Source organism: Felis catus, chromosome B2, assembly GCF_018350175.1.
Source record: "Felis catus isolate Fca126 chromosome B2, F.catus_Fca126_mat1.0, whole genome shotgun sequence".
NCBI lineage: Eukaryota > Metazoa > Chordata > Mammalia > Carnivora > Felidae > Felis > Felis catus.
Window position 1 is genome coordinate 143,157,754 of NC_058372.1, and position 284,890 is coordinate 143,442,643.

General features: G+C 43.8%; 1 protein-coding gene and 3 long non-coding RNA genes across 8 annotated transcripts; 2 read left to right on the forward strand and 2 right to left on the reverse strand.

The window, feature by feature from the left end:
- The first annotated feature begins 30,847 nt into the window (after positions 1 to 30,847).
- On the forward strand, positions 30,848 to 32,685 carry LOC123385728. Its single transcript, XR_006598692.1, has 3 exons — positions 30,848 to 31,437; positions 31,909 to 32,019; positions 32,172 to 32,685. It is a non-coding gene; the product is annotated as an uncharacterized LOC123385728 (long non-coding RNA).
- Positions 32,686 to 44,283: 11,598 nt separating this feature from the next.
- Positions 44,284 to 226,183, reverse strand: LOC102901343. Of its 5 annotated transcripts, none has more exons than XR_002742543.2 (4): positions 225,769 to 226,182; positions 209,802 to 209,921; positions 46,402 to 46,969; positions 44,284 to 44,339 (listed from the first exon to the last, which is right to left on the reverse strand). It is a non-coding gene; the product is annotated as an uncharacterized LOC102901343 (long non-coding RNA). The 5 variants fall into 5 exon arrangements; XR_006598462.1 differs by lacking the exon at positions 44,284 to 44,339 and adding an exon at positions 121,039 to 121,165 and having other exon boundaries at positions 46,379 to 46,969; positions 225,769 to 226,183; XR_006598463.1 differs by lacking the exons at positions 44,284 to 44,339; positions 46,402 to 46,969 and adding exons at positions 71,182 to 71,301; positions 121,039 to 121,165 and having other exon boundaries at positions 225,769 to 226,183.
- Positions 89,719 to 96,247, forward strand: LOC111560547. Its single transcript, XR_006598461.1, has 2 exons — positions 89,719 to 90,303; positions 96,078 to 96,247. It is a non-coding gene; the product is annotated as an uncharacterized LOC111560547 (long non-coding RNA).
- Positions 226,184 to 255,872: 29,689 nt separating the features above from the next.
- SOD2 (superoxide dismutase 2) lies at positions 255,873 to 268,722 on the reverse strand. The gene is made up of 5 exons (XM_023254547.2): positions 268,568 to 268,722; positions 268,019 to 268,221; positions 263,210 to 263,326; positions 261,305 to 261,484; positions 255,873 to 258,785 (listed from the first exon to the last, which is right to left on the reverse strand). Exons 1-5 carry the CDS (start codon positions 268,588 to 268,590, stop codon positions 258,640 to 258,642), a joined length of 669 nt encoding a protein of 222 aa, XP_023110315.1. The 5' UTR covers positions 268,591 to 268,722; the 3' UTR covers positions 255,873 to 258,639.
- Between the last annotated feature and the right edge of the window lie 16,168 nt (positions 268,723 to 284,890).

A 284,890-nucleotide genomic window follows, 5' to 3' on the forward strand; every position in this document is an offset into this window, starting at 1 on the left:
AAAAAAAATTTTTTTTAATATATATATATGACAAAAAAATATACTATCCTTAAGCCCTTCAGGGGACAAAAACTAATTCATGCTATTTAGTTACAGATAAATGTATTTACTTAGATGTACTTACATATGGACCCTATACCAACTATATGGACAGAGAATCACCGTCTCAAAACACTCTGCATCTGCCATTTGGGTTCAACGGTGCTTTCCCTTGTGTTCCCAAAAAGTGATTCTTGGATTAAGTTGATTTGATTTTTTCAAAGAGTTTTCTAAGCTCAGGCTCACAAGACTAGAAGCTTGATTGTTAAACGTTCATGCAACCTAAGGAGAAATTAACTACTGGGCATCTTTTTCCTACTTCTCTTTGTTTCTGTCTCGGATCTCCTTTTTCTTCTGTCTTCCCTTCTTCCCTCCTCCTCCTGTTTCCCATATAGGTGTCTTTCACCATCTGTGTAATATACATAAACTTTGAATTCTAACTACAGCCATCATGGGACATCTGAAGATGACATCTTTTATGATCAAGCTCCATTGTTCAGGACGCTGTTCCCATTTCTCCAGAGACATCTCAGACTCTGGTACTGAGATTACTTGTGTAACAGACACGAGCCTCAGCCACAGTAAGCATGAAAGATAATATATAAAAGCATATGCGTGAATACGTAAGTGTGCTTTTATGCTTGTCACTTTGTCTTAGCTCAATCCTGGTGATTAGAGTCCAAGAAATCCCATTTCCCGTGGTGAGTACGCATGCTGTATTTCCAGAGTGGCTAGCGTGTGGCCCGTGTGGAGGATTCGTGATGAATTATGGACCTTGGAAATATGAGACGGTTCTCTGGGAGAGGTAAGTAAATAAATGCAGGTACTAAACTCTGTCACGTACAGGAGATTTGGGTCCGACTCGAGGTTTCCCGGGACACACTGTCTTGCATGAGAAGCCCTGTTTAGCTTTCCTCCTGTTGCTTCTGTGCAGCTGAGTCCACAACCCTACCCCTGGTCCCTTTTGTCTGTGGGAGGCAGAACATTGTCCCCTTGATTAAAAAAAATAATAATTTCTAGAGAGAGGTAGTCCCCCACGAAATACTAACTAGCCTTGTAGGGCTTCTTATGAATATCTTCCTTTCCGGGGCATGTACGGTTGCCAGGTGAAATAAAGGATGTCCAGTTATATAGGAATTTTGGATGAACAACAGACAATTTTTTAGTATAAGTATCTCCCAAATATTGCATGGGATATACTTATACTAAAAAAATTACTAACTGTTTATCTAAAATTCAAATTCAACTGGGTATCCTTTTTGGGTTTTGCTTGTTGGTTTGTTTTTGCTAAGTCTGGCATCCTATGGAGCATGTCATTTAGCAGAACACACTTTGGGCATTATTGAGGTTTTACTACTCTCCTATTTGTGTTTCTATAGCAAACTTACCCAGAGCATGAAGGGTATGAAAGGTTGATTGCGTCCCACCAGGGTAACTGGCGCAGTAACACTGTCTGGAAGAAATGAAAATGGTGCAGCACTTAGGAGGTTGTGGGTCTGGAGGCCCCAGGAAGACGAGTCCTGGAGTGTGCAGACATGATAGGAAGCTCCAAGGAAGCAGTGACCACACCGGGGAGGGGAATCGAGCAAGACCCCATGTTTCCTGTTTGGGGTCTCCTCCTCTTAGACGGGGCAACAGGATACTGGCAGAAGTATCTGTGTTGTCTGTTTCGTTGGGATGTTTCTGCTTTGGCAAAAATACTCGAGTATCTGAGTCAGCAAAAAGGATGCATCGCTCCTGGGAAAAGGTAGTTTCGGGGGAATACCCTCAAGCTGGTGTTGGGGAGGGAATAAATCCTAGGTGAGGATAAATACAGTCTTCAGCAGAAGGCTGTGGCCCCAGTCTGAAATGGGGATATCAGAAGTCTATTTTCCTTTTCCCTCTGGCAGAACCACATGGTTATTGGCAGAAAAGGCTGTAAAGTTTGGAGCAAATTAATTTTTTTTCATATAAGAGAAGGAAGAATTAACTTGCTGACGAGTTCTATTTATTTAAGAAACACATAGTTACTGTTTGCCAGGCATTACTCTAAGTGCTTTGGAAGTTTCAACTCATTAAATTTTTAAATAAACCCAGAGGGCAGATGTTACCATTCACACCATTTTACAGGAGAATCTGAGGCACAGAGAGGTTAAGTTCCTTGCCTGAGGCCACACAGCTAGGAGGTGGCTGAGTCAGCAATCATTCCATACAATCTTTCAACATCAAAGAGGGCATGTGCCAGGGTTATATCAGGCAGCCAACCTTTGGTGTGATGATGATGTTTAAGAAGATGAAGAAAATGAAGACGCACTTACCAGGCACAAAGCTAGCTCAGAAAAGAGACACATGACAGGTAGCTAGCTGCCACATCATAAGCACCCAAAAAATCGTGGTTATTGTTCTTGCGCCAACAAACCTTAATCGTGCATGCCAGGCCCAGTACAAGCTTCTGGGGACACATACAAGAAGCAGGCTGATCTCTGCCACAGAAGGTGACAGCTACAAATGGCGCCTTCCGCCCACATGGGACAAGAAGGTAAGAGTGATCTCATTAGCTAGGGCAAGCAACTCGTTTAATAGTCCTTGAAAAGTTCAGAGAAGACCAGACCACCAGGGATCAAGCTTACCAGCCAGTCTCCTCTCCACACTGCTCGCTTGGCTGTTTATCTGTATTTCCTGAAGATGTGCCTGTTAACTGCACTGTATACCCAAATATTCATGTATGGCATCTGTCCAGCAATGTTGGCCAAATTAACGGAATAAATCACAGTATTGTGTATCCCTGGAATTTTTTTTTAAAAAAAGTATTATTGCTAAATGGTGGTGTATTTCCCAACATCTTGATAGGAGAGATTTATGGGACCAGATATACTAGTATTTGGGGTATGCAAATTTGGACATTTTACTGAAATTTATAAAGTCAGGGAATCTCGGGGTTGGCCGGTACCTTCAAGTTGTTCTGGTTCAACAGTCGTCCAGGGGTCTGGATGTCCCCTACCTTGTTCCCGCTAAGTTCTAGAGAGCCTTGCTCTTAGTAAAGCTACAAGTACTGTTTTCCGTATCAGCCACTTATTACTGCTGCTGTGAACTTCAGCTGTACATCCTGTGCTCTATCTTATCTAGAAAACTGGGAAGCTGCAGGAGATGACTCCAGGCTACAAAGTGAACATTGATCACATTCTCTTAAGATATGTATACTTTTCTAGCTAAAGTTTGTCAGTTTCGTTAATCTTTTCAAAGAACCACTTTGGTTTTATTGATTTTCTTCATTGTTTTTCTGTTCTCCATTTTATGTATTTCCACTCTAACCTTTATTATTTCCTTCTTTCTGCCTGCTTTAGGTTTAGATTGCTGTTCTTTTTTCGGTGCCTCAAGCTGGGGGGTTAGGCTGTTAATTTGAGATCTTTCTTCTTATATTATGTTTGGCATTTACGGCTATGCATTTATCTCTAAGCACGGCTTTAGCTGCATTCCATACATTTTGGTATGTTGTGTGATTTCCTCATGACTCATTGCTTATTAAGGAGTATGTTGTTTGATTTCCACATAGTTTTTAATTTCCCAAATTTCTTTGTGTTATTGATTCCTAATTGTATTCCACTGTGGTGGTCAGAAAGCAGACATTGTATTACTTCAATCATTTTAACGGAACGAAGATCTAGTGTATGGTTAATATTTGAGAAGGTCTTTTCTATATTCTGAAAAAAAATGCATATTCTTCTCTTGTTGGGTGGAACGTTCTACAGATGTCTATTAATTCTGGCAGTTTTTACTTCATGTGTTTTGGGGCTCTGTTTGCTCAGTGCTTATATTTATAATCGTTGTATCCTCCAGATGGACTGATCCTTTTATTGTTATAAAATCTTCCTCTTTATCTTTAATAACGTGTTTTTTTCAATTTATTTATTTTGAGACAAAAGAAAGAGAGAGAGAGAGTTCTGCATGTACAGGGGAAGGGCAGAGAGAGGGGGGTGGCGGAGAGAGAATCCCAAGCAGGCTCCGTGCTCAGCACAGAGCCTGATGTGGGGCTTGATCCCACCAAACGTGAGATCACGACCTAAGCCAAAATCCTAAGTGGGACACTTTACTGACTGAGCCACCCAGGTGCCCTTGGTTTTTGTTTTAAAGTATTTTTTGTCCGACAGGAGCAACGCTTCTGCAGTTCTCTTACGGTTACTGTTTGCATGGCACATCTCTCCCCATCCTTCTACTTGCAGCCTATTTGTATCTTGGAATCTACGGTTTTTCTCCTAGAGACAAATGTGCTTGGAGCTTGTATTTTCATCCAGCACAGTGATGTGTCCCTTGAATGAATTGTTGTCCAATGAAGATCCACTTGCATTTAATGTTATCATAGAGATAATTGTATTATGTGACAATTTGCTTTTGTCTATATGCCTCATGTGCTTTTTGGTCCCCTGTTCCTCCTTCCTGCTTTCCTTTTGCAGTAAGTGAATATCAACTAGTATAACATTTGCACTCCTTCAATGATTTTTCACTATATTTTTTGAGTTGGTTTCTTAGTGGTTACTTTATTATTTTTTTGAATGTATGAAAACAAGTTTACTTATGACTATAGGTGGAAATTCTAGTAATATCCAGAAAATTGACCGTGAAATGGGACAGAAATACACCATGTCTTTCTGACTTCAGAGCCCATAATGCCTTCACCCCACTGGTTATGCAGAAGTGGGTAGTAAGAGTATCACACACGCAGACACACACACACACACACACACACACACACACTCACACATACTTTGCCTTAGACCCATCCTGTTGTGACACTGATTAACATAGATCCATAAATACATTTCTCTAGTGCAAATGACATGAACGTGCAGGGGAAAAAACAAGACTCTTAACACATTATCTCCAGCAAGTTCCCTAAGAAATTATTTAGATGGCGCATACCCACATTGAATTACATAGGACTCGATCTCCATTCAGCTCCTTTTCAATCCTTGTGATATTATCAAAGCAAAAGCCAGTTTAGTGCTATGAGTCTTTAACACCCTCTAACACTTGTTATAATCTCCCTTTAACAAAGACATAAGCTTGGAGCTTTGAAAGACATCTACCTGGACTTTTAAGCATTGTTTTGTTTTCCTTTCAATTATTTTGACAGTTACCTTGTATTTGTGATCAACAACACTGGTCTTAGTGGTTACTTTAGAGTTTAGGTGCCTTATCAGTATCTTCTTCAGATTTATACCAACTTACTTCCAGTGAGATATAGACACATGACTCCTGAATAGTTTTATTACTTTCCTTCCTTTTTTGATCTGTAGTTATCACACATACTACATATAGACATAGGTTAAAAATTCAATATTACAGGTGCACCTGGGTGGCTCAGTTTGTTAAACATCAGACTTCAGCTCAGCTCATGATCTCGCAGTTCATGAGTTGGAGACCCACGTCAAGCTCTGTGTTGACAACTCAGAGCCTAGAGCCTGCTTCAGATTCTGTGTCTCCCTCTCTCTCTTCCCCTTCTCCCCTCACACTCTGTCTCTCTCTATATATATTAAAAATAAATAAACATTAAAAAAATTTTTAAAGGAATTCAATATTACATGGCAAAATTACTGCTTTATAGGATTTCATGTTTTTTGAAGGAGCTGAGAGAAGTTGTGGTTCAAATGCCACAAACACTATTCTTACAGATTTTTTTAATTAAAGCTTATTTATTAGAGAGACAGCATGAGTGGGGGAGGGACAGAGAGAGAGAGGGAGAGACAGAGAGTAGTCCAAGCAGGTTCCACGCTGTCAGCGCAAATCCTGACCCCACACTCCATCCCACCAACTGTGAGATCATGACCTGAGCCGAAATCAAAAGTCAGATGCTTAACCGACTGAGCCACCCAGGCGCCCCGGTTCTTACAGATTTTTGATGGATTTTCTTGATTAAATTTTCTTCATTTGCTGCATGCCCTTGGAAGTATTTCAGAGATTTTAAATGGCTTGTGTTGTTCTTTATCCTTTTTTCCAGGTGTCCTTGTTCTGCAGAGGAACGAGCCCATGCAGCTCCTCTGTGGCTGGCCTTGATGTGGAATGCTGAAGTCTATATGCTTTAATTTTTCATTTCTTTTTAAGGTATGCTTTCTATACACAAAGGACATCTTTCACGAGTGTTTAAATGGCCTGTGGCAGGGGGGAAAGACTTTTCTTTATATTCACGGTGTCGCTGAACACATGTGGAATGTGCATTTTGAGTTTGTTTGGTTGGTTAAGTGCTTGTATACAGCCTCCCCCTACCTCAGGCAGGATCGGAGAGGATTCAACTGCTGCTTACGCTATGGCAAGAAAGGTACAAATTAACCAAGGGGAGCAAGGCAAAGGGAAAGTAAGAACTGCTCAGAGGTACTTCCAATAATGGGATGAATTTTGTTAAGTGTTTCTACTTTCTTGACCGCTCTCCAGCGTAACGAGAAGCAGATACAAGTTTTTGAAGTGCCTGGTATCCATATGGGGACAAAACCTTATCCCCATGCCTGAGACTCACAACCTGAGGAGCACTTGGGTTCTCTGGGCTGTATTTCCCTGCAGCACTTAACCTATGGGATGAGCCATTCATTAGAGCAGTTTTTCAAGCCCTTTGTTTCTACGCAAATGTTCCTCCTGTCCTGTGCCAATATGTAGAAGTCTCCACACTTACAAATTCATGACCTATCTTGTTCTCAGAAATGTGGCACTAAAATTTATCATTGCATTATCCTGTGAGGATAATAACCAAAGTTGAAAATGTATGAGTAATTCATTTGGATTAATTTGGAAGAGCTTGTTCATGGCTGTGAACATATAGAAATATTTGATAGACCACTGAATCGCCTTCAGTCTAAATATTGTTGGTCCATAACACCAATCCTATGTCTTTTACTCTTGTTTTAAATTCTGTTGGGGCGCCTGGGTGGCTCCGTCGGTTAAGCGTCCAGCTTCGGCTCAGGTCATGATCTCACGGTCCGTAGGTTCGAGCACCGGATCGGGCTCTGTGCTGACAGCTCAGAGCCTGGAGCCTGCTTCAGATTCTGTGTCTCCCTCTCTCTCTGCCCCTCCCCTGTTCACACTCTGTCTCTCAAAGATAAATAAACATTAAATTTTTTTTAAATAAGTAAATAAATTCTGTTGTTAAGAAAAAAAAATATTAAATTCCCTCGCAAGGATCAGCTCTTTGGGACAGAGAGTTTACTTGTAGCCAAGTAAAGGTGATTACATCTCCAATGGAATTAAAAACCTTAGAGCTGCATTGTTCAGTTGTGGTAAAAGCTTCCGTCTACCAATATTTATTTCCGGCCCTCCCCTTGCTAACAAAACTATGATTTTATTCAGGGTGGCAATTTGACCAGCGCCAGACAATGATTCATGATTGGTTTAGGCCAATTATGACAATCATTCATCTCTCCCACGTACCCTTTTTCCCAGACTCTTTTGCAACTATTTGACCCAGGTCTGGCCACGAGATGGTAGAGGGAAGGTACGGGAGGGCCCTTTAGGAAAGATTTTCCTCTGCTGTAAATGGAAATCCCTTTTTTCCTCAGGCTTCTTTTTCTTCCTATATCAAATGAAACTTTGACAGTTATTTTGCAACACTGAGGCATAAGCCTAAGGACAAAAAGCCGGCACCGCGAGGATTGGAAAGACAAGAGTCTGCATCCTTGATGACATTTTTTGAGCTTCTGTGCTAAACCTGGACCTTTATCTTTGCACTTATTATGTGGGCTGATTAAACCATTTTAGGGTTTAAGCCCCTTTTAGTCAGGTATTCTGTTGCTTGGAGCTTATAGCGTTCCGAAGAAATACAGTGGTCCTACCAAGTGGTTACTAAAGTTTTGTGGTATACAGACAATTTTGCAAAGAAGTCAGAAGAATTAGAACCTAACCCCAATGTAGAATAGAATTAAAATAAAATGCTTGAGTGATTTAATCAGATAGCTGTGTCACTAGTACTTTTCAGAATACAAGAACTGCATTGATGTTTCATTGAAACTCCAAATGCAGCTGTGCCATTGGGTTTCCCCCCCTTGTTTGCATCTAAATAGATGTGGCTGGGGCTCTGCAGGAGACCCCTGTCAGATTTGCTAGACACCTGCAAGAACCCCCATCCTGAGTGGATGTCACCAAATATTGATTGCTTTTAGAATTTGTAGCCTGCAATGCCTACTTAAAGCTCATCGGGAAGCATTTTCAGGCTCTTTCCTATCTCATTTTTGGAAGCAGTGGTCTACCTTGTACCCCACTAAAACCTTTCACCCTGCATTTCCAGCCTTTCCTGGGCTCTGGGCTAGTCCACAGCAAAGTAGTAAGAACCTGTGTGTGGACCTTGTGCCACCAGGGTTGTGTTGGTACACGCTTCACTTCTGTTTCTACCATAACAACCCATTAGGGGAGGCTAACCCAATGTATCTTTGTTACTATTTATAAACTAGTGGGTCTGTTCTCCATTTCCTTTTCTTAAATTCATCCGCTCACTCTTCTGCTCTTATTTAAATATAAGAGCAGAGCCCTCCAGAAGTTATTGGGCTCCTGTCTCCTATCAGGCTGACACCAAACCCTTATTAAGTAAGACACGTGGTTGTCTATTTTTATCCTATATGGTAACTGCGTTTCATTAGCATAGCACGTATTATATTGGTATATGGCTTAGAGTTTACCAGATGCTTTTATAATAAACTTTTTGTCATTTAGTGTCCTCGCAACTTTATGTGTTGGGTATTTTATTTTATTCCTCTGTTTAAAAACAGGGAAGTTGAGATCACGAGAGATTAAGTGACTTGGGTCACATGGTGATTCACAAAGAGACGTTCTCCAGGGAGGCTGAGTGGGATCAGGGAGGGAGCTATTCTGAAGACCAGAAGCAAATAGCAGCCAAGAAAGAACAGTATCGAATCCTGAGTTTCCACAGCCAGTGCACGATGGCAAAGGGACAGGGCAAGAGGCTGAGTGCCAAGGGGAGCAGGACAAGGCTGGGAAGCAAGATAACAGAGGGTAAAATAACATGATCTAGCTCTTGATGTGAACTGTAACTACAGAAAAGCATCTTGAGTGGTTCTGCATTCATCTATCTTGGGTTTTCAGTTCTGGAAGACAGAACTTTTGGGGTTTTTGATGCAAAAAGTTTCCAGAAATGAATATCACGTCTCACGTGGATTTTAGTCCCTTGGGTAGATTGCAAAAGCAAGAATGTTCCATGAAGGAAATCAAAGATGATTCTAAATAAACCCTGGAACTATAGTCATTCTTTTAGCAATGTTGATACAGATGTAGTACAGGAAAACTATTTTGACCCCCACGTTTCAGACTAAGAAATCTAGACTCAGTTGACTAAGATTTTGCCTAAGTTCGTATGCCTTCTAATAGATACCTGGGTCAAATCCCAGACCTATGCTTTCCTATTGTTCCATATGGAAGTGTATCTCAGTGATGGGGAATCTCTAGTGGCTTCCTTCCCTGCCCTACGCTGTCCTTGGTACACGGATGGTTTGGTAGATGCAAATATGTGTAAACCCTAATCCCACCATTCATCAGCTGCCTGACTTGAGCAAATTATTTAACCACTCCGAGTCACAATTGGCCATTTAAAAAATGAGCATGTGAATCCTTGTCTTGCAAGGCTGTTGTGAGATTTCATAAGACAATGTGCAAAAAGAGCCTTGGGTAGTCTTTGGCACATGGGAATTGCTCAATAAATGCAACTTTAAGGTAGTGAACCCACATAAGATAACACTCTAAGGGTAAACTTCTTTTCTGTAAAAACTGTCATTGTCATTTATCGAATTAACGTGTGCTAGGTAGTGAAGCAATTTGACCCATCAACCCCACTCATAAGTGTTCGTTAAATCTCTGCTCTGTCTGGGGCTGTGTGTGTGTGTGTGTGCACATGCCTGGGTGGGTGGGGATGTGTGTGTACATGAGGGGATTGCAATATACAGCAGGTTTTAAGTAAATGATAACCATTCAAGGAGTTTCCAGCCTTGCTGAAGAGATAAAATTTGGACCTAAAAATTAGCAACAACAGGATCAGATGTTTTTTAAATGAAAGATAGAAAGAATGAGAGTTGTAGGGGTGGGAGTGGGGGGTCAGCCCCAACTAAAGTGGTCCAGAAAAGCTTAACTGAAGATGTGGATTTGCACTCACTCTGGAAAGGAGGAAACTCAATAGGCAGAGAAGGGACAGAGAGTTACAGTCATACCCTTTCAAAAAAGAGAAAAGGAATCCTAGATATCATTTTTCCTGCTGACTTTGGCAATCACTAATCCAGAAGCCAGGAAGTAAGGAGTGCCCCTGTCAGAGAGCTCGGGGGCCTGTGTCAGCTCCACACTCTGCTGGCGGCTCTGTCCCCCCAGGCAAGAAAAGGATAGAGTCACAAGCAGCGGGGACCAGGGTGGAGGTTCTGCTGCCAGAGGCACCAGGTTGGCTGTGGCTCTGGGGCCAGTGACCCCATCAGTTGATGGCTGGCAGGCACCTTTCATAACGTGGACACCCAGGAAGCCTTAAAGGGCCTCCCTTCCGCAGAGAGCTGCGCCGCAGTGGGCGCCCTGGCCTCAATGCAGAAAGAGTTTCTAGCAGAAAGAGGGCTTGCCGCTGCCTCTCCGTCAGAGCTCCTCTTGCCCCACGGTGTGAATGGCACGTGTGAGGGAGCAAACAAGAGGCAGATCTCCACACTCCCACAGTCTGGCTTCACAGTGATAACAACCCGTTGATGACATTATCCTTCTAGCCCTCAATCATCCTTATTGTATACTTTCAGTGCTCTAGAATTTGGAAGTTTTACTAAAATTTCAACACAGGAAAATGACATTTATTCCAACTTTGAGAAACGGTGTTAATAACGTTACCCCACACACGCATCTCTTTCCGTGGGCTCCCGCGGGCTCTCGGCAGAGCTCAGCCAAGCGTGGTGTTAGGAGCCAAGCTCCTAGGCCCTATGGAATGAGAGTTGGCGCAAAGAACCACACGGCACTCCGACTTCGGCAGAGAGTCTTTACTGGTGCACCAGGGCTCCCCAGTGTTAGAAAGCGGGAGAGCCCCGATATACGGGGTTACAGGTCTTTTATACCATTTTGAGTTACATTTGCATACAGGCTGGTGGTAGGCTCTCTGCTCGGTGGTGGTTAGGGTTGGGGGTAATTTCGTCCTGGGAAAGCTTGGGAAATGGAGTTTCTCTCGGCAGATGCAACTTGGAGCCCAGGTGCGAAGCGGCAGGGGACCTCCGGTTTGGGAGCGTAAGCAGGTTTACAGAAGCGAGATGAAAGCGGTCATCGTTATTTATGTGACAACCTGTTCCTGTCTTGCGTAGGGAAAGGTGGGGGTACAGCTCTCCCAGGGTACGGATGTCTAACTGCAGATATCCTGTTTGTCAACTGGTGGAAGTGCAAGCCCTGCAAGTGAGGCGTTACGGAACTGAAGATAGGGTGGGGGTGTGTTATTAAGCTAAGCAGGGGTCTTTCAGTGGCTGTGGGGACCTGATTCCCTTGGGAATTCGAGAGTTCTGGAAGGCTTTTGAGACACATACAAGGTGTGAGGGGCGCCTGGGTGGCTCAGTCGGCTGAGCGTCCGACTTCGGCTCAGGTCACGATCTCACGGTTCATGGGTTCAAGCCCCGCGTCGGGCTCCAGAGACCGGAGCCTGGAGCCTGCTTCGGATTCTGTGTCTCCCTCTCTGTCTCCCCCTCCCCTGCTTGTGCTCTCTCTCTCTCTCTCTCAAAAATAAGTAAACATTTAAAAAAAATTTTAAAAAGTAAAAGAAACAGATACAAGGTGTGATGGTTAATTTTATGGGTCAACTTGGCTAGTCTACGGTGCCCAGTTGTTTGATCAAACACTAGTCTAGATGTCGCTGAGAAGGTATTTTGTAGATGTGGTCTAGATCTATAATCGGTTGAGTTTAAGTAAAGATGACCCTCAATGGTGTGGATGGGGCTCATCCAATCAGTTAAAGGCCTTAAGAACAAAAACGGACATTTTCCTAAAATGAAGGAATTCTGCCTCAAGGCTGCAAACTAAAACCTCTGCTTGCATTTCCAATCTGCTGCTCTACTCTACAGATTTTGGACTTGCTGGTCCCATAATCACCATTACCTAAAATATCATATATATGTATATGTGTATGCAGGTTCTGTTTCTCCAGAGTACCCTGACTTGTGACCTGGTAAATAATCTCCTGGGACCCAGGGAAAGGATAACCAGGAACGATGAAAGGAGTCTGTGAGGAGGGGTGGCTGAGTCAGGTAAGAGAACTTCTGTTCTGCTCAGAGCACCTGGGCCTGGTGGTCCCTGAGCGCCCACAGCAAGAGAGGCTGAGACACGTCTACAAATGTTACACATTTGTGATCTTTTTACAAAAGATCGTTGATTTCTCATTTAATTGAGTTTTCCACTTTACGATATGACCGCCGTGTCTATTTATTGTACCGAGTAGTAGGTAATGAAACGTTTCTTAGTTTCCATTCTACTCAACTGGATACTCAAAACCATCATGGAAGTAGGTCCCTTCCCAAATTCTTACAGCTGATTCTTCCACTTTGACAGGAACTGAGCTGCTAATCTGTCCCATGGGTTTCAGGCTGCCTCTCAATTTGAATATAATCTCCTAGATCCAACTCAGGACCAACTCTTTCTTCTCCTTCCTCCAACCTGCTGCGTGATTAATGAAAGGTCTTTATCTTTCTAATTCCAACTAATGGCTCACTGCTTATTTCTGTAGCGTTAGCCAAAAGAAACTACTGGTTGTGAAGGCTGCTCTGATATGCATCATCAGCCATTTCTCTTACATTTGAAATGTCTTCATTCCTGTAACAGTTTTGTGGCTGTAGCAACTGTTGGACATTTTCTAGTGTTTGCAGAGCTTTGCAGCTGTGGAAAAATCTCCACTGAAGGTTCTACAGTTTAGTTTAATGCAGATGTCTGGACCTGGTGTGGTTAGTATAAAAATTCAATAGCAGAAGTAATTATTTTTTATTATTGCAATATACGGGAAGAAGATCCTGGCTTCCAAATTGGAAAGTCCCACAGTGAACCAATAAAGTTTCTACCTCTGACCTCCTCAAAGGCTGGGACAGGAAGGCTTGTGGTTTGGGGCCAAGGTCTGGGGGACTCAGAGTGCATGGTCTTGTCAAGGTAAAGGCCCTGAAACCCCATGACCTGGGCTGGGAGAGGGAAGGGGAGCAGAGCTGAGGTCACCGTTGGCCTCCTCGTTCATGACTCCTGCGTGTCATCTGGGGCTGGCAACGGAGCCTCACACACAGCCCCGGCAGAGATGGTTATGCTTTTTCCTTTGTTTTCCCAGCCCCAACAAAAACATCTTCTGATCGAGACACTTGAGAGAGCTCCTTCACTTAGGAAATTTGTGACATCACACAGAGATTCATGTCTTGACCTCTTAAAAGGAATTAAAAATGTCCCAGGGTATTTTCACTAAATTGGCCTGGTTCAGGGACTTCGCATGCATCGGCCATTGGGGTGAACGGTGAGGGATGCCCAAGTCAGTGCTGCCTTTCCTCCGGCCTCTCAGAGTTTTTCCGCAACAAATTGATAGGCTCTCACTGCCATGACTGGATGGCTCCATCACCTTTCACTCCCTGAGTGATGCAATCATGTGAAATGAGTTTTGACAGACAAGGTGTTGTCTCTGCCCCCAAGCTCACCTTTCCTCAGGTCTCCAGGTCAATAAGAGGTTGCCTTGAAATTTTCTTTTTTCTACTTTCTAAAATACTCTATGAAAAGCACAATTTTGTGTATATGACACCACGTGATAGTTAAACATTTTCTCGTCTTGCAACCACGACTCAGGGTGTGAAATGGCGATAGACTGAGGAACATGGTGGACACTCAATGGGTCCCAGTAAATACTTGGTGACTGAAGGGTGGTTTTAGATATAAAGTCAAGGGCATCATGACATCGTATCATAGCAAAATGTGTCCTCACACCCAGGGGAAGAATGGGGTAGGGTCAAGGGAACCTGTGACCTGATGATCTGAGGACCCAACCTGAGGGAGTAACCAGACACTTAAGAGAAGAGATGACTGAGAGCATTTAGACCTTATACAACTTTCACGACAATTCCTCCAAGGAGTGACCACAGTGTTGCTTTTTCATAGAAACACCAAATTTGGAAAACAAACAAACGAAAAACCCTGTTGGGTTTTATGTGGTATCTCAGTATTCTCCTTTCTTGTTTTTCTGTGAGACCAGTGAGAAGGAGGGACCTGGATTCTCCAGGCCTGAACAGCCAGTGTGTGGCCACACTCAGCCTCTCCCACCATTCCTCCCCCCTGAAGGGTTCCCTGGGTGCTTGGGACTAGAGACCACACGGCATACCCTTTGAGAAGCATGACACTGTCTTCACACACCCACTAAGATTGGGTGGGCAGCACTTGTCCTCCGCCTCGGGTTCCTGGTGAACGGCAGCTTCCTTACCCAGAGGAGTCCAGGCAGCTGCAGGGGACTGTTCAGTGGCTCCCTGTTCCCCACCAGTCCTGTGGTGATATCACACTGAGGGACATCAGTGTGGCTGGGAGTCGTGGCCAGTGTGGGGTTGAGAAGCAGGAGGAGACGGAAGAGGAAACGGCATCTTTCTGCTGGACTTTTCCTCTTCGCCTCTCTATTTCTCCTGGACCCTGAATGGCCTCTTCCTGGCTCAGGCCCTCAGCCCATGGATGCAGCCCCACAGAGGTCACCCATGCTGAAGCCCACAGTGCAGAGGGCCAGTTATAGATTCTAGGGCCTAGAATTCTTCTTCAAAGCTTGTGCTTCCCCATCATCCCCTGTTAGGCTGAATATGGGGTGCAATTTGAGGGACCCTAAAAAGTTACCACCACCACCCAAGCTCCCTCTATAAATCACTGTACCTGTCTGAGGAAAGATAGTCATTACTTTGGAATAAGGCTTCTCTGTGGGTCCTCCCCTTTAAAATAGGAATACATTTTGTGAGGCAGGGCAGATAATTCATTGAACTACTTATACTTCATTTACCACAGATGAGCTGCTTAGAAACCTCGCAAAATGCCGAGAGGGGGCCTAAGGACAACAAAATTTTGGAAAGGGGAGTAAAGAGGAATAGTTCACAGTATGGAGGATGGGTGCAGGGAAATGCCAAAACCAGAGTGATCCCAGGGAAGTGAGATGATTGGTTGCCTTGAAGGAAGGAGAATGAAGTAGGAGCAAGGATGTCTTTCAAGAAGGAGGGAGCATAGAAGAAGCCAAAACAAACACCCCATCACACTTGTCCAGCACAGACCCCTTGGGAAAACTGACAATGGATAAAAACAATTCTGACCAGTCTACTTTCTTTGGGTCACTGTTAATGACCTTCGAGTCAACCCCCCTGAGGCCAACCCCTTCCCTTTCTTCACTGCCCTGAAAAGTCAGCCAGCAGATACAATTACTTTTGTTGAGTTTATATGAACAAAATAATTAAACAGACAGTTGATAAATGACTAATAAAAGTCATTGTCCCTGGATTTTATGTTTATTCATGCAGACAAATTCCAATCATTAAAACCAGCCTTTCCAACATCCCACTTTCCAGAAAGCATCCTTTGAGCTAGTAGACCACTAAAACAATTGACCAGGGTGGTCCCTTCTCCAGCCTAACAAAGCTTTGCCCACCCAATACAATTCCAGGATGAATCAACTGTGCTTTGCCCTTATCCAAGAGAGTGTGTGCAAATATCTGGTTAATGTCACGACATAAACATTTTGAAATAGCATTGACAGACCCTAGCTAGTTACTGGATGAATGTGAGGTTCCCCAGTTACTGTGGAGAACAAAGATCTTCTGAAGGCACAGGGGTGGGGGAGAAACAGAGAAAGAGAGAGAGAATACTTGTTCGTATCTAACCTATGATCCACTAGCATGTCAACACAATGCAGAAACCACAGCACTTGGCTTTATCTTGTTAGTAATGTGAAGACTTACAGAGAAACCATGGGACACACATGTTCATAATGACCTCTACCATCTACTGAGCATTGTTATCTTCAAGATCTATGCTCAGGAGCTTACAAACACAATCTCGTTGAAGCATTGCTTGGATTCTGAACAGCCAATGCAATTATGACCAACGTTCTACAGATGAGGAAACTCCTTTCAGAGAGGCCAAGTTAATTTGCCCAGTCAGAGTCAGGATTGTAATTTGGGTGGGTCTGATTCCAAAACCTCAGCCTCCACCACCACCTCACACAACCTTTAACAATCTTTGTCAGTCACACATTCTCCCACATCCACCCTTGCCTTAGGGTAGCCCTAATAAGTCTCCAGCCCAAGTTAGGGTCTGCCTTTCCTAGTTACCAAGTAGCCCTCAGGGTTCGTTGCTTTAACACATCCTGTCTGTACCAAAAGTCTTAGGTGATTTTAATAGAAAACAATAATTTAGACACTGAAAATTTACCTGCAATTGAATTAAACATAGAGAGATGACATTTCCTTTCATTTATGTCAAGGATCAGACTTTCTTAAGTGTACTTGGCGACATAAGCACATCTTTTTTATTAGTCCTTTAAATCTGAACTCATTTAAAGTTTTAAAGTTTCATTGCATTTATTAGGTTTTAGCTTGAAATGTTGCTGGCCCATTAAGCTGTCCCTAGAGTCCAGGTTTGACCACTGAAGCAAAAAGAACATTTAATAAAGAGCTTCCTGGAGGGCTTATGTGTGACTCACAGTGGTTGGATGATGGTTGTATAGTATTCTGGGATGTCAGTCACACTTTTGCCCCCATACCGTTTGAGCTGCTAAATAAATGCTGTCTCCTCTTTGAATCACACTTCATTTAGTATCTAAAATGTAACAGCAGCTTCATCTTATGTCTGTACCTTAAACTCTCATTCTATTTAAGTAATATCTCTTCAAATCATTATTAATTTTATGGTAGTCCAGCTTCTCGGGTCTGGCCAACCTATGATCTAGTGTTAGGACTAAAGGAAACATTCACCTCATCCTTGGAAACTCTATCAATGGGAAAATGAGGTCCTTCAGCTCATGCTAAAATCTTCACGGGAGCTGTTAGCAACACAAGGACTTTCTTGCCTGCCACACCCAAGTACAAAAACCCTGATAGATACATTTTATATCTATATCATGTTTAAAATCAACATTTACATGTCTGTACATACTTGCAGAGTGTTTTCAACTCAGATTGGCTTTAAACTAATAGAGTTGCTTTAAAAGGACTACTTCTTGATTTTTTTTTATTACATGCATTTCAAACATACACATAGAGGAACTTCTGTTTCTGGTCACACGGGAGTAAATGGTGCCAGACTTACCCTTTCACCATAAACAGTCATAATGCTGGACCAATATATGAGGACATTGATTTTAGGCACTGGACGGCCCGTACTGCAGAACTGGGATCCTGAGAGAAGGAAAATACATGAGGTGAGCCCTACATTCATCACAGCTCTTTGAGGACAATTTCTTGACTTAAGTATCAGAAGGTAGAACTCAAACAGAGTAGGGCAGTCCTGCTGAGCTGAGAAAGCATAGTTTTGAGTGCAGGGCTCAGGATATCAAAGAGTAGGGGATTGCACTGAAGGAGGGGACAGATAGAAGCAGCAAGGGACAGAAGATTTGTGATGCTTCTCTGTGGGTCCTTAGTCAAAGGCTCACTGCACTTTTCTTCAAAGAGCTTAGTAGAGAGATCTGCTACAGGTTTGAGAAAGGAACAGAGATACTAAAGATGTGCAGTTCTGGAAGACAGTGAAATTCTAGCCCAGGCAGTATAGACAATCCTCACTGATATCCCAGGTATTCAGTTGAGGCACCAGAGAGCCCATTCCTTAGGTGTAAGTATAACTCCAGAAATTAAAGGCCCCCTGTGCTGTATCACCCAAAATGTCCAGCATATTAACAAAAATTTTAAATATGTGAGAAGCAGAAAACTTTGACCCATAATCAAGAACAAAAATAGTAAAGAGAAACAGGCCCTGAAAAGACCCAGATGTTAGAATTAGTATAGAAGAACTTTACAACAGGCATTAGAAATATGTTCAAAGTCTTCAAGGAAAATACAGTCTTAATGAGAAAGCAAATAGGGATTCTCAGCAGAGAAATTAAAGCTGTAAGAAAAAAACAAATGGAAATCCCAGAAATAAAAAACACAAAATCTAAAGTGAAAAAATTAATTCGATGATCGGATTAGATATGGCAGAAGAAATGGTGAATGAACTCAAAAACAGATCTGTATAAATGATCCAATCTGAAAAACAGAGAAATGAGATCTAACCAAAACAAATGTTTTGGGACATTTGTCCCATCAAATGTGGGACATCGAGTAACAGTTCCTTGTTATGTGTTACTTGTATATAGTCAAGTCTCAGAAGAAGAGAAGAATGAAAATGGGAGCAGGAAAAGCATATTTGAAGAAAGTGTGATCAAGAAAGTTCCCCAGATTGGGCAAAAATACACCAACCTATGGAACTACCAAGTCCCAAAAACCAAACCATGGCAGATCATAGTCAAAATTCTGAAAGTCAGGAGCTCCTAGGTGGCTCAGTTGGTTAAGCGTCCGACTTCAGCTCAGGTCATGATCTCACAGCTCATTAGTTACATCCCTGCATCCAGTTCTCTGCTCTCAGCATACAGCCCACTTTGAACCCTCTGTCACCCCTCTCTCTGCCCCTCCCCACTATCTCTCAAAAATAAATAAACATTTTTTTAAATTCTGAAAATCAAAGATAAAGAGAAAATTTTTAAGTGGAGGGAAAAATAAAAGTGGAGCAAGAAAAAACGATCTATTGTATTCAGAGGAACAATAATTCAAATGATGGCTGCCTCATCATCAGAAATAATGAAGGCCAGAAGACCATGTGATCAAATCTTTAGATTTCTGAAACTTAGAAGAAGGAGGAGGAGGAGGGAGAGGAGAAGGAGGGGGAGGGGAAGAGGAAGGAGGAGGAGGAAGCATTTTCAAGTAAATGAAAGCTGAGAAAATGTATTACCAGCAGACCTTCGTTACAATAAATAGCAAAAGGAGTTATTTAGTGTGATGGGAATAGTACCAGATGGAAACTCAGATCTACAAAAAATGGCTGAAGAACACAAGAAAGTTAAATACATGGATGAATACAAAAGATGGTTTTCTTAAGTTTTGTAACAGATAAATAACTGTTAAAGTACTAGCATTGTAGGATGGGATTTATAACATATGTAAAGTAAAATATATGACTTAAACCCAATCGTATCAATAGTTACATCGAGTAAAAAGGACTAGACACTCCAATCAAAAGGCAGAAACTATACAGTGAAACCCAGCTATCTTCTATTTGTAAGAGACGCATTTTATTTATTTTTTACATTTATTTATTTATTTTGAGAGAGACAGAGAGAGTGCGAGCAGGGGAGGGGCAGAAAAAAGAGGAACAATCTCTGTGCTGACAGCGCAGGGCCATGTAGGGCCTCAAACTCATGAAACCGTAAGATCATGACCTGAGCCAAAATCAAGAGTTGGACGTTTAACTGACTGAGCCACCCAGGTGCCCCAAGACACATTTTTAATATAAAGGCACAAAAGATGGAAAGGTAGACCAAGCAAATGGTAAGCACACAAAAAATTAGTATGGCTGTATTAATATTAGACAAAACGGACCTTAAGACAAGGAATATTAGCAAAAATAAAGAGTGACATTTCATGAAAATAAGAGTCTATTCAAAAGGAAGACACGCAAATACACACGTAAGCTATCTGTGCGTATATATGCATGTTTTCCCTTTTCACTCCTAATTCCTTCTCCATTCAACCCTGCTTCAGAACCCTCATCTGCACTCCAGAGTGTGGAGATCTACAGTCTACATTTCTCAGACGCTCTTGCATCCAGGGTCCTTGCGGTGACCAAGGATTAGAACAATCTGATGTTCCTGAGTGACATTTGGAAGGCAGAAGTGAGGCTGAAGCTGTACGTCAGTTGATACTGATAGTGAACTGCTAGTCAAAGAGGCACTTGGGTTTTTTAACACCCAAGTCACTAGACGTCGTAGTGTCTAGTGATTATCTTGAGTGTCCCCTGAAAAGGAATGAGACATCCCCTTTGCTACCGTGGATCCTAACAAGTACCAGAGGCAGTATACACATCACGTTTTCTGATTATGGTGGCCTCCTCCTCACGGTGGCTCTTTATTGTGGAGCCCCTGGCTTCCTAATCATTGAAAAGTCAGTGCTGCGTTATGCCTTTGGGACACGTGCCTAAAAACTGAACATAAAATCTGTTTCTTTGGCACTCCCAGTGATTCTCTAAGCCAGCTGCGGACCAGTAATAAGTTCGGTCCCATGTAAATCAACTAGCGAGGGGGTCTATGTTCAGCATCCCAACCCTGACAGATACAGGTATGACCTTCTGGCCATGGTTATTGTGTTCATTCACTAAAATATTAGGGTTTGTTTGTTGCCACAGCATGCCCTATCTTTCTTATCCTGATAAATGCAGTGACTAAGCTGGCCTTTTAACCCATATCTGTCTAACGCTGAAGGTCTGCTCTTAACTACCCTTTAATGCTTATGGTTCTCTTGGAAGGACAGGATGTATAGTCATGAGAGATCGGATCACCATGCAAGATGGGAAGGAAGGGCTCAGATGGATGGTATGGACAGGGAGGCTATAGAAACACGCACAAGCCACTCACAAGGAGTGGGGATGGTGAGGAGGGGCAAAGCACAGGACTGGGGCTTCACACATCACGCAGAGAGGAGAGAAGCTAGAGCTCTGTGGTTCTGATGGAGTCCGATTTCCTGATCCGCCCCCACCATCTCCCTGTGTGACAGTGACAAAAGGCAAGCTGCATTCTACCAGAGCCACCGTTTGCAGCAGAAATCCAGGGACTGCTTGGCTCCTGCAGACCAATAAGTGGGTTATTTTTTTTTTTCAACGTTTATTTATTTTTGGGACAGAGAGAGACAGAGCATGAACGGGGGAGGGGCAGAGAGAGAGGGAGACACAGAATCGGAAACAGGCTCCAGGCTCTGAGCCATCAGCCCAGAGCCCGAGGCGGGGCTCGAACTCACGAACTGCGAGATCGTGACCTGGCTGAAGTCGGACGCTTAACCAACTGCGCCACCCAGGCGCCCCAATAAGTGGGTTATTGAGGGAAGATTGGGTGGGTGATCTCTGTGCACACCCACGGATGTGGTACACGGTTGCTGGAGCAGTTTTGTCTGGGGTCTCTTCTGACAAATGAGTGTTAGCACATGTTACCCGCCTGTGCCCCTCTGTTCCTTGAAGCTGCTTAGTCAGACCCATTAATGTACTAAATGATGGAGCCTCTGAGAAGAAATTATTTGGAAATACCAGTGTTTAGATGGAAGGAGAATATTCGTTCAAAAGTATGCCTCTAGCGTTTTGTAGAATTGCTGCTCTTGTGAATTTCACTGTCATTAATTACTATCACTGGTGTGTTTCAGATGCTTGGAATAGAATCATCTTTTATTTTTAAAAAATCACGATAGGGGTGCCTAGGTGGCTCAGCCGGTTCAGCCTCTGACTTCAGTTCAGGTCATGATCTCATGGTCCGTGAGTTCGAGCCCCGCATCAGGCTCTGTGCTGATAGCTCAGAGCCTGGAGCCCGCTTCGGATTCTGTGTCTCCCTCTCTGCCCCACCTCTGCTCGTGCTCTCTGTCTCTCAAAAATAAATAAACGTTTAAAAAAAATTTTTTTTTAATCACAGTATATCATTGTTTGAAATAAATTATCAGTTTGCTGGTTCCTAGCTACTTATATTGAACAGTCATATAAGCTATAAAAGATTCTGTTTCCTCAACGAGGGCATGGGAACAATATCTGATGATCAAGCCAGTTTATTTCTTCTATCTACATTCATTGAGGATCTACTCAATATTGTGAGACCTAGGAAATGTAAACACTGGTCCAAAGCAAATATTTGGCATTTTGCTTAGTGATCATAAACACCTGCTCTAACCCAAGGTAACCGTATCTATGATGGCCATTCCCAGTGGTGAGAAGGGTGAAGCCCATCCCTGGGCTGCTCCATGAACCAGGAGCCCGGGGGCAGAAATAACTTCTCAGGAGCTCATCCCTTTCAGGGGAGAGAGGGATTCAGATCCTCAGAGGGGATAAATCCTCCGTTTTTCAAGCTCTGTGCCTTACTCTTGCTCCATTTCAAAGGTTCGGATGGAAATCATGGGTAGTTTCAAGCAACTGGGCTTCAAGTCCTGCCAAAGGCAAAGCATATTTACCCAGGAGAGGAAATAGGGGAGAAGTACAAGGAGCCAGCAAGATCAAATAAATCCCTCCTCTGCCCCTCATTTGTTTTGTGATCTTAAACAATCTCACTCAGCTTCAGCTTCCCCACCCATCAATTGAGCCTGATAAGAATTCTCGCCTCTGGGGAGTTTTTATGAGGCTTTGTGATAAAACATGTCGAAGTGCCTAGGGAGTTGCTAGTATGCAGCAAGTGCTCAATAAATCATTATTATTTTCATCATAAACTTTCATATAATTACCCACATTTCACAGGTCCCTCCCATCTCGGCAAATTGCTATATTTCTGTGCATGCTTCCTCATGCATATGCTGTTTCACTTTCCTTTAACCCCATAGATGGATTGTTCTCTGATGGGTCATGTGCTGTGGAGGACCCTGACATGGGCTTTCCGGAAGCGGTGCTGATTGCTCCTACCCCCCCTCACCCAGAGGCTTCTCCAGTGATCCCATAGCCACACACCAGCCCTCCTCTTGTGACTTGCCGTCCCCGGCATCTCCAGCAACCTCCCACTGGCAATTTCAACACCAAGGGGTCCAGGACCACCTGGGCATCTCCACAGACTTCCCAAAGAGCCAGGGCTCCAGAAATGGAAGCTGCTCCTGGATGGCCATGGATGTTGCCAGAAGTTCAAGTGACTTACAGAGAAGCTACATCCTTCAGCCTGCTTGCCCTCCAAGAATGATCATGATGAGTCAAAATGGGAGTGTAGGAGTCAGAGGACTGAGGCCACAGACACACCGTGCGCCGATAGACAAGGGTTTGCCTTGGTTGAGCATCACACCTTTACCTGTACAGTGAAGGGCTGAACCTTTTGACTTGTAACTCATGGCCTAAAGTCAGCAACTTAGCCTCGGTCTGTCTATCTCTGTCTCTCCATGTTGCTTTGTCTCTCTCTTTTTCCCTCTCTCTGTTCTTTTTCCCATCTCTCTCTCTCTCTCTCTCTCTCTGCCTCCACCTCCCTCTTTCTTTCTGTATCAAAGTTCCTATAATTGTCAGGCCGTTGGGTGAAGACTGAAGTGGAGGCCTTGCCTACTTCTCAGGGTTAATCTGGAGTATTCCAGGCTCAGGGCAGTGGAGACAGAACAACTACTCAAGTATTTTGGCCTCTTGTCATTGAACCTCCAGACAAACATTTTGAAACTGCTCTGACCCATCCGATCTTACTGCCATTCTGCCTACTTGAATGTGTTCATCTCCAGGGAACTGAGTTACAGAGTGGGGACTGTGACCGTGGAAATCTCTTTGCTGCCAATGGAGAGGCTTCTGTTTGGAAAATCTTACTTATTCAACAGGAGATCTAGTTCAAAGTCAAGGGTATGAGAAAACACTCTGCAGGCAGGAGCGACTTCCTGGGAAGTCATAGGCTTTCAACCCTCCTCCTCCAGGTATCCAAGGCTGAGTGAGGGTTGGGGGGATAGCTAGGGGATCACCCTTGGCTCATACCTGGCCCCTATCACATGCACTCCCTATGTTGCTTCTCTCCAGGAAAAGAGGGCACAAGGCACCCCAAGGTAGCTTTGAGAGAAAGAAAGGTAACACCGTTGGTGGGGCTGCATGGGGGGGACACGTGCACAGAGTGAAGATGGTCATGTGACTTGGGCTATTTCAGAGTCACACAGAACCACCAACCCCACGTACTCCAGGTGTCTCCAACATCAGAGCTCAGACCCAGCTGCAGAACGCACCCGTGAAATGTGGAGTGGCCCCCTTCACGGCCTCCCAGGGCTAGACCATGGGCAGGATGACCCGTGGCCCTGCTGCAGGAACCTGCACAGCCTTGGGGAGATGTGTATTTCCTCCTTTATGCAGTTGGCTGAGCACACGGAGAGGCTAGGATGCAGGATGGGGTGCCACTCACTACCCCAAGGTGCACCCATGCCAATGCGTCCCTGGGGTTGTGCTTTTCCTGGTTGAAGAATTCTTTCCTCTCGATCAGTGCTCACGGAAGATGCTCACGGCTTACAACAAAGGACAGTTCCTCTATAACTTCTCCTGCACAGATCAAGAGAGAGAAACTTAGAAAAAAGAACACAGTTCTGAACTAACTGGACTGAGACATCGCCAAGACAGAGAATGAATGCTGACCAGCCCAGGCCCAACTGAAAAACAACCTTGAGTCCTACGTGTCTGCCCTCATGCTGTATGTGAGATTCGAATGGAAATTATTGAGAATCTATGCAATCAATTGATCCTTGAATTTATGATTAAGACAAAACTGATAAAGGGGCGCCTGGATGGCTCAGTTGGTTAAGCGTCCAACTTTGGCTCAGTTCGTGAGTTCCAGCCCCATGTCAGGCTCTGCACTGACAGCTCGGAGCCTGGAGCCTATTTTGGCTTCTGTGTCTCCCTCTCTCTCTGCCCCTCCCCTGCTCATGCTCTGTCTCAAAAATAAATATTAAAAAAAAAATTAAAAAAAGTTTTTTTAAAAAAGACAAAATTGATCGATATCAAAGAGAAGAAATACAGGGAAGTTCAAGAGCTCAGAATTTGGAGGCAGTACGGTACACCGGGACCTGTCCTCCTGCCCCCGGCCGCTGGGCTGGGGAGTGCAGCCTGGGGTAGATCTCTGCTCTGCATCTTTGTTGTGTGGATGTAAGAACATTACCTAACCTCACAGAGGCTGTGCATGGGACACAGCTCTCTAAAAATGTGCCAAGTCACAGTGAAAGCATTTGTAAAAACTGATACTTCACCAGATAATGTGGGGATAGTTTTGTCTTTATAACCACTAATTCCTTGAAGATATGTTTTTATAAGTTTTATGGATGAGCTTAAGCAATGTTTATAAGTTATAGCAACAAACTTCCAAGGCAACCATGGTAAAATAAAATAATCCCATAAACTGCTATTTGCCATCATCTATCAGCTAAAATAATGGAATTTACAGCTGTCCTGAGTCTAACTACAGACTGTCCTGAGTCTAACTACAGGCACTGGGTCCCCGTGCCTTTGTGAGAGAAAACACGGAAGTGGCCAGGACAGAACCCGAGCTGGGTCTCAGCAGCACTGGGTAGGGTGGCCAATGGGCATCTGCATGGAGGTGTTCCACAGCCCAACGACTGCAAGTATCCGCTGGCCAGGATGAAGCACCCAACGTGTGCCAGGCCCTGTGCCGACTCTTTTGTCCTGAATTCTTACACTCTCCTTAGAAGCCAACACTATTATTATGTTCATTTTACAGAGGAGAACACTGAAGCCCAGAAAGAATACGGGCCTTTCCCAAAGTCAGAGAACCCAGAGAAATGTTCCTGGCTGACCGCAGCCCGTGTTCCCAACCACGTCACCCGATACTCACAGGCCATGAGTGGAACTGAGATGCACCCAGACATTAGCATGAGAAACTGAGAGACGAGATGAAGACTCAGCCCATGGCTAGATCACCCACTCCCCTGCCTCTGGCCCGGACTTGACCATGGCCCCTTGTCAGCCCCCTCACTCCATCTGTATCATTGACCCCAAACCATCTTCTTAGTGCATTGAACTCAATGCTCCCCGTCCGAGTTGTCTCCATGGACAGAGAGGGTTCATTTAATTAAGTCATGTTCTTGATTAGTTGGTCTCAGAACCCAGTCATGAACTTCAGCATTCACCAGTTGCTGAGTTATTCAGTTGGAAGTTGGAAGTTGGAAGTTGCCCACACCTTCACCAGCAGCCTTTGAAGGAGCACTGAGTCCCACCTGCTTTGTTTGAAAAGCACTCACACAGTATTAACTGCTGTCCTAACCAGCAGCTGGGAAAGACCCTGATGCTAATTTTGCCAGTGACTGTGATGGATGGTGGCCTCAGCTCTCTCGATGGCAGGTGTCAAAATGACCCAATCCCGGCATGGCGGTGGGGTCGCTGGCCATGAAATCTTTCTGCTGTCCATCCCTATGTTCTTCTGTATATATTTCTGACTTACATTTCCAGTGGGTTTCATTAAGTATGTATCTCAGTGGCCTCGCAGAGTCTGCTAATAATGATCACAGAAGTCATTTAAGGAAAGAAAAATGGAGGCAGAGAGAGAAAGCGAGTCCACAAAGCTGACGAGGGGCAGAGGCGAGAGGGCAGGCAGGCCCCCCACACCAGCCCGGCCAGGGCTTTTGGTTCAGATGAGCCCCGTGAAGCCCACCCACACTCCTACAAAAGGGTGTGGGGATCACTCCAACCATGGAGCATTGTGACAGTCATCCTTCTGAGAAAGAAGGATAATGCCATAGGGGTGACAGGAGAGTCTCTTAAGGAGACATCTGTTCATACAATGTTTCTCCCAACAGTCAGCAGGGCCTTGGATTTGGGGGAGGCTGGGCAGAAAGAAGGGGTGTTGAATGGAGGGAATGGTGGATACTTTCCAACCAAAAGAGTTCACAGAGTCACAATGGCCTGGCGCATGATCTGCCTGGTGACCGTCCAGATGCTGAGAAGTCCCACAGGAAATAAGAATGGAAACATGAAGATAAATGCAAGCGGAAAATGAGGTCTAAAACTTGGAATATGACCAACAAGTGACTGGATGATTTGGGACTGTGTCCTAAATTCAGTGGGTTTTCTGGGAAGTGGATTAAGCAAAGGTGTGGAGATGTGGGCCGGCTCCAAGATGGCCCAGTGATCCCCCAACCCCCCCCCCCACCTCCCATGATATTCACACCCTGGCTCAATCCCGTCCCTTTGAGTGTGGGCTGGATTTAGTGAGTTCCTTCTAATGAATAGACTACAGCAAAAGTAATAGGAGGTCATTTCTGAGGTTAGGGTATAAAAAGACTGCGGTTTCCATGTCAGTTTCTCTGTCTCTCTTCTCTCCCTCCCTGAGAGAAAAGGAATAAGTTGCCATGCTGTAAACTGCCCTACGGAGAGACCCACATGGTAAGGACTGATGTGTTCCGCCTCGGATGACTGTGGCCTCAGGAGAGACCCAGAACCAGAATCACCTAGCTAAGCCGCTTCAGGATTTCTGACCCTCAGAAGCTATGAAATAATACACGTTTATTGTTTTCAACTGCTAGATTTGGGGGTCATTTGTTATGCGTCAGTAGAAAATACATGTCTATTACTTGTATGTTAAAAAAATGGCCCCGGCACGCTGTAACAAATGGAAACCGCTGAGATGGTCACCTGGATGTGGCACGTGATGGTTAGCGTAGTAAGAAGGAGAGGCACCTGGGTGGCTCAGTCGGTTAAGCATCCGACTCTTACCTTCAGCTCAGGTCATGATCTCATGGTTGTAGGATAGAGCCCTGCTGTCCACGCAGAGCCTACTTGAGATTCTTTCCCCACCCTCCCATCGCTCTCTGCTCCTCCCCCGCTCTCTCTTTCTTTTTCAAAACAAATAATTAAAAACTTTCTTTTTAAAATTTTTTTTAAAGTTTATTTTTGAGAGAGAGAGACACACACACACAGAGCAGGGGAGGGGCAGAGAGACGGGGGTGGGGGGGAGACACAGAATCCGAAGCAGGCTCCAGGCTCTGAGCTGTCAGCACAGAGCCCCATGAGGGGCTCAAACCCATGAACCGTGAGACCATGACTTGAGCGGAAGTCGGACGCCCAACCAAGTCACTCAGGTGCCCCTTTTGTTTTGTTTTTAATTTTTTTTAATGTTTAATAAATAAAAACTTTTTTAAAAAATTAATGCTTGAAAAAAAAGCATCGCAAGAAGGAGGCATTCTAGAATAGTTAGGAGGAAGGGCAAAGCACGCAGTGAGTTGCTTGCATGTGAGGAGTGAGGTAGGGAGAGGAGGCAGAGGTGGTGCCCTGGTTTCTGGCTTGAGCAACCCCCGTGGGCAGAGAGACCACTCACTGAGGCAGGGGCCCCGGCCAACCAGCAGGAGTGGGGCCGGGGGGCAGATGATGCACTCTGGCTGGGAAAGGTGGATTTGAAGATGCCTTAGGACATCCAGGTGGAGACACCGCAGAGGCAGCTGGAGATGGAAGCCAGTTATCCCAAAGGGATAACGGATACCTGGAGCGGTGGCCTTTGCCGTCGATGGCGTTTCGGCAGGAAGGGGGAGAGGGCCAGAGTACGGGCTCCGCGAAAGTTACTTCCTGTGCCTCCGATCCCCAGTCTGAAAACAACAAATTTGTTGAGCGTGTAAGTTGGCTACCCTGTAAGGCACCTAGAACAGCACCAGGCATGTCATAAATATGCAAGAATGGCTATTGTCAACGGACATCCTTGGAGAAGAGCGAATGGCAGGATGGCCCAGGAACTGAACATAAGTCAGTTTCAGGCACATTCATTTTGTATTCGGTTTTCTCTCCTACAACATAGCTGTCCAGCTGTCAAGGGAAATCTGTGTCAGAAAACCTCAGATCTGTCTATGAAAGGACAATGTGAATGAACGATGCTAGAGCTTAGGCTTCAGGATCTAAGAGGAATTCAATTCATTAGGAAAAAAAAAATCTCATCATGCTTTCCCTTCCAGAATGAAAAGTGCATTTTTTAAGGAGCTGTGAGTGAAGACCTGGGGGGGGGGGGGGCGGGGAGAGTTAACTGCCCTTGAGGCTTTCAGAGCAGCGCGTTCGGGAACCTGAGATAAGACATTTTGACACAGTCAGGCCGAGACCAGGAAATTGCCTCACACACACCAAGTCCCAGAATGGAGCCTGCCTGCCTTCTTTTCTTCCTAATTAAGATGTGTCCAACGAGAGGCGGAGGGGCACGAATCCTGTCTCCAGCCATTCCTGAATAGTACAAGCTGACACCAAACAAAATCTCAGTTGTGTTACCCAATTGTAATATCCTTTCTGCTTGCCTGTTGATCAGATCACCATCCCCGTAAGGGGCTCTTGGCCAAGCTGACGGATAACACAACAGCTTAATTACTCAACGTGGGGTTCCTTCAGAAACGTCTGCTTTGGGGCGCCTGGGTGGCTTAGTCGGGTAAGCATCGGACTACAACTCAGGTCATGATCTCACGGTTCAGGAGTTCAAGCCCCGCGTCGGACTCTGCACTGACAGCTCAGAGCCTGGAGCCTGCCTCCGATTCTGTTTCTCCCCCTCTCTTTGCCCCTCCCATGCTCATGCTCTGTCTCTCTCTGTCTCTCAATCATAAACGTTACAAAAAATTAAAAAAAAGAAAAAAGAACCGTGTGCTTTGCTAAGCAGTAATGATGTCTTAAGGCTAGGAGTGGCACGAGCGAATGAATAAAGGAATAAAAGAAGTATTGTTGACCACGAAGGACGAAGCTGCCACAAGCCATCAGGACCATCCCCGAGGATCCCAAAGCGGACACACGGCGGCAGTCACTTTGAGATCATGCTGCTCGCTTGTCAGCATTCTTCTTTCGCATTCAGCAGATAACGCCCCAGCCCATCTGTCCGTGGGGGCACACAGAGTGCCTCCTTCAGGTTGGGTCCTGAGTTAGGGCCACAGAGACAAAGCAGAGCGTGACCGCCTCTACCCTCACGGAGCTCAGCTCCCACTTGCCGGTGGATTATTCAAATAACAGAGAAGAGGGAAACTGAAATGAAATATTATCATGAGGTAAAAGGAGCACATTAAGTTAAGCAGAAGTGGACGTGAGTGAGTGTTGTGGCCACACGGAGAAAGTTCTCCATTTGGAAGAGTGTGGGTTCTCCAGAAACAAAGCCAAGAGGATGTATATACGCATACTACAGATTCATTTTATTTATTTATTTTTACATTTTTTAAATACTCATTTCTTTTTGAGGGCGAGGGGTGGGGCAGAGAGAGAGGGAGACACAGAATCCAAAGCAGGCTCCAGGCTCCAAGCTGTCAGCACAGAGCCTGATGTGGGGCTTGAACCCACAAACCATGAGATCATGACCTGAGCTGAAATCGGCTGCTTAACCCACTGAGCCACCCAGGTGCCCAGTACAGATTCATTTTAAGGAACTGGCCTACATACTCATGGGGCGGGTGGCAAGTCTGAAGTCAGCAGAATGGGCTGGCGGGCTAGAAATTCAGGCAGGGTTTCTGTGTTCCAGTCTTGAGACAGAATTGCTCCTTCTGGGCCCTCAGTCTTCACTCTTAAGGCCTTCAACTTGTTGGACAAGGCCCACCACGTTAGGGAAGGTAATTGGCTTACTAGAAGTCTGTTGATTACAAAATTTTAATCGCATCTAAGAAATAAATACCTTTGCGGCAATAGCAAAGATGTTTGACCAACATCTGGGCACTGTGGCCCGGCCACATACTATTCGACCTCCACAGTCGGGGAAGGCTTCCCAGAGAAGGCGCTTCTTCATCTTTGGGTGGGTGGCTTTGAGAGGGGATCCCAGGAAACACAGAGGAGGGAGGGAGAAGGCTCTTGAGGAAAGGGACAAGAGGCAATCAGGTGTGGTTGGTGAGCAGGCTGTCGCTGTGGGCAACTGGCTTGCAGTCCTGCTCGGGACCTTCCGTGGCTTCGGCCCCTGGAATTACAGCAAACTGGCAAGAGAGCTTGCGTAGCAAGACTCGGGGCCTCATCCTAAGCCTGAGCTCTGAGACAGGACTCCCAGGTGTCCACTGGAAGGACATGTGGGGATGACGTTCCTGCCGAAGCATGTAAGTTCAACCTGGTGACATCCCCAGACCGCAGCTCCATAACTGTCCCGATCTGCCTGGCCTGCCCCGTGTGTGGGCAGAGCAAGGCCCCAGCGGGACTGGAGGAAGGGCCGGGCAGGGAGGCGGGAAGAGCCCACATTCACGGGGGGGGGGAGCCCAGCAGCCCCCACAAGTGGGCCAAAGAGGTGGGCAAAGCTCTGGCATCACCAGCCAGCCACGCCCAGCTCTGCCATTGTGACCTTGGCAAACTAACCAACCTCTCTGAGCCTCGCTTTCTTTGTTCGTACGTGGGTGGGTTTGAAAAATTAAGGAGCTCACGCATTTCAAGGGCTCAGAACACGGCTGAGCTTCCAGCTGACCTTTGCTCTCCCACCGGCCCCGGCCACGCTGAGCAGTCTGGATTTGCTCCGTTTCCAAGGCAGGGACGCTCTGCTTTCTTTTCGCAGGCTGTTAAGTGATCCAGCAGAGGAAGGAGGTCTGCACCGAGAGGTCGCGGCGACACAGCTGTGGGTCGCCAGAGCTGCCTCCCGCTCATGACTCACTTTCTCAAAAAAGACACGCCAGGGATGCCGACACTAAGGGGGAGGGTTTCTTCAATTCTCTAGAGTCAAGTGTTCTTGATGTAAATGTCTCCTAGCCCATTTCCCACATGATCAACCCACACAGTCTTATCTTCGAATGACTCAGGCCGTGGGTCCAGGAGCTGGCAGGCGTTTTTACAGTAACCTTCTCATGACCCCCGTGTCCACTCTGTTGTCCGGGGACCGTACAGCTGCGTCTGGGTGCAGGAGGCGCCTCCGTCCGTCCGCAGCGACCACTGAGTCCTGCGCTCCGTCCCCCCCCCCCCAGCCACGGCTTGCACACCGATCGTGCCCATCACAGGGCTCACACTGTCCCCAGGTTTGGCCTCTTCAGGGAATGCCCTGGCCAGCTGCCCCGCTCTGGAGCCATTAGCACACTTTTCTAGGAACTGCCCTCCTTCCTCGGTCTAGGTGGTGGCAGGGATCTTCTACGAGTTGTAGTAATAATTTTAGCTAATATTTACTGAGAACTTACTCTGTGCCAGTCACAGTATATTCAGTAGCCCATCTAATCCCAGAAACTCTATGGGGTAGGTGCTATTCTTAGCCCCACCCGGCAGATGAGGAAACTGAGGCAGGATGGGTTTCGTAACGTGGTAATGTATCATCAGGACGTGTTGGGCTCAGGGTCGGAGCCCGGGAAGTCTCTCGTATCTGCCTCGCTATCTTTCCTCCTCTGTGTCTGCACATCCTGAACTCTCTCCAGCTGAAGTTCATTAAAGGTCAGTGGTGGGTCTGACCCAGCAGGGAAGGACGCCTCTGTCTGCATATTTAGAATTAAAACAAAGTGTGGGGTGGGAGGCAGAGACACCACCTGGCAGAATCGTGCTGTGCAGACAGGGACACGCATCTTCTCTCACTCCCCGCTGAGCAGCTGAGGAAGTCTGCCTACCGGACAGTCGTGCAGACATGCGACCCCCACGGGGAAGAGCCCACATGGGAAGGCCAGTGGTGCTGGCTGCCGCCCTCCCTGGCCCAGCTGCACTGCCAGTCTCAGTCCCACGGGAGCCCCAGGATCGGGGCCACACGAACACCTTGACGGGCCCGAACCGGAGAAGACTGAGTACTCCCTGACTCTGCACTTAAGACACGAATAGTGCTCAAGTACTGGGGCGCCTGGGTGGCTCGGTCATTTAAGAGTCCAACTCGTGGTTTTGGCTCAGGCCATGATCTCACGGTTCATGAGTTCAAGCCCCACTTCGGGCTTTGTGCTGATGGTGTTGAGCCTGCTTGGGATTCTCACTCTCTCCCTCTCTCTCTCTCTGCCCCTCCCCTGCTCTCCTTCTCTCAAAATAAATAAACTTAAAAAGAAAAAAAAAAAAAGAATACTCCTCAACTATAAACCAAGCACAAAGAAGTCCTGCAAAGTCATTATCCCGCTAACTACTCTACCTTTTTTTTTTTTTTTAATGTTTTCTTCTATTTATTTTGAGAGAGGGCGTGAGTGGGAGACGGGCGGAGAGAGGAGAGAGAGAATCCCAAGCAGGCTCCGTGCTGTCAGTGTGGAGCCTGACGTGGGGTTCCATCTCAGGAACCCTGGGATCATGACCTGGGCCGAAATCAAGAGTCAGACGCTTAAGGGACTGAGCCACCCGGGCACCCCACTACTTTACTTCTAAAAAATTGCATGTTAGATTTTTTTTTTTTTTTAATTCTGTCTCTGCTTTGCTCATGCTGTAAGCACCTTCTTGCTCTTGGGCAGTTTTTCTCTGCTTGTATATTTTATAACAAATTCCGCTGCTTCCCTTAACGCAGCCCTCACTGCTTTCGGCCTCTTGTCTGAACTTCACGGGAGCCGCTCAGCTACCGCAGAAGGAGCGGACAGGCTGCTGTGTAGGCCCCCGTGCCGAGCTGGCTTTATGCCCAGGATTCGTGATCCCCAAAGACCACCAGGGAGCCGAGTCCGATGCAAAAGCAAAGAGCCTCTATTCGAGCTAGCTAGAGCTCAATCCCCTACCTGCACCGACGCAGCGGTGAGATGCCGGGGAGAGAGAGCGAGTTTCAAAAGCACAAAGGTTTTATAGGGGTCTAGGGGCAGTTGGTGAGGTAATGGCTGTGGCCTCAGCCTGGTTGGCTGGGGAAGGATCAGAGTCCTGTTACGCAGGTTGCCAGGCATGTTTTGATCGGAAATTTGAACGGGTGAGCGGGAGGTTACTCAAGGGGAGGAGGCGTGGTCTGAGGTTTCTGCGATTTTCCCAGAAAGGGGGCATGTTGGGGACATAGTCACTCAAGGTGGAGGACACAGAACAAGATGGAGTCGGCCGGCGTAGGTCCGCTCTTTCACTGGCAAACACAGCAGCCATTTGCCAGGGTTATAAACGCATTTTGGGCTATGTCTTGGTCCATTACGGTGAGTCTCATTCTTTTCAGATGAACGTAGATCTTTTAAAAATGTGTTTTCCTTGGGACGCCTGGGTGGCTCAGTCGGTTGACTGTCAGACTTCCGGCTCGGGTCATGATCTCGTGGTTCATGAGTTCAAGCCCAGCATCAGGCTCGGTGCTGACAGCTCAGAGCCTGGAGTCTGCTCCGGATTCTCTCTCTCTCTCTCTCAAAAATAAATAAACATTAAAAAAAGTTTCAAAAATGTGTTTTCCTTAAGACCTATTCAATGGGAGTTTTTCATTATATTCGCATAGAAACTGGGAAAGAGAATGTAAACAGGAAGACGTTGTAAAGCAGAAACACCGTCTATGCACATGTATGCGATTTCTCACAGATACACTGAGGAAAGAGCAGGAAATGTCATGGACATCCTTGCCTCCCGAGCAAATTTGCTGGTGCTACCAAAGGGACCAGTGAAGATTTTCTGCGGGGGCAGGACGGTGTGCCCATGTCACTTGACATGCACAGAGCATGGGGCTAGCCCTGTTTCAAAGGGATGAACTCAACCAGCGTCTCTGCATTCCTCTCCTGGGACCACTGTAACAAAGTGCCACAGCCTGGCTGGCAGACACAACAGAAATGTGTTCTCTCACCGGCCTGGAGGCCACAAGTGTGGCATCAAGGTGAGCTCAGGGCCATGCTCTCTTGAAATCTCCAGGGGAGAATCTGTCCCGTGCCTCTCTCTTGGCCTCTAGTGTTACCAGCAATCTTTGGTGGCCTTGGCTTGTAGACACATTGCTGCAACCGGTCATCATATTGTATTCACCCCTGTGTGTCCTCACGGTCTTCCTTCTGTGCATGTCTGTCTCTGTGTCTCTTCTCTTCTTATAAGGACATCAGTCACGTTGGATGAGAGCCCTTGCTAATGATCTCGTCTTAACGTAATCGCTTCTGCAAATCAGGTCACTTCACAGGTACAGGGGATTAGGACCTCAGTGTATCTCTTGGGGGGACAAAATTTAATTCATAGTAGTGTCCAAACAGCCCTCACCTTGTCGCCCAACTCCTACTGGAGCCCCAAGCCCCTCCTGTCCTGTTCCTGCATGGCTGTTCCCTCTGCCCGCACTCACCCGGCTGAACCAGTTAATGCCCAGGTTCTGTGGTCCCAGGCTCTGTCCTTTGAGCTTCTACCCATCCCAGACTCCACCCACTAGCCTTCAAGATGCTATGAGGGATTCTGGAAATCTCTTAAGGCTCAGTCTCACCGCTGGGTCATGCACTACCACTTTCCATACTTAATTTTTGTTGGTAAAGGTGGTCGGTGAGGGAGCCCCCACAGCCTTTTTTGTTGGTGAAGGTGGTCGGTGAGCAAGCCCCCACATCCTGTGCGAGGCAGACCTCTTTGTTGGGGAGCATCTTCCCCAGGTGCAGACCCACTGTGCGTTCTTTCGTCCTGCACGGGTGTGAGCGCCAGCGGCCCCAGGCACGCCCCGGTTTTCTGTATTTCAGACAGACCCACAGGGGAGGTGTTGGGTCCTCAGCACGAGCACGTGTGCACAGACCACGGACCCACGTCGGCTGAGGTTGGGTCTGCAATGTCTCAGCATCGTCCATCCAGGTCCTGCGTGAGCTGTGCCTTTCTCAGCCACCCCGAACCACAGAGGGGGTTGACATCTGTGACCCCTGCTCCTGGCAGAGTAGACGCCTCCCCTGGAGGTTCCAGTGGCTGTCACTCGGTTGACAATGTTCTTGTCTGGCCTCTGAACCTTGAAGCGCATCAAAGGTACGGGATCTTTAACGGGACCTCGCAAAAGGTGCACAAGGACATATGTAGGTCCTGAAGTGTTTACTGGATCAATGAACAAGTGAATTGTTTCTCTGGGTGACATATCAAACAATTTGATTTAATGCTCTCACTCAGTGAACTATTTGGGCATCTTAGAGCCCATGGGTCTAGACTTCATTTTGCAAAAGGATTCCCTCAGGATTCATTGAACTTAGATTTCCGGGTCTCACGTCGGAGATTCTGGAGAAGCAGGGAGGGGGAGCCCAGGAAATGCCTTTAACAAGCTTCTGCACCTCCCCCCCCAACACCGCTCCCCCTCCCCCCTCCCCCCTCCCCCCTCCCAGGCAACAGTGACGGACACAGGCTCCTCCTAACATTCAGAGGCAGCCGTGCCGGCACAGCCTGGGGAAGGTGAGCACATTTTGAACGTGTGACTTTACACACACACACGCACACACACCACATGACACACACTTATACACATATATACACACCACACACATGCACACACACAACGCTCATACATATACACATACACACACAACACACACACACACACACACACACACACACACACCTCCTCTGTCAGTTTTGACAAAGTTGATTGACCCCTTCTTCTTTGAACGTGTTCTGGCGTGTGTTACAATAATGGTTACTCTGTCCAAGTGTCCCAACGTGTCGGGGTGCTCGCAGTATTGAGACGTGCACATCATCACCAGTTCTGGAAGCTTGGCCTTACGACCACGGGGAGCTCAGCTGCTTGGCTTTGGAGCAAGAAGAGAAAGCCAGGACGCCGAGGAAACGGCGCAGGGAAGATGAGCCTTGAAGATCTGCCCTGGAGGGGGCGTCTAGCCTCCCACACGGTGTCCACAGGCAGGTGGTGGTGCCAGCCTGGCCTCCACAGGTGGATGGTGACCGAGGAAAGGACAGCCACACGCCTTAGCATGAGTCACAGCACCGCGGCCACCAGGCCCAGAACTGCACGAGTCAAGATAGCACCACAGTCCATTTGAACGGCCCCCGAGGCCAGACAGTTGCTGGCCACACACACCTGCTTGTTCCTCTTCCCTTCACACTGACCAGACCCTGAGACTTGCTCTGCTCACTGAGTTCTTCTTGGTGGGCATCACTTTGGGGTAAAAATATATCCAGGAGCCCCCTGCAGTCTTCCCTGCAGTGAGTCCTGAAGACGACTGATGCCCTGGGCGCTGGGCGGGGGCCAGGCCACGGTGAAAGGAGCCACGCCTGCGTGTATATGGTGCATCCACACACACGTACACATATCCAGATAGCACAGCTGTGAGATCAAATTTTCACAAGGGGAGCAGTTAGGAAGGAAAAATATCCCATGGTGAAAATAAGGTTGGAAATACTCTATTAAATTCAGGTGATTCTCACAGCACCTCTATAAAGAGGGTACCGTTTGAACCTTCATCTGATAAATAAGAAAGCATCAGCACAGAGGAGTTAAGAACCTCACCGAGAGCCCGGCGAAACATCCCAGGTACAGACGCAGCCTGTGGGCCCCTGTGCGTCTCACCATGCTGGTGAGCGGTGGAGGGAACAGCAGGGACACTGGAAGGCCCCCCGTGCTGCTCCAGCATCCGGGGGCCTAGTGTGCCTCTTTCTGATTTTATTCTTCCTTCACTCTGACACTCAGCAGATGCTGGGGCGTTTGGGGGGCTCAGTCCGTTAAGCGTCCGACTCTTGATTTCAGCTCAGGTGATGATCTCACGGTCCGTGGGTTTGAGCCCCACACGGGGCTCTGTGCTAACAGCTTGGAGCCTGCTTGGGATTCTCTCTGTCTCCCTCCCTCTCTTCCCTTACCCCGCTCACACTCTCTGTCTCTCAAAATAAATACATACACATTTTGAAAAAAAGCCCGCATCACTTAGCATGAAGCTTTCTGCTCAGCACACCATTGCCTCCATCTGAGCTGCAGTGAACTTTTCCATTTTTGAACTACTGTCTCCAGTTTTGTCCCTGGTATGGGGAGCGAGGGTATTATAATTGGAATTGCTACCAAACTCTGTTTCTTTTTTTCCCTTCTGGGAAGGTTTCCTGCATAAATGATGTCTCAGAAAGTTCGTTTCCAGGGGCTTGTTTTCTTTAAAAAAAAAAAAAAGCCTAGAGATTTTTCTGTGCAGACTTAACGTCTGAAACACACCCAGTCCCCTCTCCCGAATAGTTTCCTCTGTACGTTTCTCCATGTGGGTTTTATTTCCAGTGGAGCCAGTGTTGCCACAGGCCAGACGGGGCCCCTTCGGAGCCCATCCTAGAGGCCAGCGGTGTTTCTACAGGTTACAGACGCAGAGAGAAAGCACGTTCCCCACCCCAACCCTCGCTAGAGCTTTCTCCTTTCTCAGACAAGTGAGGTTTTTACAGGTTCCCCCTCTTGCAAAAGACTTCTTGGATTCTCTGCTGCACACATGGAAGCTTCTGCACACAGCATGCATTTGCATCAGATCAAGCCCTGGGTCCCATGGAGCACAGCCACTGCGCGCCCACTGCTCTCCACTGACCTCCCTTCCCTGGGCTTCTTACCCGGCAGAAGAACCAGGTATGCTGTGTCAGCAAGAAAATGAACCTGGAATACGGGATGTAGAAAGCTTAATACGGGAGGCTGGAAGGAACGAGCACTTTATTTGCTTAAGGCAGCTTAGTTGCACCTGATATTAATAAATGAAATCAGGGCTGAACAGTATTTAAAACAACCATACAAATTGGAACATATTCATCTAGTCAACAGAACACGAAGAAAATCCAGAAGTCGGCCGTAAATACACTAGTAAACTCGGGCGGTTATTTCAATTCTCTTTTTGTAAGATATTCATGAAAATCAGATTTTTGGAGCATCTCCATGAGGTTTTACTTCTCGCATAGAACTTGAATTCCTTCTTCTGCGTCGTATCAGAAAATGACAGAAGGGCGGACCTCTCAAACAGAATTGGGTCTAAATTTTGCTTCCTGCTAAAAACTCTCGAGACTCCCAAAATGTATGCAAAGACCTCATTTACTAAAATAACAATAACTAACATTGTTTGAGTACGGGCCAGGCACTGGGCTAAGTGTTTAACGTAAATTATCTCATCTAACCCTCACTTTATATTCTATCATCATATGTTATGATTTCCATTTTATGTGTGGGAAAACTGAGACCTGGAGAGGCCCCAGAACTTGCCAGGGTCACTCACGTGGTAGCTGGTGACACAGTTCAGCCTCAGCCTGGCAGTTGACTCCACAGCCTGTGATCCTATTTGCTAAGATAATCGGGTAACCCTCAGTTATCCAGGGGCTGATCATCTGGTGTCATCTTTTCTTTTTGTTCCGGATTTATTGATATGTAATTGACACACAACAGTGTCAGTTCAAGGCATACAACCTGTTGGTTGACACACTTACATGTTGTAAAATGATTCCCACTATAATATTAGCCCCACGGACATCACTTCACATAATCACCATTTCTTTTGTATATTGAGAACACGGAAGACAACTTTCAGCTGGTATTAACTGTATTATTAACAGTATTATTAACTATAGTTACCGTGGTGTACGTTAGAGACCCAGAACTTATTCCTCTCACAAATGGAACTTTGTACTCTTTGACCAACATCTCATTTCCCCACCTCCCAGCTCCTGGAAACTACTGCCCTCCTCTCCGTTTCTGTGAATTCAACTTGTTCAGATTCCACGTAAAAATGATGTCATACAGGGGCGCCTGGGTGGCTTAGTCGGTTAAGTGTCTGACTTAGGCTCAGGTCATGATCTCGCGGTCTGTGAGGTCAAGCCCCACGTTGGGCGCTGTGCTGACAGCTCAGAGCCTGGAGCCTGCTTCGGGTTCTCTGTCTCCCTCTTTCTCTGCCCCTCCCCTGCTCACACGCTGTGTCTATCGCTCAATAATAAATAAACATTAAAACAAAAGTGATGTCATACAGCATGGCATCCATGTTGTCACAAGTGGCATGATTTTCTTCTTTTTGGTGGCTTAATACTCTTCCATTGTCTATATTTATATCTATATCCATATCTATATCTATACACACACACAGTATACTTCTTCATTCACTCATCTGTCGACAGACACTTAGGTCATTTCCAAGTCTTATTGTGAATAATGTTCCACTGAACATGATGGTACAACTATTTCTTTGCGCCCCTGGTTTCATTTCCTTTGCATCTGTGCCTGGTATTATCACTTATTATATGAGAAGCGCATGCCAACAGTTTACACAAAGCAGAGACCGTAAAATCAGCTGTGTTACAATTTCCTGTGAAAGGCACAGAAGTCATGTAGCATGAGGTCGTGGCCTCTCAGAAATCTTTAATCAGTTTGTATACAGTCAAGGCAGACAATTAATTAAACCGAGTTACAATTCAAAGTAGTGGATAATCTTCGTTGAAATCATGGCGTATTTTATCAAAGCTCAGAATTTTATCATAAAAGGACCACCATGAGTAATCACCATCTCAACACCCCCAAATCTCTTGTGTGATGAAGTCGTGCGGCTATTGCATGGAAGCTTCTATTTGAGCGTCTCGGGATCTTTGGAATTCTAGAGGAAAGGTGGGGACTAGTGGAGGGCAGAGGGAAGGTGGACAGGGGCAGGAGGGGTCAAAGGTCAGGGAAGAAACATAAAGAGCCCCTGGCTGGTCCCAGCTTCCTCTGATCATGCCCCTCATCTGTGAACACCTTTACCACCCTTATTTTTTTTATTTTTTTATTTTTTTGCTTATTGAGGAAGGAGAGGTGGGAGAGGAGAAACTAGAAGGAAGTGAAAAAAGTATTAAGGAATAGATGAAGGGGAATTGACGGGAAGAGAAAAGGATTTAAATGGCCTTTGGCTCTCTGAAGGTGAGAAAGTGAAATAAAAACCACCGAAGAAGCCCCCTTCACTCTTAGCAATTTCAGGCAATGGCTTTATGACATTTGCTTCTGTGGAACAGAGAAAACAGGCAGAAGGAAATGAATAGATATTCCAAGGAATGCGATACGATGACCTCATATAATGAGGGCTGTGTGCTTTCCGACAATATGACACGTGCAAGATTAATCCATTTGGCCTCCCATTATTCCCATCAGGGATTCTCAGCACGGGATGTGCAGACCTCAGATGGATCCAGAAACCTGAAAATTTTGCAAATTATTAAGTTGCTGTGATTTTTCTGGGGAATGGTTCTGGCTTTTCCTTCAGCCGCTCAAGAGACTTCCCAACCCTGCCGATGAAGGCAGATTAAGAACTACAGATTCCAGCAGATCCATTTTAAAAGCTTGAGCTTTAAAGTTCTCACTTGGCAGGCGGTTGTGATTCTGTCCTCAGGGTGCTTTGTCTATTAGAATAAAATGGTGATTTTATCCAACTTTCCAGAAGCCCCGATAAGGTATAGAGTCTTTTCCAGGCAAACATCCACACTCTTTAACGATCTCTCTTACGATAAGGTTTCAAGCTTTGTCACCATTCCCCGGTTGCTTCTGTATAGGCACTGGTCTGTCATACACATGGCGCCCACAAAGCGAGCATTGTATTCTAGGACAAGTCTGACAAGCATAGGAAAGAGGATTACCAGCCTGATTTTGGAAGCTGTGCTTCTGCTGATGCAACCTAAGATCACACAAACTTTTTCCATAGGTGTACAACGCTTTGTCTTGCATCAAGTCTCTTTCACAAGTAAAACTTCTCTCTCTTTCCACGTGCAACCTCCGGACTCAATCACTTTCATGTCTCTTGGATTCACACAGCTGATTTTGAGAAGACTAAAGGGCAGGATGTTGTGTTTATCTCTTTTAAAATGTATCTTCTTGTATTCAGTGATTGTTTAGAATATCAATATACTTCAGGATAATGATTTCTCATCCAGGGTATGGAGCTGTCCCTCCCAGCTTCATGCCCCTCGTGGGCTTGTTTGTCACAATCTCAGTGGCCTGTCCAAGTTCCTGGTTTCATATAAACCCAGAGAAGGAGACCAGGGACTAGCAGCAACTCCTATCCGATGCTGATTTAGTTTGATCAGTGAATCAGGGCTCTTTAGGTAGAACATGTTCAACCAGTCGGCAATCCAGCTGACCATTAAAGCATCCTTCCTGCCCACATCTCTTCATCCTGGCAATTGGAATATCATAAAATCCTTTCCTAAGGATGTTGCTGGGTGCAGAGAGGGGGAATGGAGAAAGATGTCAAAAGATACAAAGCACCAGTTGTAATACAAATAAGCACTAGGGATGTCAATTACAACAAGATGACCACAGCTAATAGTGTTGTGTGATGATGTATGGGAGTTTTGAGAGAGTGACTCCCGAGAGTTCTCATCACAAGGAAAAACTTTTTTTTTCTTTTTCTTCTTATGTGAGATGATGGATGTTCACTAAGCTCATTGTGATCATCATTTCACAATATGTGTAAGTCCAACCATTATGCTGCACACTGGAAGCTTATACAGTGATGTATGTCAATTATATCTCAATAAAACTAGAAAAATAAAAATTGAAAACGGAACTTACTGAGCCTTGCTTACTCTTCTAATGTAACAGCATTCTTAGATGCTCTGGTTTGCCTCGTGAAAACTGTTACACGAGACAGACTCGGCTCAACAGGTAAAGCTGCTTGCTGGTGGAATGGAGGCTCCAGGGGTGGTGATCTCTCTGCCATTGGAGGGTTTTTAACGTCTGACTGATCATGGATCAGGAATAAAACAGGAAAGATTCAGGTCTCACACAGGGATCTCATTCTGTAATCTGAGTTTTTTTAAGTCTATTTATTTATTTTGAGAAAGAGCGATTGGGGGAGAGGCAGAGAGAGAGGGAAAGAGAATCTCAAGTGGGCTCTGTGCTGACAGTGTGGGGCTCTATCCCATGATCCATGAGATCGTGACCTGAGCTGAAATCAAGAGTCAGATGCTTAACTGACTGAGCCACCCAGGCGCCCCTAATTCTGTAAGCTGTATAGTAACTTGCAATTCTGAAATTTGTTACTGTAGACGATTTCTAGGGATGATTTCCAGCTTCAGGTGCAGCTGGCTTCAGGGCCCAGTGATGTCATTATGAGCTGTCTGCTTGTTTTGTGTGTTGGTCTCACGCTCGGCCCGTCTCTCCTTGCTATCATCAGAGGGCTATACCATCTGACCGAGCCTGTGTGCTCATACCCGCCAGCCCAGAGGAGAAGAAAACGTCTGTGTTCCATCATTGCTAGCAAACAGCTTAACGCTTACACTGATTACACTGGACTGGGTCACATGTCCATCCCACAACATTCACTATGACCAAAGAGACGAGATATACTGTTCTGGTTATCTATTGTTATAGAACAAATCACTCCAAGCTTTGGGAACTAAAACAATTATCTCACTATTCTCATGATTTCAGTGGGTTAGGAATTTGGGTAAGCACAGCTGGGTGACTCTGGCTTGGGGTCGCTGGTGGACTTGTAGTTGGATGTGCTAGAAGCTAGAACAGTGAGAGGAGGGGGCAGGGGTTCTGGGAGTTAGCTGGGCATGCATCTCTCTTCACGTGGTCTTGGAGCCTCTCTCCTGGGCCAGTTGGGCTTCCCCACATCATGGAGGTCTCAGGACTGTCTGACTGCTTACGCATCAATGTCCCAGGAAAATAATATGTATTTTCCCTTTCTATGGCCCAGCCTCAGAAATCACATAGTGTCACTTCACCCTCCACTGGTTGAAACACAAAAACCCTCCCAGGTTTAAGAGAAGGGTACAACCTCTTGATGGAAGGATGGCAAGGTTCCAGAACATCTAGAAGAACAGCCATCTCTGGGAAATAAAATTTGCCACATATACGGACAAGCTTAATCCAATCAAAACCCAGTCTTGAGCCGAGAACCCCATGGGTTTTGTTTTTGTTTTTGTTTTGAGTAGCTACAAAGACTTTATCAGACTATTTAAAATGTTGATATTTACACATCCGCATGTATAGATAAAATCGTTACATGGAATCCTCAGGTCATAGGGTGCTAACATGGTCCACACATAAGCCTGGCAGGGCAACAAACGAGACCAGGCTTGGAGCCCTGGTGCTTTAAGGAACTGGATGTCCTCCTAAGGGCCTGAGAGGAGGAGTAGGGCAAAGAGGAAAGGGTCACCTCAGGGGTTTGGTTTAACCCCACCCTCTCAGATCTCTAACTGAATCTCCTTTCCCACTCTCAGGGGAAACAGACCCATTTCCAGACCATATCCCTACTACATAATAGGCCCCCTCCCTAAAATCAATGTGGCAAACATACCCAATAATCTGCTGGAATAAGTCCTTATAAATATATTCATATCAGAGAAAACAAGGCACGTTGAGGGCATGGTAGCCCACTCTCCCACATGGACATCGTTCTAGACAGAAAGTAAAAATTGGCTAATTTCTCAAGTGAGTTAACTGAGCCACGTTAATGACATGGTCAGCAGTCGCCAAAGTAAACCTGGGTGTTATTGATAGAAAAGAGGGACATGGACAGTGGCGAGGGACAGAAGAATCCCTCCCTTCTCAGTGACTGGGTGCTAAATAAAGGACAGGTAAGGAAGGGAGGAGGTCACCGTTGTCTGCCTCCTTAATGTTCTCATGTATATATTTCTATAATTACTCTCTCATATGACTTAAATTTTGCAGAAAACATATTTTTAGCCAAAACTAAACACAAAAAGCTTACTTGTAAAAGGAAGACCTACACGTAATTAACTACAGCCACTCATTTAGCAGCAGTCCAACACATTAGGCTGAATTTCCTTTGTGCTGATTATAAAACAGATCAACAGTGGGGCGCCTGGGTGGCTCAGTCAGTTAAGCATCCGACTTCAGCTCAGGTCATGATCTCCCAGTTTGGTCCGTGAGTTCGAGCCCCGCATTGGACTCTGTGCTGACAGCTCGGAGCCTGGAGCCTGCTTCAGATTCTGTGTCTCCTTCTCTCTCTGCGCCTCCTCAGCTCATCCTCTGTCTCTCTCCCAAAAATAAATACACATTAAAAATAAATAAAAATAAATAAAAATAAATAAAAAATAAATAAAACAGATCAACAGTGTTAACAGAGGTGAAAGCCAATTATCTATTTTTAGGGACATACACAAACAGTTTTAATGTTGTTGAGGGGCGAGGTGCTAATTACGAAGATCTCTGAGAATCTGTTCAGTTGGCACTTTTGAGATTATAAAAGTTCTTTCCTCATCTTGTTGTAATATTATTAAATTCAAGTAAGGATTTAGTACATACATGAAAAATGTGTAGAAAATAAAGCCTTATTTCTCTTAAAATAGTCAATAACTCAGTATTTTTATGCTTTTGCCAAGGAGACATTGACCCTCTCCTATTAGAGCCAGGTTTTATATTGGTTCTAGTTGGGGAAACATCTACCAAAACAATATGAAATTTATTACTATAAATTCACAACGGAAAGGTAAAAAAAAAAACAAAACCAAAACTACTGTGTGTATATACAATTGTTGGTTTAAAGATTTCCTTTCATCCCACCCAGATTGGCGGAGGCCTTAATTAGAGCATTTCTGCTGTGAACCTCTCTTCTCTTTCTGAATAAATGCATTGAAAGCTTATTAAAATGAATTTCCCCCACCCTCTGACTCTGAGGGATGGCCAACTTCAGATAATCACCTGTTGATGGCTACGGAATGTACAAGTCGGTGTTTCTCCCCTACATCTGCAGCCTGCCAGGACCAGCGATGGGGCTGAGCCCCTAAAAGGGGAGGATGCTCCTGCCCCTCCCCCCACCCCACCCCCGTCTGCACTCCCTGCACCCACCCCCTCGCTTTCAAAGGCACCGTGCTCAGCTATCTGAAGGATCTGCCCCCACCGTTCTGCTGTTGACGGCTCTGTGAGATTTCTGAGCAGCTCTCCTCACTCAGGCCCACGCCAAGCCAACAACCCAACAAAGGAACGAGTTAAAAAGTTCAGTGTTCAGACAGTGATCCATTGTTTGGTCTGTTTGAATTCAAACAGCAGGCTTGCCTAATTCCCTTTTTTTTTTTTTTTTTCCTAACTCATTGACCAAATTGGTCTATTATTTTAACATTGGATAGAATTTTTTAAGTCACCAAAACCTACTCCCGTTTTTAATTTTTTACTAGATACACTCATTCTTTGCCTATGAGCAGTATTTTACCAGCTTTCGATAACAGGCTTGTGCCCCGTTACCTGCAAAGGACGAGGGGAATATAGGAGCCTTGAGGACTGGCCCTGGCTCTCCTGCTCCCTCCCTTCTCCAACATCATGAGAGGGGCCAGCTTGGCCCGTTGCACCTCCCCCCACTCCCCGTGCTCCATTGACCCGGGGAAACCTCACCCTGGCAAGCTTCCCTTCTCTCTCACCTTTTCTGACCTCTCCAGCTACCTGGGGGTTCCCAGTCCCTCCACTTCCCCCAAGTAATACACATACACATACATCCGGGTGACCGCCCGACACAACTATCACCTGCGCACCAGAGAGCTTTTCAAGGAAGCTGGGGGCAGCTCAGTCCTGGGCTCCCCTCCCTGTACCTGGCCACTCTAACCCTTCGTTGCAGACCAGGCGCGGCTGCTTACAAAAGACTGTCGTATTGATGGCCGTGCTTGGACTTCACGGCGACCTTGTGAGATTGGCACGGCCAGAACCACTCTTCCATTTTACAGGACCAAAAATTGAGCCTCGTCAAGATTAAGTGATTTGCCCCAAGGCGACCTACTGGGAAACGGCACAGGCCAGCCTCAAACCCAGGTCTTTCCATTAGGGCAAAGCTGTTCTGAAGGTGTGAGTAGCTCATGGCGTTTCACAAACCCGACCGTAAAGACCACCTCTGCTCCTCTGGTAGGAGATAGGGTCCCATAAACCTTAACCCCAGAGCAATTTCAAAGTTTAATCAAATGAAATATCACTGAGGCCATGTGCGTAAGGGATGGAACGCTGTGTCTGGAACGAACTGAGCTGACCTCTGCTTTGAGCTTTGCCGCAGATTAGCTGTGTGAGCTTGGCCGATCATTCACTCATTCATTCAACAAACACTTTTTTAATACCTTCCATGTGCCAGGCACAGTGCCAGGCTCGGAGGAAACAGGCGTCACATGTGATCAGGTGGACCCCAGTCTAGCACAAGGAACAGACGGATGCCATGCAACGTGGCAAGAGGATCCCTAAATCTTTTTCAAATGCAGGAGCTGGGTTCGCTGGGCTCCAGGTATCTTTCTGCCCTCATCATTCTTCAGTTCTGTAATCACCCAGCCCAGCAAAACTTTCACGATTCTGAGGGGGTGAACGACACAGAAGATCGACCTTCATAAATAACCTAGATATTTCCCCTAAACCTCTCAATTAAAATACCATGATTGAGCAATTTACATTCCCTCTTTTATCTGCCCATTCAGTACTCTGGAGAAGGCTGATAAAGAACAGAAAAGTGACTCAAAGTCAGGTGACAGAAAGGCAACTAGACAGCATTTGGGGCCCAAGTGGCAAGCCGTAAGCATAGCCCTCGCAGCTTGGGAGGCTGTGACTTGATGGGAACCGCGCTTGGGCTCAGGGCCGCCTCCCAGCCATGCTCTCCCCTCGTGTTGTTGGCCTCGTCGTCAGCTCTGCTGTGTCTCCCTAGAAAGAAAAAGTCATAATTTCTGATTAGGCTCTAGATCCGCCCCCCACCTCATGCCCAAACATGCACACACACTAAGTTGAAAGGAATCACTGGCATGGGAACTGGCCCCATCTGTCCCTAAACCTTGACATTCAGTGGAGAGAGCAGGAAGGTGTCAGAAGCCAGGGATCAGCAGGTGGCTTGCTGCTGGGATGCAGGGCTGCGGGGCGGGGCCCTAACTCGGGGGGACCACACGAGCTTCTCCCATCACACGGCACCCCTCCGCCAGAGCAGCAGTGAGTGGGGCAGAGGCTGGAGTAGCGGCCAGGGGCCGCTCTGTGGGGAATGTACGAGGGAGTTTCACAGTCTCACTTGGGTCCCATGAGGTTGGCGTTTGTTCAAGGCCTCCAAGTCTGGATTCCCCAAATAGCTGGGAATATGCCGATTGACAGTTCACACGGGACGCCCTGAGTCCCCTCGCGGGTGCTGAGGTTTACATCACTGGGGTAAGACACTCACGTTCACCTGATAGGTGCCCCCCACCCCCACCCCCACGGTACCAACCCCCCAGTCTGCTCCTCCCAGCCTATTCCTAGAAACAGTCTATTCCTGCACCTCGCCTGTGAATGCACCTGTCATATGCAAACTAACCAGTCCAGAACGTACCCTCACCTCACGTCCTCTGGCAGGTCTCACCTCCAGGGCCACTGTACCCCTGTTCTAATCACCCCAGGGCCAGGTATCAGACAGCTAGGGAGAGCTCTGACACTCCAGAGCCCACTGGAGTTATGGAGTTATTTATTTTACTTTTCTTTTTATTAACTTTATTTTTTTTTTTAATTCAAGCCAGTTAACACACCATGCAGTATTGGTTTCAGGAGTAGAACCCAGTGATTCATCACTTACATACAATACCCAGTGCTCAGCCCAAGTGCCCGCCTCAGTGCCCATCACCCATTTAGCTCATCCCCCCACTCCCCACCCCCATCAACCCTCAGTTTGTTCTCTATATTTAAGAGTCTCTTATGGTTTGCCTCCCTCTCTGTTTTTAATTTTCTTTCCCTTCAATTATGTTCATCTGTTTACTTTCTTAAATTCCACATATGAGTGAAATCATATGATATTTGTCTTTCTCTGACTTATTTCACTTAGCATCATACAGTCTACTTCCATCCATGTTCTTGCAAATGGCAAGATTTCATTCTTTTTGATCGCCAAGTTGTATCCCATTGTGTGTGTGTGTATGTGTATATGTGTGTGTGTGTGTTTGTGTATACACACACACATATATATACCACATCTTCTTTATCCATTCATCAGTCGATGGACATCGGCTCTTTCCATAATTTGGCTATTGTTGATAGCACTGCTATAAACATTGGGGCGCATGTGCCCCTTTGAATCAGCATTTTTGTATCCTTTGGATAAATACCTAGTAGTGCAATTGCTGGGTCATAGGGTAGCTCTATTTTTAGTTTTTGGAGGAACCTCCATACCGTTTTCCAGAGTGGCTGCACCAGTTTGCATTCCCACCAGCAGTGCAAAAGTGTTCCCCTTTCTTTCCCACTGGAATTACTTAAACTGGCCAATCCTAAGCCTGCTTGCCCTACCTCACCCATTCGTTCCCACAGAAACCGCAATAAAGTCTCCTGTCTGTGATTCCTTCACCCACTCTGCCTCCCGGCCGCCCCCCGGTGTTTCCCTGTGTGGCCCTCAGTAGCACAGCAAGCCTCTTGGGGACTATGAGCATAATGAACTATCTTGTTGGTGACAATCGTCTCCTTATCCGTGGCCTGACCATTCCCAGATAACAATAAAACCTACATGTTAAAATACCCTTTCTCATGGATAATCTCCGCCAGCAAAATCTTTCCTGATCTTTCCCCTAGCCAGCTTGTATGTTTCTGTATCACAGCCGTTACGCTCACAGTCATCAACTCGCCCTGTCTGTGCAAAGGAGACAATAACAGAATGTGCTAGCACACGGTGGTGGTTACGCAGATACACGCTGCAGGCCCTGGGCCCAGGGTTTGGCACGTGGTGAGCGTTCAGCGCATCTTAGGTCTGGTTGTCATTGTGATGAATGCGGCTTCCGTCTAAGTGACAGGCCACTTCTTACTCCAACCCCCACTAAATTTTCTGCCTCTGCTTTGAGCAATCCTCGCTTCTGGGAATCCTCAGGCCTAAAGACAGGTGGGGAAGGAGCTGGCAGGGTCTAGTTTCCTGGGAGCTCAGGGAGCCTCAGGAGAAAGGACTCATCCTTCCTGGAGGAAGGCACAGAAGACAAGCCCGTCCAGTAGCCGTATCTTGGCTGCTGAAGAGAAAAGGTGATTCTTTCCCTTTGCTTTGTCTCTGGCCCAACGTCCCATGGACTTACATCTGAATCCTGAGGAGAGAGGCTGTGGTGAAACCAAAATGAGCTGCCTTCTCTTAAAACTTCATACAACATCAGCACCCAGGGCAGCGAGCCTGACAGCTTACAGACAGTCGTAAACAGACATTGAACTCCAGCTGACGGTGCGCAGAGGGAGAAAGGGCGCTGATGTTTGCAGCTGACTTTGAAATGCAAAGAGCCAGGTGGACTGGTGAACAGGTAGATGGAAAGAGAGGGAGAAAATGGTGAGGCCGAGTGGCACTGGGTGGACGTGCTTCTGAACTCCCTGGAGACCTGCCCCCTGCCTCATTTGGGGGACTTGGCAGATGTCCTGAATCTGCATTAAGAGGGCCACTGGGGGGCGCCTGGGGGGCTCAGTGGGTTAAACGCCTGACTTCGGCTGAGGTCATGATCTCACGGTTCATGAGTTTGAGCCCCGCGTCAGGCTCTGTGCTGACAGCTCACAGCCTGGAGCCTGTTCTGGATTCTGTCTCCCTTTCTCTCTGCCCCTTCCCCGCTCACGCTCTGTCTCTCTCAAAAATAAATAAATATTTTTTAAAAATTTTGTTTTTTAAAAGAGAGAGCCACTGGGGGGCGCCTGGGGGGCTCAGTCAGTTAAGCATCTGACTCATGACTTCAGCTCAGGTCATGATCTCATTGTTTGTGAGATCAAACCCCATGTCAGGCTACGTGCTTACACTGCAGAACCTGCTTGGGATTCTCTCTCTCTCTCTCTCTCTCTCCTTCTCTCTCTGCCCCTCCCCTGCTCATGCTCTCCTCTCAAAATAAATAATAATAATAAATAATAAACAAACAAACAAAAAAAGAGAGAGAGAACCAATGGAACACTAGGTACAGCTGGAGATGCATGTAATTTTTAGACTATTATACAGATTTGTTTTGATCAGGAAATTTCAGATCCTGAACTATAATTACACGTGCAATTTTTCAAGATTATTCTCCCTTTTGTAAATTATTGCTTCCTCTGAGATAGCAGGGCTCGATAGTCTTCCTTTTTTTTAAGTTTATTCATTTATTTTGAGAGAGAGAGAGTAGGGGAGGGGCAGAGACAAAGACAGAGAATCCCAAGCAGGCTCCACACTACCAGCACAGAGCCAAACGTGGGGCTTGAATTCATGAACCATGAGATCACGATTTGAGCCAAAACCAAGAGCGGAACCCTTAACTGACTGAGCCCCTCAGGTGTCGCAGGGCTCGTATTGTTTAACAAACATTTAGCAAAGGCAGAAAACACTGTAAGTTAAATGTTATCAAAGTTCTCTCCCAAACCAATAGCTATGATCTCCTCCATGTTTTCAGTGATGAATGGGTTCCTACCCCAGGTAGCCCAACAATCTACGAAACTCCCCCAAACCGGGCCTTAGTCACTACACAACCGAGAAGCCACGTTTTAAACATGAAAGTGAGAACGACAGGGTGTGTTTTGCCAAATTACTGCCACGTAATCCCAGTTTTGCCTCCTAGTGGAAGCCAAGGAGTATGAAGTGGACCCCAAGAAGTCTGCTCACCCTACTCCCCATCCACGAGCAAAACCGCTCTGACAGTTTATGGAACCATCAGAATGTTTTCCAGATATTAAGTCTTCTTCTAACTTCTTTTTTCAAATCCAGGTGTGAAACAGTCAGGAACATTAATGGAATCATCCCCACCCAGAACCACGCTTTAAATCGACATGAAAAAAATGTACGACTGGTCAACCTGTAAAAATTACCGGCAAAGACAGGGAACACTCATTTGCTCACCTCTGTCGCAGACGGGATACTGACACCTTAATGATTCTGCTCATTTGCAATAGGTCTCCTCAACTTGCCAACAGCCAACCCTACATCACAAGTCCCGCTAGAGATCGCTGGGGCTGGGTGGCATTCACAGAGACACACAGGCCCTTCCCAGCCAGGCTCACGGACCCGACAGGTACAGGTTCTGCCTCAGCCCCGCCCCTGACATAGCTCCCTGCAGAGGTTTCCGGCTCGTAGTGGAGACAGACACGTGGGGGAGAGGAGATGAAAGGGAGAAGCAGGCACGTGGGACAGCATCCTGTGCACCTGACAATGGAAAGCACCGCATGGTAGGAACGGGGGCTCCCAGAGGTGGGAACATGGTTAAGGGAACACGGCAAGGTCACAGACTTCACCCCCCCCCCCACCACCACCATATTTCAGCTCATTGAACACAGTGCAGGTTCTCAGTGTTTGCTGGTGAGTTCGGGAGCAGGCTTCCCCAGAAGGTAGAGCCAGTGGTCAGTGCGTGTGATAAGAGAAGAGGCTCTAGTGGTGAGACCTGTCACCCTCACCCCAGCCCCTCTTGAGTCCAACAACATCAATTTGCCACTGATGATCAACATTCTACACTTAGAGATTTATTCTTCTGACTTCAAGATTTATTCCCCTATTGTCATACCCATGATTGGAACATCAGTAATGATAGTTTATGGTTCAGTAGAAATGGATTCCCAAAAGCCTTTCTTGAGAACACCTTATGATACAGGGGGAAAAGTAAAGACCATAAACACGTTCAGAACCTGGTGTGGAGCCAATAGGCAGATGTGCTACAGGGTCTGGGAAAGGGGTGAAGACCTGGGAGATAGGATTCACCCAGCCTCGATGTCTCATCTAACGTCTTTACTGAAAATCTCACTTGAATTAAGGACAGAACTAATGAGCTCATGTTCATACAGAACACAAGAGTTCCTTTCCAGAGCATTCCCCCCTTTTTCCCCTTAACCCTGGCCAGAAACACATAAAAAGAAGATTTTGGCAAGAAATTAATGACTCTGCAAAGCTAATCTTCTCCCCCAGAGAGAAGCCAAAGGAAGGTGCCTGCTGAGGGGTGTCTGGGTCTCTACTTCAAAGCCAAGATGCACCAAATGTGAGGGGCTGTCCAAGTCCCCCCAGGGCGGGCAGCAGGGGAAAACAGTCTTCAGGGGGCACTGCCTGGAAGGCAGGTCACTGAACCCAGTGGCCATGGATGAACATGAAAGCAGACTTGAATTTTGAAGGAGGGAAAAGATATACATGAATGTTGGGTTCAGAAAACGGAACAAGCAGTAAGAAGAGAGGCCAGGCCACCCCAGTGCTCCCAGAAGAAATGGAAGCAGCCAGTGGTGAGCCACCTGCCAAGTGCTTTAGGTGTGTCCTTGATCTTAATTCTCTAGCGACTCCGCGAGTCAGGGAAAACTGCCCCCTGATTTCACAGGTAAGAAGGCCGAGGCTCAGAGGTTCAGTGATTTGCCCGAGGCCACGCTGCTAAGGGTTTCACACAAATGAGGATGCACAATTTATTGCTCTTAGGAAAATATTATCCAAGGATTATGATTCCTTATTTTCCAGAGGTTGAGAATTCTTGCTCTGCAGCCAACCTATTAAGCATCTCATCTGAGCCTGCAAATCTGGAAAATCCTATTCTGGGTGATCTATTCACAGGAAGCACCAGGAACCAGAGCTACTTACACATGGACCTCGCTCCCCCTTCCTCAGCGCGGAGCCCCGGGGGGCAGGGGATTTATTCCACAGCAGGGGCAGCCACAACACCCCTCCCGCCCACCCCTCGCTCCCCTGGGCTGCAGCCTCAAGAGAGAAACCCCTCGTGCCTCCACGTGAAGTTTAGAAAGAGCTTACTGTCAGCCCTGGGACTCAGAGGACCGGGTTAATGCGGATCACACCTCATGAAAAGGCAACATACGGGGCGCCTGGGCGGCTCAGTCGGTTAAGCGCCCTACTTCAGCTCAGGTCACGATCTCATGGTCAGTGAGTTCGAGCCCCGCGTCGGGCTCTGTGCTGACAGCCAGAACCTGGAGGTTCAGATTCTGTGTCTCCCTCTCTCTTTCTGCCCCTCCTCCATTTGCACTCTGTCTCTCTCTTAAAAGTAAATAAACATTTAAAAAAAAAAAAAAAAAGAAAAGGCAGCACAGAGATTTTGATAGAAAAGTAGATGGATGTTCCCTCCGTCCAGGACTTAAAAAAAAGAGAACCGCGATTCTACCTTAAAGATTCGAACATTATTAATACATCGTGACCATGTGCTGAACACCCTCTGTGTGTCTGGAGTTTATATACATTTACACGCGCGGTCAGGGCTGGCTCGGTGGGAGGCAACAGACGCCCACGCAGCACGCAAGCCCGAGGATAGCGGTCGCAGGGGACTCAGGGCTCTGAAGACAAGAGACTGAGCCCGCCGAGGGGAATGGGAGGGCCGGTTCTGCACACCTGCCCTGTGGCCGAGCCTCCGCTGCCTGCCAGGAGCTCAAGCCCCTTCTTAGCTTCAGCTCAAACGTGACTGGCGCCTTGCACTCTGACCCTGGCCTTGACCTTCTGTTAACTGCAAACTCCAGCTTCCGGGGTTTCTGGGTTCCTCATCTGCAGAGAGAAAAGGAACAGCCTCACTGGAGCCTGTGGGATGGAAGAGGATGGCAACAACACGTCGTGGTGCATTCGTGGCCACCCAGGACCAACCCTGTACCTGGCTTGTGGGCAAGTCCAGATGAGGCAGTGTTGGTGGCAAGGTGCTCCAGAGCACATGTGCTAGCTGTTTTACCGGGCAGGCATTATTATTTTCATTTTGTGTATGAGGGGAAAGGCTGAAAACCACATGCCCACAGTCACACAGTTAGAAAGTGCAGAACTGAAATTAGAATTTAGGTCAGTTTATACGTTATCTATTGTTGCATGACAACCTAGCCCCAAACTTCGTGGCTTAAAACAAAAACCGTTTTGTTTGCCCACAGTCCCTGGGCTAGACAGGCGGGGCTCGGCTGGAATGCTTGTCCCTATCCCCCAGGACACTGCATGGCTTCTGCAGGTGGCTTCAGGTTTGTGATGAGTGAGATCCAAGATGGCCTCACTCATAGGTCTGCCCTCAGCCTGGCCCTTTCTGCTCGAGGACCTTCATTCTCAATGGTCTCTCTTCTCTCATGGACTCTCATTCTCATGGACCCTCTTCTCCAGGATCTCTCTGCCTCATGTGGTTTCTCCAACAGGATAGAGGGACTTTCTGTGGCACCTCAGGGCTCCAAGAGAGCAAAAATGGAAACCAAAGGTAGACTAAAGCCTCACGAGCTTTGAATGTGAAAACACTTCACATTCACTTCTTCAACTTCTGTTGGTCAGAGCAGAACGAGGGGCCATCCGAGGCCCCAGGGGAGGGGCCTTGGACTCCACCTTTGGAGGAGAGGAGAAACAAAGTCACATGTCAACAAGGTCTAAGGACTGGCCAGGATTTTGATGGCCACCATGGAAACAACCTTCCACAGAACCCCAAGCCTGTGTACTTTGTATCATGCCAAGCACCCCAGGGTCTTTATGGCTGCCAATGCCCTCCTGATGTCATCCGAATCTCCTCCAGAGACAGCCTCTACCCGAGCCAGTGACACAGGGCTGACGGTGGCACCTTGTTATTTAACAAGCTTGGTGTCCTCAGTGAGCCTGGTGCTCAGCTAGACGACAAGAAGGTACAAGCGAATCAGACCAGGCCCCTGCCTTTCCAGAATTGTTGTCTCCTGAGAGGAGAAGGCCTCGTCCTCTGAGGAACTGAGCAATGTCCTGTCCCCTCTGGAGAACAATGAGAATGTCTGAAAGCAGAAAGCTCATGGGCTGCCAATTAACCGAGGTCTATTAAGTACCTTATTTTTCTAGGCATTCTGTCAGACTGGGGTACTCAGAGGCCTTAGAAAATAAAATGTTAAACTGGGAAGTTATTAAATTCATATTTTTTTTAATGTGAAGTGATTAAAAGAAAAATCCCCTCCAGCTTTCAAGTTGGAAACATCCAGAAAGAGAGACGAGCAGCCGCAGCAGGAGAGCTTAGGGCGCTCCACGTTTGTCAACGGCAGACGCCAAAACCCAAACACAAAGAAACTCAGGAGGAATCCAGGCCGCCTTGGGAGCGGCAGGTGGTGGGAGCCCATCCAGAGATTGCGAAGCTCCCCGGGGCCCTCACTCTGAGGAACCTAAATGTAGCCACTGACGTGAGGGCAGCGCCGAGATGGCCGTGGCTCACACCTTGGCAGGCGGGGCGCTTCCCCATCTTCCGCCCCTAGTCTAAGACCATGAGAGCATCTGGTCCCCCTGAAGCCCTCGGTCTCCAGGACAAACCATGTCCATGAAAACCCCGTGCTTTCCTCAGCCTTCCTGCTGCTTTACCAGGGCGAATCCTCCACCACCCCCAAGGTGGCTCTACTCACACCCCCAACCATTACTGAGGCCCTAACTTGTGCCATCCGGGTGTGGCACAGCTCAGGGCCGTCCCAGCAATGCAGAAATACAGAGGTGTTGCTCTTGGGGAACTCACAGCCCAGCTCAAGACAGAAATACCAATTTCTCTGCAGGCACTGAAAAGCATCTAGAAGTTCACCATTTAGTGAACCAGTAGTTTCTAGTTCCTTTTAACTTTTGGAACCTGCTGCTTTCTTGCGTGTGCATGAACGCACTGTGCTCTTGGGGGTTTTTTGTAGGTGGTAAATCGTACCCTGAGGGCCAGGCCTTCGTTGTCTGTGGCTTGTAAAGGTGCCTGCAGGGCTGTGTGCTGCAGCCAAAAATACAATCAATAAATAATTTGCACCTCCAGCTGTGTGGAAACCAGGCTTGAGGAGCAAAGATGGGGATCTCATCGACCCTGGGGTCTGAAGATCTTATCTGATGCTGATGGCCTTTCCCAGAAGATGCCTTCCCATCCGGGCACCCTTCACCCGCGGGTCTCCTCCCAGCCCCTACTCCACCTCCCCTTACCTCCCTTCGCCCCACTCACCTTCAAATTTTCATCACCCGCCCCTCTTTCAGCTTGGATCTCCCTGAAGATATAAATGAACTCTCTCTAGGATAACAGTGGAAGGCCTTTCTTCATGACACTTCAAGCCTCAAGCCCAGTGGGCCTTTATTTAAAGCTCCAGAAGCTGATAAGGGCCTCCTGAGTCCTGAAAGCAGCTTGAGCACAGCCCAGAATCGTCTTCCTAGGATATTTTCCAGCCCCAAGTCAGATGCCTCTCCTGAGAGATTCGAGTTGCGCGGGTGAGTAATAAGCAAAGACTCCATCCTAAGTCATGCTGCTCTCATGAGGACATTCCTGGACCCAACCTTCTAACAGTAAAATGCTTTTCCAATGGCAAACGCCTCCGACCAGACAGCCAAACGAAGCTGGTAAATCTTAGGGAGCTGAAAAATTATTTGAGTCAAAAAACCCAAATCAAACCAAACCAAAACAAAAGACGCTACCCAAAATAGCTTCAGTGTTTTCTTCTTTAGTTCTTTAGCAGCCCTGATCCCGCACAGATGATAAAATTTGTCTCTAATGCGTGTGAAGTGGTGTTCACGGAGGTGAAGTCAGCCGATGATGCACTCCACAGGCATGCAGAGTAGAAACTGCAAAGCTCCATGGTGCTTCAGATACAAGGTCAAACACATAAGCTTCCTCCAGGGCCATAGGTCAGGTGTGGGACTTTGAGCACAGATGCCCTTCTCCAGCCAAGTCCAATCCTCAGGGACGGGGGAGGGGCATCAGAACTAAAGCCAGCTGACTGGGGTAGTGCATGGAGTCTGCTTTTCAACCCCGCCCCCGGGAGAGGCCCTAAGAGGATCGTGTCCCTGAATCGGAGTACTCATGGGAAATGTTGACCTCTAGGGACCAGACTTCTGTAGGAAGTCTTGAATGAAAATGCTTACAGTTGTCAGGTTGATGGGCTTGGAGGTCTGAGCTTGTGCTCAGAGGTCAAGGTAAGCACCTGTACCCAGACCCCGGGGGAAGCCCCAGAGGTGGCTCTGTCACCTGACTCACCTGGAGCCACCCCCCCCCCCCCCCCCCGCTTCTCTCCCCGGGAGTGGAAGAAACAGAGAAGCTCAGAACTCATGGTTGATGCCCCGGAGGTTAATTTTTTTTTTTTTTTTTTTTTTTTTATCTCCAGGGGTGCCTGGGTGGCTCAGTCAGTTAAGCACCTGACTTCCGCTCAGGTCATGATCTCGCAGTTTGTGAGCTTGGGGCCCACATCGGGCTCTGTGCTCACAGCTCAGAGCCTGGCACCTGCTTTGGATTCTGTGTCCCCCTCTCTCTCTGCCCCTCCCCTGCTTGCACTCTGTCTCTCTCTCTCTCTCTCTCAAAAATAAATAAACATTAAAAAAAATTTTTTTTTAAGTAAAAGAAAAATCTCCATTTGCCTTCTCTGGGCACGAAACTTTCTCATTTTTTTCCTACCTGTGCACCTGCCTTGTCTTCCATACTGAGGGAGATTCTCCATTTAGGTGGGACCTGCGGCCTCAAATGCTTTGATGTTCTTCCCCCAGAAGGTGAGGCCTCTCTTCCTGGGGCTTGTGGCAGCTCTGTGGCCACGCTGACTGATGGAAGGTGGTAGAAGGGGTGGAAGGGCCTCCAAGGCTGGGTGTAGAAGGTCTCATTTACCAGAACACACACTCTTTGAGCCCTGATTCCAAGTCACAGGTCTGGGCACCTGGAGCCACCGTGCTTGGAGAAGCTCTGGTGAGGTCTGGTGAGGACCCCACTAAGCCCAGTCTTCGTGGCACCCCAGCCCCAGCTCAGACTCCAGACGTGTGTGTGGAGAAGCCTCCAAATGACCCCCAGTGGAGTTACTTGGGTCCCTTCAGACATGCTGGTCTTCCCAGCTGAGGCTCAGACGCTGTGGAGCAGAGACAAGTCTCCTTAATGTGCCACCTTTAAATCTCAGCCATAAAGAACCATAAGCATAATAAAATGCTTCTTGTTCTCTGGCACGAGGCCATGGGGCGCTTTGTTACGCAGCGCTAGATAACCGGAGCGTGATCTAAGCTGCTTTTCTCACCCCAGCTCTCACACAGACTCATTAGGCTTCTATGGTTCAACCCACAGCATGCGTCTTTCACGTGCAGAGTGCTGTCATGTGAGGGGTTGCTGGAAAGGGGGTTAAAGCCCCGGTCCCGGCACCCAAGGGACATCCAATGGGTTGGAGAGACACTCCTCCACTCTTCCTGCATGTAAACAAGTAGAGGCTAAGCGGAGAGAGGTCTCTCCCGCCTCTGATCACAGGACAGCAGGGGACGCTAATCGCCCCATGTCCTGGGCAGGTGCACTACGAGGGGGCAAAATTCCCCCTGGGGTACAACGTGTGTCTCCTGAAGTTTGAAAGCTCTGTCCCTGGCAAGTGCCACAAAGGGCCTGGGGTCTTCCGAAAGCCCTCAAGAAATAATCCTGACCGCTCAGTGGAAAGTACACAGCCCCTTCCCAGGTAGCAAAGACTGACTAATGGTGAGAAGAGGGGAAGACAGTGCTTGAAAGAGGCAGGAAAGAACACCATTGTGGGTGCCCCCTCGCAACACATGAAACATACGAAGATCGTATTTATGAATCACGACACCACAGCAGAGAACTCTGCCAGTCCCTCCTCGTGTCGTCTGGTCTACCCATGGTCCTGTCTCCCGGCACCTGCCTGCTTGGAGACGAACCCTGGGGGCACCGAGGACACAAGGAATCCAGACAACAGACACTCACGCAGGAGTTAAAGACCAAATTCCAGGGGCTGGAGTTCTCTGGCCAACAATGACTTCACATTCTTGGGAATAAACTATTGACCAGATGCATGAAGAGAAGATTCGTGTGCAAAAACAAGCACAGGCACAAAGCTAGTGTTCTGAACCAGAACGTCTTTCACAGACACGTCCACCCCGTGGGGCTAGGTTCCCAAGCAGGTTCCCCCAAAGCCCACTGAAGATCAGGACCGCACCTGCCTAATGGCTGTCGGGGGGAGCTTTGGATTCAGCCCAAAGACAGTGTATCTTCAGCAGATAACTTCCAGGAAGATAATACCTTTGGGTTCCACTCATTTGGAAGTCCATCTCAAATATGATCACTGTCTGGAAAACTAGTTCCCCCCCCCCCCAACCCTGGCAAATGTCCTTTCTATCTGTTTTAAATTTAAAAGAAAGAAATGTCCTAGAATATTTAGAAAGTATAACCCCCTACTCCCTTCCATGGGAAACAAACCTGAAACATTTTGATTCTACATCTTGCATTGGCGGCTGTTGGCTACAGAAAAAGAAACCGAGGCAGCACTGAGGGGAGAAGCTGGATGAAAGCTGAGATGTTTACAGGTAAAGGTTGGGGTTTCCAGCAGTGAGCTTCTTGGGGGCAGAAGTGTGTCCTGTCCCCTTGTATCAATAGCATCATGTCGCCCAGCCCTGAGCAGGGATCCCAATAAGGACACGATGAGTGAATGAACTAATGAATGGATAGATAAAAAGCAAATGAATAGGGTGGCTCAGTTGGTTGAGCGTCCAACTTCGGCTCAGGTCATGATCTCACAGTTTGTGAGTTCGAGCCCCACGTCAGGCTCTGTGCTGACAGTTCAGAGCCTGGAGCCTGCTTGGGATTCTGTGTCTCCCTCTCTCTCTCTCTGCTCCTTCCCCATTCTCTCTCTCTCTCTCTCTCTCTCTCAAAAATAAACATTAAAAAAATAAAAATAATAATAATTATTATTACCCAGTGAAAAATCTTAGACTCCCCTCTGCCTCCTCCTCCCACCCCAAACCTCCACATCTAGTCAGATACTCAGGTCTCTTGATTTTTTTTTTTTTTCCAAACCATCTCCTGTTCTGTCCCCTCCTTTCCACACCTCTGTCACGATCCTGTCTCTGGCATTAACACCTCACATGTGCGCCACTGCCCTACACAGAGCTCTGCAGCTGGGATCCCATCCCCAGTGGCTTCCACTCCTGTTCGTTACCCATTCAATGTTCTTCAAATTCCTGTGCTCACTTATCTTTCTGATCAACCTGTTTGTCCTGACCCTGTCCTTGCAAATTTGCCCACTGCCCCAATCCCCTGTAAGTGGCACGATTTCCCTCCCCTGTCTTTTGACGTGAAATCCACACTTCAACACTTAGCTCAGTCCCCGCCTCCCTTGTGGAGCCTTTTGACTGGTACTGTGGAAGAAGTCACTCCCCTGAGGAACCTGATCCCCGAATACCTTTCCTTCCAGGATGGGTATGGTGCTCCCCACTGGCGGTCTTACGCTTCACCTCTTCTTTGAGCTTTTGGCCCTTTGTGTTCACTGTGATGATGTTGGTTAGTCAGTCCTAGCTCAGGTCTTCTCTCCCTCAGATGCTGGCACCAGCCATGGTCATTGGCATCTCCTCTTCAACTGGTTAATGACTTATGACTCACATTCCTCAGGGGTGTGCCCTTTATTAGATTACGTACCACATTGCATTAAAATGATCTGTTTCTGTTCGCCAATTTGATTAGAAGCTTCTAGATTACAATGATTCTTATTCATCTTTTTTAAAATGTTTACTTCATCCGAAGTCGGATGTTTAACCGACTGAGCCACCCAGGTGCCCCTGTCTTATTCATCTTTTTATCACCAGAACCTAGCACGTGAGCCAATAATATTTGTGAATTAATAACCACAGTGATGATGATAGCTACCCTTTGTCATTTACCCATTATGTACCACACTCCAGGCAGACAAGGTGCCCACTAATCGTCACAACCCATTGAGAATCAGGTGTCATTCTCTCCATGTTATAGATGAGAGACGCTGAGAGCTTAAATATGCGCCAAGTGCAGGTGGGGTTCCAATCCAGGCTGTTCAAGGTTACACCCATACTCTGTTTTCCTCCGCCCTACTTGTTCTTTCCATGCACAAAGCACCCCAGCATATTGCACTCAAGCAGAGGCACAGAGACCTGTAAGTGCTGATCACACCTGCCAACATACTTGATTTGCAGGACACAGGAAAGAAATGGTTCGGTGCCACTGTCCTACAGACTTGTGCGTTTGAAGTGACAAAAGGTCTTACCCTATGAAGGGTGATATTGTTGGTTAGCTAATACATAGGCAGGATATTTGATGTCTTTTACATTCATTGCCACCAGGTGATAAAAAAAAAAAATCACAATGATAGGGATAAATTTCACCTCCTTTAAAATCGACCCAAAGGTTAAACTTACACCCAGACAGCTTCCTAATCCAGAGACATGTCCATTTTCAATTAGAATCTTAGCTTCTTTGTTGATACATAAATCTTTAGGGAAAATACTTAGCTGGCTCAGTTATATCTGGTTTAGTTTCATGTTCCTATCACCGAAGAGTAGTAAGAAACAAAGTCAAGGCCAGAAAATACAGAGAAAAATTAACATAAAAATAAATGTGAAGAAAATCTTTAAACAGCCAGTTTTGATGTACATTTTCAGACAAACGTATATTTCAAAACAGCTGAACAGTTTCTTAACCAATAGCATAAGAGAAAGAAAGAAAGAAAGAAAGAAAGAAAGAAAGAAAGAAAGAAAGAGGTTATTGAATAATTTAGTATGTGTATACATTTTTGTCCTCTTCATATTCTAAAATACACTTAAGAAAAATGTGGTTTATTTTACTGGATTAACTTATCAGATAAGTGATTTAATAATGTTTATAAAACATATGCTTAAAGACCTGTCTGTTTCCATCAGCCTTTAAGCATACTGTATCCCTATTGCCAAGAATTATGTGTAAGTTTCTAATTTATTCAGCCAGAAGTGACAGAAACCATTACTTGTTTTATATGCAAGGAATAGAACCTTAAAGGCTCTTGCCTATGTAGGGAAATAATGAAATAAACGTAGGGAAGAACGGAATCATTCTGTACGTATGGTGATAGATCACGAAAATATATTAGATGCACAAATCAGGGGCAAAATATTGAAAGTTTCCCTTTATGCTGTGGTCTAGGCTAAATTCGGACAGCCTGGCCCCTACACCTGCCACCTGAATTGGGGTCAAGATCCACCTGCACCCAGCGTAGGTACTTGCAGATAAGTACCACTGTTCAGCTCTAGAAGATGTTCAAATCACGACACTCTTCAAAACTTAATTACCTGATTCTGCTTGATGCACGGAGAGATGTGAGCACTGGCTAAAGTACTCGAATAAATACTCCCTAAGTTTCCTCCTAACCTGGCAGTGCTATGATTTATGCAGCCGAAACTCCCAACCCGCAAACAAGAATAAACTATGCATTTATGCCTTTGCCATGAACAGGGGGTCTGTGGCAAGTGTTGATATAAATACTGTATGCTTGTGTACACGCTCGCGTGTTTTTGAGGGCCTCCCGGACACGTCATTCCTAGAAACAAATGGCCGTGCGCTGAGATGGAGGTCACTTGTGTCCGTGTCAGCGGGGCCTGTCTGGTCTGGGCCCTGCAGCCAGAGATCCAGTAATTCGGGAAAAACTCTAGAGAGAACAAAAGGGACCCCGGGTTCCAAAGCAGGAAAGGAAAAAAGACAGAAGGGAGACTTTTCGGCAGCCTTACCTTAAGGAATAAATTCTAAGAGTCAGAAGAAAACCAAGGAGATTTTTCTCCTGGTTCAGAAGAGCGTGAAGGAAAGAAGCCCAGACCCAGAAGGCCTGAGAGAGCTTCCGCCTGAGTGGCGAGGGTGTCCCCCCGGGAAAACTGCTTTCTGCTGGAACAGGGGTTCTCTTCCCACAGGCACAGGACCTGCCCTCTCTCTGCTCCCACTGAGCCAGCCCCTGACTCACACAGAGCTGACAAAGACCACCAGAGCTGAACGTTTACGCGGCTTGTAAAACGTGGGCCGCCAGGCAAACTGAACCACGCGGTAATTTTTCAAATTATGTTAATTGCAAAAAAAAAAAAAAAAAGAGGAAACAGCTCTCTGGCAGAGGAGAGGCCTCCGCCTTCCTGGGCTGCCTGCACAGACTTGGGCCCGTGGAACCTTCTCTCAGAACTGTAAACTGTAGTCCTGTCTGCCGTCCGCCAGGTGCCCCGTTAGGTCAAGACAGTGGGTGTCCTGTTCGTTGTTCCCAAGTGTGAGGCTCTGCCTGGAAGTTCAAGGAGTTGACGTGTCGATGCTATTGTGCAATCAAATCAATACAGACTTTTAGAGAGAAAAAATACATTTTTAGGACGGAAAAGTTTGAATGTAGACAAGAATAGAGAGAATATGTTAGTGATGTCTCATTTATCCATGATCCGGTTTTAATAATTATCCCAGTTATTTTGCTGATCTTCCTTTGTTTTTCCTCACACCTCTCTGTGTCTCTGTCTCTGTCTCACACACACACACACACACACACACACACACACACACACACACACACACACCTTCTTCTGGACTATGTTAAATTGTGTCTCAGATATCATGTCATTTTGCTATAAATACTTGAGAAGGCATCTCTGATAACCTTGGTTTTCCACATGACCGTAAGACCTCTCAAAATTAACAAAGATGCCTTATAATCAGTTAGTGGCCGCTCGATGTTCAAATTCCCTCAATTGTCCGACAAATGTCTCTTGACAGTCAGTATGCAGGAATGAGGATCCAAACCAGGCCCCGGGTTGCTACGGTTGCTAAGTCTCCTCCAGAAACTTCTTCCAGTTGCTCTTTCCCTGCGAGTTCTCGAAGTCCCAGTGTTGAAACCAGGGGGCAAAGCAGCAGAGAGGGAGCTAAGGCTGCTGGTCAGCTGTGCCTGCCAAGGGCTGCTGCTCCCCGCTCCCCGAGAGAGCAATTTCTGTCCGCATTTCCTGTTGTCACCACTGACATCACAGAGATAGAGCTGAGGAAAGTTGCTTTCTCTGGAGGCAGCATTTGTCCCCGGGCCCAGATGACCCTCTAGGCCTCTGAGCTATTTCTCCAAACAAGAAACAGAGGAAACCTCACCCGACAAAGGCCAAGAAGAGAGTTCTTTGTATGTGGGGACGTTCAAGGCATCTCTCCAGCTCCTTTAAAATTTTATTTTCCCTTCACATCCAGATCCAGCCCAGGAAATAATTTATTCTGAAGTTGTTTAAAAGTTTCCAATTAAAAAATCTTGGAAAGTAGCTGACCTATATTTACTGTAACCATATTTTCCAAATAAAATTCCAGACACATGCTCTGATAAGTATGTATGCACTTACCACACTATTTAAAAATAAAGGCCATTGCTTTTTTTTTTCCTGCTTAAAAAAAAAATAATCCATGTTAATTTTAGAGATGAAAGAAAGGTCAAAGAAGAAACCAAGTATCTGCAATCCTACCACCCAGAAATAACCACTATTAATCTTTTAATTCATTTTTCTCTTCGGTTTTTGTCAATAGCAGAAGATAACTTGTTACCAAGTTGAGTAATATACCTATTATATATTATACATATATATGTGAAATTATATATATATAAATTATACACATATAACTGTATGTACAATATATATACATATAGGTATGAATTTACCAATTAAAGCTATGTCACAAGGATTCTCTCACATCATTGAAGATTCTGTATAAATCTTATTTTTAATAGCTGTAGAAGAGTCTATCTTTGCAAATGCCATAATTATTTTTACCCACTACACATATCATTGTAAATTTAAATTGCCCCAAGTTCTTCGCTAATGTTAAATATTTTGTTAAAAAATACTGATACGCATTCATATGTATGTTTGTTCACACTTCTGAAAATTTCATAGCATAGCCAAGAAGCAGAAATACTGCATAGTGTGATAAAAACTTAAAATCTCTCCATAAACACCATCAACTTTTTTTAAGGAAACATTGTATACTTAACACCTGTTTCTGAAGGTTTCTGAAGGTACCCATGAGAAAATGTTTTAAATTAGTACTGTTCCAGAAAATGTGGAAGATTTTAAAAATATATTCATCAAGCACTTGTGTTAGAGATGCTGCTCTAAGTGCTATGTATCTGCTATCATTTAGTCTTTACAAAACCGCCATGAGAAAGGACAAGACACTGTTAGGATTCCCATTTTTCACACACAGAAAACTTAGGTGACCAGCCCAACTTACATAGACAATTCCTCATAAAGCTAAAAGTGCCTGGTAAGGGGCGCCTGGGTGGCTCAGCCGGTTAAGTATCTGACTCTTGATTTCAGCTCAGGCCTGGATCTCAGGGTTCGTGGTATCGAGCCACAAGTCGGGCTCTGCACTGACAGCATGGAGCCTGCTTGGGATTCTCTCTCCCCATCTCTTTCTCTCTGCCCCTCCCCTGCTCGCTCTGTCCCTCATTCAAAATAAATAAATAAACGTTTTAAAAAGTGCGTGGTCAGAGTCAATGTAGCATGGTTTATTTTTTATTCTAACCGTTATGCCACTCCAGAGGCTTCTACAGCAAGGGTCCCAGCTGAGAGTTTGTAAGAGGAACACTAACCCACAGGAGAGGACCCATACCAACAAGTGCAGCCTTAGGACAGTCAGCTAACGCTGGCTCAGATCCCTGTGTGAGAGGCCAAGAACACTCCCCGGCCAATGCCATGCTCTACGCAATACTGGTAAGCTTGGGAATGACAAAGAGGAAGGACACTGTGGTGAGCCTGAAGGACGGACATGGTCATTCCTGAGTACATGTGAGACTCCAGGAGCCCCTCATGCAGAAGAATGGGATCTCGTGGAAGGAGAACAAAGTACTATGGTCTCAGAAGCTTTACTAGTGGGCTCTAAGGACATGGTAATCCTGTTGAACCAAACATCACAATGTAGAGAAAGATGATTCTCATCTTTTCTTCTCACATTAGTTGATGTAGGGCTCCTCAGCATATTTTGCTGGCTCTTCAACGCCAAGGGCATTGTTCACGGCCCAAGAGATATATGGGGCCAAAACCCAGTCTGAGCTCCACTAGCTAATGAGGGCATCTGTGAGCTGTATCTGCCTCCCATTGTGTCTGTGACCTCATATGCTACTCCTCCTCCCCACCTGCTTTCACAGCTCGGGCAACACTGCCCCCTCGCTGCCCCTCCAAGGACAGCACTCCAGCCTCAGGACTTTTGCTCTGGGTGCTCTCTCTGCTTGGAAAGCTTTGCCCCATCTCTCTCTTCACATCTTTCCCCAAATGTCATCTCCTCAATGACCGCCCTGTGAACAATTACAATTCCCAATACTCCCCAACCCCTCACCCAATGCTCTCTAGGGGGACGGTGATTTTTGTTTGTTTTGTTTGCTGATCTCTTCCAAGTGCCTAGAACATTCCTGGCAAATAGCTCTCAATAAATATTTGTTGAATTGAATGAAATCACTAAATGGATGAACCGTGGAGATGACAGTCTTGCTTTGGATATTTTCACAGTGAGAACACTAAAAGCCTGAGAGGGAAAGTGACTTTATCCAAGCCACTGGTAGGGGTTCTTTCTCCAAAGTGCCCTCACTTCCATAACTGGCCCTGGAGTCATCCAACTCAGCTCAAATAAAACCCTCCTCCAATGAGGCCAATCCAGAGAGGCCCAGATCCAGTGAAAGCAATTGACAAAAGGTATGAATGATGACGAAGCATCACCCTTCCAGGGAGTAGGCTTCACATGAATCCCCAGTTGAGGGAAAACTTCTTTCTGGGCAGCAAGTAGACTACATACCTTCCCCTTTCCAGCCCTCTCAAGAGCAGCTGTCTAATAACAACAAAGCCACCAGGAAGCCAAGTCCCCAGAACCCACTTCATCTAATAGCTCAAGTCCATCCATGACCCATCCCTTCTTCTCTTTTCCAAGTAGCTGGACACTGCAAGAGATCATTCCCGGCAATGAGACAAAGTGAACTGCTCTAGGGGATATTCAAACTACAGCTCATTACAAATGCCCGGTATCATAAACACTTCTCTGAAATATCTCCCTCTTCCCTCGCAAGCATGTGCAGAGAGCAAACACAGACAATACATAATTTTGGAGCAGATTTATTTTTTCCATGATCTCTGCTCTCTTTTAACGAGCAATTGTTGTATATGTTAGCTTGAAATAAAATAAAATAAAATCCTGGCGGTGATGATCAAAATCAAGAACCCCAAATGTAAAAGTTATCTCTTAATAAGTGTGTATTCTGGGCTTTCAGATACAAGGTCCACAGGCCCTCAAAAGATCATTACATGAAATTCTGTGAGCCTCCTAAGGTTATATATGCACTTTTGTGGATATATGAAGATACATGCGTTTATTGGTGATCTCTCATAAGATTCTCAAAGGGATGTTCCCCCAAATTGCTGAGAACCATTGATTTTGACACAGTCAGAAGTGTTACCGCTCAAATGGGTGATGATCAAACTTGACTCCATGATGTGTGATGCAAAATTTGTGATTCCTAATTGTATTTGCAGCATTAATGCTTTCTTTTTTGGGGTGAGTACCATTATCAAGACACAATAACCTAGCTAAATAAACTCTCAGTTTGGAAACATAAACTGAGTGTAATAAATTAATTTCCTAAGTATTATTCCTTGCTGGTGAGAAGATTCTCACTCTGGTCTTTAACCACGTCTCCCTCTTTCTCTCTCACGTTTAACCTTGTGCAAAACACACTTTGCAAAGTAACTATTTTGAGCCACATTTTTCAGAGAGAGACCCTGAGACTCAGAGAGGTAAGCAGCTTTAAGGCCTCTTGGCTGGGAAATAGAGGAACCAGGACCTTAGCACAGACCCACTGGATCCTGAAGCTTGTGGGTTTTCCAACAAGGCAAACCACTATCTTGAAATTTATATTTTGTTTCCTGACATCAGGATTTTTGGATCTAGCTTTTCCTTTAATGCTGGGTGGTTACACCAGAATATTTTATACCAGCAATTACACTCACCAACGGTATCCGTGAAAGATTTTTAAATATTGGTAGCTCTGACATGGTGAAAGTCATCAAAACGTGTTTTCTCTGATTTTGGCTCTGAGTACTGAGTCAGCGGCAGTCTAAAATGCTGCAGGGACTCAGTGCAGAACTTCCCAAGAACTCTCCCCTTGCAGCCAAATGAAGCACCTTAATGTACACACGAGAACTTCCCTGAGTCCCGAGCAGCAAACTCTGTGCTACTCACTGCTTTGCTGAGAGAACAAAGGGGTGGCGATGTGTGGACACAAGGATTAGGGCCTCCCTCTCCTCCGTGGCAAATGGCATTTAAAGCAAATACACGAATATACACGTGTGTCACAATATGAAGGTGCCCTAGAAGAAAATTATTGGGGAAGGAAAGGAGACAGTATTTATAGCTTGAAAACAGAGAGTGTTCAAAATGGGAAAATAAAGTACTTCTCTCATCACTACTGATGTGTTTTTTGGTGTCTGTCTTTAGCATACGTCTACGGGTCTTTGTGAGGCCCCATGGTAATCCCTCAATGATTCATGAACTACAAGTCCCCATCACAATTTCCAAGTCATTGGGAAGCATTTAATCCCCAGAAGTAGCGATTTTCTCATTTAGCAGGAGAGTGGAAGGAAGAGGGAAAGTTTGGCTGAGTGCAGAAGTCTAAGAATGCCCCAGCACACACAGGCTCCGGAGAAGGCTGCTTGATGGAGACATTGGAAAGCATGGCTCCCTCTCCCTCAGCCAATCAGTTTCCAACATAGCTTCCAAAAATCTATCTTGTGTGTTTTCTGGCAGCTCCACTTCTAAGTTATTGGATTCTAGCACAGTCAGGTCAAATATCAGCGTGTGTCCTTACAAATGAGTCACCACCTCACAGACTGCCAACATCTCGAGTCCCCTCTTACTGTGTCATTGTGTCCCCACACACGTGCGAGTCCACACAAGGGCTGCCCTCCCTTAGCATGTCCACCCACCCCCATAGGGAACTTGCTTCTTCACACACATACAGGACTGTAGACATATCCTTGCCAATGACAACTCTTAGCCATGTTGATTTATGCTGGAGAAGTGTCATCTCTAAGTCGTCATCAAGTCTAACCAATAGTTCTCGGTGGAGGGACACCACCCCCTAGGGAGCATTTTGGAAATCTGCGGGACCTTTTGATAATTACGAATCTTGGGTGTCACTGCATTAGTTGGTGGAGGCCAGGGAGGTATGAGCCAATTTTGTACCATTTTTCAATGTCCTACCAGATAGTTTTATAGGTGAAACATTTGTTTATAGCTTTCTGAGCCTGGAACCCCAATTTCACTTCTACATATAGTAGAAAGTGTGTTTGTAGTTTTAGCAGACACTGAATTTTCCAAGAATGCAACCGTTATATGATTCAAAGAGAAAATTGTACGTTCTGTATTTGAAATTTTACCAAGGGTTATTCATCATTTTTGAAAAATCACAGTTCATCGCATGGCTGTCACTGATTCAACACTCCTGCGTAAGTGTGATAAGCACTAGTAACTCCTTATATGGGGTTGTGCCTGGTATTGTCCTACGAAGAGCAATGTCATTATGAGTTCCTGATATTGAACCATATTCAACCAGTCAGCATAAGAATAATGTGGGAGTTTTTAAAAATTACCCATATCCGGGCCACAATATCTAACCAATGAAATCAAAATCCAAAAATTAGGGCGCCTGGGTGGCTCAGTCTGTTAAACATCTGACTCTTGATCTCATAATCTCATGGTTTGTGAGATCGAGCCCTGGGTCGGGCTCTGGGCTGACAGCACAGAGCCCGCTTGGGATTCTCTCTCTCTCCCTCTCTCTCTGCTCCTACCCCGCTTACGTGCACTTGGGCGCGCTCTCTCTCTCTCAAAATAAATAAACTTAAAAAATATTTAAAACTTCTACTTTTGTCAAGATGGCAAACTGTCACCATTCAAATTTCCACTTCTTTTACTAGCACTCTTGATCTAGTCAAAATCGGACTTCCTTAGGTCAAGTCCTCTGTATCTCCTCTGCTCTAAATTGCTTGCCACATCTCGGTGCCCAGGTTAGAGGCTGGAGTCAACCCCCTAAACAGCCTGGAAGAAGAAAGTATCCTTAGTCCTTTTAGAGGAAGCATCGATATTCTCAAGCATATCTTTCAATTTTCAGTATTTTTTGAGAGCATGTTGCAAGGTAAAGTGAAGTATAAGCAAAAAAACCTTAAATCTTTAGTCCAACAGAGACATTAAAAAAGATAAGGTACCACAGGGAGCTGAGGACTCAGGGACTCCGGATTGACTTTGGGAGGAGAGAGTTTCTGCAGAGCTCAGATGGTGGACAGCACGAAGGAAATCCGCTTGTGCAGCTGTCCAGCTAGCTCGTGCGTGCACAGACACTGTGGTAGTATTTTCCTGGCACTCCGCAATTCATTCCCCAGATCTGAGAACATCATCTGAGTCCTAATTGATGCTGTAGCTGCACTTAACCGGGAGACAAAGATGAGACAAGGTCCCCGACGCGTTTGAATCACATAGCATAATTGGAACAATACTTCGCATTCTTTTCTTCGCTTTTTCTGATTTATTTCCCAACAGTATGAGAGACAGAGACAGACAGAAAGACGCAGAGAGACAGAGACTATGATTTTTAGAGTCTGAGACATCTGCACCTTCTAAGACCTGAGGAAGGACATACTGTCCGCTTTCTGCCTGGGGGGTAAGCAACACTCCTCACATAAAGAAGTGGCTTGCTACCCTGTCCCCCCAGCACCCTCATCCGCTCTGGGGGTGACATAGCTGCTATCTTCTGCATGGGTCCCTTTCCTTATAGCATGCCAATTTCTTCTACGATAGGTGTTGGCAAACTTTTCCTATAAAGGTCAAGATCGTAAGTATTGTAGATTTGTGGGCTGTCTCTTTCTTGTATTCTTTCTTTCATATATATATATATATTCATATATATATTTCTTTCATATATATATATTTCTTTCATATATATATTTCTTTCATATATATATATATATATATATATATATATATATATATATACACACACACACACACAACCTTTTAAAAATCTAAAACTCATTCCTAGCTCCAGAGATGCACAAAACAGACTGCAAGGGGGACTTGGCTGGGGACCCCAGCTCTTGATAAATGGATCTCAGGCAGGAGCTCACACTCCGTTAGTCTCAGGTCTATGTTCCCAGCTGAGGGGAATATGGAGGAGGGTAAGAAGAAGGCAGAGTAGGGAAGGACGGCCAGCAGAGCAGGGACAACATCTGGGGCCTTAACCTGGGCGGAGGGGTGGGGGGGGGCACTTATGTCTCACTTTTACACTTGACAGCTGCTTTAGTCTTTATTTGGATTTCCAGAGGGCAAGAGAAAGGTGTGCTGGGGGGAGAATCTCCATGCCTATCGGTCTCAGAGGCTGGGTAAGTTCTCCTATGAAAGAAGCAAGCAGGAAAAAGATTTAGGTTCTCTCCACACAGGAATCCTTTCCTGTAATGCAAGCCACCACATGCACAGGGGTCATCGGGCCCTCTTCACCTTGTCCTCCAGAAGTGGGGCTCGGCGCCAGTACCAAAAAATGCTGCTTGTCTCACGGCACCTGCTATGAGTAATAAAGTCCTAGGTCTTGCACCTCGCTAGGACCGTGCCCTGAACAGACGAGCCTGCAGGAAAAGGTATCCGCTAAAGCATGCTGGGACATCTCGGGATAGTTTCACACCGATGAAAGCAATTTTATATATTTCTCAGGCCGTCTTCGTGGAAAGATTTGGAAGACTGGGAGACACTGAAAAGCAGGGTCTATACTTGGCTCACCTTTGTGTCTGACGCAGAGCCTAGAACAACGGCTGGTACATGATGGATATTTAGTAAATGTGGAGGGGTGGAAGGAAGGAAGGAGGAAAGGAGGGCAGGAGGAATCGCCTTTTAAGAGGTTTCAGATTTTCTGCTTTTGGTTTTCTGTGACTACTCAATGTTCCCCAAAACAGAGAGAAATCAGACATTTCTGTCACTTCAAAATAGAGAATGAACTGCTCCATGGCTCTCCTTACCCACAGCTTGAAGAGAAAATCCAGGACCGAACCAAAGCAATAAATAAAGACTGAAGGGGGGGAGGGGTGGGGAAATATGTAGTATTTCAATATAGAGTCCAAAAACGTGTACATGATTTGAGAAGAAATATCTAAGGAGCCAAACTGAACTGTTTAATGTGGGTTGTGTTATTAAAAGGGCTGATAAAGGCTCTCTTTGTAGTCCCCCAAATGAGTTGTTTTGAGTGAGTCGCCATGGCGGTAGGCTCTGTGTGCATGACTAACGATAGAAAAAAGTAAACGGGGCCCCAGATGAAGTGTCAGTTATGAGGATGCTAACAGTAAAAGCCTGCCCCAGAGCAATGACACGTGCTTTGAAAACACTCCGGGAGCAAAAGGCACGCTTAGGGAACACGGGCTCCAAAGGAAGACCATTGGCGGCAGCATCGTGGACTTATTTTCCCAGCAATTTGCAACAATCTATCACAGCCTGGAGGAAGGTCTCCAGTGTCATTGCTCACACAGGTAAATTTGGTGAAAGGGGAAACAGGTGGACCTTGAACAGGCAAGTGTGGAGCATGGAGACCGAAACTTCATGGTAGTCACGGGACCAAATAAGATGGCAGCAGGCCACCGCCACCTTCTCCACTTCAAGGCACGTAGAGCAGAAATGCAGCATGTGTGGCTCTCGACTTCCAGGACATGCGACCAGACCGATGGCTATCTGTCTGGTCATGGCGGCTAAGCTTCCTCCTCTGCACCTTCCTCATCAGTAAGTGGGATGGGCATGATAGATAACCCAGCTGGTCAGATAGAGCTCCGTCCTTGATCTCAGAGAGGTGGTCTATTGTCCACAGTATTTTCCAAACACTAATTCACAGTTCAGTGCTGAGCAAACTCCGTGCCAATGTCCTGGGGTGCTCTTATAATTGTAAAAGTTAAAAATCCAGGTTTCTGACTCAGGCATGGCATTCAGGGATAGGTTGTTGTTGTTTTTGTTTTGTTTTGTTTTTAATTTTCCTAGTGATTCGTAGATGATCAAGTTTAAAAGTCACCGGTATAAACTTTCCACTTTGGAATTTAATTAGATTATCTTGCTATTCTTTTACATTATTACTGAATCTACTGCTACGTTGCAGCTACTCATGTAAAACTTGAGGGCTGTATTCCCCCACCTGCCTCAAACACTGACCAAATGAGTGAATGAGGATACATCCAGACTCAGAGGATCAAGAGGAAGGATATTTTTAACATGGTCTCCATATTACTGGGAAAAGAAACACAAATCCTCCTTTTGGGGAAAGGAGGGAGGGAGGGGGCAAGGGAGGAGAAAGAAGAAGGAAGAAAAGAGGTGGGGGAGGGAGAGGAAGGGAGGAAGGAAGGAAGAAATTACATAGACATTGACATAAAATGCCTGTGCTTCCGGGGAGCCATGTGATACATCTCTGACGAGCACCTCCTGGTCTAACAAAGGCCTGTGAGCTCTCAGCATGAGGTTTACTGTGTGGATCCTGCCTCCTCTTGAACACACTGAACCTTTGACCCTATTAGGCATCTTTCCCCCCCCAAATTTCCCTATTTGCGGGTTCTGCCGCCACTTCTCTTGGCAAACACACCCAAGGGAGGGCAGGACATCCTGGGTCCAGCCTCGTGCCCTTCCCTCCTCAGGCCCTACCACATTCACCCTCTCTACCCGCCATGTCCTCTCACTCTCCAAGAACGCACCATCTCAGATCTCTCCTTGTCTTGACACAGATTCCAGCTCCTTCCTGGTTCTCTCTTTGTACTTTCCTGTTTCCCTGCAAGTGTCAACAGGTGTCATGACAACTGGGATTGGGGGGAAGTTCTGGCCAAATAAGTGGCAAACGCCAGGTTAAGGAAAGTTAGACAAGTTCCTTTCCTTCGGGATTTCTCAGAGCTTTAAATTTGCTAACGTGATGTGAACATTCCCTAAAGAGAAAAGCATTACTGGAGCTTGCCCCAAACACACTTGGCAATGACACCTATTATATGATGCATCTTCTTGGAGCACTCTTGTGCTTCTATCAACAAGTGTGTTTTGAGGACTTACTGTGTGTGCTCGGTGTACTCAGACATTGTAGTGAGCACTGAGCAAGACCCACATAATCTCTGCCCCATGGCACTTACTCACTGGGCACGTTTGGGGAGCACTCATCTGAAGGTCTTCCTCTTAGGTCTGCCTCCGGGTCCCTGTCCTTTTCCTCTTCTTACCTTCAGTTCTGCATCTGCTCTCGGCCTTTGAAGTCCTATGAGAAGCAGGGTCTTTTCCTGGCTGGGCTCCATTCTGTTCCCACACATTGAACTACTGGAAGAACCTTGGCCTCGGCCGCCATTCAGCTTGCCACTTGAAGTAGCGGCACTTGGGCTCCACTGCGGGGTGTTTCCAACTAATCGTTTTTCTGGTCCTTCGCCACTTTCTCAGCCTCTTTGAGACAAGCTTCCCTTTCCATCAGCATACTCTGCCTCCTCAATTACAGCTGTCTTCTTTTCTTTTTACATCCTCTTGAGTTTGTGTGGGAAATGCTTCTGGCGAGCTGGGTGCACAGCTCTTCTACTCGGCCCATGTATCAGCTCCACTGAGAAGCATTCCTAGCCTCCCATCCCTGGCCTGCCCCATCCCTAGCCCATCCAGCTCGGCCTGGAATCCCTCCCCTGGCAGAGTCACTATATTCCCTGTTCAAAAGTTATATTTAGCTTCATGGTGAAAGTACTATTTCTTGCTCAGGAATATCCCTCCTAGTCGTCTATAAGAAAAGAAACAAAACTTAATGCTCATGCCCATCCACAGGCCATTTCCTTATATCCACCCTCTGCCTGAGTCACCCACCCACTGCAGGCGGAGTCCACACCCTTGCCAGGACGCAACCCTGTTCTGGGAGCATGACTCCAGCCCACCTTCTTCATCCAGAGCAGCTCTGCTCCCCAGTCACAGTACGTTAGCCCAGGAGTTAGGATCTGAGCAGAAAGCAGTCACCTGGGCTGGACACATGGGCAGTGAAGCACCTTTGACATACTTGTTTCCAGCTTTTTGCCTCAATTTTTGTTCTATACTGAGAGCAGCAAGATGAACTGAAAGAGGAGATAATCTATCAGTTTTGGTTGGTGGGGGGGGATGAGAAATAGGAAAGTGTCGAGAGCATGTGAAAAGATGCTCAACATCGCTCATCATCAGGGAAATGCAAACCAAAACCACAGTGAAACACTGCTTCACACCTGTCAGAATGGCTAACGTCAACAACACAAGAAACAAGTGTTGGTGAGGATGTGGAGAAAGGGGAACCCCCTCGTACTGTTGGTGGAAATGCAAACTGGCACAGCCACTGTGGAAAACAGAATGAAGGTTCCTCAAAAATTAACAATAGAACTACCATCTAATCCAGTAATTCCACTCCTGGGTAATTACCCAAAGAAAACAAAAAACATGAACTCAAAAAGATATATTTACCCCTATGTGTTTTGTAGTGTTATTTACAGCAGCCAAGATAGGGAAGCAGCCCAAGTGTCCATTGATAGATGAAAGGATAAGGAAGATGTGGTCTCTCTCTCTCTCTCTCTCTCTCTCTCTCTCTCTCTCACACACACACACACACACACACACACACACACACACACACGCACAGGAAAATTACACAGCCATAAAAAGGATGAAATCTTGCCATTTGCAACAACTGGGATGGAGCCAAACGGTATTGTGCTAAGTGAAATAAGTCAGACAGAGAGAGACAAATGCCACATGATTTCACTCATACGTGGAATCTGAAAGACAAAACAAATGAATAAACAAACAAAAAACAGAATCAGACCTATAAATATAGAGAACAAACTGAGGGTTGCCAGAGAGAGGAAGGGGGGGAAGATGGGCAAAATGGATGAAGGGGAGTGGGAGACCCAGGCTTGCAGTTATTAAATGAGTAAGTCGTGGGAGAAAAGGCACAGCATAGGAAATACAGTCGATGATGTAATAGTAGCATATGGTGGCAGATGGTAGCTATAGTTGTCGTGAACACAGCATAACATATGGAGAAGTTGAATCACTGTGTTGTACACCTGAAACTAATATAACATTGTGTGTCAACTACACTCGAATAGAAAATCATTATAAAATAAAAAGAGAAAGAAAAGTGTTAACAGGAGGAGGCAGGGCCTTGAAGGGCCAGGGTCAACGGCAGAGCAGCAGAAGTGGATCAAGAGTCAAGCTTTTTTTTTTTTTTGGCTTTTGAATTGTGTGTTTTGCTGAGAGGCAGCCCCTCCCCATTCAGTCTCCCTAACGACAGCACTGGTAAAGTCTGCTAGGCCCGCATATACTTTGTGCGAGTGGTTATGTACTGGTTTTGTTTGCCTTGCTTTGTTACAACACAAAGGTGGTAGGTTTTATTAATTAATTAATTTATTTATTTATTTATTTTGAGAGACAGAGAAAGAGAGAGAGGGAAAGGGGAAGAGAGAGGGAGAGAGAGAATCCCAAGCAAGCTCCACGCCGCCACCATGGACACAGAGCTCAAACTCACAAACCTGTGAGGTCATGACCTGAGCCAAAACTAAGAGTTGAATGCTTAACCGGTAGAGCCCACCCAGGAGCCCCAAAGGTGGTAGTTTTTATGCCAGGATCAACTCTGTGTAGTGCAGAGATTTTGTGAGAGGCACCTGAACCCCCTCAGGGATTCATAACAAGCTTCAGAACCAGGAGAATTGGGGCTCCAGTCATTTGTTCCAAGATTTCCAGGAGGTGTGAGACCAGAGATGACATTTATATTTGTGTACACTTATTAATTTACTCAACAAACTCTACAACGAGCAAAAGCTGGAAGTCTGTCTGGATAAGGTAGGGTTACTTGAAAATATTTTTGCAGAAGGTGAGCTTTGTAGGAAAAAAGAAGTTAGGACTGCTTTCCAAAGATCAGGGATATTTCAAGATGGTGGACAAATGCTATCTATGAAATTCGGAGACAGAAACAAGCAGGCTGCATGAAGGCTGGTGACTTGTGTGGTAGGAATGGAAGCACTGAAGGAAGACTCTTCTCGCTGCTTTGAGTGACAGGCACCTATTGTTTGTCAGACAAGTGCCTTCTTTCTTCTGGGAACTATTTTCCACCACCCCACTCTCATCCACATATTTCCATAGCAATAATGTTTTCCGTAACCCACCTCTCCCCTGGTGTTGCAGCTGTTAGATGTGGAGCTCGGTCACTGGATGACTGTGGCTCCTACCATGTGGGTGCCAGTGCTCTGGCTTGCTGAGCAGAGGAGAATGTTGCATGATGGACAGGAAGGAGGGAGAGAGATTCTTGGTGGTTTCTAAGTCTCTGGGTTCTAGTTAATCCTGAGACCAAGCTATTTCCCTGTCCTTTGGCTTTGGACATCTCATCTTCCTAATTTAGGTAGTCAACATTTTCAGTATTCTATCTAGAATAAAGAAGTTCTGTCTAGCACAACCCATAAGAGCCCCTAGAGAAAAAAGCAGAAGAGCCTAGTGACAGCAGGAAGGCTGGCTGGGCAGCTTGTACAAATACTCCAAACTTGATGAGACAGAGATCTAGTCCATGGCTGTCACAATGGGAATGAGCAGATGCAAATGGCATTCCAGGTGACTGAGCTGCGGGAAGTGATGATAGAATACAGAGCTTCCCAGCATTTGGAGTGCTTGTCATAGTAACATTTTCCTGTGACACCTTTGTTGGCTACCGTGCTTTTATGGCAATAATGGGTATAACAGCTTCAATACTAGCCCAGTAGCTCCTAGGACAGGACGCGACCACAAAACATGTCAGAAAGCCAAGGGCATTAATGGAGACTCAGGGGAGCTATAACTTAACCCAAAGAAGAGACTTGATCCAGCCTTTCCAGAAAGGAAATTAAGCACTTCAGCTACCAACTCACCAGCAAGTCCTACTCTCCCCCAAATTAAAGGGCAGCTGCAACTCTACAGGAAGCACCAGGATCTGTTCCCCGGAGGCCCTCAGCTGGAGCTGAAGCATCTGGTCTCCAGGGAAGGCTGAAACTGAGAGGAAAGTCCTGGAGGAGCGCCAGGACAACAGGAGCCAAAAATGTGTCCAAATCCAGAGAAGCGCCACCACTCACTAGACTATAGCCTGTGTTTTCTAAGCACCTATACAAATATTTGTGGATCCCTCCCCTATGATCTAGACTGATGATAAGCTTTGGGGGAAATTTATAAGTTGTGATCTCACAAACTTTCCTTGAACCTATGTTTCCTTTAACTAAGACCCCTGACATTCATGATTACAAATGTAAGAGGGAGTCTCTTGGAACGACGATTCCTTCTGGGTCTTTTTTTAGAATAAAGGAAAGTTTATACAGAATGCTATCATTCCATGGCATATAATCTCACTATCCATCAGTAGCTCCAGGACCTCCAGAGAAAATGTGAATGCCTGACAGAAAGAATTCAATCTTCAAGCAGAAGTAAGTTAGTTCTTTGACCTCCCAGCAATCAATTTCAAAGTATAGACATTTTAGTTCCCGCACTGTGAAGGATGGGGAGCAACCTGAGTCAGTCAGGATAGGCTAGATGTTATACTGCAGTGACAAAAGACACCAAAACCTTAAAAAACAGCTTAAACAAAGGTTCACTTCTTATTCGTGCTCCGTGTCTAACACAGACCAGGGTGGGGATCCCTGTGCTGCACACAGCCACCATCTCCCACTGCTGATGTAGAGCCAGAGACGTATGGAGACTATCTCAGAGTCTCTTCATGCTTCCGCCCAGAAGTACCCAGCTTCCTGTCAAGAGGGTTCAGTTCTGAATCCAGCTCTGCTGCTGATTTACTATCTGGTGTGACTATAAAGTAATTAAACAAAAAAAGAAACAGAGCGCAAACATTCAAATGACTCAGAGTAGTCAATGTGGGAAACTTTATTCCTCTGTGTACTTAGGGTAGCAAGTCTGGAATCATCCAAGAGCCCAACTGTGGCATTATTCCCAATACTGTGACACTGTCCCCACGACGTGGGCTGAAGGGAAACAGGGAGCTGAGGTCCCAGCTAATCCCCTCACCATGTATCCAGAAGGGAAGAGTGGAAAGGCAGCCACACTGTTGGGTCCCCAGACCCACATTGTTGGGTTACCGTGGTGAACACAAGCTTGTTCTGCTCTTGTTCTGCTTTGTTTTGCTTCTTTCATTGTCTCTTTAAAGAGTGGTACAAGTTCTGTTTTCTCCTAACTTTCTTTTTTTTTTTTTTCAATATATGAAATTTATTGTCAAATTGGTTTCCATACAACACCCAGTGCTCATCCCAAAAGGTGCCCTCCTCAATACCCATCACCCACCCTCCCCTCCCTCCCACCCCCCATCAACCCTCAGTTTGTTCTCAGTTTTTAACAGTCTCTTATGCTTTGGCTCTCTCCCACTCTAACCTTTTTTTTTTTCCTTTCCCTCCCCCATGGGTTTCTGTTAAGTTTCTCAAGATCCACATAAGAGTGAAACCATATGGTATCTGTCTTTCTCTGTATGGCTTATTTCACTTAGCATCACACTCTCCAGTTCCATCCACGTTGCTACAAAAGGCCACATTTCATTCTTTCTCATTGCCACGTAGTATTCCATTGTGTATATAAACCACAATTTCTTTATCCATTCATCAGTTGATGGACATTTAGGCTCTTTCCACAATTTGGCTATTGTTGAGAGTGCTGCTATAAACATTGGGGTACAAGTGCCCCTATGCATCAGTACTCCTGTATCCCTTGGGTAAATTCCTAGCAGTGCTATTGCTGGGTCATAGGGTAGGTCTTCGTCTTAACTTTCAAAGGCAATTTCCCCCTGAGTTTTTTCTCTCTCTCTCTCTCTAAAAGATTATCTGCTTTCCTGCAATTCTGAGACTTAACAAAGCTGTGTCTAGGTGTGAGCCTTATTTCTTTCATTATGTTGGGCACTCATATACCTTTAATCTGGACAGTTGTGTTCTTCAGTTCTGGACATCTTTTCTTGATATTTTTTATTTATTTAATTTATTTCTTCCTTCCATTTAATCTGCTCACTCTTTCTGAAATGGCCATCATTTGGATCTTCTGACCCAATCCTCTATTTTTTTTCTCTTTTTCACTGCTCACTTTTCCTTTCCTTGTCTTTCTGTTTTATTTTTTGGATATTTGTCAGCTTTATCATCTGATTTTTTGTTTTATGCTACCATATGTTTAAGTGTCTAAATCCCTTTTCATATTGTGTCTGATTCTTTTCTATAGAATTTTATTCTTGCTCCATGTTCTGAAGTCATTTGTTACATTTGTTTTGTTTTGTTCAGTGGCATATCGTCTGTCGTTTCCGTTTCAATCTGTGTTGCTCAGTTAAAGGTTTTATATAAATTCTTGGTTATTCTTCACTGTTTATAGTTACAGATGAGACTCTAAAAGACATTCATTATGGAAGATTGGCTGGTTCACTGGATCCCTAAATGCCAGTATTTAAAATACAGTTGACCCTTGAACAACATGGGGGTTATGGGCACTGACTCCTCACCCAGTCAGAAATCCACATATAAATTTGACTCCTCAAAACTGAACTAACAACCTACTGTTGAAGGGAAGCCTTACGAATAATATAAAGAGTCAGCTAATACAATATTGTATGTTAAATGTATTACATACTACATTCTTAAAGTAAGCTGGAGAAAAGAAAACGTTATTTTAAAAATCATAAGGAAGAGAAAATATATTTACAGTACTCCACTATATTTTTTGAAAGCAAAAACAAAAACAAAACATGTAGCTCAAACCATGTTGTTCAAAGGTCAACTGTATTTCATATTGGACCAGTGTCCTTACAGAGAGTCCTCAGAGCTACTGTGTAAGTGTATAAGCCTGACTGTCAGTTCTGGGGACTGAAGGGGATTGGGAGTTCTATAAACTCAGTATGTTCATTTTTATTTCATCCTTTTTGAAAAAATATATAATTTCATACCCTCATCCCTCAGCTATCCTCAGTGTCCCCAAATCTAGAGGCTATCTAGCTCAATATCCCCATAGAGTAAACCTCCCACCTTCTCCTGGAATCATGGGCAAACCCATGATTGCCTTGTGATACGGGGTGAACGAAACCATCTGAAGCCCTAATTCTCCTTTAGCTTTCCATCACTACTCCTGTTTTCAGCCAAAACTGCATCCCGACCTAATGCTCTAATTCCTGGGTTTTTCCAGGATTCTGTGACAAGAGAAATCTTGCTTTTTTTTCACTTTCCATCCAGAGACTTAAGTAGTAGCCATCTCTGGGATTCAAACCATTTATTTGTCTCCATTCTTCTTTCCAGTTTACAAAGTGCTAACTTCTAGACACAATCTCCCCTCCTTTTCTTTCAATTCTTGTGTATCTACAACATGTTATTCCTTTACTACCACTTTGGTGGGATTTCAGAAGGCAGAAAAGATAAGCAAAATGTTCAAATTTCTTTGTTTAACTGGAAGTCTGTTACAATCTATTTTTTTTTTGTTATATTGCTGGATATTATGTAACTTAAATTATATCTGGGGGTGCCTGGGTGGCTGAATTGGTTGAGTGTCTGACTTTATCTCAGGTCATGATTTCACAGTTCATGAGTTCAAGCCCCTCATCAGGCCCTGTGCTGACAGCTTGGAGCCTGGAGCCTGCTTTGGATTCTTTGTCTCTCTCTCTCTCTCTCTCTCTCTCTCTCTCTCTCTCTCTCTCTGCTCCTTCCCTACTTGTGAGCTCTCTCTCTCTCCCTCCCTCTCTTTCTCTCTCAAAAATAAATAAATAAACATTTTTTAAAAACTATATCTGAAACAAAATGAGAGGGAGAAAGGGCAATAGAGAAACAAAGGAAGAGGGAAAATAGGAGAGAATGAGAGAAAGGAGGGGAAGAGGAAAAATAGAGACAGGAGTGGATACAGGTTTGACCCAGGCTGCATTCATGCACCTTGCAGAAAAAGATGTTCAGGGTCACTCATGTGCAAGGAGGCATCATGGACCTAAGAAGGGTATTTGGTCCAGAGTAGATGTTCAACTGGCACATAGTGATACAGGGATAAAAAGTGAAAAGAGCCAGCCCAGCATTAGGTGCCATGTTAGTCTAGGTTCTCTGAAAAGCATATACTAAGATGGGATTAAACTTGCAAAAATTTTACTAAGGGACTGTGTGAAAAGGAGCAAGAAAGGAGCAGGGAAGGCTGAGAGCCACCACACCACAGCTACACTTGACCCCAAGTGAAGGAGGGAAGCAAGGAAGTTTCAGTGCGGGTGTCCAAGGACACTTTGCAAAGTCATCAGGGAGTCTTTGAGTCAAGGGCAGGTGATAAAGGAGTCCACACCTCCCAGAAAAAAATCTGCCTTAGCATCCCTACTGCAGTCACTGGGACAACCTAAGAGAAATAAGGCCTTGGCATAACCACAGCATTGGAGCCCAAATACAGTAGCGAGGCTCTCGACCCTGATGCTCTCTGTAGTAGTACATCTGCCAGGAACATTCTCACGGCCACCACAGATGCCGGTAAGGAAGGCTGGAATGCAAGGGTCCAGCCAGGGAAGCCACATGACCATCGTCATAACAATGATGGCCACCATTGACTAGGCACAGCCTGGGTGCCTGCACTTGTGTTAGGCACATTCCATACATGAATAATGTCTGTGGCCGATGACCCCATCGTCTGCTAAGAAGGGCAGATCCCAGAAGGATCTTTTTACAGGCAGAATGGCAGGTGCAAAGATTCAAGATCGAAGAAGTCAAGAAACCCGAGTTACTCTGAGTCATAAAAGGGAAAAATGTGGAGACAACAAGAGGAATCCAGGGGGTAGCAAAGGCCAAGCCCAGCAAGGTTGCACAGACAGGTGTGGACAGAACTGAGAGGAAGGTGAGGCCATGGGAAGCCAGAGAAAAGCTGGAGAAAGAGGTGGGAAGCAAATACCCAATTTGGGACTTTGGTGGCTTGGTGGCATTACACACACTAAAGCTCTCTTTGATCTTCTTAAAATCTTTTCATAAAGGGGCACCTGGGTGGCTCAGTCGGTGAAGCGTCCGACTTTGGTTCGGGTCATGATCTCACCACTCAAGCCCCACATCAGGCTCTGTGCTGACAGCTCAGAGTCTGGAGCCTGCTTCAGATTCTGTGTCTCCCTCTCTCTCTGTGCCTCCCCAACTCATGCTCTGTCTCTTTCTCTCAAAAATAAATACACGTTAAAATAAATAAATAAATAAATAAATAAATAAATAAATAAATAAAAATATTTTCGTAAAATATGCACACTTGGACTTCCAGTTTGGGCAATACTTTCAACATAACACCTGAAACTTTTTTGTGTGATAAAATAATTTACATCATTCACAAATGGTTTATGGAACGGAATCTGATTTGGGAGATATGACAAAATGCTGGGTCCCATAATTCTAAGGACTGAATAAGAAGTTGAAAAAGAAACCCAGTCTTACAGACTTGGGCAACACCATAGGCACTTGGGAAATGCTATGGTTGGGTGGGTAGATATACAGGTACGTGTAGCTCATGACAGCCACATCCGATACCAGAAAGATTAATTCTAAGGACCCTCTTTACCCTAACCCTCCCCTGCTTATAGGTCAGAACCTAATGATTTGGAGCTGACTTTTTCCTCAAATGGCTCAAAAACTATGTAAAACTAATCTGCCAGTTCTCAACCATGAGAGGACATGGAGAAGGTGGGGCTGGTATTTCCCGTCCTGCGTGACAACAGAGATATTCTCACAGAAACAGTGTCCGCTAGGAGTTAGGAATCATTTTTTGTTTGTTTGTTTTTGATGGGCATGCAGGCCAGTCAGAAAAACACAAAAGTGCTTACACATTTTTTTACAAAATGAACATATCGAGTGTAATTATAGATGTCTATAAATACATATCTACCCTTGTGATGTAGAAGACTTACTTTATTGTATAGAAATATATTTAAGGGCAAATATTCCTCAGTTATTAAAGCCTTAACATCTGAGGTATCTTTTAGAAGTAGTAATGAGACACAGCCCTGTCACTATTCACCCTGGAAACTCCATCAGAGGCCACAGCAGGAAGTTAGTGGACAGAACGAGACCGTGAGCTTTGGGAGTCACTTGTCACCAGACAGGATATTCATTTAACACTAATGGATAGCACACAGGAGCCTTCAATGGACATGAATGCACTGGCAGTGGCTGCTGAGCTCCACTTGGCTCTACCCTGGGGATCCAAGGAGGTTTAAGGATATAGGCTCCCTGGCCCCTCTGGGAGTGGGTCAGAGTGCCATGGAAGAGGGAGACAGCCAAGTGAGCATGTACCAGCACTGTGACGCATGACATACTAAAGAGCAAGTCCAATTTTTTTGTTGGATAAAACAGCAAAATAATTCTTATTTTGGAAGGCTAATGTACATCAGATACTTATGCAATGAGCATACTGAGACCATTATCTAATTATCCTTAGAGCCTTCCGATCTAAGGACGGCGCCTCTGATACTTCTTGTTCCAGGCAAATGCTTGTGTAACTGAGACTTGTGTTTATTAAAGTTTCAAGCTGAGAACAATCATTGTGTAGAGGAACTTGGAAGACCCTTAACAACAACAACAACAAAAAATGCTATGGTTGTGCTAAAAATCACAACCCCTTCCACATGTTACCTTGGCTTGGCTTGGCTTTTGCTTTTTCATTGGGTTTTATTAACACCAGGCATGGCAACTTAATAATCTGGTTTGCCCTCCTTGTTCTTAACACTTCAGAGAGGCAAACAAAAGGTTGAGAAAGAAATTAACTACTTTTCTTGCAATGTCTTAATAAGTAGACTGGTCACATCTCACTCACTGCTTTTATGCTTACATGGGACTTCTCTTGCTAGACTAGTGAGTTGGAAATCTAATTCTCAATGTTGACTTTCTATAATCAGTTCCAACACAAAATACTTTAGAGGTTAAAAAGAATATTGGCCTCAAGACAGTCTAAAAACTGCCCTAGAAGGAAGCAGGCACAGAATGAACCAGGCAATACATACTATTTCTGTGTTCAGCTGTTTGAAAACTCTTCAAGTCTTACTCTGTGACATTTACAGACAGTTTCAAGAATGCTTAATAAAATAGGCTTTGAAAGTGTCTTTTCTTAATCTACAGTATCCATTTGTGCATCATCAGTGTATAATTATAGAGCAGCGCTGATGCTAAAAATATAGCAAAGGAGGTAAACTTCCTCTGTGGGCTCAATCAAGCTGGGTTATCCAGGGAAACAGTCCTGGAGAGACGGGGCTCTACCAACAGTGCTCAGACCCCTCCCTCTACAGAGCTGGATCCCAGATAAATGGGATTTATGCTTTTTTTTTTTTTTATGGCTGGGTTCTGGAAAGCAAGGGAAATCTCCAAGGACAGATTTTTTTTTCAGTCTTTGAGCTGAAATCAGAGCAGAGAGCCATGAGCTTCAAACAAATATATTAGGAATGGTCGACATGAGAGCCAATGGTAACATAACTCTACACTAAAAACCTGAACGGTGCACCTGTTGCTTAGGGAAAAGATGAACTTGGGAATCCCTGCAAGTCTGAAAACCTGAAGACGCAACACTGCCCTGGATCCTGGAAGAAGCAAATGCAAGTCACTAGAGGAACATCCCCAATGTGGGCTCTCAGGAGTCTCCGACATGAAAATCAAACCAATCCAGGCTCATAACAAAAGATCAAATTCACAAAGGAAAAGTCCTCATGAATGTGAGTTAACAGAAACAAAACCAGCATATTCAGGCTTACACCCAAGGACTTTAGATACTAAAATCATCACACATAGATAAATTCCATATCAAGTGTCTGAAGGAATAAAATACAGAATCACAAAAATGAAAGAGCAGCAGAAGATGATTAATAATGACCAGACATTTTAGATATTTTAAAAATGAAAAATACGCTGTTGTAAAGAATAAATTGTGGTAGTCCTCACAAAGGTAACCATGAAAACCCGTTCAAACAAGCAAACGGGGTTCATGCCTATTCTTGCCAAGTAAGGGAGAGGGTGCTAAGAATAGGGTCTCAGCCATGTCTTGAGAAGTGAAGTCACAGAGGAATTTTATGGCACTGGCCTGTGTTAGGGTGAGAATGCAGCTGAATTGGGGTGAGCTTTCAAAAGCACCCAAGTAAGTAGTGAAATAGTCAAGGTTAGTCACTTTCGGTCAGTGGGGGGCACAGAGAAGGGTTTTCCCCAGGAGTTGTGTAGTGGGGCATGCTACAGTTGTAGCTTTCCAGAGCGGATCGTGGCCACTCTGCGTGCCTTCTGCTAGGGAAGGTTTTCATCCCTACATCCCTCCTCTATGTCCCTACAGTACTTTAAAAACAACTCTTTCACAGGATCTTTGACATTACCGTCAGGTTGCTCTATTTTTTGTACACGGCATGTAACTTTGAAGATCGTAAGGCTTCAAAACATGCTTACAACAGAAAGAAAAGAATAAGGGAGGGAGGCAAAGAGTGAATACTGCACATACCTTATTCGTTGGGCTATCAGACCCCCAGGTCTGGTCTTGCAAGTCTTAGAAAGACTTGCACATTCCATGAACACAAGGACTAGTAGAAATTCCAGGAGCTTACTTACTGTTCCTCATATGTAGTCAACATTTCTTCTTCGTCTTTTTTTTTTATAAATGTTTAATTTATTTTTGAGAGAGAGCACAAGCAGGGAAGGAGCAGAGAGAACAGTGAACAGAGGATCTGAGGCAGTCCCTGCCCCGACAGCAGTGAACTCAATGTGGGGCTCAAACCCGCAAACCATGAGATCATGACCTGAGCCACCTAGGTGTCCCTGTAGTCAACATTTCTGACTACCCATCCATGAAACAAGAGTCTTGGGCACTATCAGATAATAGTTTCCCCAGAGTCTCCCTTCCTGGTCTCTCATCTGAAAAAAGGCTGCCTCTGAAAGATGGTCAGCTGGGTAGAAAGAGAAAAAGCAAATGGACTCAATTATCACTTTGCCGGCCATGTTTCTGTCACAGAGCCCTAAGGAATGATGGTGGATCTTCACATAGAAAGCCAGAAAGGACCACAGTGAACTTCTAAGAATAATGGCCATTGCTTCACGCCTGCCTTCCATATCTCATGCAAATCTCCTTTGGCCAAATCTAACCCAGGAAAGGGAGTTCAAGGAACCGTAGCTCCCAGCTTGACCAAGTTGGCCTGGAACACTCTAGCACAGCCAGCAATGGAGAACAGTTTCTGAATGAAAAAGTTCCTGGCTTGAATAAGACAGAGGAGAGGAAGCAGAGTTCATGGAAAGCTCATGGAGGAGGTGCAGTGTTCACTGAGGCTCAAAAGAAGAATATGATTTAGATATGGGGAAAAGAGAATGAGCAAATACTTCCTGTTTAAACACCTCCTTTATTCTGGTGTTGGCCCAGAGCATGTACCACTTTCATGGAACATGGACAAGGAACCACAGGACGCTGGAGGTAGGATGTGGCCTAGAAACAGACAGAGGAAGAGCCTCATCCTAGCCTTGACTCCGTCCTTGGGAAGGACTGGGCCAGGATCCTGCTGCCAAACCCATCAACTCACCCAAAGTGGTATAATAGGTCTACACAACAGCCTCAGCTTTGCATTCCACTGTTCCCATGTCTGCTCAAAGACCATTTGGCATGTCTCCTCCAGAACAGGAGCCTGCTTTGAAAAGAATGAATTCTGTCTGGTTGCTTTTTAAGGGCAAATTTTAAAATCAAGACAGCTCTGAAAACAAGTAGAGTTTTGTTCTTCGCTGACCTCAATGAGATGCTTGTTGGCTCCAGTGCCCAGCAGCCTGGCTTAGAGTTCTGTTGAGCCAGTGGCAACTCGCATGGAGTGAGCACTGCAGGAAGGGGTGCAATGCTGGTGAGTTTCTGCTGCAGTAGAGGAAAGGGTGCCCCATTGGAAGTGTTCCACCAGGGTAATGGCTTTGGTGCTGGCCCAGGGACTTATGATGGGGGGGGGGGGGGTGGAGAAGGGGAGGGAACCTGTGGAAAACACTCACGGTGTTCAGAGGGGAAGCAGTTCAGAAAAGGAGGAGGTGGTAGCCAATGAAGAAATGGGCTCCCCAAGATGAGCTCCAATCCTCAACAAAAGAAGTCACCCCTACTGCAATGGAGGCCAAATCTCAGGAGCCTGCAGGGTGGGAAGCTCTTTCAGATAGTTCTTTTGCTCCTGGCATCCTCTAAACCACATGTTCACTCACAGGAGGACTGAAAGGAAGGGTTTCTCCATGGGCTTGCACAAAAACAGGATAAGAATTCCTTTAAGCTGTTCTCAGTATTCAACGTTTCGATAACTTGCTTCAGCTCTGGGACACAAAACTGAAAGAAGACTCTTCACCTTGCTGATCCCACATGTACATTGACTGTGCACATGACAGAATATTGTAGCTATATTGCTACCTGGGGATTTTCGTGTTGACGTGCTTTTTAAATGGTGCCAAAGAATATCTAGGTGTTTCCCGTCCTGTTAGACCAGTAAGATCTGATTCATTTCCACTTCACAAAGGGCTCACTCTATCACAGGCTTGAGCAATCTATCTTTCCTCCCCACATCAAGGATATTGGATCAGCTTTTTCCTTCTCTTCTTTCGCTAAGGAAAATTGGGTTTTCATCAAATGGTTTTCCCATTTCTTTTTAAACAAGCAGGGTAAATGGACTCCCAGGTTGGCCAGTGCATGGCCCTTCTGAGACACACGTGATCCAGGGAAACCTGACCCCACAGCATTCCGCACCTTGCTATTGGAATGTTGAATGCTGTTGACAGGAAAGATACTCTTTCTTTCTACTCACCAAGAGGCTTTGATGTCCAAATCCCCATCACTCAGTCCTGGAGACTATCAGGCATGTGTGAGAGCACCAGACACAAATCTCTGAGGTCAGGGTCTTGTTTGCATTCAAGTACATGTGTCCCGTGGTCCCCCTGATGACAAGCATGTCCCTCTCTGCATGTGGGACCATCCTTGGCCTGCAGCCCCTGCTATGTTCCGGACTCACCTCACACACAGCTGGAGCACAAATGAGGAAGTCAACGCAATTTGGTATTTGGAGGCATGAGAAGGCGCCAATTTACATTTTCTGTTTGCATTTGCTCAGTGAGTTCATTCCTTCACCCACCGTTGGAGTGAAGAAAAACAATTCTTGGAGAAATCATTTGCCCAAAGTCTTCATTGTATTCCATGAGGTGCTCCCTCTTCTCAAGAGCAGAATGGCATTATGGAGGGAGGAATACAGTGGAGACAGGGAGCCAAGGCCCCTGTAGATGGTGGTCCTTAGCCCTCTGACGGGGCAGTTTCACCCCCCACCCTGCCCTGTTTCATGTTGTTTCCCGCATCCCACTATGCTTAACAAGTCCTGGTCCTCTTTCCAAGCTGCCTGAATTATATTTTTTAAATACAAGTGGAATTATGTCACTCTCCTGCTTAAGACCACCCTCTAGATTCCACTGTCCTTGGTTTAAAGAAGAGCTTTTTCTTGGGCCCCCAGCCACCACCACCAGCTGTCTCTTTCCCCAGCCTCCCTCCCTCACCTATCACATGAACTTTCTTTGGTTCTCACATCCTATCATGGCCTTTCTCCCCTCTCAGCCTCACATATGCTACCCTCCTGCTGGGCTGTTGTCCCTTCTTTCTCCTCTTGTCAAACTGACAAATGCATTTGTCTAGAGAGGCCTTCACTGACTTCTCACCCTTCTAACCTCTAATGGCCCCCGCCATTACCAATGGTCCCTTTGCTATTCTGTCCCATAGGATTTTATGCCTGTCTTTCATGGAATTTATGACAACATTCAATGACATAGCTCATCTGCCTACTCAACACCTCCCAATAGCAGTGGAAGCTTTAAGTGGCTAGAGATGGTGTCTATATTGTCCACCATAGTCTACCTAGTGCCTAGTACAATGCCCACCACTGTGAAGGGACTCCATAATTATTTGCTGAGGGAATGAACACAGGCATGGACAAATAATGAAGTCTGGATTTCAATACCCTGCAGGTGCCCTCTGGGCACCACACCTGGCCTTTTCTTCCCAGATTCAGTCATGGTGTTTGTGGTTATGTGAGCCCTGTCCACTCAGCCAGAAAATCTGGCCCTATCTTCCACCAGCAGCAAAAAGTACGGGAAATCTCTGTATTTAGGAGCAAGGAACTCCAACTTCTCAACCAGACGCCTGAGTTACAGTTAATGTAACCAATGTTAACCCTAGAAGGCACCTTGACAACCATCTCTCCATCTCTCCTGCCCTCATTTACTGATGAGCAGAAAAACCATGGCGATAACAAAGGACATTATTGGATAACACTCTGGGGTCCAGACCCCAGGAAGTTTATACTGCAAATGAGCTGCTCAGTACCTCCCCCATGGCCAGTGCTGTCTCCTTCCCATCCTTGCAGTCAGCGTTCAGGACCCCCAGAGAAGGCTATTCTTATTTTCCAAGCCATTGTTCATGGTAAGCTCTGACCTTAGAATGACTTTGAGATATAGCAATTTAAGATGTAAAGCAATATTGATAGAGTCCAGTTAGACAGTGGTTTTTCTAACCCTCTTTGTGAAAACAATGTTTCCACTATTTCCATTCTAAATATTTCATTTTTGGAACGTCGGTCCAACAAGAAAACACAAGGCTTGTTGTGTTAATAGGTGCGCCTGAACACACACTTGGGCAATCTGAGCATCTCTTGTGAGGAACTCCATGGGTCAGTGGGATATAATTTGGTTGAGGAAAAGAGAATCTCAGTGCCACAGCAAATGAATAAATAATTTGACGACCACAAAAGGAATGATTAGAATTTTCACCACAAGGCAAAAGAATTAATTGTTAAAACGTGCACAGGAAGGTGAGAGGATCCATTTTTAATAATAATGCTGTTCAGAAACAAATTTAATCTAACTACGCAACCTGAAATATTTTCATATGCAATAACAAAAATGAAGATTATTGGCTCCTCTTGGTCCTTAGGGATTATTTGTCTGTGAGCAGCATATGAAGAAAACTTTGGAACTGAATCCATATAACAGAAAACATCTGTTTGGGTATCTTTCAATTACAATATGTTACAGGGAGGAAATGGGATTGAGAAATACCAGTCTGACATGTAAACTGGCCATTTCTGACTTAAACATTTCATAGACTCCCTTGGCAGAAACACCTCTGGTGATCCTTTAAATTGATCTCTCTGCCTTTTGAAATTCTTAAAAGCGTTGGTCTCCCCATCTTCTTATGTGGTAAATAAAGTAACCAGACATACACACAAAGAATAATTGTGAGGGTAGGTTCAAAAACATTTCCCCATTAATATGTAAAAAGAGGGAGGAAATGGAAAGCCTGGATTGATAGCTGGAAAATCTTTGTCATAGAATGTGAGTCATTGATTTCAATGTTTCAGGTGGAGACTACACGGAGTGAAAGAAGGAAAGCTCACGTCTCCCATCTTTTAAAAACTCTGTGAGCTCACACTGCCTTCAGGCACTGTGCTCTCTCCTTGCCATCATGGCTCGACAAGCTCCCGGCCACACTTCCCCTGCTCCAGGCATCGGGCTCCACTTACTCAGGATCCACAGAAACTAGACTCTTCTCTGAAGTCTCCTACCACTACCAGTGGTGTCCTGATGGCCAATAGGGTGCACATGATGTGCAATGCCCTTCTTTTTGGAAGTTGTTTCTCTTCCACTCCACCCCACTTGTAGATTCATGATTAGCCCTTCACTCCTTAAATAGTGTTTCCTCTGTCCTCGGCTTGGAAGCTATTAACACAAGTCTCACCCCACCCCTTGCATCTGCCCCTCCCCCTCCTGCTCCATTAGTCCAGGCCTTCATCTTTTCTGCCTGGACTCCCCGCCCACCTTGCACTCCCACCCCCCCCCCCCACACTCCACCCTATCTCCTGATCTTGCCCCAGGTTGCTGCCAGCCATCACCCTACAGGGAAAATCTGTTGTGTCACTTCTCCCCTGCCTTAAAATCCTCCAGTGGCTCCCCATAGCTCCCAGTTTACCCTGCCCAGTCAAGACCCTCCTGGCCAGGCCTGCCCCTGATCCTGCCCTTCCGGAAGGCCACCCTCTCTCCCGGTGCTCCTCACCAAAAGCAGCGGTGGCCTCAGCGACTGCCATTGGTCCAGCCTCTCCTCACTGCCTGGCATGCCCCTTCCCCTTCATCACTTCCCTCTTAGTCTTTAAACCTTGGCCTCCATGCCACCTTTCTCATCATCTCCAGTAGTGGCCCTTTGTGACTTCTCTCCATTTTGAATTGATCAGCCTTGCCCATGGTTTATCAATTTTACCCATCTTTTCAAAAAACACAATTTTGGTTTTGGCTCTTCTGCCTGGCTTTTATTTCAGCATTTTCTGCCCTTGTTTTTATTGTTTTCTTTCTTCTCCTCTCTTTGCATTTGTTTTGTTTTTCTCTTTCTAATTTCTGGAGACAAACACTTAGTTCCTGGAATGCTTTTCAGGCTCTATCTTTTCCTAGTACAACATTCTAAGGTGAACATTTCTCTTCAAGCATTGCTTTCACTACATTCCACATGTGTTTGAAAAATATGTTTTTTAAAAAACCTATTTTGGTTGAGGTTCTTTTTGACTTGTGGATTATTAGATATTTTTCTTAATTTTTAAACATATGGTGATCTTCTAGTGACCTTTTTGCTTTTGAACTGTGGTCACATTACACCCTCTGTAATTCTCACCTTTTGAAGTTGTTGATTCTTGCTTTGTGGCCTCCTATGGGCTGAGTTTTTGTAATTCAATATATACTTGAAACTAGGTATATTCTCTCACCTCTCTTGGTGTGTCAGGTTTTTAACCGTGTTTTTTAAATTTCTCCTAGACTTATAGATTTTTTGCCTGCTTGATCTATCAGTTCTGAGAGAGATCTGTTACAAAATTCCAGTATGACTGTGGATTTACCCAAACCTCCATCGAGTTCTTCTGGTCACTTTTTTTTCAAATATTTAAGGCCATATAATTAGATGCTTATAAATGCTAAGTTATTTTACATTCTTGATGGGTTGAATCCCTAATCAGTAAGAAGTAACTCTTAATCTCCAGTAATTCTTTTTCTTTCCTTTTTTATCTTTTTCTTTTTAACTTGCTTTAAGTTCAAGTTTGTCCGATATTAATACAGATTTACCAGCTTTCCTTTGGCCACTATTTACAGAGTTTAATGGGTTCCACTCTTTTATTTTCAAACTGTGTTTATTCTTATGCTTTAATTTGTGCCTTGAAAACAGAATATAATTTGACTTCAATTTGTAATCAAGCCAGAAAATCTTTGTCTTTTAACTGAAGTAATTAGTCTACCTTTATTGAATATAATTACAATATATTTGACTTTAAATCTACTATCTTACAATATGCTTTCTATTTGTCCCACTCACTCCATGCTCTTTTCCTCTCTTTTCTTGCCTTCTTTTGGATTGACTATTTTTTATCATTCCATTTTCTCAGTCTCTTTATTTAAAAGTTTTATACTTTTTAGTATGCTTTTAATGGTTACCTTGGAAATGACAACATGAGTTTTGGACAAAACAAAGTGTTTTGATAATTGGTACTTTTACCTCCTCTAGGGTAGTATCAGGACCTTAGAACCCTTAGAATCCTTTTAATCCCTTCCAAACTTAAAGCTTTTCATATCCTACATAGAAATAGATGATAGATAGATAGATAGATAGATAGATACATAGATAGATAGATAGATAGATAGATAGATAGATAGATAGATAGATGATAGATGGATGATAGATAGATAATAACATACACACATATATATGGATCCCACAAATATTATTATTGTTTTATAAAATCCATGTCATTCGGATTTGCTCATATATTTATTTATTTATTTATTCTCTTGCATCTCTAACCTTCCATCAAGGATTACTTTTTGCCTAATAAAGAACTCTCCTTAATGTTTCCTTCATTGACAATCTGTTGGTAACAACTCTTTCTGTTTCTGTCTGAGAATGTCTTAATTTCATCTTCATACTTGAAAGATATTTTTACTGACAGTCTACATTGGCAGTTTGATCTTTGTGTTTGGTTTTTCAGTACATTGAAGATATTCCACTATCTTTTTTGACTTCCATCGTTGCTCCTGATAACTCAATTATCAGTGTATTTACTGTACCTTTTAAAATAATCTTTTGGGGTCCCTGGGTGGCTCAGTCAGTTAAGCGTCCAACTCTTGATCTCAGCTCAGGTCTTGGTCTCAGGGTCATGAGTTCAAGCCCCACACTGGGCTCCTTGTGAAGCCTACATAAAAAAAAAAAAAAGTAACCTTTTTCTCTCTGGCAGTTTTAAGGATTTGTCTACAACAACACCATGATAGATCCTTTATATTTATCCTGACTAAGATTCCTTGGGATTTTTTACATATATATTAATGTCTCTTGGGAAAATTGTCAGCAATTATTTTCATCAATTATTATTGATAAATATTATAATTTTGAGCAGTTATTTTATTCTTGAGGCTCTTGCTGCTACTCCTTCCAAAATTCCAACTGGACATGTGTTGGACTTTCTAATTATACCCTCTCTTTGTATTATGTCTTCTTATTACCTTCTGCCTTTGTGTGCTTCATTTTGCGTATTTTCCTCTAACCTTACAGTTTACTAATTTTCTCTTCAACTCTATCTAATATGTCATTAAATCTACATGTTGAGTTTTAACTAAGTTACTGGATTTTTAAGTTCTAGAGTTTATTTTGTTTTCATTTAAATCTGCTTTGCACTTTTTGTGGGTTCCGATAATCTGCCAAATTTTTCAAACTTATCCTTTCTCTTCTTAAAAATAGTAAATACAGTTGCTATAAAGTCTCTCACTGATCACTCCCGTATCTGATATTCTTACAGGGGTGCGTGTTATTTCTCGTTTTCACTGTTCTTTCACACGGTTCTTTCTCAGGCGACTGTGTACCTTCCGTGCCTAGTTTTTCGTTTTGTTGTGTTTTTTTTTTTTTACTGTACGCTTGACGTTGTACTTTTTTAATTATTAGTAGAAATATTTTGGAGCCAGAATTGTTACTTTTTAGATTTAATTTTTATTTGCCTCTGCCATGGCTTGAGGTGCTATCATTTCCTTATCCTTTATTCCAATTTCAGGACCTAAGATTTCTTGGTCCCCCAGATGACCCCGAACTGGGCCATAGTTCATGAGAGGGCTGTTTTACTTCTGTTTGACCCTCATCTCTAGGATGAACAGTGCTGCTGAGACTGAGACCAAAGAATGGCAGGTTTTTTTCCTGTGGGCTTGGGGCTCCGAACTCATGCCCCATCATCTCACAGGACTGGAAAGGTGCTGCTCACTCTCTTAACCATATTTCAGATTTTCATCTGTCCCTTGGTCAAAAGCAGGGGCAACATCACTTCTCGGATTTTCGTCTTCTCAATCTTGACCCACTAACTCCTCATTATCTCATTCGCTCTTTAATGCTTTTGAGGAACGTTTTAAATGTCATTTAATTGTCTGGTGGTTATTTTCAGTGAGATGATTGGTATGAATTACCCCACCCCTGTCACCAACAGAATCTCTTTTGCCGTTTCAAGCAATGTTATTCATCTTTCCACCCTTGCGATGCGCTACAGTATCGGGTGAAAGTGCTGGTCTGGCATACGATGAGGGTGTGGCCCCCTGAGGGTTAGAGGCAACTGTGGTCCAATACTGGACAAAAGTCTAGTGAAGAAGAAACTTGCAGCTTCTTCCACCCAACTTGCACTCCTTCCCCGGGCCCCACTCCTTCTGTGTGCCACTTGTCCCTCAGCACTTTCCCTTGGCTCTCCCCTGCTCTCCCTTGTTCTTCCTGCCTCCTAAAACCAGTTCATCTACAAATGGCCCTTGAGCCCATTCTCACTGTTTCATCGTTTCCATCTTAAAAAAAATCAAAAGTGATTCTTTTCCTATATGGACTCAAACGACTCTTTATTTCTTTTTCTAGAAAAGAAAGGTCCAATTGCATTAAACCAAGAGAGACTCTGAGAAACAATGTTAAAGGAGTGATTCATCATGCTGACATTAACTGGGAGGATGTCCAAAGCACACAGAAGAGTAAATACACTTAGAAAGATGATTTTTCATGTTTAAAATCATAATAATCATGTTTCCCATGTCCTCTTTGTTGAGGCTTAAAGTGTCAGGCTAAACGTAATTAAGCTTTACACTCAGTACAAAAATGTATTCAGAAACTGTCATGTCTCAACTTTGTCTTTATTTTTATGTCTTTATAACCAGGACTGGCCTGTCATAAGACATGACGCTTCATTGCAAACATCTCCACTCCTCACCTCCTCATGTGCTCAGCAACCTTCTCAGTGGAGTAACTGTAAACTCCATTCTCATAAAAACCCCAAGGATGTAAACCCCGCAGCATTGAGTTTATTAAAGTAAAACCCGAAACAAAATCCCTACATTCTTCTCTTTTAGATCTATTCAAAAGAACCAATGGCCTTCACTCCCACAAACTGCCACAGTATTTCCATTCCAACGAAAACAAACAAGCTTTAACTGAAAAACCGACAGTCCGTGGCAAACAACAAGTCAGGTAATTTCCTTCAATAGGGACACAGACTTGTAAATAAAGAGGCAAAGCAGTACATTTCGAGGGACATTCTTCCCTCCTGTAACTTCCATCAGCTTTTCCCTCCATGTCCACCGACCCACATCATATCACCTCCTCCAGTCAGTAAACAACCTCAGTAAAGTGAGCTGCTGGCCATGGGCTTGTGTGTGTGTATCGATAGAGGAGCAGAAAGAGACAGAGACAGAGAGATACAGAGATGAGACGGGGGAAGGGAAAGCAGTAAAGCGCGTACAGTGAAGTGTTAAGTCGGGGAATCTGGCTCATCCATGGAAGTTTTGTACTGTTCTTGCGACTTCTCTGTACATCGGAAACCATTTCAAGAAAGAAAGCAAGAACAAAAGCAACAACAAAAGATTCTGAGGCTTTGCTTTCAATTTGTGAGCTGGACAAACCCAATCTCCGCTCTCTAGCTCCTTTTTAAATAAGTCACCGCAAACAGCATCACGTCCTCAGGCAAGTTACAAAACAGTTGCCTGTGTCACAGGCTTCCTTTACTTCATCATCATCATTGTCCCTCCTGAAGTCTTCTCCTGGCCCCATGATCAAACATGGATGTTTTTCAAGCGTCTGTCAGTGGGAGGTGAACAAATCATCTTTCCAGGTAGGGAGCTTCTGTGCCTGCTCCAAATACAGAGCAAAAGAAGTTGAGAATTGACAGTGATCTTGTAAAAGAAAAACCAAATGTCCTGAGAGCTCACCAGAAGACAAGGCATGTATTAGCCTCGCATTAATGTTCGACGGATACATGTCAAGGGATGAAAAAAACATGAAATATGCGTATATGCCCCAAATGTCACAAAGCACACAGATGTGTCCACACTGTGGCTTGGATCCTGTCCCCTCTGGCCTGATCTTGCTCGAGGTTGAGATCTTTTACCAGCTTCACTTCCTGATTCTGTTCTGTCCCGAGGCCACATTCATGTCCATGCTGGTCTGCTCCCTTTAGACCATGGGAACTTCAGGCACCTATCCTAACTCCAGAGAGAGTTCGACTTCCTTCCTTGCAAATTCTCACATTTTAGTCTTTAATGCACAAAAACCTCTTAGCCTCAACTACAGACACTTCATAAACTTATTTTTGCCCCAGTTCTTTCTACTGCACAAATTCATCAACTACAAGACTTAACTGAGGTGGAATTGTCTCCAAGTCAAACACACTCAACGAAATGCAAGATGCTTGCTAAGCCCTCTCGAAGTGGGTGGAAGAGTTATAGACCCTCCTGGGTTCAGAAAGGAAAAACCAGGGGCACCTGGGTGGCTCAGTCGGTGAAGCTTCCGACTTTGGCTCAGGTCACGATCTCACGGTTCATGGGTTCGGGCCCCGCATCGGGCTCTGTGCGGACAGCTCAGAGCCTGGAGCCTGCTTCGGATCTGTGTTTGCCTCTCTCTCTGCCCTTCCCCTATTCACTCTCTGTCTCTCAAAAATAAATAAATTAATGTAAAAAAAATTTTTTTTAAAGAAAGGAAAAACCACATCCTCCATGCTGAAGGCTCTTTGCAAGATTATTCCTTATTTTTCACATTTATTCTTTGCTTGCTTTCTGTCTTTCCTATGGCTGTGGTTAAAACCCAGCCACTCACTAAATATTTGCCTTACTGGACCTTTGAGGTTTCATATTTTATTTACTTACATATGTGCGTTATAGTCATTCAACAAAATGTTTCAAATGTCTGCAATACGGCTGGCATGAGGGGTGAAAATACAGGGGGATCAACCCCCGACAAGATATAGTTCCAGCTGACCACAGCATGTCTGGTCTTGGAAGTCAGTGCTTCAGGGAGTATTTGGTGGCCTATCGTGCATTAGCATATGATAAGTATCAGCTCAAATAATGCTAATTAACCCTCTATGCCCACTGAACACAAGGTAGCTTTTTACATAATGAACAAAAAATGTAATGATCACCTACAAAGTGAAGGTCATTGTACCAACGACGCACAGAAGTAGGGGAGTTCAAACCATCTTGGAGGAGATAAGACGTTAACGTGTAAAAAAGTAATGAACAATTTATGGACACCTATGATCCAGGAGCATCCACTTCTTTGAGACGAGCAAGCTGTGAAGACAAGGCAGGTCTATGGGCAGAATTCCCGACACTGTCACCCCAACGTGGGAAAGGTTTTCAGCCAAATTTCCTCGTGTTCTTCAAATCACAGCACACAGGCACGTTCTTCCCAAAGACACAGTGCACGGTGCTGGGCCCGCTCAAAATGGGCCGGACTCCTTTAGTAGGTCGGGAGGGATGTAGGAGCCCGTGCAGTGCAGCGAGGGACGGGGGGCTCTGAACTCCTGGAACAGCCCAGGGAGGCCCCTCGCAGGTCCACCGCCATCTGTGTGCCATGCTTTCCGGCCGCTGGGTGGGGCAGTTGAAGGAAGGGTCGCTCATGGCCTCCCAGAGAGGTAGAGTCTCCAGATAAGGTGCCACACGCACTGTTGTGTTTTCTTCGCTCTTGTCCCCACCGAAAGAAGCACCTGATGCCAGCCCGAGGCACTGCTTATTGCCACTAGTGTCCCCACGGTGCCATGTTACCTGGCTTCTGGCCCGATGGCCCTACCCAGGCTTCCATGCCCACGATGGGCACATCCTCAGGCCTAGACCCCTGGCCAGACCACAGGGCACCGCGAGTAGCACGCCAGGCTGTGGCCGGTACAGTCCGTCCCTCTGGAGGAGCTGCTGTCACCAAGTCACTCCCTCCTCTCTTAGGATGAGTCTCTGCTGAGGACTTTTCCTGGTCCCCCAGTAAGCTCTCCTTGCTGGGCTCCAGACCTATCCAAACATTGACTCCTGAGTGGAGACAGCTAAGGCTCCAAAAGGACCCTCTGCCTCACAGGCATTGGTAACGGCTCGTGACCCGGCCCTTGACCAGAAACCGCCGAGAGCCCAGCTGTGAGCATCAGGCACGCCAACGCCGGGCACATGTCGGGGAGGGCTGGGCCAAAGACAGGCCTCGAGGAGCTCAGGTCCCCGTTCCTGTTGAAGAACCTCCTAGCCCAGATGATTTCCTGGACAAAGGGGTTCCGGGCCAAAACTTGACAGCAAGCTGATGAAACTTCCCGCCGTGTCGAGACCTGGGCATGAGCTCCCCGAACCACGAGCCAGGCCGGGACTCTGGGAAGGAGAGAATGGAGCAAATAAACAAAGACTCGAGGTGCTTCCACCCTGTCAGGGAGGGCGCCTCCTGGGCCCTGCCACGGCCCAGGCGGGCGGGACATCGGAGCACGCGCAGGTGTAGAGGTCCGGATCTGCTGACCCAGGCTCAGGATCTGCCCCGGGAAGTGCCAGCGAGGCAGCTGCTGAGTGTGCATTTATGAGGCTGCCTGCCCAGCCTCAGACCGTCTCTTTGGGGGCCTTCTTGGCCCCAGGCTGGAGCAGAAGGCAGGGAGCCAGTGCTCCCAGTCAGAGTAAGCCCGCTAAAGACCTTCGGGAGGGCGCCAGACTCCTTTGCGTGGTTCTTTTTCCTTTAGGAAAGCAGACTCTCTTGGAATAACTAAGCCAACGTGAGCTCCTGCTCCACCCTCCCGAGTCTGGCCAGGCATCCCAAGCCCCATGCCCACAGCTCTCTCCTTGACCATGACCTCATCCCCAAACACTGTGAGCCAGGCCTCCTGAGCAAGCGTGGCAGGATCGGAAAGGCGAGGCAAAGTTTCTGGAATGGGGAAAAGACTTCACGTGACAAGGGCACTCTCCTCCCTCGCGGGCCCCTCCAGGACACCTTGCCCTGCAGCATGAGGACCCTCACACCCCTCCTCTCGGGCAACAGCACAGCTGTACTGAGACGCCACAACAGGGAGCCCCAGCCTGGGTGCACCACCGTGGCACGGGGGAGCATGTTCATAACACAGATGCTCGAACATCCTACCCGCTGCCTGACCTACTTCATCGTAATCTCCCGCTGGGGGCTTGGGGCAGCGAAGAAGGCACACGCCGGTTTCAGAAGCCCCTCGAGTGACTTTTAGAAGCTCCCATATCGCCCCGGGGAAAGGCCTCTGAGCTGTGGCGTATAAAGTCTGCAGAATGTGAATAGACGCACCACACCTGCCCTCACGGAACTCTCGAGCCCTCCCCTGACTCCTGCCTGCACCACCTCACACAGAATGAGGCTTCTGAGAAGACGAGAAAGGTGGGGGGGGGGGGGGCACGGGGCTTCACCCAGCTGCGGGCCCACGAATGGCACAGGACAGGCGTGGTCTGGAGGCGACGGCCAAGGAGGTAGAGCCACGGGGCCAGAGTTGCAGTGAGTGGCGAGGCTTCTTTCGGGTGGGAAGAGGGCCCCAGGAAGCTTCTGAGGTTGAGGACTCTCGCTGGGAGAAAGGCACCAGCCATACATGCTGCCCCGGGCCAGGCTGGGCCAGACTTCATCTTGAATGACACACTCTCCCAGGCACACAGCATGGGGACCCTGGAGTCCCAAGATTCACCCGCTCAGCCCAGCCCAGACCCACCCCTCCCTGCTCACCCATCCCCACCCCCACCCCCACCAGGACCAGGCGCCGAGGCCGCCACCCCACCGCAGGCGGGTTGCCTTTCACGGTCGGCCACACTCCATCTGAGCTGCTGAGCCTCGTGGGGTCCTGAGAGGAAACGAGGGACCGCTGGGGCCAGCCTGTCCTGAAGCCCTCTTTCTGCTCCGTCTAGCCATTACTAACGGACTAATCCTGAATCTTCTGCTTCTTCTGGGGCCATGACTGCTCCTCCCCTGCACTAAGAGGTAAAACCAATCATAGTCTGAAGGGGGACAGTCTTATTCTGGACACATAGACAGACAAGTCTGATAATTCAGAGTCTGTGTCCGATCCCACAGAGACTCAAATCATGGCTTTTTCTTGCAGGCGTTTGTGTGTACTAACCCCCTGAAGACTCACAGTGACACTCACGGTGGACACAACCGTCACTCTATCCATAGAGAAGGAGAGGAGGGCTCGAGACTCAGCTGTTACAGGGTCCATGAAATGCCACCTCATAATATTGTTTGGAAAGTAGACGAGATGGGGAGAGGGATGAACAGGTGCAGCACAGGGAATTTTAAGAGCAGAGAAACTAGGACACCTGGGCGTCTGGCTCTTGGTTTAAGCTCAGGTCATGATCTCATAGTTCATGGGTTCGAGCCCCATGCTGGGCTCTGTACTGACAGCATGGAGACTGCTTGGGACTCTCTCTCTCTCTCTCTCTCTCTCTCTCTCTCAATAAATTAAAAAATAATAATAACAGAGAAACTATTCTATAAGATACTGTGGTAGGGGCACCTGGGTGGCTCAGTTGGTTAAGTGTCCAACTTCAGTTCAGGTCATGATCTCACAGTTCGAGTTCGAGCCCCACATCGGGCTCTGTGCTGACAGCTCAGAGCCTGGAGCCTGCTTCAAATTCTGTGTCTTCCTTTCTCTCTCCTCCACTCATGCTCTGCCTCTCTCTCTCTCTCAAAAATAAATCAACATTAAAAAAAATTTTTTTTAAGAAGAAAGAAAAAAGATACTGTGGTATATAGATTTGTCCAAACCCAAGGAACTTTAGGACATGGAGAGTGAACCCTAATGTAAACTCGGGACTTTAGTTGATAATAATGTATCAATATGGGCTCATCACTTGTAGCAGACTGACCACACACTAATGCAAGATGTTAATAATACAGGAAACTGTGGGGGGCGGGGTGACACATGGAGAACTCGTACTTCGTGCTGTCTTTCTATAAACTTAAAAATGTTCTAAAAAAAAAAAAAGCCTAGTTTTTTAAGTCAAATGAGATAACATGCATTTAAAGCACTTGCAAAGTGGCTGACATATTATCTGCTACAGTAATCACCATTTTCTGTCCTGGAACCCAGGCGGATCAGAAAAGCACCCTTCCCCCCAAAAATCTAAAAATTAAAATAAACAAATAAACAGCAACAGCAAAAACAGAAACAGACTCATAAACACAGAGGGCAAACTGGTGGTTGCCAGACGGGAGGGGGCTGGGGAGCTGGGCAAAATAGATAAAGAGGATTGAGGGGTACAAACTTCTAGTTATAAAGTAATAAGTCACGGGGATGAAAAGTTTGGCGTAGTATATAGTAACAGTATCGTAACAACTGCTGACAGGTGGTAGTTACACTTACTGTGGTGAGCAATGTGCAATGTATATAATCGTGGGATTGCCATGCTGTGCACCTGAGGCTATATAACATTATATGCCAACCCTACTTCAATTAAAATAAAACATAAATAAAAAAACAGAATAAAAATAAGTTACATATTTAATTTGAGAAAAAAAGAACAGTCCCACTCAGATTTTGTAGGTGATAAGAATGTTTCCTTGGGTCTATCATCTTTGGGAGAAGCCCTCCCTTTAGATACCGCTGAAATTATGTGTCTGTGGCAGACGAATTTATAAAATTGCTAAGAATTCGCCAGACCCCCCTGTGTTTCTTGCCTACCAGCCATGTTGCTTGGTGAGAATGGGACATCCGAGCCCCAGCCACGCAAAAGATTTGCTCAGATTCACTGTATCACTGTCCAAACTGAAATGCCCTCTCCTGACTTTATATCCTTGTGTTTTTAAATTTTTTTTTTTTTTACATTTTATTTTTGATAGAGAGAGACAGAGCACAAGCGGGGGAGGGGCAGAGAGAGAGAGGGAGACACAGAACCCGAAGCAGGCTCCAGGCTCCGAGCTGTCAGCACAGAGCCCGACGCGGGGCTCGAACTCACGGACCGTGAGATCATGACCTGAGCCGAAGTCGGACGCCCAACCGACTGAGCCACCCAGGCGCTCCTAAGCTATATTATAAAGACCTCTTCTCTGCTAAACCAGCTACCTCTCTTCTTCAGCCACTTCTTCAGAAGTTTAAATCTCCTGCCGCTGTCTTCTCCTCTCTGACATCCTCCGTACCTAAAGATTTGCAGATTTTTCCTATCTTTTTACAAGGGCTTCATTGAAAAGAGGGGTACATTCCTGTAGCTCATCTGCCATAAAATATCACATCGATATGTTGTGCCTGTTTCTGATTCCGTGGTCTAGGTTTGGCTATTGCGTGGACTTTCAGGGAATTTCTGCTGGTGGGAGTGAGAGTGATCGCGGGAAATACTGCATAACCGAGACAGGAACCATCCCATCCGCATTCTCTCGGCCGGGAGAAGATGTCTCCGGAAAATGCCAGTCTCTAATGACATAGTCAAGAGGGCCTTACCTCCGTAGCAAGAAGGCAGTGCTGCAGGACTTAGAGCCCACTGACCCTGCCACTCAGCAAAACACCTCTTCCACGCATTCCTGCCTGATGCCCTTAGTCCGCCATCACTGATGCAGACAAGCACTTTCCCCTGGAACCTCTTTTCCTCACTTCCTGGTTGTTCCATTGACTCGGTTAATTTTTGCCAAGCACGTCCTACATGCTGCGAATTGTGCTATGGATCGTGGGTACAAAAATGAATAAGATAGGATATTTGCTACCGTAGAATAAACATCGTAGCTGGGAAGACAGACAAATCAGCACATAATGTGGTCCTTGTGGGAGCACAGTGGTTGGAAAGTTCTACCTGGAGTGGCTGAGGAAGACTTCAAAGAGAAATGTCCTTGAAGAATGAGTCAGACTGAACCAGGCAGGCAAAGCAAAGTAATAGTGAACAGAGACGGGGTTAGAGAAAGCCAAAGACCCTTGAGAGACGCTCATATCACTGTGGTGTGAATTACAGTGCATAGTTTAATAGGAAATCTCCAGTAAGCAACAGAGTGCTGGGGGCTTCAGAAGTAGAAAGTTACATGTCAATAAACATGATGGGTAGAAACAGAAAACCATAAACTCCACATTCTCGCATTCAGCTTTGGTTATGAATATAGTCCAAAGCAAAGGCCACAAATTTCAACAGAACTTGAGAGAATGACAGAGCTGTTGTCACAGGTGTTTTGAAAATACGAAGCACTGAACTTGCCACCGCATCTTATGATAAAGTTACCCCAGAAGGTGAAGAACATTCACAAGTCAAACACTTCGAAGACACTCCAGGAAATAAACGCTAACCAGTTGGACAATTTCTTATTCTGCAGAGTGTCAAGCTGAATCGAGGCTGATTTGTTTGCTGGAAATTCTCCCGTGACAATCCGTTTGTAAATTCTAAAAGCCTTATCATCATCTCTTCTGGAATGTAACCCTTAAGCTCTAGGCTATGCTTGCCTTGCATAGTTCTTATGGAGAGCTGATTTTCCTTGCTATTTTATTTGTTTAGCAAATTGTATTCATCATAAGATATTTGTTGTAGAGCATAAAATAATTTACTCATCTAAATTACAATGTACACATCAGTGCTGTGGTAATTAGATCACTCTCATGACCTCACTAATTTTATTCTGGAAAGCTCATCTGTATATAACTGGCTTGACTTTACTTATGCATCAGAAATTATTAGGAATCTATGTTGGCTTTCATTCTACAGGCTTGTTTGAGAAATACACTGGGCTCTGATCAGGGTCATTCCTTTGAAAACAATGCAAAGTGAGTTTTGCACAACACAACTATGTAAAAAGTTAAGATGAGGAGGGTCAGAGGCTAATTTAGCAAGCAACTCTGAATTACATAGGCTTCTTCCTAGCTGACACCTTCTTCTTATACACTGTTTGGCTCTGTCCAACACTCTTGACAGGTGCTTGCTCAGGACTTAGCTGCATGAGGATTAACCTTACTGTGGGAAGGGGGTTGTTTCTGAAGGTCTGTCCTTTGCCAACTCTGGCTGCTCAACCAGAGAAAAGAAGGTGGAAGTTCTTTGCGTCACAAGGCAATACACCCATCTTGTTACTGCTAGATTCCCAACACCGGTAGCAGTGGCTGGCACAACGGAAGGTGTGCAATAAATATTTGTCGGTTGAATAAACCTGAATGAATGAACTAATTCCAACCTTCATTTTTCCTGTGGCATGTATCAAACTGTAGAAAATGTCTTGATTTCTTTTTATTCTGTGACACACACAACCCCTGCCTGCCATGTTGAAAGAGCACTGTATAATGGAATTACCACCTCATTGGAAGAAGTGGAAACTTATAACTTACATAATCAAAAAATACCACCGTTATAACCAGTCATCTCCCTCATTTTACTGATAATGATAAACAACCCCAGAGAGAAGACACGGTTGCCTATGGCTTTCTTTTTCTCCATTCATGGAACATTTGCTGTGAGCCAGACACTAGGTCAAGTGCCAGGCCTGGCACAGAGGACAGACAAAGCCCCACCTTCACAGAGCTCACTGTCCAGTAAGGACAGAGGTTTTCAAGCAGTGATCCTCAAACCAGGCCAGGCAAAGCACACCAGGATCCCCTGGAAGCCTTATTAAAAGTAGAGAGTGGGGGGGCGCCTGGGTGGCTCAGTCGGTTAAGCGTCCGACTTCGGCTCAGGTCACAATCTTGCGGTATGTGATTTCGAGCCCCGCGTCGGGCTCTGTGCTGACTGCTCAGAGCCTGGAGCCTGTTTCAGATTCTGTGTCTCCCTCTCTCTCTGACCCTCCCCCGTTCATGCTCTGTCTCTCTCTGTCTCAAAAATAAATAAACGTTAAAAAAAAAATTAAAAAAAAAAATAAAAGTAGAGAGTGGGGGTGCCTGGGAGGCTCAGTTAGTTGAGGATCTGACTCTTGATTTCAGCTCAGATTGTGATCCCAGGGCCATGGGAGCTGAACGTGGAGCCTACTTAAGATTCTCTCTCTCTCTCTCTCTCTCTCTCTCTCTCTCTCTCTCTCTCTTTCTCCCTCTTCCCCTCTCCTGGGCTTGTACTCACTCGCTGTCTCTAAAATAAAATTTTAAAAGAAAGTAGACAGTGCCCATCAATGAATGCCAAAGGTAGTGGGAGATGGTGCTCAAGACTATAGGAACTAATACTGTCTCAATCTCTCAATCTCTCTCTCTCTCTCTCTCTCTCTCTCTCTCTCCAAGATACTTATTAGTTACAAAGGGTTAAATCACTTTACAGTTGAGAAACCTGGCAGGGACCACCTTACCCAATAACCAATGTTGCCAATGCCAGGGATGGAGCTAATCAATTGCAGGGGCCTCTAGACTTGATACATAGAGAAAGACACATCATCACTCTTGTGGTATGATGGATGGCCCAGAGAGCATAACCCAAATCCAGTCATGAGGAATCATCAGACACACCCAGACTGAGGGACATGTTGCAAAATCACTGACCTGTACTCTTTAAAAATACCAATATTGTGAAAAGTAAACAAAGCCTCAGGAACTGTTCCAGGTTAAGAGAGGCTAACGTGATATGGCAATGGAATGCAGAACCGTGGATTTACTTTCTCTATAAAGAATATTGTTGGACCATTGGGCAAATCTGAATAAAGTTTTAAATTAAACAATAGTGTATTGATGTTAATTTTCTGGTTTTGATTATTATATTGTATATTTATGAGGTAAGTCTTAGATTTTAGGAAACGGATATTTAAGGGTAATGAGGCATCATGTCTCATGTCTGTAACTTTCTCTTAAATGGTTCAGAAAAGACTTAAACATGCATAAGCATATATGTGTGCACGTGTGTGTGTGTGTGTGTGTGTGTGTGTGTGTGTGTGTGTTGAGAGAATGCAAACACTTAGGTCACCTAGGTGAGGTTATTCAGGAATTCTTCATATGATTCTTACATTTTTTCCATGACTTTTAAATTATTGTCAATTTTTTAAATTTAAATAGAGATACTTGGGCTCTCCCCTAGGAAATTTTGATTCAGTAGACTTGGGATGAGTGTAGGTGTTTTTATTTTTAATAAGCACTCAGGTAATTCTGATGCAGCTTACCTTAAGAAAGGGATTTGGGAAACAGCATGCACTGAGAGTTGCCTAGAACCACATAGCTATTCAGGGACAAAGCCAAGACCAGACTATATCTTCCCTTCCCATCCAGGCTTCCTTCCACCATATTGTACTTCCTTAAATTAACACTAGGCACACATTTAAGATTATTTCAGCCAATAGGCATCAACAACACATTGCTCTCTCAAGGCTATCTCCTTGAAAATGGCTCCGGCTGTGGGAATGGTGGGCAGTGAGGACGCTCCAAAGGCAGAAGAGGAGGTGAGGAGCTTCTGACTGCCTGGGTCCAGCTCACAGGTCAACCAACAGTCATGTCCTCATAATGACCTTCTCCAACAGGAGGTCAGAGCTCATACCTGCAGACGGCTACTTACTCACTGCAGTGAAAAATAGACACCAAACCAGGGGCGTCCATGAGGCCACACTAGCCTGAAACAGCAGTTATTTTCCCAGTGATCTGTGAGGTAAAGTCTGTCTGCGTGTGTGTGTGTGTGTGTGTGTGTGTGTGTGTGTGTGTACCAGAAATTCTTGAATTCAGAAACATCACTATGTACTAGGCCTGTACAAAGAAAAAGCAGCCTACCAAACACCTTGTCTTGGAACCCAAATTCTCAGGTTCATATTTCACTGAAAAAAAAAAAAAGAAAAAGAAAAAGAAACGATTGGAGTCTCGTCAACTCCAGGAGGACTCTGCCTCCGTCTGTATAAAATATGATTCAAAGATCACTAGAATCTTCAATTCTTAGATTGGAAGGCTCTTTCTAAAAGAACCTGGTTCCAAATATCACCCATTTTTATAAACAGATAGAACTGTTCTGGGAATTAACTTCTCAGTCTTGGGGTTGAGTAGAAGACAAGAGTTCTAACATCAACCCTGCCCAGTATGATCTCAAATGCAACTTCCTGGAAAGAAACATAAAGTAGCCATTGACAAACTAATAGGATATTTTCTTCATCCTAAAAAAACAAAACAAAACAAAACAAAAAGAGTATGGTTGTTTTTGAATCTGGATATCCTAACCAGTCCAGGGTGAGTGATTCAAATGCTGTGAAATCTATTTATGGTCAGTGATGACAAGCGAAGAAGACAATGGTTATTTGAAGAAGTAGAGAAAAAACAAGTAATTTCTCTTGGGAGCAAGGGAACAGGATGACATGGTGGGGATTTGTTATTTCCCCCATGAGCAGGCACTTTCCTTTTAAAGACCAGAGGAGGGAGAAGAGCATCTTCCCATGGCCTCATCCATAGGAATGGGAGGCACCTGCCATTGGTCTGGGAGGTCAAGAAATGGGTGCTTCTGGTGTAGGAGGGAGACAGTGCAGCCACCGGCATGCATCCCCTGCCTCATTCCACTCCTCCTCTGATCCAAATAACCTCCGATGCAGGGAAAGAGCAAAGGAACAGGCCCAGAAACTTGCTGAAGTGACTGAGTTATAACTTTAGTTGAGAAGAACCTCAGCTCATCATGCATGCATTACAGAAAGTGCAGGAACTAAGGCCTTGGCAAGAGCCAATGCACAAGCACAGCAATGACCCCAGAACAACCGGGGGAAAGCACCCCAGTCTGGAGTGACCTCCCACTGCACCCAGTGAGGACTGGGGACCCTGCATGGACAGCTGACCTGACCTTCAGGATCTTGTAGACATTAGTGCAGAGATGGCCACTCTTAGACACACACCCTAAATCCCTGCATGAAATCATCACTCTTATTCTTGTTTTCAAAGGGAAAATTCCCTGAGTGGGAATCTTTGCCAAATTGCTTAGTTACCAAGTATGTGTTTGCAGTTGTATTTACAAACTAGGTCCTTCCCTTCCCTTCCCTGTTTTCATCACCAGAAACCCTATTGGTCTACTTCCCTGGGCCTGGCTTTGAGATCAGGCTGCCAGAGGCACTCCTAGGTAAGAGCCGCACCAGGAGAGCTTTTCTTCTCTCACAGGCCACTGTCTCGTTCGGCAGGAGAGTTAACTTCTCTCAAACTGGGCTCCATCTCACCAACAGACTCATATTGATCACCTACTATGTGTTGGACACTCTGCTATGCATTTAGGGGATACCTAGACAACATGCAGCCAGTCCTTGCTACATGTGAGGCTCGGTTCCAGTGACTTGATGTATCTTCATTTATTCAATCCTCACAATTATCCTATGGAGGAAATATTAATGCTTCCATTTTACAGAAGAGCAAACAGAGGCACAGAGCACTTTAGTGACATGAGCAATGTCACACTGTACTAAGTGTTGGAGGCAAGACTTGACCCTCAGAGCTCACACTCCCAACCACTGCGCTGTAATGAGACCTCACAGTCCAGTAGTGGAACATGCCTGTAGGTCACCAGTGCAGGGCAGTGTGCCAGGTGCCATCCTAGAGATGGACTCAGGGAACCATGAGCCACAGGGTCCAACTTTACCCGCAATCCTCTGCATTGAAGAAACCATGTTTCCAGTTTGTGTCACTGGCCCTGAAGCCCCAGAACCAACATGGCGGCATCCCAGATGTGCCCCAGGGCTCCAGACCAGCTTATGGAATAAAGCGGTGAGTGAGTGAGAAATGGCCTCCGCTCTGGATGCTGTGTGGACATCAGCATTCATCTGGCCACTGCTTGTGTGGGTTGCTGCAGCAGGGGCCACGCCATCTAGCAGAGATGCCTTGAAGGACACAGCCCCAGACACCCCATTGCCCCCGAGGAGATTTTTGGCTCCCTGTTAAGTGGCTCTGTGGGGTCCTGGGAGTCAGAGAGGGGAGCAGCAGGAGAGTCTGGTGGGGATACTCAGGGTGGCAGCCCTCCCCCCAGCCCCCACAAACAAACCAACAAACAAAAACAAAAGGTGGAGAACAGGGGCATCTATGTGGCTCAGTTGGTTAAGCATCTGACTTTGGCTCAGGTCATGATCTCACAGTTCATGAGTTTGGGCCCTGCATTGGGCTCTGTGTTGACAGCAGGGAGCCTGGGGCCTGCTTCTGATTCTGGGTCTCCCTCTCTCTCTGCCCCTCCCCCTCTCACATTCTGTCTGTCTGTCTCTCTTTCTCACAAAAATAAACAGACATTAAAAATTTTTTTAAAGGTGGAGAGCAAATCAAATTAAATTAAAATAAATTCTTAATTTAGTTAAAGGTCAGCCACATCTGTAGTCATCTGAGACTCTTGTAATTTTGTTAGCTTGTCTTGTTTTAATCTCATTCATTTATTTTCAGACTGCCTTCTGGGGGCTGTGTAAATTCTATCTCCAGCGACAGAAATCACAGAATTTCCAAGTTAGAAGGGATATTTGAGCATTTGGTACAATTCTCCCATTTTACAGATGATGACACGAAGGCCCAGGGAGGTTTGGTGACAAATTCAAGGTCACTTCTATCAAAATAGGGGAGGAATTAAAATACCTCTGCTGTCTTGCAGTTTAAACAAACCTGTATTTCCCAAACACTCAGGAATCTAGTACCTAACGTCATGGCTATTTTTGTAGTAAACATAATATGCCCAGAGACAAATTTCTGAAAATTCTATACTCGGTTCAGTAGTTTTAATCAAAATGTCCCATTCTCTTCTGCCTTCCTAGTAATCGTTTCTTTATTTGCTTCTGTGACTCTTTCACACTCAGGTATTTTTTACTGCCTTTTATTATCATAAAAGAGTCCCATCCAATTCTAAATGCATCTACTGTCATTGTCAGGGTCTACTGCTAACCATCCTATGACTGGAAGGTCTCACAGCGCCACCTCTGGACTGTAGCATGTGTATCAAGAGGGCATGAGGCACCAACTTTTTTTTTTTTTAACTTGTTTTTTTTATTTTTTTTAAATTTACATCCAAATTAGTTAGCGTATAGTGCAACAGTGATTTCAGGAGTAGATTCCTTAGTGCCCCTTACGCATTTAGCCCATCCCCCCTCTCACAACTCCTCCAGTAACCCTCAGTTTGTTCTCCATATTTATGAGTCTCTTCTGTTTTGTCCCCCTCCCTGTTTTTATATTATTTTTATTTCCCTTCCCTTATGTTCATCTGTTTTGTCTCTTAAAGTCTTCATATGAGTGAATTCATATGATTTTTGTCTTTCTCTGACTAATTTTGCTTAGCATAATACCCTCCAGTTCCATCCACATAGTTGCAAATGGCAAGATTCCATTCTTTTTGACTGCCAAGTAATACTCCATTGTATATGTATACCACATCTTCTTTATCAATTCATCCATCGATGGACATTTGGGCTCTTTCCATACTTTGGCTATTGTCAATACGGCTGCTATAAACATGGGGGTGCATGTGTCCCTTCAAAACAGCACACCTGTATCCCTTGGATAAATGTGTGGCACCAACTTTTATAGTGATTTGGATAAAAAGCTGAACTGGCAGAAGAGTAAATATGATTACACATTCTTCATTAGCCTTCCTTGTTCATTGCTAAGAATAATGTTGAAATAAAGTTGTTTAGGTTAGGAAGTTGTTTGTGAATGAATGCTCGGCATCTCCCTTTTGAAGTTTCCTCTCCCAGCATTCACAGATGGTGTGTGATCTTCCACCTTGCTGACTAATCATGAGTAATACAGTAAAGCAAGTGCTGTCCAACTAGAGAGACATCTGAGGACATGACAGTGTAAAGTCTCCCACTGCCAACAGCTCCAAAGGAAGTTGTTTCCATCACTGTGGCTCTTCATTAAGAGGGACAGAAAGAACCTGTAGCCTGAGGTCCTGAAAGGGAGTTCCAGAAACCTTGTGATTGCCTGCAAATGTCTGTGTCTGTCTATTTTTTTGTTTATTTATTTATTTTTGAGAGAGAGATAGAGAAAGTGCGAGCAGGGTAGGGGCAGAGAGAGAGGGAGAGAGAGAATACCAAGCAGGCTCCATGATGTCAATGCAGAACCTGATGCGGGGCTTGAGCCCACAAACCATGAGATCATGCACGACCTGAGCTGAAATCAAGAGGTGGCCACTTAACCGACTGAGCTACCCAGGTGCCCCTGTGTCTATTTTTAATAAAATTTTCAAAGATATGTGACCCCAGAATATTTTTAACTCAACTGTGGGAGAGGATGAGAAACCATGAAAAGATTTTAAAGGACAAGTGCAGCCTGGTCGTTTCTCAAATCTCTCCAGTGACAGGGTGGAGAACAGCCCCCAGGGGACTATGGCTGAAGGCAGGAAACCTGTGACAAGGGTAATGAAGGGGTCCAGGCACTGGAGGGCAAGCCCTCAGACTCACACAGCCTGTAGGGTGAAGAGCAGGGGCAGAACCATGAAGTTTGAGGAGCTACATAGAAGAGTTTAGAAACTGACTGGGTGTGGGGTGGGAGAGACAGACAAGAATCTGGAATGATCCCCTAGATTTCCAGCCTGGGCAAGGCACATGACAGTGTCACCAAATGAAGCAGGATTACAGCAGAAGGAGAAACCATTTTGAAGTAAAGATGATGAACTCAGCTTTAGACACTTTGCACTTCACTTTCTTGTGGGGAAAGGTGCTCTGAGATGGCTAAAAATGCATCCAAAGCTTGGGGTGGGGGGAAGATCATGGACATAGCCAGAAAATGCCATTAACATTTATTTAGATACCAGTTAAAATGCAGCAGTAAGATCATCTAGGGAGGAAACATGGCAGGAGAATAGAGAGAGGTGGGAGACAAAAGCCTGTGACACACCAACATTTGAAGAGCAAAGAGAAGAGGGGACCATGGAGGAGATGTGGGAGGAAACAGCCCAGGAGGCTGAAGGAAGATCATCAGGGTACAAAGGAAGTCGGTCTTGTAAGACAAGGACTGGAAACTCTTCATTGGATTTTGCAGATGGAAAGTCACAGGTTAGCTCAGCTGGAATACTTCCACAGTCTTGATTCAGATGGAAGAAAAATGGCTCTGGCTTTTCAAATGTTTGAAAGGTAATGAAGAAGCAGTCAGCGTCTTGATTCCATGCAGGCAGCTATAACCAAATACCACAGACACAAACAGAAATTTCCTTCTCAAGCTCTGGGGGCTGGAAGCCCAAGATTAAGGCAAGGGCAGGTCTGGTGCCTGCAGAACCCACTTTGAGATACAGATGGCCAACTTTTTGCAGCACGTCCATAAAGTAGAAGCAGGAGGAGGCTGTGGGGATTCTTAGGAACACTAATTGTGTTCCTGAGACTCTGCCCTCACAACCTAAGCACCTCCCAAAGGCCATCCTCCTAATACCCTCACACTGGGGGTTAGGTTTCAACCCGTGAATGGGGGAGACACAAACATTCAGACCACAGAAGTGAGCACAAATTAGCAGGCAGAGACTGTGAGGTAAAAGGACAGAGGGAGAGTGGTAGCTACAGATCGTGCCACAGAGACATTTTGGGTCTGCGCTCCACACAGAAACCAGAGCGTGTTTGTACCTGAGGGGAGTGGTGAGCAGACAGGGATGTGCAAATGTGGGAAAGAGGGTGAAGCCTGAAGACAGGACTCTGAGGAGACAGTGACATTTGTAGCATAGGTCCATTTCCTTTTTCTTTGTTCTTTTATATGCATTTTAAGTATACAATTTGATTTGATTTATGTACACATTGTAATCAATCACTACAACCAAGCTAATTAACACATCCATCACCACACAGAGTTACCATGTGTGCGTGTGTGTGTGTGTGTGTGTGTGTACAGTAAGAATACTTAGATCTACCCTCTCAGCAAATTTCAAGTGTCCAGGACACTACTGTAACCTACTGTCACCATGCTGCACACTAATCTCCAGAAGATAGTTGTGCTGTATAACTAAAACTTTGTGCCCCTTGGCCAACATCTCCCATTTCCCCCTCACACCAGTCCAGGTAACCTGAACATCTTCTTTATCCATCCGTCAGTGGGCATTTGGGGTGTTTCCATATCTTGGCTTTTGAGAAAACCACTGAAATGAACATGGGAGAGCAGGTATCTCTTTGAGATCCTGTTCAATTCTTTTGGATAAATACCCCAAAGTAGGATAATTTGACCAGATAGTTCTTTTTTTTTTTTTAGTTTTTTGAAGAACCTCCATATTGTTGCCATAATGGCTGTACCAACTTACATTCCCAACAACAGTGTGCACAGACCAATTTCCCTGATGAACATGGATGCAAAAATTCTCCACAAGTCAACCGGATCCAACAATACATTAAAAGAATTGTCCACCATGATCAACTGGGATTTATACCTAGGATGCAGGGCTGGTTCAGTATCCACAAATCAATGTGATACATCACATTCGTAAAAAAAAAAAAAAAAAAAAAAAAGAATACGAACCACATGATTCTCCCAATAGATGTAAAGAAAGCACTTGACAAAATACAGCATCCTTTCTTGATAAAAACTCTTAAGAAAGTAGGGATAGAAAGATCATACATCAAGATCATAAAAGCCATATATGAAAGACCCACTGCTAATATCAACAGGGGAAAAGTGAGAGCTTTCTCCCTACGGTCAGGAACGTGACAGAGATGTCCACTCTTGCCACAGTTTTTCAACATAGTATTGGAAGTCTTAGCTTCAGCAATCAGAAAACACAAAGAAATAAAAGGCATCCAAATCAGCAAGGAGGAAGTCAAACATTCACTCTTCATAGATGACGTGATAAAAGATATGGAAAACCCAAAGGTTCCACAAAAAAAATGTTAGAACCAATCCATGAATTCAGGAAAGTCACAGGATATAAAATCAATGTACAGAAATCTGTTGCATTTCTATACACCGATAATGAAGCAGCAGAGAAATCAAGGAATCGATCCCATTTACAATTGCACCAAAAACCATAAAATACCTAACAGTAAACCTAACCCAAGAGGTGAAAAATCTATACACTGAAAATAACAGAACACTTATGAAAGAAATTGAAGAAGACACAAAAAAATGGAAAAATATTCCATGCTCCTGGATAGGAAGAACAAATATTGCCAAAATGTCGATACTACCCAAAGCAATTTACATTTCCAATGCAATCCCTATCAAAATAACACCAGCATTCTTCACAGAGCTAGAACAAACAATCCAAAAATTTGTATGGAACCAGAAAAGACCCCAAATAGCCAAAGCAGTCCTGAAAAAGAAAACCAAACCTGGAGGAATCACAATTCTGGACTTCAAGATGTATTACAAAGTTGTAATCATCAAGACAGTATGGTACTGGCACAAAAACAGACACATAGATCAATGGAACAGAATAGAGAACCCAGAAATGGACCCACAAACAGATGACCAACTAATCTTTGACAAAGCAGGAAAGAATATCCAATATATAAAGACAGTCTCCTCAGTAAATGGTGTTGGGAAAACTGTACAGCAACATGCAGAAGAATGAACCTGGACCACTTTCTTACACCATACACAAAAATAAACCCAAAATGGATGAAAGACCTAAACATAAGACAGGAAACCATCAAAATCCTAGAGGAGAAAGCAGGCAAAAACCTCTTTGCCCTCCGCTGCAGCAACTTCTTACTCCAACATGTTCTCCAGAAACAAAAGCCAAAATGAACTATTGGGAACTCATCAAGATAAAAAGCTTTTGCATGGCTAGGGAAACAATCAGCAAAATTAAAAGGCAACCAATGTAATGGGAGAAGATTTTGCAAATGACATCTCAGATAAAGGGATAGTATTCAAAATCTATAAAGAACTTATCAAACTCAACACCCAAAAAACAAACAATCCTGTGAAGAAATGGGCAAAAGACATGAATAGACACTTCCCCAAAGAAGACATCTAGATGGCCAGCAGACACATGAAAAGATGCTCAACATCACTCATCATCAGGGAAATACAAATCAAAACTACAATGAGATACCACCTCACACCTGTCAGAATAGCTAACATTAACAACTCAGGCAACAGCAGATGTTGGCGAGGATGCAGAGAAAGAGGATCTCTTTCGCACTGCTGGTGGGAATACAAACTGGTGCCCCCACTCTGGAAAACAGTATGGAGGTTCCTCCAAAAATTAAAAATAGAACTATCTTACGACCCAGCAATTGCACTACTAGGTATTTATCCAAGGGATACAGGTATGCTGTTTTGAAGGGACATGTGCACCCCAATGTTTATAGCAGTGCTATGGACAATAGCCAAAGTATGGAAAGAGCCCAAATGTCCATCAACAGGTGAATGGATAAAGAAGATGTGGTACACACACACACACACACACACACACACACACAATGGAGTATTACGAGGAAATCAAAAAGAATGAAATCTTGGCCATTAGCAACAATGTGGATGGAACTACAGTGTATTATGCTAAGCAAAATTAGTCAGAGAAAAATAAATACCATCTGACTTCACCCATATGTGGAATTTAAGATACAAAACAGATGAACCTAAAGAAAGGGAAATAATATAAAAAGCAAAAATAATACAAAAACAGGGAGGAGGAAAAAACATAACAGACTCTTAAATACAGAGAACAAACTGAGGCTTGCTGGAGGGGTTTGGGTGGTGGGATGGGCTAAATGCGCAAGGGACATTTTGGAGGGTACTTGTTGGGATGAGCACTGGGTGTTATATGTAGGGGATGAATAGCTGGATTCTACTCCTGAAATCATTATTGCACTATATGCTAACTAACTTGGATGTAAATTAAAATTAATTAATTAATTAAAACAGTGTGTGAGAGTTCTAATTTTTCCATGTCCCTGTCAACACTTAACATCCATGTTTTTTTTTAAATAACAGCCATCCTAACAGAAGTCAGGTTGTTACTGAACCTATGTTCAGCTGCCCATCATTCAAAAGGTCGATACTCAGGGATAAGTTTTTTTTTTTTTTCTGGTAGAAAGTTTTATTTTTTTTTAATTTTTTTCAAAATATGAAATTTATTGTCAAATTGGTTTCCATACAACACCCAGTGCTCATCCCAAAAGGTGCCCTCCTCAATACCCATCACCCACCCTCTCCTCCCTCCCACCCCCTGTCAACCCTCTGTTTGTTCGCAGTTTTTAAGAGTCTCTTATGCTTTGGCTCTCTCCCACTCTAACCTCTTTTTTTTTTCCTTCCCCTCCCCCATGGTCTTCTGTTAAGTTTCTCAAGATCCACATAAGAGTGAAAACATACGGTATCTGTCTTTCTCTGTATGGCTTATTTCACTTAGCATCACACTCTCCAGTTCCATCCACATTGCTACAAAGGGCCATATTTCATTCTTTCTCATTGCCACGTAGTACTCCATTGTGTATATAAACCACAATTTCTTTATCCATTCATCAGTTGATGGACATTTAGGCTCTTTCCATAATTTGGCTATTGTTGAGAGTGCTGCTATAAACATTGGGGTACAAGTGCCCCTATGCATCAGTACTCCTGTATCCCTTGGGTAAATTCCTAGCAGTGCTATTGCTGGGTCATAGGGTAGGTCTATTTTTAATTTTCTGAGGAACCTCCACACTGTTTTCCAGAGTGGCTGCACCAGTTTGCATTCCCACCAACAGTGCAAGAGGGTTCCTGTTTCTCCACATTCAAGGGATAAGTTTTGATTGGAAAGGAATATGAGCTTTATTCAGGAGGCCAGCCACCTGGGGAGAAAGTGGACTCTTGTCCAAAGGCCAGTTCCAAGTTTTCTGCCTGGCCCAGAGATTTTTAAAGGGGTTTAATCAGTTAAGGGAGTGCAGTAGTTTGTGACATTTCTTGACTGCGTGCACAATCGATGGTGCCAGCTACAGAGTTATCTCAGTGCTTGGTTGTTGTGCAAGACGTTCTAGTTCCTTGGTGCTCGGGGGAGAGGGATGTTGTGCAAGGTCTGGTTCCTTGGTACCAGAGGTTGTGCAAGAGTACTCTGTTCTTTCTGCAAAGGAGGGCAAGGTCTACAGATGCACAAAGTGGGGTCAGTAAAGTCATTTGTTGTGACCCTAAAAAACAAAAACATTATGCTAACAGATTGCTAGGTTACTCAGAAGCTGAGGTGACTTCAAATAGACCTGCTGGACTCTGTGGCCTGGGAATGTTCTGGTCCTCCATTCTCCAAGGCCTGGGGTCTGCAAATCTCAAAGAAAGTAAATTAGATCCAGGGCCTTAGATCAGCAAGCAAGGAGAGTGTTACCTGAAACAAATTAACCCTTTAGACCAGCTGGTGTACTGTTAAAGGTGATATATCACTGTGGTTTTGATTTGTGTCTCCTGATGATTAGTGATGCTGAGCACCTTTTCATGTGCCTGTTCGCCATTATATGTCTTCTTTGGCAAACTAGGTCAGTTTTCAATGGGAGCTGGGCAGTTCCAGAACCAAGTAGAGCTTTAGAGTAAAGCCTCCTAACCTCTTCAGTTGATGGACAGAGCTCAGGGACAGTAAGGATCTGGGTTACCCGAATGGACTAAGACACTCACTATTTCTTCAAGGAGAGCTCTTCTTCTTCCAGGAGAGAACTACTACTCCAACTCTGGTTCTCATACTCCTGGAAATAAGCATCTGATTTTGCTGGTGGTATGTTTCATGGGGCTGCAGTTGGCTGATAACCATATACCTCTGCATCCAAAGCTGAGTTATCCACACACTCCCCAGATCACTCCCCAGAGAACATGGTCAGCAGTGCCTGCCAGGGGCCAGCCCCACAATTAGCATTGTTTCATTTCTTTGTCATTGACCTGGAAGAAGGAGTGAAGGATCCACCCATCTAGCTTGGTGGATGTTGCCGTGTGACACAGGGGAGCTAACATCTTGGAAGAGAGATGCAGAATTCAGTCACTTGGATGAGTTGGACAATGGTTCAAAGGGGGAAAAAAGACAAAGTTCACCAGGAATTATGTTAAAAAAAAAAGTAGCACCACATTTGCACAAAGGAAAAGGACTCAACAGGTATAGCTCTGCACCAAAAAATGCAACTATGAAGAAATTGGCTGCTTTCAAAAGCCAGAAAATTTTGTTTTCTATTGCCATCTGTGTTGATCTCATAATCCCTACAGTATTAGATCTATCTTAGATCTTTGCATTTGTAAAAAACTGAGCTGAAAAGCATCAAGAAGGAGGGAAAAAAATGAAAGGAGATGGAAACTATATCCTACCAAGAAAAGATAAAGAATAGAAGGGTAAAAAGGGTTGAGAAATATCGTGACCATCCCACAATGTTTTTAAGAAAAATCTATGATGTGAGTATATCAATAAATGAACTTAATGCCTTAAAGTGCTCTTTTACAGTATTCAAAGAATAAGTATTAAGGATACCAACTTGTTCTTCACTTTCTAAAGAAATTGATGAAGCCAGTAGCGACATCTGGAGAGCAATCTGGTAATATGTTTCAAAAGGCTTAAAAATATTAATATTCTTGACCCCAAACTTCCATTTGTAGGATTTCATGAAAAACCTCATTTATAATTTCTATTCCTTTTATTTAATGGTTCTGTGACATTGGATATCCCTGAGCCTAATGGATCTTCTGATCCATTAAATGGGCAAATAATACCAAATCACAAATTGTGTTCAGAAATAATCAAAGTAATATAGGTCCTTCGTTTAGCTAAAAAATAGTAAGTGTTAGCAAGTAGTTGTTTGCAAGTTTATTCTGGTAGGTGTCCATTTAATTATGTAAATGGAGAAAATAGCATCCGACAATTAGATAATAGGTCATTGGTTAAATACATCTATCGTATACATACCATAATAACTATTCAACTGCTAAAATAACATCATAAAAGATTTAAAAGGTGAAAAGTTCATGATATATTTGTTTGTGCTTTCTAGGACAATCCCAACGTATCTTGAGATACGTAAATTTATAAATCGATCTGAAAGCAATACGACAAAATTTCCTCGTAGGGTGTTTATGAGTGGTACAGTAACAGGTGAACTTTTTCATCTTTATGTTTTTCTATATTTCCTCAATTATCTATGATGAACAAAACTTACAAATGAAATATTCTATTTAAAATTTCGGTTTAGAGAATCAGCTGGCCTTCGTGGTATTATTAAACTAGCATAACTCTGTTTAAAAATTCCCTAAACAGTCTTCAAAATAATCTCTAGGAAGAGGCTCAAGTTACCTTCAGAAATAATTTCTGGAAGACTGTGCAAGTTTATAAAGCTTGCAGATGAGCGCTGTTAGTTGCTAGAAACTGATGACAATGGTTTACACATGTGTGTCACCAGCTGCACTTCCCAGAAACTTAACCTTTGGAGGGGAAAGGAGGTTACAGATGCCTGTGAATTCCTCATGAAACCTCCAGACCGTCTTTCCAGGAAAATACACATTTCCTATATACACTTGAAATGTGGGGTTCTGCTTCAGAGGATACAAGGACTCCCTGTCATTCAGCCCACCAATAACTATGAGGGAAATGCCAAGGTGAGATGCTCCCTTCAGTTTAAGAATAAAGTGGAAAACCACTTTCTTCCTGCTTCGGAAAATAACACAGGAACTTAGCATAAAGAAGTAGCTAATGACCAGCCGGCTCTTTTTACTTCCCAAAGAGAACAAAAGAGAGAGGTAGAATGGGCTGGACCTTGTAGGTGACCTGTTAAAGATGCTGATTCAAATTAGTTTGACTAATCTAAGCATAGGGAGTAAACCTCCTATAATTGAGTTAGGGGACAGGAGTCACTGGTACTTGTAGCTCCCAGCAGATTGATAGACTATAAGTATAGATATAGTAAGATGAAATAGACTATAGAGCTATAGACTAAGATCAATTGAATTTTTGCTCTGAGACTACATGGTAGATCCATTTTGGATTTGGTTATTCTAGATATTTACTGTGTTTTAGTGAGAGACGCACAGAAGCTGATAGAGTTAGAAGTTAATCTCTTCTAAAAGCTTGCTCCATAAGATTATCTTCACCACTCTTTAATGTTTGGGTTTTTTCAATAGAGTTTTCATTTTATAAGTGTGGTTTGGTAAATTCATGGGTACTTCTGCATCTCAGACTAGGTATGTACCTTGTAGCTCATACAAGGGCTCTGATGTATGCTCCGAAGGGGCTCTGTTCACACCGTGGCAAAGTCCCAGCACTGTGGAGAGAGGGCACCTGCCGCAGGAACACAGGTGACAGATGCAGCTTCAAGTCTGAAAGACACAGATTCGGAGCTGAGTGACAGCCAATGTCCCACGTTGATTTAGACGCTCGTCTTCATGAGGCTTCACCATGAAACTTGCATGTTTGTGACTGTGTCGGTGTACCCTGTCTCTTTGCTCCGTGAGTGGTTAGCCGGGTACTATACTCGTGCTTAAAGCCTACAGGGAGGCTGGTGAACGGCCAACTAGGGAGCTCTCTGAATATTTCTGTGAAAGAGACAGAGGAGAAGCACTTCTGGAAAAATTGCCACATATAGCTTAGTTGCCAAAGAAACAGTGCAACACAAGACAAAGACCAGAAGACAGAAAGGAAGAGAGTCGGTGACCTACTGTGCCAGCTCTAAATCTTCCATCATGAGCCACCTGCCTTGCTGGGATCGTGACCTGAGGTCATGGCCTCCCTGCATCCGTGCGCACCCTCGTGAATGACCTCCCATGTGTCAAGGGAGTTGACTGAACAGCGGGCTGATTCTGAGCCTGACCCATAGAGTGGTGTGACTGGGGACACAGTCAGGACTATGACCCCAGGTGAACGAGAGGCCGCAGGGAAGTTCAGTGGGAGCACAGAGGCTAGAGGGGCAGGTGAGCTAATCCATGGAATTCAAGGAGTACAGCAGTGCTGCTCAGGATCAGAACTCATATAGCATCGGGCTGGCACACAGGCTGGTGAGGCCCATGCATCATCAGACAATAATTCTCTGGGGGCGCCTGGGTGGCTCAGTCAGCTAAGCGTCCTACTCTTAATTTCAGCTCAGGTCATGATCTCATGGTTTGAGTTTGAGCTCCGCATCAGGCCCCGAGTTGACAGTGCAGAGACTGCTTGAGATTCTCTCTCCCTCTCTCTCTCTCTCAAAATAAATAAATAAACTTTAAAAAAGAAAAGGAAAGAATTCTCTTTATATGTTTATAATATGGGCTATAACAGTAGCTGCAACATATTACTTTCAGAGCACACTTGGCCCATTGCAAGGGTGGCTATAAATCAATGCAGGACTCAAGGTAAAAATGGCTGGGAAGACAGCCTCGTCTGCCAGACAAAGAAGAATAAATCATCAAACTTGGCTGGTCTGGAATTGGAATTAAATGTGCAAAGGGTCCCCAGGATTCCAATAGAAGTAGGACTCCTCGTAACAAAAGGCCGAGAGATGGGAAAGGAAGCCTTGAGGCTCTGGGAAGGCATTGCCCAACCCTCTCACAACACTAACACTAATGCATATTGAGCGCTTACTCCCTGACCCTGGCATTGATAACCTAATCCTCCCCACAATAAGCAAGGTCTGTTGGGATTCCCATTTTATAGATGAGGAAGCCGATCCTCAGGGAGTAGTCTGTGGTGACTTCCCTAGAAAGAAGTAAAATCGGGATCTGAATCCAAGTAACCTGACTCTAGAACTCGATGTTCTTATTTTTCCGCCCCGCTTTACTGAGAGATGATTGGCAAATATAGTTGTATATTTTCAAGGTGTACAACTTGATTTAACATGCACGTGCTTTGTGAAATGGTTACCACAATCAAGTTAACACACCTATCACCTCACATAGTTACCATTCTGTGTGTGCGAGGACACTTAAAATCTACCCTCTAAGCAACTTTCAAGGGCACAGTACAGCATTATCAACTGTGGTCACCGTGCTGTCTCTTGGAACCCAGAATTTGTTCATCTTATAACTGAAGTTTGATGTTTTTAATAACTCCACCCTATGTCCCCTTTCGAGGGTCCCCCGCATCACCTCCTCTCCATTTCAATCACTTCTGAAGTGAGCCCAGGGGCTGCTTGCCCTGGAGAAGCAATTTTTCGCATAAATGGCAACATCTGGTTTATGCCCCACCCTCTCCTCCCGCTCTCTCTTAACGCTGACTCTGGCTTCACCCGCCTCCAGGGAGCTGCTTCTGCCCTTGCTCAGAGGGTTGAGGAAAAGGTAAACCACAGGTTACGACAGGTATAAGAGAAGGGTAGGATTAGAGTCAAGTTTATTTTTTGCTGTTAAAAAGAAGATCAAGGGCGCCAGGGTAGATCAGTCAGCTGAGCAACCCACTTCGGTTCAGACCATGATCTCACGGTTCTTGGGTTCAGACCATGATCTCACGGTTCTTGGGTTCAAGCCCCGCATCAGGCTCACTGCTGTCAGCGGGGAGCTTGCTTCAGATCCTCTGTTCCCCTCTCTCTCCGCCCCTCTCCTGCTTGTGCTCCTTCTCACAAAAATAAATAAACCTAGGGGTGCCTGGGTGGCTCAGTCAGCCAAGCGTCCGACTTGAGCTCAGGTCACGATCTTGCGGTTTATGAGTTCGAGCCCCACGTCAGGCTCTGTGCTTGGAGCCTGGAGCCTCCTTCTGATTCTGTGTCTCCCTGTCTCTCTGTTCCTCCCCCGTTCACTCTCTCTCTGTCTCAAAAATAAACATTAAAAAAAAAAGAATGAATGACCACAATCAAAATAACAAAACCCTCTCCTGATTCGCTCAAAAAGAAGGAAGTGAGGCAAAACCTCTCAGAGCAGATATAAAAAAAAATAAGGCTGCAGAAGAGGCAAAGAAATGGAAATTTGTTGTGGGCACTGATCTGTAGTAATGGGCCCGCACGTTTGTTATGGCAGTCGCAGGGAGATACAGAAAAGGAGGTTTGAAGAAAGGATCAGTGGCTTCTTTTTGTATAGTGTTTATTGCTGATCCAGCCAAGTATCAGGAGAGACAAAAATCCAAAATACTTTCCATGGCTGCAGTACCTACCCTGCCTTATCAGAGGCAGATGAGCTCCATCATTTCCAGAAAAAACACATCATCCTCAGCACCCACTCATGGACCAAACCACATCCAATTCAGTAAAAGTAACCTTACCCTGGGCTGTGCACGCTTGAATGCAGTTGGTGGTTACACAGCTCACTCCAGACAACTTCTGCTGCATCAAACATTCATTTCTTGCAAAGCATTCACCCAAGTGCATTGTGTAGTCTTTTACAAGGACAATAATTGCCAGGCCCACCATCTTCCAAACAAGTATGAGGCAGTTTAAAGAACTCTGTGCTGGGAACCATCAACTCTAATCTTATCATAGCCCCTGGACTTTCACTCATCACTTTGCTGACAAAGAGCCAAAGACCCAATTGGAAAGGTAGGTTTCCCAACCAATATATCTAAAATAGGACACTCTTCTCAAAAAAAAAAAAAAAACAAAAAAAACACAGAACTTCCTATTTATCATGGAACTACTTTCATGTTTTAAATAGGTCCATATTACTTGGCAAGAACTAAGAATTTCGTGTTCCTGTAAAAATGGAACTTTCCAATAAATAAATAAATAAAAATGAAACTTTCCATGGTATATCCGCTACAGGGATAAATCTTCTCTACAGGCAAATTTAGCAATGAAATATGTAGAGGGCTGAACATCCAGATGTGCCAGGTCGTAATGCTTGTTGCACAAATAGCCCAGTGCCTCCATTTCTCTCTTCAGAAAATAAGGTTGTTACCAACTCACCAGCCTCATTGTTATCTCTAGTTTTAGACCCAAAAAAATGCTAATGTTGCTTTGTAGAAAGTAAATTGTGATGAAAAAATCTCAGCAATAAGTAGTAAAAAAAGATACATTACCAAGACTCATGCAGCCATACCTAGTTTGTCTCACTCAACATCAGAATCATGGACACTATCAAGGAAAATGACAAAGCATGGTCCCTGAACATGTCTTTGGACTCCACTTCAGCCCCCATAAAAGGACATAGCCTACAGCTGCCACATCTTAAAAGTCAAAAATTTCATAATTTCACTTTTGACTTATGAGTCAAAAGTCACATAAATTCGCATAATTTCACACATTGATTTGCTTGAGGAGATCCCATGGATGGGATGGGAGAGACTCAGCATCTTGCCATGTGATGATGGTAAACTCTGTGGGTACAGATACGGGACATTATGGCTGTCACATAATTCCTTCTCAGTGCCTGCAACTGGCTGCCTTTTTCTGCTTGTATTCCAATTATATCTCTTTCTTTGTTGGCCTTAAAGTACCTACCTACCCCATTTCCTTTGCAAATCTGTTCTGCACTGCTTTTGATTTGCTCTCACCCTTTCGAGTGTGGAAACATGATCCTTCCGACTCCTTCATATGAACAAGAAGTCAGACCCTCTCCCCCACAGACTCCTCCCTCACTTTCCTCAGGGCCCTCTACAAGTATGCCCTGTGCAAATGGATTGATTTCAGGGAGATGATCAGACTCACAACTGAAAACGCTGTCTCTGAAATGTATCATGGAAAGTAGTTGTTAGGTCTGATTCTGAATCAGCTTGTTATAGAAAATAGTGAGAGTTATTCTCTTCTTCTTTGAAAAAGTATGAACAATAACCAAACCCTAGTCAGAGCCTTGAGCACAGTCAGAGCTAATCTTTGTGTGCACAACATGTGCCAGTTAAAGGTCAGGCATAGGAGAACACCTCTGTCTAGCATTGTCAACTAGTAATTTGACCATTAGATTCTCACTCATGCTTCTGTTGTGTGCTTTTCAAGTTTGCAGGAAATAATCTTTATTGTTCTACTGTGCTGTAAGGAAGAGGAAGTTTTCTATTCTCCACAGTACTTAGTACACATCTTTGCAGATAGTATAAAATGAGCAAATTTAATAAACATATTAATAATCAATGCAGATAGGAGATTCTTTGGGGAATAGTAATTTTGTAAAACTATATGTATAACAAAGGGACACGTTTCAACTTAAACCAAGTTAAACCAGCTTTGCCATGGAACTAAAACAGACCTCTGTTTTACCAATTTGCTAGTATTCGTGTCTTTGGGATATATGAGCCTCCAATCTCCAACCAGAAGATACTTATAACATTTCCAGAAAATTCTCCGATTAATTTTAAGACCTTGAGCTAATGTCAGCCCTAGCTGCATGATCAGACACATACAACAGAGACTGAGAAGGGCCTTCCAGTAGCCATTAGCCTCTTCTTCCCGAGAAGAACCCCAAGTTTTCGTTGGGATCATTGATTCTCTGGCTGCTCCAGCAGCTGGAGGTGGGCATGCGACTAAGTTTTAGTCAATGAAATATGGGTAGAATATTGTGTGTGACTCCTGGAAAGTGTCATTAGTAGGAAGGGGCTAGCCATTCTCCTTCCTCCTTCCCGCCATTTGGAAAAAAAGAGTTGGTGGCTGGAGCTGGTGATATCGGACCATGAAGTCACCTTGGATATGACAACCACGTATGGTAAAACAACAATACAGAAGGTGATAGATAGGATTGCTGACAACACAGGGCCACCAAACCAGCACAGGAGTGCCAACATCCAGACTTCATTTACATGAGATATAAAAACTTCTGCTTTATTTAAAGTTCTATGGTGGGGGGTGGGATGGGGGCGGTTCTCTGTTGACCCAAGACAAACCTAATCCAAACCAAACTCAACCTGACATAAGAAACCCTACAGCCTTGCATCGTGCTCTTTAAATTGGGGGAAATGTAGTGATACAGATTACCCTTAATGAGTCCACTTGGGGAGATGCCACCAATTCCAGCAGTTGAAGAGAATTCAAGGCCACAGAGTCTAGCCTCAGGTCGAAATAATTTCTAGCATGTTTTATGGCATATATTACAAACTGACTCAATTCAACCCTAAGCTGACCCCCAAATGGAAACACCCTTCCTTTTACAAGAGGCCCACATCCTTCTGATGCTGGGTGAGATTGCTGGCCACCCCCAACCGCCATTCATCCCTGCCCATTTTCCATGTGTGATGAAGGGGGGGGGGGGGGGGGGTGTGGTCCACAGTCCCGGGCACATTCAGGTCCTTTCCTTCGTGCCTCTGCTGGGGACTTGTCCCCTGCCCATCTCAGCACCTGAAATACCATCTGCTATGAACAAAGCTGCCTGAAGGGGGAATAAATGAGTCAATATCTCATGACCAAACTCCCAAACAGTCACAGGCCAGACAGAAATCCTTGCTGAGATTAGCGAGAGGGAAAACTTGAAAATGAGTCCCCGGCCACGCTCAGACCCTCTCATCACATGGTACCTTCACAGGGTGTCAGGGCTCACGACCTTCAGAAAACACACTTGAACTGCCTGGAATCACTGGCCAGCATTTTTGTCCAAAATAGTTTAGACCCGCGTATCAGCTGCAGCAAAGCTCCTTATGTCTTCTTCAAAAACAAAAAATAACAACAAAAACCTCCACGTTGCATGATTTTTCACATTTATCAAGCCCCTCAGGCACCAACCAACCAACTTTTGAGTTAACCTGGTGCCCTCCGGGTTACTAACACCACCAGTTGATTATTCACAAACAAAATCGTTTTAGAATACTGTGCAGCTGTTAGGACGGTGAAAACACACCCTGACCTCCTCCCCCACACTCACAAATAAGAAAACTCTAACCAATTAGGCAAACTCTACTCCTAAACAGAGTGTCTGTCCCGAGTCCCACCTTCCTTCTAAACCTCCTAAGCAGTGTCTGTCATCTCTCACCAAGAACAGGGCCCATCTATGACTTACATGCTCTTCCCCCATCCTCCTGAAGTTCCCACTCAGGGCCAAGGTGTCCAAGGACAGGCCAGCTCAGGTGGGCCCGGTGGCTCTCATCCCCCTATTGCTGAAATGATACCCCCTTTCTAGTATGTCCCTCTGCCTTCCTCTCTTTGCCTGTCTGCCCCTTCTCAGAGAACTTCCCAGCCTTAATCTCCCCTCTGTGCATTTGGAACCTCTCCGTAAGAAGATGAGGTTGTGTGAGCTACACCAGGGCAAGGAAATGGGAAGATCTCACTTTCATCGACCATTGAGTATCTCCACATAGTACATTTTTTTGCCCATAGTACATTTTCTCATCTAATACAGCTAATCAGAGTGGTTTATATCAATATTCCCATTTGAGAAACCTGAGGCTCTGAGTGCCTAGGAAACTTTCCCAAGGTCATAACACAAGCTCAAGTTGGCATTCAAATCCAAGCTTGTATGATCTCAAAGCCCATCTGGAACAGTACATCTCTAATACACACATTAGAAATAATTAATATTTAATAGCTTCCTAAAAATACAATTTCTTTTTCCCTGCATCCATGGATTTAAGGCAGTGAGAGAAGTCGTTTGGCTAAGCTGGAAAGGATGGAGAGTTGGCTTGGGGGAGGTATTTTTTTACCTGAATCTCCTTAAGAGAGTAGCATGTCAATTTTCAGGACTTAAGAAAGAAGCATTTAAACCCTAATATCATCTTGAAATAATTAAGCGTTTCATTAAGGTCCCACAGAGTCCAAAGTTTAGCTTTGGAACAACACAGCCAAAGAAGAAGTTAAGTAATAGTATGAATAATGTAAGGAAACATTTTGTAAGATGAATATATAAAATAAAGTTTGGCAATATAAAGTCTCCACTTAAGACTTATTGTGCCAGCACGGCCTTAGCGACATCTGCTTCAACGCATACTTCGGTTCCTAGAACTGCCAACTTTCTCTAATATCAGCACGTAAGGGAAAGGAAAAGAAAACTTGCTTTCTCATATTGCCGTCTTTGTTTAAAGGAAATGAAAGGAGGGTTAACCTAGGTGAACATCTCGAAGATTCTTATTACATCTGTGGAAAAGGGAGCAGAATTGTCAAGAAATGGACTTATGTCAAGCTGGGAGGTCTGCAGGCAGTAGTGACTGTGGGTCTATTCTTAGCAGTTAAAGTCACTGCTTATCTTTTTTAGATATATTTGTCATCTTTGGTGTTCAGTACAGCTGCCAAGTTCCACGAGGATGCTCAAGCATCCAGTCCTGGGATGGATGGGAGCGAAGGGCCTCTCTGTTGTAGGAGAGTGATCTCCCAGCCCCGCCCCGTAACCCCCAAGGCCTTCAACAGACACCGAAAATACATAAATTCCATTTCCGTATGTGGCTTGGAATGCTCATTGTCATCACGCTATTGTGTCTGCCCTAAGTATTTGTGCTCTGGGAAAGGGATCACTTACAGCTCCTAAGGAGGCAAGGAGACCCCCAGACTTTTCTCACTTCCCGTTTCTATTATCACCTCCGTTTCCCTCCCATCTGAGAAGCTTCAGGACCGCAGGAAGTCTGTAAGTGAGCCTGTCTCCAGTGAACCAGGGAGAATTCAGATGATCCCAACCTGAGGCACAGAGAGGGCATCCAGACAGGGCAGCACCCAGTGCTCACGCTTCCTCCTCACCATCTGGGGCTACGGTTCTCGCCGCTGTTGCCCAGGAGGAGAGAATGAAGGTGAGGGCAGCCTTCATTTGAAGTGGCCAGGTGATGCTACCGTTAGTCCTGAGGTTCCAGAAACTCTTAACTCGGTTCAGCCCGCCCACCAGACTCCAAAACTGTCAGCTCGCTCCCCACGTTCTTCCTCAACAAGTAAATGAAGGTCAATTTCATCATTATTTCAAACACACAGAAAAGTACAAAGGATACTCGAACAAACACCCATGTGCCCATCACCCAGATTTTTTAAGTGTTGAGGACACAGAAATATCCGGGCTGGTGAGCATTCCAGAACAGCTTGGCAAGTCACCCCTGCCCCTGTTTTGCTTCCTTGTCTGTGTTGTGACGTTCAGGGCTTGTGTCCCATGTGTCAGCTGAGACGTGTAAACAGCCCGTGTAATTCGTAGAGCCGATGAGCAGTGCTGTGTGACCACGGGCTGTTCTGCTCGAACAGGGCTCCTCCTCTTCACACCCAGAATATAGCTGGCGCATCAGGGGTTTCAGGCCCTGAAGAGGTGCCTCTCGTGCTGCACATGTATCATAAATGTTTCCTAGTCCAATGCTCACAATTATCCTCATTTAGAACCAGAAGAAATCCCAAGACCCATCCAATTCAACCCCTTTATTTCACAGATGGCAAAAATCAAGGCTCAAAGGGGTTCAGTAGGGTGCACAGGTCACACAAACACTCGATAGAATCTGGGCTGGAACCCCGTTCTCTGTCAGATCCCTCAGCACAGCGGGTTTTCCATCAGCCTCCCAGAACCGCTTTCCCGAAAAATACAGCGCAATGCATGTGGCCTTGCTGGAGCCATTGGCCAGGCGAACCCAGAGAGCAATGTCCCTGGTGGTCGATGTCCTGCCTCTCCTTACAGCGTTCATCTCCTTGTGTGCAGGTTCTGAGGACCCAAGCTCTCTTCTGGTGGCCCAGAACACCACCCTCTGCGACTTATCCCCTGGGCTTGTCCCATTTACCCCTTGAACCCCACACTAGGCCCCATTCCCACTACCCTTATCTGTTCCTGGCTAATCTAAGCAAGGAGCTCTCCCTAAGGATATTGCTCTATTTGGCTGGTGGCCCATTGTGGCCCTCAGATCCCACTGCATTAACACAACTCCCAGCACTTGATGCAAATCTCCTCCTACCATCTTTGGACCAGGATTCATTGATTGGGCCTTCTCCCTTCTCTTCCCTCCACGATCACATTGTAGAGACTAAGTTTAGGAATTCCCCGAGCTTGCACCAATGGGTTAACACGGCAGGAAGGAACAGGAAGCCACAGGATGAAAGCATCCAAGATTAGGCAACTAGGATTAGATATTCAGAGTGGAAGCTCCCCAGTTTAGTACAAGAGCAGAAAGCTGCTTTCACAGGAGAGAAGGGCCAAAATAGGTAAACAGGTAAACAGGACCATAGACCACAGCAGGGCGAAGTTGCCTGCAGCAGAGCTAATTAGCAAAAGAAAGGTGCCTTGTGGACCCCTGAGGTAGCATTCTCTGTCTGTTTTACCCCCTAGGCAAGGCAAGATAAACAGACTGGGCACCTCGTGCCTGCTGTAAGCAACCATCTGCTGGTGGAAGGATTTGTTTTGTATTGACTCAAACTTCTAACACCACATATTCTTGAAACCCCCTTTCCCTCACACACATGAGTTAATGTTCACAGTTTGATTGTCTCTTTGTGCACATCCATCAAGCCTGTAAGCCTTCTGATCCTAATGAAAACAGAGCAAGGATGCTTATTGGGGAGGGGGTGGGGGGCTCTTGTCTCCTCTCGCACATTAGGCTTTCTACAACCGCTCTCTTGCTGGACAAAAGAGAACTCCAGACCCAGAGTCTACGACATCAAATAACATAAGGGCAATGGCCAAGCTGCTAAAACATAAAGGTAATATATGAGAATAGGCAAGGAAAAGACCTGGGTCACCCACCAGCAGAATAATCTAACCCTGAAAAATAAATGGGCTCTAAGTATCATCCTTCTCTTGAACATATTTCCAAGTGACTTAATCTCCCAAACATTCAGTCAAGGCAGTGAAACGGAACCCTGAGATACCAAGAAGACTTTCACGCCCACATTTTTATGTCAGGAGCAAAAAAAAGGCATCTGGACTTCTAGTTACCTGTGGTCTTAACGCTTGACATGAATCCAAAGTGCATTTCCCAGATGCCTCCCTGAGAGGCCCCAGTCCCCGCTTTCATGCATAATCCCTCCTCAGAATGGGTTCAGTGCCTGGTGTCTCCAGAGCCTAGAAGACGTGAAGGAGCCAGAGTCTCGGCCCGGAAAGCACTCAGAGCTTTCCCATCAGACTTCCCGGAGGAACTCCAAGAGACCTGAATCTCCTGCAGCCTCCGAATCTGGCTTTAGGCTACTGGTTTCAGATGGAGTCTGTATTAAAGCAGCTGAATGCAAAAATCCCCTTTACCTTTATAATGCGAAGACTCTGGGATTCCAAGGTCACTTTTCGGCAGAGCTGGGGTTTCCCTCAGTTGGGCCAATGGGCTCTAGAGAAGTCCTCACTGACCCAAGGAAGCCCTCCCTGGTCCACCTCGCCTTAGTTCTTGAATCCTGGCAGTTGGGCATGAGAGAAGAAAACATCTTCAAGTTTCTCAGAAGACCCCACTGAAATTGACATCTCCCACCACTAGACTAGGACAGGTTTGGGACCAGGCTGGCCTCTACTCCTCTATGAATGCCACAGGGACAGAAGCACAGCTCCTGAATCATTCACTCAACCCTCCTCAGAGAAGCTGATTCCGAGTTAACACTGTCTCTGGAATTTTCTACGTCTTCACAGCCTACCAAGCTACTTCACCCCTTCAAGACGTTGTTTCCACCTGTGAAATAGGAAAACAGACTTTCTTACCTCATGCGGATGCTTGCAAAGAGTACCTGAGAAAATATATGTAATCTCCTAGCACTGTGCCTGGGACACTGCAAGCGAACAATACATGCTGTTATTCACCAGTGGGCCTCACAGAAGGACAAGGACAAGGATAATATTGGGAACTGTATGGCCCAACACCCCATCTAACACAGGAGAAAACAGAGGGCCAGAAAGATCAATTATTCTCCCAGGCTCGTGCCACTGGTCAGCGCAGAACACAGATCAGAATCTGCATCCGTAGCCCACATCCCACTGGATGTTCTCACATGCCCTTACAGCCAGCAGACAGTTTTCTTTCTTAGCTTGTCCCTTTTCTTGATGGCCACAAAGCCACCTTGAACGTTTGCTTATGGTGTTTTTTTTCCTCATTAAATGAAAACCAGCACACTCTGGAGTGCCCATTCACTTTCCAGAGCAAGCCATCCGACTTGAGATGCCTTTCACACAAGTATTTCCATAGACTTAGCATAAATCAGTCTTTCCTTCCCTTTCTTTCTTTTTCCAGCCCTTTGGATACCCAACAGAGTCTCATCTAAAACTTCCTTTGGAAATCCAAATGCTCAGAATGATTCATGTCAGAGAGTTTTCCGCTCACCTTCTCCTGAAACAGAGCCTCCCTGCTGACAACTCACGTGTCCATGAGAGGGAAGTGGTGTGGGCCTGGCCGCCAGAAGTCACCTCGGGTCCAGAAACTACTGCAGGGCCATGGCTTGTGGCCCCAGTTAAGGGGAAACAACTCACACAAAGAACATCTTACAGCTGAGCTGAAGAAATGTGGTTTCTGCTCTGGAAATGAATTTGATAAATGGGTTTTCTTACTAAGATTCTCACCCAGCTACCCTAATGTTTCTTGCCATCAGACACGTTTTCAGTATCCCTTGATCCTGGGTGAGTTAAATTCAAGGATCCCCAAAATAAATTTGCCCAATTCTTGGGTGAAAAATGGACTTAGAGGTGGTGCCACAACTTATCAAATAGAAATTCTATTTTCAAAGTCATTTTAATGCAACATATACTTATGGAGTGCTTTCTGAGTACAGGGCTTGGGCCAGGCATTTTCATATACATATACCGCACAACCCCCAGTGAATAGATTTTGTTCTGTTTCAGTGATTATTTCAGGAAGACAAAAGTGAACAGTGGAGACAGCCCAGGGTGAGAGGCAAATATATATATATATATATATATATATATATATATATATATATATATATATGGGTGTGTGTGTGTGTGTATGTGTGTGTGTGTGTTTGTCATTAATTCAGTAAAGAATTCATACCTTTCTCTACTTATATGATCTATAAAGAATAAATGTGCCATTAGTGGAACTAACAATCCATGTAGTTTTATGTAAGGTGGGTTGATTAAAGTGATTTTATTCTGAGAAATTAAATTTATGATAAGCCTTTAGTTACTATTTTTTATTTACATTATCCTTTAGGAAGCAAGGTGTGTGGTAGAAACTCAGAGGGGTTCCCTGTGATTCATTGAGATTTTCAGATTTTAGCAGTCTGTTCAGTGTTCAAGACACAGCAGGGTCCAGGAAGGGGTCTTCTTAGGGTGAATGTCAGACAAGACTGAATGCAGAACACACACAAACGCCCCCATTCCCGTGGGGTGTCTCCATGGAGGGCTGATTATGTCCCTGGAGTGCTGGTCTCACATGGTGACACCAAATTGTGAAATCCCAGATAGATGAAGTGTGGGTCGACATCTGCTCTGTCAATTAAAAACAGCCCAAGAAAATTATCATTCTTCTTGCTGGGTAATTTATAGCACTCTCTCTGATCTTCTGCCCTGGGAACCATGTGCTCCAAGACATCTTCCATTGGGATGAAAACACTCGGCTGCAGTAAAGCCTTGTTTACATTACTGTTTATTGAGACGACTTGGGGCCTCCTGCTAGTCCAAGCTGGTGGATTTCAGCAGGGTTTTATCAGTGCTGGGAAAGCTGGCTCTCTGGCCTTGCCATGGTAAATAAGGAGGCATCTCTGTATCATGAGGTCATGAGTTAGTCCTTTTGGTAATTCTCCTGCACACAGTTGAATTCTCTGGGGGGGTTCAGTAGCCATGGTCGGCTTCTCCTTCCCTCCACCCCAACAATGTGCTCATTTATTCAAGATAGTGTGTCTACCCCCGCCGACACCCCATTGCGTAGGCTAATTTTTGATACTAAGTTAAATAAAGCATAAAAAGAAAGCAAACGTCCTGGTACAGATGGACTGAAAGAGGGGAAATATTTGAAAGTCTTTTCAAGGGATTATTCCACTGCTTCCCACCAGTAGTGCTGTGGTGGAAGCTGCCTGTGAGTTAAGTATGAGTGTGTGAACTTAGCTTTGATGTTATTTCTGCCATGTGGGCGCAGCAAGCAGTGCACTTGCTTTGGAGGTATCTAGGACTGAATCCTCCTCAGCGGCCATGGTGAAGACAGAGGAAGGCACCCGGCACTTTCCTGCATACCATTGGTTTCTGCTGCATGTTTTCCCACAGGAGAAAAATGGCAGCTCCGTTTCTCATTGTAGATTTTACCTACCTGGTTTCTAATGACTCTCGAGAGTGAAGTCATGGAGGAGAGTCAGCTGCCCTTCGGTGATCAGCTCTGGAATTGCGCTGAGACCCAGACCTCAGGCAGAAGATAACCCTTATCACCTGCCACGACAGGATCTATCTGAGCCGTTGGCCAGTCTCTCTGTGTCTGGTGGCCTGGCATCAAGGTCTGAGACAGCTGGAGCAACCACACCATCTACCTTACAGGGTCAGGCCCATCCAGCAAACCAGATACATCAGGGGGCCAACCAGCCCGCTCTGTCCCCACCCTGCCCCCCTAGTGGTGGAGAATCTCTCAACATTTCTTGCTCTACAGGCTTCCTTCTCATAGACTCTATTCAAATCGTCCTGTATATAAAATACAACACAATTGATGGGGCTCTTTATTAATCACTACTTAATGCTGCCATGTACCTGAGTCACCTTGATCAGACCGTGTGATCCCAAATCTCTCAGCCACACATTTATAAATTGTTGGAAAGCCATTCTTAGAAAGCAATCTCACTTGCAGTTAAACATATTTCAGCTAATAAAGGGCAAGGGGAATTCAGGAATGCCAGATGTGGGGCGCAAGCTGGAGTTTTAAGTAGAAAGATCAGTGTAGACACTATGAGAAAGTGACATTTAAGGAAAGGCTATACTCCACCACAGTAAATATTGCAAGACACCAACATGAGTCAGACATAACATCTGAGTTTAAGAAGTTTGTCATCTAATGATGGAAAATGTTCAGGAAGAGACACAACAGACTGAAGTCATTAAAGACTGATGGGAAAATGTACATAAATAACAATGAAAGAAAAAGCATGCTAATTCTAATGACATACATATACATAAATAGCGTTGGTGGGTCTCAGAATGAAGACAAAGGGGTGAGAAAGGGCAGTTATCTATACCAGAAGTTTGATGAGGAAGGAAGGAGAGCGCTGAGCAGCCAGCATGACAGGGACGCTCTCAGAGAAGCAGGTGTCTAATGATGAGAAGAGCTGAGCATGTGTGAAGGTTGAGGGAGGTGAGAAGAAGGCTCCATAAGGTCAGTGGAGAGAACCCACTGTCGAGGATATGACAGAGGAGTTCCTGAGGAAGTGAGGAAGGGCAGACCAAATGGAAATATTGTCCCTGGATTGAGGCAGAGTGTTGTCTCTGAGATGCATGGGAAGCACAACCGAAGTAAGGATCCAGAGAAAGGTTGTGATGGAGAGGAGGAAGGGGATTCAGATGCCCACATCAATTTCCTCTAAAAAGTGGGAAGTAAGGTCATTTGCCAAGAGTAAGTAGAGATGAAGTTTAAAGATTTGGCAGGTCAGAAGAGATTTAGAATAAACACACCAACAAAACATGCTTATGGGTCAGATAAAGATAAATAAAAAGGAACATGGAATATCAACAGTTGGAACCAAGAAATTCTAATGCAGGAGTTTCCTCAAGGTGTTTAGCTACCTGGGACACAGAAGATGTACCAAGGACAAGAGAACCAGGGGTGTGGACGTGAGAGAACAAAGAAGGTGGAGAGAGCTACTTCATAGCTCATGGGCCATACGGGGCATTCAATAGGACTGTTAGCAATCCTACAGCATATCCATTAAAAATCAGTATGTCATCATGAACAAACAAATGAAATTATTGGGAAAATAGTTCAAATTTGGCTGTAATGCCAGAAAATTTGGCCTGGCCCACTTAATTTAATTTGGTCCTGGGGTTCCATGACAGTAAAATAAAATAGGAGAAATTCTCCCTATTTGCTATTCAAAGAACCTTTAAAGTAATTCATGTATCATTTTTTCAGTTGTCTGATGACATTTACACCTCAACTTTTTAATTCATAGTCAGCTAAGCAGGAACAAGACCAAATTGCATGGTTCTGAAGAAAATTACATAAGCTTATAAACTGTGTCTCCATAAAGTACAGCGCTGGACAAACTCCTCCTAAATAATTCAGGCTATATGTTCCACCATGCACACCTCCTACATAACCCAATACAAGTACATACACCCAAGCTCTATGTTTTGAAATACGTCAGTATTGACACAATATTGCCTGTTCATTTTAATGCTTTATCTTCCTGCAACTGTGTTTCTTACATAAGACATTTGGGGTTCCCCAAAATAATGCTATTAAAATGATTCACCTATGTACTCAAAATAAGCTCTTCTCTGTACTTGGGCAAAGGGGACATGTTAGCCAATGTGTATTCGAATGACTACCAAAGAGTTCCGGGCTGTGCATGAACCAAGCGAGGTCAGACAGAGAATTGTGACCTGGAAGGCCTGGGATCCCCTGAGGGCCAGGGAGAGATGTGGGGATGGTGAGAATGAAGAGTCATTCTGTGGGGGTGAGGAAGGCCAGGGAGGACACCGGAAGTAAGAATCTCCAGGTAGGGAATCTCCAGGAAGGGAAGACCCAAGTTCACATGCAGTATAACTCCTAATAATAATGGGCTCCAAGTGTGAATGAGACAGCTGACCTGGACTGAAGTTCAAGGTCACTGGGAACCAGAGGCTGAATTGCTGTGTGTCTAGATTTCTTTCTCCAATCAATCCTTCTTAAAATCACCAGGGTAATCTCCTCAACCGCAAAATCTGAACCCAACTGTTACGTGTTTTGTAAATGCCATCCAGGCTACTTATTCCAACCCATAAATGCTTGCTCACTCTTCAAGCCTCTGCTCAAATGTTAACTTCTTTTGAGGAGCCTTACTGGGTAAAACCTGGCATTTGTTTCCCACAATCCCATACCACTGTGCACAAGTGTCAGTAACATTCATTGCTCTGCATCACAAATTCCACATAATCCATTCTCTTCTAAAATACAAGATCTTTAAGGACAAAGAGTCAATTTATTCATGTCTATATCCTGGTGCCTAACACAGAGACTGGCACATTGTTTGTGCTCAACTAATTAATATGTAAGAGTAGGAGGTTTTTAAACAGGGATAAACTGTTGAATCTTCTGCAGAGACTTTTGAAAATGCAGAATTGTTGGCCCTTCTCAAGACCTAATGCATCCAATCTCTAAGGCTACATTTGGGCATTGGATTCTGGAGAAGCTTCCTCAGATGAGTCAGAGGCTGCCCACGGCATAAAGCCTCTGCCCTGGAGATATTCCTCCAGATTCTATGCACTCACACTACTAACATCACTCACGGAATCTGGAAGCAGGAGGTCACTGTGAAAATCCCATGCTCCAGAGCCAGGTGAATCAGAATTCAATTCATAGCCTTAGTCTGTGAGTTCATTGACAACCAACCATGGGAACTTGGGCAAGTCCCTATACCTCCCTGATCCTCGACTCAGAGGGTGGTTGTAAAAATGAAATGAGACTATGCATAGTACATAGTAGATAGGCAAGCTGGTACTGATTATGTCTGGTAATGAATCAAAGCCTTGGGCATACTCTGTACATTCTACCCTGTCTATTATAATAATGATGATCTTTTGCATATTTGCAGAGCTAATTATTCTTCCCACAAAACTTTCTCATTGTCGATATCATGTAGACCTCTTAGTAACTCTAAAAGAGGGGCAGAGAATGTCTTGTTTGCTCACTTTATAGATGCAAGACTAGCATTTCATGGCAGTCTAAAGATTAGCCATGAGCACATCTGAATGCCCAAGCTAGAACAAACACCTTCCTGTTCTTCTCACTTGACTACCACTGCCCTTCCCCAGGCAGTCACACAGGTGTGCAGTGAGCTGGTTAGAGGCCCCAAGTAAACAGCCATTCATTTAGTCATAATCTTCTCAGGGTAAGAGGAAAGCAGCATGCCAGAAGTAAAAGCTCTACTACAAAGGTGAAATTGGAGGCGAAGAGAATGCCACGTGCTAAGATGCAGAGGCAGGAAAGAAACAGGTGTGTCTGAAGAACAAGCTCACGGTTGATTCTGATGAGTAAGAGAACATGCTGGAAGGGATATTCTGGCCAGATCATAAGGACCACGTCATAAGGGGCTCTGAATGACATTTACACTTTATTTGCTTGGCGATCCAGTTGCTGAAGATTGGTAGCAGGAAAATTGATAGCTTCAACACTCTAGCCCTGGCTTTCTGAATGGATTAAAACGGGGGTGATGATGATGATGATGATACTAAAAACAAAATACTCAGTAAGACACTTCCCCAAGTGCTTTATAAGAATTCATTAAAAAAAAAAAAAAGCTCAGAGATAGAGAAAACAGATTGGTGGCTGCCAGAGACAAGAGATGGGGAGGTAGAAGGAATGGGTAAAGAGGATCAAAAGGTACATGCTTCCAGTTATAAAATAAATAAGTCATGAGGATGTAATGTACTTATGGTGACTATAGTTAAGAAGACTGTATTACATGTCAGGAAGTTGCTAAGAGAGAAGATCTTTAGACTTCTCATCACAAGAAAAAGTGCATAACTATGTGAGGGGACAGATGTTAACTGTGGTGGTCATCTCACAATGTACACAAATGTCAAATCATTATGTTGTACACCTGAAACTAATATGATGCTGTATGTCAATTACACCTCAATTAAAAAAAAATAACTCATTCAATCCTCACACCCACTCTTAGGGCAGGTCCTATCATTTTCTTCATTTACGGGTAAGGGAACTGGGATGAAGAGATGATAACGAACATCCCACAACCACATAGCTGGTAAGTGGTGGAGCTGGATTTGCTGGAGGTCTGGCCTGATGCACGAAGCTCTGGATCATTTCACAAGTGGTTCCTCCCAAGACACGAGAAAGCAGGCAGAGCATTTGGGAGTTGGCACAGCGGGGATGAAAAGGAAGGGAAAGAAAGCCTGGCTGAGAGCAAATAAACATGTAGCCACCATGGGAAACAGTACGGAGGGTCCTCAAAAGATTACAAATAGAACTACCCTGTGATCCAATAATTCCACTACCGCGTATTTACCCAAAGAAAACAAAAACACTAATTTGAAAAGATACATGCAACCCCATGGTTTTGGAGGCAGTTATTTACAATAGCTGAGATATGGAAGCAGCCCAAGTGTCCATCGACTGACGACTGGATAAAGAAGATGTGGTATGTGTGCAATGGAATATTACTCAGCCATCAAAAAGAATGGGATCTGGCCATTTGTGATGACATGGATGGAGCTACAGAGGATTATGCTAAGTGAAATAAGTCAGAGAAAGAAAAATACCATTGTATTTCACTCATGTGTGGAATTTAAGAAACAAAACAGATGAATAAAGGAAAAACAAGAGACAAATCAAGAAACACACTCTTAACTATAGAGAACAAACTGATGGTTACAAGAAGAGAGGCGGGTGGGTGGAACGAGTAAAGTAGGTTTATGAGTGCACATATCATGATGAGCACTGAGTAACATACAGAAATGTTGTACACCTTAAACTAATATAACACTGTATGTTAACTATACTGGATTTAAATTTTTTTAAAGAACAAATAAATGTGAGCTTTCAATATAATTTAGTATTTGTAGAAGTCTACCTGCCAGCTGGATCAAAGACATCTTTTATTGAACAACTTTATAAATAGAAGGATGGTTGGTAAGAATGACTCATTTTCATCTTCATCCATGTTTTTCAGGCAAGGAAATACCCACAGATGTTTTAAGAATTTCCTTCTATCTGTGGAGCCCATTATTTGGTCTTATGGGACAAATGCCTCACAGAAACCAAATAATGAATGGCTCAAGCAAAGAGACCACAGGAAGGACAGGCACCCAGGTTGTGTTTGCTGTGCACCTCCTTCATCTTCTGAGGCCATGCTTTCTAGAAGACACTTGGCAATAAAAGACAGAAGAATATAAAGATTGGAAGATTAAGGAGAGGGATCAAGAGGAAAAACAGAACCAAAACACTTGAGCTATCTTTGAAAATGACCAGAAATCTAAAAACATCAAACATTTTCAAACTTGCAACTGAAATGGAAAAAAGGATAGTGATAAATGAAAGCACACCCAAAGCATTGCCTAAGCTGTCCTGGGTGTCCTCCTGCAAGAGTGCTAGAAGTCTCTGTGCCAAGAGAAAAGCCCCATCTGGATTCTTTGGAGACGTCCCTCACTGACCTCACACCCTTTCACTGAGTTCATCTTGGATGGCTCCATGGATAAGCAAATCATGTTGGATGCCCTGATTTTCATATCTGCCCTTGCTTTCTGACTTCTCTTTGCATAATCTTCAGAGTAATTTCAGTTCCAAACTTTGCTAAAAGACTATTTCCAGGGCAGTCCGTTCTGATTGTTCATCTGTAGACTCTGCAGAAGTCACTCCTTCCAGGAGTTTTATACTCCTCATAGGTAGCTGTGAGGGAGACTGGCTGGTTGTTCTCCCAGATGTTTTCCTTTAACTCCGGGGCACCCAGCTACGACATTTCCCAGCCTCCTTTGCTGTTGGGGCACCCATGGGGCAGAGCTCTAGGCCAAGACCATGCGGAGAATGATGTTCACTGTTTTCAGGCTGGTCCATAACACCCTCTATAACACAGCGAGTCTTCTGCTTCAGTCATGCTGAGTTTGAGGTGCCAGTGAGACATCAGACCTGTGGGTTTGAAGGTCATGAGAAAAGCCTGCAGAATCACTGACAGAGATACAATTACCCAGAGACTGGAGAATGAGAAACAACCAAGAGCAGATCCATAAAGACCAGTAGCACTTACCAAGTAAGACTATCCCAAGAAGCTGGAGATTCTTTCTAAGAAGGAAAGAGCAAAAGAAAAGCAGGATGAAATATTCATGAAAATTAAGGAGGGAAAGAGTTTCCAGGAGGCAGGAACCAATAGTGACCATTGCAAGTTCACTGCAAGTTCAATAAAATGAAGAAAAAGAATGTCATGTTTTCCAATGCCGAGGTCTTTATAGCATTTGCCAGCTTCTGGTGGGGGGTGGGAAACGAGGGTTTGGGGTAGCATAGAACACAGTCTCCAAGCATTTGAGGAGTGAATGAGAAAGCAGAAGTGTAGACAGGGAGTGTAGCCTCATGATGTTTATGAGGGAAAGGAAGACAGAAGAAGACAGCAAAAGATGGAAGAAACATAGCAATAGGAAGACAAAGTATTTTGAAAATGGATCTTCGTTGCCTTTCTAATTTTGTATGTGGGCAGGGGAGTGGATAGATATAGAAAGAGTGAAAGAGAACACACATAGAAAGAAAATAAAAAAAAAAACCACAATTATTTTCTAGTGGTAAGTTTATATGTGGGTTTTATTTTTCTTCACAATTTTGTTTATTTTCCAAATTCTCTACAGAGAATACTGCATTACATTTGTTACAGTAAAGGGATTTTGGTTTGGGATTTTTTTTTAAGTTTGTTTATTTTGAGAGAGAGAGAGAGAGAGAGAGAGTGTGTGTGTGTGTGTGTGTGTGTGTGTGCAGGGGAGGGGCAGAGAGAAAAGGAGAGAGAGAGAATCCCAAGTGGGTTCCACACTGTCAGCACAGAGCCCGACCCAGGGCTCAATCCCACAAACCATTAGATCATGACCTGAGCTGAAAACAAGAGTCGGCTGCTTAAATGACTGATGCACCCAGGTGCCCCAAGTTTGGTTTGGGTTTTTAATGCAAGAGACTTGAGCATGTTTATAAGCAAAAGACCAAAGAGCAAGTGGGAAGGAGAAGGGGCAGTTTGTGAAGCAAAGCTCTGAGTCAGTGGGGAAAGTTCTCATCTGCTAGTTTATTTTCTCACAGCCACAGATGAGGAAGAAACAGGGAGGCAAGGGCTGAGGAGCTCAGAGCTAGAAGTGGAGGGAGCTGAACCGCATGGTCCTGTCTCCCCTCACTATCACCACCACCACCAGAAACCCTTGTCCAGGCTGTCCTACCATTTCCTCCCAGGGCAGTGCCCTTGCTCAGAAGCTGTCCTTCTTCCTTCCTTCTGTCAAAAGTTAACATTCCTGTTTATCCCTATGTGACCCCACTCCAAGGTGACGTCATTACCTAGCCCTGCAGTGGAAAGCATTCCATGAATTAACTCACATATAAAGCTGACAGTGAACAATGGCTAATACTTGTCCTGCCTACTGATGAGAAGGACAAATCACCCAGGGCCATGAGAAGTTTCATTTTAATACAAGACTTTTAGAGCCACGTGTTTTAATCAACGGGTGGACATTTCCAACTCTGTGGCCCTTGGGCAAGAGAGTCTTCCCGCCCCATCCCCCTGCACTGGAAGCAAAGGGTTGTTCCAATTTTCTTTAAACCCACCATCTAGAGGCACCTGGGTGGCTCAGTAAGTTAGGTTAAGCTGCAGATTCTTGATTTCTGCTCAGGTCATGATCTAAAGATTCATGAGTTCGAGCCCCATGTCAGGCTCTGTGCTGACAGTGCAGAGCCTACTTGGGATTCTCTCTTTCCCTCTTTCTCTCTCTGCCTCTCTCTCTCTCTCTCTGTCTCTCTCTCTCTCTCTCTCTCTCTCTCTCTCTCTCTCTCTCTTACTCTCTAAAAATAAGTAAATAAACTTTAATAAAGTAAAATAAAATAAACTCACTATCTAGGTAAAGAAGCAGCTTGTCTCCATGGGGGGACACCCACATTGACAGGGGTGTTCTAAATGCTCACCTGTTATAAATCACTTTAACTAAGAGAACGATAAATAATGGCATAATAAAAAAAGGCTGTATGCATCAAATATGCCTTTCAAAGATCAGGCTAAAATAAAAAATAAAAAAAAGGAGAGTTTGCTAGCAGCAGACCCTCACTAAAGGAAATCCTTAAGCATTTATTTCAGGAAAAAAGGATATTATCCCAGATGGAAAGAATGAGACACAGAAAGAAATTAAAAACAAAGAAAGGGGAAAATATGTGGGTAAGTCTAAGAAAACATTGATATATAAAATAAGGAGAATGAGATAATAATAATAATGTTCTTGGGGAACAATAGAAATACACAACAACAGCACCATGTTAGAAGCCGTGATTGAAACGGAAGTGTTTTAAGGATTTCATGCTATTTGCAAAGAGAGGTGAAACCTATTAACGTTATAGTTTGATAAGCTATGCATGTTAAATTTCTGTACTAGCTATGAAAAGAATAAAAATGAAATGCATGAAGTTTAAGCTACTATAGAAAAGAAATGACATGAGAAAAACTAACCCATCAATACAAATGAAGACAAGATAGGAAAAGGAATATGGAAATGGTAGAACAAGCAGAAATCACAAAACAATATAATAATACGGGAACTATAAACACAAACATTTCATTAACTACAATAAATGTAAGCAATAATTTCCCCAGTTAAAAGACAATAATTAAAGAGACATTTTTAAAGAAATACATTAAAAACATATGGATACAAGAAATCAACAATAAAAGAAAAGGATAAAAATATATATACAGGGAAATGCCAGTTTAAAAATAACTATTGCACTTGTAATGATTTTAGGAAAAACTGGATTTTAAAGCAAAAAAAGCATTGTAGAGATAGAGAGGGTCATTACATGATAAAAAGTTTAATTTGATAGAAAGTTAAAACAATTCTAGACTATTATGTGTCTAATTACCAGGCCTCAAAATACATAAAGCAAAAATAGAACATGTAAATATACCATCATTGTAATAGTTTTTTTCATATAACACTCTCAGAAATTGTGAGCCCAAGCGTTCAAAAAATTAGCAAAGACATACAATATTTGAAAATAAAACAATTAAAAGTTTTACCTAATTGGCATAAAAAAAGACACATAGATTAATGGAATAGAACAGAAAACCCAGAAATAAACCCACAAGTATATGGTCAATTAATCTTTGATGAGGGAGGAATGAATATCCAATGAGAAAAAGACAGTCTCTTCAACAAATGGTGTTGGGAAAACTGGACAGCTACATGCCAAAGAAGGAACCTGGACCATTTTCTTATACCATACATAAAAATAAACTCAAAAAGAATGAAAGATCTAACAGTGAGACAGGAAACCCTCAAAATCCTTGAAGGAAACACAGGCAATAATCTCTCTGACATCAGCTGTAGCAACATTTTTCTAGATATGCCTCCTGAGGCAAGGGAAATAAAAGCAAAAACAAACTATTGGGACCTCATCAAAATAGAGAGCTTCTGCACAGTGAAGGAAACAATCAACAGAACTGCAAGACAACCTACTGAATGGGAGAAGATATTTGCAAATGATATATCTGATAAAGGGTGAGTCTCCAAAATATATAAAGAACTGATAAACCCAATACCCCAAAACAACCCAATTAAAAAATGGGCAGAAGACATTTCTCCAAAGAAAACATCCAGATGGCCAACAGACACATGAAAAGATGCTCAAAGTCACTCATCATCAGGGAGATGCAAATCAAAACTACAATGAAATATCAACTCACACCTGTCAGAATGGTTAAAATCAACAACACAAGAAACAGAAAGTATTGACAAGGTTGTGGGGAAAAACTTCTTGTACTGTTGATGGGAATGTAAATTGGTGTAGCCGCGATGGGAAACAACATGGAGCTTCCTCAAAAAGTTAAAAATAAAACTACCCTATGATCCCATAATCACAATACTGGGTATTTACCAAAAAAAAAAAAAAAAAAAAAATACAAAACCACTAATTCAGAGGGATATATGCACCCCAATGTTTATAGCAGCATTTTTTATAATAGCCAAATCATGGAAACTGCCTAAGTGTCCACCAACAGATGAATGGATAATGAAGATATGGTATGTACACAATGGAATATTATTCATCCATAAAGAAGAATGCGATCTTGTCACTTGCAACAACATGGATGCAACTAGAGAGTATACTGCTGAGTGAAAAACAAGTCAGTCATAGAAAGATAAATACGATATGAGTTGACTCATAGGTGGAATTTAAGGAAAAAAACCAAATGATCAAAGGGAAAAAGAGAGAGAGACAAACCAAGAAACAGACTTTTAATTATAGAGAACAAACAGATGGTTACCAGTGGGGAGGTGGGTGGGAGGATGGGGGAAATAGGGAGTGGGGATTATATAGTACATTTATCATAATGAAAAAAATCTAATAAAATGATTAAAAAATTTTTACCTAATGAAGAGATAGCTGAGAGTATTTACAAATACTGACATATATTATGCCATATAACAGGTTTCAACATATTTTAAAGGAATTGGTATTATACAGAACATATTTTGTAACAATGCTCCAAGTAAAACTCAGTAACAAAAACATCACTGAAATTGCTGTGTATTTGAATTAAGAAACTCTTTTAAATAATTTATAGATCAATAAATCAGGGGCATGTAGGTGGCTCAGTCGGTTAAGCATCTGACTTAGGCTCAGGTCATGCTCTCAGGTTCGTGGGTTCAAGCCCCACGTTGGGCTCTGTGCTGACAGCTCAGAGCCTGGAACCTGCTTCGGATTCTGTGTCTCCCTCTCTCTCTGCCCCTCCCCTCTGTGTACTCTGCCTCTCTCTCAAAAATAAATAAAACATTAAAATGTTTTTTAATCAAAATAAAAATTATTTCACTGAAAGGTAAATGAAATTACTACTAATGAAAATATACCAGTGTTTTCAGGATGCAGCTGAAGAAGAGTTTAGATGGAAATTCGTGGCCTTAAACATTTTGATTAATAAAAAAGAAAGGGCAAAAATTAAGGATGCATGCACATATCTCCAGAAGCAGGAAAAGAACGGCCAAAGAAACTCAAATTCAATAGAAAAGAGAAAACAACAAAAATAAGAAGAAAAAAATTATGAAACTACTGAGAAGAGCACGAGGGAGAGCAACAAAGTGCTTTGTAAACACTAATAAAATGACCGAATTTGAATAAGATTCATAAAGAAAAAAGATCATACACACCATTAGGGCTTAGCTTCAAGCACTGCCAATATTAAAAAACATAAGAGATTATTTGGAACAATTTTTAGGGACAAAATTGTACAAATAAAATTTGTAGCATAAATGAAATAGTCAAACTCCTAGAAAATTATTACTTACCAAAACCAAGTTAAAAAAAAAAAAAAAAACCTAGAGGGGCACGTGGATGGCTCAGTCAGTTAAATGCCTGACTTCAGCTCAGGCCATGATCCTGTGGTCCATGAGTTCGAGCCCCACATCGGGCTTTGTGCTGACAGCTCAGAGCCTGGAGCCTGCTTCCGATTTTGTGTCTCTCTCTCTCTGGCCCTCCCCAACTCACGATCTGTCTCTCTTTCTATATCTCAAAATAAATAAACGTTTAAAAAAAAAACCAAACTAGAATAACTTGCTAGTCCAATAAGCATTAAAGAAATGGATTCAACAGTTCATTCAAAGAACAGATAATTACATCTTTGTACGAACTATTCTAGAATACAGAAAATAAGGGAATACCTCTCAACTCGTTGTGTGAAGTCATGCAATGCGGGTAGGTGAAAGAGGCAGAAAGAGAGAGAAGTTAGGCAGTGCAGCTTGTGATCCATAAAGGGTCTGTCATAAATACAGAGAACAAACTGCTGGTGGCACAGGGGAAGGGGGATGGGCAAAGTGGATGCAGGGGAGAGGGAGGAACAGGTTTCCAGTTACAGACTCAGTAAGTCCCGGGAATAAGACAGCATAGCAAATATAGGCAGTGGTATTATAAGGGCACAGATGGTGACAGAAGATAACTACGCTTGTGGTGAGCACAGCATCACGTACAGAGTTGTTGAGCCACTATGTTGTACACCTGAAACCAGTATAACGTCATGTGCCAACTACACTCAAATAAAAAAAAATTAAAAAAAAATAAACGGAAAAGAAGAAGATGAAGGGGCCTGGGGTTAAACCAACTGAGTTTGAATCCTAGCTCTGGTCACTTACAAGCTAATCTTATGTGTAAAATTAGCACTTGAGACCAACATACGTTGTAGATTTTTTTTGTGAGTTATCACAAGGGACTTAGAGAAAGAAACATCTGGGGCTCCTGGGTGGCTCAGTCGGTTAAGTGTCCAACTCATGATTTCGGCTCAGGTCATGATCTCACAGTCCTCGAGTTCAAGCCCCATGTTGGGCTCTGTGCTGACAGTATGGAGCCTGCTTGGGACTCTCTTTCTCTTCTCTTTGCCCCTCCCCGGCTTGTGCGTGCGTGCACACTCTCACTCTCTCTCTCTCTCTCTCAAAATAAATAAATTAATTTAAAAAAAGAAAAAGAAAAAGAAGCATCCAACAATACATTGCTGCTGCTAATGTTGTTGTATGTATAAATAATATAATGATCTAACTAGCTTTGTTCTAGAAATCCATGGTTGACCTAACATTAGCACATCGATTAATGTAACTCACCACATTAACAGCTTAAAGGAGAAAATCATACATTAGTGTTAACAAATGTACAGAAATCTTCTGACAATAATCCACATTCTTTCATGATTTAAAAATATCTCTTAGGGAACTTGGAACAGAGTATTTCCTTAGTCTGCCGAACAGTATCAGAAACAACAGAAGGCTCATTTTTAATGTCAAAACAGCAGAATTTCTTTCAAGATCAAAAATGAGATCTAAATCCTAGGTCCCCTGGGAAAATAACACTTCTGGAAAGCTGACCACTGCTTTGCCCCATGTCACCGTGGATTCTCAGAAATGGGCCCCGATTGCTGTCAGTTCCTTGCCCCTTCTGGGCAGACACGCATGGAGCCAGGCTGGAGGGTAAAATCCCTCGAGTGAATGGAACCAGACCTCGTTTTAGGACCTGACGGTCGGGATTAGCTCCAGCTGGGGTCTTCTGGGGACACTGAGGCCTGCGAGGTTTGTGCCTTGCCATTTCCACCATGCCACGGTGAGCATTAGCTTCCATTTAAGGGAAATGAGAAAGCAAATCACCAGGACCTCAAAGCGCTTTGTTCACATGTCGGGATGTAAAATGACTTAGTTTTTGTTGAAAAGAAACCTGAATACTTACAAAGAACAAAGTAAACAAAGCATCTTGGTGAGTTGACTCATCAGCTGGAGGCAGCTCCCAAGTAAGATAAAACTTGTCCACGTTGTGGTCTCCATCAAGTGCAAAGGTTTTTTGTTTTTCGTTTTTTTAACTTTTTCTATTGCATATTCCCCTTGTTAAATTGTTCTGTAAGATACAGTGTTCACCCACCTGAAATATAAACTACTTCTACTGGAATGGACATCCAAGCTGGATAGAGAAGCTTATTCTAAGTGATTACGTGGCAGTTGGAAATAGTGTAGGAAATAGGGATCATTTATAAACAGTGCTTACTGAATAATCAGATAGAGTAGCCACGTCTGCCGTCTCCCCCGAGCAGTGACTTCAGTGAGAGCACTTCCAGACAGTTGCAAATCCTAAAACTCAGTGCAAATCTATGCAATCCCAAGGGAAAGTGGAAAGTTGGAGGGGTCCTCTGTTCCGCACCATTTATCACCAAGACATCTGTATCCTCTCTCCCCAGGGCTACTCTGCTCTGGAGTGTCCCATTTGGGACATGGTCATTTTTAACAAGGCTCAGGATGCCTGTCCTGTTACACCCGAAGACCACGCCTTTCCGAGGTCCTGCTGTCTTCCTAGGGCGCTGTCAGGAACTCCGAGATCTCCCCCTACTTTCATTCCAGGGCAACGTCCACTTCTATTTCTCCAAAGTAAATTGCTTCTTTCCTCAATCCTGTTCTTCCCTCTTGTTCTTGCCCCAGTGGATATTAACAGCCTATTAAGCCCAGGTTCTTAACCATTACTACCTCCAAAACACAAGTTGCCATACCCTCAAGGGGAAAGAGAATTTAATTTTTAAAATCCCCTAGGAGGCAAAGAGAAATATTTATGTCCCATCCTTCTAGCACATCAAAGAATGAACAACAAAAACAAAACAAAACAAAACTGTCTCAGTTCCTATTAAAACAGTCCACCCTTGGGGCGCCTGGGTGGCTCAGTCAGTTAAGCGGCTGACTTAGGCTCAGGTCATGCTCTCAGGTTCGTGGGTTCGAGCCCCACGTCAGACTCTGTGCTGACAGCTCAGAGCCTGGAACCTGCTTTGGATTCTGTGTCTCCTTCCCTCTCTGCCCCCCCCACCCCCCGCCATCTCTCTCAAAAATAAATAAAATATGTAAAAAAAAAAAAAAAAAAAAAAAAAAGAAAGAAAAACCAGTCCACCCTTCCTTCACTATCACTCTATGGTCATGAATATTTACTGATATCAGTCATACAGGAGCCACAGGCAATTGTACCTTCCTGATGGTGGAGTGACCACAGGGAGGGCGTGGTGATCGAGTGCTTGAGGCAGGGACAACTTCATGTCCTGTGGCTGTGTGCTAAGGAAGCCTGGAAAGGCAAGTGGGCAAGGGGTAGATTCTACAAAAATCATACTAAACAGAGTTTTGTAAACTTTCTTCCACTTGAAATATATTGCAGGCATTTTCCCATCATTAAATAATCTTTGACATTACTTTCAGTGGTCACTTAATAATCCACACACGTGCATAGCTTAATCTGTTACCAAACAAGGGCTTATTGTAAGATACTTTCATTGTTTCTTATTTTTGGCTATTATATGTAATGCTTCAGGGTTCATCCTTGTGAATAAATATCCTTGCACCCTTGATGTTTCATGTGGATGCATTCCTAGAAGTAAAATTGCCAGGCCAGAGGATGTACCATTAAAAAAAATATATGTACCATTAAAAAAAGAAAATGGAACAAAACTGACAAATGTTACCCCTCAAAGGCTTGTGCCAATTTCCAATTCTACTATCAAAAGAGGACATTAGGGGCTCCTGGGTGGCTCAGTCAGTTAAGCGTCCAACTCTTGGTTTCAACTCAGGTCATGATCTCACAGTTTATGGGATCGAGCCCCATGTCAGGCTCAATGGCACAGGGAGCCTGCTTGGGATTCTCTGTCTCCCTCTCTCTCTGCCTCTCCCCTGCTCACTCATTTAAAAAAAAAAAAAAAAAAAAAAAAAAAAAAGGATGCTAGACTGCAGTCCTCAAAAGGCAATGTCTCTGTGCCCATGAACTCAGTCCTCAGTCTGGTGAGACTTTCCTTCAAAGATGATTGTACCACAGCCTTTCATGTTTTCAGATGTCATTGGTTTCTTCATTTCCAGATTGGAAGTACTCTGCTGAAACAATTCTGGAGTCTGCTAAATGCTGATGAACTGATATATACCACACACTTTCACTCAAATCAATAATGAAAGCTAGCCTGTATGTATCAGATACTTCACACCAGGTCTCATTCTGAGCACCACATATGTGTACACGGAAGTCTTCACAACTCAGTCAAGCAGGTGCTATTATTCTTTTACAGCTGAGGAATCTGAGACACAAAGAGGAAATAGCTGAGCTCACAATAAAACCCAGGCATTCTGGCTCTAGAGTCCAGAGTCCAACCACTATATTATACTGCCTCTCTCAAAATTAGCTGTAAATTGGCCTCTTAGAAATAACACAAACAACCTTTTTGACTGATTATCTCCTAAATATTGAGGGTGCAAAAATTTATCCAAAGGAGAAGTATAATATGCCATCCAGACATCCCAGTCCAAAAGTTCTTCTTGCCAGTGTGCCCACTGGCTAGCCTCTGTCCAGATTTCAGGTTAGTGCTCCTCTGAATTTTACGCTTTGATTTAAACACATACTCCATCCAGATAGCTTTTAACCTTAGGTAACCATAAGAGTCTTGCCCTTTCTCCAAATGCACTGGCAATGGTCTTCGACGTGGTTAGTGTATATCGACCAAGCTAAGGAAGGTGAAGGTAACCCCAAGCTGTTCTAGGGCATAGTTGGCCTGGTTCCTTTTATATCTATGGAGGGCATTTCTCTGCATATCAAAGGCAAGACTATATCTGGAAGAGTCAGGGGTTCCTTGTCTATGGTATTGGTTCCAGAGAAAATATAATCACCATGAAATAAAGACATATTGATCAAGACTCAGCAGGTTTGGAGGGTCTGGTAGGAACTGTTAGGCAGGATTTGTCCTGGGACAGCCCTTAAAACATCTGACTTGGAGGGGCGACTGGATGGCTCAGTCAGTTAAGCGTCCAACTCCAGCTCAAGTCATGACCTCATGGTTCGTGGGTTCAAGCCCCACGTTGGGCTCTGTGCTGACAGTTCAGAGCCTGGAGCCTGCTTCAGATTCTGTGTCTCCCTCTTTCTCTGCCCCTCCTCTGCTCACTTGCTCTCTCTCTCTCTCTCTCTCTCTCTCCCTCCCTCCCTCCCTCCCTCTCAAAAATAAACATTGAAAAACAATTTTTTTTAAATCTGACTTGGATGTTACTCAAAGAAAGGAAACATTTCTGCAGTAAGCACCAAGTGACTTTAAGGGAAAGTTCTAAGCCCTGGAGAGACAAGAAACCTGTGGTCAAATGCATCATTTGCCTCTAAAAGTGAGCACCGGGGGCAAAGAATCTTGGAGGCATTGATGCACAAAATCCTAACAAGGAGGTCTTTGCCTTCACAGGAGGTCAACCAACTATCCCTCAAAAGTGAGGAAAGAAGCTTAGGCTGAGGCAGATCAGTCTTCATTTCCAGTATTATCTTTCCTGGCCCTGCTTGGATGTAATCACCAGATGGGAGAAGGGCAAGCACAGAGATTGCACAGCAGAGGCCAAGAGAAGAAACTGACACCTAACACCATCTGGTAGTGTTGAGCCCCTGGAATTTTGGGTCAGACTTGAGTAAAAATGACAAAGTGATTCCTTTTGAGATTAGCCAACAGCCAGGACTACAGGCCATAGGTTCGTTTTGCATCAGTTGCTCAGACACCTGCCAGTCAGCACCCTCCTTCACTTGCAAGTGTCCCAGTTTGGCTGACAAATTACATTATCAGACTTGAGGTTCCAGTCAAGATGGAGTAGCCCCGTTCCATGTTAATCTTCCCTCCTACAACTCAAAACCCCTGGATATAATACAACAAACATAGAAGGACTGAATGGTAGAAAGAAGAAAGAAAGCTGGCTGGGGACCTCAGGACTTGAGGAACAGCAAAAAGGTCATTTCTCTGGGTTTCTTTTAGCCTCCTATATATCTTGGATGGATGCTAGAGGAGCCCTGAACTTCCATCAGCTACAAGGCAGGCTGAGGCAAGCTAAGGCAGGGCCCTCTAGCACTTTGCTGGGGTGATGTCAGTGAGTCCGGGGGGAGCAGAACATCCACTCCCTTCTGAATCTGTATACTATACTCCAAGAGGGTGGCTGACTGCAAAAACAGAAGATTAAATGAGATCCAGAGTCTCACAACATATTACTCAAAGTGTCTAGGATACAATCAAAAATCACTTGCCATGGTCTGTGCGGAACTGGGGTACAGGTCACTCACTGCCCTTGACCTAAGACAGTTTTCAACATCTGTGTCACCTTGGCGTTGGCACCCGTTGATTTCCTTTTCTCGTTTAAGTGGAGATCTTCCAGTTTCCTGGTGTGATGATGATTTTCGTCTGTATCCTGGACACTTTGGGTACCGTGGTGCCAAGCGCGTGTGATCTCGGAAACCCCTGAAGGTACTGTCAGTGCCCACACCACACTCCCCATGGAAGATCTGTCATCACTTCACCACAGCACTCACAAGGAAAGACCCATCAATCCTCTCATGACATTTTCGAAGTGGGGAGATCGCATTGATTGGGATCGTCTGTTTTTCCCCCTCCAATGAGTGTCAAATGCCATAAGGAAAAACCTAAGAAAAAATAACTTTAAATTCCCCCAAGCTTCTCAAGTTTGAAACACGCACTTCTCAAAGGAAAGCCTCCTGTTTTCTTGTTTCCATACCTCCAACCTATAAAGCAGGGAAAACACAGCCTCTGCCAGGCCTTCTGCTAAGAGCTATTTATTATGACAGAGCCAGTTGTCACTGTCCACATGAAGTCATCTGGGCCTGAGCATGTTAGGCGCCTGGCTTAGAAGGCCATGTCATTCCTTGAGCTATGGAATATTGTTTTGGCAAAAAACAGCTAGCTGTATGCTCTCACCCTTAGGAAACCATCCAATACCTCCCCTCATCCAGTTCATCAGAAGCACGCCATCTCTGAAACACGCTCCCCTAGCCCTGGATATTCTCTGCAGACACATTCTCCTTTTTCGGGGGGAGAGGGGTTGGCGCACCTCTCGAAGGAGCAGAGAGGTGTCATGGTGACTAGAGCCATGATGAAGAAACGTCCGTCTGTACAGCTATTTGCAGTAAAAGTCTAAGGCCCCAGCTGGCGTCCTTCAGAAGCCGAAGGGGAGAGTGAACGTGAGGTGTTCTCGGGAGCCCGGGACTCTGAAACCTTTCCCAAGTAGAAAGGCCTGTGTGCATCCTGCCAGCTCGTACTTTTTCAGCTGATTCCACTTGAGAGCAAACTTTCCAGAGAAAATGGAAAAACACATCTTAGAGATAAATCAACATCGGTTCCAACTTTTTGTTTCAGTTGTTTTGCTTCATGCTCTGCCCTTGTTCATGATTGTGTTGCAATGGCCCTCCTGCCTGCTGCATGTTCTCTTAGGTCAAACGATGAGGTATGCCCCAGAGAGCTAACTTTTCACCTGGGTGGTCTGTTATAAAATAAGGTTCCTGTGAGAGAATCCTAGGATTTTAGAGTGGAAAGAAACTTAGTTATCAACTACTCCAACATGCTCCTCTTATTGATGATGAGGCCCAAAGAGGTTAAGTAACTTGTGCAAGCGTGCATAGCAATCCGACTGCAGAGTCAGAGATGGTGCAGGGTCTCCAGAAGGTGCAGGACCCTTTCTGCCTCCACGTGGTAAACCCCTAGATTCTCCAGTTTGGGGTTGATCTTGATTTCAAAATGGATTGCAAATATTTTCACTGTAAATGGAGATACCTAAAAACAATTTAAACCTCTGGGTACTTTTCTAAAATTTTCTACTTCCTGGGATCAAATAATACACTATTTTCCAATTTAAGCCCTCAAAATTTAAAGAATGCCTAACCTAATCTTATTCAACTGAACCAAAGGATTGCAGACTTTGAGATGTTGAGAATAGTATTTCAAGTCAATTTCTGGTTTGAGTTTAGCATCGTAAGTAAACATGTCATGTTTGTCATCCCCTTTGATGTATCTGGAGCCTGGGATTTATAGTCATAAACTATTCACCCAGTACGTCATCCTCATAACAGGAATCAATCAAATCATCATGGTAAAGAGGGGATTGGTATGTCGGATATACTAATGACATTCTAGGTCAATAACACAAAGCCAAGAAAGCAATTACTAGATAGGACATATGTTCAAACTAATGTAGAACATTCTCAAACAATACATAGGCAGCACTCAATTGTATGTGTTTTCCATAAAGCAGTAATTGGTCAACACCTATACTAATAGCTTTCATATTTCTTAAAGAATATGTTCTTTAGATAAAGGCAAACTGCTCATTGAATAAAATCTTCCATTGAATCTATATTTTGGAGACACTACATGTCCTAGACTTGCTTTCTGAGATATTGGTATCTCTAGCTGGTTGAATGATGGCCCTCCCAGAATCTGTAATATGTGACCTTATTTGAAAAGAGAGTCTTTGCAGATGCGATTAAATTCAGGATCTCAGGATTATCTCTTCAACTTATCTCTTCAAATATCTCTTGATATCTGGATGGGTCCTAACTCCAATGATGTGCTCTTATGAGAAGAGAAGAAGACACATATGTGAGAGAGAAGACAGAAGAGAAGCTCATGAGAAGTCAGATGTGGAGATTGGAGTAATACTGCAGTAAATTAAGGAATGCTTGGAGCCACCAGGAGCTAAAAGACACAAGGAAAAATTTCCCCCAGAGCTCAAAGGAAACATAGTCCTGTAGACATCTTGATTTTGGCCCGGTGACACTGCTTTCAGACTTCTGGCTCCCAGAACAGTGAGAAAATAAATTTCCTTGGCTTGTGACCACATCACTCCAATCTCTGCCCCCATGGTCACATCATCTTCTCCTCTGGGTGTATGTCTAAACCTCCTCTGCCCCTCACCAATAAGGACACTTATGATGGCATTTGGGACTTACCCAGATTACCCAGGATAATCTCTTTATATCAAGATTATTAATTTAATCATACCTACAAAGACCCTTTTTCCAGGTTCCAGAGATTAAAATTTACTCTCTTGGGGGAAGGCCATTAATCCACATCCTACACCCACAAATCTCATTGGCTTAACACAACAAATACCAACATAAACAGGTGACCTTCTCCATCTTGTGGTATGCCATCCCGAACACATGACTGTGGAGGGCAGAGCAGCAAGGGAAGAGGAGAGATGGGAAAGGATCCCAGGCTCTCATTTACCTTGGCCTGAAACCAGCTCACATCAGTTCTGCTTATAGTCCATTGGCCAGAGCTAGTCATATGGACCCAACCCAAATATAAGGAAAGCTGGCATATGTAAGGGGGACAATGGATATTTGATGGACACTAACTGTCTTTGCAACATGCTGAAAGAGGTCATACAAATTACAGGGGACCTGTACTATGGGAGACAGCTACTGCTTCTGTCACCCAACACTGTTCCCCACCTCATCCACTCTTCCATCCCCCTCCTTTGCAGAACCCTCCCCATGCCATGTGCCTCTAGTCTCAAAGGTGGCAGCATTGCCCAATCTGTCCAATCAAAGTCTTAATGTGGGATTTTCCATTTCAATACTAAGAGGAAAAGGTATCCCTTCCTTTGCCAAGGTGGTACAATGCAATTCTAACTACCCAGAGTTAGATCAAAGGCCATACGTAAAGAGCACAATCCTCTAACAAATCACCCTCAGCTCAGATGCCAGCTACAAGTTGGGGGTCCCCAGGGAAGTCATACTTCTGACCCACTGCTATAAATTCAGGGATTCCCACTGCCTCCTCAGGTTTGATAATTCACTAGAATTACTCTTAGAACTTGGGAAAACATGATACAGGTTTATTATAGTACAAAGGTAACAGCACCAGACAAATAAGGAGACACAGAATGATATCTGGGAGGGTTCCAAATGCAAAGCTCCCATGTCCTCAGGATGTGTCACTCTCTCAGCACACTGATGTATGAATACCAGAGTTTTACTGGGGTTTCATTCTGTAGGTATGATTGATGGGGTCATTGGCCTTGTGATTGAACTGTCTCCACCCTCCTTCCTTCTGCAGGAAGTCAGGCTAATACCACCTGGCTCACAGCCCCAACCCTCTAACCGCACAGTCGACCTTTCTGGAATAGCTGGCACTCTCCAGAAACTGTCTAGGGGCTGACCATGAGTCACCTCACTAGTATAAACTCAGGTGTGGTCCAAGCAACCCACACCAATTACAGAGACATTCCTAACACTTGGGAAATTCCAAGAGGTTAGAGGCTTTCTTTCAGGAACCATGGACAAAGGCCAGCCAAATTCAGCATACAACAGCTGGGATGATAGCAGTCTGTAGCTGTGTGCTACCAGATCTCTGTCTCTATTCATTCCCTCTGTCCACCCCCATCACCTACCACATAGAGGAAAAGCCCTGTAATAAGAGAATAAAACCAACACAAAGAGAGAAGATGAGATGAGAGATGGAGAGTGAGAACAAGCCGTGACAACATGGTTTGATTCCTTCAGTGCAGCCCTGTCTTTCCCAAGTACAGATGTCAGTAAACCCCAGCTCTTGCGTGAGCCACATGGACTTAAATTCCCGTCAATTGGAACCCAAAGAAGCTAATACCTCTGCCCTCTAGGAGCGCACTATTTGACCGAGGGGTGAGATATACAAATGAAAAATTAAATAACAATTGCCAGGCAATAATTTAAGAACAACCACACAACCATTTGAGTAAGTAGCAAACTCAGAAGACAGAACTATTCTTCCCAAGGAAGTTTCCACAGCTAGGACGCTCACTGGTACTCCTGTTCTCATTTATTCAGCAATGTGCCAGTGCTTGGGATGTCAGGACACAGTCACTATGAAGCATATCTAAGAGCTCAAGGAACACAAGGAAGACAGTTGAATCTTATTTTATACCTTAAGGTGTTTCCCATTATCTTCAAGGGAGGGGGAGTCCAGAAGAATAAACGGAGTCACAAAATTCTGAAAATACATATTGATTTTAAAACTGAAAACCGTGGGTGCTTGGGTGGCTCAGGCAGTTAAGCATCGGACTTAGCGCAAATCATGACCTCGCGATTTTTTGATCTTGAGCCCTGCATTGGGCTCTCTGCTGTCAGTGCTGAGCCTGCTTCAGATCCTCTGTTACCATCTCTCTTGTTCCTCCCCTGCTATCTCTCTCTCTGCCCCCCCCCCATGCTGCTCGTGCTTTCTCTCTCTCTCTCAAAAATAAACATTTTAAAAACCTGAAAACCAGCATTAAATTTCAATCACTGTTTAAAAATATTAATTTCTATCCCCCCCCCCCAGACTACAAGGTATATTTCAATCAAGGAAAGGTGGAGAATGATGATGGTGAATTATGCAAGTGACAACTTCCACTTCTGAAAAGGTTGGAAATCACTACTTTATACAAAATGTGTGTTTCTGAGAATCTCTGTGACCCTCCATGATTCGGGTCCTATTTTAGCATTGATTACGGGGACCACTTCAGAGCAACAGTTCACTTCATCTTACCTGGCAATCAGCTGCCTGTGATCTCCCCACCAGCCCCTGCTGGGCCAGTAACTAAAGCAAAAGCAAGTACTGACTCGGCATTGCTTCTCCAAAAAGCATGTCTAGTGGCATCAGCTGAATCCTGTCTGTGGTGGGTATGACCCACGTAGACAGCCTAGCAGACCCCCATGTCGGTCCCATGTCACTCTTGTAGAGAAAACTTCCTTCCATGGAGGTAAATCATCAGCTTCAGTGGGAGCTGGCAGGATTCAGAGGCAAGCTCTACCCCCTACAACAGTTCACAGAGCCTTGACAAGGGCCTTGGTCCTCAGGGTCCTTAAACCTGAGAAACTAGACAGGATCCAAAACCCCTGGAGGGCAGGAGGGAGTGGGGCTGATAGCTGACAGGCTCAGAGACGGCGTTTAGCATCTGGCAAAATTATCTGTTGAATGAACCCTCCTACTGCACACTGGGATGTCCTTTTGGAGTGCAAAGGATCCCTCATGCGCCTGGGATTTGGTAAATTCTGAATGCTGGGAATAATATGCCCCACATCGACCCAGCTAATGTTTCAATAAGCCAGAAACTGGTTTCCAGGGTGATGATGTGCTTCCAACACTGCGGTTTAGAAAACTGGAACTTCAGAACATTACCAACAGCACCTGGGAGTGCCAGCCAATGACAGTCTGTCCAGGGGTGGGGCCAGCCAAGGCTTGAGAAGTGAGGATAGTAACTACCATTTATTTGTGCCTGCGATGTGCCAGGTCCTGTGTTAAGGATTGTATAAAGGTCATCTCTTTAATTCTCATGATGACCTCACATGCTAAATACTGTTATTCCCATTTTACTGATGAGAAACTGAGGCTGAGTGATGTCACCGAACTGATTAGTGGGACTAGAATACAAAAGCCTGTCTAGCTCCAAACCCTACATTCCAAATGCCTGTTTCTATGTAGCAAGCACTGCTGATTGTCTTCTAATTGTCATTCCCCACCTCTTCATACAAATAAAATCTTATAAAATTGTACACGTAAGGACAATAAAGAAAAGTAAGCAAAGGACATGGATGGAGACTGATGGATGAGGAGGGTGGTCAGCACACACTTTGAGCAGATGCAAGAGGGACATGAGGAGTGAGCCACATGAATGCCTGGGAGAAGCATCCAAAGCAAAGGGAAGAGTAAGTGCCAAGATTTAAAGGGGGCACCTGGGGAATCGCAAGGAGGTGGATGCAGTCTGAAGGAGGCAAATGAAGAGAAAGCAGTAAGGGCTGTGGTCAGAGGTGGGGGGGTGGGAATGAGGTAGGGCCTTGCAGACTGCTATAAGGACTCTGGCTGTGGATCTGAGCGAGACCGAAGCCACTGGAGGGCTTTGAGAGGGAAAATGGCATGTGCCATTTGAGAGGGAAAATGGCATGTGTCACCACATTGTAACACCCCCAATGCTGAAGAGGAGGGAGAATAGAATCACAGAGACTAGCTGGGAGGCCACAGCCACATCCTGGTGAGAATAGGTAATGGCTTGAACTGGGCCAGTCAGAAGCTGTCAAGATCCGGATATAATTTGAAGATTTGCTGGTACTTGGGAGATGTTGGAGAAAGTGTTAAGAACTCCAGGGTTTGGGAGTAGAAGAAATGAAAAATGGACTTGCCATTTGCTGAGGTAGGACAGCTGGAGGAAGAGCAGGTTTGGGGCAGAGAAGAAGTTTAAGATGCCAATTAGACACTCCACTCAAGCAGGAATTGTGGATTTATGAGTCTAGAGTTTGGTGGAGAGTCCCAAGTTGGAGGTCTAAACCCAGGAGTCATTAACACATAAGTGATATTTAAAGCCATGAGATAGGATGAGATCACCAAAAGAAAGGACATGGGTAGAAAAGAAAGGTCTGAGGACTAACCCAACTTATGTCAATGTTTGAAGTCCAAGAAAGCAGAAGAACCCCAAAAAAGAGACTGAGAAGGAATATCAGTGCTATAGGAAGGGAACGAAATCCAAGTAAAAAGTGTTTCAAGGCAAAAATAGTGATCAGTTATGTCAAATGCTGCTAAGGAATCAAGAAAGGAAAAATATCCACTGTAACTGTCAACACTTCTGGGACCTTGATGAGAGTAGATTCAGAGTAAAGGGCATGAAACTCTGATTGTGCTCAACATCATTACTCACCAGGGAAATGCAGATCAGTGCCACAATGAGACATCACATCACATCTGTTAGAATGGATAGAATCAAAAAGACAAGAAATAAGTGTCAGGGAGGATGAAGAGAAGAGGGAACCCCTGAGCACTGTTGGTGGGAACATAATTGGTGCAGCCACTATGGAAAATAGTATGAAGGTTCCTCAAAAAATTAAAAATAGAACTACCATATGACCCACCAATTTTACTTCTGGGTATTGACTCAAAGAAAATGAAAACACTAACTCAAAAAGATCTATGTTTATCACGTTCATTGCGGCATTGTTTACAATACCCAAGAGGTGGAAGTAACCCAACTGTCCATCATCAGATGAATGGGTAAAGATAGTGTGGTATAGAGATATTCAATGGAATATTATCCCACCATAAAAAATGAAATCCTGTGGGAATGCAAGCTGGTGCAGCCACTCTGGAAAACAGTATGGAGGTTCCTCAAAAAAACTGAAAATAGAACTACCCTACGACCCAGCAATTGCACTACTAGGCATTTATCCAAGGGATACAGGTGTACCGTTTCAAAGGGACACATGCACCCCCATGTTCATAGCAGCACTACCAACAATAGCCAAAGTATGGAAAGAGCCCAAATGTCCATCGATGGATGAATGGATAAAGAAGGTGTGGTATATCTATACAATGGAGTATATCAAAAAGAATGAAATCTTGCCATTTGCAACTACATGGATGGAACTGGAGGGTATTATGCTAAGTGAAAGCAGTCAGTCAGAGAAAGACAAATAACATATGACTTCACTCATATGAGGACTTGAAGAGACAAAACAGATGAACATAAGGGAAAGGAAACAAAAATAACATAAAAACAGGGAGGGGAACAAAACATAAGAGACTCTTAAATATGGAGAACAAACAGAGGGTTACTGGAGGGGCTGTGGGAGGGGGGATGGGCTAAATGGGTAAGGGGCATTAAGGAACCTGCTCCTGAAATCATTGTTGCACTATATGCTAACTAATTAGGTTGTAAATTTAAAAAATAAAATTATAATTTAAAAAAAGGAAATCCTGTCAGTTTTGACAATATGGATGGACCTTGAGAGCATTACGCTAAATGAAGTAAGCCAGACACAGAAAGATAAGTACTGTGTCATCTCATTTACATGTAGAGCCTAAAAAAAAAACCAAATTCACAGCAAAGAGAACAGATTGGTGGTCGCCAGAAGCAGAGGGTAGAGGGTGGGCAAAATGAGTGAAAGTAGTCAAAAGGTACAAACTTCCAATTATAAAATAAGTAAGTCATGGAGATGTAATGTACAACAGGGTGACCATAGGTAATACTGTATTGCCTATTTGAAAGTTGCCGAGAGAGTAAATCTTAAAAGTTCTCATTAGAAAAAAAAAAAAAAAAGTTCTCATTAGAAGAAAAAAAATGTATACATATGTGTGGTGCTGAATGTTAACTAGATTTATTGAGGTGATCATTTCCCAATATATACAAATATTGAATCATTGTGTTGTACACCTGAAACTAATATGCTGTATGCTGACTGTAATTCACTTTTTTTGCATCAGGAATCTCTAAGAGTTTGAGGGGCTGTGATCCATAAAGCATAGATGAAAACCAAATATATATGAGAAATATATTTTGGTCATCTGATGGCCAAATACATAAATTCATTATAAATCACAGTATCACAGAAATGAAAATTTACATATTAGCTTCAAGCCACATATTTCTCTCAGACTATCCTAAGCATCAAGTTAGAAGGCCATGGGATGGGATGCCTGGGTGGCTCAGTCGATTAAGCATCTGACTCTTGATTTTGGCTCAGGTTATGATCTCAGGATTGTGAGGTCGAGCCCCATGTTGGGCTCCACACTGGGCATGGAACTCACTTAAGATCCTCTCTCCATCTGTCTCTGTGCCTTCCCTGCGTGTGTGCTCTCTCTCTCTCTCTCTCAAAAGAATAAGAAGAAGGAGATGAAGGAGGAGGAGGAGGAAGAGGAGAAAGGAAGGAAGGAAGGAAGGAAGGAAGGAAGGAAGGAAGGAAGGAAGGAAGGAAGGAAGGAAGGAAGGGAGGGAGGGAGGGAGGGAGGGAGGGAGGGAGGGAGGAAGGGAAAGAAAAGAAAGAATGCCATGGTAAATTGTTTGACCTCGAGAACAAAAGGTTAGAGGGAGAGGAACTTCTTAAAGGACCAGCTTCAGCACGTACAGTCTCTCCACAGATTGAGCCCTTACCCCCATCTTATCAGGCAATGACGATTTATTAGACTCACCTCCTTGGCTGCAGTGTAGTGCCACTAATGATTGACTGAGGGAGTCAGTCAGTGCATGCCTATGTTGGGTGATGGGTTAGCTGGCTGTTAAAAGGATCTTCTTTGTAAAACAACGCAAAAGAATGGTTTGAAAATGCCTACAGAAATTTGTACAGATAACAGAAAGTGATTCTGACACTTACGGTACCACACAGATGGCAGGTGGAGCCAGGCAAGTGGGGATCAGAATTTTCAGATAGAGCAGAGAACTGTCATTTAGCTTCGAGTGGAAAAGAGAAAATTATCTGAAAAAGGTGAGATTCAGTTTGATCTTCATTTTGCCTTATTAATAAAGAGTAACTCTCAAAGTTGACTAGTGAGCAGACTTTATTTATATTCTGAAACGGTAATAGTACTCCAAATAATCCTCTGACTTAACAAGTACAAAGCAAACAGATTTGAAAAACAATCCAGAATAGATTACTGCTATGAAATATAAGTTCGAAAGTTAAATAGAAAGAGGTGATCTTTGAGGTGCCTGGGTGGCTCAGACACTTAAGCGTCTGACTCTTGGTTTCCACTCAGGTCATGATCTTGCGTCCGTGGGTTCGAGCCCTGCGTCAGGCTCCGCACTGACAAAGGAGAACCTGCTTGGGTCGGTCTCTCTCTCTCTCTCTCTCTCTCTCTCTCCCTTCCTCATGTGCTCGCTCTCTCTCTCTCTCAAAATAAATAAATAAACTTAAAAAAAAAGAGTTGGTCATGGAAATAGTACATTTTTGGCTTTAAACGTTTTATGTGGCAAATTTCAAAAGTATAATACTATATAATTTCAACAGTATAGTTATAACAATATAATGAATCTTCCATGTCCCCATCACCCAGCTTCAACAATTGTCAGCACAAGCTGGTCTTGATCTACATGCCCATCCCAGACACCCCGTCAGTTCATCTACAAATCCTTCAGTGTGTATTTCACAAAGATCAGGAGTTGGGATTTTTTGGTTTATCATAACCACAATACTATCATCACACCTAAAAATCAACCATTCTTTAATACCACAGTTTCTGTCTGAATTGAGAATAAATATTTTGATGAGCTCTACATAAGTAATTTAAAACATTTTCTTGTAAAATATTTTTAAATTAGGGCGCCTGGATGGCCCAGTCATTTTTGCATCCAACTCTTGATTTCAGCTCAGGTCATGATCTCACGGGGTCATAGGATCAAGCCCCATATCAGGCTCTGTGTTGGGTGTGGAGCCTGCTTATGATTCTCTCTCCCTCTGCCCCTCTCCCCTGCTCACACACTCTCTCTCTCAAATAAAAATAAAATAAAATATTTTTAAATTAAAATGAATATAAACATTATGTATAACTATAAATATACAATGAAGTAGAATGTAAAATTTACACAAACTTTTCTGGTTTGTTTTACTTTTAAAAATTTCTTTGGGGCACCTGGGTGGCTCAGTCGGTTAAGCGTCCGACTTCAGCTCAGGTCATGATCTTGTGGTTTGTGAGTTAGAGCCCCGTGCCGGGCTCTGTGTTGACAGCTCAGAGCCTGGAGCCTGCTTCGGATTCTGTGTCTCCTCCTCTCTCTGCCCCTCCCATTCTTATGCTCTGTCTCTCTCTGTCTCTTAATAATAAATGTTTAAAAAAAAATTTTTTTAATTTCTTCAAACATACATATGTAGAATTTTACATAAATATATAAATATGGTAATATAGAAACTGTTCATTTTGTTTTCTTAGACCCCTTTTACACACAGAACCACACATACTGGCAATCTCTTGATCTAGTATCTGCTTTCCTAATTTTTTTCTCTAAATTTATACTGGCCCCCTAAGCATTATAGATTATGCAGTAAACAATAAACTCCCTGTGCTATTTGAGCTTACATTCTTGAGTTACATTTTACTTATACATAGAAAAATATACCATAGACATAAACTGTGAATATATTATACAGTTTCCAGATTCCTGATTTTCTCACTCATCACTATCAAATCTACTGGTATAGGTCTCTTCATCCACTTTAATGCTTGCATAATACTTCAGTCTATCCCATAAACTGTTTGACTACTTCTCTGGTAGTATTTCCTTTGTTTACCTTTTTTTTTTTTTTTTTTTTTTTTTTTTTTTGCCACTATAGACATCCTTACACATATGTTATCATTCCCTGGTGCTTTTGTTTCTACAGATTCTATAGAAGTACAATTGTGGGGTCTGGATATGTGTGTTCATATCCAGAGTATATAAAGATTTGTTAGGGAGGGGAAAAGCCATGATAAAGGAGGGACGCAAAGAGAGACAGAATTAGTCAGTCAGAGAAAGACAAAAATCGTATGACTTCACTCATATGAGGACTTTAAGAGACAAAACAGATGAAACAAGGGAAGGAAAACAAAAATAATATAAAACCAGGGAGTGGGACAAAACAGAAGAGACTCAAAAATATGGAGAACAAACTGAGGGTTGCTGGAGGGGTTGTGGGAGGGGGGATGGGCTAAATGGGTAAGGGGCACTACAGAATCTACTCCTGAAATCATTGTTGCACTATGTGCTAACTAATTTGGATGTAAATTTAAAAAAATAAAAAATAAAACAAGTTTAAAAAAAAAGAGACAGACAGACAGACAGACATGCAGAACCCATGGGAAGAATGTCAAGGAGGTCAGATGATCAGCTGTGTGGAGTCCACAGCAGGGCCGACTCTTTCCTAATTCCTTTTGCCTAGAAACACTTAGAAAAATATTTTTCTCTCTATCCTTAGAGTTCTGCAGTATTACTAGAAAACACCTGGACACAGGCTTTTTCTTAACAAATCAGCCTCAAACCTGGTTAACTCTTTCAAAAAGGCAGACTTTTAAGAAAAAGAGAAGACGGGCCATAGACTGAGAGAAAACATTTGCAAAATACATATCTGATAAAAGACTGTTATCGAAAATATACAAAGAACTTTGAAACTCACCACTACATATTTTAAAATGGGCTGAAGAGGGGCGCCTGGGTGGCTCAGTCGGTTCAGCGGCCGACTTCGGCTCAGGTCATGATCTTGCGGTCCGTGAGTTCGAGCCCCGCGTCAGGCTCTGTGCTGACAGCTCAGAGCCTGGAGCCTGCTTCGGATTCTGTGTCTCCCTCTCTCTGACCCTCCCCTGTTCATGCTCTGTCTCTCCCTGTCTCAAAAATAAATAAAACGTTAAAAAAAAAATTTTTTTTTAAAAATGGGCCGAAGATCTGAACAGACACCTCACTAAAGAAGATATGCAAATGGCAGACAAGCATATGAAAAGATGCTCCACAAGATATGCAATCAGGGAGATGCAACTTAAAACAACGACGACATACACTACACACCTAGTAGAATCGCCAAAATCTGGAACAATAGCGACAACAAATGCTGGCAAGGATGTGGAGCAGTAGGAACTCTTGCTCACCGCTGGGGGGCACGCAACATGGTGCGGCGACGTTGGAAAACAATTGGGCAGTTTCTTACAAAACTAAGCACACTCTTGCCATACAATCCAGCAAGTATGCTCCTTCATATTTACCCAAGTGAATTAAAAAATTATCTCCACGTAAAAACCTGCACTCAGATATCTATGGGAGTTCTTATTCACCACTGTCAAAACTTGGAAACAATTAAGATGTGTTTAGTAAGTGAACGGATACATAAACATGGTATGTCCAGGCAATGAAATATCACTCAGTGCTGAAAAGACATGAGACATCAAGCCAGAAAAAAAATCATAGAAGAACTTTAAATGCATATTACTAAGTGAAAAAAAACAATCTGAAAAGGCTACATATGATATGATTCCAACTGTAAGACATTTTGGAAAAGGCAAAACTATGGAGACAATAAAAAGGTCAGTGGTTGCAAGAGATTGGTAGGGGATGAATAGGCAGAACACAGAGGGTTTGTAAGGCAGTGACTCTACCCCATATGATACTGTAATGATGGATACAAGTCATTGTGCATTTTTCCAAACCCATGGAATGTACATCACCACAAGTGAAACCCAATGTGAACTATGGACTTTAGCTGGTAATGAGATTTCAGTGTAGATTCTGTGTAACCAATGAACATTCTGGTGGGGGATGTTGATGGTCAGGAGGCTCTGGAATTGGAGGGGAGTTGGTCTATGGGAACTCTGTGCTTTTTGCTCAACTTTGCTGTAAAACTAAAACTACTCTAAAAGATAAAATCTATTAAAATTTGTACAAAGAAACAGGCTTGGGTTTTCTTCAGTTCAGGGAAGTCTTCTGTTATCGTTAGTATAATAGTCACCCCTCCTCTGTGGCTCCTTTCCCTCTTTCTACCCCCACTAATCACAATCCAAGGTTTTAGGACCTTCCAAGTTTCTTAGCCTTTGCCATTTGCTTTCTATCTCTTATCTTTGCTCTATGTCAAGATGTTTCTTGTCTTTGATTTTCCTAGGATGCCAGTTCAGATCTCCATGATGATTTTCTCCTCCTTCAATTAATCTCTTGAATTTGGTTAGAAAATTATGATTTTTAGCCCCAGAAATTCTTTTCATGCCATATTTAAATTTCCTTCAATACTCTGATTTTTTTTTATTTAAAATTGTTTTGCATCTCCTCCAACAGCTCTGTTTGTTTTGTCGTGTCTTCCCCTCTCTAGAGCAAGGCTCTGAGAGGGGATATTGTTTCTCATTGTTGGCTCCTGGTTTCATGTACCTTGATATCAGGTGCACTCTCACCTGTGGGGTCCAGGTCACAAAAGCAGAGGTGGTCAGTCTCTGCTTAGGTGAAGTCCTCCACATCCAGGGTCAAAGGCAGGAAAGACCCACCCCACCCATTCAGTTGCCTCTTGGCCTCTTCAGGTCAAGGAGCTCAGGCACACACACATAGAACTTATGTGAGCCTTACTCCTGGGGTTCCTCAGAGCCTAAAGTCCCTTGCACCCAACTCCCCACTAAGCCCACTAGTCATTTGCCTCAGAAGAAGGGCAAGGAGACTAGAGTGGGAGCAGAGGGTGAGGGAGTTATATTTATTGGGGGTCTTCCCAGAGTGCCAGGATGAACCCTCAGACAAACATGACTTCAAATGCAAGTCCAGGCAAAGCACAACATCAGGAAGCCCCCAAGCGTTCTGGTGGTACACATTGTTTCCTCTCTACTGTTGATGATGTTTGACTGGAAGAAGTTGAGAATAATGGAGTCAGTGAACCCTGAAAGAAGAGGGAAGTGAGAATACTCAGATACACTGAAACAGATGCTTGAAAAACAAAGGTCTCTAAAAGGAATTCTCAGAATATGGCTACCCTTAGCTAGTCACACAGATTGGTATATGTGTTAGCCTGCTTGGGCTGCTGTAACACAATAACAGCCTGGGCCGCTTAAAGAACAAACATTTATTTCTCACCATTCTCGAGTCTGAGAATTTCAAATCAAGGTACTAGCCACTTCAGTTCCTGTGAGAGCCCTCTTTCTGGCTTGCAGATGGCTGCCTTCTCACTGTGTGCTCACATGGCAGACCGAGAAATCTTTCTCTCTTCCTCCTTGTATAAGCCACTAATGTCATCATGAGGGCCCCAATCTCATGACCTCACCTAATCCTAATTACTGCCAAAGGGCATCATCTCCAAATGCCATCCCACTGGGTATTAGGGCTATAATACATGAATGGGGGGGGGGCACAATTCAATGCCCGGCAATGTACTGCAGCTAACTGCTATATAACAAACTCTCAACTTTCAGTGGCTTAATGTGATAGAAACTTATCTTTCACTTATATAAAATCTAATTGAAAGTGAGGTGTGCTTCACATAGACATTTAGGGCCTGAGGCCAACAGAGTCTCTGCTGTCTTCAACAGGTGATTCCCAAGGTCATTTGAGGAGTCAGCATCAGTCAGCAGAAAGGAGGAAAAATCAGGTTCTTGAATGGGAGGTTTTTCTGGAACAGTCCTGGAAATGATTCACATTAATTCCACTCACATTTCATTGGCCAGAACTCAGTCATGTGGCCTTACCTTTGCAAGACAGACTGGACCTATAGTCTGGCTGTACACCCAGGAAGAAACGCAGTCTAACTACACCTAGGTGCAAGTTTGGTGATACCTGGCACATTTTCCCAGAAAGCCCTATTCATGAAGGTATTGTACATATAACCCACTAAGATTTGCTTTCCCAAACTGTATTTATTACCCAGACCTCCAAAATTAATGTATGATTACTCAGATTTGGACTTGTAACAGAACATATATGTTTTGTAAGTTTCCTCATTGTAGTCAACTTCAAGGTAAGTCTTCAATTTATAAAACGAATGCAATGAAAATCCTAAATAATAAGTGTTTTCAACAAGTAGGGTATCACTTATGGGGCTTATTATTAAAAATTTAATAATGTACAATGGGCCTCTGGGTATATTGTATCACTATAAAAAGGAAGAAAATTAGATCTACCATAGCGGCACTTCAAGCAGCCAACTTTTCCAAGAAAGTGCAGCAGGACAATCCTCACCGGAGGAAGTAGACCAAAGGCATAGACATGTCAGATTCAGCAGGTCAGCAGCCTTGTTGTCTTTTGACCCCAGGTGCATGTGGACAGCATTTCAGGGCCCTTTTCTAGTAGACAAGCTGGTAGATCCACATATAAAGACTGTATGCCAGGGAGTCACCCCTCAGATCATGCCTTTCAGTGGGGCCCAGTAGGGGATCTGGATCTCATCTCTAGATTTTATCCTCAAGATGGCCCTCAAACCCACCTCTTCTCCCCATCTCCACTCTGTCATCTTTGTTCCAGTCACCATCATCTCACCTCTCCCCTGGACCACACGCTGGCCTTCCAAATAGTCCCCTACATCCATTCTGCCTTCTTCTGATCCATTCCATGTCCCCCGATTAAAATACTGCCACTATTGCCCACTGCTCTTAGAAAGCAAAACTCCAAACATGGCCCACCAGCGCCTGCATAGCTCCTTCCAATGTGTAGCCCCATCTCCCTCCACAGCTCCATGGGCTCCAGCCACCCTGGCCCTCTCTGTCCTTCGTACACCCCACATGCTCTTCCCTTTACCTGGTACATTTCTCCCTCCATCTTGCCTCCTGGCCTCTGCTTGAACCTCATCTTCTGGTAGAACCTTCCTAACATCTTTGAGTAGGTGTAGGGCACCAGAATTTGCCACCCCAAAATATGTCTCTTTGGCATAAGGATTATTTTAGGCTGATTATTTTTAAGAAATTGAAAACACAGAAGAAGCTCTGAAAAACAAGTCAAATAAGTCAAAATTACCCTTTCATAAGGGATATTTATGTGTGTAAGAGGAATCTCCCTGCTGTCCCTAAAACTCCTATCAGTGGAGAATATAACAACTTACATCTGCATAACAACCTTGCCCTTGTTTACTGTGCTTTCCCTGTTCATCTGGTCACCTCCCATTACCACTCTCAACCCCCAATCTTTTGTCTTCAGCTGAAGATAATATTTAAGGTGATGGCTTTGGCCATTTTGGAGAGTTTTTCTGCGTCTCTCCCCATGTATACGTAGGGAATGAAAAATTCTTCTACCCTTCAAGGTCTTCCAACTGGACTAACAATTAAATTTACAAAAGATGTACTAACAGGAGAATAAAACATTTTATTACATGCACACCAAGGCCCAATGAAATTGAGCCCTAAAGATATGACCAAAGCAGGCAGTTTTTATATATTTTAAACAAAGACACAATGCATTTGTGAATAACTAACAGGATAAAGAAAAGAGGTATTTGGGAGCTTTAACTTGTGGGGAATTCTAAGCAGACTTAGGCTGAGGTACTCGATGAGAAAACAATAAGATCTGTTTCTATAGCTTTCTTGGTTTTAAGGTTCCCATCTCTGGTGGTAAGGGTGTCTTTTTACTTCTAAGTGCAGGGAGGTTATTTTTCATATGGGAGATTTGCTTCCTGCTTTCAGGGGGAGGAGGATCTGAGTATCCCTGCATCTGGCTGTTTCTTAAGTAACTTTTATTTAAAATAATCAGTGAGCCAAGGGGGACACCTTTTGGGGCAGCCTGCCCTTGGACCCCACGTATGCATGTTACTATACATGTTTTCTCCTGTAAATCTTGTATCAATTTAATTGTCAGACCAGCTAAAGAACCTGGAAGGAAGAAGGCAAAACTTCTTCCCCTACATGTAACTTACGGGCTCCCTCCTAGGTTCTATTACATGACACATGACTCCTTTGCCACCCACATTGCTTTGGGTCATGTTGGGTAGACACTGGAATTTCCACTACCTCTATGGAGAGTAAGTTCCAAGTAGGAATTGGGCCACCACTGCCGGGCAAGTGGTCTGGCACAGAACAGGTAATTAGTAAATACACCCTGAAAAACTGAAATAAAGACGTGCATATGAATAGTTCTCTGCCATTTACAAAGTGCTTTTGCATAAAGTATGTCATGTGGCCTTCACAACTTTACTTTCAAGCTGATTTTAGCACTTCCTTTCCACAGATGAGAAAGCTTATTTTTGTTTTACTCCCCTGTGGGTTTTTAAAATATTATATTATTGTTATTCCTGCTCTTACTGTTATTTGTCTTTATCTTCTTTGGATTTGCTCTGTTGCTCTTTTCCTTACTTCTTAAGTTGAAACTCAGCTCACTGATTTATTAAACTTTTTTCTGTATACATTTAAAGCCAAAAGTTTCCCTATATACATAGTGTTTTGGCTACATCCCATAATTTTTGATAGTGGCTTTATTGTTATTCAGCTCAAAATATTTTTTTAAATGTTTTAGTGTTTATTTACTTTTGAGAGAGACAGAGACAGAATCTGAGCTGGTAAGAGGCAGAGAGCAGGAGACACAGAATCCGAAGCGGGCTCCAGACCCCAAGCTGTCAGCACAAAACCCAACATAGGGCTTGAACCCACGAACCGCGAGATCATGACTGATGAGGGAGTGTGGGGCAAGCTGAGGGCAAAATACAGACTGGCACCCCCCCGCCAGGGTGGAATATGTGTGCTATTTCTCGGACACTCTTGGCTACCCAAGAACAAAGGAAAGGGGTTTAAGTGCTTGCCATGGTAATGTGGGAAACTAAAGCAAATGAAAAATTAAATTCCCTTACTGCCCACAGCCTACGGAAAAGTCCTTGAAACCGGCAGAGTGACCTCACTCTAGGAGCTCAGCTGCCTCGATGCTGACACTTTGCTACAGGCCAAAGACAATCTTAGCTTAACATTATCCCAACCTTGAGGACCCTGTAAGTCACTTCCTTTACCTCAACTCTCCCAAAATATATGTTGGCAATCATACTCCAAGCTTATGGCCCCCTGATACATATCTAAAGGGTCTCATGACTGAGGTTTTATTAAATGGTAGTAAATGGAGTTTCCCTAGCAACAACTAACCCCTCAAGGTCCTGGAAACCTTGCTTCCAAAATACCTTAGAGACTTACTCTATCCCTGACCCCCTCCCAACCTGAGGGTATATAATGAGTTACCCGTCAGGACCCCAGTGCAGCTCTTTTTGCCCATGGGTCCTGTCCCTTGCTTTAATAAAATCACTGTTTTACACCAAAGACACCTTCAAGAATTCTTTCTTGGCCACTGGCTCCAGACCACCCCACCATCACCCCAAAACTTCATCAGTGACCTGAGCTGAAGTCGGACGCTTAATGGACTGAGCTATCCAGGTGCCCCTCAGCTCAAAATATTTAAATTCCTCATTATGAGATTTTCTTTGACCTTTGAATCATTTTGAAGTATTTGTTTAATTTTTTACAATACTTATATAACACATTTTGGATATCTTTTTAGTTGTTTCTCTTAAATTTTGTTGTATTTTGGTCAGACTTTTTATCATTGATGACGCCAATTCTTTGCTTCTGTTGAGATTTCCTTTATGGTCCAAGATGTGACTAGCTATTTTTAAATATCCCTTGAGTGTTTGAACCCTGAAAGTTACACCCGGGAAGACCCAGGTTGACAGGGACAACATGGGAGAAGGGGCCTCTGAGCCTCTCTCAGGAGGGACAGGGGTGGCAGTGAGACAGGGCTGAGGCAGTAGAGGATCTTCAGGGCATTCTAAAGTGTCTAGAGACAAAATTACACATCCCACTGTGTCATTTCTATTGTTTCTAATTAATTCCATGAATCTGGCAGGGTCTTTGAGGTTACTTTGAAAGGAAGCATTGGACAAGTGGGTGGTTTTCTCCTTTCATTGTTGGGTGACTAATGGAGCAATCTTGTTTTGCTTTCTGGCATGGGATTCTGTGAACATTTTAGGAAAGAATAGAGACCTTTTCATACAACCCCGAGCCTCTGTTTTTAAATTCCTCAGGAGCTCCCAGGAGGAAGGCACTGCGGCAGCTCTCCTCCACCCAAGCAAGAAAACAAGAACTCTGCACGCTGGACACAAGCACCCCCCGTAAAATGGAGATCTTAACCTTATTCATGATTTTTAAAGCATGATCTTAAAAATCCTCAGAAAACAGAGCTAATGGACCATGTGGTTCACCTTCATCATTAGAAGAAATACCAAAAAGGAGCATCTTTTGATGAAAAACCCTTTGAGTTTTGGGGGCTTCATAGCACTGGTGTGGGGTGGGGGGCGCTTCTCTGGTGGATCCTGCTGTGGGACCGCGGAGCTTCCAGACACACATGATGACATCATGGAAGATCCAGCCAAGAGGAAGCGGAAATACCACCCAAATACCCTGGCATCAGGCTGGGTAGACTTTCAAATGCCAAGCGATGATTGAGGCAGGATCACCAAAGTTCCCAGAACCTCACTCACCCTCATGATTGGGGTTGCAAAACAACCTGTGGGTCAGGAAGGACACATGTGTTCATATCACAGTAAGAATTATGTTTAATCATTCAAAGCTGTAATAACGTCATGATTACTAAAAGCAGGGTTCAAATCAAATGAACCCACTGCTGTAGAAACCATATCTGCTGGCTGAAATACCCTTTTAAGTTATCAGTTTCTAATTTAGCATTACTTCTTCCCCAAATCACTCAAGTTGGAAGTTTGATTTTGGCTAATCAGTAACTTCCAAAGGAATTATGGGCATAATGCCCTTATTTTCCAAAAATGCCCTGACACACCCCATGTGTCATTCAATCAACAAACATTTTTGCACACATCCACCCTACCTAGGAGACTGAGCCAAGGACAGAGTAATGTAAACAAAATATAAACACATGAAAATTTCAGTAACAATGCCAAACAATGAACACTGGAGGTTGCAATAAGAAGTCTATGTTTTGGAAGGAAGGGAGGGAGGGCAGGAGGGAGGGCGGGAGGGAAGGAAGGAAGGAAGGAAGGAAGGAAGGAAGGAAGGAAGGAAGGAAGGAAGGAAGGGGAGAAAGAAAGAAGAAAGAAGAAAATAATCTATGTTCAATTCGCGAATAGAGCTGGAAAAGATACAGCCTTGAGTTCAGTGTGGGAAGTCAGCAATGTTGCCTGGAGTGGTCGAAAGTCTTTAGAGACAGGTGAGTCTTGATAGGAGTTGTAAAATAAAAACAAAAACAAAAAAGAATTTGGAAAATCAGAAAGGCTAGTAAAAGACATTCCAGGACCAAAAAAAAATGATGTGAATAAAGTCAAGATATCTGAACAGTGCCGATTAAGTTTCTTAAAGGTAAGTTTCATCACCTGATACCAGAGCCAACCAGTGATGAAATTTATACGTAGGAAGAGTTTATCTGCTGCCCTACCACCTGGCCTCTCTGTTTCGCTGCCCCAGCTTCCCAGCATGCAGAACCAGGTACGGAATTTGCGGAACCTAATATAACATGAAAATCAAGAGCTCCAGTGGAGAGGGTAAGTAAGCCTCCCTTTCTTTGCAACCCCAAGGGATTGCAACCTTTATGCAGAAATGTACTGGGTCCCTGGACCAAGCAGTATGAGGCTCCACCCCAATTGGGTGTAGCAAGCCCAGGGAAGGATGGCCACTGCCTTGCCCAGTCTGAGGGACTGAAGATGTAAAGGGCAGCGCAGAACAAGGGCTTCCGTATCCTATGCCCCAGGACACAGGAGGCTCCAGGAGGCACGGTGCAGGCAACTGCAAAGGTGTCTTAAGGAGGCAGTGGGAGGCCTCTGCACGTGCTGCATCATCCCATGGGATTTCACTTAAATAACATAAACTCAAATAAAATGATTAAGAATGTCAAGATGGTGGGGCACCCGGGTGGCTCAGTCAGTTGAGCATCCGACTTCAGCTCAGGTCACGATCTCACAGTTTGTGAGTTCGAGCCCCGCGTCGGGCTCTGTGCTGACAGCTCAGAGCCTGGAACCTGCTTCAGATTCTGTGTCTCCCTCTCTCTCTCTCTGCCTTCCCCACTCATGCTCTGTCTCTCTCTGTCTTAAAAATAAGTAAAACATTAAAAAAAAAATTTTTTTTTTAAAAAAAGAATTTCAAGCTGGCAACCACAGAGCAAGGATCTCTGAGGGCCAGGCCCCATGTGACTGCACAGGTCTCCAGTCCACGAAGCCAGCCAATCTTGCACTTTCTTGAATTTTCTGTCCACTCCCCACCCAAAGTTGTATTACAATCACATTCTAAACTAATCTGAAAAGCTCCTGCCGATCTTTTATGAGCAGAGGTCCCCACCTGTGCTTACGCTACATTCACCATGGGAGTCAGACCTGCCCAAGGGTGTCTGCAAAATCAAAAGCAACTTTGCCCAGAGTCTTCCCCAGAGAGAATGAAGAACCTGCTAGAAAAGAACATTTCTTGGAGAGCTGGGTGGTCCAGCAGCGACGCACCAATTGCTGGGAAGAGGGAGGCCCACCATCAGTGCCAATGCGTTTGCCTGCAGCATCCACACTGACCAGGGAAGGCTCAGACAATTATTCTTGCTCAAACTTAGGTCACCCTGAGAGTTCCAAGCAGCTGGGTGACACCTTGAAGGGAGCCGGAGTTCCCACAAGTTCACTGGTAGTGACCAGGGTCAGAGAAATAGAGTTGGTAGTGAAACAATGACCTTACTCTCACCCCTGGCTTGTGTGTCCGGGGGTTTCTGGAATTCTAGCTCACCCACATGCCACTTGACGTTGGCTTTCTGGAGGCAAAAGTCTTCTAACATAGAGGGATGACCATTTATGGGACCTCAAGGCATTATTGCAGTTTGGACAGGAGGATCGTCTTTTTAAATAAACTTTTATACTCCATCATATTATAGCAGAAGGAGGTTCCGGGGAGAGCAAGGTTGATGCTATATGACACAGAGATACATCATCACCCAGGTGCAATTCCTCTCTCCGTCACAGAAGAAGAAACTACAGGACAGTCAGACAAAGACGGTGGGGGGTCAAACTGCCTTTTCAACACACGACACAGGTGGGTTCTGGTCATCCCCCTCTCCTCCAGACACGACCAGAACGGTGGCTCTCTCTGCCCGGCTGGCCACATCCTGTCGCTCTGTAAGAAGTAAGCCTCTGTTTGATGATGACAGACAACATCAAATGCTTTTCATACATCATCAAGTGATTTAATGTGCAAAGGCTGTGGTGATAACATCAAACCTCAGCTCGATCTGTCACAGTTTAAGTAACTTTGAGAATTTTCCCATTTCTGTGCCTCTCCTTTTATGCCACCTGCCGGAACAAAAGGCCAACTATCATATTTGGAACAGCGAGTCCTTGAGAAAGGAGTATCAGTCTTTTTCAGCTACTTCTGTCACGTCATTCAGTTATTGGTGGATTGCTCCATTTTTAAGCAATATTTCATATCTCCCAAGAAAAATGTTCATCACACCTGAGAGAGTTCTAGAATTCGACTGTGTGTTTCAGTCATCCAGACAGAAGAACTGGAGGCCCAGGAGCTTCCTCAAAGGGGAACAGAGTCCTGATTCATGAGTCTGGGGTCACCCGACACAGTTCCAAGAGTACCTAGAAACATGTCTGAAGCTCCACAGAGGCCGGGTCCTCCCTGAGAGGCTCTGAGGGCTGAAGTCCCTTCAGGGACAACAAGTACCATTCACCCATGAGAACAATACCTCAAGTTTTCCACAGCAGGAATAAGACACAACTGCGACATGCAAATCATGCTCTGTCTGGGTTGTTGCAAAGACCTCTGACTAACCTTGAAAATACACAAAATATACATATGGGCCAAAGAATGCATCCTATTCCTGAATTAACCAAATAGTCTACAGTTGAGTCTCTCATCCAAACCTGCCACTAGTCCTTTAATCTCACAACAGAAAGTTTTTCTGAAGGCAATTTGAAATCATACAGTATTTTTGGGCTAATTTTTTTCTAACTTTTTATTTGAAAATGCTTATGCCTAGAGTAAGATGACAGAATTGATGCAGTGAACACCTGACACTTTCCACCTAGAAGTACCGACTGTTAACACATGGTCACTTTTGTTTGATCAAGCGGTATTTAACCAGGTAGTCACCCTTGGAAAGGGTGAAATGAGCCTCCCTTTCACCAAGACACTCTTGTTTCATCTGAGAGCAGATATTTGCCTCCATTAGGGGCAGTAAGATGTGGATGGGCCTCTCCCCAGTGGGGTTGGACTGCTCTTAATGAATTCAGAAGCAAGGGAGATTAGTTGAGGAAAAGCAGGAATTGCACTTACGCTTGCATACTTAAGAAAAGGCAGGGGCACCTGGGTGGCTTAGTCAGTTAAGCATCCGACTTGGGCTCAGGTCATGATCTTGTGATCTGTGGGCTCAAGCCCTGCGTCGGGCTCTGTGCTGACAGCTCAGAGCCTGGAGCCTGCTTCAGATTCTGCGTCTCCCTCTCTCTTTGCCCTTCTTTCCCTGCTCATGCTCTTTCTCTTTCCCACAAAAACAAACGTTAAAAAAAAAAGATTTAAAAAAAAAGAAAATGTGGATAAATTCAGCAAATATAAAGTTTCTTTTCATTTACTGGTGTCCGTTATAAAAGCAAAACACTTCTTTAAGTATTTTCAAGGATCATACATTCATTCACCAAAAATATATGAAGCTCCTGCTCTGGGGGTGCCAGGCATTATTCTGGACACTGGGGACACAGCAGTGCACAGAGGAGGCTCAGATCTCACGAGCTCCCCCTAGAGGGGGCGAGGACAAACAACGAACTAGTACATAAATATCCCATCAGGGATCACATTAAGTGTACAGACTACTTTGGGTAGTATAGACATTTTAACAATGTTTGTTCTTCCCATCCATGAACATGGAATGTTTTTCCATTTCTTTGTGTCCTCTTCAATTTTTTTCAAAAGTGTTCTATAGTTTTCAGAGTACAGATCTTTTCCCTTTTCGTTAGGGTTATTTCTAGGTATCTTATTGTTTTGGGTGCAATTGCAAATGGGATCGATTTCTTGATTTCTCTTTCTGCTGCTTCATTATTGGTGTATAGAAATGCAACAGATTTCTGTACGTTGACTTTATAGCCTGTGACTTTGCTGAATTCAAGTATTCTAGTTCTAGCAATTTTTGGTGGTGTCTTTCAGATTTTCTACATACAGTATCATGTCGTCTGCAAATAGTGAAAGTTTGACTTCTTCCTTGCTGCTTTGGATGCTTTTTATTTTTCTTTTTTCTTTCTTTTTGTCTGATTTTGAGACTAAGACTTCCACTACTATGTTAAATAGTAATGGTGAAAGTGGACATCCCTGTCTTGTTCCTGACCATAGGGGAAAAGCTCTCAGTTTTTCCCCTTTGAAGATGTTATTAGCTATGGGTCTTTCATATATGGTTTTTATGACATTGAGGTATGTTCCCTTTAACCCTACTTTGTGAAGGGCTTTTATGAAGAATGGATGCTGTATGGGGAACCCGGGTGGCTCAGTCGGTTGAGTGACTGACTTTGGGTCAGGTCATGATTTCACAATTTGTGAGTTCAAGCCTGGCATCAGACTCTATGCTGACAGCTCAGACCCTGGAGCCTACTTCGGATTCTGTGTCTCCCTCTCCTCTCCGTGCTCTGTCTCTGTCTCTCTGTCTCTCTCTCTCTCTCTCTCTCAAAAATAAATAAACATTAAAAAAAAAAAGAATGGATGCCGTATTTTTTCAAATGCTTTTATGCATCTATTGAGAGGAACGTATGGTTCTTACACTTTCATTAATGTGGTGTATCGTGTTGATTGATTTGCAGATATTGAACCACCCCCATCCCAGGAATAAATCCCACTTGAAATACCACCAGCACTTTTCACAGAGCTAGATCAAACAATCCTAAAATTTGTATGGAACCACAAAAGAGCACAAATAGCTAAAGTAATCCTGAAAAAAAACAAAACTGGAAGCATCACAATCCCAGGCTTCAAGCTGTATTACAAAGCTGCAGTCATCAAGACAGTATGGCACTGGCACAAAAACAGACACATAGATCAATGGAACAGAATAGAAACCCCCAAAATGGACCCACAACCAAATGGTCAATTAATCTTCAACAAAGCAGAAAAGAATATCCAATGGAAAAAAGTCTCCTCAACAAATGGGTGTTGGGAAAACTTGTCAGCAACATGCAGAAGAATGAAATTGGACCACTTTCTTACACAATACACAAAAATAAATTCAAAATGGATGAAAGACCTAAATTTGAAATAGGAAATCATCAAAATCCTAGAGGAGAACACAGACAGTAACCTCTTTGACCTTGGCCAGAACAACTTCATACCAGACACATCACCAGAGGCAAGGGAAATAAAAGCAAAACTCAACAATTGGGACTTCGTCAAGATAAAAAACTTCTGCACAGGGAAGGAAACAATCAACAAAACTAAAAGGCAGCCTATGAAATGGGAGAAAATATTTGTAAATGACATAACTGATAAAAGGTTAGTGTACAGAGGCGCCTGGGTGGCGCAGTCGGTTAAGCGTCAGACTTCAGCCAGGTCACGATCTCACGGTCCGTGAGTTCGAGCCCCACGTCAGGCTCTGGGCTGATGGCTCAGAGCCTGGAGCCTGTTTCCGATTCTGTGTCTCCCTCTCTCTCTGCCCCTCCCCCGTTCATGCTCTGTCTCTCTCTGTCCCAAAAATAAATAAAAACGTTGAAAAAAAAAAAAAAGGTTAGTGTACAAAATCTATAAATAACATATCAAACTCAACACCCAAAAAAACACAAATAATCCAGTGAAGGAATGGTCAGAAGACATGAATAGATACTTTTCCAAAGAAGACATCCAGATAGCTAACAGACCCATGAAAAGATGCTCAACATCACTCAACATCAGGGAAATACAAATTAAAACCATGGTGAGATACCATCTCACACCTGTCAGAATGGCTAAAATTAAGAACTCAGACAACAGATGTTGGCAAAGATGCAGAGAAAGGGGAACCCTCTTGCACTGTTGGTGGGAACACAAACTGGTGCAGCCACTCTGTAAAACAGTATGGAGTTTCCTCAAAAAGTTAAAAATAGAACTACCCTATTACCCAGCAATTGCATTACTAGGGATCTACCCAAAGGATACAAAAATTCAGATTTGAAGGGGCACATGCACCCCAGGCTAAATAGTAGCATTATCAACAACAGCCAAACTATAGAAAGAATCCAAATGTCCATCAACTGATGAATGGATAAAGAAGATGTTTGGGGCACCTGGGTGGCTCAGTCGGTTGAGCCTCCGACTTCAGCTCAGGTCATGATCTCATGGTTTACAGGTTCAAGCCCCACGTTGGGCTCTGTGCTGACAGCTCGGAGCCTGGAGCCTGCTTCGGATTCTGTGTCTGCCTCTCCCTCTGCCCCTCCCACCCCCCCATGCTCTGTCTCTCTCTCTCTCTTTCAAAAATAAACATCAAAAAAAAATTTTTTTAAGAAATTAAAAAAAAAAAGAAGATGTGGTATAGGGGTACCTGGGTGGCCCAGTGGGTTAAGCATCCGACTCTTGATTTCAGCCCAGGTCATGATCTCACAATTAGTGAGTTCAAGCCCCACAATGGGCTCAGGGCTGACGGTGAAGAGCCTGCTTGGGATCCTCTCTTTCCCTCTCTCTCAAAAATAAATAAACATTTTTGAAAAAAGGTAATTAAGGGGCGCTTGAGTAGCTCAGTCAGTTAAGCATCCAACTTCAGCCCAGGTCATGATCTCATGGTTCATGGGTTCAAGCCCCATGTTGGGCTCTGTGCTGACAGCTCAGAGCCTGGAGCCTGCTTTGGATTCTGTGTCTCCCTCTCTCTCTGCTTCTCCCCAACTTGTGCTCTGTCTTTCTCTCTCTGTCTCTCTCTCCCTCTCAAAAATAAACATTAAAAAGTTAAAATGTAAATTTAAAAAAGGTGTGGTATATATATATGTGATGAAATATCACTCAGCCATCAAAAAGAATGAACTCTTGTCATTTGTGACGTCATTAATGGAGCTAGAGTGTATCATGCTTAGCGAAATAAGTCAGTCAGAGAAAGACAAATACCATATGACTTCACTCATATGTGGAATTTAAGAAACAAAACAGATGAACATATAAGAAGGTAGGGGGAAGAGAAGAGAGGGAAATGAACCACAAGAGACTCTTAATGACAGAGAACAAACTAAGGGTTGATGGAGGGAGGTGGGTAGGGGGATGGGCAGGATAGATCATGGGGACTAAGGAGGGCACTTGGGATGAGCACTGGGTGTTGTATGTAAGTGATGAATCACTGAATTCCACTCCTGAAACCAATGTTGCACTGTATGTTAACTAACTAGAATTTACATAAAAATTAAAAAGAAGAAAAGAAATGTCACATCAGGGCAAGTGCTCTGGAGGGAATGAAACGGGGTAACATGCAGGGCGAGGTTAGTGACTGCAGCTGATTCCTTTGGGGCCACAGGAACAGCAAGTGCAAGGATCCCATGTGAGCAGATCAGGTCACAGATGCAAAAAGGTTGCCTGTGCTGAAGAAAAGGAACAAAAGGGAAGGATAAGAGATGAGGTCAGAGTTCTTGGAGCCAGATATGTGAGGACGCCTTGACCCTGATGCAGAGTTTGGACTTTATATACTAAGTTCAGGGGGAAGTCGGTAGAGGTTTTTATACAGAAGAAGGGCACAATCTGAATTAGGTTTCAAAAGGTGCCTCCAGCCACTGCATGGAAAGGTGATTACAGGGCTTGTATTCACGTCCTAAAGCCGCGGTAGCAAAGTTCCACAAAGTGGGGGGCTTCAAACAGCAGAAACTGATTGTCTCACAGTGCCGGAGACCGGAAGTCCCAAATCTAGGTGTTGACAGGGCCACACTCCCTCTGAAGGCTGTAGGGGACGATCTCTCTTTTTTTTCCAGTTGCATGGTCTCAATTTATTAGGTGTTTGTTCTTCTGTAGACCTCGGCTCAAAAGGTTCTGATTTTAACTTTGTTTATGGCACATTATCATTACTGGTCCGTGCAGTGTATCTAATTATTAACAACGTTTTATGTAGCACTTTACAGTGGAAGGATGCGTCTACATCCATAAATTATGGCATGATGGGATGTTCCCGTTGATGCTAATTACTAGGACAGAATTCCAGCCACATTGAATATAATATTGAAAGACTCAACTGCATTTTCTTACTTTCTTTTTTTATATACAAAATGTAGGTCTTTTTTAAAGTTTTTTGTTAATTCCAGTTGGTTAACAGTGTTATATTAGTTTCAGGTGTACTGATATATATTTATATATTAGTTTCAGGTGTACTGATGTTATATGCGTTTCAGGTGTGCAATATACTGATTCAGCAATACCAGGGGAGGGTCTTCTTCAACTTCCACTCCCGGTGGGCCCGGTGTTCCTGAGTTTATGACAACATCACTCCAAGATCTGCCCCCATCTTCACATGGTGTCTTCCGTGTGTGTGTGTGTGTGTGTGTGTGTGTGTGTGTGTGTGTGTGTGTTTGTGTCCTCTGATAAAGACACCAGAGGAGACCAGACTGGATTGGGGCCAGCCCTGAGGATGTCATCTTAACTTCATTGCACCTACAAAGACCCTATGTCTAAATAGGGCACATTCAAAATTCCCAGGGGTTAGGACTTCAACATATTTTGGGGCGGGGAGCACAGTTCTACCCACAGCAGGGGCACAGGAATAGGGGCAGGGGCTGTTTGGGGCACCTGCAGGGTGCAGGCAGCGGAGTTGGCTTGGGGAACGCAGAGCGAAAATGTGAGAATGCAGGTAAGATTTGGGTTATGTTTTGTAGCTCTACCCACAGACTTATAGGAATGAAGGTGAGCAAACATCAAGTGTGACTTCCAGAATTTTGGAGAGTCCAACTGGGACTCTTCTCCTTTCTCCTTCATGCCGAATGTCATACACCTTGTCCCTGAGCCATGCTGACCTCCCTAGTGATGGGTATAGTGCTGTGGAATTAGCTTTCCCTTCATCTTTGCAGTAGAGAGGCCTTCCCCCTCCCCAGTTTTTAAACCCTTTCATCCCCTCCTGTCATAAAGGTCTTCATCCACCTAGAATAGGGTGACAGGCCTGGGAAGCTGAAAGACGCCATGCCTGGCTGAGAGAGAAATGTCACTGTCATTTCCAGTTGTAAAGTATGCCCACGGGATTAGTACTTCCCTCCTGCTGTTTACATAACGTTATGAAACAGTCACATACAGAAAGGGCGCTCAGTGTCCAGGAAGAGTGAGAAGGTCCCTCTGGCTTCTTATCTCTGATAAGAAGTGCCCCTTCCAGCAAGACTGGCCCCCCGAAACACGTGTGCACGTACGCGTGCACACACACACACACACACACACACACACACCCCACTTTGACACACACATCAGTCAGGAAAAGAAGTCCATGCCCTGGACGTGAGTGGTAACAGCAACACATTCAGCAACAAACGATGGCGGCCACTCCCATTTGTTCTGGGTATCACCAGCTTGTCGTATTGGTTGATTTCCACTCTGGTTCCAGATTCTTCACCTTGGTCCACATCTTTCCTTCCCCTCCACATGTCCTACCCCAAGCCCTAAGACCCATACCCAAAAGTGCCCTCTGATGGATATCAGTGCATTTCTATTTAAAAAAAAAAAAAACAGTATTTACTGGGTGTCCCACGTATTTGGGACCAATTCTTCTAGGAAAACAGAGGTCATCCCAAGAACAGTAACAACAACAAAAATCGATGAACAATGCCATTTAGATTTGCAAATTGGTGATAACCTTCGCTTTTGCAGAGTCTTTAAGTCACATCAAAATATACCATCACTTAATTCTTACAACTATTGCCAACCCCATTTCAAGGATGGGAATATTGAGACAATAGTGAATATAACTGTATAGCTGCAAAGATTTGTCCAGTGTGAGTGTAAGACTGTGTTCCAGCCATCCGACTTTCTACACCTGTAAACCAGCGCACTACAAACAGAGGCTGATATCACCCATCACATGCTGTCTAACCCACACACCTAAGAAGAGTTATAATATAATAAAGGAAAACTTTTATTTGCTGAACAGCTGGAGCCAGAATTCTCTGGAGGGAGGAAAGTACCCTGACATGTTGCTTCGAGTGGAAGGTGAAATACGTGCATGGTATAACCTGAACCACCGACAGATGCTGTGCCGGAGGAGAGGGGAGGAACCAGAAGTGCTTTGCTCCTGTCCAGGGGAGGAGAGACAAGAAGAAGGGAGGACGTCAGGAGGAGGGAGAGGAGGGCAGTGATGTGGCACAGGGGTTGAGGCAAGCCTGCGTGGAGCAGAGCCGTGAGAAACCCCCGTCTCTGGTGGCTGAATGGGCTCTAATGATAAATATGTCCAGGGGCTCCCGGGTGGCTCAGTCAGTTGAGCATCCAACTCTTGATTTCGGCTGAGGCCCTGATCTCGGCTGAGGCCCTGATCTCACAGTCTGTGAGTTTGAGCCCCATATCGGGCTCTGTGCTGACAGTGCGGAGTCTGCTTGGGATTCTCTCTCTCCCTCTCTCTCTGCCCCTCCCCCATTGGTGTTCTCTCATTCTCTTTCCCTCTCTCTCTGCCCCTACCCCACTGGTGTTTTCTCTCTCTCTCGCTCTCTGTCTCTGCCCTCCCCAGCTCATGCTTTCTCGCTCTCAAAATAAATAAATAAACATTAAAAAATAAAAAATTTTAAAAATTTTAAAAAGTAAAAAAATAAACATGTCCAATGTGATTTCTAGGTTCACTGCTGTGGTTCTAAGATTAAAATTTACATGAATGTTTCAAATGTTACTTCCTTTCTTTCTTATATCACCTCTCCTCTGACTTTCTAATCCCATTCACCCTTGATGGTGCACACTTGAATTTGCCAAATAGGGTAGCTCTGTCTTTCCTGGTGTGAAACTTGGTCTGTTTCACCTTACAACCGTCTCTTTACAAATCTTTCCTCACCCCCGCCCCCCGTCTCCTCACTTTCTCCCTAGTGGCATCTCGCGGTGTGTGTGTATGAGTGTGTATGTGTGTGGGTGTGTGCTTATGTGAGTGTGCATATGCGTGAGTGTATGTGTGTGACTGTCAGTGTGTGTACTGTGTGAGTGTGTGTTTCTGCAGGCGGGTGTGTGTTTTTGTATGTGAGTGTGTATGTGTGAGTGTGTTTCTGCAGGTGTGAGTGTGTGTGTGTGTGTTTCTGTAGGTGGGCACGTTTCTGTATGTGAGTGTATGTGAATATGTGTTTCTGTATGTGAATGTGTATGTGTGTGACTGTCAGTGTGTGTGTGTGAGTGTGTTTATGTGGGTGTGGGTGTGTGTTTCTGCATGTGAGTATGTGTGTGTTTCTGTAGGTGTGCGAGTGTGTGTGTGTCTTAAGTGGATGGGAACACCTGTTCTGGTCATCATCGCTGCTACGCTGATGTCTCAATGACAGGCTTCTACCCCCACCAGCAGCTTCTCAGAGTTCTTAGTGTCTGATGCACGTGGTGAAATCTCGAGCTGGATGGGGCTGATTGGCTGGCAGGGGCACCGCCGGACCTGCCCATCAAGTTCTCTCCTCTTTAACCTCCCTAACAAACCTCCTTGGAAGCCTTCCATTGCCTCCAGAATCATGAAAGACCACGAATGAAGACCAAACAAAGGTTGAATACCAACCCCGGGAAAATGAACCCCGAACGGTCCCCTGTTACTAAGTGTGGTGTAACAGCCCCCACCGGCAAGGGATCAAACAAAACGCAAGTAAATGACTAGCAGGTCTTGGTGTAAGTGTCTGTCCGGCTGAGCCCTGAAGTACGGGAGGTGCTTCCTATCGTGAACGCTTTGAGCTTGGAGGCTGTCCTCGCTGTAGAGTTACAAAGACACTCGTCTCAGCGGACTAAGATTCCACGTGTTCCACCCTAGGATGTAATCTCAGCTAGAAACCAGAGCTTGGACATCTATCACTCTGCAAGCCCAGAATGAGAGTCTATTGCCAAAACCCTGGTTGGGTTTTCCAGAGAGAGCCCGTTTGAAGATTTACGGATGCCTCATCTTCCTCTGATCGCCTCCTAGCCTCTTCCCCACTTCACTTCTCCAGGTCCTTCCAAAAAGGAGAAAATGACCAGAGCGAGCCTACTCATGTCTTACCCAGAGCAGGCCTGTAGTAAATGTTTGTGGCTAATAAATATGCTGAAACCTGCCACCCTGGGCCAATCTCCCCCTCGTCAGAACCAGGGGAAGAAAAGCGGAAAGTACTAACTTTAAGGTATACAAGCAGTGCTGTGCAGCAACAAAGCATAGTTTCTTTGTTCGTTATCTCTGTGTTACCGAGGAGAGTATGCACGCTCAGAGAGGCTCTTTAACAAGTGCATGAGCACAGCAGTGGGAAGGCTGTGGTTCCATAAGTGTTCTGACCCAGCAGCTTATGCTATTTCCATACTATCCATCACTCTGCGTGTATTTGACTCTGAGGCAAATGAGAACAGAAGACATTTTGTACAGACTGCTTTATCAGGTTGAGGAAGTCTCCTTCTGTTCCTAGTTAACTGAGAAATTTTATTATAAAGGGATATTGAATTTGGCAAATGCTCTTGACAATATGGTTTAGTTTTTGGTGTGTGTGTGTGTGTGTGTGTGTGTGTGTGTGTGTGTTAGTTTGTTAACATGGTGAATTACATATGTTAATTTGCAAGTGTTAAACCAACTTTGCATTCCTGGGATAAATATAGTATATTCCTGGCCATGATATATTATTGTTTATATATTGTTGTATACAATTTGCTCTAAGTTTAAGAATTTTTACAACTATCCCCATGATGTTAGCCTGTAGATTTCTTTCCTTATAATGTCTTTGTCCGCTTTTTTTTATCATTTACCCATAATGTTTGGGGCACCTGGGTGGGTCAGTCAGTTGAGCTCCCAACTTTGGCTAAGGTCATGATCTCGTGGTCCATATGTTTGCGCCCCGCATCAGGCTCGCTGCTGTCAGCGAGGAGCCGGCTTCCGATCCTCTACCCTCCTCTCTCCCTGCCCTTGCCCAACCGTGCTCTCCCTCAAAAATAAGTAAAACATTTTTTAAAAAAGAGATAATGTTAGCTTCATAAAATGGCTTACAAAGTATCCCCTTTTCTTCAGTTTTCCACAAGAGTTTGGGTAAAATTGATGTAAGTTTTTCCTTAAATGTCTGGTATGATTCATCAGTGAAAGCATTTGGGTTGGAAGTTTTCTTTGTGGGAAGATTTAAAACTATAAAATCAGGGGCGCCTGGGTGGCGCAGTCGGTTAAGCGTCCGACTTCGGCCAGGTCACGATCTCGCGGTCCGTGAGTTCGAGCCCCGCGTCGGGCTCTGGGCTGATGGCTCAGAGCCTGGAGCCTGTTTCCGATTCTGTGTCTCCCTCTCTCTCTGCCCCTCCCCTGTTCATGCTCTGTCTCTCTCTGTCCCCCAAAAAATAAATAAACGTTAAAATTTAAAAAAAAAAAACTATAAAATCAATGTTTAGTTTTAATAGGACTTTTAGGTCTATCTCTTTTTGAGTGAGTTTTAGTAGTTTATATCTTTCAAGGAATGTGTCCATTTCATTTAAGTTGCCAAATTTATTAAAATAAAATTTGTTCAGGAGAGTCGTTTATTATCCCTTAATATCTGTAGGATCTGTGATGATATCATGTCTCTCATTTTTTTTAAGTTTGTTTATTTATTTTGAGAGAGTGCAAGAGAACAGGGGAGGGGCAGAGAGAGCGAAAGACTGAATCCCAAGAAGGCTGTGCGCTATCTGCAAAGAGACCAATGCGGGGCTTGAATTCACAAACTGTGAGTTCATGACCGGAGCCAAGATCAAGGGTCAGATGCTTAACCGACTGAGCCACGCAGGTGCCCCAACTCTTGTAAACTCCTAAGGGATAAGAGCACAAAGAGCATCTTTTGTTCTAATGAGGTGACTCTAGTGGGCTCCTGGATGGGGGCTGGTCACCAGAAAGACCAAGCCATTGGAAATTCCAGCCCACCTTTCACTCTCCTGAGGGGAAAGAAGGGCTAAAAACATAGTTCATAATTGATTATGCCTACTTGAGGAAGCCTCCCTAAAATCCCAATAGTGCAGTGTTCAGGAGGCTTCTAGGTTGGTGAACATATCCACACTAGGAGGGTGATGCCCCCCAACTCTGCGGGAATAGAAGCTTCTGCACCGAGGACCCTCCCAGACCTTGCCCTATGTACGTCTTCATCTGGCTGCTTATCTGTGTTCCTTTATCACATCCTTTGATAAACTGGTAAACGGAAATAAGTGTTTCCCTGAGTTGTGTGAGCTGCTGTAGTAAACCAATTGAACCTGAACTACCAATCTGTAACCAAACTAGACAGAAGTTTGGGATAACCTGGGGACCTACTGCTTGCATTTGGCACCTGAAGTGGCGGGGGTAGGGGGGCACAACTTGTGGGACTGAGCCCTTACCTGTAGAATCAGACGCTTTCTCCGGGCTGATGGTGTCAGAATTGAGTTAAACTGTAGGTCACCCCGCTGGTGTCACAGAGGATCGCTTGGTGTGGGGAAGAGCCTCCACACACTTGATAACCCAAAGTGTCAGAAGTGAAGTGTGCCGTGCGGGTGGTCAAGGAGACGTGCAGGAAAGCCACACACAGGCGGCAAAACCAGGCCTTTCCCTGCACACTATAGTCTTTGACTCCACCTCGAAGTGGGGTCCCGCCCTCCCCGTCCCCACTTCAGTTAGGGTAAATAGAGATGGGACTAACCCTATTCTCCCACCCGACTCTACCCCAACAGGAGTACTTGTCCCACCTTTCTGTAAGACTCTGCTTCCTGCTAACTTTTCAGACCCGCATCACACTCTGCATACCAGATACTTACTGCCCTGGCACTGGTCTGGCCTTCAGAGATACTGATTGGACCACCCGCGGTATAGTTACATCTTTAATTTCTATAACTTTAAAAATCAGGAGTTTTTTTTACATTCAACATATCGATTCTCAGCCTCTCCTGAAGAGCCAGAAGCTATGACAACACTGCATTGGCCTTTCTCAATGGCAGCTCCCTTCAAACGCGCCCTTGTGTCCAGGTGGCCACAGCCTCCACCTGTTGGCTTCGCTCACATAATTTACTGCTTGGTCCACATAGGCATTTGATATTGCCACAGATGGAAACTTGTGCAGGATAAATATGGGCAGACACTTTTTTCCCCTCTCTGTGGAAGTCACAAACATAACGTCCAGATGGAAGAATCGTTTTCAAGACAGCAAGAGTATTAAACATTTGTACTAAATTATGACCTGTAATGACACTGCATTGAGAAATACAACTTTAAAGCCTTTTCCTTGAGGCTCCTCACCTGCCTTAATTCTAAGAACTATGATTCAGTCTTGTGTTTATTCTTCAGGGTTTTTTACTCTTAAAAGATTTGTTTTAAAACACTTACATACTGACACACGTTTTTGGCCACAGTATTGTCATTCTCTGCTTTTAAATCAAGATGGTATGGAAAGTACACCACAAGAAAATTTTGAACCTTAAGAAAAGGCACACTTTAGCACATGTTTTCAATTACGTTGGAATGAATTTGAAGCTATGGAGACCCAGCTTGGCACAGTGAACAAGTGGCCTGGTGACCATCCTCACATCTTTCATCATGTGATGTGCACGAGCCTTCCAAACAGAGCTTTCTGAAGTCAGCCTCCAAGTGTTATCTGGCCCAACCCAGACCTTTTAGGAAAAGAGGAAGATATGTATTATCCACCCCTCGAGCTCATACACCAGTGAGTAAATCAGGACATGAGATTCTGACGTTTCATTTGTCCTGAACACTGCATCTCAGAGATGCCAGCCTGCCTTCCCACCGTCTTCCAAGTTTCATTCTCCATTTGAAACAGAAAAGCCAGTTAGGGTAAAACTTCGTTTTTCTCCACATGTTGGCTTAGAAGATGATTTGCTCTGAATGCTCACCTGGGTTGAGTGAGTCTTCTGTGAGTCAGAATCGGCACAGTATTATTTTATGGCCAAATGTCATATTTCTTTGATGGCAAGAGGGTTCCAAGGGTCAACACTAGGCTTCAGGGAAACTTGACTAGTCCAGGACGGGTCTAATTCACATGGATCAGGTAGATTCCAAAGAGTCACCCCTTTCTTTTTGGTTTTTTTTTTTTAATTTTTTTTTTTAACATTTGTCTTTCAGAGACAGAGACAGAGCATGAGCGGGGGGAGAGGCAGAAAGAGAGGGAGACACAGAATCCGAAGCAGGTTCCAGGCTCTGAGCTGTCAGTGCAGCTCTCACAAACCGTGAGATCATGATCTGAGCTGAAGTCGGATGCTTAACTGATTGAGCCACCCAGGCATCCCAAAGAGTCACTCCTTTCAGTGAAAGGCCTCCCAACCATTTCTTAAGAGGCAGACAGTTCCACAGAAGTGCTCATGCACGGAGCCAAGGAGGAAAAACCAAGAGTGAAGGCCCAGTTGCCAACCCAGTTTTCGATTCATCCATCTTAATATTCGCTTACTTAGAGTAGTATTTCACTTGAAGAAAACTCTGATGGATAAAAAGTTTGAAAACCACAGCTTAAGAACATTTGGGCAACCTTTGTTTTATTAAGTAGCACACATGATCTACTATAACTATCCCTCACTCTCCAGAGCTATTTGCTTCCTGAACTTAGTATCAGGAATCCAGATAGACACAAAGGCCACTTCTATTGGGTGACCACTACAAGGCTCACGTTGGCAAGCTGGCATTGAATCTTCACTTACTGCTATAATTTTGAGCCTTTCATGTTTTCATCACTAAACCTCAATCATGAAGATTAGGAAGGATTACTGACATCAGAAAAAGGATGTGACCAGACACCACACATTTGACTCGTGTTCAAGTCACATCTAATGCTCAGACCCCCTCAGATCATCATTCTTTTTTTTTTATTTAAATTCATATTAGTTAACATATAGTATAATATTAGTTTCAGGAGTAGAATTTAGTGATTCATCACTTACATACAACATTCAGTGCTCATCCCAACAACTATCCTCCTTAATGCCCATCACCCATTTAAGTCCATCCCCTCACCCACTTCCCCTCCAGCAACCCTCAATTTTTTCTCTGTATTTAAGAGTCTATAACTTATTCTTTGCCTCTCTGTCTGTTTTTGTCTTATTTTTCCTTCGCTTCCCCTATGTGCCTCTGATTGTTTCTTAAATTCCACATTTGAGTGAAATCATAATATTTGTCTTTCTCTGACTGACTTATTTCACTTAGCAAAATACACTCTCGTTCCATCCACATTGTTGCAAATGGCAAGATTTCATTCTTTGTGCTGGCTAATAGTCCATTGTATATATACACCACATCTTCTTTATGCACTCATCAGTCAATAAACATTTGGGCTCTTTCCATAATTTGGCTATTGTTAATAGTGCTGCTATTGCTGTGCATGTGCCCCTTCGAATCAGCATTTTTGTATCCCTTGGATAAATACCTAGCAGTGCAATTGCTGGGTCATAGGGTAGTTCTATTTTTAATTTTTGGAGGAACCTCCATACTGTTTTCCAGAGTGGTTGCATCAGTTTGCACTCCCGCCAGCGGTACAAAAAGTTCCCCTTTCTCTGCATCCTCACCAACATCTGTTGCTTCCTGATTTGTTCATTTTAGCCATTCTGGAATGTGTGAGGTAACATCTTATCATGGTTTTGATTTGTATTTCCCTGATGATGAGTGATGTTGAGCATCTTTTCATGTGTCTGTTGGCCATCCGGATGTCTTCTTTGGAAAAATGTCTATTCACGCCTTCTGCCCATTTCTTAATTGGATTACTTGTTTTGGGGGTGTTGAGTTTGATAAGTTCTTTATAGATTTTGGATACTAACCCTTTATCCGATATGTCATCAAATCATCATTCTAATGAAGAAAATGTTAACAACATTCACATACCTTTGGATTTCTGAGCATGTCTGTGACCCACAATTAAAAACACAGAAACCGGGGCGCCTGGGTGGCTCAGTCGGTTAACTGTCCGACTTCGGCTCAGGTCATGATCTCACAAACGTGAGTTCAAGCCCTGCATTGGGCTCTGCGCTGGCAGCTCAGAGCCTGGAGCCTGCTTTGGATTCTGTGTCTCCCTCTCTCTGTGTTCCTCCCCTGCCTGCGCGTGCGCGCGCTCGCTCTCTCTCTCTCTCTCTCTCTCTCTCAAAAATAAATAAAGATTAAAACACACACACACAGAAACCCTTGGTTACCCCTGAGTTGAGAAATTGGCTTACCTGCTATAAATGTGAACCCTCACGCAAGCTCACCCAATAAGCCATTGGACCACTAGCACCGTAGGTAAGAGGGTGTGGCAACAAGCTGAGCTCAGGTCCTCAGGGAATGGGATATCTCAGGCCAATGGGTCCCCACTATCCATGTAAGCCTACATCCATGTTTCCCAAGACTAAAACTAGAATTCATGATCAAACATGCTTCGGGGAAAATTTACACCAAATCTTTAAAATGAGAACTGTTTTAGAATGTCCTGATTGCACACTTGCCAAAAGCCCTGAGTCTCTGTATGGAAGCCAGAAGAGAAACAAAGCAGGAAGGGGGGGCCTGGGAGCTGGGCAGGCCCATACTTGGCCTCCCCCTTTGTTCATCATGAGCCCCAAGTTTCACAACTGCTTCTCACAGGTGGTGAAACAGAAGCCCAGGAGGTTACTGCACAGGTGTTGGCTAAGTTGGGAGCTTGCTCAGGACCATGAGCAGGAACTTGTGTTTGGAGCCAGTTCTTAAAACTCTTCCACAACCCAGAAAATTCTATGTGGTTTTTCTTTGGAAACAAAATCAATATTTCTCACTCTGCTTTCCTTTTACCAAACATACAGGTTTCTTTTGAACATCTACAATCTCACCCAATTCTGGTTAATCATTATTAAGTATTTTCAGATCAACTTCACCAGACACTCCCCATACGCCAGCACGAAGCAAGACCATGCACATGAGGTGGGTTGAGAGGGGCACAGGAGCACATAGGAGCTCAGGAGAAACTGAGACCCAGGGGGTGAACACTGCCAGGATGACCGCGGTGCGAAGGAAAGGTCATGGGCAAAGGAAAGCCCTTTCCCCTATCCTCCGCCAGTCACCAATTTCAACTTATGTTTGAGGTTGTTCGTGCTTTTATTATCATTATAGACAAACAAGTAAAGATTGCATCCTTGAATCCGATTCATTTCACCCTTGACAATTAGTTTCTCCTTCTGGGAGTAGACATGAGCGTCACAGCATCTACAACTGGGACTGTGGGGTGGATGTCTGTGTTGAACTAGAGAATAGTCAGGTAGCATGACTTTCTTAAGTCATTACATGGAGTTGTCAAACTTTGTCACTAAGGAGGGGCACCTGGGTGGCTCAATCAGTTGGGTGTCCGACTTTGGCTCAGGTCATGATCTCACTGCTTGTGGGTTCGAGCCCCACGTCAGGCTCTGTGCTGACAGCTCAGAGCCTGGAGCCTGCTTCGGATTCTGTGTCTCCTCCTCTCTCTGCCCCTCCCATGCTTGTGCTCTGTCTCTCTCTGTCTCTCAATAATGAATAAATGTTAAAAAAAAAAATTAAAAAAAAAAAACTTTGGCACTAAGGAAACTAAGATTTTGGTGAAAGCCCAAGGGAGAAAAAACATCAAAATGTAAAAATTCAATTTTTCCTTTTTGCTCCCATTTTATGAAATCATTTGTTTTCTTTTTGTCTTTCATTCTGGGATCATTTATTTAATCACCATGTACCCCCCACCCCCATGGCGAAGCCAGAAAACTACAGAATCTAGCATGAGGGTGGGAGTTGACATATAATTTCCAGACATCCATGCTGGACCCAGAAAGGCTGCCAATATGTCTAATTGCCCCATAAGTCATATTTATGAAGCCCTGAACCCTTATTTCCCATATCCAGAAAGTGAATTTTGTCAAGAAAGTCTTTCCAATACCATCATTAATTCTCTTCTCCAGTTTAGCCAAACACTAAACTCACAAGGTTAAGGGCTGAGTCTCAGGGGCTGGCGATGGATGAAGAAAACAACTTAAAAATTGGTAGAGAGAAAGAGGGTCCACTTCTCATCAGCCCCAGGCTCTCAGGCACACAGCCATTGGGTCACAAAGGGACACAGCTGAGTATTGTTAATGGTCAAAGGGAAAACAGAGCAGAGGAAATGAAATTAAAGCAACCAAAGTATTATCACTGTATATAATCACATGAAACTTAGGGAGATATGCTCTCTTTCCTGATTGTGTTAAGTGAAATGCTTCTGTAGCTAATGTTGCATTTGCTTTCTTCATTTCCTTTTTCCTGTTGGTATTTCGATTCTCTGGATTAACGTAGGGGTGCTAGACCAGTGCCATGGAGCCAAATAAGCATGTATATTGGATGCCAGAAAAGGTTAAACATTAGTTCATGACTTCACAAATATTAGCATCCTAATTTTAAAATAAGGAAGGTAGAGAAGGAGATAAGTGCATCAGAGGCTTCCACTTGTTCCAGAAGAAAAACTGGGGAAATAAGGATGAGGATGAGGGTGTAGACAGTACAGCGACACGCTCCAGGGCACGTTGTTCTCTGTGCATCACCCAGCCAGTGGCAGGTGGCCAACTGCTCCTTTAATGGGATCCTCCACCTGCCTAGGCGGGGCCAATGCATTTCATCCAGAGTAGCATCTTCTCCCAGGAAGTGCAAACAAACAAACAATGATTGCTTATCCTTTCAAAGTATGGACAAAGAAAAATACACAGTGGACACAGAGACACTGCACATGAAAGCCAGATTTTTGCGTCTTTTGCTAAGACTGTTTAAAAGATGATACGATCTCCATATTGTATATTAATGAGCACTTGGCTTTCAGTATTGTTTCCAATCTTATAACACCAGCTCCAGACCTGTGAGCTTCTGATCCCAGAGGGGCTGTGGAGTTACCACCTTCAGGCAGGAAATCCTCACATCTATAGGCCTAATAATGAAAGTAAATAAATTGAGGGGCACCTGGGTGGCTCAATAGGCTAAGCATCCGACTTTGGCTCAGGTCATGATCTCGCTGTTTGTGAGTTCGAGCCCCACATTGGGCTCTGTGCTGACAACTCAGAGTCTGGAGCCTGCTTTCGATTCTGTGTCTCCCCATCTCTCAGCCCCTCCCCTGCTCATGCTCTGTGTCTCTCTGTCTCTCAATAATAAATAAACGTTAAAAAAAAATTTTAAGTAAATAAATTGATACCATGTACCACTTTTTCAAGTGTTTTTAAATGCTTTATAAATAACAAAATACAAGTTTGTAGAAGCATTGCCAAATCCATGCCAGCTTTTACATTTATGTATTTGTCAGTGATTTGACATAAAAACTGTAACTATCATAAAGCAGATTCACTGGGAGTCTCACGTTTATTTTCTTTCAACTTCATTCTGATTCTGAGGTCCCATCCCTATAGACAAGAAATTCAAGCTGTTTTTCTCTGGGTTCCCCTCACCCACAATGCAAAGCTAGTGTTATATCATCAATTCTCATCCATTCTCTCCAGTCATTTCATGAAGTATAGAAATCTTCAGTGAACCTGGGGGTCAGCTACTTGGGACCCAGTCCCGCTGATGCAACTAACTCACAGCTTCTGAGGGCTGGCACCTGTCGGGACCAGGACAGAGGCTTCAAATAAGAAGGAAGTAAAATGTATAAGGGAACAAACTCAGTATTTCTATCAATTATCCCTACTATCATCTTGTATCAATAGGTCTAGTTAGGAGACAGAAATCACACAATAATTTTAACAGGGAGACTTTAATATAAAGAATTATATAACCATAACAGGGAGCTGACTGTCAAGGGATAAAAAGAACTCTAGAGGATATCCAAGAGATGAAGGAGAATGCTCAACGAAAGAACACACTTGAAAAAGAGATCACCACCCACCCCCCTTTCTAAGGCTGGCATTCAGATCTCATTGAAAAGGTGTGATTGAAGCCCACTGGGTAGTGGGGAAATTCTCCAGGAGGACCTGAGCCAGAACTGATCCACAGTGGCTGGCCAAAGGTTGGAAGGCAGGGTAACATGGGCTGGGACTGGCCAGCAGAAAACACCCCACCAGTGTGTAGGAGGCTCAAGGCCGAGAAGACAACCTCTAGGGTACCCGTGAGGCTCCCTGAGAATCTACTGGGACAGATGCTACTGAAACAGTGGAGTGGGCGCCTGGGTGGCTCAGTCGGTTAAGCATCTGACTCTGAGTTTCAGCTCAGGTCCTGATCTCACAGTTTAGTGGGCTCGAGTCCCAGGTCAGGCTCTGTGCTGGCAGCACAGAACTTGCTTGGGATTCTCTCTCTCCCTCTCTCTCTGCCCCTCCCCCACTCGTGCTGTCTCTGTCTCTCTCAAAATAAATAAATAAACTTAAAAAAAAAAAAAGAAATTCAGTGGAGGGGAGTACCACTGGGTGTCCACCACTCATGCCACTGACTACCACAGTAGCACTTAAAAAACAATCAACAAACACAGAATCACACCAGTGGGAAGTGATGCCCATGTCCCTTTATTTGCTGCAATGCCCCCACTTCAGCTGCCTTGTGCTGTGACGGTGCCCCAATCGTTCAGAGGCAAAATGAAGCAGGATGCTTCACCACCCACTGGAGTTCGTGTGGGCGAGATTACTGGAGAGATTCCATGGTTCTCCATTCCTTAAGGGACTGTTAGTAAAACGGCTTCCAGGACCCAGAGATTTAACCAAGGAGACAAATCACAGCATGTATGATGAAACCCGGAAGTGCTTCTCCCCTCCTGTGATGCCAAGTTTCCAGCCTTGCCTGCCCCTTCTGCAGACTCAGGCAAACATACGTGCACCAGCCTCTCCCATTGGCAGTCTGTCAATATGCCCAATCTCCAGCATGGTCACAGCTCTATCCCAAGAGGCTCCTCATCGGTGGGGTCTCCATGAAGGGGCTGAAAGTAGTGGTCTTCCTTCCCTCACCCCACCCCACAGTCCTGGCCAGTAGCCCTCTCTACATTCTCTGATGAATAAAGGAAAGATCATCTCAATATTGTATAAAGCACCATGCAAATGCAGCTGTAAGTTAGGTCCCCAACCCTATGCCCTTCTAGCTTAATGGCTATCCTAGGCTCATCCTTAGAAAATTCAGGCATCACTGCCTCCAAGAATTCCCACCCACCAGAGAGGCTTCAGTGGGGCCTGTCTAACCTGGGTGATGATAGACTTGGAGGGACACATCTCAGTCCTCACAGATTGGAGCTAAGAACCCTCCAGCACCCACAGCTGGGTGTCCTGCCATCCCATTACCAGACACTTTCTGAGCAAGCAGGGAGCCAGGAAAGCAGCGCCTTCCGAACTCACTCCTCCCTCTTTCCAAGGTGAGCTTTGTAATGAAAAGAATTTATGATAGTAAAGAGCTGTAAAATTATGAATATTTAAAAGATAAGAATTTTAAAAGAGTTGCTCAGATCTGAATTTCCGTTTGGCATGTTCAGAGATGTACTCTCTCTATAGAGCAGGAGGAATTTGGGGAAAATGTTGTCTGGCTTTGATCCAAAATGAAGACCTGATTTTTTTGCAGAGGTTTTTGGTTAAATTTGAGTGGGTTTTGGTTGGTTTGATCCTTTTTTTTTTTTTAGGGAGTGGATTTTTTGGCTCATTGGTTGGTTGGCATTTTAAATCATGGGGACTAGTTTAGTTTTGAAAGACAACTTTGCCCATAGGTGCTGACTTAAAAATACAAACTCAGTGACTCAGAACTCAGAGGCCAGAAAGGAATAGAAAATGTCCAAACATCTTTCAGTGTTCTTGGACACACATTAAGGGATTATTTCCCCTTAAAGTAATCTAAAAAAAAAAAACCCAAAAAAGAAAAGGAAGGCAGGTAGGCAGGAAGGCAGGAAGAAAAAGGAAGGAAATAAAGAAAAAATTGGTTCTTAGAGTTCCTTTTTGGACAGGGGTAAAAAGACCTCTTAAAAACATTACATATATATATATATATATATATATTCCAAAAACATAAACAGATGTTAGAGGAGGATTAAGAATTTAGCACAATTTGCTGTTTTAAAACCTCAGCCCTGTAGAGATCTCTCCTTAAAAAGAAATAAATATCTCCGGGGCGCCTGGGTGGCACAGTCGGTTAAGCGTCCGACTTCAGCCAGGTCATAATCTCGCGGTCGGTGAGTTCGAGCCCCGCGTCGGGCTCTGGGCTGATGGCTCAGAGCCTGGAGCCTGTTTCTGATTCTGTGTCTCCCTCTCTCTCTGCCCCTCCCCCGTTCGTGCTCTGTCTCTCTCTGTCCCAAAAATAAATAAATGTTGAAAAAAAAATTTTTTTTAAAGAAATAAATATCTAAAGAAAGAAATAAGGAATTGGGGGTAAATTTGGAAAGGACAGTTGGGTGGTATGGCCAGAACATTAAGGTGAAGGCAGAGCTTTTTCTAAACACAGAGAAAAGGCTTAGCATTGTAGTTATAGTCAGCAAAGAAATAAGAGCACAGCTGTTAACATTCAGATTTGAAACATATGACTGCTTTGGGATTTATTTTTTATTGGACTTCGCAAATTGCTAAAACCAGGCCCAATAACCATTCTCCTTGGCAATGATTTTCTTCTGTTCTTAGAATGCACCTCTTTGGGAGTGGCAATCAGCAGCCACTTCTGACCCTAGAGAAGCCTCAACAAAGTGGTCACCTTCTGGAAGTGGGGAACAGCTTCATGGCCCCAAGGACAATACAGTGGATCAAGCATTTAGCTAGAAAACCAAGTTTATTGGTCCATTTGTCCAAATTCTTCTACTGATGCTGAGTGAAACGGGGGGGCATAATGGTTCCTACCCCCTAGGGTTGAGAATTAAATGGGCAGACAGTTGTACAGCACACAGCTGTGTGCCTGGCACACAGTAGGCACTCTCTTTGGGTTCGCTCTGACCTTACCCAGCATGCCTGGGCACCCTACTTTAAAACTCCATGAAATCAGGGCACCTGGGTGGCTCAGTCAGTTAAGCAATCCAACTCGATTTGGGCTCAGGTCATGATCTCACGGTTCACAGTTTCGAACCCCATGTCGGGTTCTGCACTGGTATCACAGAGCCTCCTTGGGATTCTGTCTCCCCACCCCCTGCCCCATCCTCTTTCTCTCAAAGATAAGTAAGTAAACAACAACACCAACAAAATAACCCCATGAAATCCCTCTCAGCATTTTCTAATGCTTCTACAAAGGTGGACAATTCCAGCAACCAGAGACTACAAGATTCCATCATTCTGCTGTTATATCTCCCATATGAAAGTGAGAAATCTGTTATAAAGACTTTAAAGCATCTTAGATGTACACATAACTCTAAACAAATCACCCAGAAGAAACACAAGCAACTGTCATATAAGTTTTTCCTAAATCTCATCACATCAATCTCAAGCATCAAAAGGGAAAGCACTTGTTTTCTCAAAGAAAATAGCTTCTTTAAAACAAGACCTCATCAAAAGTCTCCTATTTTAATTCCTAATAAAGAAAATAAAAACAGTAAACTCTTCTCTTTTTTTTACTTTTATTTACTTTTGAGAGAGACAGAGTGTGAGCAGGGGAGGGGCAGAGAGAGAGGGAGACACAGAATCTTAAACAGGCTCCAGGTTCTGAGCTGTCAGCACAGAGCCCAGTGTGGGGCCCGAACCCGTGAACCATGAGATCATGACTTGGACTGAAGTCAGACTTTTAACCGACTGAGCCACCCAGGTCTCCCCAGTAAACTCTTCTTTGAAGCCATTCAACAGAACAAGGGAGGGCATCTGAAAGATGTGTTCTTTGCCTTTTGTACAAGTGTCTTCTATCTGTTTGCCCAAGGAAATAATTCCTCCCATGGGCCATCAACCTGCTTTGAGAGAATGCAAAGGAAAGAAAAAAATACAACAAGCTTGAAACAAGACAAGTAACATAGACATGCAAATATTTCAGGGCACCTGGATGGCCCAGTTTGCATCCGACTTCAGCTCAGGTCACAATCTCCTGCTTCATGAGTTCAAGCCCCACATCAGGCTTGCTGCTGTCAGCACGGATCCTCTGTCCCCGTCTCTCTATGCTCCTCCCCGGCTCGTGCTTGCTCGCTCGCGCTCTCTCTCTCTCTCTCTCTCTCTCAAAAATAAATAAACATTTTTTTAAAGTTTCAAAAATACATGTATTTCATACTCTGTTGTACAAAAAGCAATATTGTATCTAGACAAGAGGTTTTTCCTCACTTCACTTCCTCCCCCTGATATAATAGGGGTGCAGTGTTTCCATTCAAGGTCCACAAAGTAATCAATCATCAGATTGTCAAGTTCTTCACCAACCTGTGTAGACAGATGACATAAGGGCATGAGAAATGCTGTACGGACAAAGAGACGTCTTAGCCAAGTCACTGCTCCTCAGACCCTCTGCTTCCTGCTGTCTTTAATCTTTCCCCTCTTTGCAAATACTCATCTTAAGTAACTAATCTAAAACGTGGGAAAACATGCATGCATACTTCCAGCTTCTATAGTATTTGCGATAGAAAAAAACCCAAAACAATCTAAACACACAAAAGTAGAAGAATATTTAAATTATGGGATACCAACCCAGTAGATTACTATGCAAACACTTTAAACAACGGTGATAAAGACCATGGAAAGTGGAAAAATCAGAGCATCTGCTATCTTGAGCTGTCAGGTCGCCCTAAGGTCTGGATACACAGGCAAATTAACATGGCAAGTAACTTATTGATATTACATTGCAATACACCACACATGAAATGGCATCATGTGTTATATTCAGTGTCGTTTCTCTTAATGCAATTCACAGACAAATTGCAACGGACAAAGTGCATTAGGGCAGCATTTCGTCCAGCCCCTGTGCCTGCATCACTGATGCGTTGCTTCAGATGATCTGTGTCTCTGATTTTCACTGACTAAACCCGCACTTTTAACATAATATCCCAGAAGAAGTAATCGGGGCATTCAGATCTAGCAAGCATGTGGCCCTCTCCTCTTGGCCACATCACCCACTCTCGTTTGGGAAATTAATCTTCTTACCACTTTGGTGTAATGGGGTGATATGTTCTTCTGTTGGAACCACTCAGTGACCTTCCCCAACCTTTAAGTGCATACATTAATGATCAACCACTTAAAAGTGGCCGAATATGTCAGACAGCTGCTTGTGTTAGCAGACTTTATTGGTGTCCCATCTGTGGACCCGGGTATTCTGACATATCTGGGCATGGGCTGAGCATTCTTTCAGGTGTCTCTTTGCTTGAAGGATCAAAAGCCTCCTGGGAAAAGACTCCTCTTCAAGATGAAAGGGATAGGTGTTTAGAAGCTTGGATTAAGATTAAAGGGAGGCACAATTATGAGGACCTATCTCCCTGTTCCCCGAAGGGCTCCTTAAGAGCAGGCTTTCCTGGGTTCTAAAGAGTTCAGAGCTGTAAATAAATTGACTAAGTTTTATGTATGTTTTTATTGGGTTTTTTTTTGTGGGGGGTTTTTTAAGTTTATTTATTTATTGACAGAGAGAGAGAGGGAGAGAGAATCCCAAGCAGGGGCCTCAAACCCATGAACGGTATGATCGTGAGCTGAGCCAAAATCAAGAATCAGACACTTAGCTGACTGAGCCACCCAGGTGCCCCCAAAATTGAGGAAGTTTTATCCTGGGAAGACATGGTGACCCAGCCATGTTGTCTTAAGATCATGTAGCATACGTTGCCTGACTATAACGACACCAAGACCTATCACCCCTGTAGCTATGGCCCCAAATGTTCTGAAGTCATGAAAACTTAAAAGCACAAAGAGCATTTGAGTAGCAGAATCTTAAGAGAATCATATTATGAGTGTCAAGAAATATGTGTGATTCTCCTCCATAATTTATGAACTCCAAAATCACAAGTTCCTATCCCTTCTAGCACATACCATCTTCAGCTCAACATACACTGTGGCCCCAGGCTGACTGGGTGTTGGAAGGGGTGGACTGAATCTTACAGACAACATGGCCATATGACTTATCACCCAAATCAGGAAACCTCTGAGGTTGTAAAGGAGCACTATCAGAATTACGCCAGGACAGCAGGTGTAAGCCAGGACTGTCCCAGGCAAACTGGCATCTGATCACCTACGAAAGAAGGTGAGAGAGAACATTTGTGTCTCTAACTTCAGCTTTTTGCTCCAATCAACTTTTTATCCCATCAGATGTTCCTGCTCTTGTAGGTACATCTTTGGCCACTCAAAGCAAAAATCCAGGCTTTTCTAGGCATTTTGATGAACCTGCCAAAACTAGAAAGTCCTAAGTAATAATCCTATCTATGTTTACCCTTGACCTTTCCTACCTGTACCCTTACTTCACAGAGATTCAGAGAGACATGTTTCCTAAAAGGATCCAAGTGGCTAGCCATTCAAAACATACTACCTTACAGAGCTGCCTCTTGTTGGTCCAAAAATAATAATTATCATTATTACATGAAAGACACACTTCTAAGTATTGGGTGACATCGCTGTTAAAAACACAGGACCGGCACCCAGCTCAGAGGATCTTACATGAAATGAGGGAGGCAGACAATGAATAAGTAAGCAAATAGATCACTGCGGGTCTACCCGACAAAGGTGTCACCTGAAGGGTGGGTGGGGGAAGAGTCTACTCCAGTGAGAGAGGTCCAGGAAGGCAACTCAGAGAAGTGGCATTCCATCTGACTGCAGGATAGACACTGGCCAGTGTGACAAGACCCATTCACAGATCAACATCGATTTCTTTTCTGGCCCCGCACTACCTTTCCCTGTTTCCTCCCAGTTGGTGAAGATCACGTGTGTCAATGGTAGTGGAAAGGACCCCTTTATGGCTTTCTCATGAAATAGAATGAATACAGATGAAAAGCACACTCGAGAAATCATGGGAAATGGAATTATCACCATCAGTCAGCATAAGGCAGCCCCAGGGTGCCTGAATGACCCACTCCTGAGTGTGGTTTTAATCACAGACAAGGTTTTGTGCTCCTCGCGCAGTCCCGGGTGCGGGGACTGGCCGAGTCTGTACCCGGAGAATTCCAGAGGACAGGCACCTCGCCGGGCTTAGCTGACCACCGTGCTTTCTCAGGGCAGCTTGGAGCTCGTGTTTACGCCAAAGTCAGCCTGAAAGGCAGTTGTCTGAGCCCATCATGTTCCTGGCATCATTCCTAGACCCTGGTGGTCGCCTATCCCACTGACCGATCCGTTCTGTGCTTAGGTTACTCCCTCGTTCAGTGTCTGTTGCCCCCGCTGGCAGCATCACACTGCGATTTCTGACCCCACTCTTCTTGACTAACCAGAATAATCGAAGCCTCTCTCTTCCAAGCACAAGCCACAAGGCACTGTCAGCATCACGCTGCTGCTTATCATAAGCTTTCCCTATCCCTCTTGCTCTCCAAACTCCAGATCAGGATCCCTGCCCTCCTCTCCACATTCTGCAACATGCGATTTTCAGAAACGTTAAAAAAAAAAAAAAAAAAAAAAAAAAAAAGTCTGCCGAGGGCCCTGCAAGAGCCAAAGGAAATGGAATAATGAAGTATGTCCCACTATTCAGCCTGGGTTTGTTACCACACCCAAATGTGGTTTTGCCTTTTACACTATTTAGATCATATTGTTGACTCATGTTCCATAAGAACACATTGATTTACCCATGGAGCCTCTTCTATTCACCACTGCCCTTCTTACTCACCATCCCTCCTTTTCTCTCCAGGAACCTCCTGCCCAAAGCCAGTTTTCCTAAGGGCACATTTGATTGGACTATTGTTCACAGTTAATACACTTAATTGTTCTTTATTAACTCTCCTTTGATTGCTTTCAGATGTTTTCTTCTACTTGTCAAGATAGGTGATACATTTTTCATTCCTCTTTTACATATTAAAATATTGCTATTGGCCATATCATTTGGATCCTCAACAGATTTTTATTTCAGGTATTCTTACCACTTGACATCCAGGTAACGTCTGGTAACAATTAGCAAACTCGTAAACAGCACTTACTATATTCCAGGCACTGTTCTAAGTATATTACATTCACCAACTCATCAAATCCCCAACACCCTAACAAGTAGGTATTAAAACCATTTACAGATGAAGAAATGGAATCACAGGATTAAGTAACTCACTCTGTGTCACACAGTTAATAGTGCTAAGCCCGTAACATTTCTTCCTCGGCTCTCACACGTAAGAGTAAAATTTCACCTTGTTTTTGTTCATGTTTAATTACCATCAAATTCCTATCTATCTCTATTCTAAAACAGGAGAATTTAAAGTGAATTTAAAGAGAATTCAAAGCATTCTAAGGTCACTGTCTTTTCAAGAGTAGGAAAGAGACATTTATTAGCTTTAGATAGTTAGAAATATTAAAATTAGAAAAATATATATATGTAAATAGAAACCAAATAAATAATTTCCAAATCAGTAAAGGAACAAGACAGAAAATGTTAAAAGAGAGAGAGAAAGAGAAGAAAGGAAAAAAAGAAAAAACATCTCTACTTCAACAGAATGTGGTAAAGAAAAAATGAGAACCAAAGAAAAACATGGTGGATATAAAATGAAATGATAGAAAGAAGTCCAAATATAGAGTAACTATAATAAATATAAATGTATTTGACTCACCAATTAAAAGACAAACTCTCAGATTTATTTCTTTATGTTTTGACTATCTAGTCTTTCACTTGAAAGCTAGTTTAGCAATATTAATTTGTTCAAATAAAATTAAAGAAAAAAATATGAATGAAGAGAAAGGCAGAGATTACTTAATAATAAAAGGGATAAACAACCAATAAGATGTAAAAATCATTAATTTGCTTTACCTAACAAAATTCCCTTCAAATATATGTTTGTGCTTTTGTGCTCTTATTATACTTAATGTAACAGTTTCTGATGGCTATGTGTTAAAAAAAAAAACCAAAATTATCAGAATTAAAAGGAGAAATTGACAGGGGTGCCCGGGGGGTTCAGTTAGTTAAGCATCCAACTCTTGGTTTTGGCTCAGATCATGATCTCATGGTTCGTGAGTTCAAGCCCGCTCATGATTCTCTCTCTCTCTCTCTCTCTCTCTACCCCTCCCCCACTGGTGTGCACTCTCTCTCTCAAAATAAACTTTAAAAAAAAGGAGAAATTGACAAATCCACCATTATAATGAGGGTGTTTTTTTAACACATAGCCATCAGAAATTGTTACATCAAGTATAATAAGAGCACAAGTGATTAAAGCAATGCAATCAAGCAGCTTGATCTTCATCCCAGTAAACAGGTAATATACAATCTTTTATGAAAACAAAGCAATTCTCAACACGCTCCAAAATATTCATATCATGAAAACCAGGATCTGTGATCACAGTGCAATACAATTGGAAATAGCACATTTTTTAATTGAAAAAATTAAAAATATCCTTGGAAATTAAAAGGTAGATTTCTGTAAAAATTCATGGGTTAAGGTTAAGGAAAAACTCACATGAAAGTTCCAAAATACTTAGAACAAGCGACAGAAGAACTACATATCAACATTTATTGGATGCAGCTAAAACAGGAAGCAAATTTTTAAAAAATGCAAGAATTAATGAAATAAATTTCAGGTCGAGAAGCTAGAACCTATAGCTACAGAGAACAAACGGATGGTTGCCAAAGGAGAGAGGGTGGGGGATGGGCACAGTGGGTGAAGGGGAGTGGAAGATACAGGCTTCCAGTTATGGAATGAAAAAGTCACAGGAATAAAAGACACAGCATGGGTGATATAGCCAATGGCATTGTAATAGCAATGTAAAGTGACAGATGTTGAGCACAGCATCACGTATAAACTTGTTGAACCACTATGCCATGCACCTGAAACTAATGTAACATTGTGTGTTCACTATACTCAAATAAAAATAAACAAGGAAATAAAGAAATACTAAATCAATGCAAAAAAAAAAAAAGAAGCTAGAACCTATAAATAGAACTATGAAATGAAAAACTAAATACATGCAGTGTCTTGTATGTTAATTATACCTCAATAGAACTGTTCTAAGAAGTTTATGGTTGGTGCACAAATTGATACAAGGTTCAATGAATCAGAAAGAGAGCCCAGAAATTGATCTGTTTATATCTGGAAACTTGGTGGATGACAGGATGGCAATATCAACCAGTGGAGAACTGATGAATCACCCCAGTAAAGAGTATTAGAGCAGTTGACTATCAATATTAAAAAGTTAAATTAGCACACTTACTGTGATAAGAACTGAGTCATGTACAGAATTGTTGAATCACTGTATTATATACCTGACACTAATATCACACTGTATGTTAATTATACTTCAATAAAAAAAAAAAAGTTAAATGTGATGCATACCTCCAAAATCAACATCAGATTGATCAAAGACCCAAATGTGGAAAGAAGCAAAATGTCTTAAAATTATTAGGAAAAAGTATAAGAATATATTTATGACTTCACGGTAGTAAGGTTCTCCTAAACGTGACACAGAAAGCATGAATGAGAAAGGAGAATGTCCGACTCTGTCAAATTAAAGCTTCAGTTTTTCAGGAGATGCCACAAACAGAATTAAGAGAGAAGTCACAGACTGGAAAAAGTCTTTGCCCTACATAGAACGAACTAAGGATTAATTTCCAAATAGGATACTTTTTAAAAACTTACAAATCTAAGAAAACCACACCCCCCAAAAACACGCAAAGGCAAGGTCCATGCAGTTCTCAGAGAAAGGAATCCAAACAGCCAATAAATTAATTGGGAGAAAGAAAAAAAAAAGTGCTCAATCCCACTGGTGATCAGAAGAGTCCAAACCAAGTTAGAGACAGCACTTTTTACCCATAAAACTAGCAAAAAATTAAGATGAATGTATCCAGAGTAGGAGACGATTGCTTTGGAGAGCAAGCTGGCACTCACTGTCTAATAAAATTGAAAATGGTTTTATCTTAGGACCCAGAAATCGTATTGGGGAGCGGGGAGTGATGACAGTCCAGTGAGTTTGCACCATCTGCATTCCCTGGGAGATCTAGACTTTCTGCCCAGGCTCCAAACTACGGGCGACTGGTTACGTCGCTGCTCTAAGGAAGGAGACAGGGCCAGGATGGGGTCACACAGGAGAGGATGAAATGCAAACCCACTCTATCATTGTTCCCAAAGCTGCTACTTGCTCATCCCCGTTGCCTCTTTGGAACCTGGACGCCATGCGTGCCTCTCTTCCTGCCACGCTCTGGCCCGCGTGTCTAGGCCTGCCCTCTCCGTGTTTGTCACTGTGGCCACCATGCTGCTCGGCCCTGTCAGAAGGTAGTGAGACTAAGCTCAAGATGTTAACGACAGGCCTGGCAGCACACCTGGTCGGGTGAAACTAGGGGAGACGGCCTTCCTCCTCACCCACAGAACTAAACAGCTTTCCCCCAAGAAAAGAAACAATCCAACTTTTCCATTTGTAGAAAACAGCAAAGAAGCTCCATCAGTCTGTGGCACGGAGCATGCCGGTCTCATGTGAAAATGAGAACGACCCACCCTCACGACAGCCGAGAGTTGGAGATGTTTCCTAGTCAGCGAGGTGGGCCCGGGCCAGTGTACCCACACATGTCACCGGATAGCCCTTGGTGTGGCTTGATGTGGGTGTGGGATGAAGCAGAGCCCACAGCCCTGACCTCACCTGTGCCCTGTCACGGCCCCCAACCCCCCCAGACAGCCCCCTATTTCAAGGAGAGGGATGCCGACGCCTTCACCATCCTGTAATGTAGGACACAAAATCACAACCATCCCTGGGCACTCAGCACTGCCAAACAGATTGCCTTTAAATGTTTGTTTCACACTTATGCATTGATTTTGTATCAGTGAAAGTGTATATATATAAACAGACTCGTTACTAATGCATTGCCACAGGCCAACCCAGAGTCAACGTTTTGGGGGAAAAATAAATTGGCAATTTTCCCACTTTTCTGCAGTTCTTTTTCTCTCTCTGGTTTTCCTTTGGGACTTTCAGGATTAGAGGATTCCAAAAGGCAAACAAAAGGGTTCTGACTTAGGATAGTATAACCGGTTCCTGGTAACAGAACAAGTGCATCAGCATTTCTGCTAGCCTTGACTTTCAGCTGATAACCTCTAGAGCTTCTGGAGCACCCCCACGTCACAAAAGTACGGGGACGGCCGGTGTTTCTGGGCTTCGTGCTCCACTCCCACACCACCTTGCTCCAGGGCACTTTCCACTTGGGGAGCAGAACCAACATGTCTCGTTCTAGAAGGACACACCTGTCCTTAAAATGACCTGCATTCCCGCTTCACCCTAGTGATGGTGCAGTGCTCTCTACGATCAAATCTCTGCCCAGGTGACCTACCGATAACTTCACCTCTTATTTTAGTCTGAACCTTCCAACACTGTCATGTCAGGCTCGAGCATGAGCAGGCAGGACTGCCAGGTCGAGGGCCTCCAGGAGCACACAGGTTGCCATGTACAAACGTATGAGCCCCCTGTGGGCGGACAAGGCTCAGCGCTGCACCACAGAGTAGCTGACCTCAGCCCTGCTCACCCCTCGACTGGGCACCTTTGGGACATGCAGGAACTTCACCATTTTCCAGGGTATGTCTGGCCAGAACCCCTTCCTTGGCTTTAAGGCCATCTGTCAGCCCAGTTTTTCCCAACCTTCTTATCATCACCATCCTTCTCCCCAGAAGCCATTTTAGGCATTTTGTTCCTAATCGCCCCCTTGCATAAAGTTTTAATACCACAGATATACTATACATCTCTTCGTGGACTGAGGCCGTTTGGAGGGCCATAGACCATTGCAATATCTAAGGCTTTTTTGCCTCCCAAGAACAAGCATTTGTGATATCCTCTCCCTGTCACCCCCCACCCCCACCCCCACTGAAAATGTATATATTAGCTGTGACTGCAGTAGAGTCTATCCTCTGTCACCAGAGGAATCTACCTGCCCAAGGAGGGTAGAACCAGCTCGTCAACAACACTGAAATGACCTGTTTCTCACACCAGTCCCAAGCTCACTCCCCTCCAGGCTGCCCTGGACAGGGCACCGACCCTCACCCCCTGCCCTCTGCCCACGTTCTCGGTACCCTCGCTAACCTCCACTCTTCACCCGGTTTCCTTTTCTTTCCATGTGCTGCTTCCTGTGTGTAGGAGAGAGATTCAGCCCACAAGGGAATTTCATAATATTTGAATATTTGGTAAAGCAAAAACCTCCTTTGTCTCTAAGCTGGCAAATTGATCCAGCAGCAAATGTATTCGCTTCTTTATATATTGGCTCAGTTAATCAATCAATTAACATAAGGAGAGGGCTCTGTGAGTTGGATGAACAAGAAGCAACCCTGAAGTGCAGGACGTGAAGGGTGAGGAGCACAGTGACTCCCAGAAAGAGCTGATGTTTGGCCAGTCCTTCGGGAGCAAACATGACCTGGTCTGGAGAGTCAGAGGGACATTTGTGCAAAGACCAGGAGGACAGATGGAGTGTTATCGACAGGCTTGGGAAACTGTGCCAGAGTTCAGTTGCTAGAGGGCAAGCAGAGGGCATGGAGAGCAGGGTGAACGAGGAAGGCAGAGAAGAGGCTGAGAGAGGGAGTGTCAAGTCAGTGTGTGCTCTTGTATGGATATAGAAAATATGTGTGTGGCTCCCAGAGAGAAAGGATACTTCAGGCTGTGCCCACATGGGAGACTTCAGGAGTTAAGGAGGGTCTAGCAGTGGGTGGGGAGAGGTGGGGGGAGAGACAGAGAGAGAAGGAGGGAAAGAGATGGCCCATCAAGTTCAGGTGGAGCAGGATGGGCTGAACAGGAGAACTAGAACCAGAATCCACACAGACTCATGGGAAGGATGAAGGCTGAGGTTCTAGGCATAAACACACTATCTAATTTTAATTACTTCTGGAAGTCACAAAGGCATATGCAGGTTTGAAAGTGAAATATGAACCCACCAAGAATTTTAAAGGTAAGACATGACTACTCTAGCCAAGGGTCTAAGTTAAATCTAAAACATCTAGTATCTAAGCAGCAACCATGCAGGACAATCCAACCTCAAGACTGGAACAGAACCAGCAGCAAGAATAACTAGATAGTGAGCTCATGAACTTCTGACTTACAGTTTTCTGCATTTTCCTCATTGGACACAGGACTTCCAAGAATCTGTGATGGGAGTCAGCCAACAGACAGGGGTCAGGTGGATGCAGATTCCCAGGTTAAGAAGGGAGCTGGACAGAACACTGTATCAGGAGAGAAAAATATCAATGCAGACAGAATAACTTACCTCTGACCTGAGTGTGTTCATTTCTATTTTACCTGGGTATGTCAAGTTCAAAGCATATAAACCCTTTGCAACAATTCTCCAATTCTGGAGTTATCACTATAGGATTCCAACAAATGAGATATTGACTAAGGGAATTGATTTTAAATTTTTTTTTCAACGTTTTTTTTTTAATTTTTTTTCAATGTTTTTATTTATTTTTGGGACAGAGAGAGACAGAGCATGAACGGGGGAGGGGCAGAGAGAGAGGGAGACACAGAATCGGAAGCAGGCTCCAGGCTCTGAGCCATCAGCCCAGAGCCTGACGCGGGGCTCGAACTCACGGACCGCGAGATCGTGACCTGGCTGAAGTCGGAGGCTTAACTGACTGCGCCACCCAGGCGCCCCGGGAATTGATTTTAATATAAGAGGTGCAACCATGCTGAAAGAACATCCACCCCAGCTAAGATAGTGAGAAAGAACATAGTTCGAAGTCAGTCGAGAAGGAAAAGGCAACCACTTGAGAGTGAACACTGGTAACAACAAAACACATGCACGCAATAAAGTCTTGAGTGATCTGAGTAATGGACAAAAAGATCACAGATTAACCCAAATTAGTCACACTGTGGTACAAAATGGATATATGAAACAAATGATTATTTAAATTTAAATTCTTCACAAAAATTAACTCAGAATAGACCCTAAAGGTAAAATGCAAAACTACAAAACTTCTAGAAGAAAATATAGAATGGAATGTATGTGACCTTTGATTTGGCAATGACTCTTTGGGTATAATACCAAAAGCACCATCCATAAAATAAAAATTAATAAGTCAGACTCATTAAAATTTGAAAATGTCTGCTCTAGGAAAGACAATGTTAAAAGAGTGAGAAGACAAGCCACAGGCTGGGAGAAAATATTTGCAAAACACATATCTGATAAAGAAGTTGAACCAAACATGTATAAAGAACTTTTTAAAAAAATTTTTTTTAGATTATTTATTTATTTTGAGAGAGTGCAAGTGGGGGAAGAGGAGAGAGAGAGGGAGAGAGAGAATCCCAACCAGGCTCCATGCTGTCAGCCCACAACCTCACACGGGGCTCGATCCCACAAACTGTGAGATCATGACCTGAGCCACAAGCAAGAATCAAACACTCATATGACTGAGCCATCCAGCCACCCCTACAAATAACTTTTAAAACTCACAGTAAGAAAAAAAAATCCAACTGAAAAACACACAAAAGATCTGAACAGACACTTCACTGAAGTAAATATACAGATGGAACACTGCAGATGAGCATATTCTAGTAAAAGAAAAATTGGCATATGCAGGTCAGAGGTAATTCCTTCTGTCTGCACTGATGTTTTCCATTCCTGATGCAATGATGGGATATGAAAAGATGCTCAAGATCACTGGTATTAAAACAGTACAATAATGAGAGGCCACCACACACTAATTAAAATGATCAAAATCCAGAGTTAAAATGGTGGAGCAGTGGGAGGACCCTATCCTTGCATCATCCCTCAAACACAGCTAGATAAATATCAAATCATTCCCAACCCCCAAGAAATCAAGCTGAATGCTGAAAGGACAAACTGCAGAACTAGAGGGAGAAAAGAAGCCACATTGTAGAAGATAGGAGCTGTGGAGACATAATTCTGGAAGAAAAGAATCATGGATGCTGCAGAGGGGAGGGACCTTTGATCTTGGAGACAAAAGGGAGACAGAGAGAGAGAACAGAGAGAAAGCAGCACGCAGGGGACTGCACAAGAGAAACACTTCTCCCAAAACCATTGACTGGGAAAATGAGAGCAACTGATTACCACAAAGTTTTACAGGCAGTGGAGCCCAAAGTCTGAAGTTTTAGAAGTATGCACCACCACCATGTGGCGCCTGGTGGCCACACCAGTGATCCCGTGGAAAAGGAGGACAGGGGCCCAGGAGCAGACAGAGTGGTTTGAGGATCCTCTGGGTCGCACTAGGAGAGCAGTTCCCCCTTCTTGGAGTGCATTTGGGAGAGGTGGCATGGCCTCTCTGGGAACAAAAGAGCTGGTGAGTGTCAACGTGCCGCCCCGTTCATTAGCATAGGAATAGAGACACCGGCTGAGGGCAGAAAACCTTGGTGCTGACCTTTTGCCTCACTTTACCATAAACTCCCGGGGGACTGTGTGATGGTTTTTCTGGGACTAACTGGCACCAGCCACAGCGTGGGGAGACCTTCCCCCAGAGGATCAGTGTGGGTCCTCGCCATGCCAGGTCCCTAAAATTTGGAGTTTTGAAACGCAGCCACACATCTGGGATAAAACACAGGAGTACTACGCTGCCTCAGAGGCATACAGCTCGGACACAGACAGAGTGATGGCAGGGATCTGACAGAAGCTGGGGACACAAGAGGGGAGATCGTTCACTCTTCTGTGAGGGTTTCCTAAACAGTAGCCAGTGTGAACTCCCTGCTTAGGAGACAAGAGAGTAGGGCCACACCATTTCTGCTCGCGACCCCTGCCCATCAGCGCTCACAGACCTCAGTGAGCAGCATAGCACCCCCACTGGAGGTTTGAGCTGCTTACACCAAGCCCCACCCCTCTACACTCTGCAGGTGCATCTTTACTAGGGAAACTCAGCCTGAGAATCAGCACAGCAGGCCCTCCCTCAGAAGACCAACACAAACGCCTCACAGGCACCAAGTCTACTGATCATAGAGTGGTGCAAAGCTTTAACTCTAGGGGGAATGGGATCTAGCCTCTTTGTTTTTTATTTTTTTAATGTTTATTTATTTTTGAAGGAGAGAGAGACAGAGCACGAGTGGAGGAGGGGCAGAAAGAGAAGGAGACACAGAATCCAAAGCAGGCTCCAGGAGCTGAAGTGTCAGCACAGAGCCTGACATGGGGCTCAAACTCACGAGCCATGAGATCATGACCTGAGCCAAAGTCAGACGCTCAACCGACTAAGACCCCCAGGCACCCCAGATCTAGACTCTTTTAACAAACAGACCAAAATACACCTAGTTAAAACTCACCACACACTGGACAAGATACAAACACTCCCCACTGCAGGCCAGGAGAAACTCTGCAGAGGACTGACCTAAGGGAAAGAGCAGCCAAGACACCACAGCAGGCTGCACACTCTGAAACACTTTCTGAAGCTCCAGGCCCTGGACAGTATAGGACCTCTTCTTAATATAGCCATATTCTCAGGAAGAGAAAGGATAACAGGCTTTCCTAAAACACACACACACACACACACACACACACACAGTGACCTAGACAAAATGACAAAACAGAGTAATTTACCCCAAAAGAAAGAATAAGAAAAGGTCACGGCAAGAGATTTAATCAAAACAGATAAAAGTAATATGCCTGAACCAGAATTTAAAACAGTAATCATAAGGATACTATCTGGGCTTGAAAAACCATAGAAGACACTAGAGGATCCCTTACTGCAGAGATAAAAGAATGAAAAACTAGTCAGGCTGAAATTTTTTTAAAAAATGCTATTACCAAGATGCAAAACCAACTGGATATAATGATAACAAGGATGGACAATGTCGAGGAATAAATCAGTGATATAGAAGATAAAATTAGGGAAAATAATGAAGCTGAAGTGAAGAGGGAAAGAAAAGTATTACAACACAAATGTAGACTTAGGAAACTCAGCAATTCCATAAAGCATAAAAACATTCATATCATAGGAGTCCCAGGAGAACAAAAGAGAGCAAAGGGGGCAGAAGATTTACTTGAGCAAATTATAGCTGAAAACTTCCCTAATCTAGGGAAGGAAACAAATATCAAAATCCAAGAGGCATAACTCCCAACAAAATCAACAAAAGCCAGCCAACACCAACACATATCATAGTAAAATTTACAAAATACACAGACAAGGAAAGAATCCTGAAACAAGCAAGGGGGAAAATGTCCTTAATCTACAAGGGAAGAGAAATCAGGTTTGCAGATCTCTCCACAAGAACTTGGCAGGCCCAGAAGGAGATGGCATGATATATTCAATGTGCTGAATGCAAAAAGTATGCAGCCAAGAATACTTTATCCAGCAAGCCTATCATTCAGAATAGAAGGAGAGATAAAGAATCTCTCAGACAAACAAAAACTAGAGAAGTTCAGCCCTGCAAAAAATATTAAAATTTCTTTCCCACAAAGACTAGAAAGGAACAGGGAACATCATCAGAAACACCAACTTTACGGGTAACACAATGGCACTAAATTCATATTGTTCAATAATTACTCTGAATGTAAATGGACTAAATGCTCCAATCAAAAGACATACAGTATCAGGGGCACATGGGTGGCTCAGTCAATTGAGCATCAGACTCTTGATTTCAGCTCAGATCATGATTTCATAGCATGTGGGTTCAAGCCCCACATCAGGCTCCACACTAACAGCACAGAGTCTGCTTGGGATTCTCCCTCTCTCTTCCTCTCTCTCCCTCTGCCCCTTCCCTAGTGTCTGTCTGTCTGTCTCTCCCTCTTTCTGTCAAAATAAATAAATTAAAAAAAAAAGACATAGGGCATCAGAATGGATTTAAAAAAAAAAAAAAAGACCCCTCTATATCATACCAATAAAAGACTCATTTTAGACCTAAAGATACCTGCAAATGGAAAGTGAGGGGACTCTATCTATCATGGTAATGGATGTCAAAAGAAAGCCAGAGTAGCCATACTTAGATTAGACAAACTAAATTTTAAAACAAAGACTATAACAAGAGATGAAGAGAGACACTATATCATAAGGGGTCTATACAACGAGAAGACCTAACAATTGTAAATTTTTATACCCTCAACTTAAAAGCACCTAAATATATAAATCAGTTAGAAACAAACATAAAGAAACTCATCAATAATAGTACAATTAATAGTAGGGAACTTTAACACCCCACTTACAACAATGGACAGATCATCTAGGCAGAAAATCAACAAGGAACATTTCATCCTAAAGCAGCAGAATAAAGCACTCTTTTTGAGTGCACACAGAACATTCTCCAGAATAGATCACATACTGGGACACAAATTAGGCCTCAACCAGTACAAAAACACTAAGCTCATATGGTGCATATTTTCAGACCACAACACTATGAAACTTGAAGTCAACCACAAGAAAAAAATTGGAAATTAGATAACACCGCAAAAATACGAATAATTATAAGAGAATATTATGAAACATTATACACCAACAAACTGGGCAAACTGGAAGATATGGATGAATTCCTCAACACATACAAACTACCAAAACTGAATCAGGAAGAAACAGAAAATTTGAACAGACCCATATCTGGCAAAGAAATTGTATCAGGTAATCAAAAGTCTCTCAATAAATAAAAGTCCAGGGCCAGATGACTTCCCAGGGGAATTCTAGCAGACATTTATTTATTTTTTATAGATGGTTTTTAATGTTTGTTTTTGAGAGAGAGAGACAGAGCATGAGCAGGGGAGGGGCAGAGAGAGAGGGAACACAGAATCTGAAGCAGGCTCTAGGCTCTGAGCTAGAGCCCAACACGGGGCTCGAACCCACAAACTGAAATCATGATCTGAGCCAAAGTCGGACACTTAACTGACCCAGGCACCGCTACCAGACATTTAAAGAAGAGTTAGTATCATAATTAATTAATTAATTAATTAATTAATAAAATAAAGAAGAGTTAGTATCTATTCTTCTCAAAGTATTCCAAAAAATAGAAATTGAAGGATGACTTCTAAATTCATTCCATGAGGCCAGTATTACCTCAATACCAAAACCAAAGACCTCACTAAAAAGGAGAATCACAGGCCAATATACGTGATGAAAACACACACAAAAATTCTCAACAAGGTACTAGCAAATCAAAGCCAACAGTGTATTAAAAGAATTATTCACCACAATTAAGTGGGATTTATTCCTGGGCTGCAGGAATGATTAAATATTTGCAAGTCAATCAATATGATACACCATATTAATAAATGTTTTTTTATTTATTTTGAGAGAGAGAGAGCACCTTCAGGCAGGGGAGGGGCAGAGAAAGAGAGAGAATCACAAGCAAGGGCTTGATTTCATGACTATGAGGTCACAACCTGAGCCAATATCAAGAGTCAGACACTTAAATGACTGAGCCACCCAGGTACCTTCTGATGCACCACATTAATAAAAGAAAGGGTAAGAACCATATAATCCTCTCAATAGATGCAGAAAAAGCCTTTGACAAAATACAGCATCCATTCTTGATAAAAACCCTCCACAAAGTAAGGATAGAGGGAACATATTTCAACATCATAAAGGCCATCTACAAGAGACCCACAGCTAATACCCTCAATGGGGGAAAACTGAGAGCTTTTACTCTACAGTCAGGAACAAGACAGGGATGTCCATTCTCACCATTGTTATTTAATGTAGTATTGCAAGTCCTAGCCTCAGGAATCAGACAACAACAAGAAATAAAAGGCATCCAAATCAGCAAGGAAGAAGTCAAACTTTCACTATTTGCAGATGACATGATACTCTGTATAGGAAACCTGAAAGTCTCCACCAAAAATTCCTAGAACTGATACATGAATTCAGCAAAGTCACAGGATACCAAATCAATGTAAAGATATCTGTTGCATTTCTATACACCAATAATGAAGCAGCAGAAAGAGAAATCAAGGAATTGATCCCATTAACAACTGCACCAAAAAACCGTAAGATACCTAGGAGTAAACCTAACCAAAGAGGTAAAAGATCTGTGCCCTAAAATCTATAAAATACTTATGAAAGAAAATGAAGATGACACGGAGAAATGGAAAAACATTCCATGCTCATAGATTGGAAGAACAAATCTTGTTAAAATGTCGATACTACCCAAAGCAATCTACACATTTAAAGCAATCCCTATCAAAACAACACCCCAGGATTTTTCACAGAGCTAGAATTAACAATCCTAAAGTTTGTATGGAATCACAAAAGATCACGAGTAGCTAAAGCAATGCTGAAGAAGAAAAACAAAATGGGAGGCATCACAATTCCGAACTTCAAGTTATATCATAAAGCTGTAGTCTTCAAGACAGTATAGTACTGGGACAAAAACAGACACATAGATCAATGGAACAGAATAGAAAATTCAGAAATAGATCCACAGCTATATGGTCAACTCATCTTTGACAAAGCAAGAAAGAATAGCCAATGGAAAAAAGACAGTCTCTTCAACAAATAGTATTGGGAAAACTGGACAGCAACATTCAGAAGAATGAAACGGGATCACTTTCCTACACGATACACAAAAATAAATTCAAAATGGGTGAAAGACCTAAATTTGAGACAGGAAACCATCACAATCTTAGAGGAGAACACTGGCAGCAACCTCTTTGACCTCAGCCACAGCAACTTCTTACTAGACACATCTCCAGAGGCGAAGGAAACAAAAGCAAAAATGAACCATTGGGATTTCATCAAGATAAAAAGCTTCTACACAGTAAAGGAAACAGTCAACAAAACTAAAAGGCAGCCTACGGAATAGAAGATATTTGCAAATAACATATCTGAAAGAGAGTTAACATCCAAAATCTGTAAAGAACTCACCAAACTCAACACCCAAAAAACAAATAATCCAGTGAAGAAATAGGCAGAAGACATGAATAAACATTTTTCCAAAGAAGACATCCAGATGGCCAACAGACACACAAAAAGATGCTCAACACCACTCATCATCAGGTAAATACAAATCAAAACTACAGTGAGATACCACCTCACACCTGTCAGAATGGCTAAAATTAACAACACAAGAAACAACAGATGTTGGTGAGGATGTGGAGAAAGGAAAACTGTCTTACAATGTTGGTGGGAATGAAAACTGGAGCAGCCACCCTGGGAAACAGTGCCATCTCCTCAAAAAGCTAAAAATGGAACTACCATATGACCTAGTCATTGCACCACTAGGCATTTACTCAAAGGATACAAAAATACTGATTCAAAGAGGCACATGCACCCCAATATTTATGGCAGCACTATCCGCAATAGCCAAGTTATGGAAAGAGCCCAAATTTCCATCAATGAATGAATGGATAAGGAAGATGTGGTGTGTATATATACCAGAATCAATCAGCCATCAAAAAGAATGAAATCTTGCCATTTGCAAAGACATGGATGGAGCTGGAAGGTATTGTGTTAAGCGAAATAAGTCAATCAGAGAAAGACAAATACCATATGATTTCACTCATATGTGGAATTTAAGAAACAAAACAGATGAATATAGGGGAAGGGGAAAAAAGAGATGGAAGCAAAATATAAGAGACTCTTAACTATAGAGAACAAACTGAGGCTTGCAGGAGGGGAAGTGGGCAGTGCATGGGCTAAATGGATGATGAGGATTAAGGAGGGCACCTGTTGGGTTGTGCACTGGTTGTTATATGTAAGTGACAAATTCTGCTACTGAAACCAATATGACACTATATGTTATCTAAAGAGAATTTAAATAAAATTTGGGGGGGAAATGGTCACAATCCAACACACGGACACCACCAAGTGCTAGTGAGGATGTAGAGCAATAGAAACTCTCATTCACGTCGGTGGGTGGGCAAAATGGTGCATTGACTTTGGAAGACAATCTGACAGTTTCTGACAAGGTAAACAGTCTTACCAAATACGCCCCTAGGTATTTACCCAGCTGATTTTAAAACGTGTATCCAGATAAGAGCCTACAAATGAACATTATAGAAGTTTTGTGCAACCAAGATGTGCTTCAATAGGCAAATGGATAGACAAACTTTGGCACATCCATACAATAAAATATTACTCAGCAGTGAAAAGAAATGAGTTATCAAGCCACAGAAAGACATAAAGGAAATTTAAATGCATATTGAAAACTGAAAGAAACCATTCTGGAAAGGCTATATACCATATGATTCCATTTATACAACATTCTGGAAAAGGCAAATATGTAGACACATTTAAAGGATTAGTGGTTACCATGGGGCACCTGGAGGGCTGTCAGTTAAGCATCCAGCTTCAGCTCAGGTCATGATCTCACAGTCTGTGGGTTTGATCCCCATTTCAGGCTCCATGCTGACAGCTCAGAGCCTGGAGCCTGCTTCAGATTCTGTGTCTCCCTCTCTCTGCCCCTCCCATGCTCATAATTTGTGTGTGTGTGTGTGTGTGTGTGTGTGTGTGTGTGTGTGTGTCTCAAAATAAATAAATATTTTAAAATAATAAATAAATACATAAATACATAAATAAGAGATTAGTGGTTATCAAGGGTTCAGGCAGAGGAGTGGGGATGAAAAAGTGGGGGGTTTTAGGATGGTGAAACTATTCCACATGACATTGTGCATTTGTCAAACCCCAAAAGACCGTACAGCACAAAAATTGAGACTTAATGTATGTGCATTTTAAAAAATCATTTAGGAAGTCAGAGACCTAACCCCAGAGATCTGGGAATGTGACCCTACCTGGAAATAGCATCTTATCAAGTTAACACAAGGTCCTGCTGTAGTAGAGTGGGCTCTGAAACCCATCTGACGGGTGTCCTTCTAAGAAGAGACGGACACACACAGGGAGAAGATGTGATGACAGGGGCAGAGATTGGCATAACGCTGCCACAAGACAAGGAGTGCCAGGGATTGTCAGGCACCACCAGAAGCTGGAGGAGACAGAAAAGGATCCTTCCTTAGAGGCTGCAGAGGGAGCCTGGCCCGAACAACACCTTGATTTCAGACTTGAAGGCTTCAGAGCTGTGAGACAATGAATATCCATTGCTTTAAGCCACACACTTTGTGGTACTGTGTTACAGCCTCCCAGGAAACCAACACACCCCCTCTGTTACCTGGCTTGAGATAGAAGGCATCACCCCACCCTTCCCAGCAGAGAAAGAAAAACACCACAGCGCTGTGACAGCTCTCTGCAGAAAAACCCTCCTTTTCCTCACCTCTTGCACCTCAATTCCATTCTAGGCTGGAGGCGTGTGGTTCACTAACACACAACTCACCTGGGGCCATTCCCTTTGCAAGTCTCACACACAAAGCGCCCCTCGTTTCAAAACATGGGGCACCTGGGCTCTGTTTTGGCTTTGGGAGCCCCTGCTGAAACTGAGGTTTTTAAAGTTTCATTTTAACATCTTGCTGCGTGTTATATTTGATTCGGTCTCTCCTATTCACTGGATTTCTTCTTTGCCTCTTAATTCAATCAGAATATTTGGGCCAGAATATAGCACATATTTCCTGCATGGTGTCATGCTGTGGCCCGCTCCCTAATGTCCACAGCTGAAGCCACATGAACCCCATCAGGACCCGAAGCCCCACTCCAAACCCTGCTCCAGAGAAAGGCAACAACATCAAAAGGGCTCTGGCGAGATAGCCCATCTGCTCCACGTTAAGTCGGTTTCCTCACTTATTCTTGGTATCCTCGGGATTCTGAAACTGAGATATAAAACTTCCTATGCCCAGCACCTTTAGAGACAAAACTCCTCTCCCAGCACACAGGCTCGCCAACTTGCAATGACTGCATTCTTGGCTCTGACCCCAGCCCCGTGAGATTAGGTTTCAACTATCTCTGCTCAATCCTTAACTCACCCTTTGAAGAGAAAGCCTGGCTATTGGATCAGGTCTGTACCTATTGCTAAGGAATAGCATTCATATCTCACCTACCTTTCTCTCTTCCCTCCCCATCCATTGTGGCCCACGTCAGAGAACACAGGACACCAGACCTCCCTCCTGCTGGATGTGAATAGACAAGCTGAGCTGTGACCAAACCACAGCTACTCAGAAAATGAGCCTTTACGTGAAGGTGATACTGAGATGTCAGAGTAGACAGATAGAAAATATCTAGACCCTTGGGGCACCTGCATGGCTCAGTCAGTTAAGCATCTGACTCTTGATCTTGGCTCAGGTCATGATCTCACAGTTCGTGAGATGGAGCCCCATGTCGGGCTTTGCGCTGACAGTGTGGAGCCTGCTTGGATTTCTCTCTCTCCCTTGCTCTCTGCCCCTCCCCGACTCACACACTCTCCCTCTCAAAATAAATAAGCAATAAAAAAAAAAAAGCCAACCTGGATCTTTGAAGACCACATGAGCCACTGGATCAACCAGCCCTGAAATCCACCGTATCTTCAGACTTCTGTTCATTAGTCACCCAATGTTCTCATCAGTTAGCCAGTATGAGTCAGGATTCTTTTTTCTCTGCAACTAAAACACCCTATTGGATCCACCCTCAACTTGGACCAACAATCAGACTCGTGGCTCTGCACACTTGTCACCAGATGTTCAACTGAGTGTGTGTGTTTGTCTACACATCTATCTAAACACCTTGAAAAACATAAAATGCCAATTGGAACTTCTAGCATGAGGGCCACCTAGGTGGCTCAGTCGGTTAAGCATCTGACTCTTGATTTCAGCTCAGGTCACGATCTCACAGTTTTTGAGTTTTATCCCTGCATCAGGCTCTGCACTGATAGTGTGGAGCCTGCATGGAGTTGTCTCTCTCTCTCTCTCTTTCCTTAACCTACTCTCTCTCTCAAAATAAATAAACTTAAAAAAAAATGAAATCTTAAAAAAAAGAAACTTCTAAAATGAATTTTTGTATTTGCACACTCTACAATGTGTCAGTGAATCAAATAGCGACAGATACAATAAATATGTCATAACCGCAAGAGTTGTGTGTAACACACAAATATAGATTACTTAACATAATCTTAACTAGAGAAAAAAAATTAGTGTTTTATGTCATGAATAATGATACTTTACCAAAATTACTTTAATGGTATCTGGCATTAAAATGTAAATGCTTTTGTGTAAAGTTTTAGGATGGGGTTTTAAAAAAATTTTTTTTAACGTTTTATTTATTTTTGAGACAGAGAGACAGAGCATGAACGGGGGAGGGGCAGAGAGAGGGGGAGACACAGAATGGAAGCAGGCTCCAGGCTCTGAGCCATCAGCCCAGAGCCCGACGCGGGGCTCGAACTCACGGACCGCGAGATCGTGACCTGAGCTGATGGGTTTTAAATGCCATCCTAGGGGCACCTGGGTGGCTCAGTCGGTTAAGCGTCCAACTTCAGCTCAGGTCATGATCTCGCAGTGCATGAGTTCAAGCCCCGTGTCGGGCTCTGTGCTGACGGCTCAGAGCCTGGAGCCTGTTTCAGATTCTGTGTCTCCCTCTCTCTCTGCCCCTCCCCTGTTCATGTTCTGTCTCTCTCTGTCTCAAAAATAAATAAAAATGTTAAAAAAAATAAAAAATAAATGCCATCCTAATAACCATTAGGATCCCAATAAAAATAATGAGCAAAAGTTGTGGTAAGCAAACATGACACTGAAGCTATCACAATGGCCAACATTCTGTATGAGTAAATATGTCTATTAACTCTGCTATGCTATGGCCAGCATAGGGCTAATGCCAAACATCTGATGGCAAACTGAAAATAATCAAATGACAATGGGTGTCTCCAAATAGTCACGGATTTAGACTATGAAATAGAATTTTACATATTAACATTTTTATTCCATGGTCTAACTGTAATACAGCTTTGTTCTTTATCGAAGTCAAAACTAAATTTTAACACTGAATCTTAACATTCGTATATTTCACTAATTAAGAGCTAATGTATTTATTTGCAAACCACTGGAATTGCTTCTCTGATAGAACTAGAAAGTAAAACTGGGAATTGAATCTGGTCCCTACACTTTTTGTTAATATGGTCACCAAAACCCTGAAGCTCTCCTACATTTTCAAGCCAATGATTCCACATTAATGTCACAATTTGGTTTTGAAACAAATGCGTTTCAAATGTTCACAGATGTTAGAGCTCAAAAACTCACATTTAAGGCACATACATTCTTCGGCAGTAGTAAAGAGTATACTGGACTTTTGAAGAATTTACAAAACACCCCAGAAAACATTTGTATAAGGAAAAAAAGTAACTTGACATCTTAACTGAAGTCAGCCTCATGACAATTACAAAAAACTAAACACAGATAATTAAGCCATTTATTATCATCCAAATAAACACCAGTAAGGTTTAGATAAACTAATGAATAGTCTAAAACATAACACAATGGTGAACACCATCTCCAAACGCAATTTTAAAATATTTTACTTAAGTGGAAAATAAAAAGCAATAGTCTTGGCATTTGCCCAAGACATGCATTCTCAAATTCTTGTATTTATTTACTAGAACCATACAGTATCTTTCATCTTAAGAATTCCAACTTAATGCTAAGAATCTTGAAAATAACCAGAGGCAAGCACACTGCTTAATTGTCCTCAGACATCCCCATAAGAAATTACGTTCCCATCAAAATTTAAGGACTAGCTTAAAATAAACAATTACACTTACATAATAACTTCTCTCCCTCCCTCCCACCCTCCTTCTCTCTCTCTCTCTATCTCCCACACACACAAATACACAACCCCCCAACCTTCCCCACCAATACACACACACACACACACACACACACACAGAAAGAAAAAGTACCAAATTGATTATTTGGGTCTGAATGAATAGGCAGTAAGTAACTATTTAGTCTAAAGTTTTTAAGCCATAGTCTTCTGATCTATAATTGGTCACCCTTCATTTTTTTCTACACAAATTAGTAAATTATTAACTGTTTTCATTTCAGTTGTAATGCAAAAAAATTTAATGTAAGCACTTTCTCAATTGGAGTGTCTGCTTTATGTCCAAGGACACAAGGGGACTTCACCCTGCTGTCAGGCTCATCAATTACACAGTCATTGAGTGATACCACTTTAACAGATAAATGAAGCATTTTTAACCCAGTCAAGGTAAAGGGTGAATTGCATTGCAGATGGCAGAAGAGATATATATCTTGCCATATTCTGAGTAAGAAGAATGTTAGGAGAACTGCATCGCCTTAGGGAATGGTGTGCAAATCCGCCAAGGGAAACACAGGAAGAGGGTGCAGGGCAGTATTTATGGGGAGGCACGATGTAGGTTCGCTGATGTGGTTCCTTTGAATTATATCAGCTTCATAGCTATGTTTGCATTAAGTGATGTGTTTATTTGGTTTTATAGTTGTGTAAGATCCATAGAGGTAGAAATTTTTATATAGATTTGTGTTTCTACATATATGAATACGTAAAAGTTGAGGCCCCTGGGTGGCTCGTCAGTTAAGCATCTGACTTCATGAAGCTCAGGTCATGATCCCACCGTTCATGAGTTCGAGCCCCGCATCGGGCTCTGTGATGACAGCTTGGAGCCTGGAGCCTACTCCGGATTCTGTGTCTCCCTCTTTCTCTCTGCCTTTTCCCCAAGCATGCTCACTTGCTCACTTGCTCTCTCTCACTCAAAAACAAATCAACATTAAGAAAAAAATGTTTTAAAGAATCATTTAAGTTAAAAAAAAAAAAAACACTTAACTGAGTCTCCTGAATCTTTTCATTTACATACATACACACACACACAAATGGGTTTTCGTATCAAATCTTACCATTCCCCTGAGATCTTCTTGTGTGACTTACCAACAAACTGGCAGAGAGGAAACATTTCAGACAATTGCTACATTATGACAAAAGCTGAGCCCCATGGCCCACATCTTGTTGGCACAAAATTCAGTCTTGCAACATATTCTTAAACAGATAGATTTTATCCAATAATATAATTGCCCGTGGCTCTGAGAACACAGGTTTCATGTATGGCTCTAGCATTATGGCAGCAAAGAAAAATAGAAATTATCACACTGATCCAATGTATTCACTCATCAAACCAATATTTATAAGTATACAGGGCTTCATAGTGGCTGCTGGAGATGCAATGCTGATTTTTAAAACAGCACCATGACCCTTGCCTTCATGGAGCTTATGGTCTAGTGGAGGAAACCGCTACTAACCAAACGATCGTGCAAAGACAGTAAAAACCGCTGATGGTGTGTGCTCTGAAGTCACCCCTTGCCGTGAGGAAGGTGTACAGATAAGCAAGTAAGTTTTCATCAACCTAATATTCTGTTGCCAAAAGCGCCCTTGCTTTGACCTGAAAGTGGATGTAGACCAGCTTTCTGGCTGTCAGCACAAAGAACACGGCCTTGGAGGTCACACAAGTCACATTTTTCACAGTCTTATCTGAAAACCAACGAGCTACTTAGGAACATAGCTGACCTAATACTGCAATTTGAAGAAAAAAATTCCAGTTCATATACCAGAAGGAGGAGGAAGAGAAGAAGAGGAAGAGGAAGGAGAAAAGGAAGGAGAAGAAAGAAAAAAGGAGAGAGGAAGGAAGGAAGGAAAGGAGGGAGGAAGGAAGGGAGAGAGGGAAGAAGGAAAGAAAGAAGGAAGGGAGGAAAGGAAGGAGACAGAAAGAAAGAAGAAAAGAAAAGAGGACGCCTGGCTGGCTTGGTCAGTAGAGTGCGTGACTCTTGATGTTGTAAGTTTGAGCCCCACGTTGGATATAGAGATTATTTACAAATAAAATCTTGAGGGGCACCTGAGTGTCTCAGTCAGTTAAGCTTTGGACTTCAGCTCATGTTATGACCTGGTGGTTCATGAGTTCGAGGCCCCCATCAGACTGTCTGCTGTCAGCACAGCACCTGCTTCGGATCCTCTGTTCCCCACCCTCTCTCTCTCTGCCCCTCCCCTGCTCCCTCTCTCTCCTAAAAATAAACATTTAAAAATTAATTAATTTATTTATTTTAAAAAATTTTAAAAAGAGGAGGGGGGGAGGAAGAAAACAGTGAGACACAAGTTGAACGACATATTCCTCGCCCACACCCCCCAATGGCTCTCATCATATTCAGGGCAAAAGCCAAAGTCCCTCCAGAGGCCAACAAGCCTAAGTAAACGATGCCCCAACCCCAGCCTCATTACCCCCTGCTACCCCCTTGCTCTCCAGCCACATTGTTCTCCTGGCCATTCCCAGAGCACACCAGGAACTCACATCCACACGAAGGCTTCAGTGGGGTGCTCTTCTCCTAAGCATCTGTACCCCTCACCCCTACTTCCTTCAAGGGTTCACTCAAGAGACACCTTCCCAGTGAGGCCCACTATGACCACATTCTTAAATGCACCACCTTCCCCCACATTCTTATTCTGTTTCCATAGCACCCTCCCCTTCTAATGTACTAAATAATTTACTTTTTTGTGCTTTGTTCATTGCTCCACCACCAGCAATAAGAATTGTGCCTGGCAATAATATCAACAAATACTTGTCCAATAAACCAATGAATGAACACCCTGGCAAATCCCTACCACGGTATCACAAGGGAACTCTGTCATAACGTTACCCCTGTGAATGCCAACAACAGTTCTCCAATGTGCAGTTAATAATTATGTCAAAAGTTTTAAGTAGTTGTTTTCTTTTTTGGAGCAAGCATGAGCAAGGGAGGGGCAGAGAGAGGGGGCAGACAGGGGAGAGAATCCCAATCAGGCTGTCGATGTCAGCACAGAGCCTGACTCGGGGCTCAGTCCCACAAACCATGAGATCATGACCTGAGCTGAGATCAAGAGTCGGACATTTAACTGACTGAGCCACCCAAACGCCCCAAAGTTTCAAGCAGCTTTTAAATATATATATTGCATAGTCACGATGGGCCAGGCACTGTGCCAAAGGCTGCAGGTCAATTATTTAATTGTTGCCACAACTCTGTCAGAGGCAATCTTCCCCTATATTACAGATAAGGAAGCTGAGACCTGGGGAGATCAGGTTATTTGGCAGTGGTCACACAGGTGGCAAGAGGAAGAGCCAGGGTTAAAGCAGGATTCAAGTCAAGAACATCTGTATCCGATGCCCAAGCTTTCAACCACTGTCTTGTCCCGCTCACCTGTTCAGCTAAGAAGGTCTACAGAAGACTGAAATATTGCAGTGCACATGAGCAGCGATCCAATCATCTGCCTCATCCATGAACAATTCTAGACAACAGGGGACTGCATCACCTTTGTTATAATTATTATCATAATGATAAGGAGGAGGAAGCAGGTGATGGCTAGGGATCAGAGCCTATCACTCATGACGGATCTCCATGTGATGTACTAAGCACTCATGCTTCACATAAATGTCCATAAATATTATTTCTTGATTTTTTTAAATATCAGTCAGCAGAGAGTTTGGGGTTTTACTCTGACAACTATCTAAAGTGTAAATTACATACTGCAAAGTACAGGCAGGGCCACACCCCTTCATCATCCAGTGGGTTTAAGTAGGATTTGTAGAATAAACTACAAGGTACCTGAACAGAAGGTGGTTCACTCCACAGGAAAGAGGCCCGGGGTCATAATTTTCCCCACAGGACACTTTCTGGGTCCCACACACAGACAAATGGACCGTTGAAGTCCAAGTTGTGGGGCATTAAGGATACCCACAATAATTCTCACCAGGTAAGTGTTTTTAAATGAATCTTACCAATGCTATTTGTAGCCATTGTTAAAAAAAAAAAAACAAAAAAAAAAAAAAAAACAAAAACTTAGTAAAGGGCCAGAAATGTCTTGAAACATTTTAAGCTCAAGTAGCTTAAATAAATGGAATGGACTATTGTAGAGTGGTTAAAAATAAGCTTTTAAAATGGTAGTTTGGCTTTTCCGGGGCACGTGGGTGGCTCAGTCGGTTAAGCACTCTTCATTTTGGCTCAGGTCATGATCTCACGGTTTGTGAGTTCAAGTCCCGCTGACGGCATAGAGCCTGCTTGGGATTTTTTCTCTGCCCCCCTGCCCACCCCTTCCCTACTCAAGCTTGCAATCTCTCTCTCTCTCAAAATAAATAAACTTTAAGAAATATTTAAAAATAAATTAAATTAAATTAAATTAAATGACAGTTTGGGTTTTCAAAGAGACTCTTCTGTTCTGCTCTCTGACGATAATTAGATGTCTATCTATTAAGGCAACTTCTACTTCTTGATAATAAAGCCAGGTCATCAACATATGGGATAATGCTTTCTATTCTGTTTTCCGCAACCAAAAACATATGCCATGTAAACTGAGGAAAATGCCAGACTAAAATGTGAGGAGACAATAGCTAAAAGGAAAGAGCTGTTGAAGGCGCCCCTGTTTACTTAGGTTGATCATGAGGCAAGTGTCAAGCCCTGTGACAAGCTCTAGGGACACAGAATAGATGAAGGTCAATTCACACCCTGGAAAAACTTGACGCCTCTTGGAGACACAGACCTAGAAGCCAATTATTATGATGTACGCCAGTACATTCCAGAACAGAGGTGGGAGCGGATAGGGTGCGAAGGCCTGACCACTTTGGCCTGGGGGCATCAGGAAGAGGCACCGTTTGACCAAATCATAGAGACTAAGTGGATTCTGCCAGGAAGAGAAAGAGGTGGAAGGAAGCAGCCGAATATTTAAAGAAACAGGAATTGAGAGTTATGACCTACAGAACTGTGATCACCTTCCGGAGGGAAGAAACTCCTTGGCAAGAGGTGGGGGAGAAATAAAACCAGTAGTCAACATCATGGGTGACACCCACACGCGGTTTCCCTTGACTTCCCTTGGGGTCCTCTTTAAAATGCCTGAAAACTGTGCATGGCACCTTGGAACCTAAATGAGTCAGAACAAAAGATTTTGGGAAAAAAACATGACACAGGGCCTTTTGCCTAAAGGAAATTCTTTTTCAAGGGGTGTGAAAGATGTGAACGGAAACCATGAATTCAAAGGGCAGAGCACAGAATCTCGCCGCGGGCAAAGTCAGAAATCTTTACAAGACGGTGCATACAGGCTAAAGACTCTAGTCCAAGTCTATTGGACTCCAATAGTCCAAGGCTATTGAAGTACAAAGCAAAGAGAAGCGTGTTTTTCCCACGATGACCATTTGCACAGGGTCCATGATGTGAGGGCTTCTACTTACACACCAAGGCAGCATCTAAGGCAGGTTCTAAGCAGCCTTCATTCTGGATTGTCAGAGGCCAGAGCCAAGAACAGCCGTCTGATCACATGACCTATGCAGATCCATAGGGACCAAAGCTCCGAAGAGGCCCACACTGTGTTTCACGCTGTGGTGTCACCCCTCGAAATTCTTGATAGTCTTGTTTTTAATTTGTGTTTTGGAAATGAAGTCTAACAGCACCACAGAGCTTAGAATAAGCAGAAGAGATATGCGCAAAGCATGTCCATCATTCTCTAACGGCCCCTTCGCCCCCTTCATATGAAGCATCCGCCAAGCTCCATGAGCACAGATTCCCACGGAACCCTTGGAGTTCAGTTAGACTCAAAGCCAGCACAAGGGAAACATGTTCTGTCTGTGATTGACAAGCTCTGAGAGCCACACTTTCCATTTGGACTAGAACTTGCTCCCCGTGTAAAGAAGACATGGTGTTCTAAGAAATACAAGACCAGGGGCGCCTGGCTGGCTCAGTCGGTTAAGCATCTGACTTTGGCTCAGATCATGATCTCACAGTTCATGAGTTCGAGCCCCACATCGGACTCTGTGCTGACAGCTTAGAGCCTGGAGCCTGCTTCAAATTCTATGTCTCCCTCTCTGCTCCTCCCCAGCTCATGCTCTGTGTCTCTCTCCTTCAAAAATAAATAAAAAATTTTTTAAAAAGAAATACAAGACCATATTCGTTCTTACTCTTGTTATACTGTATTAGCCAACCAACTTTGAAAATAGTGACCTAGAAGGAAAAGGAAAGAGATGGCAATTGCCAGGGAGAAAGAAATATTCTTCTGTCCAAGATGCTTCTACTTGAAGAATGAAATTTACGTGAGGCAGATTAAGAGAAGAAAAACGAAGATTAATTCCATGCGCATGGAGGCCCAGTAATAAAATGGAGACCTAAAGAGTTGACCAAGACAGACAGCTTTTACACTTTTTAGACAGAGACAATAAATCTGTGAGGAGTTAACAGGACAAGGAAAACAACTTGCAGAGCTTCAACTAGTAAGGAATTCTCAACAGAATTTGGGCCAGGGTAGTAATGAGTAGGAAGTCACAAGAGTACATTACAGCCTTCTTGGCTCGAAATTCCCCGTCTCTGGTGATGGGATGTCTCTCCCTCCTGGGACAGGGAAGGCACCTTTCACATGGGAGATTTGTTTCCTGCTGTCAGGGGGACAGAAGGGTCTGAGGGTCCTCGCACTGGCCATCTCTCACATAACTTGGATTTAAAATAATCTATAAGCCACACTGGCCCATCTCGAGGAGGCCTGCCCCTGGCCCCCACACAATTTATAGCTCTTTCCCCTAAGACCCTCCTTGCTCATCGGTGAGCCTAACCTGAGCAGACAGTGTTGGTAGAACGCGTGCATGTCAGGAGGAGAAATAAAAACAGTTAAGTCAATTTTGTGCGGTCTTACAGCCATTCTGGTAAAAACAAAATGCACGTGCCTGTACAAAATATGTATTGTGTCATTCTAGGTGATTCCACACACAAATTAAATGCTTTTATATCTGTACTAAAAACAAGCATTACACAATATAAAGATGACTAGTAAAAATTCATGCTAATAATTTAAGTTTTTAATTGTTCTTTCCTTAGAGTGACATTGACTAGCAAATAAGAAAACATCATGACAGGTTGAGAGAGACTGTGGAAAATAGGAAAAAGCTTTATATTTCAGTGCCCTAAACAGTACTTTTTTTCTTTTTTGAACAAGCAACCTCACATTTTCCTTTAGCACTGGGACCCACAAATTAGTCAGCTCTGATGTGAACTCCTAGTTTTTGGTCTATATAGATACAGAAAAAATTATAGATGTGTCTGACATATGTACGTAGGTATTTTCATACATGTGTGTATATGTGTGAACATGTATGTAACTATATGTGTGTAAATGTGTGTGCACATCTGTGTGTATCTAGGTGCATATGCATATATGTATATGGATGTATCTATGTGTATATCTATATGCATATGTGTGTTTATTTATGTGTGTGTACATACTCACATTATATTTACATATTCCTTAGCTCTGTCCAACAAAAAGACCTGGGAGTGGGGTGCTTCGACTCAGGTCATGATCTCACAATTTGTGACTTTGAGGGCCCCCCATCAGGATCTCCACTGTCAGCACAGAGCCTGCTTCAGATCCTCTGTTCCCCCCTCTCTGCCCCTTCTCTGCTTATTCTCTCTCTCAAAATAAATAAATAAACTTAAAAGAAGAAAAGAAAAAGAAGACGACCTGAGAGCAATGACACTCTAAAAACAATGAGCTCATCTGGCTCCTAGATCTGGCTTCTAAATGCCATTCTCCACTAAAGAACCCAAAGAACTCTTAGAAGAAATGGCAGATTAGGGGGCAAGGGAAGTACAATATAAACTTTGCATATGTTGTGCCAGAAATTGATGATGGGGTGTGTCAAAAGGATGCAGAAGACACCCTGAAGTGGTTCTCGCTGACTAAATCTGAAAAAAATAGCCCATTGAATAAAATAACAATTCATCAGTCTACACTGGTATAAACAAATGAGTAACTGGAAAATTTGATGATGAACATGCAATTTACATAGTCTCAAAGTACCTCTTCCCCAAAGTCTTGTTAGTTACAAAGGGAAAAAGAATATCTTTCCAATGGAGGTGCCTGCCAGACACCACGGTAATCAAGTGCTCAAAGGGAATAGTAGCTAACCCATAGCGGTACAAACTGAAACCCTGTGCCACCTGATAGGATGTGGTGACAAGAACGCATACCACTTCCGAGCTTTTCCTGCCAAACATGCGTATATTGAGTCTAATATAAGGAAAGAGATGTACTGAGGGACATTCTACAAAGTCACACCTGTAATCTCAAAAGTGCCAATGTTGGGGCGCCTGGGTGGCTCAGTCGGTTGAGCATCCGCATTCAGCTCAGGTCATGATCTCACACTGCGTGAGTTCAAGCCCCACGTCGGGCTCTCTGCTGCCAGCTCGGAGCCTGGAGCCTGCTTCAGATTATGTGTCTCCCCCTCTCCCTGCCCCTCCCCTGCTCATGCTCTATCTCTGTCTCAAAAATAAATAAAAAACATTTTTTAAAAAAGTGTCAATATTATAGAAGACAAAGAAGGACTGTGGAACATTTCAAGCTTTAAAGATATTAGGAGACACATAACTAAATACAGTGGTAATTCTGGACTGGATCCCTCTCCTGTAAAGGGCATTATTGGGACAATGTGTAAAACTTGAAGGGTAGGTGAGAATCACAAAACAGTAATGTACGGTTGTTAATTTCCTGACTTCGAAGGCTCTCTAGTGACTATGTAGAAGAATGTCCTTGTTTGCAGGAAATACAGATAAAATATTCTGTGGTGATAGGACATCATATTGGCAACTGACTTTCAAAAGATTCTGAAAAAAACAAGTTTCTATAATTGTGACTTTTATGTAAATTGAGATTGTTTCAAAAGAAAAATAACCTTTTTCTTTTGAAACAATCTCAATTTACATAAAAGTCACAATTCATTTTAACCAAATGAAAAAAAGTAAAAGATTGTTCTCAAGTGAACAAAACAAAAAAGTCTTGTCCTCCTTTAATACTATTCCAACACCCTGAACCCACTCGGGTTTTACAGAAATCCTGCTTTTAGGAGAGTGCATGGGAAGGAGAAAAGTGTGACAATACTGCCACCTACTGGTCTTAGAGCAAATATATTTCAGGTGATGGGGGCGGGGTGGAGGTGGAGGGGAGGCCATCCTGAGGTATCCCCTGCACTGGGAAGAATAGAGCTTTTTATAGGGATTGACTTTTCTTTATTTTTTTAAATATAATATATTGTCAAATTGGCTAACATACAGTGTGTAAAGTGTGCTCTTGGGTTTTGGGGTAGATTCCCATGGTTCATTGCTTACATATGACACCCAGTGCTCATCCCAACAAGTGCCCTCCTCAATGCCCATCACCTGTTTCCCCTCTCCCCACCCCCCAGCCCACCATCCACTCTCAGTTTGTTCTCTGTATTTAAGAGTGTCTTATGGTTTGCCTCCCTTCCTTTCTGTTTGTAACTATTTTTTCCCCTTCCCCTCCCCCACGGTCTTCTGTTAAATTTCTCAAGATCCACATATGAGTGAAAACATATGATATCTGTCTTTCTCTGACTGACTTATTTCACTCAGCATAATACCTTCCAGCTCCATCCACGTTGCTGCAAATGGCAGGATTTCATTCTTTGTCATTGCCAAGTAGCATATCATTGTATATATAAACCACATCTTCTTTATCCATTCGTCAGTTGATGGACACTTAGGCTCTTTCCAAAATTTGGCTATTGTTGAAAGTGCTGCTATAAACACTGGGGTATAGGTGCTCCTATGCATCCGCACTCCTGTATCACACCTAGGGATTAACTTTTAAAAACTGTCAGAGAGCTAAGGAAACAGGTCACTGCATCTTGAGGCCTGCCCAAGAATCCAATCTGACACTCGGAGAGCTGGTGGCAGATGGCTCTTTGTGTTTCAGAGGAGCCCAGGGCATAGTCTGGACTGAGTTTAAGAGGAAGGGATACATTTATGGGGTACGATAAAGACGCAAAACTTCATTCCCCAGCAGGCTTGGAGTCGGTGAATCCTCTGGGAAAAAGAAGAAATAAGAGAACTGGCCCAGGGATAAGGTACCAGGCCAGGACCCTGGGAGAGAGAGACAGCTAGCAAGATCTAAACCGGCTCATAGGGCAGCTCTGTGGGAATTGAGAAGACACAGCTTCCAGGACAGGAAAAGGCTGGATCTCAGCCCACACTCACCCTCCCGGCCTGACATCCAGCTTGCCGATCATACACAGGGGCTCCAGCTACTGCTAAGATTCTCCCACACGGTGGGGTGAACACTGAACCACCTAAAAGTTATTTGTTAGTCTTTTGAAATTCCATTTCTACAAAACTAAATAGTCTCGCTATGTGATCTAGCAATCGCTCTCCTTGGTATTTGCCCAAATGAGCTGAAAGCCTGTTTTTACACAAAAACCTATGCAAAGGTATCTCTAGCAGCTTTATTCATGACGGCCAAAACTTACAGGCAACCAAGATAAATTGTGGCACAGTCACACAATGGAACATTATTCAGCACTTAAAAAGAGATGATCTATCAAGACATGAAAAGATGTGGAGGAACCTTAAATGCATCTTACTAAATGTAAGAAGCCAATCAGAAAAGGCTACATTCTGTATCATGCCAAGTATATGATATTCTAGAAAAGGCAAAACTATGGAGAGAGTGGAAAAAAAAACCTCAGTGGTTGCCAGAGGTTTGTGGGGATATGGAGGACTTTCAGGACAGTGAATCTATTTTGTATGATACAAAATATGAGGCACCTGGGTTTAGCATCTGACTTCAGCTCAGATCATGATCTCACATGGTTCGTGGGTTCAAGCCCCGAGTCCGGCTCTGTGCTGACAGCTCAGAGCCTGGAGCCTGCTTCGGATTCTGTGTCTCCCTCTCTCTCTGCCACTTGCCCTCTCGCTCTTTCTCTTTTCAAAAATAAATAAACATTTTAAAAAATTATTTTGTTTGACACTCTAATGGTATATGCATATCATTATATATTTATCAAAACCCATAGAATATGCAACACTGAGAGCTAACTCTAATCTAAACTGAGGACTTTGGGTGAATATGACTTGTCCATATAAGTTCACTGAACATAACAAGTGTACCTCTCTGGTGAGGCATGTTGATGGTGGGGAGGCGGGAGGAGTCGGGGAGGGTGGGTAAATGGGAAATCTCCATATTTTCTGCTCCGTTTTGCGGTTAATCTAAAACTGCTCTAAAACACAAAGTCTAGGGGAGCCTGGGTGGCTCAGTCGGTTGGGCGTCTGACTTCGGCTCAGGTCATGATCTCACAGTTCGTGGGTTCGAGCCCCGCATCGGGCTCTGTGCTGACAGCTCAGAGCCTGGAGCCTGTTTCAGATTCTGTGTGTGTCTTTCTCTCTGCCCCTCCCCCACTCGTCCTCTGCCTCAAAAATAAATAAACATTAAAAAATTTTTAATAAAATACAAATTCTATTTTTCAAAATTCTCTCTATATCACCAATAACCATAACGACAACTGAATATAGTCAAAATAAAGAGAGTAAGAGATACAATTGCCCACACCCTTTCAGCACTGAAAGTGTCACAAATTCATGTGTTTGAGGGGGGAAAAAACGAACGTCTTACAAGTATTCAATTAAAACAAATTTTAAGATGAATTTCATCTACTTCTTACCCCTGTAATCAAGAAATATGCAAGAAATCTTATACTTAGTAAAGGGAGAAAAAAAAAAGACTAGAAAAACAAGTAAAGCTTGTGCTTAGTTAAAACCTCAAAAGGTTGGAAATTCTCCAGGTTAAATTCTTTAAGTGCAAACATTCCTTAAACATTCCTGAAACTTAAAGGAATTCCTTAAATTCCTTTAAGTGCAAACATTCCAGGTGTTTGGGTATGAGAAGGTTTTGTTGTCTTGAGGTTAAAAATGTAAGTGTATTTCCTTTGCCTTATTTCTTGCATCATTAAGGACTTGACCTGTTTATGAGCCTGTAGTATTATGAGCCATACAAAGATTCATCTCTCACCCAGAATTCTGAGGTCCTGGGGGAAAAGGAAGAAGAACTTACAGAGTTAGACTGCTGTGGACTGAACTATGTTCCCCTCAAAGTTCCTCTGTTGGAGTCCTAACCCTCAGTGTGACTGTGCTGGAGATAGGGTCTTTAGAAGGTAACTGAGGTTAAACGAGGTCATAAGCATAAGAATAGCACCCTAATTGGATAGGATTGGACCCTTACAAGAAGAGGAAGAAATGGGAGGGGGTGGAGGATATGCAAAATAGGTGAAATGGAAGAAGAGGTAAAAACTTCCAGTTATAAAATAAATCTTGGGGATAAGTACCGCATCGGGAGTATAGTCAATATCATAGCATTTTGTATGGTGACAGGTGGTAACTACACTTGTCATGGTGAGCACGTCACAATGCACGTAACTGTCGAATCATGATATCGTACACCTGAAACCAACATAATGTTCTATGTCAACTATACTTCAGTTTAAAATAAAATAAAATAAAATAAAATAAAATAAAATAAAATAAAATAAAATAAGGGCACCTGGCTGGCCTAGTGGGAAGAGCATGCAACTCTTGATCTCAGGGTCATAAGTTTGAGGCCCACGTTGGGTGTAGAGATTACTTCAATATGTAAACAAACTTTTAAAAAGGATGTAAGAAAGGTTTAATATAGGGACATTTCTGGGGTGCCTGGGTGGCTCAATCTGTTAAGTGTCTGACTCCAGCTCATGTCATGATCTCACAATTCATGGGTTCAAGCCCCACATCAGACTCTGCACTGACAGTGCAGAGCCTGCTTGGGATTCCTCTCTCGACCCCTCCCCCTCTCAAAGTAAATAAACTTAAAAAAATAAAACAAAATAAAATAGGAACATTTCTTTAAAAATAAGAATAAAATAAAGCATATATAAATAAAATATCACACCAACCTAAATGAATATTAATCAAGATACTATATTTGCTTTGCACTTAGTTCATGAGGATCACAAACCAACAGGGACCACAGAGAATTTCTAGTCTGGGGGGTTTCAAGCTGCATTGTGAGGACCCCCTCAGGGCCTGTCACATGATAAGGGAGTTATTTATTGAGCACCAACTATGTGCTAGACACGGGGCCCAGCGATTCAGCTACTATTAGCACACAAAACCCCTGCCTTCTTGAAGCTTAGGTTCTAATGGGGAGAGGCAAGTAACAAACAAGTAAAAAAACAGACAATCACAGACTCTCCTGGGAAGGAAGTACATTTAAATAGGATGGTTGGAGGCCTGTCTGAGGAAGTATGGCCCTGTTGGAAGAGAGGAATAACTTCCCTGTGGTGGGAACAGCAGGCACAAAGTCCCAAAGGCCCAGAAGAACTGAGAGGGGTCTGGGAAATGGTGAACCCGGCACCCCAAGTGCAGGGAGTGGGCGGGAGAGGGATGAGAGGTAAGGTTCAAAACCAGGGAAGAGCCTGACCATACAAAGCCTTGAAGGTCTTAGGAAGAATTTTGGACTTCATTCTAAGAGCGAAGGAACAACATTTCAGTTTTCAGCAGAAGAACCTGTACTTCTGGGATGATTCTAGTTGCTACGTGGGAATAAGTTATAGGGGTGCAAGAGTGGAATCGGAGAACCCCCTCGGGAAGCTCTTAGAGAAAATGCTGGGGAGAGAGAAGAGACATGAGAAGGAAGAAGAAAGCACAAGACTTTCTGAGAAACTGGCCAACAAGATGGAGAAGATTAAGAGTAACAAAGGGTCTGGATTCAAGCCATCCGGTGTTCCACTTAGTGAGGGGGGAAGAGCTTAGAAATGAAAGGACTTGGGAGTGGGCAGAACTCGGAGCTTTCCTTAAAGTACGTTGGTTTTGAGCTGCCTCTTGGTGGCTCACATGGCACAGCCAGTGAGCGAGTGGGAACTGTGTCCCCCAAGTCCGGAGAGCAGAGCGGAGCCAGAACTGACACAGAGCAGAGCGTCAGCTCACGACAACTGTCCTGCTCAACTTGCCTAGGCAGAATAAGTAACGAAACGAAAGTTACATACGGTAATTTTAATGAATTTTCAGTTCACAGAAGCAGTAAACCCAGGCACTGGCTTCAGGCACCACCAGGTTCAGAAACACGACAGTGACACTGACAGTGACAATGGACCTCTGCCTCTGTCTCCATGGCTTGGCTCTCCCTGCCTCACTCACTGTCTTAATTCTACAACCAGCTTGTTCCACTGTAGAGGGCAAGGTGCCACCACCTTACAGGCTTTCCCAAACAGGAGTCCGAAGAAGAGGAAAAACCACTTTTCCCACTGCCCATATGCTGAGGCTTAGAAAGATTCTCACTGACACAGTTCGAGTCATGAAACCATCCCTGAACTGATTCTGCACCCAAAAATGGAGAACTTGACCTGCCTGATTCGTGCCCCCACCTTGTGGGCCAAATTGGGGAGGAAGGGGGGCAGAGCACAGGCATAGACACTTAACGAGCCCTGATGGAGTGAAAAGAAGTTGTTCCCCAAAGAATAATAGGATACTATCAGGCAGAAGGGGAAAACCATTGGGTTAGTAATATTAGTTGCTATAATAAACAAGTCACAACATTTCTGTGCCTTTCCACATTTTTTAAAAAATATTTATTTAGTTTTGGGAGAGTGCAAGCAGGGGAGGGGCAGAGAGAGGGGGACAGAGGATCCCAAGCAGGCTCTGTGCTGACAGGCAGACAGCAGCGAGCTTGATGCGGGGCTCGAACTCATGAACCACGAGATCACGACCAGAGCCAAAGTCGGATGCTCAACCAACTGAGCCACCCAGGTGCCTCTGTGCCTTTCCACATTAAAATGCTAGTTCTTGCTCCCATAATCTGGGTATTCTTGGTCATGCAGCCTCTTGGTCATGCAGCTCTCTTTGAAGCAATAATTCAAGGACACAGATTTTTTTTTCTCCTATGTCTACACCATCTTCAGCAAGTGACTTCCAAAATAGTAGCATTCATGTTCAGCAAGCCAGCAGAAGGGACACAAGAAGATTAGGAAGCCTTGCCCACTTCATAAGCCTTGCCCGTTTCATAACCACCTCTGGTCACCATCCAGAAGCAACCACGTGGCCCCGTCATTACATAAGGAAGGCTTGGGAAAGTGGCACCAGCCGACTGGCCACTCCCCAGCAACAGTTGTACACTGTGGGAGGAAAGCCTAGACCTTAGGTGGGCAGAGGCCACATCTGCACAGAGGCTGAGAGGCAGAGGCGGCCGATACCCCCCCTCACACAGCCCTGCAGCAGTCCTGCGCTGGGGCAACAGGGTAGTGTGTGCTCCAGTCCATGCTTCTCTAGGCTCGTCTGTCTGTCACAAAGGGGCTCCGTTCCTGGCTCTCGACCCAAAGTCACCTGATAAACTTTTACAAATAAACCCTTGCCCGGACCATTGGAGTCAGAGCCTTCCATGGGTGCAGCCTGGGCATTATTACTTTCCTAACATTCCCCTGAGGTGACTCAAAAGTGCGGCCTGGATTGAGCACCATTTCACTGAAATAAAGGAAAGACATTTAATAGTTTTAAGAAGTAAAGAGAGGAACCAACTGTCTTAAAAATCCAGTCTTGAAAATTTGAGAGAAGAACTCTGATTAGCCCATCTCGAGAAAAGGGGCCATCAGGAGACCATGGACCATCCCTGGAGGATGAGTTCATGAAGAACAGGTCAAGCAAAACCACAAATGTTCCCCTCAGTGTTCAGCACACATCGGGCATGGTGTTGGATCATCGGAGCGGTGGGGCAGAACCCCAGATGTGGCAGCGTGATCAGCAGAGAAGTAGGAAAACACTGCTAGTACCACACGTTCGAGGAGTTTGGCTGGGAAGGGGAGATGAGACATCGGAGACTCTTCCCAGAAGATCTAAGATGATGCATAAAGAAAACTGGCAGAACAGCCTCTCCACGACTAAATGTTAAGAAGAGGCCACATCAAAGAGGGTAGGAAGGGTGGAGACACGACTGGAGCTAAATGGACCTGCAGGACTGTCTGCAGAAGGGAAGGACTGGCGGGTGTGGAGAAGGGAGAGAAACAGACCCTCACACCAGGCGCCCCAGGCCCCCAGAGCATCTGACTTTGAGAAACAGAGGGGCCAAATTTCACAATCAGTGGGACTTAACACCTAGAACTTAAAATATCAGCTGGGCTCAGCGATGGAGAGCTGACAGGGTGAGAGGAGGCTGAGACCTCACCCTTAAAGAGCCAGCACAACAAACAGCCCTGAGGAGATACAGCATAAAAGCAGCAATGTGAAAAATGCCTGGGGTATATGGGAGGGAGAGTCGTGCACTGGAGGGGCAGAGATCTTTAGGAGACTTCTTCCAGGGACAAAGGAGTTGGCCGGCACCATTTCCTTACCCTGGCCCCCAGCCTAGATACACAGACGCCTGTGGGAACCAACCCACTAGAACACTCTCCACCTAACTCTGCTAACAGCGTGCCTGCCCCACATGCTTCTTCAGATCTACACCCTGCAACGGGCCAGCCGGGGCAGGAGTCTGGGGCAGCTGCAGGTCGCCTCCCAGGGAAGACCTGCACAAACCTTGCTAACACTGCACACCCCACCCCGATGTTCTCCTGCAGACCTGCCTCCGCTAATATGGCCCCGGCTGGCGCCCATCCAAAACAGTGCCACAAGCCTGGCAGTGTGCAAGCAGCCCCCACAGAGGCCAACACCCCTCCAAGTGACTCTTGCCGCAGGGAGAGGGAAAGATAACCACACACACCAGTCTGAGTTTGGCCCCAGCAGTCTACTGGGGGTAGACATCTGATCTACTGCAGGCTCCGCCCACCAATGAAAACTTCTCAGGAGACAACACGGGGCAGGTGCCCTGAAGTTTGGTGCTGCTACATCTCTGGTAAATGCCCGGTCTGACTCAACTCCAGCCCAACATGGCCCCAGCTCAGCAAACTAACACCACAGGGAGCGAACACTGCCCACAGCAAAGAGAGCCATTACAGAAGACTGACTGAAAGCAAAAGTGGGTCAGCCACAACAGCAGGGCACACATATCCCACATAGGACACACCCCTGAAGTGCCAGGTTCTGGTAAACAGGGGACATCACACTGCAGGGGCACCACAGAGCCTCTTCTTCATAAGGCCGCTACCTTCTAGAACAAGAGATATGGCCAACTTTCACAACACAGAGAAACAGACACAGAGAGTTAAACAAAATAAGGAGACAGAGGAATATATCCCAAATGAAAGAACCGGTCAGGGGCACCTGGGTGGCTCAGTCAGTTAAGCATCCAACTCTTGATGTTGGCTCAGGTCATGATCTCATAATTCATGAGTTCAAGCTGCACGCTGGGCTCTGTGCTGACAGGGCAGAGCCTACTTGGGATTCTCTCTCTCTCTGTCCCTGCCCCCCCACACTCATATTCATTCTCTCTCTCAAAATAAATAAATTAACTTTGAAAGAATGAAAGAAAATCACAGCAAGAGACCTAAAGTAAACATAAATAATATGCCTGATACAGAATTTAAATTTTTTTTTCAACGTTTTTTTATTTTATTTTTGGGACAGAGAGAGACAGAGCATGAACAGGGGAGGGGCAGAGAGAGAGGGAGACACAGAATCGGAAACAGGCTCCAGGCTCTGAGCCATCCGCCCAGAGCCTGACGCGGGGCTCGAACTCACGGACCGCGAGATCCTGACCTGGCTGAAGTCGGATGCTTAACCGACTGCGCCACCCAGGCGCCCCCAGAATTTAAAGTAATAGTCATAAAGATACTCACTGGACTTGAGAATAGAATGGAGGACCTCAGTGAGACCCTCAACAAAGAGAAGACATAGAAAAGAACCAATCTGAGATGAAGAACTCAATAACTGATATTAAAAATATACTAGATGGAATGAATAAACGAGAGGAAGCAGAACAGATCAGGGAACCTGGAAGACAGAGTAACGGAAAACAATCAAGATGAACAGGAGAGAGAGAAAAAAACAATAATAATAAATGAAAATAGACTTAAGAAACCCAGTGACATCATCAAGTGCAATAACATTTGCATTACAGGGGTCCCAGAAGCAGAAAGGAGAGAAAAAGGGGCAGAAAATATATTTGAAGAAATAATTGCTGAAAACTCCCTGAATCTGAGGAAGCAAATAGAAATCCAGATTCAAGAGCATGGAGGGCCCCCAACAAAATCAACCCAAAGAGGACCACACCAAGAAACACAGTAATTTAAGCGGCAAAATGTGGTTAGAAAGAGAGAATTTTAAAAGCATCAGGAGAGGGGCGCCTGAGTGGCTGTCGGTTAAGCATCCGACTTCGGCTCAGGTCATGATCTCACCATTCGTGAGTTCGAGCCCCGCGTCGGGCTCTGTGCTGACAGCTCGGAGCCTGGAGCCTGCTTCGGATTCTGTGTCTCCCTCTCTTTCTGTCCCTCCCCTGCTCATGCTCTGTCTCTCTCTGTCTCAAAAATAAATAAAACATTAAAAAAAAAAATTTTTTTTTTATTTTTTTTTCAACGTTTATTTATTTTTGGGACAGAGAGAGACAGAGCATGAACGGGGGAGGGGCAGAGAGAGAGGGAGACACAGAATCAGAAACAGGCTCCAGGCTCTGAGCCATCAGCCCAGAGCCTGACGCGGGGCTCGAACTCCCGGACCGCGAGATCGTGACCTGGCTGAAGTCGGACGCTTAACCAACTGCGCCACCCAGGCGCCCCAAAAAAAAAAAATTTTTTTAAAGAAAAAGCATCAGAAGAAAAGAAAACAGTTGCATACAAGAGAGAACCCATAAGGCTATCAGCTGATTTCTCAGCAGAAACTTTGCAGGCTAGAAGAGAATGGCATGATATATTCAAAGTGCTGAATGGGGGGCGCCTGGGTGGCGCAGTCGGTTAAGCGTCCGACTTCAGCCAGGTCACGATCTCGCGGTCCGTGAGTTCGAGCCCCGCATCAGGCTCTGGGCTGATGGTTCAGAGCCTGGATCCTGTTTCTGATTCTGTATCTCCCTCTCTCTCTGCCCCTCCCCTGTTCATGCTCTGTCTCTCTCTGTCCCAAAAATAAATAAACGTTGGAAAAAAAAAAATTAAAAAAAAAAAAAAAAAAAAAAAAAAAAAAAAAGAACAAAGTGCTGAATGGGAAAAATCTGCAACAAAGAATACTCAATCCACCAAGGCTATCATTCAGAATAGGAGAGATAAAGAGTTTCCCAAACAAAAGTCAAAAGAATTCACACCACCAAACCAGCCCTACAAGAAATGTCGAAGGGTCTCTTTGAGTAGAAAGGAAAGACCATAAGTAGGAGTAACAAATGTGGAAGTACAAAAAGCAGTAAAATTAAGTATATCTACAAAAATCAGTCAAGGGATTCACAAAATAAAAGGATGTAAAGTATGACACCTATACCTAAAACATGGAGGGGAAAGGAGTAAAGAATGGGTTCAAATTTAAGCAATCATGAACTTAGTATAAACTGCTATACGCATAAGATGTTATATATGAGTCTAATGTTCAAAATTCAAAATAATTCAAAAACCAGCAATATATGTGCAAAAAATAAAAAGAAAGGAATCTAAGTATATCACTAAAGAAAGCCAGTAAACCATGAGAAAAAATAGCAAGAGAAGGAAGTAACAGAGAACTACAAAAACAACCAAAAAATAACGAATAAGATGTCAATAAGTACATCCTTATTAATAATTACTCTGAATATAAGTGTACTAAACTATAAGTGTTCAATCAAAAGACATAGGGTGACAGACGGGATAAAACAGCTGCCAGGAGGAGTCTCATTTCAGACCTAAAGACACAGCCAAATTAAAAGTGAAGGGATGGACAATAGTTTCAAACAGAGAGGGAGGCAAACCATAAGAGATTCTTGAATGCAGAGAACAAAAAGGGTTGATGAGGGAGGGGGGAAGTGGGTGATGGGCGTTGAGGAGGGCACTTGTTGGGATGAGCACTGGCTGTTGTATATAAGCAATAAATCACGGGAATCTACTCCCAAAAACCAAGAGCACGCTGTATACACTGTATGTTAGCTAACTTGACAATGAATTATATACAAAAAGTTAAATACATACATACATACATACATACATACATAAATAAAAGTGAAGGGATGCAAAAGCATGTATCATGCAAATGAAAATGAAAAGAAAGAGCAGCGATATTTTTGTCAGACAAAATAGACTTTTTTTTTTTTCAACGTTTATTTATTTTTGGGACAGAGAGAGACAGAGCATGAACGGGGGAGGGGCAGAGAGAGAGGGAGACACAGAATCGGAAACAGGCTCCAGGCTCCGAGCCATCAGCCCAGAGCCTGACGCGGGGCTCGAACTCCCGGACCGCAAGATCGTGACCTGGCTGAAGTCAGACGCTTAACCGACTGCACCACCCAGGCGCCCCCAAAATAGACTTTAAAACGACTGTAACAAGAGACAAAGAAGGGCACTCCCTAATGACAAAGGGAACAATCCATCAAGAAGATATAACAATTGTAAATACTTATGCACCCAACATGGAAGAACCCAAATACATAAAGCAGGTAATAACAAACATGAAGGAAGTAATCGATAGTAATACCACAATAGCAGGGGAGTTTGACACCTCACATAAAAACAGCAGCTTTGAATGACACGTTGGACCAGATAGATCTAACAAATATGTTCAGAACATTCCATCCTAAAACAGCAGGATATACATTCTAAGTGCATGTGGAACATTCTCCAGAATAGATCCCATATTAGGCCACAAAATAAGTCTCAACAAATTCAAGAAGACTGAAGTCACACATACCATGTATCTTTTCCAACCACAATTCTGTAAAACTAGAAATCAATTACAAGAAAAACTCTGGAAACAGCACAGGTACATAAAATAATATGCTACTAAACAATTAATAGGTCGACCAAGAAATCAAAGAGAAAATCCAAAAATAATGGAGACAAGTGACAATGAAAACACAATGGTCCAAAATCTTGGGATGCAGCAAAAGCTGTTCTAAAAGGGAAGTTTATAGCAATACAGGCCACCCTCTAGAAGAAAAAAAAAAATCTCAGATAAGCAACCTAACTTTACACCTAAAGGACCTAGAAAAACAAGAACAAACCCAAAACCAGTAGAAGGAAGGAAATAATAAAGATTAGAGCAGAAATAAATGAAAAAGAAACTAAAAAAACAATAGAACAGATCCATGAAACCAGCAGCTGGTTCTTTCAAATGATCAACAAAATTGATAAAACTTTAACCAGATTCATCAACAAAAAGTTGGGGGGGGGGGGGGACTCAAATAAACAAAATCAGAAATGAAAGAGGAGTGGGGCACCTGGGTGGCTCAGTCAGTTAAGCGTCTGACTTTGGCTCAGGTCATGATCTCACGGCTCGTGAGTTCGAGCCCGGCATCGGGCTCTGTGCTGACAACTCAGAGCCTGGAGCCTGCTTCAGATTCTGTGTCCCTCTCTCACTCTGCCCCTCCCCTGCTCATTCTCCCCCTCTCTCTCTATCTCTGTCTCTCATAAATAACATTAAAAATTTTAAAAAAAGAAATGAAAAAGGATAAACAACCAACACCACAGAAATACAAAGGATTATAAGAGAATACTGTGAAAAATTACATGCCAGTAAAGTGGACAACCTAAAAGAAATGGATAAATTCCCAGAAACATATAATTTCCCAAAACTGAATCAGGAAGAAATAGAAAATTTGAACAGATCAATTACAACAATGAAATTGAATCAGTAATCAAAAAACTCCAAACAAGGGGCGCCTGGGTGGCGCCGTCGGTTAAGCGTCCGACTTCAGCCAGGTCACGATCTCGCGGTCCGTGAGTTCGAGCCCCGCGTCGGGCTCTGGGCTGATGGCTCAGAGCCTGGAGCCTGTTTCCGATTCTGTGTCTCCCTCTCTCTCTGCCCCTCCCCCGTTCATGCTCTGTCTCTCTCTGTCTCAAAAATAAATAAACGTTAAAAAAAAATTTTTTTTTAATAAATAAATAAAAATAAAAAATCACTCCCCATGATCAACTGGGATTTATTCATGGGATACAAGGGTGGTTAGACACAAATCAATCAACATGATACATCACATCAAGAAGAGAAAGGATAAAAGCCATATTATAATTTCAATAGATGAACTTGGGGAGCAAGAAGCCACAGGAAGGGAGGTGCTTTTGCAAGCAGAGAGAAGATGGAGGCGGGGGTGGGGGGGTGGGTAGAATATGGGAAAAGCATCCCTCCCCAAAAGCAGCTGGAGAGAAAGTGGAAAATTGGAAACAGCCACAAGGACTGTGAAAGGGAGAAAGGCGAAAGGAGAGGGTTTCAATTCCATTAAGACTGTAAACAAGGGGGACGCAAAGGCTGCAACTCCGCAGCTCCCTACCTGGCGGTGCTCTGGTGGGAAGGGTGAATCCCCAGGAACAGAGTGGGGTCCGGGAGGTTCTTGGGCCACACGGGGAAAAGCAGTCCCACAGCTGGAAGGACATTTGGTGGAGACTGTTGAAGCCACCTGGTCCCAGCAGACCCCAGAAGGCAGCCACATTCGCTGGTGCCCAAACAAGGTCCTTAAGGGTAAAGCCTGGTGTCAGATGTGTGTTGTGATTTCCCACAATCCCTGAAACGCTGCTGCTACACTGTCTCGCGAACTTTTTCTGGGGCGGGCTGGCACCTGGCCACAGTCTTGGGGGCACCGGCAGCAGCAAGGGTCCAGCGGCAGTTCCTGGGTGCAGCGGACATTCAGCCGTTGCTCGTTGGGCCAGTGCTGGGTGACACCCTCCCGCGGAGGGGCGGAACAGGTCAAAGCCGCAGTCCTTCGGGAGTAAGGGGCTGGGGAAAACAGCCACATCTGAGACAAAACTCGGGAGAGAGGTACTGCCTGGGGCTCGGTCACAGACAGTGAAGAAGCGCGGAGTGGACGAAAGCTGAAGACAGAGGACAGGTGCGCGACTGCTGATCTGGGAGAACAGAGCTCTGAAATTAGAGACTGGGGAGCTGGATGACTCCATTTTGACCGCTCCCGCGCATGCGCATACGCGCCTACGAGCACAGCAACACAACATCCTAGTAGGCTAGCAGCGCCATCTAGTGGAGAGCGGAGCCTTTACACTAAGCCCCGCCCAACCGGGCCAACCTCTCTCTTCAAGAACACAAGTCTCACCGCCTACTTAGCTTAGGGACTATAAAGCAGTACATAGTCTGACCTCTAGGGGAAAATGACGTAATTTCAGTCCTATTTCAATCTGTTAAGAGGTCTATCTATTCAATTTTCTTTCTTTTTTTACCTCTTGTTCACTTCTTTCCTTTTTCTTGAATACAGAAAGAGAAAAAAGTCATTTTTATTTTCAGTTTTTATTAAAAAATATTTTTCTTTATTTTTTTACTATATTTTTTACTTTTGTGTAAATTTTTTCAAATTCTATCTTACTTCCATCATTTTATTTTAGTCTACTTCCACACTATTTACCTTTTCAAATTTTCAAACGATTTCCTTTTTTTTCTTTTTCTTTTTTCTTTTTCATTTCTTGTTCTCAAATGCAGAAAGACAAAAACTTCATTTTTACTTTCAATTCCTATTAAAAATTTTTTTCTTTAATTTTTTTCACTATATTTTTTGCTTTTATGTAAATTTTTTCAAATTCTATTTTATTTCCATCATTCTATTTTAGTCTACTACAGTGTATTCACTTTTTCATATTTTCAAACGATTTCTTTTTTTTTCTCTTTTTTCTTTTTCATTTCTTTTCTTTTTCTTGAATACAGAGAAAAAATTCATTTTTATTTTTAATTTTTATTAAAAATATTTTTCTTTGATTTTTTTCTACTATATTCTTCACTTTTGTGTAAATTTTTTCAAATTCTACTTTACTCCCATCATCTCATTTTAGTCTACTTCAATGTATTCATTTTTTCAAATTCTCAAACGATTTCCTTCCCCCCCCTTCTTTTCTCTAATCTGTTAAACCACTTTCAACACCCAGACCAAAACACACCTAGGATCTAGCATCACTTATTAGATTTGTGTGTGTGTGTATAATTTTTTAATTTTAATATTTTTTTAATTTAAATTTTTTAATTTTAATTTTTCTACCTCATTACTTCCTTTTCTCCCTTCAAAATGACAAAATGAAGGAATTCACCCCAAAAGAAAGAGCATGAAGAAACGACAGCCAGGGATTTAACCAACACAGATACAAGCAAGATGTCTGAACCAGAATTTAGAATCACGATAATAAATGCTGGAGTCAAAAATAGATTAGAATCCCTTTCGGCAGAGATAAAAGAAGTAAAAAACAGAATGAAATTAAAAATGCTATAACTGAGCTGCAATCATGGGTGGATGCAGCAGCGGCAAGGATGGATGAGGCAGAACAGAGAATCAGCGATATAGAGGACAAACCTATAGAGAATAAGGAAGCAGAAAAAAAGAGGGAGATTAAGGCAAAAGAGCACAATTTAAGAATTAGAGAAATCAGTGACTCATTAAAAAGGAACAGCATCAGAATCATAGGGGTCCCAGAAAAGGAAGAGAGAGAAATAGGGGTAGAAGGGTTATGTGAGCAAATCATAGAGGAAAACTTTCCTAACCTGGGGAAAGACACAAACATCAAAATCCAGGAAGCACAGAGGACCCCCATTAGATTCAACAAAAACCGACCATCAACAAGGCATATCATAGTCAAATTCACAAAATACTCAGGCCAGGAGAGACTTATGAATGCAGCAAGGGAAAAAAGTCCCTAACCTACAAGGGAAGACAGATCAGGTTTGCAGCAGACCTATCCACAGAAACTTGGCAGGCCAGAAAGGAGTGGCAGGATATATTCAATGTGCTGAATCAGAAAAATATGCAGCCAAGAAGTCTTTATCTAGCAAGGCTGTCATTCAAAATAGAAGGAAAGATAAAAAGTTTCCCAGACAAACAAAAATTAAAGGAGTTTGTGACCACTAAACCAGCCCTGCAAGAAATTTTAAGGGGGACTCCCTGAGGGGAAAAAAGATGAATATATATATATATATATATATATATATATATATATATATACCAAAAGCAACAAAGATTAGAAAGGACCAGAGAACACCACCAGAAACTCCAACTCTACAAGCATTATAATGGCAATAAATTCATATCTTTCAGTACTCACTCTAAATGTCAATGGACCCAATGCTCCAATCAAATGACATAGGGTAACAGAATGGATAAGAAAACAAGATCCATCTATATGATGTTTACAAGAGACCCACTTTAGACCTAAAGACACCTTCAGATTGAAAATAAGGGATGGAGAACCATCTATCATGCTAATGGCCAACAAAAGAAAGCCAGAATAGCCATGCTTATATCAGACAATCTAGACTTTAAAGTAAAGACTGTATCAAGAGATGCATAAGGGCATTATATCATATCCAAGAGGTCTATCCACCAAGAAGACCTAACAACTGTAAACATTTATGCACCAAATGTGGAACACCCAAATATATAAATCAATTAATCACAAACATAAATAAACTCATCAATAGTAATACCATAATAGTAGGAGACTTCAGCACCCCATTCACAGCAATGGAGAGATCATCAAATCAAAAAATCAACAAGGAAACAATGACTTTGAATGACACGGTGGACCAGATGGACTTAACAGATATATTCAGAACATTTCATCCTAAAGCAGCAGAATATACATTCTTCTCCAGTGCACATGGAACATTCTCCAGAATAGACCATATACTGGGATACAAATCAGCCCTAAGTAAGTACAAAAAGATCGAGATCATACCGTGCATATTTTCAGACCACAATGCTATAAAACTTGAAATCAACCACAAGAAAAAATTTGGAAAGGTAACAAATACTTGGAGACTGAAGAACATCCTACTAAAGAATGAATGGGCTAACCAAGCAGTTAAAGAGGAAATTAAAAAGTATATGGAAGTCAATGAAAATGATAACACCCACAACCCAAAACCTCTGGGACACAGCAAAGGCAGTCATAAGAGGAAAGTATATAGCAATCCAGGCCTTCCTAAAGAAGGAAGAAAGATCTCAGATACACAACCTAATCTTACACCTTAAGGAGCTGGAAAAAGAACAGCAAATAAAACCCAAAACCAGCAGAAGACAGGAAATAATAAAGATTAGAGCAGAAATTAATGCTATTGGAAAAAAACACACACACACAAAAAGTAGAACAGATCAATGAAACCAGAAGCTGGCTCTTTGAAAGAATTAACAAAATTGATAAACCACTAGCTAGTTTGATCAAAAAGAAAAAGGAAAGGACCCAAGTAAATAAAATCAAGAATGAAAGAGGAGAGATCACAACCAACACAGCAGAAATAAAAATAATAAGAGAATATTATGAGCAATTATATGCCAATAAAATGGGCAATCTGGAAGAAATGGACACATTCCTAGAAACATATACACTACCAAAACTGAAACAGGAAGAAATAGAAAATTTGAACAAACCCATAACCAGTAAGGAAATCGAATTAGTAATCAAAAATCTGCCAAAAAACAAGAGTCCAGGGCCAGATGGCTTCCCAGGGGAATCCTACCAAACATTTAAGGACGAGTTAACACCTATTCTCTTGAAAGTGTTCCAAAAAATAGAAATGGAAGGAAAACTTCCAAACTCTTTCTATGAAGCCAGCATTACCTTGATTCCAAAACCAAAAAGAGACCCCACTAAAAAGGAGAACTATAGACCAATTTCCCTGATGAACATGGATGCAAAAATCCTCAACAAGATAATAGCCAACCGGATCCAACAATACATTAAAAAAATTATTCACCACGACCAAGTGGGATTTATACCTGGGATGCAGGGCTGGTTCAATATCTGCAAAACAATTAATGTGATTCATCACATCAATAAAAGAAAGGACAAGAACCATATGATCCTCTCAATAGATGCAGAGAAAGCATTTGACAAAATACAGCATCCTTTTTTGATCAAAACCCTCAAGAAGGTAGGGATAGAAGGAGCATACCTCGAGATCATAAAAGCCATATATAAACGACCCAATGCTAATATCATCCTCAATGGGGAAAAACTGAGAGCTTTCCCCCTAATGTCAGGAACAAGACAGGGATGTCCACTCTCGCCACTGTTATTCAATGTAGGATTGGAAGTCTTAGCCTCTGCAATCAGACAACACAAAGAAATAAAAGGCATCCAAACTGGCCAGGAGGAGGTCAAACTTACACTCTTCGCAAATGACATGATACATGATACTCATGATACTGCTAGAATTGATTCATGAATTCAGTAAAGTTGCAGGATATAAAATCAACGCACAGCAATCGGTTGCATTCCTATATACCAACAATGAAGCGACAGAAAGAGAAATCAAGGAATCGATCCCATTTACAGTTGCACAAAAAAACATAAAATACCTAAGAATAAATCTAAACAAAGAAGTGAAAAATCTATACACTGAAAACTATAGAAAGCTGATGAAAGAAATTGAAGAAGACACAAAAAAAATGGAAAAAAATTCCATGCTCCTGGATAGGAAGAACAAATATTGTTAAAATGTCAATACTACCCAAAGCAATCTACATATTCAATGCAATCCCTATCAAAATAACACCACATTCTTCACAGAGCTAGAACAAATAATCCTAAAATTTGTACGGAATCAGAAAAGACCCTGAATAGCCAAAGCAATCTTGAAAAAGAAAACCAAAGCAGGAGGCATCACAATCCCAGACCTCAAGCTATACTACAAAGCTGTAATCATCAAGACAGTATGGTACTGGCACAAGAACAGACACTCAGAACAATAGAACAGAATAGAGAACCCAGAGATGGACCCACAAACGTATGGTCAACTAATCTTTGACAAAGCAGGAAAAGAATATCCAATGGAATACAGACAGTCTCTTCAGCAAGTGGTGCTGGGAAAACTGGACAGCGACATGCAGAAGAATGAACCTGGACCATTTTCTTACACCATACACAAAAATAAACTCAAAATGGATGAAGACCTCAATGTAAGACAGGAAGCCATCAAAATCCTCAAGGAGAAAGCAGGCAAAAACCTCTTTGATCTTGGCCGCAGCAACTTCTTACTCAACACGTCTCTGGAGGCAAGGGAAACAAAAGCAAAAATGAACTACTGGGACCTCATCAAAATAAGAAGCTTCTACACAGTGAAGGAAACAATCAGCAAAACTAAAAGGCAACTGACAGAATGGGAGAAGATATGTGCAAATGACATCAGATGAAGGGTTAGTATCCAAAACCTATAAAGAACTTATCAAACTCAACACCCAAAATACAAATAATCCAGTGAAGAAATGGGCAAAAGACATGAATAGACACTTCTCCAAAGAAGACATCCAGATGGCCAACCGACACATGAAAAAATGCTCCACATCACTCATCATCAGGGAAATACAAATCAAAACCACAATGAGCTACCACCTGACACCTGTCAGAATGGCTACTGTTAACAACTCAGGCAACAACAGATGTTGGCGAGGATGCGGAGAAAGAGGATCTCTTTTGCATTGTTGGTGGCAATGCAAGATGGTGCAGCCACTCTGGAAAACAGTCTGGAGGTTCCTCAAAAAAATCAAAAATAGAACTATCCTACGACCCAGCAACTGCACTACTAGGCATTTATCCACAAGATAGGGATGTGCTGTTTCAAAGGGACACACGCACCCCCATGTTTATAGCAGCACTATCAACAATAGCCAAATGTCCATCGATGGATGAATGGATAAAGAAAATGTGGTATATACAATGGAGTATTACTCGGCAATCAAAAAGAATGAAATCTTGCCATTTGCAACTACATGGATGGACCTGGAGGGTATTATGCTAAGTGAAATTAGTCAGTCAGAGAAAGACAAATATCATATGACTTCACTCATATGAGGACTTGAAGAGACAAAACAGATGAACATGAAGTAAGGGAAACAAAAATAATATAAAAACAAGGAGGGGGACAAAACAGAAGAGACTCATAAATATGGAGAACAAACTGAGGGTTACAAGAGGGGTTGTGGGAGGGAGGATGGGCTAAATGGGTAGGGGCACTAAGGAATCTACTCCTGAAATCATTGTTGAGCTATATGCTAACTAATTTGGATGTAAATTTAAAAAAATAAAAAATAAAACAAGTTATAAAAAATTAATTAGAAATATATAAAATAAAAAATAAAAAATAATTTTTAAAGAATAAGACAAGTGTTCAATCTTGCCACTTTAATTCAACTTAGTCCTGGAAGTCCTAAGCTACAGTAATCAGAAAAGAAAAAGAAATAAAAGACATCCAAATTGGTAAGGAGGAAGTAAAACTTTCGCTATTTGCAGATGACATGATAATATATATAGAAAACCTAGAGAGACTAGAGACCACAAAAGACCCAAAATTGCCAAAACAATCTTGATCAAGAACAAAACTGGAGGTATCACAATCCCTGTTCAAGATATACTACAAACTGTAGTAATCCAAACAGTATGGTACTGACACAAAAATAGACAAATAGATCAATAAAACACAATAGAGAGCCGGGAAATAAACCCACAATGATAGGGCCAATTAGTTTTTGACAAAGGAGTCAAGAATACGCAATGGGAAAAAGATAGTCTCTTCAACAAATGCTGTTGGGAAAACTGGACAGCTACATGCAAAAGAATGAGACTGGGCCACTTTCTTACATCACACACAAAAATAAACTCAGAGTGGATTAAGGACCTAAATGTGAGGCCTGAAATCATAAAAATCTTACAAGAGACATCAGGCAGTAATTTCTCTGACATCAGCCATAGCAACCTCTTTATAAATATGTCTCCTGAGGCAAGGGAAACAAAAGCAAAAATATACTATTGGGACTTCATCAAAATAAAAACTTCTGCACAGCAAAGGAAATAATCAACAAAACTACAAGACAACCTACTGAGAGAAGATATTTGCAAATGGCATATCCAATAAAAGGTTAGTATCCAAAATATATTAAAAATTTATACAATTCAATACCCAAAAAGCTCACAGTCCAATTAAAAAAATGGGGCAGAAGACATGAACAGACATTTCCCCAAAGGAGACATACAGATGGCCAACAGACACATGAAAAGATGCTCAACATCACTCACCATCAAGGAAATGCAAATCAAAACCACAGTATCACCTCACATCTGTCAGAATTGCTAAAACCAAAACCTCAACAGGGGCGCCTGGGTGGCTTAGTCATTTAGGTGTCCAACTTTTTATTTCAGCTCAGGTCATCAGCTCACGGTTCATGAGTTCGAGCCCCAAGATCTCTCCTTTTTTTTTTTTTTTTTTTAATCTTTGCCAGAATTTAACACGCGTTCACGAAGAATTTCACAAGTCAATGGCATATAGGGTAATATCTCCTAATAAGGCAATAGAGAAGTAACAGGGGCGCTTGGGTGGCACAGGTTAAGCGCCTGACTCTTGGTTTCGGCTCAGGGCACGATCTCATGGCTTCGTGGGTTCGAGCGCTGCATCAGGCTCTGTGCTGACAGTGTGGAGCCTGCTTGGGATTCTCTCTCTCCCTCTCTCTGTGCTCCTCCCCCACTCACGCTGTCTCTCTCTCTCAGATAAATAAAAGAAAAATAACATATTCCTAATCAATGATAGATTAATCACATTGTTCCTGGCCAGGGGAGATAAAAGGAATAAAGCCCAAATTTAGTTGAGGTGCACTTCATACGAGTTGGCACTCAGGAGACAGCTTAGCCAAGTGAACCGCTCCTTAAAAATGTTAGTGGGGACCAGAGGCTAAAAGACTGGGGTTTTTTTTCCTCCCGGCATCCTTCCTGAGCCCCGGTGAAAGGTGGAGCCACAAGAACAACACCAGCAAGGCTTCTATTGTCCGAGAACCCTTGTTCAAGGGACATAGCTGGATGGAGGCCCTTTGCAAATGACATGACCATTTCGTATCCTCAGTATTCATTCATCCACTGGAAGTCTGGTCGGTACACAGATAAATCCCTCAAATGCTAGAGTTGGCACCTAAGATGCTCTCTCCAAACCCATCGTTCCACATCAGAGGGACAGGACCCAAAGCAGGCAGGCTGACCAGTATCACACAGCTGACCTGAGCTGTGCACCAGGACCGGGATCCGGGCCTGCTGGGACCTGACTCATTGTTCTCCCGGGTCCGTGGGCGAAGGCGACAGGGAGAGGAGCAAGCATAAGGCCTTCGCGGTCACAGCAGCTCTGCCTTCAAACGTCCTTCTGGGTTTTGATAGGTGAACTTGCAGAGGTGACCTGAACCTTGCAAATACATGTATTTACGAGGCCTGTATTAAATCACACCATTTGGGTTTTTTTTCACCAAGATCTTTATTTTTTTATTACATATATATATATGTATATATATATATGTATATATATATAAATATATATATATATATATATATATATATATACATATATATATATATATATATATTGGTTTCCATACAACACCCAGTGCTCATCCCAACAGGTGCCCTCCTCAATGCCCACCACCCACTCTCCCCTCCACACCACTTAATAAAAATATTTGAAAATGGGCCTAGAATTGTGTGCTCAGTTGCAAAGACACGAACAAGAATCTTCTGTCCCTGGCCTTCCTGGAGCTTGTGCTTTAGCGGGGGCTGAGACAAAGCTAGAATTACCGCTGTGTCAAGACGAGCACTGAGAGCGACAGTGGGACTCAGAACCGCACATCCTTTCCTTTCCACAGTCTGAGGTCTTAGTCTTTTTAATATGTTCCAGAAGAATCTTGAGAACTGCACCTGTTCTCAAGCACACACAGAAGAGCGGAGACTTCACCCAACACAGGTGCACCTCACTTCCCTTTGCAAGATTATCCTTCAAACAGTCCAGGGAAAGATTCATGAGATAAGCTCATACCCAATACGAGAGTGGATAAAATATCACCAGCCCAGAAATTTATGGAAAAAAAAGAAGTAAACAGCCAATGATCACAAGATGTGCTGTATGTAGTTAGGGCAATATTCTACATCTGGTTAGTGTTCAAAGATGTTGCGACTTTATAATTTAGCATAGAAAATACTATGCTGTTGGGGCGCCTGGGTGGCTCAGTTGGTTGAGCATCTGACTCTTGATTTTGGCTCAGGTCATGACACCAGGGTCATGGGATCAAGCCCCATGTTGGGCTCCACACTGAGCAAGGAGCCTGCTTAAGATACTCTCTCCAGGGCACCTGGGTGCCTCGGTTGGTTAAGCTGCTCTGACTTCTGCTCAGGTCATGATCTCATGGTTTATGAGTTTGAGCCCCGCATCAGGCTCTGTGCGGACAGCTCAGAGCCTGGAGCCTGCTTCAGATTCTGTGTCTCCCTCTCTCTCTGCCCCTCCCCCACTAGAACTGTCTCTAAAATAAATAAACCTTAAAAAATTTAAAAAAAAAAAAAAGATTCTCTCCCCCCACCCACTCTGCCCATCCTGACTCACGCTCTAAAATAAAAAATAAATGAAATAAAAACACTATGCTATTATCAGATGTTACTACAGATATGACTGGAGAGAGTTCATATGCCTTCTGGGTTTTAAGAATGCTTAAAATGCTACCTAACATTTACTATCCCTTTCCCACAGAAAAGCAGTAAAAATGACAAAGCATTACAGGATTACTAATGTTTTAACACACATGCATAATGCAGACCTCTTTTGATGGTTGGTAGATTCTTTTATTAACAATCAAAAAGCTTCACACTTACAATAGGAAAATAAGTGTTTCTCTATCGATTAATTAAATGAAAACTATCCAGGACTTTATAGGATTTCTGATGTGTGCCAGGTTTGATGCGTACCTAAGAAAACAGGACATTAGCTTGCCAAAATCATTAGGTATGACTGAAAATGAGAAGCAGTAATTTATAAAACATTTACCTAATAGCTTTCCCAAACAGTAGCTCCCCTGAAATCAAAACAGGAAATAGAATTTGTATTTAGACTTAGTTCGAGAGAGGACTCACACCACCAATCGATCTTAATTTTATGGTTCCGGTGGTACTTTTTTTAAAGGTATTCACCGGAAACTCCAATCTCATTTTAAGATCATGAATTTGAGGTGTGCAGTAAAACTGCAATTTCTCAACATCAAAGTTTAATTATTACACAATGGTTCAAGCAGCAGATTCCACCTCAGGCAGTATTTGCCTTGTGTCCTGTTGTCCTTCGGTACTAATCACGCTATGGCGTTTGAAGCACATTTACAACTAGAGCAGGCACTGCTGATTCGGCCACAAAAATCCCTCTTGGATGAACAACTCTCAGGTTTATTTCAGAAGCAGCCGCTTTTACCTTTTTTATTTATTTCCACAATGAAAAACCGGGCTAAACAAAATCTTAAAGTCTCATTTTCCACTGGATGATTAAAATCTTTATCTGTAATTTACCTTAGTCTCTTAAAATCTGATGGGGAGGAGAAACCAAAACCTTAGAGAACAGTGTGCTGTCACTCACTCCCTCAACGTAAAATCGAGGCAAAAATAGAGCCCCATAGAAATTTCAACATTGAATTTTTTTGAAATGCTAAAGCTTAGTAAAAGTCAAAAGGCACTGTATGAATCAGTAGTCTCTGCGTATCTTTGTTAGTTCAATACAAACCATGATCTGCCAGACTATATTCAAAAGCCCATCTTTCAAAAAGTTCTACTTTTCTACATGGTCCATTTAAACAGAGTCACTGCCTTGTTTATATATACGTGTGTGCATACATATGTGTGTATATATCTATATAGGCATGCATGTGTATATATGTATATAGGTAAGCAGTAATCACATGACTCCCATCTGTGCTCCACGAAAGTGACTTTACTGTGGGAGAAAGCATGGCAATCTTCGTCTCCAAAGTGTTTTCAATCCACAGGCACACAAAGAGCTACCACTGGTCTCATCAACACTGCTGACAATTCAGAAAGCCTAAGTACTTTCTACTTGAATTCTAAAACAAAAGCGCCTTAAATTAAAAATTTTTTTAACTTCAGTCTTCAATATTGAAACTGCTAAGTTACTCCATTTTTCCAAGCCAAAAAAAAATAGAATAAATTTTGAGGGAAAAAATAATACACTAACTTAGGAAAACATTCTGTTACTGAATAGGTTTAAGAAAAAACCTATATAGGAAAAATATTCCAATAGAAGGCAAAACCTATGTGGGTTGTTCACCACAACATTATTTGAATAAGTAACAATTAGAAACCAATGAAATATTCAGTATCAGAAATGTAAAATAAATTAGGAAGTGTCCAATTAATAAATTATACAGCCAGTAAAAATAAAGAAAATAATGAAACATGGAATGCATGACAATGTTAAGCCAAATTACAGAAAGGATCCCTGCTACATTTAAACAGTCCCACCTGCAAAAGCTAACCAGGAACATCATTTGACATGTTGGGTCACTGGAGTATGGGTATCATTTGCCTTTACTGAAAGGACTAAACAATATAAAGTTTCTATAGTGACTGTACATTTTTTAAAAGAAAAGATAAAAAATGATAGAGTAACTCAAAAACAAGTCTTCGAAAAGAAATGTCCCTGGATGGGGACACGCTGCTGACCACATCCAGAAACCAACTCCTTTGCCTCTGTGGGCAGGCAGCACCTGATTCAGGCTGGTTCCCCCCACCCCAAGCGATGCTCATGAACAGGACTAGAAGGCGGGGGCAAGTGCCCCGCCAGAATGATCTGTGGCCCCATTCCCAACATTCACATTTTATCAACAAGGCCCGAATCTGCCCATTTTGAGCATGTACACAACACATACTTCCGTCTGATGACAAAATTTCACACACTAGTCCTCCTATTTCTCCCAACAGAAAAATTCAAATGCACGACTATTTCCTTGTCATAATAAAGCAATTCTCAATTAGCAATCAAGTTATATTTTTTAAAAGACAAAATGGTGTTAATCCTGTGTAACATGTGACCAAAAATAATTAAAGGCCAATGGGTGATATCTACCAGAAGTACTAGTAGACAGAAGATTACTTACAAAAAGAGCAGTTTTCAATAGAAACACTGAACGTTTCCCTTGGGAAATAAATTTAATCTTCTATAAACAACTGGGGCAAAGGACCAGGTTTTCTACAACTGCAATACAATAGGGTCAAAAGGCTTCTCCAGCGGCCCTAAGGGCTGAGATATTTTTGATGGCTTTATGATGACAATTATAACCTCCTAGCTATTTCAGCTCTTGAAGAAAATGTTCAATCAAGACTAAATCATACAAAGCACTTACTGTTTTCCGTTGCCCAATAATAAAATTTGAAAACAGGAAGTTCATAGCATTAAATCATGTTTATCAAATACTTGAAGAACCTACATTAAGAAATGCTACTATAGAGCAGCTTACTGGTATACTACGGTACTCTGCACTGCTATGAAAATAGTCGTAAAAAGCTTATTCTGCTCAGTGTAATGATGTTTTACTTTTTGCAAGCCATGTATCTCTCAGTTACGTTCTCCCAGTTGATTACATTCCAAATAGCTTTTAGATAATCCGGTCTGACATTTTTATACTGAAGGTAATAAGCATGCTCCCACACATCAATCCCCAGCAGTGGAATAAGACCTATTGGAAAGAAGAGGGGAAAAAAAGCAAAGACTGTGAATTTCAATCTGAAATATTATTGTCTCTTCTCGATTATCCTATGCACACCAAATTACCCAAATTACCCTTTGCAAACTTCCCATCCATTTTTCAGCTTCTTTTACAGACAGAAAATTTGCCTAAGAATAAATACCCTATAAAAAATTTGAAGCTTTACTCTTCGAAAAATTTTTTTTAATGTTTATTTATTTTTGAGAGAGAGGTAGGGGGAAGGGCAGAGAGAAAGGGAGACAGGGGATCCGAAGTGGACTCCGTACTGACAGCAGTGAGCCCCACACAGGTCTTGAACTCACAAACTGTGAGATCATGACCTGAGCTGAAGTCGGATGCTTAATCGACTGAGCCACCCAGGCGCCCTTAAACTTTACTCTTTGGAAGAAAACGTGATAAATAGCAAAAAATTTTTTAAAGACTTGGGAAAATTAAGTACAGTATTTTAACAGCAATGCTTAAAATACCAACAAATCTATCCATGAGGCAATTCTTGGGGGTATCGGTAAGAATGCCATGTTTATGGGGTGGTTGAGCGCCTTCCCAAGGTCCCAAGCAGTCAGGGGAGTTTTAGGAAAACTGCTCTGCTCCTAAGGCTAATAATGTCAGTCTTAGAGAATACAAAGCATTTATGAGACATTTATAGAAATAACAGTTAACAAGGAAAACTGAATAGGACTAAAGAAAAAGACACAATTCTTAGAAATGAAATAGTATATGCAAAGAATTACTTATATTTATGCAACATTCATTTTCAAAAACTCTCCAACTGAGTGACAGCCTCCTCTAGGAAAACAATGATCAACCAGTAGGTCTTGATCAGTGGTGAGGTATGTCATTCATCATTCATTATGAGTAATTAAGGTAACAAAGTTTATAAATGACTTCTCCCCTACATAAATTGCCATGACTTCCACTTATTTTCATTCCAGTGGGCTTTCTTCAAGTGGAAGGGAAGCAGGTGTAGCCAGGATTTACCTAGAAATTAGCCTTTTCGGCCAGGTGCCTTCAAAGATATACCCGACTCTCTAGTCGGTGCTCACAAATCTTCTGTTGGTTTTACAAATTCTGTGGCATCTCTTTCCCAAAAGAGCCGTTCAGATTTTGGCTAAATCTGAATATACCCAGGAAAGTGAGTCATGTAAGCAAGTCTGCAGACGTGTGTAGAGGTAGAAAATGTGGCTGAGAGGCGCCTGGGTGCTTTGGCTGGTTAAGCGTCAAGACTCTTGGTTTTAGCCCAGGTCATGATCTCGTGGTCGTGAGATGCAGCCCCGCCCACGTCGGGCTCTGTGCTAGGCTTGGAGCCTGCTTGGGATCCTCCCTCTCTCTCCGCCCCTCCCTCCCTCTCTCTCTCTCTCTCTCTCTCTCTCTCTCACAAAATAAATAAACCTAAATAAGTTAAGTATCTTTAAAAAAAAAAAAGTAAAGAAAAGAAAACGTGGCTGAGAACTACTGCTGATTGCTGTTAAGATGTCACTGTAGGTCTTGGGGTGCCTGGGTGGCTCAGTGAGTTAAACGTCTGACTTCAGCTCAGGTCATGATCTCACGGTTTGTGGGTTCAAGCCTTGCATCAGGCTCTGTGCTGACAGCTCAGAGCCTGGAGCCTGCTTCGTATTCTGTGTCTCCCTCTCTCAAAAATAAATAAACATTAAAAAATAAATTAAAAAACAAAAAAGACATCACTGTAGGTGCATTACATCTGAAGATCAATGTCTCAGGACTATCTCCTAAAGACATTCTAATTCAATCTGGCTCAACATGAAAAAGGAATTGGTGAAGCCAGCCTGGAGCCTCTAAGCCAAATATTTTCCTGGACCAAATCCCCCAAAAGGGAGAAGTCTGGAAACCTGAGCTCTAGTCTCAGTTTGACCACAGGTGCTCAGCAGACGGGCTGCGTCCCAGGGCTGAAGTTGGACTCAGCTTATAGGTCTTTTCCTCTTTTGTGGTGTTTATCCAACCTCAGTGCATGCAATTATGTAAGCTGACATGAATTCTGTCCAATGAAGCAGAGTTTATGTTTAAAACATTTTTTGTTAGGGGCACCTGGGGTCTGGGTGGCTCAGTCGGTTGAACGTCCGACTTCAGCTCAGGTCATGATCTCGTGGTCTGTGGGTTCCGGCCCCACATCGGGCTCTGTGCTGACAGCTCGGAGCCTGGAGCCTGCTTCGGATTCTGTGTCTCCCTCTCTCCCTGCCCCCCCCACCACTCACACTCTCTCTCTCCTTCAAAAATAAACAAACATTAAAAAAATGTTTTGATAAAAAAAACATTTTTTGTTAATGTATCTGTAAAAGTACATGCGCTAATGTTACAAAACATCAAGGACTTTTAGAGCATTTCTGCTTACACGAGGCTCTGGGTATCATCTGTTAAGATTTAGTACATGCTCACGATAGGTTTAACCACTGCTCGTGTTCCTTATTTCAAGGTAAATGCTTTACAGTGAACCATTTCCCACTAATGAATGTGAAATAATCTTCAAAGCTAACCTGTTGTTCCTTCCAGGGGATCCTGGTTAAAACAAGCAGCAATCTGCAAGCGTCCCTGTTCCTTATTGAAACCAAGCCAACCCCAACCTGAGCCTTGGACGCCAACAGATACAGTGGTCAACTTCTCTTTAAATTTGTCGAAGGAACCAAAATCACGTTTGATGGCTTCCAGCAATTCCCCTATTTAAAAAACAAATCCAAAAATACCCACAAGTGAACAGACTGCAACAATTACAATCAAGAATTCTATTCCATATATTAAAATATTCTTGTCGTATGGCACCAGAAACAACTGGACGACCTCATAGGGAAGACGTAACATAACCCAATGAGCCTAGTTAGCACCGTTACTCCTGCCCTCACCCTGGCATCACAAGATCTCACGATTTTAATTCACATGTTTATTACTGAACCAAGTTAGAGCAAGTTCTTCCTTCGCTGTGCTATTTCCATCAGAAAAGGAGTAATTTTTTCATTAGCTTTTTTCCCCCCCTCCTTTTACAGAAAACTTTTACTTTGATTTCTACCCTACCTACTCTGTCTCGATTTGGGAATAGTAAAATTTTATGGCTGTTATTTGGTTCTTCCCCACGGCAGCTGAGATCTTTCTTATCACAATTATATAATTTTAAGAAGAGTAATTTTGTCTTTTATCACCGAACTGAGGGTACACTGTAAGAGCTACAGCCCTTTTATTCTCTGGCAATGTAGAATATAATTCTAGATGGAGCACATCAACTAAATCAAGTAGGCTAAAAATATCACTTCTCTTATCCCACTGAGTTAAAAGTAATTATCGTTGTGCCGGGTGGCTCAGTCATTTAAGTGTCTGACTCTTGATCTCAGCCCAGGTCTTGATCTCAGGATCGTGAGTTCAAGCCCCGCAACTGGAGCCTACTTAAAAAAATTAAAAATTCAAAAATAAAAGTAATTATCTATTACAAGCACAAATGACAGAATAAAGTGGTACAGACAACCCAAACTGGCAAAGTACCACTGGCTGAATATGGGCATATCTGACATTCTGCTAACTCACCAAACGTCAACAGTAGTATTACATCACCGTCTCCACACCTAACTCAGAAAAAAAAAAAAAAAAAAAAGAATGTCCAGCTTCCCATGCTGACTTCCCCATTCACCTTTACTTCCAAATGAGACTGCTTATCACAAGTACATGAGATGCTCATCATACACCAATTAAAAACGAACAAACCCACAGAAACTTAAGGTGTGCACCAGAAGCCCAGGGACAAGGAGAGCTCTACTTATGCCCCATACCTTCCCTGGGGTGAGGAGGCTAATTAAAGTCGTCTGGGCCTCCACGCAGGACACGGTTAAGTCACGTAAACCAGCCAGAGTGAGCAAGGCCATTGGCTCTGTACTCCCCTCGTTACCTGCACGTGTCCTGGAAAACCCAATTTCCTGGGACAACTGACTCTTTATCAGCTGGGGAGAGTAGTAAAATAATAGCAAAAAGCACTATTCGAAGCATTTTACATCTGATAACTTACTTAATGTTCAAAACGGATCTATTATTATCCCTGTACCTTACAGATGAAGGAAGTACAGAATGATCAAGTGTCTTACCCCACCCAGGGCACTCACTTCTTCTAAAAACTGTTTCCTGGTCTTGTTCTAATATAAAATACAGTACATTTCGACAAAAGTTGACACCATATCTGCCACTGTGTGTGTGTGTATGTGTGTATAAAATCTGAAGACACAATAACTCCCTGAATATATTCTCCGTTCCTACATATGTCCCTTTGAAAGTCACACCTTTGTTGTACTCCTTGCTAGGAAAAATATGCCACTGTGACACCTCAGAGAGAATTAACGTAAGAAAAGCAACAGCCATTCCTATCATGCACAAATGTAGCTAAGACTGCACCAGTATCTACCAACCTTTGGGCTCTCCACCACCCTTAGGGCTCAGGTTCGTCCAGAAGATGGAATGATTGATATGGCCTCCACCATTGAACTTCAGCCCAGGCTGAAGAGCTACCTGAGTTGTAACGTCACCTGAAATGTAAAGATGCAAACATATTCTTTAAAATTCTTTCTTTTCAAATGTTCTATGCACCATTTGCTCTCTTTGTAAAACATCAGGTAATTGTACTTGCTTATCTGTAACATTGCTATAGGTCCTAAAATCCCACAATTTCGAGATTCTACAAAAAAAAAAAAAAAAAGATTTACTTAAAAATTATTTGTTCCAGTGGATTGTCAATTTCAATTAGTAACGTGAACAACTAATGAGAGGTCCGGCATCAGGGGCAAAGCTAGTAGAAAATTCTTTCCTGAGCTTCAAAGAAGTGAAAGTTTTCTTGGATAGAAAAGATTTCAGAGGCGCCTGGATGGCTCAGTCAGTTGAGCATCTGACTCTTGATTTTAGCTCCGGGCATGATCCCATGGTCATAGGATCGAGCACCGTGTCCGACGCTCAGTGTGGCGCCTGCTTAAGATCCTTAAGTCTCTCTTGGGGCGCCTGGGTGGCGCAGTCGGTTAAGCGTCCGACTTCAGCCAGGTCACGATCTCGCGGTCCGTGAGTTCGAGCCTCGCGTCGGGCTCTGGGCTGATGGCTCGGAGCCTGGAGCCTGTTTCCGATTCTGTGTCTCCCTCTCTCTCTGCCCCTCCCCTGTTCATGCTCTGTCTCTCTCTGTCCCAAAAATAAATAAACGTTAAAAAAAAAAAAAAAAAAAAAAAAAAAAGATCCTTAAGTCTCTCTCTCTCTCTGCCACTCCCCCACTCACTTCCTCTAAAATGAAAAAAAAAAAAATTATAAAAAAAACATTTCAGCAATAACAAAGAGAACAATAGAAAATAGTGGAAGGTTGAAATGTGTGCTTTCACAGACTAAATAGTAAATTTTCAGGGGCGCCTGGCTGGCTCAGTCGGTAGAGCATGTAACTCTTGGGTCTCAGGGTTGTGAGTTTGAGCCCCTCGTTGGAGGTAGAGATTACTTAAAATAAACAAGTAAATAGACTTTTTTTTTTAAATGGTACATTTTCAGCTCTCATTTTCTAGATAGACAACTATTCATTGGAAAACAGTTCAATGTTACATTAACAAAAAATTCAGCATATTCAAAACTGAACTCGAGAATTTCAATCCCAAAGTTACTCTCCAATGGCCTTCCTCATCACAGCAAGTGCCAGCTATTTTTCACAGGGCATTTCTGATAACTTGTCCTTTCTTACTCCTTACTCCTTTCCTCACATATAGCCCACCAACATACTCACCGGCAAGGCCAGCTCTCCCTTTAAAAAAGATCCATGGGGCCCCTGGGTGGCTCAGTTGGTTGAGCGACCGACTTCGGCTGAGGTCATGATCTCACAGTCCGTGAGCTCGAGCCCCGCGTTGGGCTCTGTGCTGCCAGCTCAGAGCCTGGAGCCTGCTTCTGATTCTGTGTCTCCCTCTCTCTCTGCCCCTCCCCCACTCATGCTCTGTCTCTCTCTGCCTCAGAAATAAATAAACATTAAAAAAAAATTAAAAAAATAATAAAAAAAAAGATCCAGAATCTGACCCCCTCTTGCTAACCTGTGGTACAGACCAGCAGCGTCACCTGCCTGCATCTGAGCCACCACCCCGCCCTGGTCTCTGGCTTCCACATGTGCCCCCCACATTCTGTTCCCAATAGTGGCCGGAGGGCTCCTCTACACCCCAAAGTGAGTGCAGCATCCTTGAGCCAGACCCCTCCAAAGGCTGTTCCTCTCACTCAATGAACCCCAAGTCTCTACAACTGGCTTCAGAGGGGCAAATCATCTGATCCTCTGTGTGTCCTCGCTGGCCCAGCTCTGGCCACACTGGTTTCCCTGCACGTACAACAGGGGCTCGGCATGCGCCCAGCTTATGGCTTCCACTGATGGCCGCTGCCCGTCCCGGAACACCCTTCCTGAAGATAGCCTCGTGGTTTGTTCCCACATCTCTCCTTCAGGCTTCCACTGAAACGTCACCCTCATCAGGGAAGCCTTCTCAAACCACAAGAGAAAATGGGCACTTCCCCACCACTTTCCCAACCTGTCTTGCTCGAGAGGACTTAAGACCCCTGGCATACTACATATTTATTTACTCATTCATCTGTCTCCCCACCAGAATGAAAGCTCCAATAACAACAAGGAATTCTTTGCACTGCTGTATCCCAGGGGCTGCTAGATTGCCTCCTACATACCAGGCACTTGATGAATGTTTGTTGATTGACTAGATAATTGAATATATTAAATGTAGCTTTTATGGAAGAAAAATTAATTCTCTGCTATCTGTACTTAAAAAAAAAAAAAGTCACATTTGAAGACTTTTTCTACCTTGCTGAACAAGTAGGCAAAATAAAATATTCTTTTCCAGGCCTTCAAGAAACTAAGATTAACTATTAGGAAAAATGGGAATTCCCTTGTTCAAGAAGTCCTGAGTGCTTATGGGACGCCTGGGTGGCTCAGTCAGTTAAGCGGCCAACTTCACCTCAGGTCATGATCTCGCGGTCCGTGAGTTCCAGCCCCGCATCGGGCCCTGTGCTGACAGCTCAGAGCCTGGAGCCTGTTTCAGATTCTGTGTCTCCCTCTCTCTGACCCTCCCCCGTTCATGCTCTGTCTCTGTCTCAAAAATAAATAAATGTTAAAAAAAAAAAATTAAAAAAAAAAAAAAAAAAAGAAGTCCTGAGTGCTTATTATTCACCAGACATTAAGAGGCAAAGTGGAAGATACACAGAACCACTGAGGACTCTGTGCTTAGGAAGTTTACATGATAGAAAAGGTTCTCTAATCTGCTCTTTGGGCACATCTCAAAAAGGAGGAGAGGGCCGAGTGATACCAGAATACAAAGATAATCTTGGAGAGCTGTTTTAAGATGCCAACTTCTCGTTGTTGTTGTTATGTTTGCAAAATAATTTTCTTACAGATCAGTGTCTTAGTAATTATTCTAGGAAAGTCATCCTAAATATAAATGTTTGTATATTTATATATTTCTATATACATATACATACCCGTGTGTATACACACATATATACATGCGCACACACACGTTTTATATATATTTATATACGTGCATACATACATATACACATATATATGCATATATACATATATAAACGTGTGTGTGTGTGTGTGTGCGCGCGCGCGTATAGTTTTAGTTTTAGAGAAAAGAGCCCAAATGGGGGAGAGGCTCAGGGGGAGAGGGTCAGAGGGAGAGAGAATCCCAAGTAGGCTCCATGCTCAGTCTGGAGCCCGACACAGGGCTTGATTCCACAACCCTGGGATCATGACTCAAGCCAAAATCAAGAATCAGATGCTCAACCGACTGAGCCACCCAGGAGCCCCTATATTGTTTTCTAATAAATCAACAGTAACTAAATTTTTCTAATGGGAAAGAAACATGCTTATTAAAAACTAACTTAATAAGTGCAATCTCTTAAAGTTTAATCATTTTTAAGTTTTAATAGAAATTTGGGGAGCACCTGGCTGGCTTAGTTGGTAGAATATGCGACTCTTGATCTCAGGGTTGTGAGTTTGAGACCCACATTGGGCATAGAGCTTGCATTAAAAAATAATAATGATGATAACAGAAATTTGGGAGGCTTTAATATCTGCTTTTAAGAATACTTTTCTTAAGTTCAACATTTTCTTTGGTTTCCATTTTTTTCCTGTAAAATACAATAAAAGTTAAATACTTCTGTTTGAAAAGTATTTACTTCATTATAATGAGATCGATGATGTTATTTCACTTACATTACTGCCCCAAATTTTCAAACATCAAAATTTAACCCTTCAATAGTCTTTAAAATATTTTTTTTTAATAAATAAAAGAAAAAGCTCTGCAGGTACTTAGTAACTTACAGGCAACATAGCACAACATAATGTAAAGCCTTTTTTTTCAGTAGCTTCTGTTACACAAGTAAAGATGTGATTGCGCAAGGAAAGGATTGAAATTCAGGTTGTTTTTAAAATATTGAAGAAAGGTTCAAGTTGTCAGATGTTGTCACGCAGGAAGCAATTTCACAATCGGGATATTCCCCACCTTGTCATCATTACCACATCTTTCCCGAATTTGTTATTTTCTAAAACCCCGAACCTTTTCCCGAACAAGTACCAAACTTTTTCCCCATGCTCCAGGTTCCTGTCACAAATCTTCCAGAATGTGGCAATTTCCTCTTGTTTCTGTTTAGCCAATTACTTCATCCGCAACCGGGCTGAAATACTACACTTTCCCGCTAGATGCCCCCATTCAACAAGCTGCCACTGTCTGAAATTTACCCAACAAATTTCAGAGGGCTGGACGTCATCAAAAATATGCTTAAGAGAAAAGTACGTTTTGAACTGTGTAGCGTATTAAGCAATACATACAATTATTTTCCTCCTGCAAGCCACTGATCGATAGACTGCAAAGTGCAATACTATTTTGTACAGAGACATTAAAACACGGCATTTTCGTACACATCCCCAGACCCAGACCCACAAAGTCCACACACGACTGGTTTTGTCGACTGAGCTCTTTAAAAACTAAAGTGTGACGTCCAAATGATAGTGTTACGCTGAATTCTAAAGTATTAGTAAATAACCACAAGCCTGTTTCAGTTTCCCACAAAATGGGCACCTTCCTTGTGAAGTCTGACCCCTGGCTGAGTTCAAGAGCGCGTGGAGCGGCCCCACGGAACCGAGGGGCACCGCGTCGCCGTCACGTTTCCCCGCGCGGTTTCTCACCGGCGGGCGGCCTGGCACCTACCCTTCTCCAGCGCCTCTCGATACCGCTCCTCGAGGACGTTCAGGTTGTTCACGTAGGTCGCGTGGTGCTTGCTGTGGTGCAGCTGCATGATCTGGGCGTTGATGTGAGGCTCCAGGGCGCCATAATCGTACGGCAAGTCGGGGAGGCTGTGCTTCTGCCTGGAACCCAGAGCCCCCAGCGCCGGCACCAGCGTCCTGCTCGAGCTGGAAAGAGAGCAGACACACACACTGATTCGCTCACGTGTCTACGCAGACAGGGCTGTGGACGTCCCGGCGCATCTGGACCTTCCTATCGCTTGCTCGCTCGCCCTCCACATTCTCTGAAGCATTAAACGGCGCCGCGGCAGCACCCGGATGCGCTCAGAGGCCACCTGCCCTCTGGCAGGGACGCCCGCGGCGTCCCCGCCACGCCGCGTCCGCGTAGGTACCCGGGAGCCGCCGCGCCAGCGCGGGTACGGAGGGAGCGGGGCCGCTGGAGGAGGCCGCCCGCACCCCTCGCCCTCGGGGCCGTGACCCGTCCCCGCTGCTACGCGCCGCTCGGGCGCCTCACCTGAGCGCTGCCCGGGACAGCATAGTGAGGATGCCGCCGGTCTCTTTCCTGAACTCGAGTCACCGCGCCGACCCACCGGCGTACACTGACCCGCGTCCCCGGCGGCGCCACAAGGACACCGCCGTCTTCCACGGGCTCCGCCCCCTGCGTCCGCCGCTCCCACACCGGGGGGGAGGGACGCGCAGCGCGCCGTCTCCGCTGCCTGCGCCAGCCCGCCCCCTTTGGGGGCCCAGGGGACCGGAGAAAGAGGCACATGAGGGACCTTATTCAGGGAGTCAGAAAAACCGCAGCGCCCACCTGCCCGCTTCTGTGCGTGTGGCCAAAAGAAAGGCCATGCTTCCCCCCCCTCCACGGTGTAAGATGGTACGACCTGAAGCCCCGCCCCTCGGAGGTCCGCGGGGAGGGCCTTGGCTGGTGGGGCCGGTGCTTCCCTGCCTCTTCGCTGCTGCCGGCACGCCGGGGTCGGCCTGCGGTCCGGCGACCTTCGCGGAGCGAAAGCTGCGGTTTCCCTGAGCTGGTTTGGCGCGCCCTAGCGGGCCAGGATCCCTCAGTGAGGAGGGTCCTGGGCGCTGGTAAGGTGTAGCAACAATGCTCCTCTAACCACTGCCAGGAATGACCTTGCTTTTCTAATGAACTTGACCTTCGGGCCGGAGCCAAGCCCAGAGCCGTCTGATAATTGTGTTACTAAACACGATGTGCCAGGGACTACGCAGCAGGGTTTATATACATTGATCTTTATTTCACTCCTGGGTGACCCCAGGCGACAGTAATGAGCTCACTAAATTTTAGCAGGTTGCCCTGAGCACACAGTTAATAAGTAAAATAGCGGATTAGAACCGAAAGTCCATACTTTCTTGATTACTAAGCCTTAGCAGTCAGGTCCTGAGTGTGTGTGTTGGGGATGACTTCCATGAACCAACTGCTCCGGAGAGTATTTTAAAAAGTACAAGAGGAAGGATTCTTTCGTGCTGTTTCTTACAGTGTAATGAGCTGTACTAATGCTTTCTCAACAATTAAAAAAACAATCCTGAATTGTGTGAATCCTCCCTGTATAGAAGTTAGGAAAGCTTTACACTATTATTGATCTATGTTGGGTCCTTATTGAATAGAATAATATAAAAGGAACCATAGAGTAGGTGCTGCATAGATTTTCAGCTACTCTCTTCCACCCCTACCCCCACCCCTCCACAAGGATGACTAGCATTTGGGTTGGGGAATAGTAAACAAGAACCACTGAGCTGACTTCCCAGCAAGAGGCCTGGGGCATGCTGACAGGAAACCAAGAGTATACGACCTGGTAAAGGAGGAAAATCACGTTGGGGGCAAGTTGTGCATGTCCTTAAAATCCAAACATATGGTTGGATAGAGGAAAGCAAGAAGCATTTTAGTTGAAGTGAGACACATTGAAAGCAGTTTTTCAGTCAGGGAGTCTGACATCGTTACCACGAGGGGCAAGCTAGTTAGAACAGTATTGCTTGCGGGGTACCTGGGTGGCTCAGACGGTTAAGCATCTGACTCTAGATTTCGGCTCAGGTCATGATCTTCTGGGTTTGTGGGATCGAGCCCCATGGGGGACTCTGCTGACCGTGTGGAGCCTGCTTGGGATTCCCTTTCTCCCCACCCCTACCCTGCTTGTGAGCTTTCTCTCTGTTAAATTGACCACCTCGGGGAAATGCCCTTTTGAACAAGCAACAATTGGAGGGTAAGGTAGTGACAATAACAGTTCCACAGAAGCATCTCTAACATCATATCTGTAACAGCTCCATCCTTCCAGAAAACAACTCGGACTGTGAGAGTATCTACATCGACACCAAGGATTTGGGGGATACTGGAGGTTAAGAGAAGTCTTTTACCTTCTTTGACTGCCACACCCAATAAACAGGCCTCTTTTTTTCTTTTTTAGTCGGCCACTATATGAAGTATTCATTCAGTATTGGCCCAAGGAGTTAGATTACAATTGACTGGATTCTGTCCCCAGTTCCTCCAGCCAGCTCAGGATGTCATCTGCCACATAGGCATCATAATTGTGCATTCCCCTTGAATAAACTTCCCAAGGCTACTTCACAGCCGTCCTAAGACCTACGACGGTTTAGACTGACATATTGGCTGGAGGAGACAAAATACGGGTTGAGATAACATCATTTTGAGCCAGTTATTAATTGCATTCATATTCTAGTGACTGAGTGTCTCAAACACAGGAAAGCATATTCATTCCCTCATGTAAAAGCGATCCGGAGTAGGTAAACCAGGGTTGGGATGACAGTGCCATGAAATTATCAAGGACCCAAGCTCTTCTGTCCTCAGAGTCGCTTCATGATCCATAACAGCCTCTACAGCACCAACCATCTCACCTCCTTCCCATGAAGAGGGAAGGACAAAAGGCTGGGCCCCCACTCTCTCCCTTTTAAGGATCCTTGTGGTAGATTCACCCAACAAATTCCACTCAATTTAGGTGCAAGGCTACGCTTAGCTACCGAGGAGGCTGGGAAATGTAGTCATTAAGCTGTGCACATTTCCAGTCTGAAAAATGTGAAATTCGAGAACGAAAGGGAAAATGAGTAGTGGATTGGCAAATAGTCACTCTGCCAGAGATCTTTATATAAGGCGTTATTTCCACGTGCTTGGATACAAACCCTGGCTGTTCACGGAATGACCTGAGCCACATTCTTTTTTTTTTTTTTTTTTTTTCCTCTTTTACTCTATACCCCTCATATTGCAAATCCTACCCAGGCAGGAAACTAAGTGAGAATTGCTGTACAACCTTTCCCTTCGCATAGGTGGGATTGCTAATAGGACCAAAGGTAGTACTTAAATTGCTAAAATAAAATCAGTGATCCAGGCTAAAAAGGAAAGTGATGGTAGAGATGTAGCATCATTAACAAAGGTTTTGAAGTGAGCTTCCCCTCATTCCCATATCTTCAGGCTAATTATAATTAGATTGCATGCTCAAAGAACACATTAACTACTGGAAAAGGAGAAGAGGAACTTGTTTCAGAATGAAAGTGTTTTTATTGAACAAGGCATGTATGTAGTGGGTTGATCCTATCCATAAAGGGAGAAGGGAACCAACCTTAGCCAGCAGACCCTCATCATGTGCTAGGTACTAGGTCAAAGGCTCTACGTCACCTCTTAATTTACACATCTCTGTGCAGTGGCTTATTATGCCTCTTTTCGTGAAGACAGTAAGTGATGTGCCCGAGTCACGCACACAGCGAGCTGAGCTTTGAATGCACTATGTTGCTCTCTTTTGTTAACCCTGACATGCTCTGCGCACCTTAACAGTGCCCCCACCCCCTCCCACATTCCTTGCGCCAATAAAATTGAGCTCAATCCTATCTTGCTTATGTGTGGCCCACGTTTTGAAACTTCCCCCTCCCGTGATTCTTCAGGACATATTCCTGTCTTCTCAACTCCTGACTTATCTTATGATAAGGCCCCAGGCCTTATCATCTTTTGCCTATAACTCAGGTCATAATTCTTGGACCTGAAGCCTGACACATAATATTAACCATCACACCAGGCAAAACACAACATAGCCAACGCATTCTATGTAAGGAGTGAGTTGGTCTGTCAATCATTATACCACATAGATCCAATTAATATCCCCAGATTATCATGGAGTAAAATTGAATTCATGGGCACAGTTCTAAGAATAATTCTCAAGAGCTACCCAAGATGAATTGACTCACATCACTGAGGGCAATGACCAAGAAGCATAAGGATCTGAGACTGGCTACACATCCTGGCCAGCGTATGCCAGGGACTACACCCCACGGCGGGGAACCAGAGTAGGTGTGCCGGAGGCTTGGCCTCATACACCACAGAGGTTCATGCCAGAACCTCTGGAAGATTCCTGTCTACTGGGAATAGTATGAACTTTGGGTCCCATCTCAGGCATGTCCCATAAGACTAGCCATCCTGGCCTCCATCCCCCCCTCCCCCCACTCTGGTATTGGCTTACATCTTCACCGGCCCTTTTGTGGGGAAATAGCATAAAATTGTGGAAAACAAGCCCACAAGTGTCTCCATCCTAAGAATATTAATTTAGTTTAAGCAACTACTCAGCTGTACATTGATACAAGATATTCTGGTTGGTTATATTTTTTTTTTCTTTTCAACGTTTTTATTTTATTTTTGGGACAGAGAGAGACAGAGCATGAACGGGGGAGGGGCAGAGAGAGAGGGAGACACAGAATCAGAAGCAGGCTCCAGGCTCTGAGGCATCAGCCCAGAGCCCAACACGGGGCTCAAACTCACGGACCGCCAGATCGTGACCCGGCTGAAGTCGGACGCTTAACCGACTGCGCCACCCAGGCGCCCCTATTCTGGTTGGTTATAAAAGAAGGCTGATCAATTACTCCTGTCCAGGGTTTGAAGAGTATCCTCTCCGTGATATACAAACCAAAAGCTCTCTCAATCTCAACACTAACCCTGAACACTCAACTCTCCCCTGAGCAGACATCTTAGTTTTGTCCTAGACCTGTTTAGTACTTAATCCAGTTGTTAGGGATTACCCCCAGTGCCTTGTAATGTGACTGTATTTGGAGATAAGGACTTTATTTTTTTTTTTTAATGCTTATTTATCTTTGAGAGAGAGAGACAGAGAGCATGAGCATGGAAGGGGTAGAGAGAGAGACACACAGAATCCGAAGCACACTTCAGGCTCTGAGCTGTCAGCACAGAGCCAGTCGTGGGGCTCAAACTCACAAATGGTGAGATCATGACCTGAGCCAAAAACAGAAGTTCAACTAACTGAGTCACCCAGGTACCCTGGAGACAGAGCCTTCAAAAAGGTGTTCAATTAAAATGAGTATTAGGGGCACCTGGGGGGTTCAGATGGTTGGGCATCAGACTTCAGCTCAGGTCATGATCTCATGGTTCATGAGTTCGAGCACCACATCAGGTAAGCTTGAGCCCCACGTCAGGTGAGCACAAGCCCTCTTTTCTCTCTCCCTTTCTCTGCCCTTTGTGGGATTCTCTCTCTCTGCCCTCACTCACTTGTGCCCTCTCTCTCAAAATAAAATAAAATAAAATGAGAGTATTAGGGGTACCTGGGTGGCTCAGTCGGTTAAGCATCCGACTTCAGCACAGGTCATGATCTCAAGATTCTTGAGTTAAACCCCACATCAGGCTCTCTGCTGTCAGCTCAGAGCCTGCTTCAGATCCTCTCTCTCTGCCCATCCCCTGTTTGCACTCACATTTATAAATAAATAAATAAATAAATAAATAAATAAATGTAAAAAGTGAGAGCATTAGGGTGGGCCCTAAATCAGCGTGACAGGTGTCCTTATAAGGAGATAAAGACCATCACACAAAGGCTGAGAGGAAGCCATCTGTAAGCCGAGGAAACAGACCTAAGGAGAAATCAATCTCCTGACGGCTTAATCTCAGACTCCCAGCCTCCAGTACCGTGAGAAAATAGATTTCTGTTGTTGAAGTCAGCCAGTCTACGGTATTTTGCTTTACCAACCCAAGCAAACCAATAGGGCAGTCCACCGCCTTCCATAATCCAATCTGTTATCAAACCGTCAGCCACTGTTGAGTTTATAATCACAATCAGAGGGTCTCCTTCCCACCTGGGACTCCTCCTACCACACTCCCCTCCCCTTCCCCCCACTTCTTCAGAAGGCTCGCTGGCACTTGCCTGCAGGGATGGAAAGAGGAGTCTATGTCCAGGAGGTATGGCTCCTGCATTGAGTGTCATGTGGCCCCACCAGTTCCAGCCACAGTCTGGGTTGAGACTGGTCTGGTTCAACTTCATTTTAATAGCCCCATATATGTACAAGCGCTTTTGTGCAAGTGACGTATCTGGCTCAGCTTCACCCCAGCTGGCTCTCTGTCATGTAGACCCTCTGCCCCTGCCCGGGTGTGGCCATGCTTCTGTTTGGCCCCCCTGCCCCTTTTCTGGATGAACGTTCATTGATCAACATGCAGCCATGAGGGCATCCTGGTACATGCTTCCCTTTAAGGCTAGTTGGTTGGTGGGGTGCCTGGGTGGCTCAGTCGGCTGAGCCTCCAACTTCGGCTCAGGTCATGATTTCACAGTCTGTAAGTTCGAGCCCCACATCAGGCTCTGTGCTGACAGCTCGGAGCCTGGAGCCTACTTCGGATTCTGTGTCTCCCTCTCTCTCTGACCCTCCCCCATTCATGCTCTGTCTCTCTCTGTCTCAAAAAAACATTAAAAAATGTTTTTTTTTTTAAAAAAGGCTAGTTGGTTGGTGACTCCACCTTCCGAAATATCCTACAAAAAGTAGGTTCCAATGCCGAAGTTCACTCCCAATGTTCCACGACCCCCCCTTCTCTGAGGGAAGAGCAAAATGGGAAAGGGGCAAGCCCAACACTGTTAAATTCCAGAACAGCTCTTCCTTTCAATCCCCCTCCTGTATTTCCCCGTGGAAAAAGCTGCCAAACCCGCACAGCCTGCTCACAACACGAGCCTCTCCACCTCTACCTTCAATCCAGGCGTTAGAGAATTCATAAACTTTAGTGGCAGCTGATTCCATCAGTTGGAGTTGGAGTGTGAATGAGAAAGGATTTCAGGGATGCCTGGGTGGCTCAGTTGGTTAAGCATCCGACTTCGGCTCAGGTCATGATCTCACAGTTTGCGGGTTCGAGCCCCTCATCGGGCTCTGCGCTGACAGCTCAGAGCCTGGAACCTGCTTCGGATTCTGTGGCTCCCTTTCTCTCTGCCCCTCCCCCCCAAAGATAAATGAACATTAATAAAATTTTTAATTTTTAATTAAAAAAAAAGAAAGGATTTCAACTGGTGCTTTAACCTTCACGTTCTGTTGTTATTCTTTAAACAATGATGCACCTATGTGCTCAGCTCGTTAAGAGTTGGTTAAAACCAGCCACCATCCTTACCCTCAGGAGCTTCGTCACAGACCTGGAGAGCCTGTCACTCAGGAAAGATTGTGGCTTCTGAGTGCTGATGAGAAGGCCCGAGGCTGCCACAACACTGGAGTCTGGGGTCAAAGGCCAGAATTCACAGAGCAGGGGCTCTTACCCCAGCACCGCTGACATTTTGGACCAGATGACTCTTTCAGGGTTTGCCTTGCACATTGTAGGATATTTATCCAACCCCTGCCACTACTCACTGGATGCCAGTAGCACGCACCCCACTCCAGCTGTGACAACCAAAAAATGTCTCAAACATTGCCAAACGTCCCCTGGGGGCCAAATCATCTCCAGTTGAGAACCACTGCCCTAAAGGTAAAGCTATCACAAAAGTGTCAAACCAGGTGAGTTAGTCAGCAAAGGACAGCAGACCGAGGAAGGCATAGTCGAGGGCCAATGCTTTTGCACCCTATCATGCTGTTTCCAGCAGAATACAGAAGTTTCAATACACAGTCCACATTAACTGCTTTCCAGATTAACAGACATCTTTGCATTCCTCTGCAGAGCATAGTGACAGATGCCCATAGACTATGCACGATCAGGGTCAGACCACTCACTGCTGCCCCAGGTTGGATGCTTGGGTTGGATGCCTACCGAGAGTCAGGTGTATTTCTTCCCCCAAACAGGTTTATGCCTAGTTTTACTTATTCACTAGTTACTGAAATTATATGACTAAATTAATTTTTCTTTTATGTAGGCTCTATGCCCAACATGGGGCTCAAACTCATAACCCGGGGATCAAGAGTCACACACTCTACTGACTGAGCCAGCCAGGCACCCCAAAATTACGTGATTTGATTAAGTAGTTGTGTAAACTGATAAAATGTGAGAAAGGAAGTTATTTTAATGAAAACTAAAGGGACTACTTTGTTAAGTTTCAATAAAGGTGATGCACTAAAAATAATCGCTGTTCAATTAGATGTGAGCAAGACAAATATAGAAAATTGGGAAAGTCACTGAACATTGAAAGGATCAGATTGCTTTGCAGACATGTTCAAGTTCCCACTCCACTCCAGAGAATTGTACACAGATGTCGTAGACAGTGCATTATTAGTGTGGTCATGGGTAGCTCCAATCATTTTCTGGCTTTTCATCTGAAAAGTTTTGAATGGATATACATTGGCACATTTTAAGTTAAAATGCGTTGTTTAAGGTAAGTATGCGACATTTCATTCTGGCCCCAACTGTTGTCTCTTAGTGCTAAGTGAAAAGGAAACATCTCTGTGTAAGCACTTTGGAAGCTGTGTTTTTAAATGACTGGTCTTTGGACACAATGTCTATTTTTATTAAAATTTGACTTTCCGGGAGCCTGGGTGGCTCGCTTGGTTGAGTGTCAGATTCCTGGTTTTGCTTTGGGTCACAATCCCAGGGTCAATCCCAGGACTGAGCCCTGCATTGGGCTCCACACTGGGCAGGGGGCCTGCTTGGGATTCTCTCTCTCTCTCTCTCTCTCTCTCTCTCTCTCTCTCTCTCCCCCCCCACCTGTCTCCCCCACCTCTGTACCCATTGTCTCCATCTCTCTCCCTAAAAATTTGAATTAAATAAATAAATAAAATTTGACTTTCCGCTGGCCTAGTTTTAGTTGGGGTTCAGCATAAAACAGACATTTGGTTTTCTTTTCTTAAGCTTCCCTGGAACACGATGCTGTCTTTCTGCTTCTTGACTGAGGTCTGGGTGAGAAACTATCAGTGACAGACAATCTCCCAAAGCCACAAGAGACAGTGTCCAACAACTGCCAGGCAAGGCAGTAATAGTCAAGGCAGACCCCCCACAGGCCCTCCCCCCCCTCACCCACACACCACCAGCATGAACAGTAACCCCCACACCTCCTCTCTCCTGCAGCTCAGTCCCTGGGAAGTCAGAAACCAGGGTTAACAAGCTAAGAGAAGAGGAGCCAGAGAATAAGGCCTGAGACCGGAAGAGCCAATCAGCTTCCCCCTCCTCCTCCCACTGCGGACTGCTGGCTTGCTTTAGGCCTGCACTAAGGGAGCTCTTAGCTTTTGGTCCCTGTCAGAGGTTTATACATAGGACTGGGCATTTAAGACTGAGCCTGTGTTCCAACTTAAAGTGATTATATGACTTTTATTACTTACAATTAAAAAAAAAGGATGGTGTCTGGGTGGCTCAGTCAGTTACGCGTCCAACTCCTGATTTCAGCTCAAGTCATGATCTCATGGTTCCTGAGTTCGAGCCCCACATCAGGCTCTGCGGAGACAGTGAGGAGCCTGCTTGGGATTCTCTGCCCCACCCCCCCAAATAAATAAATGAACTTAAAAAAAAAAAAAAAAAAAGGTCATGGGACCAGCATTTTGGTCCAGGGGCAAAGAAAAAACTGAGCTCAGCAGGCCAATGTAATGACACAGTGGATGACAAAGGGGACTCACTGTCTAATCACATGCCACAAGTCATTGCTACCCAATGTGACAGTGACACAGCAAGTCTGTGTCTACAAGAAATTCTCCAAGATTTCTGGTGTTTGGGTAGCACTTCTTCATATTTCTAGCAGCAGTGTGGATTTTTTGTCCCCATGACTGTTCCATGGGTCATTTCAGTGGGGATTCTAGAGGCAGTCTGTGCCCACACCACCACCTTGTCCAGGAGTGCCCACGTCTAATCAGCCCACATGTGACTTTAAATTTAGAAAGTAGTATGGAGGGGCACCTGGGTGGCTCAGTCAGTTAAGCGCCTGACTTCGGCTCAGGTCATGATCTCACACTCTGTGAGTTTGAGCTCTGCGTCAGGCTCTGTGCTGACAGCTCAGAGCCTGGAACCTGCTTTGGGTTCTGTGTCTCCCTCTCTCTGCTCCTTTCCTGCTCGTGCTCTGTCTCTCTGTCTCTCAAAAATAAATAAACATTAAAAAAAAAAAGTAGAATGGAAAGTTACCACTTAGGTTCTTTGACACATTTTAGGGCATCCGGAGCTGTTTTCAAATGTTTCTTGAAATTCCTTTAGAAGAGTAATAGTTGAAAGTAACACTAGCTGCTCTGACAGGTGAACTCCCACTTCTCCAGGGTTTCTGTCACAGCCCAGTGTGCGTGTTCCCCACCTTCCCTCCACCAGCTGACCGCCGGCCTGGGCCCGGCCTGGACATGCCAGACAGCCCCCTGCCCACACATCGTTATGTGGAACTCAGCCATGTGGCCACATCTAACTGCAAGACAAGTGAGGCCATGTAGGTCGCTTCTGTGACCAGGAAGAAGAGGAAATAGGCCTGGTGAATGGGGTCACACACACACGCGCACACACATACACACACACTGAAGAGTCCTATACCTGGTCATTGTAATAAGTGTTAAGATGTAAATTAATATTCACAGGAGACCAAGAAATGTGATGACATAATTCTATCAGTCACTTTCTAAACAATTTAGGCATGCAATAAATGCACACTTTTGCTGAATGCCTAATAGGTTTCGACCAATTGTTGATCGAAGACAAATATAGCATCCTCTCAGAATGGACTTTTGAAACTCAAGAACTGACCTGAAGTTTTATCTGAAACAAATAAAATGATTCTCTAAAACATTTAGTAGTAGTTTATTTTTTTTCATTTTTTAAATTAGAAATGAAACAACTTTTTATCATTTTTTTCATTTCATTTTTTTGAAAGAGAGAAAGAGTGCAAGCACAAGGAAGGGAGGGGCAGAAGGAGAGAGAGAGAGAGAGAGAGAGAGAGAGAATCCCAAGCAGGCACCATGCTCAGCGAGGCGCCAGATGTGGAGCTCGACCCAGCGACCATGAGACCATGACCTGAGCCAAAATCAAGAGTTGGGTGCTCAACCAACTGAGCTACCCAGGCATCCCAATTTTAATTTTGTTTCTATGCATTACTCAGCGCACATCCCAGCAAGTGTATTTTCAGTCCCTTTTATTTAACTTAATTTTAAATACCTGATATCATAACAATTTCTTAGCATGTCATTACTGCTGAGGTCACTGCTGCACCTCATAAGAACTCTCATGATCAGTTGAAGCATACATGTGGATTTATTACGGCAAGGGTCAAATCCCTTGTTGACAGCTCAGAGCCTGGAGCCTGCTTCAGATTCTGTGTCTCCCTCTCTCTCTCTCTGCACCTCCCCCACTTGCACTCTGTCCGTCTCTCTCTAAAATAAATAAACATGATAAAAAAAAATTTTAAGCTAAATACATTTGAAGATAGGTTGAAGTTAATGAGAATGTTAAATATTATATAGATAACTTTAGGAAGACCCTTATATTATTTTGAGTCAATAAATGTTTATAAGAATTTAATTGATATTAAACAGAAGAGAGATGTATTTAGCTGTTTAAAAAGGTTTTGCATAATGAATATACATTGATAAAACTGAGAGAATTTCAGTGAACACAGAACCTAAGATGCTCGTGCCGTGCTACATCTAATGACTATTGAAACTAATCTGAGGGGGCCTAGGTGGCTCATTCAGTTAAGCGTCTGACTTCGGCTCAGGTCATGATCTCATGGTCCATATGTTCAAGCCCCACATCGGACTCTGCGCTGAGAGTGTGGAGCCTGCTTGGGATTCTCTGTCTCTCCCTCTCTCTTTCTCTCTGCCCTTCCTCCACTCATGCTCTTCCTCTTTTTCTCTCTCAAAAATAAATAAACACTAAAAAAAGAGAAAATAATCTGAACAGCGCACCTTGATCATATGACCGACATTGTCACCCCAGTTGAATATGACATAACTTAAGCTATTACACAATCACTTGGGTAGCACAAGGCCAGGGATGGCCCAAGTGACAACAAAGTGAGCACTTGGCTCCAGCTTTCCAAAGGCCAAGGCTGAACTCTCATACATTGTGGATTTTGGAAAAATACCTAGGTCAAAGCTACACCACGGTTTACCCTTTAAAAACTTATTAAATATTTATTATCTTTGTAATGTCTTCTAGTAAGATTCCTATACAAAAAAAACAAGTACGATTTTCTACTGTGATTTATCCTGAGTATCTTACTCCTTCCCTGTTTTCAATGTCCGAGGCCCACGAACAATTCCTGGCCCCTGCCAGTCCCTTCTAGGGGCTGAATCCCCTTCTCTGCATCTGGGCGTCTGCCTGGGCTCCTACTTGGATTACAATTAGCACCTGTGCCCCAAGGCTTCTCTTCTGTCCTGCATCATCATCCACCTCTGGGACTCCTTCAAGGTGGAGCCCTGCTCAGAGAATGGACCTCTGAAAACATCTGTTTACCTAAACACATCTAAGTTTCCCATGCCTTCTGGACATGACCTTGGACAGCCGGGTTTTCCTTATTCAGAAAGAGTATGTGGCTACTGCAGCCCCTTTTAGATTGCCTCCTGCCCAAATCTGCCCTCATTATCATTCGGCTGTTCCTCTGTCTGGGCAGAAGCATTACTGGAACTTACTGGATCATTTGGCTAGATTAAGCATGTATTTCCTAGGCAACAAGAACAAAATCCCCCTCCAGGGTGCCTAAGCTTTCCCCTGCTGAGAGTGGGACTCCTTCTGTTCAGCTCAAGGGTCTACAGGCATAAAATAAGCGTGTCCCAAAGAGGGGACATTACTTTTATCATAATATCAGGCTGAGGAGATTAAACGTACTTTAAGTTACATTCTCTGCTATAGTTGTATCTTTATTCTGCTAAAGTTTTCTATTTTTGTATACGTTCCTAAAGGAAGCCTGTTGTGTATGTTTTAAGAGAGTAGACTCTGAGATCAGCTTCAACTTTGTACAAGCTGAAGCTTGACCTCTTCTTATCAGTGTTACTTAACCTCTCTGTGTCTCCGATGTCCCACCTGCCAAATGAGACTAATACAAGACCTTACTTCCCTAGATGTCAGTTTGTGAGAACTAATGAAACAATGTATGTAAAGCATTCAGCGAAGTGTTAACCATCATGATCCTTCTCTCTTTCTCTCCATAACTTTCTCCATATTCTTTTTCCTCTCCAGAAACCCAGGGCCTCAGTTATCCCTGAGTCCCCCACTGTGTGATACATCTCACACAGAATTTTCCCTCCTCAAGAGGGATGAGCGCAGCTTTGATCTGGAACATTCTAGCACATTCCATTTGGACTTCATCAACCCCTTTTCCTGACTGTACACCACCCCCTCTTTCCCCAGGCTGAGCCTGGGAATCATCTTCTGAGAGTCCACATTGATTGGGCTTTGACCAAGGGTTTGGGAGCACAGCATTTAGATTGTTCGCTTTGATTTCATCACTAGGTGGTGCTCTTTCCCAGCGTACTATAAAGCACTTCCTGTTTTGCAATTTGTTGAAAAGGTGTAACAACTGATTCAGAGTGCCCAGGTTGTGAGAAACTCCTGCCCCCAGTGTCTCCCCAGTTAACCACATCCTGCCTCAGCGACAAGGACGACGTTTTGATGTGTAGCCTTCGCTGGCATGGGTGGAGGACTTGGCTGGAGACAGTGGTTACTGTCTTAAGATTTTCTGTCTTGTTGAGCTGCTCTTTCTTTCTTGGTCCTTTGGTGATAGGGAGCAGGCTTTTCTTGGGCGGAGGGGGGGCAGGGAGCATGTTTTGTCTGTGCCTGTTTCTGTTTCCAGATTGCCTGCTTCTGATGTTTATGACGGCAAAAAGCAAGCCCAGGGAATGTCCCTTCCTGTTGTCCTCGGGTCCTGAAGTCAGTGTGCCTTCTCGTGCTTGTTTCTCTCATAGGTAACATCCAGAATTTCTTTTGATGTGCTTAGTGAAGGGAACACAGAACGGTATGTGTGCTCCTTTCCCCCGCAAAGTGGAAATCTCCCAGAGTTGCTGTGTGGAAGACGGTTTTGATGGGTGGCAGGGGACCAGCTAGGAAGCTGTTTTCCATGAGAAAGTATAAAGAGCTGGATGTGGGCAGTAGCAGTGGGCACAGATGAGTGGGATAGAGAAAAGTACTTAAGAGGTTAGTAAAGGCAGGAAAGAGCAATGAAAATAAGTTTGATGTTGCTCCTGACAGACATCTGTAACAGGTGGTCAGGTCAGCATGGTGTCCGAAACAATTGCTCTTTTCTGGCAGAAGTACAGGTTCCAGTTGTCAGGAGTGAGTCGGGCACATGGTTTTTGGATGGACGGTCTCCCCAGCTAGGGGTCTGTGGGGAACAAAAGGCCGTCTTTTTTAAAAACTAGAGGTTTCATTGAGTGTTTGACCCAACAGAACTTAACTGTTGTACCCACCCATTGGTTGGGGAGCGGCAAAGGAAAAAGAGAATAGTATTTTTGGAAAGTTCTGAAAAATAAGATTCTCCATACATATTCTACATATTGAATGTACCTAGGTCTGTGTCTTACAAAGTTTGGGTTTCTGGAAGTAAATAATGGTACGTAAATTTCTGCTTTATCACACCACTAAGCAAAGAGGGCCAGAACTGTAACTTTATGTAAAAACAACAATAAAGCAAAATGGTACAGGAAGTACAATTATTCGATGCATGGGTTCAGTTAAGGAAACACAATTCATGTATTGAGACTTTAAGTATTCAACACTCTGCAGGTGAAAGATTTCATTCTATTTCCACCCCCTCCTCCCTCAAAAAAAAAACCTGGCTTACTTGGTATCTTTCCATTTTCTTTAACCTGCTTATTGTGTAAATATTCTTTTTCCCTAACTGAGTGAGTCAGAATGTGTTTGGTGATGGGTTAACAGGAACCCTGATGGACAGGGCTTAAAATATAACGACATTTCTATTTTACTTCATAAAAAGCCCAACATTTGGCAGTCCCTGGATTCATCTGGAAGCTTGACAATGTCACCCAGGATCCAGGGACTTTTTACTCCCTACTCTGTATTCTCAGCAGGCTGGCTTCTGTTTTCCCATTTGGTACTTCCTGATCATGAGACGGTTTCTATAGGTGCAAACATCACAGTCTCTCCCAGACTGCTAAGAGGACGGGAGGGCAAAAAGCACTTTCTCCTCATGTGCATCTCCCTTATCGGGAAGCAAAATCTTTCTCAGAAGCCCCGGGAGGGGGGGGGGGGTGGGAATTTCCTCTGCTCCTGGCCAGAACTGGTCAACTGGCCAATTCTGCCTGCAAGAAAACAGGGTGTGATGATTTGGTAAAGATCCCAATACCTGCAATTGACCAAGGCTCTCATCAGGAGATTCCTGCACATACGGGGGGGGGGGGGGGGAGGTGGAAATATAAAAGGGGAACTTTCAGTCATCACACAAACAGAGAGATACTATTGGCATTTAGTGGGTTGGTCTTGGGATGCTGAATGTCCTAAGATACACAGAACACTTTTTCTAATGTTTATTTATTCATTTTAAGAGGGGGGCACAGAGGGACAAAGAGGTATAGAGAGAATCCCAAGCAGGCTCCCTGCTGTCAGCACAGAGCCCAATGCAGGGCTTGAACTCACGTACCGTGAGATCATGACCTGAGCTGAAAGCAAGAGTCGGACACTTAAATGACTGAGCCACCCAGGTGTCCCAAACACTTTTACACTCAAAAAAGAGTCATCCTACCCAAAATATCAATAGCACTCCTGTTAAGAAACATTGGCTCATACCAGCCGTAATGCATCCCCTGGGCTGAAGATATTATGACTCAAACAGCATCAGGAAACCGTAAAGTGCCAAGAAGAGGAACATGGCTCCCAGCAGTGTGTGCCATGGCACCCTGGTGGAAATTGGAAGGAGTGCAGTGATGCTTAGTCATGCGGGCACACTGAATCCTTTTCAGAAAGCTCTGTTATTTTCACTAAAAGGGTGACAAGGAAAAAAATTGCAGAGATCATGGTAGGAAAATTATCTCTGAGGTCTGCCCTTATTTTATTTTATTTTTAATAAAGGGATTTCCCAGTAACTAGACAAGCCTGTTTCCAAGAACAAGTAATTCTGAGTTCCCCACACCTCTATCATCTCTGTTCCCTGCCCCCACCAAGGATTCAGAATAATTGAAACCCCACTGTATAGCCACTATTTGGGGGATAAGATTTCCTTTGTAGACCCTGTACTTAGTACAACGTGGAGAGCATTTAATCAATGTTTCATGGATTCAAAATAATACAAAGAAACAAAGCCCAGAAAATTGTTCAGTATTATGTTCAAAGAGATAGATACAGTGAAATGGCATTTTAAAAATAGTACGGATAAAAAATTATGATACAAATATAATTATTTATTTTTTAAAACTTTTTTAAAGAGTGCCAAGTGGAGGGGCACCTGGCTGGCTCAGTCAGTACAGACTCTTGATCTTGAGGTCATGAGTTGGAGCCCCATGTTGGGTGTGGAGCCTACTTTTAAAAAAATAAATATTTTTTTTAAAAGAGTGCCAATAGAGTTCTTTGTGGTCTGCAAAGAAACTGAACACTAAACATCATTAGCTTTATGATTAAAAATGTAAATGTTAACTGAACCTGAAAGATCAGATATATTGGGTTGGTATATTGCATCACTACTCAAATAAAAATTTTGTAAGAAAGTCACTGTAAAATCCACTAGCTTAAAAAGAGAAAACT

Coding starts and splice junctions, on each gene's coding strand:
- SOD2 (XM_023254547.2), bottom strand. CDS start 268,590: ATGCTGTCCCGGGCAGCGCTCAG. Junction 261,485..263,209: donor GGGTGGTGGAGAGCCCAAAG/GTTGGTAGATAC, acceptor TTTTTTAAATAG/GGGAATTGCTGGAAGCCATC. Junction 258,786..261,304: donor TCCCCTGGAAGGAACAACAG/GTTAGCTTTGAA, acceptor TCTTTCCAATAG/GTCTTATTCCACTGCTGGGG.